Source organism: Chelonia mydas, chromosome 14, assembly GCF_015237465.2.
Source record: "Chelonia mydas isolate rCheMyd1 chromosome 14, rCheMyd1.pri.v2, whole genome shotgun sequence".
Lineage (NCBI taxonomy): Eukaryota > Metazoa > Chordata > Testudines > Cheloniidae > Chelonia > Chelonia mydas.
Genome location: NC_051254.2, coordinates 10,133,540 through 10,342,085, shown reverse-complemented (window position 1 = coordinate 10,342,085; position 208,546 = coordinate 10,133,540). Strand labels below are relative to the sequence as shown.

The 208,546-nt window shown below is 42.3% G+C and overlaps 1 protein-coding gene across 4 annotated transcripts; it reads left to right on the top strand.

The window, feature by feature from the left end:
• The first annotated feature begins 45,151 nt into the window (after positions 1 to 45,151).
• On the top strand, positions 45,152 to 194,788 carry ANKFN1 (ankyrin repeat and fibronectin type III domain containing 1). Of its 4 annotated transcripts, XM_043528501.1 has the most exons (20): positions 45,152 to 45,574; positions 94,250 to 94,375; positions 94,793 to 94,906; positions 101,840 to 102,041; positions 111,783 to 111,993; positions 119,138 to 119,332; positions 121,093 to 121,206; positions 144,461 to 144,558; positions 148,996 to 149,086; positions 153,200 to 153,307; positions 161,271 to 161,370; positions 162,577 to 162,709; positions 163,876 to 163,992; positions 168,161 to 168,376; positions 170,449 to 170,615; positions 172,909 to 173,059; positions 176,338 to 176,506; positions 181,177 to 181,343; positions 187,185 to 187,404; positions 193,029 to 194,788. In XM_043528501.1, exons 4-20 carry the CDS (start codon positions 101,856 to 101,858, stop codon positions 193,826 to 193,828), a joined length of 3,243 nt encoding a protein of 1,080 aa, XP_043384436.1. In that variant the 5' UTR covers positions 45,152 to 45,574; positions 94,250 to 94,375; positions 94,793 to 94,906; positions 101,840 to 101,855; the 3' UTR covers positions 193,829 to 194,788. The 4 variants fall into 4 exon arrangements, with proteins under 4 accessions (XP_043384436.1, XP_043384437.1, XP_037770556.1 ...); XM_043528502.1 differs by lacking the exon at positions 94,250 to 94,375 and having other exon boundaries at positions 94,798 to 94,906; XM_037914628.2 differs by lacking the exon at positions 94,250 to 94,375.
• Positions 194,789 to 208,546: the final 13,758 nt, after the last annotated feature.

Below are 208,546 nucleotides of genomic sequence, written 5' to 3'. Positions count from 1 at the left end.
TTAAGCTTTTTTTTATATATATATATTTTTGTGCCCTTTCAACTTTAATACAGCTAGGATGGTATATTTTTAGAGTGCTGTAAGTATTAATTTTAAAAAATTGCTCTTAGACACCTTAAATGGAGTAAAAACAATTCCCTGTCTCAATTGCTAGATTTCAGCCTGTAGACACAGGCCTCCCCAGCCCTCCCAATGTTTTGACTGAATAATGAACAGAAAATAGGCATATATAATGAAAACACTGACTGACAGGTCCCGAAAGCAACATCAGTACTCTCATGTACTTTTCCATAGCCTCAGCCTTATAGATGACAGACCTCTCACCTACTTGTTTTAAAGTAAGTAAATAAATAAACCTCAGTCGCACTGTTAGGTGATTTCTAACCGTGTGTGTGTGTGCGCGCGTACACTGAGAGATGAGAAAGAAGCATTAATAATGGTATAACTCAACTGCCTGGATCTCTCTCTTCTGATACTCAGGCTAATCCTTTAGGATGTCAAGACCTGTAAATGGTAAATTTCTCTTTTAATTGATCTTTGGAGGAGCTTGGATTTAGTGGTAGGTAAAGTTCTTCCTCTTGTGCTGCTCCATTAGAAGAAGAGGGACTGGTTTCTTCACTTCACAATAACTTGTTGAAGATGGGCATTCAGAGGTGGCAATGTCAGCTTACTAGTTTTTGCTGGTACAAAATGCACTGTTCCACAGCATGGGAAGCATTGTAGTAGCAGCATTGAGAAACTAAAAATTGCCCTCCCCACCACAAAGAATCTGGTTTGAGTTGTTTGCCATGGGGTGGCCCGGGGATTAAAGCACTAGATTAGATCTAAGGAGACCTGGATTCTGTTCCCAGCCCTGCCAGGGGTTTGCTAAGTGATCTTGGACTTGCCACTTTACCCCTCTGTGCGTCACCTATCCCAGCAATAAAATTAACAAACGGCCCCTGTTATCATAGTGGCTTAGTATCTCAAAACCTTCATTATGTTTACAACACCCCTTTGAAATCAATGGGAGTTTGGCACCTTGGGACTGGGGCTAAGTGACTTGCCCACAGTCTCATAGGAAGTCTGTGGTAGGTCTCCCATGTCCCATGCTAGTATGCTAACCCCTGAACCATTTGTCCTTCTATAACAATGCGTATCTGCTTTGTAAAGGGCTTTGAGATCTACAGAGGAAAAGCCCTATATGAGAGCTATGTATTATGATGAACACACGATTTAACTTCTTGAAAGTGATCTTTAGTAGAATCCCCTCTTTGTGTTAATGAGATAGTACCTCTGGGTATGAAACTGGCTGTATTTGAAATAATAGCAAACTGGTCAATGTAGTTCAAAGTAAGGCTGGGTCTTCACTGCTAAGCAAAAAGTGGAGATCCTAAAATCTTCAGGAGTGTTTACAATATCACATTTCCTCTAGAGATTCGCTCAACAAGCCATAAAGTGATTTTTACATTTTGCTAATTAAGAAAAGTGTATAAACATGAGAGAGAGATGGGAGAGGTTCATTCATCAAATTAATTCCTGAGATAGCACAAACCTAATGAAAAATGAGACTTCAGTATTATTTGACTCATTATATCCTTCAAGCAATAGATTAGAAAGGGGATGAGAGAGATCCCTCTACGGGGGGTGCTGAATAGTCCAAGTTCCAGTGAATCTCTTTTAAAATTAAGTAGAATGTAATAAACCCCCTTCTCAACAAAATACGGGAGAAACAGCAGCTTCTCTGTCTTTGGAGGGAGCATGGTCTAATGGTTAGAGCGCGAGGCTTGAATTTGGTAGAGAACTTCTCTTCTTGGCTTTGCAACAGTATTGACCATGTGCAAACCAATTCACTCCTCTGTCCTTTGTTTTCCATCAGTAAAGCAGGGATAATATCTATGCTTGTAAAGTTCTTGGATAAAATGTGCTATTGGAAGTGTAGAATATTTTGATGGAAATAAGCAAAAATAAAAGACCAGTTGATTTCTGATGATGTTAACCAAGTGATAGGAAGTCAGCTACATGCTGTCTCCATGTTGCATGTTTTATGCACACAGCTGGAATACAGAGCATTGAGGGAGTTACCACCACAGCTGGCTCTGTTAGTGGCAGTCTCAGCAGAGAAGCCAAAAACTAGAGGGGCTTGCTACAGGTCAGAAGTTGAGGCACATTGGCAGAAGCTTGTACCTGTGCTGACTGCAACTGGAACACTTCATTCTTGAGAGCTGCTGCTCTCCCTTCTGGGCTCTACAAAGTCTCAAGGCCGCCGCATCAATCTCTTCCAAGCATTGGCCAAGACAGCCATCCGTCAGACCAGGAGGAAGAACCTGGATGGGGTGGATCTCTGCCCCTGTGGGGCCTTTTTTCACGCCCTCATCTGGGCATGCATCAAGGCTGAGTTCCTCTGGGTGGCATCCGCTGTCCTGAATTCTGTGCTCAGTGTCCTTCTCAGGGTCCCTCATCCTGATGTTCCAAGCTACATCCCTGTCCTTGTTTCCCCCCTCCAACCTTCGTCTCCCATAATCAGTTAGATTCTGGATTCTGTGGCTGCTCCCTTATCTGAGGGGCACTCCTTTTGTTGTTCTCATAGGCTCTGTCCACAATCCTTGGATTTAAATAGGGTGGCACCTTCAGCCTGTGCTAAATTAATTTATAAATAATTTGTAAAAACTGGAGTTTACATGATGAAACAAAATCAATGTTAAGAGTAAAACCAGGGAAATTTGAGTTGATTTCTTCCTCACAAGCTGCTCCCTGTTTCAAAGAATGATGTGATTGAAACCTGCACATTAACCATTGGTTCAGTGACCTTGGAAAGCAAACCCTAAGCCTTCACTGATAATCTCCATACATTTTCTGATCTTTTGCCAGGAGAGCTGAGGGGCCGCTGATCAAACCTGCCTTCATTGCTACATTTCAGATAGCACTGCTGAAAGGAACAAAAAGTTTAAAGCTCCTATCATGTCTCTGAGTAAAATTTTACGTGTGCAATAAAGTAAGGACTGAATCCTGTGAACCTTTGTGTTGAAGGGTAATTGCTGGAGTCGAGCTTTAGGCATAGAGGTCTAGTGCTCTCTGCCTGGTGTTCTCTCATAGCAAAAACCTGACTGCAAAAAAAAAAAAAAAAAAGAACAAACGTGGCATTGATCTCCCTAACGTCCAGCCTTCACAAAGCAAAGTTCATCTCTGTTCAGTAGGAAGCTGGGACTTTCACTGCTGCAGACACCAGCAGCTGCTTCCTGATGGAATGGGAAAAAATCTGGTTTCAAAATTGCAATGCATCATCTTAGCCTTTGTCTCCACATTGAGATTAAATGTTGCAAGATTTCCCAATAGCCCTGTGTATGTGTCAGAGGCAGGTTGGTGTATGGGTGTGTATGAAGATTAAGACTGGCCTGAGGTGTAAAAATCTGGGTCTGGATCCAAATTTTGACTACTTCTACCCTCATCCCTACAAATACCCGTTTGCATCTCAGTGCAACTCACTATAGAGAAACAGTCTAGCTGCGAATGTTAAAGGTGGCTGGACTTAAGTTTTGGTTCTTTTTCTAAGCTAGCGGGAGATGTGATTAGGGGTGTGCTATACAATATATTTTATAACATAGCTATGTTCAGCACTTCACAGCATGACTTCAAAGCAAGGACAGAACTCAGATTCTTTTGCTCCCTATGAACAGGCTCCTGCACTTGGCCTAAAGGAGAATCTACATTAGTTGTTAGCAATATACAGCCTCTGACATACACTTCAACAATTCTTATCCAGAAACATGCACACTAGCATGTTCATTTTATAACTGGTGATGGATTACTGCAGAAACTAAGGACTGACCGATATTGATCCTGGACTGAATCCTAGGATCAATTCCTAGAATCTATGGGGGTAACGGAGCACTTCCAGAGCAATGCTGGGGCCCAGCAAAGGATGGGGAGCAGGGGGTAGCAGAGGCAGGGAAGGGAACAAGGAATTCTGGCCAGAATATTTAAAGGAAGGAGTTAGCGCCCCAAAATCCCATTGGAGTTCAGTTGGATTTGAGATCCTTTGAAAATGGCACCTTTGAAAATCTCACCTACTATGAGCATTTTTGAAAAAGTGGAGAGGCTTTTGTTTGTTGTGGTAGATCCCTTTTGTTTGGTGTGGACAGTTTGGGTGAATCAGTGGTGCAGTCCTGGAGTGGTTAAGGTGCTCAACTAGATTCCTGAAGGTTGGGTTTGCGTCTTGCTCAATCTTGCCCTGAAAGGCTATCTCCAATTTATCCAGCTACAAAATGGGTAACTAATCCACTAGGTGAGGGTAGTTAAAGGTGGTCAGATGTCCTTTACTCTCTTGGGGCCCAGATAGCCACTTTACTCCCTTGTGTACTGTTGGCTGTGAAACTGGCACGCCTTAACTGTGTTATACCGATGAGCCCTTGGCTTTGGGTGGATTGGATCTGCACTCTGTATAGTCTGGGTCCAACAGTGAGTACTATATCTGAGTCTCGTGTAGTGCACCTGAGTTCCATCCCATCAGATGCCATGAAGGAGACCCTGCAGTATCTTCAATGTCACCCTCCCCCCAAATCTGTTAATGGCTACTTTTCTTTTAAAAATTCGAAATCACCTTTTCTGTGTGTGGGGCGAGGCGGGGGTCATAAAACATTTGAAGCTTTTAATCCTTTTCCCTCCTGACACTGCTATGCTGTTTGCACTACTCAAGAGCCCGACTCCAAATGAGGCAGCCATTCTTAACCTATGCAGACAAAGGGAGTGGTTCCCCTAGCAACAGGAACCATGTGGAGGTTCTCAGAGAGCTCTCTTCCCCCCCCTACTCGTGTTTTCTTTCAAGTTAGCGTTTTGCACAGCAGCATCTCAGGTGGAGACTCCGACAACTGGGCTAGCGGCAAACAACTCTTCTGGCTCTCCAGAACCAGCATTCAAAAAGCAATTATTCTGCGTGCATCAGACAGAAAATATGATAATCATAGGTAAGTGAACTGGCAAGCATCCCAAGTTGAGGATGTGTTGGTGGGGAGGAAGTTTAACATGCTAACAGACTGAACTGCTCAATGCTTTCCAATAGTATGTGTTTTTGTAACAGACACAGTGAGGTGATACTTGCCTCTTTTACTGACATGCTCATGTCTCTAGATCAGCGGGTTTACTGCTTTGAGTAGGAGTTAGAAGACCTGGGTTCTAATCCTGGCTCTGCTGTTGGCTTGCTGTGTGACCTTGGGCAAGCCACTTCACCTCTTTGTACCTCAGTTTCCTCATCTGCAAAATGGAGATATAAGAACACAGGGCATTGTGAGGATTGAATATGTAAAGTCCTATATAAATGTACTATTATCTCTGCGATTTTACACACATTAGTATTAGCTTCAAGAGCAGGTATAGTTTTGTCAAGCAGTTCCTTATTTTCATTATACCTTCAACGCCATTTATTTTTTCTGCAGGTTTAGCTACATATTTTTCCCTCCAGTACAGTACTTATGAATCTTAGCAAGTGTATAGTGTGTGTGTGTGTATATGTATGTGTGTGTGTGTGTGTGTATGTATATATATGTATATATATATAGTGAACAGCTTTACCTGAAATGAGCCATGGATCTGGTTAAGTGAAAATCATGTTGTATTGTGGTGAAATTGAACATATAATAACACAGTGGTTTTAATCTTATTACGTTCCAAACCATTAAAGTATGTCATTTTATGCTCTGTCTGCAGTTTTATTTATTATCAAAATGTTTGCAATCCCAATTTTATTTGAGCAAGTCAATATGTAAATTCCACAGGCTCTCACATAGCATGTTTCATCAGTGGATCTCAAAGCACTTCCCAGTCTTTAACGTGAAGGGAGGGGAATATTATCCCCATTTTATACATAGCCTCTCAGTGGCTTGCACAAGGTCACACAGGAAATCTGTGACAGAGCAGGGAATTGAACCCAAGTCTCTTAAGTCCTAGGCTAGGGCCCAAACAATTACAGCACCCTTCTTCAGAACACAGCATCATGCTTTCTAAATATAATTTAAGGTTTTGGTCATATGTTAATTAACCCCATATAGTAAAAGACTTTTTTGTGTGGAAACAAACCATTGCTGAGTAATCGTATATGTTGGTCATTTGTGCATCGTCTTTCTGACAGTTCCAATCTGCAATTGGGTTGCATTATGCATGGACAGTCATAATGAGGGCACCTACTAATATAGTCAGTTATTGCAGGCACTCATGATAACTGGACTTGCAAAGTAGGTGCACAGTTACAGGCATAAGCTGCCTGCAGATCATGTCAATGATGTACATTATTATTGCTTTAATTATTACTTTGTGGGTCTCGGGGCACATCCTGTGGGAATATCATTTACTAGATGTTTGTGCAGAACCTAACACAAGGGGGTTGGCTCCTTTGGGGTACTTCCCAGACACCAATATCGCTGTCCTATTGTTATACAAAGTGCCATGGTGGGATCTTTAATGGCTATAAATGGTCAAAGCATTGCCTTTTATATCTCCTCTGAAAGACACCTCTATCAGAACAGTATCCCCTCACGGGTACTTTGGGGCTCTGTGTCATTATTGACTCAAAGGGAAGGGGAACTGATAACTCATGGCTACCTGCAGCAGATAGGTGGTACTTGGAGATTGTTCCAAACATTCACACAGCTCATTCTTGCTGGACCTGTGAGATTTGATGGGATCACTGCACAAAGGGGTATGGCTGCAGAGCCGACACTGCCTGGCTTGCATCATTACCAGAATCCAGATCATATCAGTAATGCTTCCCTCTTGCCACCTATATTCACTGGTTCAGGAAGGAGTTGTCTGGAAGTTGTTCTCAAGTTCAGGAGCTCTATGTGGCAACATATTGCAGCACCAAAATGGTCAAATATATTCTATCCTTATTAAATGATGATGTACCCAGGACCTATCTGAAATTCCAGGTGCTTCACATATACCACACTTATCAAGCTGCCCATACATAATATAAGACTGATCTGAAGAGAAGGGTTAGGGTGTTTTGTTTTGTTGCAAAGACCAAGGTAAATAAATTGTAATTGATCAACAAGAACGGTTAAGAGAAGCTTCGTTAGGCAACAGGATGTCAAGGAGTTGGAGAAACTTTCATGCTCTAGCAGGAAAGATAATCACACCGTTTTCTTGAGTTTATCCCTTGTACATCACGGGACTGTTGCTGCTGAAGAAAGGCAGGATTTATAAGTGTGAAATCATTTTCTATCCAGGCTGATTTCTTGTCTAAAAATTAGAAGGCACAGCTCTTCCAGAATACCTGTATAGCTATTTGCTATTTATTGTGACCATTATCACAGCCCAGAGTAGGAGGTAGTCTGGAGTCAGACTGCCCAAGGTGCACTGTGAGTGGGCAATCTGCTTGTTCCATTAGGCACTGCAGGCAATTGCAGGGCAGGGGCAAGCCAAGACCCCATGCCTTCCTGCCCAATTTTCATCATAGTCCTTTCTGGACAGCTCGGGAGCATAGGGGCTGCTATTGTGAGTGGCTCCCATGCAACCCTTCACAATCTAAGCTGTTATGCTGGGGTTTTCAAAGGAGCCTTAAGAGACTTAAGTGCACAAATCCCATTGAAAGTCTATGGTAGTTGGTCACCTAACTCCCTTAAACCCTTCTGAAAATCCCAACTTCCTTTGTTCTTACGTACAAGAGACACAAATTGAAAGTGTCCCATACTCCAAAGATCTTAAATTCAATGGCCTTAGAGAGGACTGGGTACACTGGGCAACCCAGATGATGTAGCATGATAAAAATATAAAGCAAATGATTTATGCTCACTCCTTGTGGGCATTGCAAGAAGAAGTGGCTGAAAACCTTAAAGGATTCAACAGATGCTTGGAGGAGCAACCCCTATCTCTCTGTCTCAGACATTATTAAAAGGCTGGGGGGAGCGAGAAAATCTGGTTGCCCTCTTCTGTATAGACTCTCTGGGCCATATGTAATGTTTCCAAATAAAGCTGACTTGCACGGGGAGATGATTTGCCTCCCATTCCCATTTTTGTCATCATGTCGATCTTTGGGCAGATAAATGGTCTGTTTGTTTTGTTTGTTTTGGTTTTGTTTTTTATGCAGAGTACAGTTTTTGGCAAAGATTTGGCATTTTTAATACAAACTCCTTTCCAAAAGCAACAAATGTCCTATATGCTGCCAGGTTTATATTTCTTCTCTCTATAGGAAGGCTAGCTTGGGGCTTTTAATGGACTAGTCCTCTCCTGCACATGGTACAACTGATTTATTCTTTTATTGACGATGAGATGGACATTTCTATTTCTATTAATTCTTCAGTCATATTCTTTGTCGAACTTCCTTCCCCCCACCCCCATTTTCAATAACAAGATGATTTTTCTTCTGCAGCAGTTCCATTTCGTGGATGTTACCTTTTCCTACTCCTCTCCATTACGGTGACGTCCCATGAGAAGAGAAACATTGCCTGTTTATTTTTCTCAGCTCTCTTCAGGATTGTCATTAGAAGTGTATGTGTGTTTGCTGCAGGGCAGCTGCTATGGCTTGTCACTGCCTGTACCCAGGGGCTTTCACTTTAGACTCTAGATTGATGCTTGAGGCAATAGAAAGCAAAATAAGAGGAATCGTCCCCAAAGGAAAGTATGAATGTTTTATCGCTTCACAGTCTCATCTTCTCTTTGTCGCCATCCCTAGCAATGCATCACTATGCCTACATAGGTAAAATATTAACCTTTAGCCTTCTTAAGAGGGGTCCATCACCACCTGCGCGTACCTCTGGTACCCAACCACTCAGAGACATCCTCAATCCCCGCCCTGTGGGATCATGTGACTCTGGTGCCAGGAGAATCACAACACAAATTAAATTCCTTTACTGTGTTTCCTCCACACCTTATTTGGAAGGCTCAGGCTTGGCTACCCCTAGTGGCTTTTCCTGGCTTTCTAGCCAACATAGTAGGATCAGCAGTGACTAGAGAGGGAGGCTGGTCTTGTGGTTACAGTATTGGCTGGAAACACATGCCGTCTGGATTCTATCCCTGATTCTACTGCTGATTTCCTGCGGCTTTAGTGTAAAGGTGATTCAGACTCATATATATAATTTTAAAAGAAAATATCAACTAAGCCCTTCTACCTAGTCATGGTCAACAATGACAGAGAATGGGGAGCGTTTTGGAAGAAAAACCAGGAGTTCAGCTTCACCTGGGCTAAGTTGACATTGACATCAAGACATCCAGGAGAACATGTCACAGGGACAGGCAGAGACACAGCACTGGATGGGAAGAGGCAGGTTCAGAGTGGAGAGGTAGATTTGTAACATAAAGGCTGCAGGTGAGCTATGAGCTCACCTAGAGAGAGGGCTAAGGACAGAGCTTTGTAGGGTTGATCAAATATCCTAAAAACTGTTGTTCTTAAAACTTTTCAAGGCTCATATCACTTTTTCCATTCACATACTGACAATGCTAAGATACATAATCTTTGGGTTTAAAACAGAAATGGAAAGTTGTACTTGGATCTAAACTTCCTCAAAGCACAAGGTTACTGCAGACCTTGTTCAGACCTATCCCTAGTGTAAATCATATGGTAACACACTCCTGGTCAGGTCCCCCGCAAATATTCTTTTCATATGGGCAGTTGTGATAACCAGATATCTAGACCTTCACAAATCTTTGTTCATAAATGGTTAGATTCTTTAGCACCTTCTTGGGTAATGTGGGAATACACAATGGCTGAATGCATCCTCAAGGAGTACTGAATTCTTTGGGGACGGGAAAGGGTTAGCTTTATTCAGCTTGACACTAAAATGTTCTTTGTATCTGAATCCAGGCCTCGACTATTCTGACTGGATTTTAAAATGGATAGGGATTTCAAATCAAAACCAGACATTGTAATGGTTAAAATAATATTTCATGAAAGTTGACTTATGGTGCTCAGTGTCCTTTTGAACAGCAAAGTTAAAGGCATTGTGAAATACTTGACTCCGTGTAAAAGCTGCATGATTGTATGGTAGTCTGAGAGGGTTTCTGTAAAAATATTTAAAATTATGACCATATTTCAAAACCAATTAGAATACCGTGTGTTGAATGTATTCAGAAGTCAGTGCTGAGCTAGAATTGCCTTATTTAAATCAATTTAGCCATTTGTGCTTCTTTTATATTTTCTAAATCACTAGGCATTTTATGTATGGAAAAATCTATGTACAGCCATTGCAAAAAGGTCTGGAAAAGAACCGGCCATTTTTATTGAATTCTGTCTGGTCTGACACTTTTTTCTGGCTCACAAGTGAAGGTAATCGTTCAGTTTTTATTTAGTAGACAGCCAGAAAGTTATCCTTAAAAACACCAAACCTCAACATAGCATTTTATTTTGTTTTGGCATTGGATGTTTAAGCCCTATGATTGGTTGAAAAAGTTTGTTAGGGCTAAATAGGCTGACATTGCCTGTATAAATCATTGCATACATAAGAACCTAATATTCATAATTTTAAATGTGACATCCACTGCACAAGACTTTTTCTGTAATCCCATTGCTTTTTATTTAGATGTAATATACAGTGAAACCCGCATTAAGTGCCAAGTCCAATAGACAGCCTCCTGCCTTAATATGGACCATTTTAAAGGTTCCTCAATTTCCAGAATATGTCCAGAATGATTTTGTTTGACCTTTAGTTAGATCAACTCTGCTAGACTGATTTCTGCTGGCTCCTTTGGGCATCACTTAAAGACAGATGTCACTGTAGCTGACAGTGTTCTCCAGCATTTTAAGATCCCTAAATAAAGTACGTTTCTTCCTCCATTGTCTTTGTCAAATGAGCATAAAGCAATCACCCACATTCATTTATATTTGGGGCAGGACGCCTATCTTTTGGTTAAGTGCTTTGTACATTTAGGGGTAGATCCTTAGCCAGGGTGCAATGTCATAGGTCTATTGCTATTGACTTCAGTAGACCTACAACAATTTATACCAGCTAAGTATGTGCCCCTTAGAGCACTACATAAAGAATAATGTAATTTCACATGGATAACATAATTTATGCAGCTGAGCAGTAGCAATTCCTGAATATTGTCCGTTTAAAGGCAGCAAAATGGGATTGCGATGGAATTTACTACGGCTTAATGCTTTCTGTTGCATTAATCTAGGCTATTCATTTTCTTCCAAGACATACAGTAGTATTATTGTGAAGGTGGTATGTGTTTACACTGAACATTGTCAGTCGTTACAGCATGGTTAGAATGAGTTCAGACTTAGAATTTAGATTAAATTTACATTCATCGTCCAGGAAAGGAAAAAAAAAACAGGGTCATTTTCTATATGCTGTCATAGTAGAGATGGTAATGGAAATAAAGTTAAAAAATTGTAGCATGTAAACTTGGGGGGTAATTAGAGAATCTAAAGGAGAAAGGAGTATGATATTAATACCCCACTGTATTTGCAGTGTAATCTAGTGGGGTTACTTTGTCACAGTGTATAATGTGCCTTTGCAGACACAGATGGCTAAAAGGAAGATTAATGCATGTGGTCCTAACCACCTTTCATACCTTTACAGCTAAACATTATTTATAGAAATCAATTAGTTCTCTGTCTCCGCTATTTTATTATGAGCCTCTGTCCAAGTTTCTGGCAAGCTCTTTAAGAGGATGATTGATGGTAAACTTACAAAATGAATAAAAAAGGAACTCCTCTGCGGGAATTGGTAGTGAGGAGAAAGGCAAATGATAGTAAAACACAAACTTGGTGATATACCAGGAACCTGTATGTATAGAATAAGTGTGATCATTTTTACATGCTATTTTTTCCCTAAAGACTTGAGCTCAGCTTAATATTTGCTGCGGAAAACTAGATGAAGTTTTACATCTCCTATTTAATTTGTGGCAATGGCAGTATTATTTACATATGAAAGTAGCAAATGCTCAATACATTGTATGATCCAGCAAGCACTTACTCACCTGTGTAGTCCCATGGAATTCAGTTACTTCTGTGCGTAAGTGTTTATAGAATCAGGCCTTTGTGGCTTAAATTATTATTTAGCTAATGAAGGATGCTGCTTTCAGGACGCTGGTTGATTTGCCTATGTTAGTAATAGAATACGAATCCCAGTGGCCCCGATCCTTCCTGCCCAGAGCCCTATTGACTTCAGTGGGATTCCACATTGGGTCTGCTCACACAGTTCTCTTTGCAGGACCAGGATCTAGGATTGATAGGATTTTCAGGTGCTGATGAATGGAAAATTATTTATTTCAAGTTAACTGGGCCTTTCCAAACCTGTCAGTGAGCTTTGGGTCAGGCTCACATAGCAATTTTCATCTTCAAAGTACTTTAAAAATATTAACTAGTTCATTCTCCTCAAACGCCTATCTATAAAATGGGGGTAGTAATACTTGCTTTACATATCTCAGAGCGGACAAGTGACTCACTGAATGTCCCAGCAGGGCATCTCAAGGAGGCCTGGAACTCTGAAATTCCACGTTCCCAGTCCTGTACCTGCAACACTATATCATGCCTCTCTCCATATACAGTAATATAATCTGGGCATCCAGGAAAGCAGAGTGGTCAGGTACTGGACTGGGAGCCACGAGACCTGAATTCTAATCCTACCTGAGCCACTAAACTGCTGTGTAGCCTTGGCTGAAGTCACTTCACTTTCCTGTTTCTTTTTGTCTTATTTACTTAGATTGTGAGCTCTTCGGGCCACGGATTGTCTCTTAGCGTGTGTTTTCACAGTGCCTGGCACAATGAGGCCCTGGTCTCAGTTAAGGTCTCTAGATGCTACTGTAATACACATAAATAATAATAAAAGTCTGTAATAATCACCTTAGAGGTTTTAAATTTAACAAAGTGGTGATCATTTCAAAAGCTTCAAAAATGTGTCATGCCAGTTGTAATGCTTTACCTTAAGCTTGCACAACTATTTTTTTTCCAGCCAAAGTTATTAACTTGTCTTTGATAGAACAAATTGCAAATCACTGACCTGTGTATTTTTCTAAGCAGTGACTATAACGCATCTGTTACAGGATAACTGGATAACAACATTTCCAGTTCACTATAGAGCACGTGCACTACCCGCAGCACCCGGATCCCTGCCATTGCTGCAGCCTGAAGAAGGCTGCAGGCACAGCTGGAGGCAATTATGCACTTTCTGTTGGGAGATTGTGAGCACCTGGGCGGTAATCACTGGGCTAATGAGGTAATTGGGAGAATGTAAGTGGAAAAAACAAGAAGCAAGGGGCAGCTCAGAGGATGAGCCTGGCCTGAAGTGTGAGGGCTGCAGGGAAGCCAACCCTTGCAGCAAGCTCGTTACTATGCAACAAAAGAATAAACGCACACCTTGGTGGAAGATAACAACGCGGTGTGTGTTTGTGACTCCGAATCCTCCTGAACTGGCCAGACAGTGCCGTTCAGCAGGTAGCGACAGAGGTGCCCTGCGACACCCGGTGGCTTTTTCCGGGAGCACTAACTCTCTCAAGCTGAGAGGAGGCTTAAGGGGAACCTGTGTGTAGGAAGGAGATCTGGGCAAGATGCTGGGCTGGCTAATGAAACAACCAAAGGGGATGCAGCAGGCAGAGAGGCAAGCACTTCTGAGCTGACACGTGCAAGAGCAGTGAATGTTGCAAGAGTTCATCAAGGCCCAGTATAGCAACAGCTCCTGCAAAGGCTGGTGAGTTCCAGTGAGGGGGCTGGAAATCGAATGATAGGCCTGGGACTTGGTCAGATGGCCCTAGGGGATGACCCTGATGCCTTTTTACTAACCTTTGAGCAGGTGGCTACTAGCACCGGACAGGACAAGGGTGCCCGGGCACTTTGGCTAGCTCCTTATCTGGTCAACGAGGCTCAGGCAGCTTATACAGCCCTGGGCGAACGCCAGGCCAAAGACTATGATACACTGAAGGCCGCTATTTTGGACCGAGTTGGCCTGCCAGCTGAGACATACTGCCAGACATTCAGGGCAGCCAGCTGGAATGGTGGGATATGTCCCAGGGCCTTTGTACAGAAATTGTCAGACTGAGCGACTCAGTGGTTGCTGCCAGATAGACAGGACATTGAGGCCCTAACCCTGAGACTGTAAGATTCTGGGTTCAGAGGCACAAGCAGAATCATTAGAGATGGTGCTAAGTTAACGGAGGAATATGTGGAGGTGGACTTTCCATGGAAAGAGCTCCATACCCCTATGACCAAGGGTAGAGGGAAGACGGTTGAAGAACATCAAACAGGGGTAGCTCAGAAGGATGCTCAGAGGGTAAACCTGGGCTCCGGAAGCCCATCCTTTCTGAAAGCCTCCATTACACTGTATTACTATGTAAGAAAATATTAAATGCATACCTTGATGAAAGATGACAACCGGCTGTGTGTTTGTGACTGTGAAACCAACTGCCCAGGCAGTCCCAAAGAATTTATAAACTTGAAACAAATATCTATAGTGAATCTTGTGTTCTTCTGGGATTCCACTTCAGGCTTAGCCCTGGTCAACTTCTCACTTGTTTTCTGTCAGTTTCCGTATTACAGAATAATTTTTTTAGGATTAATTCTCCCGGTGTGACTGCTTGCTGCAGCATTTCCAATTTCAATTGTTAGGCCGTTTGTTGCAAAATAGAATAAATGTGCAACAGCATAGTTCATGATTTAAGACACTATTCTTCCTTTGGAGGATGAATGGGTTAGTAGAACCCAGCTTGTGATGGCAGTTTTTTTCATCACGCGCTGTTATGAAATATGAAGTACTGTGTGTGTACGAGAGGGGTGTATGCTTGGTTTCCTGCAAGTCCAACAGTAATAAGTGTATTTGCCTTTTAAATAATGATTAGCTGGTTGCTCGAGTGCATTCTCCTACATTCACACTGAAAGACTTTCGCTTCATGAATGTTGAGGCCTAGCTGGGTGTATTTTAGGCCTGTTACCTCTGCCAGTATTCCATTCCTTTGGAACTCTGGTTGTACAGCATTAGGTGCGGAAAGGCCTCTTTCCTCATGCGCAACCTGCCTCTCCAGTATTACGTGGGAAATTTGTGGAGGATAGTAAAATGTTCAGTGCATAGTTTGAAGTTGTTTTGGAAGCTGATGAAACATATATGGATAAACTGAGGAATTCGTAGATAATCCTCTAGGGAAAATTACAGTCATTAACTAAAGACTATGAAATCATTAAATTAGAAGTACTCTGCTACTGAAAGTTCCACAATCATCAATTGTGGCTTCTAACATAAAAACACCAGGCAAGGACCCCTTGGAGCATACAGTGTGCAAAGGGCGGTTTGTGGTCTTGGGAGTTTGTCTTGCTGTAATAACCAAATGGTGTTGCAAGCTGGCACAGGGGGAGCATAGGTGCTGGAGCTCAGGGTGCTGCCATCCCCACCGAACCCCGGCTTGAAGTGGTTTCCACCATATACAGAGTTTACAGTTTGGTTCAGTGGCTCTCAGCACCCCTACTATAAAAATTGTTCCAGAACCCCTGAGGAGGAGTCTGTTTCTGTGCAGTGGAGTGTAGGGGAGTCTGTCCAGAACTTGACTCCTGGTGGCACTGGTTACTGCTCTGTGTGGGTCAGAGAGAGGGGATATTCCCCAGCCGACAGAGGAGCGGGGAAGAAGAGGCATGGGGTGTGGGTGAGCAAGGACCAGAATGGGGTCTTTGCTGATGGCCAGGAAGTGGCGGGAGATGAGTGGGAACCAGAATGGGGTCCCTGCTGGGGGGGTCCAGAATTTGCCACTCCCCGCCAACATCTGAATTGGCAACATTTCTGGCCACCCTTCCAACCGGCCAGTCCTCTGCACATGGATGCAGCTACACGCTGATGCAAGTGCTAATACTTGTGTTACCTAAAAATCATATTGCAGGCAGTGGGGATTTTATGTGAGCAAAGGAACCCATGGGCTTTGAGTATCAAATATGATCAGTGCAGTGCAGTGCACCGGCCATATGAGATGATGAATTTCTAATATCCCCATTGGCACTTTAGCTGCAGTTCAAGAAAGTGACCCTATTCAGGGAGGGCACTAAAGACATACTTAATGTTGAACATGTGCTTAAATGCTTTCCTGAATAAGGATCTTTCTCAAGTACTTCACTTTCTATTTCTAATCAGATGCTTCTTGCAGTGTTTTAAAGCTGGAGGTAAACACGTGCAATATTAATGCACAACAGCAGCAAACCAAAGCTGGTGATACATGCGGTATTTCTGTATCCTGGATAGAACGGCCTAGTCTTGTTTCACGGTCATTTGGGCAACAATCAGAGAAGCTCCAAACACACGCTTTGATACAGATAGAAATACTCTCAGGGCAAAGCATATAAATTGCTATTTCATCCTGTTCTATTGTAACAAGTCCCCCCCCTCCGAGACTGAAATTACTACAGCAAATTCATAGTACAGTAAAATAACAGTATTTATTTCAGACTCCTGTGCATTAAATTTGGCAGAGTATTGGTTGCCAATGCTCCTGCAGCTTTTTCTACAGGATATTTTCAAGCTTTTTTTGTGGCGGTGGGTGTTTACAGAAAGCTTATGCACTTTTTGGATTGTATTCATCTTTTTGCATTTGGAGGCCAATCATCGATTCCTTTTGGCTTTCATTGGCATAACATTCATCATTCGGGACTGATTCATTTGGATTTTATAAATGGGGCTGTAATATGCCATTCTGTAAAAATCCTTTCCCCTCTCTTAAGGTGTTTAACTCAGCTATATATAATTCAACACAGAGGAACATCAAGCTTTTTGAGTCCCATTTTCAAAAGCCACTTAGGGTAAAACTTTCAAGACTGGCCAGGTGACTTAGGCTGCTAAGTCCCATTTTCAAAGCTAACTTAAGCATTTAGGAGCTTGAGTCTAATTGAAAGTCAGGGGACTTAAGCTCCTAGTCACTTAGCTGCATCTTGAAATGTGTTTATAAAGTTCACTAAAATGAAATTAAAGTCTGGAATAGGCAGAAGCAGAGAGAATCCCCCTGCACTGCCCTGCAATGAATAGAAAATTGAAACTTCACTAATTTGTGAAAAATGCTCACTGTTTTTGACCAATTCTAGAAATAAGCCTTAATCCTGACTTGGAAGGTGAAATGAACTGTAAGGGTTAGGGGAGAATTTAGTCTCTTGCCAAGGAGAAATGAATAGCGCAGGACTGCCAAATTAGTTGGTGGATTTTTTTGTGACTGAAAACTGTCTGGAATCACCAAACGACTTAAAAGTCTGAATTCTCAGTGGGGAAGTAATGGCTGCAGACTAGGGCTACCAGAGGGAATCAATTAGAGCCACTTGCAATGGTGATATTGGCACCAGCCCATCAAGACCTGAGGGGTGAGACTGTCATAAGCACTCGGCATTTTCCTAACTCCGTTCCCATTGACGTCAAAAATCCCACCCGAGATTGTTAATCTGTTTCACGCAGGCCACAGAACAGAGCAGTTGAGTATTTTTTAATACATCACGTGTAACAGTTTAAATATAGGTTGTGCCTGGCAGGGGCTAATGAGGATGTGACCAAGTGGTCACAACTTTATTATTACAAACAATAGAAGGCTACCTCCCCACGCCTGCCCCAGGTATCCTGGCCTGGAAGTACTGAACCGTGAAAGGAGGGCAGCTAGGGTCAGCCCACAGCCTTCCCCCCTTCTGATGGCTAAATCCAGACCAACCTAGTTATCCAAGACCTACTCAGCTCACTTATTGGCCTACCAGCGTTTTGGGATTACCATAGCCATGGCTTGTAGATCCAGGAAGGCTACTGTACAGAGAAACTCTCAGCCTCATCATGAGAGCACAGGCATCCCTGTGATTCCATCCCCCTTCTGCACAGAGAGTGGGTTGATAAAGGTCATTGACTCATTCTCCCATTGTCATGGCCACTCTAGGACTGGGAGACCCAGCTGCACCACCCCACGGATGGGTCTCTAACTCCTCCTTAGGGCAACCCACCACAGCTACCACTAGCCTTTTGTTTCACTGGTGTCCCCCAGCAGCAAATGTTGCTACTGAGTCCTGATCTATAACAATTGTGCTCAGGTTTACAGCACTGTGTTCCCTGTAGGTGTTTAGCCACCCATTCATGAGCCCTGTGTGTGACGCTATGGCCAAGAACCCAGATCACGAGAGGAACCTGCCGTTCTGGTCCTGCAATTCCAGAGTGCAAAAGTGAAAGCACAAGTAATGCCATGAGACTAGAAGTGAACCAATATCCATCCAAGCAGGGTACCTATGCAGTCTCAGTGAGGGCATGTCCAAACGTGGATGGACATAAGTCTCAACAAAATGAGTGTCACCCACTCCATGCTTGTATCTTGTTGTCCCTGTGGCCATCAGTGGTACCAGATGGAACTGCCCCAATTTGTAGCCATTTTGTTCAATCAAGTGTTTTGCTGTTTTTACTGACTTTTCTCTAAGTCCATTTGACAATGTAGGGTAATGGCTTCATGGTCCCTGCTAGAAGGATGTGCTGAAATGAAATAACCTGATGACAACAACATGCATAGTTAAAACCTTAGCATAGGTGGAACCTACCCGTGTCTTTAACTTGACTATTTAAGCTGACCATTGTCTGGGTTTGGTGTTACGTCTTACTGTGACTGAGATATTCTCTTTCCCTTTGGCTATTGTATATTTGAAATGTTATTGGGATCAAATATTTGTAGGCTGCGATTCTCAGAGGGGCAGAAAGTTAGGGGGCCACCTCCTATTGAATTTCAGTGGGACCTGAGCACCTATGTCGAGGTATGTCTGTCATTTCCTGCAGATTAGTGACCGGCTCAGCAGAGTTAACCCCACTCGGTCTTTGTTTTGCAGGACATTCTGGTGCTGTGGGCATTAGTCCTGCATTGCTACAAGACACATGCACCCTGTCTTCCCCCATGCAGCAGTCCACTGCCAGCACACACAGAGTTATGTGGATCTTTTTTCATGGGTGGTGCATTTTCAGCTGTCACATACAGCAACTTTGCAGCAAATCTGTGCCTTTTGACCTAAATTAATCAGCTTGTTTGTATCCTCAGCAGTCCAAACCACATGTATGTGTTTGCATGTCTGTGTCATACTGGCTCTGTGCGTGCAAGTTTATATGTGTATAAAATTTGTATGTAATTGTATGCAGCATTTTGGCTACACAATAAAATGCACAGTGTTTGTTGTGATGAATGACACGCTATTGATAATGTTAACAGGCAGGAGGGAGTTGTCTGCGCAGCAGGAGAGCGTGTGTTAGTACAACTTCAGCATTCAGAAACTTGTTAATGCTAGCACACCTCTGCCTACCAGTAATTAGGCCATTGTCATTCTCTGACAATGTCTGAGAACTCCTTGGGGAAGTTCTAGTTAGCAGGGACCTGAAGGAATCCCTTTCAGTCTTCCTGACCAAGAGGGAAATGAAAAATGAGACAGCCTTTCTATCCTCTTTAGAAAAGACTGGCTTGCTGCCTCATGGGGTCTGATTCTGGGAAGGGACTCGTCCATCATTATTGACTCACCATATTCCTCTGTAATATAGCGTTATGGGGCACATCCTCAGCTGGCTCAGTTGCCCTGAAGGCAGTGAAGTCAATGGAGCTATGCCAATTTACACCATCTGAAGATCTGACCCTCGTTGAAAGTGATAGTAGAACAAACAACTACCGTTGCAGTCGGGAAGTCTTTTCAACACAGAAGAAACCAACATTTAAAACAAGGAATCAAGAGAGCTCCTCAGCTGGGGTTTAGATTGGGGCAGGGCCTATCTTTTTGTCCCACTTTGGTGCAGCTTCTAACACAACAGGAGCCTGGTCCATGACAAGGGTTCCTAGGTGTTGCCATAATACAAATAAAGAATAAAATCTTCAGACCCTGAGTGTGGAGTTCAACCTTGCAAAGGTATCCTCATCTCTCTCTCTCTCTCTCTCTCTCTCTTTCCCTCCCCATAGTTGGTTTCTAGCCCTTCCGCGAAGCACATATGCAGAAGGAGGGGGAGGTGAGCTGGAGTTTACCCCTTGTTCACCAGACACGGGGTAGTGCCCCTGCACCTTGTCACATAACAGCTCACAATGATATAAATGTCAGTCAGCTTTCATTTCTTATTTTCTCCAGAGAAGGTTTCTTCTTTGGTGTGTAAATGATTTTGTGGCTTGTTTTCCAGGAACAATGTGGGTTGAGGGTGGGGGAGGACAGGACATATGGTGTCTTTTTCTGGTTTAATATGGACATTACAAGGGGGGGAAAAGTTAGTTTCTTAATTTAGAAATCACTCGGGGAGGCTGATTTCTCAGAAAACATAAAGCTCTGCCACATCACTTTTTTCACAAGTGATTAGGGAAGCTACTGTTAGGCAATTCAAAAGAAAAATGAGAAAACCACAGAGCCAGGATATGGGTGAAATCTGGGCAGTCATGTTGAAATGCCATCTATTGAGAAGAAGCATTCCAATTGTCCTTTTTCCTTTTCAGTGCTCAAATACAGTGGTGTTGCCAAAGTGTTCCCTTTGAAAAACTGAGCTGAAAATCCACCAGTTTCTTCAAATCTGATCTGAGTTAAGTTTCCCAGTATTTTATCTAACAAGTTTTCCCAATCCAGGTCCCAAATAAGCAAGGTATTTAAGATCATGCCTAACTTTTAAGTACACTGGCATCAATGGGACAACTAACATGCTCAAAGGTAGACATGTGCTTAAGTATCTTGCTGAACTGGGTCTAAATTCCTGATCTTTTATGATCAGTCTGCATTGGTCCCATTGCCAATCTGAAATTGGGGAAGCTCCCCAGCTCTCTGCATGTTGATACAAAACTCCAAGGGATTGGAAAGAGATCTCACCCCCTACATACATTCACAAATGCTTAACATTAACAAGTGCTTAAGTGGTTTGCTGGATCAGAGCCTTAATAACCAATAACTTGTATTGATGTAACCCAATATTTGCAATCAGTAACTTTGTTGCATTTCTTCCAAGAGCAACCTGTAGCATGCCAGAAGTTCAATACCAGCTGTATCACATGCATAAGCTGCCTCTTCAGGGCACTGGACTAGATGACCTCTCGAGGTCCCTTCAGACATAAATGTGAAGTATGTATCCAGCTCTTAGTGAAAGTCAATCCCTGTCTCTGTGTGTTTGCACCGTCCATAGACCCTGATCTCAGCTAAGTCACTAGTCAGCGCCATAAAATAAATAATAATCAGAGTAATAATCCACCAACTGTTCTTACAAGATGTTCAGCAACCAGCCTTTTGGATTAGGAAAGAATAAAGTGGTTTGGTTTTTGCTCACTAAACCTGGTGGTTGTCAAAAGCCATTATGTAAATGCTCAAGGTTACTTGCCTCATTATTTGTTTTTTTGGTTATTTTTCTGCCTCGTTTGAAGGATTATCAGGCATCTGAAATGCAAAAAGAGAGAATTTCTTTAAGGGGCTGATTCCAAACCCATTGGAGCCAATGGGAGTCTACCCATCCATTTCAATTTTAATTGGATCAGATCCCGAGAGAATTGCTTTAGGCCCCAGTCCTTTTAAACACATGCTTAACTTTAAGTGTATGAGTAATCCCATTGAAATCAAGTTAAACACGTGCGTAAGTGTTGTGCTGGATTGGAGGCATAGACAAGAAAACAGAATGTCCATAGTGATGCCTCTGACTGAAATGTTTCAAAAGGTCACTAATGAAAGGAATTCTAACATGGTTTTACTAATTATTATTGTAATGCCCATCTACTCTGCTCAGGATCCGAGCCCAGTTCTGGTAGATGATGTACAAAAACCTAAGAACTCAGTCTCTGCCCTGAAGAGTTTACAATCTAAAAAGACTGGTGGCAGAGAAGGGGAACATGGAAAGGTGGGAGAAAAGAGTGTAATAGACAAGCAAAGGTCTTAGGGGTTTGATGGGCACATGGCCTGTTAGTTGCATTTCTTTTTCCATATCTATGTTTTGTTTATAATGTAATCAATGAAAGGTACTGAAGCTTTAAAAAAAGCAGAAAGCTTCCCAGAATTCTTGCTTCTGTCTAAGAATCTCCATGGCTTCCATCTCTGTAGTGCCCGAAAGCCTCACAAATATTAATGAACGTATCCTCACCTCACCCCTGTGAGATATGGAGCTTTTATAGATGCAGACTTCAAGCATTCCAAAGAATTCTCCTATGGGTTGCAGTCAGTGATGGGAGAACCAGCTGCGTTCGCAAAAGAACCATCCGAAATCTTGGTGCAAAACTCGGACTGAATAACTTGACCTCAGCTGAACCTGAACTTTGTTTGAGATTTGGGCATTATTTAGGAATTATTTCGGCCAAGACTGGAAGCAGAAATATCATGAAACCAGCTTTGCTAGCAATTTTTACAGTGCAGACAAATTAAGTAAATACTGGAAATCTACAAAGAATACCATGAAATTTCTAGCTTGGTTTCCATATTGTCAAAGCTCTGATAAATTTGGATAGGCTTATGGCTAGGAATCCAAATATTTGGAAGCTTCAGCAAACTGTCAAATCTATTCTGATTCCCTTGCTAGTATTTATAATATTGAAAATGTCAGAAATACAAAAGAAAATACTCATTTCCCAGCTAAAGCTATCTTAAATAGCAGGGTTCATCAGTTTAGCGACGATGGGCATTGAAATCAGTGAAGGTGTGCCAATTTCCTACAGCAAACCATTTGCCCCTATGATAATAGACACCATCGTAAATCATTAGTTAGATTACTCTGGATTCAAGAAACTTTCAACACTTCTCATTCCACTCAACTGAGTGAGAAGAAAGCAACTAACTATGGATACAGTTCATCGGTCGGCATTGCAAATTCCCTCATAACTGGTGCTCCTGCTTTGCATACAGCTTCCATCGACCTCGACGGACACGCAATAGCACAAAACATGCAACAGAGATGCATCTTGTCGAACAACCAGGAGAATTTTGCACTAAGCAAGTTTACCTTTGTGTGCAGAATAGCAGTGTAAAGAAGTGGCATGGTTACAGATGTTGTTGAAGAGGAAATACAAAGGCACTCTTACCTGAAGGAATGAAATCTATCTTGTCATCTAGCTGGAAGACTTCTGAGAAGGAATTTCCTGTTGTGGCCAATTTAACCTCTCCTTCTCCTCACCCCCCATTACACCTCTGCTGTGCCACTCCTCCTCTATCTGAATATGTTTTCAGTACGGCACATTTAGTTATCAATCAACAGGAATCTCAGCTGTAGTTGTGCTTGGTGGACAAGCTGGTCTTTCTTTACACCAATGGGGAATGCCTGAAATAGCCAGACACACAGTACTGATTGATGCAGCCACAGTTTACACACCTAGCTTCAGACAGTTTGAAACTGCAGGAATTAATGGCTTATTATTAGGAAAATACATCTGCTGGACTTAAATCTATTTAAACATTGCAGACAAAATCATTGGAGTTAAAGTTTAGTGCCTGGCTTAATGGGTATGAATTAGATTACTGTCTTTTCTTCATATTAATATTTTTATGTTTTAAAATGTTCTGATTTTCTTTTAAAATAATTAAAATATATGCATTAATTTCCATACTCTAGATCAGAGATGAGCAAACTACAGCCCGGAGGCCACATCCAGCCCTCCAAACTTTTTAATCCGGCCCTCGAGCTCCCACCGGGAAGAGGGGTCTGGGTCTTGCCCCACTCTGCATGGCTCCTGGAAGCAGCGGCTCGTCCCCCGTCAAGCTCTTACGCGTAGGGGCAGCCAGGGGCTCAGCACGCTGCCCCACCCCAAGCGTCGCCCCCCGCAGCTCCCATTGGCTAGGATCCTCAGCAAATGGGAGCTGCAGGGGCAGCGCCTGCAGACAGGGCAGTGCACAGAGCCGCCTGGCCTTGTCTCTGCCTAGGAGCTGGAGGAGAGCTGCTTGAGGTAAGCGCTGCCCGGAGCCTGCCCCTGGAACCCCTCCCATGTCCCAACCCCCTGCCTCAGCCCTGATCCCCCTCCCGCCCTCCGAACCCCCCAATCCGAGTCCAGAGCACCCTCCTGCATCCCCAACCCCTCATACCCAGCACCACGCCAGAGCCCGCACCCCCTCCCACAACCCAACCCCCAATTTTGTGAGCATTCATGGCCCTGAATACAATTTCCATACCCAGATGTGGCCCTCAGGCCAAAAAGTTTGTCCACCCCAGTCTAGATTGAGCTCTTGTCTTATATTTTTGAGCAAGGGAGTAAAATCTCCCTGTTTAGCTGTGTAAGACCTGCCCAGAGCATAGGTCTAGTGTGGAGAGCAGCCCCTGTTCTCCAGATTCTGCCCCATGTGAACAGGGAGTGGAAGGAGCTTTGGCTCTGGCTCAAAGAAGCTGCCCAAGTGCAAGGGGGATAATGAGCTGCACCCTTTCAAGGGCTTCAGTAACTTTCCTCCCAGAGCAAGAAGGAAGCAGGGGAGGAATTGTGCCTCAGAGAGGTGTCTGACTCACAAAGCCATCTGGAGCTATTCCTGGACTGGCACAATCCAGCTCTAAAAGCATTGCCTAGTCTCGTATGTGTACTTGAGTGTTAGAACTGGGCCCAAAATACAACCCCAGACCTGGAAGATCTGGACTCACATCCTTGCCTTTATATTTATTGGTGCATATTTAGAGCTGTATATTTCTGTGTGTCTATGCATGGTTCTGTGTATACATGCTTTTGCATATATTTCTGTGTGCTCTGACATGTGTCATCGCATACAATGTATTCCATTTTCCCAACATCTCAGGCAATGGCAGGCAGAGCTGGGCAGGGGGCTCTTCAGGAGGTGAGCATATCATGCAATAGCCAGGACAGCATGCAGCCCCACTACACTTCCATCTGCTGATTTCAGGGGTGCCTTCTGCTGAAGATGTTTCTCTGTGGGTTCCGTAGTTACTACTGCTACAAGGCTCATGGAGTGGCTATGACCCACTAGAGGGAAGAGGAATCAAAAGGCTACCTCCTGAGTCCTCACAAAAGACACCAGAGGGACCATCAAACCTCAGAAGCTATTGGACCAGAGGGAAGGCCAAACACCAGTATGATATCAAAGATAAGAGGCATAGTCCCAAGTCCTGGAGGAGAAGGTTATTGGCATGGCAATGCTAAAATGATGGAGGCCATAAATACCTATATTGATAGTCTGGGAGAGTGCCTCAGGGATGTGTTTAGAAAACTGTGCAACTGTAAAATCATGGAGCCTCATTCTAAAGGTCAGAAAATCAATCAGAGTGGAAAAAAAGAATACTATGTGACCTATGTGTTCAATAAACAGACATCTTCAACTCTGAATATCAATAACTGCCATGAACCGTTTTTGAAGGAGCTATGGACCAATAACTATTTGGTGAATAACTTCGAATAAACAAATTTTCAATAAAATCACAATTTGTTCATTGACAATCTGCAGACAGAAGCACAATTTAAATTAACTGTTGCTTATGAAAGTTCTCATGACATTTCACTTCTAAAGTAATTCATAATTCAGATCACTTAGCAGGAAAAACTTCACAGATGGAAGGATAAAAGCAGGGATAACCAAGCTAAGACTTGGTCATTGTTCAACTCAGTTGTAAAATCATATGTGGGAAACCACAAATAGTGGAATGAAATGCTAGACTCCATTGGTTTGAATCACCCACTATTGTTTTTCAGTACTTTTTTTTTTTAAATGGTTACAGTTTGTACTTTTGCATGATCAGATTCCCTGGTGCAATTATGCACTTAATGCATCACGATGTAATTATGTACTTAATGCATCGCATATAAATAGTAACATAAAAGGCACTGAGAGGTTTCTGTAGCAAACTTTTACTTACAGGCCATCGGAATGCACCAAATATTTATACTGTCAGCACAATGTGGGCTTAAAGACACTTAATATAAAATGCTCCCAATAATTCCTGAAGGGTGTTGACCCCATTTTCTCCTACATCTTTGAATAATACTCAGTGATTGCTTTGAACACTGCCATTACTGGAAATACACATACTGAACAAGAGCCCTTTTGAAAATCCTAGTTAGACTTGTGCAGTAGAGTTGAACACACAAAGCAAATTGACAAAATGTAGCTTTATTTTGCTAGGTTTCAGAGTAGCAGCCATGTTAGTCTGTATCCGTAAAAAGAAAAGGAGTACTTGTGGCACCTTAGAGACTAACAAATTTATTTGAGCATAAGCTTTCGTGAGCTACAGCTCACTTCATCGGATGCATGCCTAGTTTTGCTAGTTTAGCTTGGCTTTTCACCCAGAACAAGTCACATTCTAAAATGCGAAGCACAATGGTGCCATGTAAATAATAAATATTCGGGATAGACCCTGCTGTCTTTGTCCATGCAAAACTCCCAATGATTCTAATGGGATTTGGGATGTAAGAGGAATGTGAGGTGGTCCCAGGGGTTTTTTATTGGTCTAACTTATGCCATCAAAATTGCTTTGTCTACATAATGCTTCTTTTAAGAACATAATAGCTGCCATAGTGGGTCAGACCAATGTCCCATCTTCCCCACTTTCCTGTCTCATGCCAGAGCTTCAGGGGGAGTGTATAGAACAGGGCTGTTTGGGTGATCCATCCCTGTCTTCCCCTCCCAGCTTCTGGTAGCTTACGGGGGTTGGGTCACCTTGAGCATGGGGTTTTGTCCCTGATCATATTGGTTAATAGCCATTGATGGACCTTATCTAGTTCTTTTTTGAACCCACTTGTACTTTTGGCCTTCACAACATCCCATGGCAATGAGTTCCAAAGATTAATTGTGATTTGTGTGAAAAATACTTTCTCTTGTTTGTATTCAACCTGCTGCCTATTATTTTCATTATAATTTTCATCAGGAGACCTTTGGTTTTTGTACTGTGGGAAAGGGTAAATAATACTTTTTTCCACACTATTCAGGATTTTACAGACCTCTATCATATCCCCCCTAAGTCACCTCTTTTCTAAGCAGAACAGCCCTAATGCTTCTAGTCTCTTCTCTTATGGAAGTTGTTCCATACCCTTGATCATCTTTGTTGCCCTTCTCTGAGCCTTTTCCCGTTCCACTATCTCCTTTTTGAAATGGGGTGACCAGAACTGGACACAGTATTCAAGGTGTGGGTGCACCCTGGATGTGTATAGTGGCATTATAATATTTTCATCATATTTGCCAGCTCTTTTCTAATAATTCCTAAAATTCTGTTAGCTTTTTGCTGCTCATTGAGCTGAAGTTTTCAGAGAACTATCCTTGGACCCTCCAAGATCTCTTTCTTGAGTGGTAATAGCTAATTTAGAATCCATCATTATGTATGTGTTTTTGGATTTTTTTTCCAATGTATATTACTTTGCACTTATCAAGGTTGAATTTCATCTGCCATTTTGTTGCCCAGTCACCCAGTTGTATGAGATCCCTCTATAACTCCTTGTAGTCTGCTTTGGACTGAACTGTCTTGAATATTTTTGTATCACTGGCAAACTTTGCCACTTCACTGTTCACTCCCTCTTCTAGATCATTAATGAATATGTTGAACACCACAGATCCCAGAACAGATCCATATGGAGACCATTGCTTACCTCTCTCCACTGCGAAAACTGATTTATTCCTACCTTTTTGTCTCCTGTCTTTTAACTATTTACTGATCCATGAGAGGACCTTCCCTGTTATCCCCATGATTATTTAGTTTCCTAAAGAGCCTAAAGGGACCTTGTCAAAGGCTTTCTGAAAATCCAAGCACCCTGTATCAACTGGATCACCATTATCCACATGCTTGTTGACACCCTCACAGAATGCTAATAGGATTGGTGAGGAATTAATTCCCTTTACGAAAGCCATGGTGACTCTCCCCCAAGAAATTGTGTTCATCTCTGTGTCTGATAATTCTGTTCTTTAATATAGTTTCTACCAGTTTTCCTGTGTGGTGCAGCGGCTGCCCCACACAGGTAGATGGAGAGTTAAAGCAGCCCTCAGGGAGGCTGCACACAACCCAGCCAATGGGAGGAGGGCTTATAGAAAAGGTTTGTTGGAGCATCCAATCAGGGCCAGGGAGGGCCATATAAGAAGGGCTGCTCAACGGAGCAGGAGCAATGTTTCCCTGGGTGCAAGGGAGAAAGACTGGCTGCCTTAGAGGAGTACCTTAGAGCAGTGCTGGGCAGGGTCAGGGGAGCAATAGGGAGCTCCCGCATGAGGACTGCCAGACTGAGGCCCCTGATACAAAGGGCTGGGAAGGTGCTAGGACTACAGGGAAGTGGCCCAGGAAAATAGGCAGCGGGAGTTGGAGGAGTAGCAACATGTGACCACCGGCTATAGGGTCCCTGGGTCAGGGTTTGGAGTAGCGGGCAGGCCTGTTCCCCCCCCCCTTTTCCCCACTTGCCACAGAGGGGGTGGCCAGTATTCGGACTGCATTTTACCCCTTGAGGTGAGGGGCTAGGCCGAAGGCTGCGGTAGGCCACAGCGGCAAATGGATGGACGAGAGACAGCCTGTTCTCCCAGAAGTGGGGAGAAAGAGGAGTGGGGCACAGCCGGAGGGCTGTGCGCAGAGGAAGATGCTGTGGTCTGGGGTCTTAGATGTGGAGCAGAAGTGACAGCAGTGAGACACCACTTGAGGAAGGCGCACCTGCAGCCAAGAGCTAATTCCCAGCACAGCCAGCAGGAGGCACCGAGGTGGTGAGTCAAGTCCCGACACAGCCTGGTACTGAAGTTAGGTTCCTGTCAATGCTAGGATTGCCTCTGGAGGCCTTTTTAAAAATCGGCTTTACATTAGCTACCATCCAATCTTATTCAGCAATGGTTAGTAGATCTGTAATTTCATATTTGAATACCATGGGTGAATACTACATGATCCTGGTGACTTTTAAAATCAATTTGTTCTAAAATCTGTTTACTGCCCCACACTGATGTGTTAATCATTTTAGATTTGTTACCCAAAGGAGAATAGCTCTGATGTGGGTATGCCCCCCACATCCTCTGCAGTGAAGACTGCTGCAAAGAAATCATTTAGCTTCTATGCAATGGCCTTGTCTTCCTTGAGTGCTCCTTTAGCACCTTAGTCATCTAGTGGGTTCACCAGCTGTCTGTCAGGCTTCCCGCTCCTGATGTAATTAAAAAAATCTTATTGTTCATTTTTGCATCTTTAGCAAGTTGCTTCTCAAATTCTTTTTTGGTCAGCCTTCTTCTACCTTTACACTTAACCTGCCAGAGTTTGTGCACCGTCCTATTATCCTTATGAGGATCTGATTTCCAGATTTTAAATTTTTGTCTCTAACGGCTTTCAGTGCTCTACTGTTTAGCTATGGGTGGCATTCTTTTGGTCCTCTTATAGTCTTTTCTAATTTGGGGTATGTATTTAGCTTGAGTCTCTATTGTGGTGTTTTTAAATAGTTCCCGTGCTGCTCGCAGGCATTTAACCCTAGTGTGACAGAGTGGTAGCTGCAGCATGCCAGTCACTTCGATAATTGCATAACTAGAAGATTACAGACTTAACTGGAATCTATTAACCTGTTATGGTGGGGACTGGTGACCCGTGGGGACTATGGTAGGGCTAATGAGATGATTAGCTCAATAAGGGAAGCTGTATAGTGGGCAGGAACAGGAGTAAAAGGGGGGAAGCTCAGACTGTGAGCTAGGTGTGGTAGAGAAGCCAGGGTGGAAGGCACCTCCTGAAATGTACTGTGCTGTGTTCTGCAACGCTTGGAATCTAAAGATTAAAGGTACCCAGAGGGAAAAGAAACAGAATGTGTGTACGTTGTGAATCAGAGGGTGCACAAGTGGGCCAGGCTGTGTGGCACATCGGTTAGCTGAGGGAGCACCCTGTGACACCTTGTGATGGTGCCTTATAATTTCCATCTAACAAGCATTTTCCCCCCTCTCTTTCCCTCTCCTCAACCCAGTATCCCATGTGAGACCTGATCCTGTACCATTCAAGTCAATGGGAACTTTGCCATTGGCTTCAGTGAGTGTAGAATCAAGACCATGGTAAACCTAAAGCTGTTAAAGCAGGTCATGGAAGAAAGTCTCCCTGAAACTTTCCATTACTATTGGTCATCTGACAAGGTCAATGAGTAGAGCTGAGGAAGTAATTGATTTTTTGCTTTGGTGGCCAAGCCAAAAACTCCACCCTCCTCAATTTTTTCGGGTTGAACAAAAAAAGTTTTTGTTTTGTTTTTCCATTTTGTTTCATTTTGGATGTTTTTAAACCATTTTTTTTAAAAAGGCTAGCTACATTATGAAATGAAGCATCATTTCAAAACAAAAAGTCAAAACATTTCATTTTGAAAATGTCAAAACAAAACCATTTGAGTTTAAGGGCTTTTTTGCTGCAACTATTCACCAAATTCAATTCAAATTCATTAATAGTTTTGATCAATCCGGGACCACGTTTTTTGCTAAATAAATTCTTCCTCCACACATTTTTGCCCAGCTCTGTTACAGTGAGCTGCTGTTTAATCAACAGTCTTTCTGCTGGGACTTTGGCACTTCCTCTTCTTGGATGCAGACTGTGTCACAGAAATACTGGATTTGAGGTTAGGCTGAAGGCATATGGGGCAAGGTTTTTATGCTGGACTAACTGGGTTGTCCATCCCTAGAAATAATGCTTTTGTTTCTTTTGCCCTGAAGGCTTAAATTTGCCTCTTTCAAATCAATTGTACCAATCAAATCTGTGGTATTCAGGTTCTAGGACTGGGGCTGTAATAATCCTTTCAATACATTCCACTCTAACTAGTAGTTTTCTGTCAAAGGCCCTGGTCTGTGAACAGTTACACACATGAGTCACTTTATGTAGCTGGATAATCTCACTGAACTCTGAGACAGATTTTTAAAGATACCAGGGGCCTACGCCTACTGGGATTTTCAGAAGAATTTGGGTGCCTAACTTCCAACTGCTTTCAGTGGGTGCCATGAAGATGATTTAGGAACCTAACTTTTAGGCATCCAGAAAATCCAGGGATGATGCTGCAATCAACAAAGCCAAGTTAGGCACCCAGGCTCTCTATACCTTGAATAGGGAGAGATAGGTAGGCGCCTCAGAAGGCGATCCTCAAAAGCCGGCACACTAGGAAGGGAACTGCCTAAGGTAGCCAATGGGAGATGCTGATGAGCCCTATGCTCTGCCTCTAAAATAGCTGCCTAAATTCAGGCTGCAGGGAGGTGCCTAGCTCTGTGTAGCAATCCACGCATGGGAACCTGCCGTCTGGCATCAGATAGCTTAGGCCCCTCCGGTGTTTCTTCAGGAATGAGTTGGACACCTATCTCACTGCCAGTGGCTAAAGTGCTCGCCTGGGATGTGGTAGACCCAGGATGAATTCTCCTTTCTCTTCTGGAGGCAGAGAGGGGATGTGAACAGGAGTCTTCTACGTCCCAGGGGTGGTGGTTGAACCACTGAGCCATGGAATATTCTGAGGTTGGGTTCCCTCATTCTCACCTGTGGCACTCTGGACAAATAATGAAAGCATGGTTACAGCAGGAGGACTGGACCCAAGGTCTTCCCAGGTGGGTGCCCTGCCCCCCAGACTACAGACTTATTCTCTCTGTGGCCCAGTGACTGTTCCATTGTGGATACATACTGAAATAGGCATTGGGCCGGAGAGAGACAGGGAGAGGGAATTAGGTGTCTGCACACCTGGGAGGAGGAATCTGTGCACGTGCTCAGAGCCTGAAACACCGGGGGAACTTGTACCCTGAGAAGTCAGGCACTGAGTGAGATTAGGCATCTACTGGGTTTGGCAGGATTTTTGTGGAGCCCAAACTGGGACTTAGGTGCCTAAGTCAAGGGTTTAGGCACCTAATTAATTTTGTGGATCCTTTCCATAATGCCAAAGTCTGTCGTGTATTATGCCCATGCAACCCACTGGAGTCGGCTCAATAAGAAAGAAAGGATGGTCTCCTGATTAGGGCACTAGCCTAGGCCCGGGGAGAAATGGGTTGATGTGTACTTGTATGACCTTGGGCGAGTCACTTTGACTCTATACGTCGGTTGCTCATCTGTAATATGTGGATAATAGCACTGCCCTGTTTCACAGGGGAGGTGAGAAGATACAGGCATTAAAAACCTGAGGGGCTGTGATAATGGGGGCCATAAAAGTACCAAAGATAACGAACCTATTTTGACAAGTTTCAGAGTAGCAGCCGTGTTAGTCTGTATCCGTAAAAAGAAAAGGAGGATTTGTGGCACCTTAGAGACTAACACATTTATTTGAGAATAAGCTTTTGTGAGCTACAGCTCACTTCATTGGATGCATTCAGTGGAAAGTACAGTGGGGAGATTTATATACGTAGAGAACATGAAACAATGGGTGTTACTATACACACTGTAACCAGAGTGATCACTTAAGGTGACCTATTACCAGCAGGAGAGCGGGGGGTTGGGGGGGAAAACCTTTTGTAGTGATAATTAAGGTGGGCCATTTCCAGCAGTTGATAAGAACGTCTGAGGAACCGGGGGGGAGCCGGGGGGGAAATAAACATGGGGAAATAGTTTTACTTTGTGTAATGACCCATCCACTCCCAGTCTCTATTCAAGCCTAAGTTAAGTGTATCCAGTCTGCAAATTAATTCCAATTCAGCAGTCTCTTGTTGGAGTCTGTTTTTGAAGTTTTTTTGTTGAAGAATTGCAACTTTTAGGTCTGTAATCGAGTGACCAAAGAGATTGAAGTGTTCTCCGACTGGTTTTTGAATGTTATAATTCCTGATGTCCGATTTGTGTCCATTTATTCTTTTACGTAGAGACTGTCCAGTTTGACCAATGTACATGGCAGGGGGGCATTGCTGGCCCATGATGGCATATATCACATTGATAGATGTGCAGGTGAACGAGCCTCTGATAGTGTGACTTATTTTGAACCTAGTTTGGAAAAACTCTTTTGTCCTATATTTCAGTGGAAATATTCAACAAAACCGCTACTGTGTTTGCAATTAAAATATCCGAGGCACGGCCTTGTAGTGAGCCCTCTGCTGTCGCTACGTGAAGAGGCTGCTGTGATGTGTCCCTGCCTGACACCTCTTAGAAGCTTTTGTTTCCTCTTTGGGAGCGTTTCAATGTGTTGCCAAGGTTTACTGAGGGATGGAAAGGAGACAAAATGAAGCTAAAGTGATGGCCATTAACACAAAGATTTATTTAATGTTTCTTGGCTACTAATTTTATACTGAGGTTGTCCTTGTTCTGCTGATCTGTACACCTTGTTCTTTACAAACATTATGAGCCTGGTTTTGTATGCTTTCTCACTACAAGTCATACTTACTCCCATTGAATGCAGTGGGACAATTCATATAAGCAAATTCCTCAACAGAAGGGTTGCAGAATGAGGTCCTAGTTAAATAAGCCTTGTGACATCGTGTGTGGTAGGTGAATATCCCTATTTCCATTTTACAGAGACAGAAATGGAAGCACTGAGATGCTAGATCAATCAAGAGTACAAAACAAGTCAGTGGCAGAGTCAAGAAAGCCCCAGGAGTCCTGGTTGCCTCTAGAGCATTCTAATCTCACTTTATTTCCTAGGAGTTGCCTGTGTCCATGAGGGGTTTTTTGGGTGATGGTGGGAGAAGATTTAGAGCCTGATTTGGATCTTACTAACACTGTATTACACCGGTATAAGCAAGGTCAGAATAAGGCGGTGGGGCTAAATTAAAAAAAAAAGCTCAGGGCCAGATTTTCAAGTGCGCTCTCTCTTGCCCAGTGCTGATTTAAGTTTTTATCCACAGTAGAACAGCCATTGGGCCAGAGAGTGGGAGATGGGAGACACTGCAGGGATAAACCTTGTTTGACAGTCTTTTAAATGGTATAAAAGATGGTAAGAGCTGTCCTTGTGGGGAAAAGGAGAAGTTGGTTGAGATGGGCTGGAGCTGTTGTTATTGCTGCTATAGTTAAAGTCTAATTGTGTTTCATCCCAGGTGGTGGGTGGGATTCAGCTGGAGCCAGTGGAGGTGTTGGTGTTATCTGGCTTCTCTCTCTGGCCTGGTTTGGTCAGGACATCTTTCACAACCAGGATGATGAAAGCCTGGGGCCCAGGAGACAATGGGAGTGGTGAAGCTTGCTCCAGTAGCCCATATTTCTCACCCAAGTCTCTTTCTTTCCAAAATGGGGAGTGATGTGTGGAATAGCCCATCCCCTCATTAGTTTGTTCACCACTTAGACCTAATATCTGATATGCCAATTTTGGCTTATTAATTTTTCGGTCTTCAACTCCTCTTGTTTACAAGGCATGATCTTAACACAGTCCTTGAGTTATGTCAGTCGGCCTTGTGTTTGGACTAATTCAGACTTCCTGTCTCCTTTTTGTACCTTTTTCCATCAACATTTGTTGTTATAGGTTATTGTGACATTTTATAAACTTTCACTTACTTACTGGGAGTCAGGAGACCTGGGATCTATTCCCTAGATTAGTTCTATTCCCTGTTTCATCTGATTTTCACATTGAATTTCTGGAATTTGTACTTGATGATAACTCATGAAAAGGAAAAGTGAAGCTGAGCGGTGAAATATGGCTACTGAGCCAAACTCCCCAGAGTCTGTGTGTGTTTGGATTCAAGGCTTTGGATGGTGTCCAGCTATAATTGAAACCACCAAGTTCTGCACAGCGTGTAAAATTCCTCCAGAGATGCCTGCCTGAGTGTTATCAGCTAGAAAACCATGAATGGTATGAATGTTTAACATGTTTTCTGAGAGCCAGACTCTTGGCCAAAACCTTTAAAATTGCACTCTTAACTTTCGAGCGATTAGGCTAAGGAAACATTGTAGCACTGTCCAATTTATGCTTGTTTAAAAACAGAGAAGTAGCTTTCGCAGCTCTGTAAGGTGGGCTTTTTGCTATGGCATCTGAGGGTTAGCATTCAACAGGAAAGAAAATAGTCGTCTTATTGTTAAATCCTTTACCTCTTTTCTCTCTCTTTCTCGTGAGCATTTTTATGTGTTTGATTACATGATTCCTTAGCTTGAGCTATTTGACATTGGACTGGAATTTCTATTTTGACCCTTGATGTCAAGTTGTCTCTTCAGTTTCAAGAATTCATGTTCCGTGATACTCGTAACATAAGAACATTGGTGGGGAAAATAAGGATTCATTTAGACCTGTACGATGGAACAAGGTAGTGCTATGTATCGATCACACATTAGGAGTACACAAGAAACAAATGAAAAGCTGCATAAACTTTATTAATTTCTGATTTTTAATGCATTGATGTTTCTTTTTCCTGTACTATTAAAGGACCCCTGAGAAGAGCAGTTATTGAATATTACTTGGGTCACTGTGTTTGGTTTACCTTTGGCACTGCAGATACTAGGGTGCTGTTTGTGAATATATTCACTGCTTTGACTGGTGCATGAAACTAACTGGTAGGTCAGGTATGGTGTTATGTTTTATAGATTCCTGGTGGCATGGGGCATGGATCCTGTTGCTAATGCTAGTGGCTGTGGGGTCACATCACAGTGTATTCATGGGATGTGAAGAGTAAAAGTTGCTGTACCTTTACATCAAATTTAGATTCTTTTTTTAAAAGATCTGTTCTGTTTCAAAGAGTAATTATTTTGGGGAAGTCCTATGGCCTATGCTACACAGAAGGTCAGACTATATGCCCAATGGTAGTCCATTCTGGCCTTAGACTCTACGAATCCTACCATACCTCCATATGCCACAATTTTGAATGTAGTCGTCATCAAACATACCAGCCACAAAGAAGGCCCTATCAACTGTCTCCTATTCTGATGTCCTTCCTGGAAGTAGAGCTTCATGTAGTTATCACTTCCATATGTACTATCATAACCCAATAGTCACCACTGGCTCTGTTTATGGTGCCTGTGGCTCAATAATGAGATGGGTATCAAGGTATCCAGAGTTTCCATGATTAATGACAACACATTTTGGAAGTGATATTAAACCTTGTGCTTCCGGGTTTGAGCCAACCTCTAACTATTAGCGATAAGGATGATATGGGGAGCAGGTTATCCCACATATGTCTGCTGTGGTGTTCTGACAACTTCCTCTGAAGCCACTGTCAGAGACAGGATACCAGACCAAAATAGATGTTGGGTCTGATTCAGTCTGGCAATTCCTATGCTCCTAATAAGATATTTGATAGGTTGTTTCTTGTTTTTATTCTTGTTGTGTCTCTAAGAATTAAATAATGGAATATTTTACAATTTAGAATAAGGGGTAGCAGCTGCATGTGACCTCCTGAGTGTATAGGTTTGGAGAGGATTCCTTTTTTGGTACCCTTAGGGCTATACTTCCAAAAATCAATTTTTGACTAAGTCTTCCACCAAATTGCAACTGCTAGATACTTAGCTAAAAACCAGGAATTCATATGCATTCCTGGGGCAGCAGAGTCTGCATCCTCCTAAAAATGCAATTTTTTATTATATGTCTTTGAATATGTTCATGAGAACATAAGAATGGCCATACTAGGTCAGACCAATGGTCCATCTAACCCAGTATCCTGTCTTTTGACAGTAGCCAATGCCAGGTGTTTCACAGGGAATGAACAAAACAAGGCAATTATGGAGTGATACATCCCCCGTTGTCCAGTCCCAGCTTCTGGCAGTCAGAGGTTTAAGGACATACACAGCATGGGGTTGTGTCCCTGAGCATCTTGGCTAATAGCCATTGGTGGACCTATCCTTCATTAACTTATCTAATTCTTTTTTGACCCCAGTTATACTTTTGGCCTTCACAGTTCTCCTGGCAACAAGTTCCACAGGCTGACCATGCATTGGGTGAAGAAGTACTTCCTTAAGTTTGCCTATAATTTTACTGAGTGATCCTTGGGCCTTGTGTTATGTGAAGGAGTAAATAACCCTTCTCTATTCACTGTCCCCACACCATTCATGATTTTAGTTGTCTCTTTTCTAAGCAGAACACATTTGAAGCTTTCATTTTGGTGATTTCATGCAAATTTATGTTTAGTACATCAGTACTAACATAGGAACTGACTCTGTGGGTGCTTCCAGGCTGGAGCACCCATGGGGAAAAAATGGTGGGTGCTGAGCATCCACTGGCAGCCCCCCCATGAGCTTCTCCCCAGCACCGCCCACCCGCCAGCAGGCTCCGCGAATCAATGCCTGCCCCCCCCACCGCCTCAGCCCACCACAAACAGCTGTTTTGTGGCATGCAGGAGGTTGGGAGGGAGGGGGAGGAGTGAGGATGCGATGTGCTCGGGGGAGGGGGTGGAACTGGGCAGGGCGGGGTCGGGAAGAGACGGGATGGGGCCGTAGGGGAAGGGGTGGAGTGTGGGCAGGGCCTGGGACAGAGCCGGGGGTTGAGCACCCCCTGGGGCTTTGGAAAGTCGGCGCCGGTGAGTACTAAAATAGTCCCCTTGACTTCAATGGCTATACTTACTGAAAAATAGACCTCAGTGGGCTGCTTGTATACTTAAAGTTAAGCAAATGCATACGTATTTGTAGGCCTGGGAGGGCCTGACACAAAGCCTATTGAAGTCAATGGAAAGACTTTTTGATTTCAATGTGCTTTTATCAAGCCTCCAGTGATTTGACTAAGTTCACTCAAGAAATCAGTGGTGTAGCCAGGATATCAACCAGATCTCCTAGAGTCCCACAGGCAAGACCATCTTTCTCAAGAGGTTCATGGGTCTCTAACATTAGTATTACCTCTGTGGTGAGGTCTTGAACACTGCATTAGCAATATTTCATACTCTTTTTTTTTTCTTCCCCCTTGTAGCCTTTATTTCTTGTTTTCTCAGGAGTAGATTTTCTATACTGCCGTGACAGCATTGCTGCACCCAGACAGGAGAATTTGCTGGATATTTTATTAACTCGGGTGCCTTCTGTGTTTCGTTCCCCAGCAAACTAGATGTACAATATCTGTACCAGTGACTGAACTAAAAATACTAATTTTAAGTTGGAAAGTGAACATTATTTCCTTTGCAATATGCTTTGCATGAATTCTTTGAGTGCCTAAAGGATTGTCACTTTTATCCCCCAGCCAAACACTGATCTGCGCAGATGAATTCCTGCAGTACATCTTGATGAAACATGGGGAAGAGCAGAAATTGCTTTAAAAGGGCTCGGACCACTTACTGCGTCACAAAAGATTAATTTGTTTTTTCTTTAAAACATTTTAATGGTTTGCACTATAAGTGTATACCCAAGCTAAGATAAAGTGAAGGCACAGTCAGCTATTGAGTCTACAAAAAATAAATCCATGATCTGAAGTTTACCCTGGTAAAATAAAAATGTTGTTGAGAGTTACAGGGGGGAGAAAGTGTTGCGGGGAGGGATGGTTTCCACGTGGTTTAGCCTTTTGTCTTTCTATCAACCTATTTTTCTGCTATTGGAAAAATGATCAGAACTTGCTCCTGGACATCAGAGCAATGGCATCTCCAAAAGAGGGGAGATTAGGCAAATAAATGGACAAACTGGGCTTCATATTGATCCCACAGAGCTTTGCAAATCAGAATTCAACTGACTTCACTGAAGTTACACCTGATTTGCTTCCAGGGCCACCACTGAAGGGAGACAAATAATAATTATCATTGGCAGCTTGACTGAGTCCAGCCTTTTTGCCAACAAAGCAGGCAAAGGCATAGCCTGCTCATGTAAGATCTGATCTTCTGGGGTGCTGAAAATCCACCGCTCCAAGGGAGATTAATGGGAGTGTAGGCAATCAGTCCCCTTGGAGGCTGTCTTTAGTGCCAAAAAGGGGGGGTCTGGTAACAGCGAGGTAAGTCACATGCAATCGTTATCTTATTGTGAAATCCTAGTGGAGAGAAGGTGCTGACAATGCTTACTGTGATGTAGCTAGGCAGGGTCAACACTAAATCCTCCACCTGTAGTTCACCTGGACTACCTACAGCATGGTAAAAACTATGGAGCCTGGTCGTCACAAGGATTTCACAGTGAGATAGCAAACACTCGTTAGCTATTTGAGCTCTTCATTGCCAAAGAAGGGTAAAAATGCACCTTTCTTTGGCAGTGAAGACCTCAAATGAGGCCTATAGCATATAGCTTTCTACCCCTGTTTTCTCCCATTTTGTGGCAAAAATCTTTAGGAGATAGAGGCTGCAGGAAAGAGCTCAGTGTAACCATAACATTCAGGACAGCAAATATTGGCCTTTGGAATGCATCATATCACACAGTGTTAGCAGAAGTATATCCCTGATGACTCCCTTCAGCTCTACCCCAGGCTTCTAGAATTGTATTAAATGACATTTTTGTAAGCCACAGAGGCTTCTACAGTAAAGTATGCTTATAATATCTCTTTCCTGATTTGAACAAAGACCAAAAACAAGCCAGGCCTGTTGCTTTTAATGCTTACATAGCTGTTCTGACATCTGAAATATCCCAGTGCGGACGCTGTCCTCTGGGCCATCACCCTACTGCAAATATTGGGAGATTTTCCAAACCACACAGTAGCTGCTAATTTGTCAAATCCACAATGTAAGTTCCAAATACTTGACTATGCAGAACTAGCTATAAATAATTATATTTGCCAGAAATAGCTGTATTTACCTGTTGTCGCTAGTGGGGTCAACAGTGGGAAAAGAGCCAGCATAAAATGTAGCTAGTTAATGTTTTTCTGTTGACTATTAACATTCCGTGACACCAAGGCATAAGATAAGCTTCAATGAGGAGAGACAGAGTGTGCTTAATCAGAACAGATGCTTGTGTCTTCTGATGCAAATTCCCATTCACTGTCTGATGTTCCAAGCTCAGTCAGCCCTCTGCACTAGCAGGATCTTGTGAGTGTTGTCAGGAAATGTCATCCGTGCAAGCTGATCATCTGTGCCTTCCTAACACTTCCATGAGAGTGAATTTTCAGAAGGCTTTTTACTCGTGTTCAGTGTTCACAGGAAAGGATTCCCAGGAAAAGCACTGAAACATCACAGAGGAATTTGCTCTTACATGAACCTCCATTGACTTCAATGGAGTTGGACCAGGAATTAATTTTGCCACTTTAGCTCACCTCATAAAACTGATTTTTTTTCTTATTATCATACAGCTGTTCCACCTTGGGGTAGATCAAAAGATCTCACAAACTAAACATGGTTGGGTCTAATTATTATTTGGATTGAAGAACTCCAAAGTAAATCAAGGGTTGTCCAGAAAATGGTGGTGGTGATTCACTAGATGACCATCTTCCTTCCAACTGTGAACCAACCTCATTCCTTAGCAGGATATTGATTGCTCTGTGCTGCTATATTCGGATGAGACATAAAAGCCAAATCCTGAACACTTGTGGTTGTTGAGGAGGTGCTGGGACAAACTGATATATTTAAGAGCAGTGAGTCCCCAGGACCTTCTGTTCAGAGTGTAAGGTACAATTTTTTGATCTTACCTTCTGTAATAAAAACGTGTATGTGTGAAATTATATTTTTTTAAATTCCTAAACAAAACATTTCACTGCATATGCTTTCCCCCTGGGGAGAGGATGAGAGAACAAATATGACAGATGTCAATCACATTGCTCAGTGCATTACTGGAAGGAGCTCACACTCTACTGTGATGAGCGTGTTATAAGGACCTATACAGAATAGATTATATTCATCAGTGAGTTCAAAAGGAGTTTAAAAATAAAGAGGCTGACAAAAAATAAAGTTACTGATAAAAGTATGCAATCTCATTAAAATCAGCCCCATAATGGAAATCTGGAGGATAGCAAATGTGGTGTATATCTTTAAGAAGGTGATCCCGGGAATTATGAACCAGTGAGCCTTTCTTCAGTCCAAGGTGAATTAGTTGAAATGATAATTACAAATAAAATTATAGAACATCCAGATAAACATGATATAAGGATAAGTCAGCACAGCTTCAGTAAAGGGAAAATTGTGCATCTATAATCTACTAGAATTCTTGGAGCATGCAAGCAAAGTAGTGGAGATCATTTTGCAAGTGAAATAATTGAGCCTTACTCTAGTATAGAAATAACAATGGGCTTCAGTACAAAAGATAAAAGACCAGATTCTTTGGTCTGCTTCAGCTCACTTTGTGAGCCTGTTAAATGAATGTACGTTGGCTAGAGAAAGCACTTGGAGAATTTTCCCTCTGTACTAGGAATCTCCAGCCAGTGTAAAGTTGGCAGAAGCCGTTCTCCCATCTGGCATCACTGCTTTTTCTGATTGAGTTGCTCCTCCTGGCATAAAGTGGGAAGAGGGTGGAAAGGAGCCATGTTGAAGGGAGGGGGCAGGAGGCAAGATGGAAGTGGGCTTCCTAGGGGACAGAAGTGAAGTGTGGTGGGAAAAGAGTCTGCTAAACTGGATTCCCTGCCTATCATTAAAAATAATATACTTAAATTACATTAAATTCAGTTAACACGTCCAACCGAGTGCTTAGTCATTACATTCTGTGTGTGACAAATCAAGCTTGTGACTTATTTAGCTTCAGAGGACAAGTCTAGATTTAGGGGCTCTTGATGCAAGATTTGCACTTATATTAAGTAAGGGAAACCCATCCAAAGGCTGTATTAATACTGATTGGTTGAGAAAAGGGTGTGTGCTGCCCAATCACATGAAGGTTGAGTTAGGGGGAGAGCAAAGAGGACTATCGTGTTGGTTGTACTGAAGAAGCAGCATCTTAAGTGAAGTTAAGAGTCCTGTCTGAGCAACAATCTGCTAACAAAAATTATCAACAGGCAGACAGGAGTTGCAAGCAACAGTGGCAAAGCTTGGAAATCTGTGCAGTGCACTGGCATATCTAAGCAAGGACATCTGTTCCTTTACATTCTGCTATATAGCATAAAGCCCTTGGTTCCCCACGAACACATTGTAAAGAAACACTCGCAGCTTGTGTTTCTGTACCCATGTACAGAAGCTCGTTAACCGGTGGAGTTCAGCTGTCAAGTTTCCCTGTGTGAACCAATTAAAAGAAGCTAATTGGAAGTATTCAGCTCTTCAAAATATTTATGAACGTTGATGCAAATATTTATTTACAGATCATCCGCTTGCAGATTTTCCCATCTCTGTTCTTTTCATGGCTGTTTGTAGCCCATTAGTCCAAAACATCCAGTGCTTGAATTAATAATGAATTGACAATGAGCTAAAATATTTAGTGTTTTTATATATTGAGCAATAGATTTTGACAATGTATTTATACTTCATCGACCATGAACGCTGGAATTTTTTTCCTTCCAAATTGGATGGCTATCTCTATATTTTTCATGGCCAGAATTTTCCTCATTCTGTTGCATTATTTTCATGGTGTGTCTTTGCTGGTGGATGCTGATTGCATTGATTCAATCCCATAGGATTCTTTCACCAGTTACAAATGATGGTGCACACGATGCCCCTTCCATCAGATCTGAATTTTCTCTTTTGCCAGCCTTTTGTGGGAGATGCATTTTTGGGATGATGCTTTCCTGAACCTATATTATTTATACATATTCCCTTCCTTACAATTAACCATGGCTTTGGAAGCTGAGAACCCTACCAAAATGTGAGTCTAGCGACAATGCTGCCAATGACTACCCTGGAGGTACAGTTCTTCAGGAGAGCCGCTGAAGATCATCAATCTTTGTAGAGGTCCTCTGAAGATATTTCAAGCAAATAAGCCATCTGTCAACTAGATAAAAGCTGGCTTCTGAATCTGAACTCCTTTGAGTTTCAGGGCGTGCCAGTTTCAAAATGCTGAATTTCAACTTGCCTCTGTGATTTATGATTCTAGTTCAGAGCCAAACCCAGGGGGAGTGTCTGTGTTCGCTTTTGAAGTATCCAGCTTTTTCTGCTATTGGAGACGAGATGCAGAAGTAGATCTACTCGCCTGTTCATATTGCTGTACTAGAACAGACTATTTGGTTTATGTAGTCTGATGTCCTGTCTGACGCTAGTTAATCCTGAACTCTCCCCTGGAGTATATTGAATTGTGTAATGATATACCATAGAGGGGAAATGTCTTCATGACCCCAGGTGATGAATATGACTTCAAAAACTCAATATTAGCATGTGATGGTGGGAAGATCAGATAAGATATTTCCTGAGGTCTCTTGCAGTCAGTGATTGTGTCCCTAGGGAAATCCATGCAACAGGGCTATTCTACATGGCGAGTTAATGCAAGGCAAGCCCGGAAGTGAATCTACAGCTCACCAGCTTGTGGTTCACTGATGTCCATGTGGCCACTGCTACAGCACAGTCACAGAGTGCGCACTTCAGGACCTCCCACGTGGGACATTAATGTAGCACAAGCTGGTGAGCTGTAGATTCATATCCTGGCTTGCCACACACTAACTCACTGTGTAGACAACCCCAAAGGGAATACCCTTTCAGAGATCTAACATTTGCATAAATGACAGCTGGCATTTCTCTGAAGAACTGCATGTCCCATATCATTAAGGGGATTCTCCTTTTGAAGATTTTCTCACAGTCAAGGGGATTGCATTTGATGTGTAGCTGTAACACTGTAACCTGTATCTTTTAAGAGTAAGGAAAAATGAGCTGAAAACAATTTCACCTTTTGCTATTGTTTTGGTCAACATGATATTTGTAACCTCTGATTTGTTCCTTTGCTCCCATCCCGCTTGTGTGTGTTTAATGTCTTTGATTGTTTAAGAGCATACACGTAAAAGGCTACGTTGTGTCTTTAGACACAGCCCTGAGCAGAGCTGGGAAAATAATGATATTTTTTTAGTAAACTGACCATTTTGAAAAGTTGAAAAAAATCATTTTGGGTCAGACTGAAAACAAAAAATTTCTAACTTTTTGGCGAATGAAAAAGTTTAAAAAAAACGTTTCAACAAAAGTGAAATATCTTGTTGTGATTTCAACCATTTTTCAACATTTTTGGATTTAAAATAAAATTAAAGGAAATTTTGAAGTGAATGTCATTTCAAACTGAAAAATCAAAACTTTTTTTAAAATATGTCAAACTTTTTTGACATTTTTCTGTCCTTTTTTGTACATTTTCCCCTCCCACTCTGCCCCCCAAATGAACAATTTGGCAAAACTGACATTAATTTGTGAGACAAGGTGGGTGAGGTAATATCTTTTATTGGGCCAAGTTCTGTTGGTGAGCGAGACAAGCTTTTGAGCTTATATAGAACTCTTCCTCAGGTCTAGTTTGAATTTGTGAAATATTTTGGTGTCACTGAATCTGAATGTGCCTCCGAGGTATCCCTTCTTAGGCACAATTATTATTCAGAATTATTATTTATTTGCATTGCAGTAGCACCTAAGGGGTCCTATCAGGGATGGAGTCTTCATTGTGCTAGGCACTGTACAAACACAGACCAAAAATACTGTCCCTTCCCCCAAAGAGTTTATAATCTCCTATCCTGCTCCGAGGTGGAAGTAAGTAGATTGCTGCAGCTCCTCAAAGTATACAGCATCCCTTCTTCTGTTGATGAATGAGGTAGTGTGGGGGAATTAGGGATTAAGCCAAGGTCCCCCCCCCCATTCTTGGTCCATATCTGCTCCCTCCCCTTGTGGTGACAATGTATGCAGAGCAGCACTGCACTCTGTATTCTGCACCAAACCCAGAATCTGGATAGGATCTTCACTGAGCAGAGCTGTGGATTTAGGGGGCTTATTGCATTGTTTTGGCACAGGTACAACCTAAGCCCAAGTGACTAGCAGCTGTCTTGATGCTCCACAGCTCTCGCTAAGAAAGCTTCTCAGAGTCTTTACAGTTATCAATAATATGGCAGCCATAAATAGCTTAGCTTTCAGGGAAATCATGGAAACCTTTTTTATGGCTGAAAACCTGACATAGAGACAGACAGGCAGTTTTCTTTACTCATTCATGGCTGAAGGAGAACACACTTTCTGAAACTCTATTAGACCTTTCTCTAGGTAGGTAACTAGTCAACATTCTAAGTTTGTTTCCTAGCAACATAGATTTGAAAGACACCGCAGGACCATAATTTTGCTGCAGTTTACCCCTTCCCCCTATCCCAATAAAATAAATCCACAAACATGTTTGTGTTCCAGCATTTCTTGGAGGAATACTCCTCCCAATTAAAGATTCTTTTTTCCCAAGATGCCACCCAACTCTTTCATTTCTCAGCAGATGAAAAGCGCTTGCTGCCTTAATAAACTGTGCGGGGAGCAATGTTCCAGGCACCTCAGACCTAAACAGCCCTATTGCTTTTCAAGTATTCCTAATTATGGAATCCTAAAGATAAATGCATTGGCCCATCTTTCACTTTTTCTGTATGGACACTGCATTCTCCAGCTAGGCCAGTAACAAGCTGCAAAGAGGAAGTCATTTCTTCATAGCTGTGTAAATCTGCTGTGATTGTTCCCAGGGAGGATGCTGAAAAAGCATACCATTTTACTTCTTTCTATTTCCCATATTCAGAGTCCAGAACATGGCAATGCCAATTAAACTTTCTGCATTAGATTGGGAGACAGGTGGTTGATGAGTATTTAAAGGATGAAATGGCAGGCTTGAGCACTTTCAGCTGAGCCTGAGGACTAGCCAGGCCAGCCCCCAGGCAGATTGATGGGCTCAGCTAGGTTGTGGTAGAATTGGCTTAGCTACCCAACTGGCTGAAGAGAGCCAGCAGGCTTGCTTCTAAGATCAGCAGCAGCAGGTTGCTGGCTGCTCAGTGTTTGGCCCACAGCTGTGATCACTTTTGCTCCTGCCTAGGCTGCATCCCCAACCTGACTCCGGCTCCAACCTGTGGCTCTGGTTCCTGGCCCCCTTAGTCCAGTTCTAACCCATATGTTCTCCTTTTATGCAAACCAACAATCTCTGTAAAGGGACATCTGAAAGGTTGACAGGCGCCCAAATTATGCTGCTGTGGTCCTTTTAGTGGAAAAACTGTATCAATCCTCCCCCAGAAAGACTGCAACCACAATCAGCTCTTAGCCTCTAGGCTGGATATGTGAAACTTACCAATGGATCAGGTCAGAAAATTTTTGTTATAAGAGTTTTCCACTGGGAAAAATGCCATTTCAATTGAACTAATTTTTTCCCCCAAAATCGTATTGATTGTGACTAAATTTCCCATGAAAACAAATTTTTCATAAACAATTTTTTTAAAAAAATAGTTCCATGGGATTTTCGTTCTGATTCAGAAATGGAAACTTTGGTTTTTGTTCCAGTTAGCAAACAGAGATTCCAAATTTCAACCAGCTCTACGTACCAACGATAAGAAAGGAAGGATGGCCTTGTGGCTAAGGAACTGGACTGGAATGCAGGAGACTCAGTTCCAAGCTCTGCCTTTGACATCCAATATGATCTTGAAAAGATATGGATGTGCATCAGGAGTATTTTTGTGCATTGAGGTGGTATGCTACCTGGTTGCTTGCATTGTGTGTGTGTGTGCGGGGGGGAACACCACCTTTTCCCAGGTTCTGCAAAAGGCAGGAATTTGCCCTGTATTTTTTTACTAAACTGATTTCCTGGTATCTGAGACTGGTCTGTCTATACTAGTACAACAGTAGTCCTAAACGTTTGGATTTCATGCTGCAGAATTGTCTCTTGAGTTGTCAGGGCAGTAAGTCACTCTGTATAAATGTACATGCTGTGTAAAGTGTAGCTCCTATGTCTGCCTGCTCTTTCAAAAAGGGGCATCTGAAAATGCTGGAGCTGGAACAAAAACACAGTTTGTATTGATTGCCCAGGTTATCTGAGGCAAAGTGCCGTTTTGCTTTCTCTGGATAATTTAAGGCGTCTGTTATAACCAGTGCTTTCAGGCATCCATCAGGAAAAGGATGCAGCACTGCAGGAGTGTGTTTTGCAACCTCAGATGTAAGTCCTTTATATTTAGCCTTGCTATAGGTGATTAAACACGTAATGTGCTGTGTATAGAAAAGTTAATGTGTCTCTCTTTTTTTTTCTTTTTGTATTGTGGATGAATGCATAAACGATTGAAGGGGTCAGATCTAAGCCATAGTTAGAATGCACAAATACTTTTAAACTGGCTTTAAGTTAATAGACGCTGATTTTTGCACCCTTTCCAACTACCAAAGCATCTATTGTGCGTATTTAGGAGGCATAGTCTTGCCATCCATAATTTGTACCCCAAGTTCTCGTTAGATGCGTAGTCTGAAAACGAACACAGATTTATGAAGATACCCACATCAGTCTGTGTTGTTGCTTTCTGCAGGTATTGCTTTGGATTTGGCTACATGGGAAGTTAAGCCTAATTAACCAAAGGTGTGAATTTAAACCGCATTCGTTAAAGCGTATTAACCCCCTGCATGGGAGTTCTCATTCAAAAATAAAGTGGCCTTAATTCATGTCCAATAGAAGGGCTGTCTAAATTATGGCTGCCTGCCTGGGTCCCCTACAGGGAACACACTGCCCAGAAGCTTCACAGCACTGCCTGGTACAACCCTGCCCCTGACGCACCCTTCCCAGCCCCACCTTCTATGCCAGCACTTGTGAGGGGGTCCTCGGAGGGCAGCTTTACAGCCATCTTCCACAGTGCCTGCACTGGGGAAATCCTCACCCAGGTGGAAATGGAATTTATAGATCTCCTTTACACCGCTCTGGCCTATTCCCCAGTGTAAAGCGTCCAGAGTGGGGTGAGGCTGTCACCCAAGCAGCTGTCAGAACACTTTGAAGCCTTCTGGAAAAAAGATATTGTAGAAATATGGTATTGTCTCTTTTCCCCGTGCAGATGTATTCCTGATATAGCAACAGCCTGTTTCTCTACACAGATGACATAGATGTCAGACTTATCAAAATGTTGCAGTCTTCCATAATTGTGCTAGTCGATGCTTCTATGAAAAGAAAAAACCCAGTCAGTTTTTAGTCTGCATTAATTTATGCCATCAGGATTACCACCTGTGTTAATAAATGTCTTGTATTCTGAATGATTGGAATGAGACAACTAAGAAATGAAGCTGAAAGCAAGAAATCAGTCTGCTGTCCTAAGAGGTAATTTGATAGCATGTTGTCTTTTTACTATAAATGATTCAAGTGTGTAGGGGTAAACTAGTATCTTCTGCACCATTTTTGGTCATAAATTTGTTTTTGGTTAAACAGAAAATCCCCTTATTAATGTAACTGCTAGGGCTTATCGACACAGGGAAATAGATCACCATAGCTTGTCTATACAGGGAAATTGACTGGCTTGTGTATATGGGGAAATTGACCACCACAGCTATTCTGGAATAACTCCCCGTGTGGACACTCTATGGTGAAATAAAAGTGATTTTATTCCAGATTAATTACTCCCCTTTCAAGTGCCCATATGGAGGAGTTATTTTGGAACAGCTAAATTATAGCTAAACCGTTATTCTGGAAAAGCTATACCAGCCAGTTTCTCCTGTGTAGATAAGGCCTTAATGGTTTGAGATCTCCAGCAGTTAACAGTTAGTTAAAATAAGAGTATTGTCAAATCTGGGATGCTAACTGGCTGTTGAAGAGATGGCAATAGATAATAGCTATATATCCTTCTGCAAATTCATTATTGTTTATTCATCCCTATATTCTGCAATAAGGAATACAGACTAAATGCTCTTAGAACTTGCTATAGACTTTTCTAAAATTGTTTATGCTTCTTTTGTTTTACTTGACATTAGATAAAAGAGCTTTATAGTGTCTCGCATCTCTGCTCCAGTCAGAGCTGTGCCTTTATATCAAGGAAGGGCAAACTACGGCCCGTGGGCTGGATCCTGTCCGTCAGGGCTTTCAGTCTAGCCCGCGGGATTGCCAGCCCCATGGCACAGTGGGGCTAAGACAGGGTCCCTGCCTGCCTTGGCCCCGCGCTGCTCCTGGAAGCAGCCCGCACCACATCCCTGCAGCCTTTGGGGAGCGGGGGGCCGGAGGGCTCCGTGCGCTGTCCTTGCCTGCAGGCATCGCCCCCGCCAGCTCCCATTGGCCAGGAACGGGGAACCGCAGCCAATGGGTGCTTCGGGGGCGGTACCCACAGGCGAGGGCCTCGCGTGGTGGAGCTGCCTGCCCCACTCACCCCCAGGAGCCACTGCCGGACATGCTGGCCACTTCTGGGAGCAGCACGGGGCCAGGGCAGGCAGGGAGCCTGCCTTAGCCCCACTACACACTGCTGCCATCCCAGAGCCACTTGAGGTAAGCCGTGCCAGGCCGGAGCCCACACCCTGAATCCCTCCCGCACTCTGCACCCCCTGCCCTGAGCCCCAAACCTCTGCCACACCCTGCACCCCCAACCCTCTCCCCTGAGCCCCTTCCTGCACACCACACCCCCTCCCGCACCCCAACCCCCTGCTCCAGCCCTACATTCATAGCCCTGCATACAATTTCCCTACCCAGATGTGGCCCTCGGGCCAAAAAGTTTACCCACCCCTGCTTTATATAGTACTTCAATGAAGTGTCCGTGTGATATCCAGTTTCTCTGGGAATTTTATACAGCATAACATGTTGGAGCTTTTTATGGTACATATCTGTAATACTAAGGAAACCAGAACTATGCACCGGGTTTGGCCCCACTCCTCATTGTTTCTGTGTCTAATCATGTTATGTGAATTTCCCCATTTTACTTTCAGTACCTCTGTTTATCCTTTATGGGATTTTTGACTGCTGCTATACACTAAGCTCTAGATTTCATTGTATCAAACACTAAGGTGACTGATTTAGCTGTATTCAACACAAACCATAGCGGTGCAATATGAGGTGTAAATTTAAGAGTAACTAACCATAGGATCAGTGCTGGGTTCTTCATCACTGACAAGTTTTAAATAAAGACTGGATGTTTATGTAAAAGAGATGCTGTAATATTATTGTGGGGAAGTTTCTATGGCCTGTGTTTATACAGGAGGTCAGACCAGATGATCAGAGTGGTCCATTGGAATCTATGAACCTGTGAGCTCAATCCTCAATCCTCAATCAATGCTGAGCACTCTGACCCCGATCTAACAAGCTACTTAAGTACATGCTTAATTTTAAGCATTTGAGTAGCCCCATTGAAGTCATGTGCTTAAAGTTAGGCATGTGTTTAAGTAGATTGCTAGATAAGGGCCATAAGGGCCTATGTGCTTGACTCCATTCACAGTATGAACTTAAACCAGGGAAGTTTGTTACCTGCGCCAGGTGTTCACCACAAAGTTCTCTGGTTTGATCACAGCTGGCATATTGCTCGTGTATGGCTGTGTGATGGCCCTCAGTTACATTTCTTTCTGCATGGCTAGATGGGGGAATAAATGGAATATTTTTGTTTGGTCACTTCACTGACAAATGGAATAAAAGTTCAATTAATATTTCAAGTTGTTGTTTTCCCCTTCTTTGTTTTTCCTCCTGTGCTTCAGGTTTTGTAGAAATCAGCCTCATTATATTCAGCCCTTGCATTTTTATTCGCATTGCTTTGTGCACATTTTCTCTTTTTTCTTGCATCTTGTTGGACGTATTTGGGGAGAGGGGGTTGCTTCAAGTTGTTTGAGAAAATTAAATACTAAAAAATCAACAGTTCATCCCCAAAGACCTTTTAGAAGGTTGACCTTGTCAAAATTGAAGCCTTTGTTAGATAAAGGAACAACATTTATACCATATGAAACCGTTGTTTATTAAAACAACCAAAAACGCAAAATAATTAGTAGTAGCACAACATAGTAGACAGACAAATTCTCAGAGACCTTACTATACCACAGGATTTTTCACTGCACTCTTTAGTGAAATAAGGTAATATATTTTCATTTGCTCTTGAAAATATATTTTGTGTCTTTTTATTAGTTTTACACAGCTTGCATGAAGAAAACAAGCCAATAATGCTTTGGCCCCATTAATGATTCACATGTTTGTTATATATAAATGTTTTTTTGTCCCAGGGGATTAGGATAGCAATAAATTATGAGTTTTATGGATAAACGGTGCACTCTCTTGATTCATGAGCGTGGAAGGAATATGTCTGAAATGTTTGTAGGCAGAAAGTATTCTCTAATTATTATTATTTGTATTACAGTAGCATCTCGAGGCCTGAATGGAGATCAGGACCCTGTTGTGTTAAGGGAGAGAGAGCCATCCAGGAAGCTTACAGTCTAAATAGACGACAGACGAGGGTGGGAGGGGAAACAGAGGAACAGAGAGATCAAGTGACTTACCCAAGATCACATAGCAGGTCAGGGCTGGGAATAGATTCCAGGCCCCCTACCTCCCAGTCTTGTGTCCTAGCCACTAGTCTATGCTGCCTCTTATTATGTATCTTTAGCTATTTCTTAAGTACCAATGTGGATGGCGTCCAAGCGTGGAAAACCTGAAAGAGGGGCATGTCCCATCTGTCCTGGGTCCAAGAACAACAACACAAACATTTTAAATAGGCAAACTTGCAAGGTTAGCAAGTTTTATAACAGCTTTGTCATTTCATATCTGTGAAGAACACTGTTCCAATCAGAATTTAATATAAATATAACAAGGCAAGAAGAAATTGGTCCAAGAGATAGGTTTGGCTAAGATTTTGGTTACTCTGTACATGCAGTGAGTTCAGTCTGGCATTCCCACTTGTCATTCAGGCAAAAATGTGTACGGAAATATTCAGGAAGGATAGTGGGCCAGTAAGCTCTGGTAGGCAAGTTTGTAGATACAATGATCTCTGTCAAAGATGCTTACATTTCTTGGTGAGTTGTTTTAACTATGAGAAAATAAAGATTGTGTTATATCAGCTTCTAAGTTTAAGGCATAAAATCTATCTTGAGCATGTTGTGTTCTTGTTCTTGTGGGAGCTTATTTTTTATTCACTCAAGATGGCAGGGGGTGGGTTTCGGTTGTTTTTTTGGACCTCAAAGAAGTCAATTAGGTTGTTGTGCAATCCGCTGCAGACAACAAAACTTTGCCAACTGAACATCCCATTAGTATTCCTACACATGAGAAGCAGGTCAGGGAGTCTGAGTTGGAGGGTTCCACTTATATTACAATGGGCCTGCGGTTAAGAGCCATCCAAATATTAGCGGAGAGGGAAGAGAAGTATCCAATGTGGTGAGAAACCCTGGCACTGTTGTATGTACATGAATTATTTCACAATCCCTCTAACACGGGAATCTTCAGCCCATTTACTGTGCATAAGTGCCAGACTAGACCTTATTGACATCCATCAACATTCCAATCAGTTGTGTCATTAGCCCACAAACGCCAAGAAGGGCATGAGTCTTCAAACTAAGAATTTATTAAAGAAGAAAGGAAAAAAAGGACCTGAAGGCTGTTATATTTAACTCAAAGAAAGAATTTTTCAGACAGTGAAAAGAGTTTATAGTAGACACCCTGTTCAGCCTTAAGTGTAATAAAACTTTGTCCTTCTCTGGTACCTTGCAAAAACTTTCCAAATAGTCATTAATCTAACAACAACCATTTAAGCACTTGGTAAATGCTGTAATTCTATTTACATGATATAGGTGTAATCTAATGCTAGGGGAGGGTGGACTTTTAAGGTCCCTCCTCTGAAACAGTTAGGGCACTAACCTAAACCTTTGGAGAGACAGATTCAATTCCCTTCTCTGCCAGATTTCCTATGTGACCTTGGGCAACACATTTATCCTCTCTGTGGCTCAGTTCTCCATCTGAAAAATGGAGATACCAGTACTGTCCTACCTCATAGGGGTGTTGTGAGGATAAATACATTAAAGATTGTGAGACACTCAAATATTATGATAATAGGATTACTCATGTGAATAAATACCCCCCACCCTTCTATCATAGATATCTGTAGATTGATCTAATATCCTTTTTTCAGTGTTGTGTGATGATGTAGCTATGCGTCTCCCATTGCAGTTCGTCAAAGTAACACAACTTATGTAGGTGAATATATAGGAAAAAATGTCAGTTTGGGGGTCTGGCTTTGATTGAATTTTCATTGCAAACTTCATCTTTTAAGCTATGGAATTATTTTGTCCCTGAATTAGACTCTGTAATTCATACATATAGTAGGTTATGTTGCTTGCTAATGGAAATAAATTGCATTGTGTTGCCACTATGTGTACATAATTTGTTTATACTACATGCGCTGCAAATATATTAACTGATTACATTTTGTATTTTCAAGAACAGTATGGATATGTTCAGATGCCGCTGTTATTTTTCCCCTCATTGTTTAAAACCTCATTGTCTACTTTTCTGAGAATTCATTTGCATTAGAAATTACATTTTTGTTCGAACACTTGGCAGATAATAATTACCACTTAAAATGTCAGCTGAAATATGCCAAAGCTGTGGTTCCCGTATCTATTCTCCACATTATTTTATTGTCCACTAAAGCAAATTAATTATACTGTGGTTCTTTTGCAAGTCAGCAGGAGGCAACTGAAAGGGATGGAAACCAAAGGGAAAAGGTTAAAATAAAAGTTTCCACTAATTTTGTTAAATTTTCATTTTTCTTTTCTCTACGGTTTTGCCATAGCAAAACCTGGAAACTAAATGCGTTTTATTGGTTTGTGCATTGGCCTAACTCTGCTCCCACTGGAGTCAGTACAGATTTCCCCATTGATTTATGGGGAGAAGAGAGAGGTCAGTGCTGAGTGCTTTAGAAAATCCCATCCTGGCTGTTCTACAGGTTTTTGAATGAAAATTAGGGGTTAGATTTGCAAAACCACCTTGGAGATTTCGACACCCAAATCCCATTAATTTCTAGTGGGAACTGGGTGCTCACATCCTGTAAATGACTGAAAATCTCAGCCTAGATTTATTGGTCTGAGGGTTTATGTAGAACTTAAGTGGCACACTGGTCTTCTCTACAGGGGTGATTACAGCTATAGTGCTCATAAAAAGTGCCAAACTGGTCACCGTGGAGAATGAAGTCCTTTCTTAGGGCTAGATCCAAAACCCAGGGAAGACATTTCTATTTTCTTCAGTAGGCTTTGGATCAGGGCCTTTATCTACCCACAGAACAAGTGTAATGTTGGCAGTGCACACTTCACCCACACACTTCCCAGCTGAGCTTTAGCTGAAGAAACTTATCTTTAGGGGTGCAAAGAAAATGCAGTGTCCATGTCCCATTCTTGTCCTCTCCGACGAGCCTCCCATTGACAATACCAATTAATACTTGTTACAACAGCAGCTGTGTGCTGTTATGGATAAACATCATGCATGAACTTGGCCAGCACAATTAACTCTTTGCTGCAGAGCTATCAATTAGTATTGACATTTGGGCACCACTAACTGTTCTGGTTTTGAAGCAGGACTGATGTAGAGGTGAAATTCTCACTAACCCGTTGCCAATATTCTGAACCACACATTTCCCAGGCCCAGTAGGAAACACAGAAATGAGCAGCTGCAACACCTGCTACCGGTTGTACAGTCGAAGTGATGACACTTCAAGAAGCGTGGGGAAATGGACATCATTTCACTCAGCCACCTGTATGATATAGTTATTTTTAGTGGTATAGTTGGGCAGGTTTGAGGATTTAAAGAAAGGAAGTGAAGCATGAAGTGCAATATACAACGTTCCAGTGAGGTTCAGGAGCAATATAACTTGAGCTGCTCAAAATACTTCAAAATTTGAAATTTTGATGGACAAAAAGGTGGAGAATTTTTTTTGCAAAATTTTCTCTTTTTTTCTCCGTCTTCAGTGAACTGTGGAGCATGTAAGAACAAAATTAAAATTCAAAATGTTGATTTTTTTTCATTGAAATTTCAAATTTCAGTATAAAAAAGGAGCAAAAACAATTACTATTTCCCGACATTTTCTCCTTATTTTTCAACTACCTTCTAACAGTAGCATTGAAATCTAGATGTTCTGTTTTCTGACATTTCTGATATAAATGACTTACAAAAATCACCGTGCAGTAACAGTGTGTTTGGAAAAAGAAAAGGAGTACTTGTGGCAGCTTAGAGACTAACCAATTTATTTGAGCATAAGCTTTCGTGAGCTACAGCTCACTTCATCGATGAAGTGAGCTGTAGCTCACGAAAGCTTATGCTCAAATAAATTGGTTAGTCTCTAAGCTGCCACAAGTACTCCTTTTCTTTTTGCGAATACAGACTAACACGGCTGCTACTCTGAAGTGTGTTTGGAAGTAGCTATAGGTCTATACTGAAGGGCATCTCTTTGAAATGAGGAAACAAGTGAAAAGGAGGAAACCTGGAGTTCAGAAAAGCTCACTGGCTACATGACATACAGTAAATCCAAAACCTGCAATGAAGGGGTTAAAGGAAGGTCTGATTCCAGTCTGAACCAGCAGCAAAACACACAAGTGCAAATGGAAAGATGTAAATCTGATCTCACAAGTCTAGACATAACCAGGCAGCTACGTTTAGCGATAGTTCTATATTGATTTTTGGATTTAGTTTTATTGAATGAACAGACTATTTCCCCACCCCCTCCACTTCATCTCTAATTTTGATTTTATTTAATATAATGCCACATTGTACATCCATTTTGCTTTTTGTGGGGGGGAAAACCAAACCATAATGGGCTTCAGCAAGCAGTTTCCTGTACGTTTTTAGGAGGATGTTATGAAAATTAGAATTGCATCTTTGACCTCATTTCATCTCCAGGCATCTGGCTTGCAATGTTCTGTTTGGTGACATTTCTTTCTTCCAATATGACTTTGATAAACACTTTCTGTAGGCTGCCCGCTCTTTCCATTTCAAAGCATTAGGGTTATTTACTACGGGCCTGCAAACTTTCCTATTATTTTCCACTGGCCTTTGTACCAAATAAGTTAGAAACCAGCACCAGTTTTGTAGCAGATTGATTATGTGGCTGCTGATGGCTGCTTCTTTTGGTAGTTTTGAATTTCAGTTCAGAGTAAGAAGACCTGTGCAAGTCCTATAAAATTATATCTTTTTTGCCTTTATTTTCCTCTTGCACATGATGCTTTTATTAAGGTGATATAGTATTTTTATTTGCCGTGAAATCTTAGTTCCACAAAACTAATTTGGTTCAGATGGCAATACCTGACATACGAATTTTTAAGAACTTTGATGACCTACAGAACAACCAAACTTCTTTTAATGCACCTTTAGCCAAAGAGACATATTTTTCACTCCGTAATATCGACTATATAATAATTCTGTTTTACAGCAAAACTCAACTGAGATTAGGGCCCCATTGTGCCAGGCATGAAACGTACACATAGTAAGAGAGAGTCCCTGCCCTGAAGAGCTTACAATCTAAATAGAAAAGACAGGTAAAGAGTTGAGGGAAGAGGAAAGCACAACCCTGGGAGATATGACCATTTCAATTAGCCTCATTTTACAGGTGGAGAACTGAGGCACAGGGAGACTAAGTGATTTGCCCAAGGTCACCCAGGAAGTCTATGGCAGAACTGGGAACTGAACGTACATCTCTTTCCAGTGCCCTAGCCATAAGCAGAAGACACCGACCCTCTTTGCTGATTCCAGAACTCACACTCCAGCCCAAGCAGGAACATCAAGGCTGCTATTTCTCGCCCCATAGGGCGAGCCCGAGTCAGTTGACCCGGGCTCTGAGACTCATTGATGTGGGTTTTTTCTTTATTTGCAGCGTAGCTGTACCCTGAGTGAGGCCAGCAAGACGAGCCTGTGATGGGAATGCGGAATCACACAATGTGGGCGAGGCCCATAGCAAAGTTGTTGTTGTTGGTTGTTTTAATATAATTATTTGTCTCCATGAAAACTAGACACCAGCAGTGACAGAAACTGCAGCCTTATAAAGGTTACCATTTCAAAGTCAATGTTTGCAAGCAGTCACCACAGAGTGGAATATGGTAATTGCCCTATCTCAGATACCACTATGCTGGTAAATGTTGACTTTGGAATGGTACCTCAGGCATTACTTATCTCTAAGCCACTTACAAGTTCCCTCATATTACTCTGCTGAGTACTTGCTCTACTTTTGATTCTGGTCTGAGAGAACAGCAGAGAATGAGATGAAGTAATTCAGGATCTGTTTTTCAGCCCTGCTGAGCTCCCATGGGCCCTATCAATCTCCACTGGACATGCAGATGCTTAGCATCTCTGAAAATAATGGCCTCTGCCTCACTCTACAAATAGATATAAGTACTGGGTAGATTGTCCTGTAAGTCAGTGACCAGTTATGTTGCATGCATGTAGAGCCTCTTAACAGGTTTGTGAAGAGTTACACAAAAGCCTTGAAGAAAATAGACCCAGTATGTGTCCTAGTAACGATTTAAAAACAAAACATTAAAGAGTTGGGTTGTTCTCTTTCCATTGTGTTTAAATTAATATGTCTTTATGCAAGTCTGGTTAATTGCATGCAAGTTTTAGCTGGACTGTGTCAGGGTTTCAAATATGAATATACCGGAGCTGAAAAAATGCCCAACATCAAGGGCTGTAGTGTATACACAGTGCCAGGCACCCTTATCTAGCCATATAGGCACTTATAACACTCCCATTCCCATAGTACCTGAGCCACTCCATCCCTGCATAACAAATTTCCAGGGCAAAAAGGAGGAATGTTTATAAATAGGGTGCATGATCACTTTGTCCCGAGAGTGGGTACCTGGGGAGACAGTTGCAGAGGTGTTTTTGAATGAGAGCAGAAGTGTGTGAAGAGCTGATTGTTGTTTGCTGCTTCAGTGGATTGTAGTAGTGCATTTGTGGGGTAGCACAAGAAAAACGGCTGCCAGGAATAGGTAGGCAGCCAGTCCTAGTTGAAAATGGCAGAGTTGTATATTTTTCATTGTCTGTTTCCGTGCTGATAAAATTTAATCTGACATCAGTGACGTTGTGGCTTTAAAATCTCTCACCCGTTCATGCTTCCAGAAAGGACTGGTTTAGAGCAAATGAAAATAGTAAGCAATCACCTTTAAAGGCTAGGAAACAGACACCAAAACCCAGTGAAATGACCAGATCTCCCAGGGTTGTGCTTTCCTCTTCCCTCCACTCAGGGTTCACTTGATGGAAAAGCTTCCATTCAGTTTCTCTGAGGTAGCTCTAGAGGCTGGCCGAAGAGATTAACCAGCCCACACCTCTTCACTGTTCTCTGGGTTCCCCAAATGACAGCATGGTATCCCCATGCTGGTACCAGCGGTGGGGAGCAGGGAATGCAGAGCATGCTGCTTTGCTGGTCCAGGGGAAAATTCATGAGTCTCAATATTGGGAAGAGACAATCAGCAGGCCTTTACATTTTTCCCATGACTGAGGGACCGGAGTATAGATTTCAAAGTTTGCTTGATCAGCCCCATGATTATCTGAAGGTTTTGGTTGTTCCATAACCAGGATTTAGAACTACTGGGTTTATAACATCATGCTGATCATGGAAAATACTTGTCAAAAATCCAGTCTCTCCCAGGACCTATTACTGCTGCATTTGTTTGGAAGGGGATGGGGTCTCTGACCTACTGGTTGGGTGTGCAAAGCCCTGAAGGTGACCTACGTGTATCTGAAAATCGAATCCAGATCGCTGTCCATTCCCTCTCTCACAAGGCCATCCTGGCTGACCAACATCAGCCCAGTAGAGGGCTCATTAAAACTATTCATGCAGTAGTAATGAGGAAATACCGTGAATCAGGCAGTCTGTCTGGTTACACCAATCCAAAGAAACAGGACAAATATTGTTCTTGTGAAATGGGGCCAATACGTAAGCTTTGTTATGTCCTCTGCCATTTATTAGCTGCTAACCTGAGATCAGTCAGTTCATTCCATATAACAGCTTTACTGAAATTTCAATAGCATCATTTCACAGCACCAACCAAGCATTTATTATATTTTAAAGATAATTAAATGTTTCATAATTTGTGGGAAACTTAACTTTTATTATTCCTCTGACATGCTTTATGGCAAAAATTATAATTAGATTATTTGAAGATCCATGTACAAATTTTTAAAAGTTAACATTTTGCAATAGGATTTCAGTTCAAATGTTTCTCTATGGTTACATTAACACTAGTTCTGTTTCAAAGTTAGAAAATAAATTGCCTTTATACTAATTTATTGGATAATAAAAAAGTCGCCAATAAATAGAGCCAGATCCTTAGCTTGTTTAAATGTGATGCAGCTTCATTGAAACAAAATGGAACTGTGCCACTTCTCACCAGCTGAGGATCTGACCCGCTAAGTATAAAAATGAAAATGACATGGAAACAAAATAGAAACAGTTTGATATTAATGAAAATATGCACAAGCTCTTTCACCATTTCCTATGGCTCTTTACCCAAAAGAAAAACTGCTTCTTTATTCAGTCACATAGCAAGATATTGCAGAATGAATGGAACGTCACCAAAGAAATAACACATTGTAACTAAACCTGGGCACATATGCCAAATATTTATTCCTCAAATATTGGTTTGGATTTCATTTAAATTGTATTTGTGCTTCTTTTTTATTTTGTTTGTTTCCTGTAAATATTCTAGTGAATGAACTTACTGAAAGAAATCTTTGCAGAAACAGCACGTTTAAACAATTACTGGAAAACTGAGCAGGTAGAAAATATGGAAAACATTCATAATTTTTTTCCGCAATCGTTTTCTTTTTCTTGTTTTGAAATTCAAAAAAAATTTTTCATTTAATTGACGTGAAATTTTGAAAAATTTCAACTGCTTCTACTGGAAACTGTTTGCAGAAAGGGAATTTTGAATTTATAAGTATGAGTGTTAGAATCACATTTCTGGTGTGAAAAGTTATCCTTACTCCTCTCATGAGGAAACAGAAATGTACCATGTGAAATAGCGCTCTAGTTAAAGCAGCTCCAATTTTGTATATGAAAAGCTCTTACTCAAGCTGCAATCCGAGAATCATCTGCAGAAAATATACATGATAATTTCAAATAAAGTATAAATTCAAGAAAATTATGATCTCTCAGCAGTTTGCATGGTGACAGGTGGCATTTCTCAAGTAATTAATTATATATTGTTCTACCAGCTCCAATCATGATTAATTTTAAATGAACATTGCTGCTGAGAAGAATAGGTTTGCTTTATGTTCAGGTGACTAACAGTATCACAGCTGTATACTGGGCCTGGTACAGTTGCCTTCGAAGTTAATGGGAGTTTTTCCATTGTCTTCAATGGGCATTGGACTGAGCCCTTAGTAAGGGTCTGGAGAGATGTATGGGCCCTTCAGTGCGATTGGGAGACATGCCCCTTTTATTGGGTAAGCTGCTGGACACTTAGAGAGCCCAGAACAAAATGGTTTCAGGGCACAATAAGGATCAAAGGACAGCTCTGTACAGGCAGGAGAGCCCAGCCAATGGAAGTTAATGTGCACCAGGAGATGTAACTGTGACTGTTTCAGTTTTATTGCATCACAGAGTGGGACGGCCCCTTCAAGAGAGTTGGGCATAGCCTCACCCATGACTAACTAGCTGCCCTCTGGGCAGTGAGATAAAAGACCAACCTGCAGCTCCATCAAGAGAGCTGCAGGGAGGTGGGAGACTCTGGATCAGGAAAAGGACCTGGAATGGGTCTTGCCATACCAGCTAGATGAATGACCTCTGTAAGCCAAAGCCCAAGCAGCAGGACCAGGTTTACCTGGTTTTATTCATGTTGAAATGTGTTTGTGTTTGAATGATAAATGCATCCCTGGGAAAAGGGAAGGAAATAGCATTACTGAGGAAAGATTCATTGCTGAAGGTGGCTGGTGAGTTGGCCTGCTGGTTTACATGAGTGGGGAAACTGAGGCAGAGACATGGTCGGATGCTGGGGTTGGGGAGACCAAATGCTATATTGCAACAGAGTTCTGTTCAGTTTCCCAGGCAAGTGCCTCTGTTCCTGAATAGTCTTCCCAACTCTCCTTTCTTTTCAGAGTGTGCCGCAAGCTATGCAATATAACAGATCAGATCTGTTTAGTCAAGATTAATTTTACAGACAGAATCATTGAGTAGACAGCTCACGCAGACTATCTGGGCACTAGCTTTAAAATAAATGAAATCTGTAGAGCAAGTTCCTTGTATAAAATGGTCTTGGTCTATGTTCGGGATCAGCATATATGGAATCAAAGTGAAATCCTATATGGGACTAGAAAGGCGGTGGTCTTTATACCAGGGTGGTCTTAAACTGGGCTTTAATGTATGTACAATATACAAACATTTTTGACAGACCATTAACACCTATAATCTTGTAAATATTTGCAATTTTCTAGATCATAAATATAGCTACATAAGCAGTTCTTTCAGGACATCATTTATACTCCATTAAAGGTTAATTTACAAGTTAGTGCCTTATAGAAAGAAGATATGTGTACTTTTATGTTAACTTTCTGTAAAGGGAGACCGGTGTCTCTGACAGCAATTTGTAATTCTCCTGTGGCGCTCCCAGTGGCACCATTCAAAGCACTATGTGAATTCTTTTCATCAGCTCATGTTCACAGCAAACTTAATCTTCTGTTTTGAAGGGGAGGGGAGGAGAAAAAGATCTTAGGTCTTCAGTCTGCCTTCCCAAGCATCCAACTGTTTGTTTAAAGAGTCTCCCCTGACACACATGCTCATTCGTCACAGTGCTCAGATACCTGCTGCTGAATCTTAACCCAACTTAACCACCGGAGTTTGGTATTGCTAGACTTCCAGACCTTTCAGAGGGGGACGGAGGTAAACAATGGAGGATTGACCCTATAGGCCACGACGTTATTCACTGTAATGGTGTTTGTGTTTTGTAAAGATCAAAGGTGCACAGAACAAAAATTGCTCAGTTGTAGACCCAGGCTGGGATGTTCAAAGGAGCCTAAGGGAATTAGATGCCCAGCTCTAGATTTGGCCATCTAATTTAAAAATCCCCACCTCGGGGCTTAGAGAAGGATCTGGAATTAACCATGAAGCTCACAAGCTGTAAAAGAGCAGAGTGTAAAATTCAACGGTTTTGCAACTTAAATTTTTTTTTTCTTTGTTGGGACTGTGTAGTTAAAGAAATTAAGTGGTTTAAGAAGCTGCAGGTAGCCACAGGTCAGCAGAGGGAAACGAGATCTGTCAATAATGCACATGCTGCATTGTGTATTGTTGAGATAAAACACTTGCACTTTCCCAAGCTGGCTGCTCAACAGGGGCATGACATAAGTTCATGCAGCCTTATTCATTAAACCAAGCACCACAATTCTTCTCTAGCAAGAGGGGGGAGAGTTCTTTATATTTCTTACCAAATGTATTGCAGTAATATAGTGCTGTCATTCATGCCTCAGTAGAGCATCTGGGCAGTATGTCCTCTAGTTTCAGCAGCTTTTGTATGTGAACTGCAAAAGGTTCTAAGGGTCTGTTTTGGGTTCACCCAGACTTTCTTTGAGCTAGCTCTGTATGCTACCGATGACCATTGTTCCTCTTTCAAACAGAACCTAGGCAGCTTTTCCAGGGCATCCAACGTTAATCAACACACACTTTTCTTTCCCACCCCATGACTATCCATGAGGCTCAAAGGAAGAAGCTGCCCTCTGCAGGCCTGCACTTAATGTAACGTATTTCAAACTTAGGGCCTGATATCATTCCGGTTAAATTCAGCTGAAAGTCTCCCATTGGGTGTAGCTGGACTTGTATCTGTCCCTAAGCTAGGCAGGGGGATCCCAGTGTGCCAGTCACAAAGCTTTAAGTCTCAGGGCTAGCAGTGCATGTGGTTGGAAAACACGGCTTTAGGCACCAACACCAGAGACGTGTTCTTTAACTGCATGGTGAGGAAAATCGATGTTGATGCCCAAAGAGCTACTGCTGTATGCTAGGAGGTTGATCCTTAATGCCAGATGCTCGAGGGCAGTGGAACCTTGACAGAGAGTGGGAGAGAGACATATTAAAATGACATTTGTAGAGGACAGCCCTGAGCTTATGAGGAGGCACATAAAAGGGTCTTCCGCATTCAGTGGAGTGCTGGATTTGTATTTAGTCACCATAAGTAGTGGCTATAATTTTTATTTAAATAACTACCATAAATATTGCTCTTTAGGGGTGGGAGGAATGTATCTTGGGGAGGAGGGAACAAAACAACCAAAGCTGGTACTGAAGAAAGGCCCATTTAGGTCTATCGCACTGGAGAAATTGTTAAGGAACAAGTTTTCTCTTATGTATCAACGTTCACCGGCAGAACTGCCAAGGTCAGGGAGCACTTTGTATATCTGCTGTGTTTGTGTCCGAATAGAATTTGGTTTCATAGAGCAGAATTCATACTCTGGGCACCCCAAGTCCTTCACAATATCATTCTGGTCCCAGGCCTGCTTGTGGGCCTGTAACTCAGGGTTGCACTCCCGGAACAGCCAGTTGTGTGCCCTGTAGTGGAACCAGATTCAGCAAGCACGTGAGGAGTTCCATTGACGCCAATGAGACTATGTAAGGCTCCGATTCAACAAAGGATGTGAGCATGTACCTAACTTTAAGCACATGACTAGTCTCACAGGGCTCAGTGGAGTCACCTAGGTTCTTAAAGGTGCACAGGAACGCCTGTGCTTTGCTGAATTTTTGGGTATTTTAGTAGGAGCCAGCCAAGCAGTGGAAGATGGGAAATGGCTAAAATGGAGGAGCATTGTGGGCTGCTACCTGATAGAGAAGGAGGCAAGTTGGTGATTGGTGACTGCCATGGGAGGAAGAGCGAAGACCTTTGTATATGACATTTCCCTCTTTCCCTGGGGTCAGAGATGGGAGTGACAAATACAATGAATCTCATAACCTGAGCACAACTGAGATGTAAACTACCGAGACAGGATCAATGGGAAGTCCCACAGGGACATTTTTGCATTGATTTAGTGGTCTTTTCTGCCTTTCTCCTTTGGAGCCTCTGCACTCACATTTTTAGCTGGAATTATGAAACGTTCTATTCAATTTTTGTATTTGCCTACATGCCAGGGATCAGGGTCTGCCGCAGTGCCGGTCTCTGGGCGACCTCACAAGCACAGCTGGCCTGTAGTAGGCTGCCTGATTGGCTACATTGCCTGACGGATGGGAAGAATCAGCAGACCAGCTCTTAAACTCAGCAACCACAGTTGTTCAGTGGCTGCTCAAAGCATTTTCCTACAGCTGTGATTGCCCCCTGTGCCTGCTTGTTCCTAGCCATGCTCCCACCTTGTTCCAGTCCTGTTCCTGCCTTGGTCCCAGCCTTGCCTCACTCCAGGTAACCTGGCTCTGACCCTCAGCACTAATTCCTGACTTCTGGCCTCTGCCTTAAACTCTGATCCTGGGCTCCTATTCCTGGCTGCTGACTCCTGCACTAGGCCTGACTCTCCCGTGTCCTGGATTCTGATGCTGGCCTGTTTATTAGTATGTTGTTGGGGTTCCTATTTTGAATCCTTACCTTGACTCTTGCAGGAAATATTTGATACGATCCCATAAGAAATTAATAGATCTGGTCAGAAATAACCTTAAATTAGAGCCGGTCAGAAAATGACCCGTTTTTCCCAGTTAAAAAAAAAATTGACAAACAACCAGTATTTTAAAGTTTTCGTCAGTGTTTTTCTTTGAAAATATTAGAGTTTTCATTGAAAACCCAAACCTACAAAACTCAAATGTTTTGTAAGTTTTTAGCAACTGAAACTACGTTTTAGTTTAAAGCTGAAAATTTGGTAGGGGGAGGGTTGCAAAAATGTGTTTTGTTTAAAAGCCATTTTATGGGAAAACAAATATATTCAGATGAGGGGTGAAATTTGGAAAGCAAAAGATTTTATTCCTGAAGACATAAAAGATGTGTGTGTCTAAGCAATTTGTTTTCCTGTCTACCTTAGGTGAAAAGGACCTTAAGGCAGGGGCCTTGTCATCTTACATGTTTGTAAACTACCATGCAAACCAAGGGCTAGACTGTAAGAAACTTCACAATTTGCCCTGAGTATGGTGCAGTGCATTCTAGCATTGGGTGACAATTTTGACCAAAAACCTTCCATAGAAAAATTCCCAACCAGTTCTAGTGCAGAGCAGGAGCAGCCTAGAGCAGCGTTTCTCAATGACAGGTCCCTAAGATCTCCCTGACCCAGTTTAGGAAGACAGCAAGCTGGTCACTGGTATCAAAAAGGTTGAGAAACAGTGGCCTAGAGAACTAAGTTTGTGACTCCGGGCTGGTCTTCACTAGGGGGAGATTGACACTGCAGCAGAACACTCACCAGTCGACCGCAGAACTCAACCTCTCCGAGAAGATTAAGGTAAATTGACCGGAGAGCATCTCCTGTTGACACAGGGCAATGAAGACACTGGGGTAAGTTGACCTAAGCTACGTCGACTCCAGCTCCAGTTATTCACATAGCTGGAGTAGCGTAAGTTAAGTCAACTTACCCCCTAGTGAAGACAATCCCTGAGTCCTGATTCCTTCCTTGACTCCCTCTTGTTCTTGGCTTGGAATAAGTTCTATCACTCTCTTTTTCAGAGAGGAGCTTTCTTCCTAATGAGCATCTGGCCAGCTATTCTGAATGACGGACAAGTATAGAGGGCAATCAGTAATTCCAGGAGGGTCTAATTCTCCCTTTCTCATACCACAAGAACAAGGGGACTTGACAATGGCTAGGATGCTAGTGTGCCAAGACCACAGCCCATAGCAGTGACCAGTATTATCCCATTGTTTCCTTGTGCTCCCCTGTCAGTCATTCTGTATCCATCTGTTGCCTTATTCTTAGATTGGAAGCCCCCTGGAGCAGGGACTGTCCTTTTGTTCTGTTTTGTACAGTACCTAGAACAGTGGGCTTCTTGTCCATGACTGGGACTTCTAGCTGCTACAGTAACTCAAAGAATAAATAATAACCATAAATTCAGTGAAACTGAAAGGTGGCCAATTCAGAGCTCATACAAGGAAACACTTTTTCACACGATGAGTAATCAGACCCTGGAACTCATTTCTGCTGGAAGTTGTTGAGGCCAAGAACTCAGCAAGAGTCAATGAAGGAATGGGCATTTTTGTGAATAACAAGAATAGCCTAAATTATCATAGTTAACACATTTTGGGAGGAATAATAACTTCACACTTCAGAGTCTAAACTAGTCTTTGACTGCTAAGGAGCAGCACGAGACCTTCATGAGAGGCAAATTATCCCACATCTGCCTGTTAATGGGTTTTTTGCACCTTCTTCTGAAGCTTCTAGAAGTGGCCACCACTGGAGACCAGATAGTGGACCAGATGGACCATAAGGTCTGATCCAGTATGACTGTTCCTATGTCACTCCCACTTCCCTCTGCCCTTTCCCTGCCCACTCATTCTCAGTGAGCAGCAAATAGCCCCTATTCCCCCAGGCCACAGTCACTATCTGGGCAGGGCCTTACTTCCTCTGACTTTCCTCTATGGCTGAGTGAGGGTGGTGGCAATGTATTCTTAAGGACCTGCTCCTACAAAAAATGTATGCAACAACAAGGTTAGTCATGTGCATAAAGTTAAGCATGTGCCTAACCGCTTGTGGGATCAGGGCCTACATTGTACAGACATTAAATAAATATTCCAGGAACATTGCTGAATTACAATAAAAATGTTGTCTTCTTGATATGTGTATTGCCCTATTCACTTCAGTGGAATTAGTCTAGATTTACACCAGTTTAGGCTGTCTCCTCTGCCCAGTTTAGTCTACCAAGGTGTGAATTACAGCGCACACCAAAGTGCTGCATTGTAACTCTCCCATGTGGACTCTGCAGACATGAACTAAAAGATTCCTATTTTTCATTTATATAGTTCTGTTTGACTTTGACTACATAAATGTGAAGTAGGAACCTTTTAGTTCCCACTCACTGTGTCTACACAGAGTAGTTACAGTGCAGCACTCTGGTGCACACAGAAATTCACACTCCTGTAGTCTGAGCTGCAGGGCAGTGTAGACAAGCCCTTAGTCTAATGCCTGTGTGTGGTCCCATGGGTTATTACATCCACTAATTTGGTTAGTAGAATGATATTTGACTCCTTGGATTCCATAATAACGTTAAAAATGTTAGCCCTCTTTGTAGACTATTACGATTTATTTTAAAGGAACCCAGAACCAGAACAATATAGATTGAGAATCAATTCTCTGATGTTTAATTTCCTAGCATGAAAATCAGCTCAGGTAAATTAAAGAAAATTGAAAGGGGATATTTGTCAATAATTAAATTCATGCTTTAAAAAGTCTAACAAATATTCTTAAAATTATATGAAAGCTTGTTTTCTTACATAAATCAGTGCTTTGTGAAGTTACCTAACCTTTGAAGTAGTAGCACACCAAACAGTTAGACATTCAAGAGGCTTTCCAGTGTGTTACATTAGGATGCTATTAAATCGTACCTCTCCTTTCCACTGATTTTACCTACTTCAGTGTGCATGTGGATCTTATGTCTTTCTTTTATGTAAAGAATGGAGAACGGGTTTCATGCATGTGATGCCTTTCCCATGCGCTGAGGGTTGTGGGGAAGGAATTAGCTGCTGCTGAGAGGCAGTGCATGATCTAGTTTTGAATACTTTACACTTCGTTATTGTGCAGATGTTTATAATAAAATAGAACTAAGCAGGCCAAAACTGATTTTATTTTTGCTTAAGAAATTGCCCAGTAAGGGCCCAGTCCTGTATCTGTTAAAGTCAATGGGATATTCACCACTGATTTCTCAGTCTGAGCAAGATCTGGCTCCTAATTTAGATGAAAATCAATTTTTTGTTTAGTTAGGATTTGGTTTGTTTTATGTAGAAAGTGTTTTCATTGGTGCATAAGCTTTTACATAATTTGTTTTTTCCCAATAAAACTCAAGTAGTTAAATAATAAGCGTTACAGCAAATGTTTTTTTAAAAAGGAAGAATGAATGACATTTAAAATATTATTTTCATCTGACTTCAGTTTGCTCTTGAGTATTAATATTTCAAAGGCACATTTGCAGATGCAGGTTACATGTTGTTACAGTGTTGACATTAGCAAACAACTTAGGGACACCAATAAGACAAAGTTTTTTCGCCCTTATATTTTAAGGAATTCATAGTGTAAATGGATTTTACTGTGGAGATGTTCTTGAGATCTGGGAATTATAGACAAAAATAATAGAAGGGGTGAAGGGTGGCCCAATGGCTAAGGCACCAACCTGGGAAGGGGAAGACTCAGGTTCAGTTTCCTGCTCTGCAACAGATTTCTTATGTAACCTCGGGCAAGTCACTTAATGTACATCTACATTTACAGCACTGTGTAGAGTACTGACATGGCACACCTAGCTAGCACAAGTATAAATAGCAGTGTAGATGGTGAGGCGTGACTTAGGCAAGTAGAATGGCTTACGTGCCTGAACCCTAGTGTATATACCCTGGATGGCGCTCTGGAGACCCAAGCAGTCCTGCACTGCTATTTTTAACAGTGTAGTTTCCGCTGCCTCCCCTGTGCCAAAGCCTTTCCTCACCGCAGGGAAAGCCCGCGGCTGGTGTGGGGCAGCTGGGAAAGACTCTGGCAAGCCTTTCACTGCGGCACGTAGCTATTCTTTTGCTGTGGCGTGTTGCTACACGCGTAGTGCCTGTACTCTATACGCTGCCATAAGTGTAGCCACGGCCAAGGGTGACGGATATAAGAGGCTTGGGGAGGCTGAGCCTCCCCAGCTGGGCAAGAAATGCCAGATGCCGCGCACATCCTTTTGGAGGCAGCTGCCAGAAGCTCCTGAGAAGTTGGCGGGGTCACCTGCACCCAGACTGTGGCCCTGCCCAGGCTGCGCCTCTTCCTGTCTCCACTCCACCTCTTCGCCTGAGCCCTCCCCCCCAAATCACTCGGAGAGGAGTGGGCAGAGGGGCCTCGGGGTAGGGGATGGAGAGGAGCAAGCGTTGGGCAGGGGGGACTTTGGTGAGGGGGCGGAGAGTCGTGGGCATGGGGGTTCTGGTGGGAAGAGGCAAAATGGGGGTAGGACCTCAGGGGGAAGAGTCCAAGTGGGGGCGGGGCCTTAGGGCGGAGCAGGAGGCTGGGCCATAGTCCAGGCGCCTGTGGGCCCCCCACTTCTAAGGAGCTTCCAGCACTCATGCCCAACCTCCCCAGATGCAAGAATCACTCCACACCTATGGCCAAGGCCTTAGTTTTCTGTGCTTTGGTTCCCCGCCTGTAAAATGGGGATAATAGATTTCCCTACTTCTCAGGGTTGTTGTGAGGATAAATAGGTTGCAGATTGAGGTGCTCAGGTACTACGGTAATGCGGGCTGTATAAGTACTTAAGATAGATAGCTAGTGGGATAGATTTTGCACAGGATCAGTGTGCAGGGGCAGTAGTACCTGGTAGGTGTGTACCTTGCTGTGCCTCCAAAATATTCCTTATTTTATACCGCCATCTGGGAAGAGTGATCTCGAGGAGTGGGCATGGTCAGAGAACCAATAAAAATATACCCTCTATGAACTGATAATATTATGGATGAGCAAGTGATAAAGGCAAAGTCAGGGGTCATGAGAATCAGTGTGTGTATTACATCTCAGAAAGTGAATAATAATTGGGGTAACTTATCTGCAGAAGGGATGGAAGGGTGGGGCTCAAAATATGAAAAATATCCAAGGTGTAATGGAGGTGTCGGATAAAGCATGCCAGCCCTGACTTATTAGTAATGCTTAACTTACACCCGCTTTTACATCATGTATGAATATAGCCCAAAGCTTTCAATCATAAATTGTAGGAAATAGGGGTGGACGGTTACTACTATGATAATTTGCTCTTAGTAAAGCTTAAAGCTGTTCAATCAAAAGTATTAATAATGTGCCTTAAAATGATGTGAAGAAATAACATCATAAAGGAACCAAAAAGACGTATCTATATCCATGTGAAAAGTGACGGGAAAGTGTTCTCTCTAGAAGTGTTTTGACATCATCACAATTATAAGGCAACAGTTTCTTTATTCAGAACTGCTTTCGGGGTGTGATGTGTTTTCATTAAGTTGCTGGTTAGGTGAATGACAGGAGACTATTTTTCAGAATGGCGTTTATCATTGGTTACCGATTAATGGGGATAGTTTGCATGAGAAGATGGTGACAATTTTCACTGAACACAGCATGTCCTAACCTTGTCTCACCGACAGTGTAAACCAGAACTGACAGCAAGAGGTGACAGAGCTGTTTAACTCCAATCCCACTCTGAAGGTGCAAGGATGATTCCATAAGGTGATCATCAGCATAGTGAAGAATGGAGAGACTAATTTTTTAGAGTGAGACAATCTAACAGTGACCCAAATGTTTGCTGTCCTAGCTCTCCTGCTGCTTTTGAAAATGGGAGCCCCCATTCCATCATCTTTCACCCTGACAACAAAGCTGCTGTAACTGGAGCATAGCTAGGCTGTAATAAATGCCTGCTAAATGGCAGTGGAAAACTGCCACTTGGACAATTGCATGTGCGTTGTAATTTGTGTGTTATAATTCTTCTACCAGAAGGCTATTCTGCAGTATATATCTCAGTGCTGACTTGTCCATCTTTTCAAGGAACTGGTATTTCTTTCATCATCATCTTTTATCATTGTCAGAAGCTGGGACTGGGTGACAGGGGGATGGATCACTTGATAATTGCCCTGTTTTGTTCATTCCTTCTGAAGCACCTGGCCACTGTCGGAGGACAGGATTCTGGGCTCGATGGACCATTGATCTGATCCTGTATGTCCATTCTTAGGTTCTTATCTGCCACAGAATAGCACTTTATCAGATTGGTAAATGACTCCGATTTTTTTATTGCCTTCCTACCAAGATGGGATGGTCAGACGTCTAAATTCCAGGGGAGCCTACAATTGTCAATCTCAGGTCACAGATTTAAAAATGGCTTTCATTATTCTTTCGGGTCCTTATGACTGTGATTCACTTATTTTTAGGGAAGGACAAGGGATTACATGCCTGTTACACAGTGTACTTATTGGTGCAGGACAAGTTTTTTTATCTTTTTTTTTTAAGTGTTTTCTGAACTGTTCTTGTGCATGGAACAGGAGATGGAGAATTAAAACATGAAAATAGAAGTCAGGGTGTTTGGTTTCTATCCCAGGCACTGCTACAAATTCACTCTGTCACCTGGAGCATTTAAGTACTCTGAGCCAAAATGTCCAAGGTATTTAGGTACCTAAAAGTGCAGATAGGCATCTAGTGGGATTTTCAAAAGAACCTAGGCAGGTTAGGGGTCTAACTCCTATTGACTGAAATTAACCAGTTAATATCAATGGGACTTAGGCACCTAACCTAGTTAGGAGCTTTTGAAAATCCCACAAGGTGCCTATTTTCACTTTTAGGTACCTAAATACCTTAGACAGTCTGGCCTTCCACCTCAGTCTCCCTGTCTTTAAAGAATGCTATTCTACTAAGTTTTATGCTTGATGTCTGCAAATGCAATATAAAAATTACATAATATTTCTGAGCCCACAAAATGTCAAGGCACGTATATGGTAAGGGGACGAGGGCCATCCGGTTACCTAGTTAGATAAATAAATTCATTCTGTCTAGCATGCAAACCTAAAATTCAACAACACAGCTTTGCTGAGGTGCCTTTCTTTATCTTCCTTTGCCAGATTTCAGAGTAGCAGCCATGTTAGTCTGTATCCGCAAAAAGAACAGGAGTACTTGTGGCACCTTAGAGACTAACAAATTTATTTGAGCATAAGCTTTCGTGGGCTACAGCCCACTTCATTGGATGCATGCAGTGGAAAATACAGTAGGACAATTTTGTATACACAGAGAACATGAAACAATGGGTGTTACCATGCACACTATAATGAGAGTGATCAGTTAAGGTTAGCTATTACCAGCACGCAAGGAAAAAAACCTTTTGTGGTGATAATCAAGATGGGCCATTTCCAGCAGTTGATAAGAACATGTGAGGAACAGTAGGGGGGGAAAATAAACACGGAAAAATAGTTTTACTTTGTGTAATGACTCATCCACTCCCAGTCTTTATTCAAGCCTAATTTAATGGTGTCCAGTTTGCAAATTAATTCCAATTCAGCAGTCTCTCGTTGGAGTCTGTTCTTGTAGATCCTTGATGATGCACTGGAGAGGTTTTAGTTGGGGGCTGAAGGTATGGCTGACTTAGAACAACGCTTCCTCAGCCCTCATCCCCTAATGCCCCTACTCTACTTGCACTACATTGATGACATCTTCGTCATCTGGACCCATGGAAAAGAAGCCCTTGAGGAATTCCACCATGATTTCAACAATTTCCATCCCACCATCAACCTCAGCCTCGACCAGTCCACACAAGAGATCCACTTCCTGGACACTACTGTGCTAATAAGCGATGGTCACATAAACACCACCCTATACCGGAAACCTACTGACCGCTATACTTACCTACATGCCTCCAGCTTTCATCCAGACCACACCACATGATCCATTGTCTACAGCCAAGCTCTACGATACAACCGCATTTGCTCCAACCCCTCAGACAGAGACAAACATCTACAAGATCTCTATCAAGCATTCTTAAAACTACAATACCCACCTGCTGAAGTGAAAAAAACAGTGTCGGAGCCAGAAGAGTACCCAGAAGTCACCTACTACAGGACAGGCCCAACAAAGAAAGTAACAGAACGCCACTAGCCATCACCTTCAGCCCCCAACTAAAACCTCTCCAGCGCATCATCAAGGCTCTACAACCTATCCTGAAGGACAACCCATCACTCTCACAGATCTTGGGAGACAGGCCAGTCCTTGCTTACAGACAGCCCCCCAACCTGAAGCAAATACTCACCAGCAACCACACACCACACAACAAAAACACTAACCCAGGAACCTATCCTTGCAACAAAGCCCGTTGCCAGCTGTGTCCACATATCTATTCACGGGTCACCATCATAGGGCCTAATCACATCAGCCACACTATCAGAGGCTCATTCACCTGCACATCTACCAATGTGATATATGCCATCATGTGCCAGCAATGCCCCTCTGGCATGTACATTGGCCAAACCAGACAGTCTCTACGTAAAAGAATAAATGGACACAAATCAGACGTCAAGAATTATAACATTCAAAAACCAGTCGGAGAACACTTCAGTGTCTCTGGTCACTCGATTACAGACCTAAACATCGCAATATTACAACAAAAAAACTTCAAAAACAGACTCCAACGAGAGACTGCTGAATTGGAATTAATTTGCAAACTGGACACCATTAAATTAGGCTTGAATAAAGACTGGGAGTGGATGTGTCATTACACAAAGTAACAGGTTTCAGAGTAACAGCCGTGTTAGTCTGTATTTGCAAAAAGAAAAGGAGTACTTGTGGCACCTTAGAGACTAACCAACTTATTTGAGCATAAGTAAAACTTTCCCCATGTTTATTTTCCCCCCTACTGTTCCTCACATGTTCTTGTCAACTGCTGGAAATGGCCCATCTTGATTATCACTACAAAAGGTTTTTTTTCTCTCCTGCTGGTAATAGCTCACCTTAACTGATCACTCTCATTACGCGTGTGTGCATGGTAGCACCCATTGTTTCATGTTCTCTGTGTATATAAAATCCCCCGACTGTATTTTCCACTGCATGCATCCGATGAAGTGGGCTGTAGCCCACGAAAGCTTATGCTCAAATAAATTTGTTAGTCTCTAAGGTGCCACAAGTACTCCTGTTCTCTTTGCCAGATTGTTCATCCCTGGTTTCACCACCTGGGATTCCCCTCTGAAGATTCAAAGCACTTAACAGTGTTTTAGGTGGATTCAGTGCCTTCCTTGAAATCACTTGTGAGGTTCATTCTGCTACTGATTTTTAGCCTATGACCTTGCAAAACAAACACTCCATAGCTCCTAATCAGTCCAAATTTGTCATCTACCAGCTGAGGTCACCCCTTGACCAAGCAACTCTTTTCTCAAGGTTTCTAATAGGATAAAGGACAATGGGCTTAAGCAGTTCTGGTGTGTGAGGTGAGGGAGTCTGTTGTGTTTTTGTTTTATTACCAATTATTTTCATTGCAAATGACTCTGTGACCCTAACCTGGGAATCAACCATCAGTTAACCAGTTCAGTTTAAATCAAAACCATCTAACCTCAAGGGAAATGCTTCCCTGAAGCATGCAATATGCTTTGGTATCATCAATAATGTCACCAACCGTATTCAGCACTCAGAAAATGAATGTGAAGGGTGAATATTGCAATGAACAGAGACCAGTTAATAGGAGCCCCTTGGCAAGTGGGATTCTGGGAGCTATCATCTCATTTTGGTGGATGATATCTGGCTCCCCATTCTGCCAATAGTGCAATATGCTTTGGTATCATCAATAATGTCACCAACCGTATTCAGCACTCAGAAAATGAATGTGAAGGGTGAATATTGCAATGAACAGAGACCAGTTAATAGGAGCCCCTTGGCAAGTGGGATTCTGGGAGCTATCATCTCATTTTGGTGGATGATATCTGGCTCCCCATTCTGCCAATAGTGCAATATGCTATTGCACTATCTTCTCCTCCTTTCCAGACAATGAAAAGAGGGTCTGAGTAAGGAGCTTTCTTCTAGGACATGAATTATGCCATTTCATGGATCATCCAAAGACTGTTATTTGAGGATGAGTGGTCTGACAATCCTGCCTCAGAGACATACTGCGTAATATTTATGCACTACTTGCCTGCATTATCCCAAGGGTCTGAGGTAATTTCTATTCCAAACCTATTTCTTTTATATAGCAGTGCAATACTCTCACACAGCGATCACATGGAGAATAGATAAAACTAGAGATGGGTGGGATATGATTTTCCCATCCCACAAGAGTTTACGATTTCAAACATCTCCTCTCTCCTGAACCATGACAAAAAGCCAACATTTTGAACATTTTCATGAACAAATGCAAAAAAAAAAAAAATTAAATGGGGTCAATCAAAACATTTTGTTCAATAATTTCAAAATGTTTCATTTGTTGATTTTTAACAATTTTTAGTATAAATTAACTAATTTTGATATGAAAAGTCATTTTGAATAAAAAAAGAAACTTTTCATTTTAACAAAAATGTGGAACCTTTTGTTAAATATTGGAACTTTTTTCAAATTGGGAGATTCATTGAAACCAACCCGTTCTTGCACAGTTTTGGTTTCAACAAATCAATGTTTTCCGATGAAAAAAGGTTTATCTGGAAAATTCCTGGCCAGCTCTAGGAAAAACAGCAGTCACACTGCATGGTGCACATACTGATTTTAAGCATTAACTGACACACTACAAGGAAAAATGTCTCTGTTCTTACGGCATGCATGCACGCTAGATCCACAGCTGACGTAATCTGACATACCAGCTGAGAATCTGGCCCTTGTATGCACGGGACACATTTCAGTAATTGTCAATGAAGTCTTCCAACCACTTTTCTGTAAATACAATTGTTCTTGCTGTGATGGAGAGTGGGGAGACTTCTCGTATTGTTTAATCTTTGTCTCCAAACCATAGTGGTATCCAAGATAGTAAGGTGATGGGCACATTAACACTTGAGATGCATGAGGCTTTTTTATTGACAGTCTTATTGAAGTCAGTGAGAGTTGGAGACGCTCAGCACCTTTTAGGATCTGGCATTCTAATATAATGATAGATGCCACGATAAAAACTTGACAAATGAACTTTGGTTGATATGGACAAGTTGTAAAATGATCAGCTATTCTAGAAATGGCTTTAACCTATGATGTGCCTGGTTTGGTGTAGAAATGACACAGGCAAAACATGTTCCTGGGTCAAAGAATGGTTTGCAGATGCAATTCTTAAAGAACCCATTGAAACCCACTGAAGTTAATGGAAAGATTCTCCTTTTTTAAGGTATCATTGACTCTTAACAGATCAAATATGTTGATATGTGATTCTGTCATTTATTCGTTTTGCTAAGTGCACAGATAATGTAAATGCCACTGATTATCTTCTTCATCACAATGGGACAGGGTTAGCTAAGTTTTCTTTTTTTCTTTCTCTCTCTCATTTGCTCCTGGATTAATAACAGTGCAAAGTCCTTTGTTACCTGCAATTTGTGAAATTGTATTATATCAGTGTGTGCTGGAACCGGAGGTGAAAATAAGTTAACATCTTTTTATAAGGAACCAATAGATGTAAAAATTCCATTGTAATTACTTTCATACATCAGTGACTTTTACATTTTTACTAGCAAGCTTAATTTTCACTTCATGCCCACCTATGCATCCTTTTCCGATTGTGTTAGCGGTACTTATGCTATACTGAAAAATACTAGATGGTAATTAAAGTTGGTCATGTAATTGGCAGCAAATGGCTTTTGCCTCTCTTTCTGTTCATTTGTCTGCAAGCAGAATACAATTTTTTTCCAAACTTTTTACTGATTTAAAATGATTCACCAGCTAGTTTTGGTGAAAAATTCTTTGTCTAGTGATCATGCACCAGCATTGTCAGTCATCATGACTGTTCGATATTCTAACTTTTAACCAGGTACATTCATTTTGATTCGATAGATAGGTCACATAATATGATTCTGTTCCTTGGCAGATGAGCCAAAATATTAGTGTCAGGTTTCTGGTGTGGATCCTCGTGTTTTTATACATAACACTGTGCTTTCTTAGTGAAATTCACCTCTGGACAGAGGGCAAGCACAAGTCCTAAGCAGTAGGACTGGTCAAAAATATTCCATCAAAGCTTTTATTGATGAATAATTGGGTTTTTGACTACATGTAAATGTTCACAAAACATGTCCTCTTTCCTTGAAAATTTTTATTTATGTTCGCAAACATATTTTTGGTTGGGGTTAAATTTTTGGTTTTCAATTTGTCAGAAAAAAAAATTCAGTTTTGAACAAAAATTCAATTTTTCCCACTGAGTTGGTATGGAAATTACTTTTTTTCATTTTCTTCAACATTGTTAAGAGGAAAACATTTGTTTTCTATCCAACTCTACTTTGGACGCATCAGTAAATCCCACTGAAGGACTTTTGAGGGCATAAGAGAGAATTAAGTGGTGTATAAGCTTACTGAACTCTGTCGGCATGGCTATGACTTCCCCTCCTGTGAAAAGTCTCCAAAAATCACTTAAAATTCACTGCAAACACAGCACAAGAGTGAACACAATCTAAACAGATGCTTTAAAATAGTCAACATTTAGAGGTGGTTTTTTTCAGTATAGACTTCGCTCTAATTCTAACCTTGTAGGAAAACTGTTAAATCCAACAAAATAAAATGGATTATTTTAAGTGACAATTCATTTTCCTGACCATTGTAATTCATTTTCTGCATGTCTCCCCCTGCATTTTTTAAGCCTTCCAAAGAGATTCAAAATTTTCTGCTGTAACAGAGATTTTCTTATTAAAAAAAGGTCTAAATTTTAGTGTGTCCAACTCCAAAGAGCATCTGGGGATCTGTTTGTTTGTTTTTTTTTCCAGAAAGGCCAGAGCAGTCACTCTCTGCAAATCAGGCCCGTTTAACTTATCTCAGGTTGGGCACTCAAAATCACTAGTCACTTGAAAATTTAGTACAATAAACTCAGAGTGAGACAAGCTAGCACTGGTAAAAGACAAAAGGTTGATCACATGAACTAGCCACTGAAGGTTTTCTGGCCATTTTCACCCACTGCTGATCTGATTGAGACAGGAAAAAAGGAACGGGCAATCTTTGGAGAAATCCCAAAGAAGGATTAGTTGAAATCCCAAAGAAGGATTTAGCTGAGTCTATAAAAGTTGTTTCTGAAATATTAAATGCATCCGATGAAGTGAGCTGTAGCTCACGAAAGCTTATGCTCAAATAAATTGGTTAGTCTCTAAGGTGCCACTAGTACTCCTTTTGTTTTTGCATTCAGCTATTGTGTCCTCTCCCCAAATAGGCCGATAGGATTTTCTGTACGGGAGACCAATTTCCAAAGCAAAAACCAAACGCTGTCGCGGGAGCGCCTCACATTTTATTTTGTTGTGTAATTTAGCGATGACCTGTTCACTTCTGTGACTTAACTTCACATGCCCCATATATTTCTGGGGTGCAGTTGGCTCACAGCACACACGCCGCATGGCTAACTGAGGCACTGTCTGCGCATTCTGAAATAGTGTCTGAACATAGAGAGTTTTCTTTACATTTTGGCAGCTGATTGACAATACAGAACAGCATGATACTAAAGTTCCTTAGGTACTGTTTTGTTTGTTTGTTTGTTAGATTTATTTGGGGTTGAAGAAAGACAAAATCTCCATTCAGTGATGTTTCCCATCTCTGATCTCCTGTATGACAGGGAAGGACCCTCTTTATCTACACATATTACTCTCATAGGAATCCTTTTGCCAGACGTTTCAGCCTCTATGAAAGGTCATTGTCACAAAAATTGTCATTAGCACCACAACATACGTGTGTTATAGCTTCTTCTCTTTGGAATTTGAGATGTGCTTCTGTTGGGACTGTCTTTGGCCATTGGGTGTTCTCTGTTCCCTCTGCTACAGAAAGATCAGCATCATAATTTGTTCTTTCTCTGATTCCATTTGATACTATGGGTGCTCAGCCTTCTGAAATTCACATCCAAGGAGCTTGTCTTCATTATAAAATTGTGTCGTGTTCTAAGATGGCTAAGAAGAGTCTTGTTAGCTGGCAGGTTGACCACTTTGCAGTCAGTTTAAACGAGTCCTGTTCAGCATCACACCAGCTAGAGATGGTTCGGCCCTAAAATCAAAAAACACTTCTTACAGATTTTGGATTTTGCCTGCCATTATGCTAAAATGGCTCCTCAGAGCCTAGAGTGGGATTGGATATTTTTCTAAAAAGAGAGGCTGTTGGTTCAAACAGGAATTACTATATTTTGGGGACGTTCTATGGTCTGTCTCATGCAGGAGGTCAGACCAGATGATCACAATGGTCCTTTCTGGATTTAGAATCTACAAATGTCCCTGGAATAAAAGCCCAAAAGATTGAGAGACATCATCCATTCAAACCTAAGATCAACCCTCTATCAGGCTTAAAAGCCAGTGTGAGATGTTAAATTAGAATAATAGTCATTCAATCAAAACCTGCAAACGTATTTGGACACTTTTTATTTGTATTATGGTAGCACTTAGGCTCCCCAATCATAGACCAGGACCCCATTGTGCTAGGAGCTGTAGACCCTTATTTATCTATGTCATGTAGAGACTCACCTTGATGTCTGAGTGCCCTAAATATGGCTTGGGATCCATTAACGTTCCTAGATGTAGCAATCAAATACATCCCAACCTTCCCACCCTGGATAAGATAAAGAAATCCCATCCTATAGCTCACATAACACAGATAAGACATTGTGAGAACGCCGATTAAAAGCTTCTTTCTTTAGGAGTGTGTAATTGCCTGGGCGGAAAGGGAAAACCCTTTCAGACTAAAACTAATTACATTGAGTCACAGGCCAGAAGACAACTTTGTTTTCTACATTTCATGAACTAGAATCATATTTTACATGGAAGCAATCCTCCCCACCCCCACTTCCTTTTTAAATAGTGATTTATACTGTATTCTTCTCTTACAAACCTCAAAAAATTTCTGAGTTCCAAAATACAAAATGTACCACACGCACATCACAAGCCCTTGAACTATATGAAATATAGGATACTCTTATTATTACTAGTTTACATTAGAAATCTTAAGCTTCTTATGTAAATCCACAAGGACAATGTTTACTGTATATCCTCCACTAATCACACAGCACAGCAAGGTACATTAAGACTATTAAGTTGGGGACCTCTTTGAGCTTAGGTATTGGAGAACATGCTATATTTCCTCTTTAACTGATCATTTCCTTGCTCTTGTCAAAGTGTCCTGAAATTCAACATTCTCCCCCATGTACTTTGTGTCTGATATGTAAGAACATTCTATTTTTAGACACTCTTGACATTGTCAATGTTCTCTTAGGCTGCTAAGCACATTCTTGTTTCCTTTCTGACTTTTTTCCCCCTGTCTTTCTCAGGAATCAAGTTTCAAAGGCTGAACTTTATTAATGACTAGCGGTTCTTTCAAACTTCCATGGGTATCTTTCAGCTGACGGGAAGATATAGTCAAACTGTGACATTTTGCTGTAATAATGTTTTCATCAATCTGCAGAATTACTTCTGCAGAAGGCTCCATCACGTCTTTAGCATGTGCATCTACACTGTATATTTTCAGTTAAGAACTTCTTTACACACCTCATTGCAAAACCAGTGGTGGCTTGGGGAAATGGTAACAGGATATATCGCCAGTACTTTGCCCACTAAGCCTGTGTCTAGATTAATTTCATTTTACCTAATCTAATCTATGTTTTCATATCGCAGTTATCACCCTAATATGTGAGTGGCTTGAAATTCAATTGCAAAAGGGGTGGCAGTTCTAGGACAGAATTTTGAAAGAGAAAACCAAAGGTTAGCTAACCTTGGGCAAGGTTCTGCTCTCAAGAAGGCAGTGTGGATACAGTGTGAGTAGGCAGCACAGCCTAATGAATAAGGCATGCATAGACCTTGGGTCTATTCCTAGCTCTGCCACTGATCTAGTGAATGACCTTGGGCAAGTCACTTTACTTCTCTGAACCTTTGTTTCCCTCTCACCTATACAGCACCTAGCACAGTGGGGCTGTGATCTCCACTGAGGTATGTAAGTGCTACTTTATTGCTGCTAGTACTAATAGACCCAACAGCGTAAATCCATTGATTCCATGGAGTGATTCTGGATTTACACCAGTCTGTGAGCCTGAGATCAGGAACTATCTCCGTCTGGGTTGGGTTTTTTTGTTTGTTTGTTTGTTTTTAATATTTTATTGGAATGAGTAGGCAAGGAGTATCAGAATAGAATGTTCTTTCCTAACACAAAGCAGACAATTGCTGTCATTGTACTCCCTTGTTTTTAGCTTAAAGTGGCCTATAACAATGTATGATTTTACTTGGCGAGTCTCCTCTGCTCTTACGTCAAGTGATTTCCCTATAATAAGAGATTGCTATGTAGACAACTGAAAAAAGTGTGGATTTGTTTCAGTGGACAGCTTTAGCCTCAACAAATTACGAGCCCACATACGAGGGACCCGTGGTTCTTCTCAGCTTGATTCCCCGTTCCCCCTTGTAGCTTAATGTTTGCCTCGAATGAAATTAATCTTATTCATAGTGTACGGTGGGCAATATAACCAGCTGCACCATTGATTCTGAGAAAATATCCTATATTGATAATACTTGCTCATCTTGCTTTTCACTAAACACAGCTGGGACCTTTTGTTGTGTAGTGAAGTTTGTTTATTTCAGAAGGAGGAGGCTGTTTCCTGGATGAGTCCCTGCCAACTGGGACAGATAAGAAAGAAAGTTTGCAAGCTCTCAAGGATTTGAAAGATAAAAATTGAGTAGTATGATCCTTGTTTGTTTAATTGTCAGGGAAGAACTATTGGAAGATGAAGGCAAAATGCCTACTGAATAAAGTTCTGTTTGTTCAGGGAGAGTGGATAATCCTAAAACTCTCATTGGGGTCTTAATTAAAAATAATGTGGTGTTGTAAAACGCAAACCCTGCAAAACATCGCAAAGAAATGCACTGTTAAAGCGTTAGGGCTTACTGTTAGTGGACTATATGTAATAAATCTGCCTTCCATCTGAAAATCTCTGGGCACTTTACAAGCATGAATGATTTAAGCTTCACTACACCTCTGTCAGGTAGTTATTTTACAGTTCGAACACTGAGGCACAGAGAGTGAAAGGGACAGATTTTTAAAGGTATTTAGCCACCTAATTCCCATTGAAATCAATGGGAATTAGGTACCTAAATCTCTTTTAAAATGTGGTTTAGTGTGACTTGCCCCAGGTTGCACATCAACTGGCATTGTAATCTGGGTCTCTTGAGTCCCAGACCTGTTTGTTAGCCCTCAGACCATCCTTTTCCTCCCCTTAAAGGAACAGGTCATTCCATCTGAAAAGCGGCTGCCCTCCCTAGCAATCGTTGAGATGAAAACATGAACCTTCTTTGCAAGTAGCACTGCCTTCCCCATTCCATTTTTAAATTCATAAGTAGTCAGTCTGTTTCGGCAATATACCAGTAACTAGAATGGTTTTCTATTGGAAAATGCTAATTTGTCAGAATTGAAATGTTCTGCTGGAACATGTCAATTTTGATGAAATTCCAGCTGACCCAGTCAGTTGGGACTAGCCCTTTAAATCATCTAGAAAGAGAAACAGAAAAAACAAGCTCCCCCCAGAAAATTCCACCTGTCCTCACCAGTCCTTTTGGGAAGGTGTGGTTTTAACGGGTCCTGACCGGGCTGGTGGTAATGGCAGCACCCACGTGATCCCTGCTGGCAGGCAGAGTGTAACCATCATGTGAATTTTTGTATATAAGAATCATTACTTCTTCCATTTTACATGAAAAAAAGTATTTGAGGGAAAACAAAAGTGGGGCGCACATGAAAGAGGAGTGGTTTAGAGTTACAAAAGCTGGGGAAGGGAATAAATAATAATACCTAGTTCTACATAGCACTTTTCAGCTATAGATCTCAAAGCACTTCACATAGGAGGGCAGTATCATTATCCCCATTTTACAGATGGGGAAACTGAGGCACACAGATGTGAAGGGACTGGCCCAAAGTCACCCAGCAGGCCAGTGTCAGAGCCAGGAATAGCAGCTTGGTTTCTCGAGTCCCAGTCCAGTGCTCTACCTGGTTTTGCAAATCTCTATAGGTCACATGACTGATATAAGGAAGGGTGTTTCATATATGCCTTTTCATGCCAGAGAGGCTGCCTCCTTACATCTCAATTCAGCTGATTTTAATTAAAAAGAGTAAGGGGGGATTCAGGATGGGAATCTGTCATCTCTCCTTTTGATAGTAAAAAGGGGCTGGTTCCCTGTATTGTTTTCTTGGTTTCAGTTGATGAGAACTCCAAGTCTTCAAAGGTCAGGAGTAAGGTCTCAAAATTCATGAGATTTAATAAAATGTGGGTTCTTCTTATTTGCCTTCTGGCTTTTTGAATCCATTGGGAGCATTTGGGTCACATTTTCCATATTTTCTCTCCTACTATGAGGGCTAGAATTTATTTTTTAAATGAAAGCTGAGGTTCTCTTGTAGATACAGGAGTCCAGGTGCTGCGAGAAAAACACCAAACATCCCAAAACTCAGAATAAAATCGCGTGTGTTAGCAATGCTGTAATTCTATGTATGTCCAAACCTTGCTCACATGCTGGTATTTCTTCTTTTAAAGCCCTACTAGTTCAAGTGATCTGTGACAAAGTTTTATACTAAATTAGGAAGGTTGTTTTTCATGAATAGCGCCCTAAAGACAGCACAGATCTTTGATGTCTCACAGAGGCAAGATTCATTCTTCTGGCTGATGGCGTAACAACCATAGCATAAAACTATGTAGCTTTCCAATTGCAGCACAGGCTGGATGTTCCTTTCTAGCATTTCGATAGCTGTATGGTCTATAATGCAGGAGAAAAATCCAGTGGTATCTTGATTAAAACTTTATTCAAAAGCCAATCTATATTTTAAATGGATCCCAACCCGGCCTCTGAATAATCCTTGATAAAATGTGGCTCTGAATCCAGATCTGAACTTAACTATGCAGGGGCCATATCATGTAACTTAAAATTACTGGGAAATCATTCGTTCTCACAAACTTCTGCAAACCTCCAAAACAGTGAGATTTGCAAAACCTTGAACTCTAAAAGGGTTTCCTATCCCTTTTTACATTGCATTGACGTTTAGACCAACACATTTTATACTGTACCAAAACTCAAGTGTTTTAGTTTATCATTTCATTGTTCAGTGGTATATGAAATGGCAGTTTCACCAGTCCAATATATGGTTTCAACAGGACTCTAGCTGGACATATGGGTGCTTGCATTCATCTCATTGTAGGACCAGGGCCTGTGTGTGTGCATACATCATCTGCATGTGTATATGTGTGTATGTCTATGTTTATATGTATATATATAAAACACACACATATACAAAAATAGAAACAGAAGAAACACACCTTTGGACTTATGAAAAATAATATAAGCGAAAAGATATTCAGTCAGGTTTTTTTGCATTGTGTGAATTCAATTAATTTTTCCCTCTATTGCACCTCATAATTTTTCTGAACAGAGACTATTAATCATTCCAAGTTGTGTAGAAGTTTGTGGGATAGCTGTAAGATCACCAAACTCTGACCCGGGAGGAAATGAGTTCCAAAAGGTGAAAAGCAAGCGGTTTCTTAATTAAGCCACCTAAGCCACCTGCTCTTGCAAACACTTATTAACTCAATTCAGATGAACTCAAATTAGCACTTTTAGCTCAAGTGAATATGCGCTTCATTGGACCACGTGGCCTAGTTTGCAAACTGATATTCAATCATTTAACATAACTGCAAATTATTCTGCCCATCTGTCTCCTGTGACACCTCAGACTAAATTAATATTAGGGTGGTGAAGTGCAAACATTTTCTAAGTGTTTTCTTTTAAAAAAATATATTTAGCAGATATTTGTAGAAGCTTGTTACATTTTTTACACCTTTTTGAAAAACTTATTTTAATGATTTTTCTTTTAAAAAATTGCTGGATGGGGAAGTGGAGTTGGGACTTACATATTCTACCTTCCTTCTAAAACTGGAGTCCACTAACATACAAGAGGGTCATTTTGTAACCAGGCATGCCAGGCACCTTAAACACGTGGATTAAGTGAGTATAAGAAGGACTACTTCAAAAACTGATTCTCTAGATGGGACCAAGAATTATCTTAGCAGCAATATGAAAGATAAAGGACACTTCTGTGACCCGGGGCCTGACTGGAGGCAGAGCTGACCCAGAGTATAACTTAGAGCGGCCCAAGGACTGTTCTAAATTACATAGACACCAGAGAACGCCTGTCAACCAGGGATCACCCAAGCCAGCCCAGAAGCATCCTGTATACGTTGGGAAAAAGTGAGAGGCATAAAGAAGGAGAGTCGCCAGCTGTCCTGTTAGGGCAATTAAGGTGCAAAGGGGGCCAAGGCAGGAGGTCAGGATTCGGCCCAATATTCCTGCCTTTCAGTGTTAGCTGTAGCCATCCTCCTCCCGTCTCTTGGTTGCTGCCCTGTCTTCTCTCAAACTGAACATATGACACATGCTTACGTACCTTGCTGAATCAGGGCTTAAATGGGGAAACCCATACTAGGAATCTTCTTATTGCTGCTTACGTTCTCCTTAACCAGGAGGGAAACAGAGGTAAATTAATTGCTGAAACTTGCTCTGAGAAGTTGAAAGGTGAAAACAGTTCAGAATCCTTGTCCTCCGTACCCTCCCCCCATGTGGGGTTAATTGATTCATCACTCAGGACATACTGGGGGTGTCAGAATGAAAAGAGAAGCTCTAAGCATAGTACAACTAAAGGTACATGATCAGGCTCATAAAAGAACAGGAGAAACAATGAGGAGTCCTTGTGGCACCTTATAGACTAACACATGTATTTGGGCATAAGCTTTCATGGGCTAAAATCCACTTCATCAGAAGCATGGAGTGGAAAAAAAGTAGGCAGGTATAAATATACAGCACATGAAAAGATGGGAGTTGCCTTACATGTGCTTTTACGTGCTTTCATGTGTTGTATATTTATACCTGCCTACTTTTTTTCACTGCATACACCTGATGAAGTGGGTTTTAGCCCACGAAAGCTTATGCCCAAATAAATTTGTTAGTCTCTAAGATGCCACAAGGACTCCTCGTTGTTTATGCTGATACAGACTAACACGGCTACCCCTCTGAAACCTGTCAACATTAAAGAACAGGGATTGCCTTCTATTACACTTTGGACTGCGGTAGAGGAGTTGTGATACCAGCAGTGACTAAACAGGAAATTGTAAGGATGTTGATTATTACTGCGGGATTAACATAGCTATATTTGAAAACACGGATGCATCATCTTTGGGGCTTGAGGGAGGAGATGAAAGCGGCTACCCTTTGAAATTATTGTTCTAGTTACTTAACCATATTAAAAATCTGTTCTCAAATGGGAAGTAATGTGTTTTGACAGTACGCTGGGCTCTCTGGTATAGATCTCTTACGCTCTACATGGAAAAGCTAACCTCAAGTTTGGTTCAGTTCCCTGTGTGAATGAGTCAGGCCTTTCATTGTTCCATTTATAGAAAAAATGGGCATTTTGTTTGTCTCAGATGAAGAAAGGAAGTTGTGGTTAAGGCACTGGAGTGGGATGCAGGAGAGTACTTCATTTCCCAGCTCTGTCACTGACTTCCTGTGTGACCGTGGCCAAGTCACCTAGTCTCTCTGTGCCTCAGTTCCCCATCTGTACAATGTGGATAATAGCACTTTTTGTCTATTTAGAATGTAAGCAATGTGAGGCAGGGACTGTCTCTTACTGGAAATATGTACAGTGTCTAGCACAATCGGCCCCTGATCTCAGTTTGGTGCTTAATGATGTAAAACTCACCTTAAGAGACCAGCAGTACTGGCTGTTTAGACAGGGTCTTCACTAAATATAGAATAAAATTGCACTGGAAAGATTGGAGTTGCTTCAAAGTGATCATTTCTCTTCTGTCTATGTTTCTGTATTGCTCCTATAAGACTGGGGTTTCCAGCTGACAGCAATTTTCACCCTAACTAATAAAGAAAGAAAGAAAGAATCACATCTGCCCAGCTGATTCAAGTATCTACCAATTTTAGTCTTTGCAGAACTAGCAGGCCCCAAAAGGGTCATATTCTTATGTTATTAAAATGACCCTATGTCACGGTTTTACTGGGATAGTCCTGATGTTTCATTTTAGTAATCAAAATATTTGATTTTTTTTTTTTATCCCTACAGAACGTTTGTTCAAGACGTATCGCTGCCCTGAGTAGACACTGCTGTGGTTACCAGGAACAGACAGTCCTGTGAACAAATGTTTGGTGTAATGAACAATGTTTGAGGCGAAGGGGAAAGTCAAGCGATTGCAGACACTATCAAATCTGTTCTTTCGCTCAGACTAAAAACTAATGACACTATTTCAGTGTTTCATGATAGACTTGTTCATGATATACGTGTTCAGATGCTAGGTTACGGGGGTGGGGGAATGTGCCACTCCCAGAAACAGCCCATACTGCTGCTGAATCAGAAGCCTGCAGACATTTGTTCCTCAAGCACACCGTTGTCATTGGTGTGACAAGGGTGTCACACCCTTGCAAAATGTGGCTGAAATTGTTCCACTTTCCAATATTAAAGATGCTGTCACCTCATAGCTAATGAGTAAATGAATAACTTTCTTTATATCTCTCTGGAATCTTTCAGAAAACGGTTTCTGCCACAATTTGTGCTCTTTTCACACTAGTTTTGATCAATGGCAGCTTTTTCCCCTTCTTCCTAATCTAGAAATTGCCAGTTATGAAAAGCTTGTTAATTTCTCTTTGTAAAACGTGCTCCGATTACTTGGATGTAAACACTGTTGCATCACTGCTGGAAGTAGTCCCAACCAATCAATATGTGACATAAATTATCTCCATGAGGAGCGGCTGAATAGATGGCATGAGATTGACAAACTATCACAGCTGCACTTTGGCTGTTGACAGCTTCATTATTCCTATGGCATTCAACTGGGTAATTCATTTCAGAGAAACAGCAATATCTCCTGATACGTCTAATGGCCTGAATGTAATTTTGCAAGCTTTTTGAAAATGAATGTGCTCCCTCATGTTTAGCTTTGCCCTGGAATGGAAAACAATTAGTGCAACCATTAGCTAACAACATTGGAACACTCACTGTTTTACCATAGGGCAGCAGCTCCAGCAGGAAACATTAGTGATAAGTTCCGATCTATGTATGGGTCATGGGTGGCCTTAGCAGCTGCTTTTTGATTCATAATGATTATAGTCTTCACGGGCCTGATTGTGTTCTCTCTTACACTAATGTTACAATGAAATATCTTCATGGATCTCAGTGGAGTCATTCTTTATTTACACTCGTGTGGGAGAATTCAGACCCCCAAGTGACCAGATAGTTTTCTAACCACAGGAAATGCATAAGCCTGTCCCATTGAAGACAAGGACAGTTTTTCCATTGACTGAACTGGGAGCAAGATCAAGCCCCATATGAAGTTTTTAAAAATCCTGACATGATTAGTTAGGCTTCTTAACCCCAAACTTTACTTCCAGTTTCCAAACCCCACTGTTCTTTTGAGCATTTTACATCCTCTCTATGTGCATAGGGCCGGACTCTTAGCTGGTGTAAATCAGTTCAGCTCCGTGCTTAATTTGTGCCCGGGCTTGCCAGGGGTGAGCCGTAGCCCCTCTAGGCTTGGCAGTTCAAAGCCCTGGCACCTCTGCGCTTGCCATGTCAGATATGAATGTAAAAAAGTTGCTTGAGCTTTGGCACCTAATTGCTTGAGCCCCAGCACCTCTTTCATTACCAATTAAGCACTGGTTTAGCTCCATTGACAATGGTAGAGCTAAAGTAGCTTACATACACGGAGGATCTGGCCTAGAATATGCAAATGATTCCTACTGAAATATCTTGTGCAAATTTGCCTGGTAGTTAAGAGGTGGACATGGTGTAACTGGGACAGCTCAGTATATGTGTGTTCCTGCTGTTCCGTGGTCCATTATCTTGCCTGTGAAGAACTGAGTGAATACTGCCACCTATTGTTTGATGAAATAAAAATTTAGTGTTGCCCACCTACCTTGAGATGCAACACACCATCTGAGCATTCCCATTCAGGTAAGCAAAATGCTACATATGTTATCACTTTGCATAAGACATAAGTACAAATCTGATCAATGGAACTGGAATCCAGCAAAACATACTGCGTAGCTGCTAAAATATCTATTGTATATATATTTGAGGCTACCACAGGGTAAAAATTATGTTAAACATTCCAGTTAGTCAGCAAATTAGGGAGGCCATGGTAAATGAAATATATTGCAAAACTCACATCTACAGGAAAATAAATCATCTGCTGGAATGCAAAGTGGCTCAGTTAGTGATATGCTGGACGCAGCTCACCTTGTAAGGTGATCAAAAGAAGGATATGAAAATGTCCCCACTGCAACGTGTCGCTTCCCTAGTACAGTTTGTGGAAACAGAGTAGTTGAACTATTCAGCTCAACTAATTCAGTATGAAATATGGGCAGCTGAAATATTAAATAGCTGACGTGTATATAGGTCAACCAATGGAATCCCCTTAGTCGCCAAAGTCTAAGAACATGTGAGTTCCTGCACCAGATCAGACCAACCTGTGGCACTGTTTGTTTTATCTTAATCCCAACTTCTTCTTCTCTCTGTGCCTCTCAATCTTTTCTTCCTCTTCAGAAATCAATGGTGGTATCTCTGGAACTCATTTATACTCTCTTATTCAGTCACCTTTCCTGATCATTTATTCCATGTTTCTTCTCCTTTATGATAAGTTCCCTCCTTAGCATACTTATTCTTACTTTATTTATTAAATGTTATTTTATGTCCTTTCATTTCTGAACTTGCAATCAATGAACTTAAACCCACGTGGCAGGAAGGGTTTTCAATGCATTAATTTCAGTTAATGTTAGCAAAATAGTTATTTGTTAAAGAAGTAGCCTGGACAAGAGAAAAGTCTGTTTCATTTTCTACCAACTAATGTTTGCACTGAAGAATATGGAGAAATACTAGACACCATGAAAAGATAAGTCATGAGATCAAATCCAATAGCCAACCTTCAAAATGAAAGCAGAAGGGATAGAAAATATTGACACCAGGGGAGGAACCATCAGGAAATGGTCATGAACAGACGAGTTGTATTAAATTGTCATCACACTCTGTTTGTCCTAAAGCAGCCAGAGAGCTCTCATCCATAGGAGAGTTGCACAGGTAAAGAACCTAGATATAGGCAGACCTGTCCCTAGACTAGTGATGACTGAAGCTAAATCAAATATTTACATCTTTATTCCAATGGGGATACAAGAACCCCTCAAGGTGGCTTTACTTGCTTCTGTCGATTTGGTGCTCACGCTTTGGGTAAGTTAAATTAACTGTCATCACTCAGATTTTCGTCTAAGCTGTGTATCAGACTTCATCTGGTCTTTTTGCTAAATTCATCTGGCCCACAGGACAAGATAAGACTCCACAGAAGAGAAGAAAATCGCTGAAAAAATAAGTTTCTAATCCTCGGTTTCAGAGTAACAGCCGTGTTAGTCTGTATTTGCAAAAAGAAAAGGAGTACTTGTGGCACCTTAGAGACTAACCAATTTATTTGAGCATAAGCTTTCGTGAGCTACAGCTCACTTCATTGGATGCACACTGTGGAAAATACAGAAGACGTTTTTATACACACAAACCATGAAAAAATGGGTAATTATCACTACAAAAGGTTTTTCTCTCCCCCCAGCCCACTCTCTTGCTGGTAATAGCTTGTGTAAAGTGATCACTCTCCTTACAATGTGTATGATAATCAAGGTGGGCCATTTCCAGCACAAATCCAGGTTTTCTCCCCCCACACACACACACAAACCCACTCTCCTGTTGGTAATAGCTTATATAAAGTGATTACTCTCCTTACAATGTGTATGATAATCAAGGTGGGCCATTTCCAGCACAAATCCAGGGTTTAACAAGAACGTCTTGGGGAGGGTGGGGGAGAGGAAAAAACAAGGGGAAATAGGTTACCTTGCATAATGACTTAGCCACTCCCAGTCTCTATTCAAGCCTAAGTTAATTGTATCCAATTTGCAAATGAATTCCAATTCAGCAGTCTCTCGCTGGAGTCTGGATTTGAAGTTTTTCTGTTGTAATATCGCAACTTTCATGTCTGTAATCAGGTGACCAGAGAGACTGAAGTGTTCTCCGACTGGCTTATGAATGTTATAATTCTTGACATCTGATTTGTGTCCATTTATTCTTTTACATAGAGACTGTCCAGTTTGACCAGTGTACATGGCAGAGGGGCATTGCTGGCACATGATGGCATATATCACATTGGTAGATGTGCAGGTGAACGAGCCTCTGATAATGTGGCTGATGTTATTAGGCCCTGTGATGGTGTCCCCTGAATAGATAAGTGGCCACAGTTGGCAACGGGCTTTGTTGCAAGGATAGGTTCCTGGGTTAGTGGTTCTGTTGTGTGGTATGTGGTTGCTGGTGAGTATTCGCTTCAGGTTGGGGGGCTGTCTGTAGGCAAGGACTGGTCTGTCTCCCAAGATTTGTGAGAGTGTTGGGTCATCCTTCAGGATAGGTTGTAGATCCTTGATAATGCTTTGGAAAGGTTTTAGTTGGGGGCTGAAGGTGACGGCTAGTGGCGTTCTGTTATTTTCTTTGTTAGGCCTGTCCTGTAGGAAATGGCCCACCTTGATTATCATACACATTGTAAGGAGAGTGATCACTTTACATAAGCTATTACCAGCAGGAGAGTGGGGTGGGGGGAGAGAAAACCTTTTGTAGTGATAATCACCCATTTTTTCATGGTTTGTGTGTATAAAAACGTCTTCTGTATTTTCCACTGCATGCATCCGATGAAGTGAGCTGTAGCTCACGAAAGTTTATGCTCAAATAAATTGGTTAGTCTCTAAGGTGCCACAAGTACTCCTTTTCTTTTTCTAATCCTCGTAGTTGCAAAGAAAAAGCTTGGAAAGTTGACCCGAGCGTAACTGACCCAGTGATGTCTGCTAACAGGATTCCACCAGTGGGGAGAGAGATGGAGGAAGAGTGGGTGGGGCCAGGGCAATGTATATCATCTCCCATCACTGGCCCCACAGAGCTCTGGGAGCAAATACATACTGGGTTATACTAAGGCCCCGTTTCAGAAAGGCACTTAAGCATGCACTTAACTTTAGGCATGTGCCTAAATCCCACTTGCCTTGAGTAGAATTAGGCAGATGCTTAAGTGCTTTCTAAATAATAATGGTTCTTATTATTCCTCTCATCTCTAATCTTTATGGGAATTAGATTCTTGTCATCGTAATTTACAATGGGCAGCTGTAGAAACTATTGTGGCGTAACAAGAGGAGTATCAGGATATTAGCTGAAAAATAGGGAGCAAGAGCAAATTAAAATCCTAGCAGAGACAAAGGCCAGGTCGCTGTGCTAATGTCTACAGTTGAACAAATAATTGATGCTGAACAATTTTCTGGATGAGTCTGGGTACTTTTTATGTTTGTCAGAATAACTGAGAGGATCTCATCTTCCTCAGATATGTGTGTTAGAATTTACTCATGAGCTTTCTTGTGACGTTTCCCCTTCTTCCTCACTCTACGGATGGATCACGTTTCCCCTTTTCCCTCACTCTATGGATGGTTTACTCTTAATGTTCAAAGTGTGCTATTTTAAATCTGAGTTGTGTTGGTCATTGTATTTTTTCTGTTCCCTGAATCAGGAAGAGCAGGACTTGATCTGGGTCTTCCACTCCTCTCCCCGCACCCCCCAGTCTTCTTAAATGGAAACGTATTTTAAAAACTCAAAATTGCTCATGAAGCAAAATAGTTGTTTACCAGTCAGCCCTACCATATATCCACATGGATAGGTTACTAGACTGAATGAGACCAAACCCAGCTCGGCCACTAACTTTCTGAGTGACATTGGACAAGCCACTCTGTAATAATTGTAAGCAATTTAAAACTGGAACAAGAAATTATTGGTTCCGTATATTTGTCAGCATTGTTTAACTACTGGCTAACAAAGTGCTCTCTGAAATTCTAAGATAACTTCAGGAACTGATCCATTATCAGACTGATTTCAGAGTAACAGCCGTGTTAGTCTGTATTCGTAAAAAGAAAAGGAGTACTTGTGGCACCTTAGAGACTAACCAGTTTATTTGCGCATGAGCTTTCGTGAGCTACAGCTCACTTCATCGGATGCATAGCATCTTATTATCAGACTGAGTTATACTTAACAGAGCTCAACTCAAATGTCTGAAGCCAGCTGCGATTGACTTTGATAAAGAGACCTGCAAGGTGCTGTTCAGCGTGCCAGCTGGAAAAGAATCCTGAGCTGAACTGAAACTAAGGCTTTTGTTCTTGCTTTTTAACATCTATACTTCTGTTGCCTTGAAAGGACTTTGAGAGGCTTTCAAGTTCTCGCAACCCACACTAAATGCCCCCAGCTGGTATAAATGAGTGGCACTACATTTACTTTGATTTACACCAGCTGAGGATTTGGCTCTTAAGTTTTATATTTGAAACTTAAATTAAAAACTTGGGAGAAATAGGGAGCTCTCATAATTATTCAGCAGTCCTTTAATTACATAAACAACACTTTTTTTTCAATTTATCCCCACACCCTCAAAGATTCCCACAAACCACGCTTTTCCTCATGAGAATATGTGGGCAAGATTGGCACCTCCATCACAGTGGGCCTTGTTTAGCCTTACGTCTCCCTGCTGATGTGCTTTTGAACAATACCCATTCTGACAGATCTCCTTTGCCAAACGAGTTCATCACCACTGAAGTAGTCTCCAAACTAGTTCATCCTCCACCATTGACAGAATGGTGTTCAAACGGGCCCAAGCCGAGATGCAAAGATTTTCTGCAGTTGCAATTCCCATGTGATTTATTTGCATCCCAGGAGGTTTTCACTGAGTCTTGAGCTTGAATGAATCAGAAAACCTCAAAGCAAAACAACCACCAAGTTTCAACCAATTCTGATCCAAAACCATTTCAATGTCAAATATTAGGCCCAGTCTGGCAAATCTTGTTACTGAAACCTGGGCTGGGTTGCCAGCTTAGAACAAAATCTGAAACCAGGTGAGTTCTGTGGAGTGCCAAGGTTTTGCAGGGAACACTTTGCACTGCTCTGACCAGTTAAACATAAGCAGCTAACATGTCGGCACTAAGCAGCAAACCTGTAGACGCTTAAAATAATTCCAGTGCTCGCCTTCATCAGTCCAGACCTCTTCTCAGCTTCACTAGGTTTACTGAAGTCTGACACCAAGTTTCAAAAGACAGATTGGAGTTCTTACTCCATACTGTGCAGCTTATGCCTAACAGATTGCTGAAGCTATAGTTAGTGGAAGGCTATGATCGCTATTAGTTGGCCCCAATTTAAGGATCATTGTTTTGACTAATCACCTGAGATGGGCTCACGCTGCGGAGCGCCTAGATCCACATTTCAAACTCCCCAAAGTTTGAAAGCACTTATCATTCAACACAGAAGTCAGAGTTATATTCAGCTGTCCAGCCAGTTCTGCTGCAGGCTGTGTAAGAACAGACCCCATGTCATGTAGGGGCATAGGGACAGATTCTGCTCTCAGCTGCACTGGCATAAGCAGGACACCACCCTGCAAGAAGCTCAGCACCCTCAACTTTCTTTTGAAGTGGGTGAGAGTCAAGCGTGGCCACCATCTCCCAGAGCATGCTCAGCACTTTCCAGAATCATACCTGAGTAACAGCACTGAGTCAGAGAGGCTACTTCAGGCTCACTGTAAAACCCACAGTGCCTACAAAAAACTGAACAGTGGGCAGGCTACTAGTATGTGAGGTCCCTGCCTATCACGCTGACCGGTACTGTTTCATTGTTCCGTTGTACCCCCTGGTTGGTCTGTTTGTATCCACCTGTTGTTTTATATGTAGATTGTAAGCTCCTTGGGGCAGGGACCTAGCACAGTGGGATCCTTGCCCATGACTGGGGCTCCTAGGCGCTATGATAACACAAATAATAATAGTAAAATCACTATGATAGACAACTGATATAGACACATCCCAAAGTGAGAATCTAAAAGAGTCTTTTCATTTTATTCTGTTGCTAGGTGCTTAACTTTTATGGTTGTTCGAATTTAACCAGGAAGGCGATCCAAAAACATATAGTGCTTTACTTGAGCATCTTTGTTTATCTTCAGTCCAACACATATCTGTATTTTTAGCATTCTGAGGTTTGGAAACTTTTTGCATATTCTGACTTTGTAACATATTACTGGGTTCAATGGGATCCAGGTTTTATATTTTCTACTATACATTTAAAAAAAAACCCACCTCTTTTTTGTCACTGTTTTTGTACCAGGCTGTACTGTCAAAAGCATTTTAAAGTTCATTCTTGGGGACCTGTTGTAACTAAAATTTAAGCATCATTAAAGTTGTACGTGCTGGTGGGGGGGCGGGTTTACGGGTTTAATAACCTTTTAAAGATAACCTATTCATGCTGGGAGCTTTGAAATGATCTTGCAGATGTCCCAGAGCTATGGATATGGTTGCTGCTTTTGTTGCTATGATTGCAGACAGCTGTATTGGTAGCTTGGTGAAAGAAGGAACAGTACATCATATGCAATCATGAATTCCTGGACAAAGTGTAGGGTGAGGATTATTTTTCTCTTATTGATTTAACTTAGAACTAATTGTTTTAAGATGACTGCATTAATGTCTTTTTGTTCATACTGAGTGACAATTGACTACAATTCCCGTTTTGTTTACTCTGGGCAGTGATTACTTGTTCTACTTGCATGCTGTGCTGATCAATTCTTAGAGACACAACAGGCTAAAAGCATACAGAAGTCATGGCATCTTTGACTACAGAAACAAGAGCCTTAGATACCGGTCATTACTATAGCTGCAGCACTAAGAGCACAAGTAGTGTTAAGACATCAGATATTTTACTTCAGATGTTTCATAATTTGTTTTTATCTTTGGTTTTTGCACTGAGATTTAATCAGTGATCTTGGACGTCAGTAATTGCTTGTAGTAAGCTCTTTCCTTTTTTGATCATTCATACAGTGTAGGAAAGAGGCTGAACCAGAAAAGAAAGCAAAGCCAATGTGAAATATTGAATGAAGATAGTGGACAATTACTACCAACTTGTTCCCATTCTGCATTGTACAGCCTAAGCTGGTAAGTCAAATTTAATTCTCTAACTCATATGTTCTCTAGCTATGTGTTGGTGAATGAAATCACTCAATAAATAAGTGTGGGGGGTTTTTTATTATTATCTATTGTGTGTGTGTGTGTGTATTTTTTATCAAATCTTCCAAAGTTAACACATCTACACCTATGCTGTATTTATACAGCGTGCCTGTATATACAGTATGTTCATATGTGTATAATCGACACACACCGATATGTAATCCAGGGATTTGTTTTTCTTTTGCAATGTGATTTTAGAAACTGTGCGTGAATATTTGATCAGTTCCCCAAGATGAAATAAGCTGCTTTCAAGGGTAGGTTATTTAAATGGATTTTATCTAAAATCTGCACTTTTAAAACACATGCCTGTTAGGAAAGATTACTTTAGTAGTGCCTGGGATGTGTGATCAGAAACCTGATCACAAAAATTAGATTACATTGTGTACAGTATGAAACATGTGTTGGGTGACTTCCCTCTCTTAGTTGGTACATGCTAAATGAGAATGATAATGAGAACCAGTGTCTGCATGTGATGGCCATTACTAGTGTAAAATGTCTGCAGAAGACTGTTTGCCCGGTGATTCAGATATTCATTATTGGAACCATTTTTGTTGTGATTTTTAATTCTTAAAAAAGTGGGCTACTGACAGTATTGGTTATGCCCAGTTATAATGTGAGCAGATGCTCTGCAGGCTACCCTGCAGAGCACTACCTATGCCCCCAAACCTGCAGCACATTTGTCGTCAATTTCTTGATTGACTGTGACAAGCGTTAGCCAGTTAGGTCAAATATTGTGACGGTTATTGTGATGTGCACAAAAAGACCTATTCAGAACAACACTGAGATCACCTAACTCATTTAAATTTGTGACCTAAGCTAGATATGTGCTGTGGTTTCCAGACGTGAAAGCCTTGAATATATCAACCCCACTGCACCACCTAGCACCTACCGGGTTTGTTTTTTATAATACACTGCTACCAGTTTAACTCTAGCAATCATCCATCCTTCATCATAGCACATCTTCAATTGTCCATATGTTAAAAACATGAAGACATGTCCAATGTGTAACTTCAGTGAGAATGATGTATGTTTTGCTGTATCATCTGACATGGCTCTGAAAGCTAACCTGAATTTCTCATAAAAGAAGCCTAAAGATGTTCTTATAAAATTGCTTAGATGTTATAAAACTGCTACCAGCCAATTTGAATATCCCTGCGTTTGGAGCAGTTTTGAATCATGTGAGTTAGAGATGGAAAAGACCCCATAGATTATCAAATTGCCTTCCCAGTGCAGGATTGTTCCGTGTTTTTACTGAGTCTAGTTTCCATCAATTCCCTTGGGAGACAGCTCTCCAGCTTAATAAGATCACACTACTAGAAAGTTTTCTGTGAAATGCAGCATACATTTTCCCTTTCCTTTCTTTCATCTCATAACTGCTTATTACATATCCCATTGTGCTGTCCTAAATACAGTAATCGTCCGCAATAATTTGCATTTTACAAACATTCTATGAACATGCTGATCAGGACTCCAATGAATTTGCATTACATTATTTCCAACTGTTACTTGGCTGTTGTGTGCTTAGTTCGTGCGATGTTTTATGTACTTCTGTTCGTATATAAAAATAGCCCAGTGAACATTTTTAAGGTCACTGATGACCTAATACGGGATCAGTGTGGATGTGCTACTATTGTCACATAGAAAAAAGGTGTCACTGAATCACTGCAAGCTTTATAGCTATGTTTACTCAACCTCCTCTTTGACCTATCTCTCCTTGGATAAAGAGAAACACCCATGGGGTTATATGGTCATAAAGATGTATATTTATCATATATGCACAAATAAAATAATAATAGGTAGCTCTTGTATAGCACTTTTCATCAGCAGATCTCCAATTTCTTTACAAATGAGCCATATATTATCTCCATTGTACTGATGGGGAAACTGAGGCACAGAGCGGTTAAAGTAACTTGCCCAACGTCATCCTGCAGGCCAGTGGCGGAGCAGGAAATAGAACCCAGGTCTCCTGACACCCCATTTAGTGTTATAGCCATTGGGAAATACTGCCTTTGTACCTGCATATTGATTTTAAAGATCAGCTATGGCTAACTCATAAAAAACCACCCATGGGTCATTAAAGAGACAAGGTGGGTGAGATAATATCTTTTACTGGACCAGCTTCTGTTGGTGACAGAGACAAGCTTTCGAACTACACAGAGCTCTTCTTCAGCTCTGGGAAAGATACTAAGAGTGTCACAGCTCAATACAAGATCGAACAGATAGAATATATGCTAACTACTAATGCTAAACTAAGGGGCCATTCAAGGTGAAGTGGCCGGTAACCCTCCAAGCTCAGCCTCAGGAGCAAGCTCCCCACACCCCACGCCACATCAACCGAAAGCTGCATCAGACCCTGCCAGAACAACAGATGCAAAACCTGCACACCCATCTCCACGGCTACGATGATCAACATCCCCCACAACACACCTTTCAAGATCCAGTGCACTAAATGTTCCAGTAACAACTATGTGGGTTGAAACCAGACAATCACTATACTCTCAAATGAGCACACACAGGAAAATGATAAAAGACAAAAACATCACATCACCTGTGGGTGAACATTTTTTTCAGAAAGCGATCGCGCTATATGTGATCTGTCAGTCCTCATCCTCAAAGGAAATCTGCACAACACTTTCAAAAGACAAGCCTGGGAGCTTAAATTCATAACTTTGCGAGACACTAAAAACCATGCCCTTAATAAAGACACTGAATTTATGGCTTATTACAACAATCTGTAACCAACTTAACCCCCCTTTTTGTCCTGTGACTGCAGGGGTGTTAATGGTTCCCTTTCCCGTGGAATGGCCCCTTAGCATAGGTGCTAACTACTTATGCTAAACTATATGTTCGATCTTTTATTTAGCTGTGACGCTCGGAGTACCTTTCCCAGACCTGAAGAAGAGCTCTGTGCAGCTTGAAAGCTTGTCTCTCTCACCAACAGAAGTTCGTGTCATAAAGGATATTACCTCACCCACCTTGTCGCTCTCATAACCTGGGACCAACACAGCTGCAACACCACTGCATACATCCATGGATAGAGCAATCTACTGCAATGGTCCTCGGAAGGGTGCTGTTCAAATGTTTGGTACCTAAACGTATTTTGTCCCTGAGGTTACACTAGCATCTTTCTCATTTTTATGTAGCAAGCCTCATTCACCACCGTGTTACTCAAGCTGCACAGTGCTATAACTGTCGAAGTCAATGGAGCGGTGATATCGATTTTTAAGGGCCAAAGCAACCATCGTGATGATCAAGTTTGACCTCCTGCCTATCACGGCTTCCCAGAGGGATTGCCGGTGTGCAACACAATGGTCCAGCTGTCCATCCTTAGCAAATGGGGGACTGGGCTCTCCTTTAACAGAGCATCACCCAGCAGTCAGAAGTCCTGGGAAATCAAGACTGCTGACATTTAGAGAAGATTTGTTCAGGCTCTACCACCAGCAGAGGCTGAATTCCCCTTCTTATAAAAGAGCTGGGGGTTGGTGGCAGGGTCCACCTGGGCCGGTTAGTGTATGACACAGTAGTGGGCACTAGCATTTACACCCCCGGTGTGGACTAATGCACCATGTAGGTAAGCGCTTAGAATGGCATTGACAGGCCAGTACATAGGTTGTTTGGCCTGGCTCTAGATGGAAAGGCAGCCTATTTAGTTACACAGGCCTAGATTCTCAAAGGTGTCTAGGTGCCTAACTCAAGTTTATTTCAGTGGGAATTAGGTCTGTAGTGTAGACATAGCCTGACAGCAGCACCGCTGTACCACTGCAGCTGTGCCGCTGTAAGGTCTCCTGTGTAGCCATTCTCTGCCGATGGGAGAGAGCTCTCCCATCAGCGTAATTAAACCATCCCCAACAAGCGGCGGGAGCTATGAAGTACATCTCAGGCCGGCATAGTGCTGTCCACACCGGCACTTATGTCAGTCGGGGGGACCGGTGTTTTTTCACAGTCCTGATATAGGTGTAGTTCACACTGTTGTTCTTAGTTCTTTAATGATTTAATGGGATCAGCCGGAAATAGCAAGCATCGAATGCCACCATTGCTTGTTCTTAATCGTAGCATGATGGTATTTCTAGGCTTAAGAAGTCCCATTCAATACCAAGCAGAGCTGCTTGACTTGTTCGTTACAAATGAACCTAGCCCTTTTCTCTTGCTGTTATCAAGGCATTTGCAAACCATTCATCATCTCTGCAAATGCAAGGGGAGATTTTCAGAGGCGCAGATGGGAGTTAGGTGCCCAAGTTCCTTCGACTTTCAGTGAAAGTCGGGGGTTTCCTGGTCCCCTGGGCCTCTGAACATCTCCCCTGCATACACTAGTCACAAATATCTGCTCAGCCACCTGGACAAACTATTTGCAGCCCCTGGATTATTCATGAAACTTCCCCTTTTACTATTTGCAGTACATGACTGCTCACTTTTCTTGTGTGGGGTAGCCTCTGCTCCATGACTAGATGCCTGGAACTTTTAAACTGGCGCAGAGTGAATTGAACTATGTTGTGAGTGTTTGCAAGACCCTTCACGTTATTGGTACACAGCGTTTGGGGCTGATTCTTTGCACACGCTGCTGTACAGAAGGAGCCATATATTGTAGTCAGTGCAGGGTAAAGCTGATGTGAGAGCAGATGCCCTTTGTGTTTCAAATCTGTTGCTCAGTGGAATACAGGGAAGCAGGTTATCATGGGGGCATTACGAGGGGCTCTTTGCCATCACTCTGAGCGACTGAGAATAAAGTGATCTTTGGTAAGGTGCTGAGTCACCATTAAATATTAATAACATGAGACTGTGGGATCTGATGATCTCTGGGGGCAACACACCAAATCCAACCACCTCTTTAAACGTATCTTCACACTTTCATTAGAAACTTATTGAACTAACGGCAAGAGTCTGAACAGGGAGTTAATGCGAGCACACTCTTAACAGCCATTTTTAAAAAATCGTTTTATTTCACTGACTGCACCTTTGCTCTTGTTTTCAATTAAAACTCCTGATTGAGCCGCTCACTGCATCAGTGAAACAGAATGGTTTTTGCACTTGTCATGTGTTGGCTGGTAAAATCAGCACTTACTGACCGTTTCCACATCTGGTTCATGGAGTATGTGGGGGCAGATCCATGCATGCTGCTCCAGATGTAACCAATGTGATTCCACCATGCGGATGAGGAAAAAAGAATTTGTGGCACCCATGCTGAGTGTTCACATCCCTTGTGTGCCATAGAGACCAAGTTTGGAGGGGCTCCTTTCATACCCCCATGTCGCTAGGTATGGGGAACTAGGACTAGGGGGAAATCTTCCAATATATGGATCCACGGGATATTGCCCCAGTAGGGGACGACTGCAGCACCATGCAGAGTGATTCCACTGCTGCTCCTCAGCTGGATGGGATGGAGGGGACCTTCCAACCCAGCTTCCTGCTACCCCTACAGAAACCCCCTTCCACTAAACTTGGCCACTCCTGTGTGTTACTTTGCAGGGAGGGAGGAGAAAAGAGGAGGATCATTTACCTCTATTTCCCTCTACTGCAAATAGGAAAAATAATTCCAGAATTTCAGGTAAAGGTAGATTTTATTTTTATTGTAACAGCTGTATAATATTACAAGGTTCCTTGGTCCAGTGAATGGAACACACTGTAATTCAAAAGACCTGGATTCTGTTCCTGCCTCTGCTGTTGATCTGCTGTGTGACCTAGGCAAAGGCACTGACTGTGTCTCTGTTTCCCCTGCCACCCTTTGTCTGTCTCATCTATTTAGACTAGCTCTTCGGGACAGCGACTGTCTTACTCTGTGTTTTGTGCAAGTGCTTAATGCACTGGGGTCATAATTTCAGTTCAGGCCACTGGGCTCTACTAAAATGCAAATTAATAATAATGAAAAAGCAAGATAACTTCTAGTGTGTGCAGTCTCACATGGCCATCAGGCTCAATGAAAGGCGATCCTGGAGATCTTCGAAGGCCTGCTTTGCCTTGCATCCATTTTTTGCTCATTAGTTGCAGGGATGCTGCTCACACAGAGTTCTGTTCTTGTTTGTATACACTGGTGTGCTGATTTAACCAGGAAGTCTCCTTGTCACATGCCCCAATTATCTCGAGTCTCTGGGCATATGTTCGTCATTCAGAGAACTTCTTTATTTGTAGTACCTCGTTAGCCTGGGAAATGTGTGAGGTTATTTGTAAATGGACGCTTTTGTGTTCAGAATGTCTGCTGTGCCACCATTGACCAACGGGAATGGAAGACTTAGAGGACTTGTGCGAGTTGGCGTTGAGCTTTAAATCTTAGAGGCAAATTAAAGGCAAAGAGCAGCCGCAGTTACGGGACAAGAAAGTGTTTAGTAGAAAAGCTTTTATGACAATAAATGGTAGGGCCAAATTGCTAGGTCCTGATTCTGCAATCCTGCTTGTTCTGGTTGAATTTAGGGAGTATCATCATCACTTTACATACATAGAGTATAAATCCCTCTTCCCAGTTCTCATTTAACCCAAACTCCTCCCCCACTTTTTAATTTTTTTTTTTTTTACCAGAATTGTTGTTTTTCCCACAATGTGACTCACTTCGTCAGTTCCCTGGGTATCAAACCCACATGTTAGAGCTCTTATTCCTCCCATTGGCTGGCACTCATAGGGGTGGTCCCATTGGTGTCCACATCATACACCCTCCCATCCACTGATGTCAATGGGACTATCTCTGTAAGCAACAACTCACCAATGGAAAGGATCTAAAATATGGCCCTTCTTATTCTTGGGGTGGGGTTGGCCTACCTTAATGGAAGTCCATTGCTGCACAAGTCTTGCTGTGTGTGTGACAACAATGAGTTTTGAACAGATGAAGATAGTGTAGCAAACCTGTATCCAATGGCTGCATTGCCTTCTTTCTAGGAACTGCCCCGTGAAAATGACACAGCAAATGCAGAACTTGAACCTTTCGCAGACAAAAAAGAACAGTGGGCCGTCATCTCCGAATGCTGCTAAACGACTGTATCGCAACCTCTCCGAGAAGCTGAAGGGGAGTCACGCATCTTTTGATGAGGCGTATTTCAGGACCAGATCAGATCGACTCAGTCTCCGAAAGACTTCTGTGGTAATTACTTCATTTGTAACAAACTGTCATATTAGCTAATTTCACCTTGACCTCGCTTCTCTGTTGTACCCCTGTCTTCATCCTTCTTCATCTGCATTTTGTCTGTTCACTGACCTGCTCGACACACACTGTTCCTGAGCTTATGACACAGAGGAATCCCACTGATGTGAAGCACATGGTAATAAGCACTATGCATGATAGCAGATATTGTTTTTTTTCTTGTGGGCCAGATTCTGGGGCCCCCTTGCAGTACCAGTTCTTTATTCCATGAGGAGTCCACTTTTAAGGTGTAAGGTTCGACACAGTATGAGTAAATGTGGCAGAATCTGACCCTATAGATAAGGAAAACGTCGAGCCCACTTTGGACATATAAGGAACGATCATTTTCTCTAGAAGTTCGATGTATGCGCCAATGGCTCTAAACAGCAAAGGAAGTGACAGTCGAATAAGTACAAGGGTCCCAGGCTTGGATGGTGAGCACCAGATCAGAACCTAGACAGAGAGCCGAGGACCCACACACATCCAAGCTTTTGGCACTCTCTGGTCGCAAAGCCCATCTATGGCCTTGATTGTACGAGATGCTGAGCACAGCACGTAGGCACTCGCTTAACCAAGCACAGGACTACTCCCGTTGACTTCAGTGGGGCTGCAGAGACACAGCCTCATGCGCTGCGTTCTGGCAGGCTCGGACAAACAGGCAAAGACCTCCGTGGAATGACTCAGGCCCAGGTTCAGTAAGCAACGCAACCTCATCTGTTTCTTACTGGAGGGAGGTTCCGAGGCAGCTGCCCTCCTGCTGCTGGTGTTGCAGATTTCCTCCCCTCTGGAGGCAGGAAGGACACGCCCTTGGATTTCTACTCCGAATTGCTTCTTGCGGGAGGGGAGGAGCAGCCACCTGGAGGGGCTGCCTGTGGATGTGCCAAGAAACGCCTGCTCACCCAGCCAGCACGGTAACAACGCATGGGCTTAAAGTTAAGTGCTGTGCTGGATCAGGGCTAGTGTGCTCAGCACCTTGCAGGACAGCGCTGCCTAAGGCCCATATTGCTAATGGGAACCGTATGACTGGCCAGAAAAAGATGTATGACTTAGATTTCCTTAACATGTGCAAATCTGCCTTATATGTAAGAAAAATTGCATGCAGCAGTATAAGTGCTGAAGCCCTAGGAGAGTTAATTCAAAACAATCACAGCCCGTAGATCAGGCTAGATGTTTCTTTCATGAAGTTATAGGGCTAAATTCAGCCTGGCCCTGTTAGAGGGGCATGGCAGTAGAGAGGGCATTAGCAGACTGCTGTTCTCTTACATGGCCCGTAGAAGAGCTAGGCAGAACTGCAGCCCCTGTGCGCTGGACATGACAGGATGGCTCTGTCCCCATTCCTATGATGGGCACAGGGCATTGGCTGTCTCCTGTCTTCCATGCACTGGCCAGGGGAGCTGCCTGGCTGTGGGAGAGGTAAGCAGCTGTGCGTGGGCTTGGTAATGGGAACATAGCCTGTGTGCGTCAGGAATTTCTTCTTTGAGGCACAGCACCTCCTGATGCTGCCATTGGGTCAGAGCAGCTACACCCCTCCCCTTAACAGGAGCTGCACGTAAATGGCACTATCTAGCCCAGGGGTGGGCAAACTACGGCCAGGAGGCTGCATCTGGCCCTTCAGACGTTTTAATCTGGCCCTCAAGCTCTCGCCGGGGAGTGGGGTCTGGGGCTTGCCCCGCTCCATGTGTGCCATGGCTCTGTGTGGCTCATGGAAGCAGCAGCATGTCCCCACTCCAGCTCCTACACATAGGGGCAGCCAAGGGGCTCCTCATGCTGCCTCGGCCCCAAGCACTGCCCCCGCAGCTCCCATTGGCTGGGAACCAAGGCAAATGGGAGCTGCAGGAGCAATGCCTGCAAACGGGGCAGGGCGCAGAGTTGCCTGGCCGTGCTTCCGCATAGGAGCCGGAGTGGGGACATGCCGCTGCTTCCAAGAGCTGCTTGAGGCAAGCGCCACCCGGAGCCTGCACCCTGACCCCATTCCATGCTCCAAATCCTTGCCCCAGCCCTGATCCCCCACCCGCGCTCTGAACCCCTCGGTCCCAGCCTGGAGTACCCTCCTGCACCCCCAACCCCTCATCCTCAGCCCCACCCCAGAGCCTGCACCCCCAGCCAGAGTCGTCACCGCATTCTGCACTCCAACCCCCAATTTCATGAGCATGCATGGCCCGCCATACAATTTCCATACCCACATATGGCCTTCGGGCCAAAAAGTTTGTCCACCCCTGATCTAGCCCATGAGAGGGGTTTGTACAATGAAGTTTGAATGGATCCATTTTGGGGAGCATTTGGATTTAGGAGGTTTGCTACAGGCCTAGGTATAGGAGTTAGCGGTGGAAAAGGCCTGCTGGGTCATGATTTCCACCCCATCCCCTGCCTTTTTTTTGTTTCTTCTTACCAGGTTTTTTTTAATCATGTCTTTTGTATGAGTACTGTGCTGGCAGAGGCACTGCAATACCAGGCTGATGAAGGGAGTGGATGGAACGAGTTCTTAGCCCAGCTCCCTGTTCCAAAAATCCACTTATTTTGCAGTCCCAGACAGGGAACACATCAGATCTGAAACTGTATAAATCTGTTCTCAGCCAAAAGGCTGCGGTGCAAATGATGGTTGTGGAGACTGAACTCCTCTGTCACCTAGAGAGCTGCTGGCTTGCTCTCTTACTGCCCACCATCCTTCTCAGATCGGACCTGTCAGGACCCCCTCTAGGCATGGGAGTGTTTGTTTCAGTCCTCAGCCTTACTGACAAAACTCTATTGCCAGGTATGATGTGGACAGTTGTATAATGGGAAATAGATCGAGCCTCCCTACTTTTATGTCCTCCAATCCGTTATGCAGCCATGAAAGTGTAATGGCTTTTTGCCACGGCTGACCTGCTGTAGGCCAAACGCTAGAGGTGAAAGTTTCTATATCTCATCAGTGATCCAGAGCCTGATCCAACACCCACTGAAGTCAATGACACAATTCCCACTGACCTCCGTGGTCTTTGGATCAGGTCCCTGCTAAGCAAGCCAATCAACCAACTATCTATTATTTTCAGTGTTCACTGTGGAAAATAATCAGGAAACTACCAGTAAGGAGTAAAAATATGACACATCAAGGTGTTAGCTGATACGTTTTTTAATCCTAAACCTCAACTTAAAGGACATCTGTGGTATAGGGTCAACACACTGATTAAAATCAAATTTCCAGATGAGAGAACAGGATTTTTAGACCCTTTACTCACCGTCCAGTAGTGAACAGGTTTCTCGTCATTCTTTCTATGCAACACTTTCCATTCAAGAAATTTGTTGTCCAGCCAGAGACATAGCCACCTCCCAAAACTGCTTTATTCTCCCACTCATGTTTGTCAAAGCAATTCCTTGCTGGAACTAGTTCAACATTTTGTTTCCAACTCCAGCACCAGACATGAGCTTTTCTAGGTAACCCAAAGCAAATAGCTCCATGAGACTGCGTTTTTAAACACTCGGCACTTAATCACTTCACTGGAACATAGCTACTGCTTACCGCAAAGCAGCACGGTGGTTCTTTTCAAAGTGTATATTTTTGCATCTGTGTAACACCCTCCATAAATTAATCTTGTCGTGCAACTCTGTTAAGGGAGTAGAAACTTGAGAATTGTCCCTAAACTGCACTTGATCACTTGTAACTGGGCCGTCAGATACTGCTTGCTCCCAGTGATGTTTTCACAGTGGAGAAATATACCGTGGGTGCAGATGAAGTCGGATGGCACTTTTGAGTCATTTTGATGGTACCAGCTGGTCTGAAGTTGAACATGTCGGTCTGATGAGATCACAGTCCTCCTTTCCCCCATTTGAATTCCATCCCCAGGAGTTGCAGGTGACTGAATATAGTATAGCAAATACTAAGGGATGTGTTAAATAAGAGTTTGGTGAACTATTTGCATTAACTGATATAGTATATAAAGATATTGCTTGTTTGCAAACTGCACGCTACCGGGAAGAAGGATGGTCTAATGGGTGCAGCACTTGACTGGGACTTGGGTTCAATTCCTAGCTCAGCGGCAGACACCAAGTGCAACCTGGGGCAAGTTACTTAATTTACCCTTTCCACTCTCTAAAATAAGAGGCAATATTTTGCTCTCACACAAGCGTATTATGAGAATAAAACCCAGTAATTATTGCAAGATGCTCAGATATGATGAGGAGGAGGAGGGCCATATAAGTACCTAGGTAAACAGAATAGACTACAATTTCCATTGTTTTTTTTTTTTTTCCCTCAGTGTTCAAAACTGTTAGACAATTATTTCATGCAAATACTTTTCAGCCTATTGGTTGCTTCTGAATTGTTCATTCAGCATATTTGCAATTTGGCCTCTGCTGTTTTGATTGGATGCCAAGAGTAGGTTACAATACATGCTCTTCTCCTTGTCTAGATGAGAGCAACTCTGCATCAGATTTTCTGTGTGATTATGAACTTTCGTATTTGCATTTTGGGGTGAACTAATTTAGGCCCCAATTCAGCAAAGCACTTAAGCACACGTTTAGGCGCATCCCTGTTCAGTACGGTTTTTAGGGCCACATTTTCAAAGGCATTTAGACAACTAAAGATATAGATAGGAACCTAATATGATTTTTTGAACAATGTCTATGTAGATCTCACTGGGCACTTATTGGCATCTTTAGGTACCTAAATATCTTTGAAAATCTGACCCGTTAGCCTTTGCTTAACTTTAAGCATTTGTTTAAGTCCCATGAAAGTCAACAGGATTTAGGCATGCACTTAAATTTAAGCATGTGCATTGAGTGCATTGAGGAATAGGGGCGGTTTGCTGAATTAAGGCTTTATTGAGCCTGAATTTTAAAAAAATCCCATCAAAGTTCCCCAGTAATTTGTGCAGTGTTCACCCAGAACTTGTTTTAGGTACAGCAGCTGTATAGCACCCAGCCTGCTGTCTAGTACCATACATATAAAAATAGTATATGTTTGAATAAGAAAGGGCCAAATTCTGCTCCCAGTTATAGGCTAGAAATCCAGAGTCATGCCCCTGAATTCAGTTCAGCTACACAACGCACACTGCACAATTTGGCCCCAAATTATAAAGCCCTATTATTTTTTCTGCTTTTTCCTAATGCAAGGATTGCCCCTATATGATGTAATGTCTGTAAGACTGATTTTGAGCTTTGAATGTAATATGAAGACAAAGTAAGTTGATGATTATATTTGGTCCTTAAATAGCGTTCCATAAACACTAGTCAGATAATCTTCATTGCACTGGTATAGTTTATGTTTTCAAATTGGATGAACATGCAGGTGCTTCTGACATATATTCTGAAATTAATTTTGAATTTTGCTTTCTGTTAATGTATGTGACAATAAAATAGAGAGCTCAAATATTCACAGGAAATGAACTCGAAAGGGTACCAACTTGACTGAAATTAATTTATTTTAAAGTCCAAACAAATATGCCTGGAGAAACAAAAAGTGGCATTATTTGCCAACTCTAATTTTTAATATAAAGGTGGTTTTGGTAGGATATAGTTCATAGTTCTCCATCCTTAGCCTTAAAGCTGCAGGGAGAAAAGGAGTGTAAACCTTTTGCTCTTCTTATCTGGAATTTTAATGACCCAATTTAAAACATGTTAAATGTGCCTAGACAGCATAATAACGGGCAACTATTAAAATACATGAAATAATATCTAATTCCCATTGACTCCAGTTGGAGTTGAAGACACTCGATATGTTTCAGGATCCATGCCACTAATGAAAAGCAAAGTGTTTCATCATCTCAGATGGGAGGGGAACCCCACAAACACATGAAAGTGCTGAGTTCTAATTTCAGAGTGATCCAAATCAAGCATTAGAAAAGGAGGGGAACAGATGTGTGGAGCTGCTGTGTAGTGCAAGACAACTGCTGCATTGCAGTAAAAATTTCTCTCCTTTTAGGTTTTGCCTTACAATTGAGAAATATGTGACAGGATCTTTTCTTACATTGAGACATGCCCTCGCCAATGACAGTTTGCCTTTAAAACTGTTCAAATTATGATTTAGATAACTGGATGATAATCTCTATCCATCTGCCATTCATTCAGCTATCATTTTAAGATTTTTCTCTTGCACCCCTCCTACTAACATCAAAGCACTGGGTGGGTATATGAAATCTGGCTATTAGAATTCCTTATATTAAATACAAGGAGAATTAATTAGTTATCTTGAGTGTCTTTCCTGAGTAGTATTTATGAAATGGAGTTGCTTGGAAATTGTCAGAGAAAAACGTTTACTTCTCAGTTTTTTATCTTGGGCTCTCAAAATAAAACGTACAAAAAGACCTATTTTGAAAGCAACAGGTATGATCTATTATACAACCTTCTTAGAAAGGATTGAAAAGCTTAAAGCAAATGTGTGTTATTTATGGTAGCTGAAGTGAAATGAAACAGGTGAAAATTTTGAGTGCAGACAATTTTAAATACTGCTAATCTCTGTTCTGGTGGGCCACCATATCTACTTTATCACAGTAGTACCACTTACAGTGGCTGCCCTTTTAAACGTTTAGATAACATCATCTCAGTAGTTGCAATATTTCTTGTATTTCCCATGTTGAGCAATGTCCATGTTTTCTCTAACCAGAAGGTGTGCTGCACTGTTACATTCTTTCTCATAAAGTTATTGTATACGTTTAAGGTAGTTGTTTGCTTGTTTAGAACATTATAGTTAGAGCTGGTCAAAAAATTTCTAACTAAGTTTTTCCATCAGAAAATGCCATTTTGTTGAAAATTAAACTTTGTGCTGGAACGAGTAGGTTTCAGCAAAGGTTTGTTTGTAAAAAAGACAAAACTTTGAAACAAAGTGTTTCGATAAGGTCAAAACATTAGGAACATTTTGATTTTTCATTTCAAAATGTACATTATAATTTTTTTTAAAAAGTTGAAATGGGAATGAAACATTTCAATTGACCCAAAATAAACAGATTTTGAAAATTTTATTCTATGAGAAATTTTGTTGGGGTGGGTTTTTTTTACATTATGGTTTGGGGGTTTTTGGTCTTTGATCTGCTTCAGAGCTCATATCTATTGCACTGGAGTTGGGGATCTCATCCTAGTACAGAGCATACATCACAGAGCCCACCACACAATGTGGAACAACTAGCAGAGTACTAATACAACAATGCCATTGACAGGTATTAAAGATATACTAGCAGAACTGTCTTGAAAAGCTAGTATAGTCCTATATCCACCAAAGTATCCATTGATTTTTGGGTGCCCAACTCGAGACATCTTGGGCCTGATTTTCAGAGGTGCCAATCACCTGCAGCTCCAGCTGAGTTCAATGTTATCAGAGCTTCCCTTTCACAGGTAATAATTATTTTCCTCTAGAGGTCCACAGATGCCTCCTTGGAGTCTCCATAATCCCTTCAGTTATTCCCTTTTTACTCTCCAACGCTCCGCCAGGCCTCTTCTTGCAGCAATGAGGGCCTGAACGCAGAGTTCAGCAATGCTGTGCCTTCAATAGGCCAAACGGGAGAGCTAGTGAGTGCGCTGAGCAGGCTGCCTCTGTAACATTTCCGCTTCCAGCAGCGAGGGAGAGCCAAGCTTCAGTCCTGAATCTCTCTCTCTCTCTCATATCCAAGTATTTCTTTAATGCGCCCTTCAGCACAGTACGTCCACCCAAACTGTAGCTCCCTTGCATGGCAACATGCTGAGCTCTCTTTGCACAGCTGGGCCAGTTGCTTCTAATAATTCACTTTTAAAAGAAGAAAGCTGTTGGGTAATTATCACAAAGGGACATTGAAAGGGAGTTTAAAGTAACTTGGCAAATAACACGTCACCACTGTAGAGCCCTAGAAGGATGTTTTCATAAACAAAAACCCTGCAGACCATGCTAGCTTCCGGCACCTGCTTCTCCCCAGCTCAATTAAGGAGTGATATGTTTCTTTACATCCTATCTCTCTTCCTTTATCACTTCTCTTAGTTCTTTTATCTATTGTTGAGGGGAAAGGGGGCCTCACTGTTCTTTTCTAGCCTAGAATAGCGGAGAAGATGCTAATACATGGTACATCCTTGGGTTCTATTTTTCAGGTGCTCACCCACTCAATCCTGCATTTTTCTGAGTACCACACAGATACACGTATTTGGTTGCCTGCCGATATTTTGGAGGTACCCAGACAGTTAATCTATTTCAGTCCCATCCCCTCTTCTTACTTAATGATGACAAGCTCCACTGAGTTTCAATCCTTCTCCTAGTCACAGGTTTCCTCTGGAAGCAGGTGAAATTATTAGGGTATTTAAAAATGGCCTAGGGCTTGTCTTCACTGCAACAGGTAGCTTGAATTGGTACACTCAAGTTATTGCCGTCGAGCTAACCTACCCTAGCTCAAGTGAGACTGTCTACACGGCACAGCAATAGTCAAGTTGCACGGAGTGATTACATTTGCAGCTGCTGGGTAGTTGTGGGTATGTCTATACTGCAGAGTTTCCTCCGCAAAGCCTTACCTGCGTTACTGTATCCTCCCTGTTTCGGCTGTCACTTGTGTGTCTCTGGAGGTGTATCCCAGGGTTCTTTGAGCTGAGACAGGCTAGGATTCTTTCGCAGTCAGTTCTGTCAGTTGTGGGAGAACTTGTCTGTCCTTCGGGGGAATTGTGGGAAGGGTGTTGGAGGATCATCAGGACTTATGTGATCTTGCTTGAGTCCTCACTGCAAAGTGGGTGGATTCCAGCCTGAGCTTTCACCCATACCCCAAGCTGTTGAAGCAAGCACAGGTTCAAAGCACAAATAAGCACATGCTTGGGGGGTGGGGGTTGTGTGTGGATGGTAGAGGGATGTGGGCAACAATGCATGCATGCGCTAGTATTACAGTGTGGACATACCATTTAACTTGAGCTAGAGGTTTTTGTGTGGATGGGAGTCAGATTACGAGCAAAACTCAAGTGATAACTCCAAGCTCTTACAGCAGTGAAGAGAAGCCAGATACACCGCTAGCATGCAGAGACCGCTGCCTATTATGCTGACAAATATTATCCCTCTTTTTTTTTCTTACTGGTACTCCCCCATCGGTTGTGTCTTGTCTTATAATTAGATTGGAAGCTCCTTGGGGCAGGGACCATCTTTTTGTTCTGTTTTTGTACAGAGCCTAGCACAGAGATGTCCTGCTTCATGACTAGGGCTTCTTGGTGCTATGGAAAAACAAATAATAATAATAAGCCCTGAAGAATTCAGAATTTATGAGCAATTTCAGAACCAGTGCCTGGTACCAGCTCATAATAAAGCTGCAAAACACTTTTTGAGTTTTGCTTTGTTTTAGCTGGATGTTGATTACCTTGGGTTACATCCCCCAGTGTTTTGCTTTGAGTTTTGGAGTTTGAACAACCTCAGAGTCAAACCCTCTGCCAAAACCACAAACTTTCACCCCGTTTCACATCTAAATCTTAAAAGATCACTTCTGTGGCTTGGTTTCAGGACAAACCTGTAAATCAGCTCAGATTTGCTTTGGAAGGATTGTGAACCTCATTGAACCTTCTAACAAACCTGAACTGAGTTCAAGGGTATAATGAAACCTGAAGCAAGGGGAGATGGGCTTTGTTGAAAACAATTTGCACATCTCCAGGGGGAGGCGAACCTACTGGTAGGGCCCTTCCTGTAGTTTTTACGCTTGGGCTATAGGATTGGGCCAGTGGTCCCTTGAACAGGATACAAAATAAAACTTGTGGCTGCCATAGGAAGAATTGTAACTAATTTCTGCTGTTGCTGATGTACAGAATTTCCAGTGCAACGAAGCTATGTTTGAGGCGGTGGAACAGCAGGATTTGGACACTGTTCAGATTCTCCTCTATCAATATACACCAGAGGAGCTGGATCTGAACACACCGAATAGTGAGGGATTAACTCCCTTGGATATTGCCATCCTGACAAACAACGTGCCTATCGCTAGGATTCTTCTGAGGATTGGCGCAAAGGAAAGCCCGCACTGTAAGTATAGCAGAACGCAAATTGTGTTGCTCCAAATAATCCATACTAAGGGCTTCCTCGTGCTCTGGGAGGCTTAATTAAATTACATAAAAGAGAAAAGCCCATCTGCTTTTGTTTGTAAGATGAATACAAGCAGCAATGGCACCACGACAACTGGAGACAGTTGCAGGGTATTTGCTTCCTGAGCACAAGCTCAGCAGGTCTTTCCTGTCTCATGTGTCAGCAACTGGGGTGCAACCTACCAACCCAGCAAATCCCAACCTTGAGACTAGCTTTAAGTGGCTCTGGGGATAAAGTTAGCTGCTTGCCGTGTGCCGTAAAGAGGAAACACACCAAAGTCACATGGGAATGGCCTCAATAATGTCCAGACATAGCTGTTCATTTTCGCTGGTTCAGTGTGTCACCCATGAGTCTCCATAGGTATAGCCGTGTAGGAACATGACGACATACGTATTCCACGTAGGCACAGGATCCATATTTATCAGAGTTATTGTTATGATAGTAGTTAGTGTGAGACACCCTAGTGCGCACTAGAATTTACACCCCTCAAGTGCAGATAGTGTAGACAATGGTAGTTTATATGATGCTATAGGGTTAGGGCTCATTAAATACTTGACAATTACCAATTATAGCAGCTCAAGTTACCATGGTATGTGCAGTAATCTCCATTTTAAGTATTAGGTTTATGTTTTGAGGCTTGTTTAACCCTTCATTTTAAAGCTCTTTGGGATGAAAGGCACAAAGCAGAAAGCAAAATCTATTACTTGACTGCATCCTCTCTCTCTCTGGGTCACACGGCTCTATGGACCCGTCTGCCGTAGGTACATTGTCTACAAATGCCCCATTGCTGCTAAAACTGGTTCATGTCCACTAGTGTTAGCAACACTGCAAGCCCTAGCATAGATGTACCAAGACAAGTGGCAAATTAATCATTTACTGTCTTTCAGTAGAGACGAGATGTCTTTCTAAAGTATATGCTGTACTTCAACTATAGGTAGGGCTTCTGATTTTAGGTTTTAAGTAAAAAACACCTATAAAACACCCCAAATACAAAAAAAAATGAGTGTTTATCCAATGGACAGCCAAAAAAATATTGGAAATGGTTACTCAATTCAGGTTGACTTCCCTGCTTTCCCTATAGGCAGTGTCCCTGGCTTGTATCTAACATTAATTCATGCTAGGTACTTTAAATCTGCCTCCACTACTGAGTGCAGCCAATGCCTACATTCCAGTGGACACTCCATAGATAGGGAGGACTGTACATGCACACCGAATTTACAACACTTCTGCATTATGAATTATGGATGCAATTAAAAAAATTAATAAAAATTTTAAAATCCATTTTGCTTGAAGATGGAAATGACTATTCTTGACATCATAAATACATTTTTTTGACTACATTGGGATATTAATATGATGGGAAAGGACGCAGTCTCTCTATATGATGGTGAGCGTATTTGTATTATTTTATTTTTTTATTAAATATCAGATTCTATCTGTGGTAAATATGCGTTATAAAAAATGTCAGCCTAGTGCCAGGGAGAGGTATATGAAATGCACTAAATGCTAAACCAGGGATCCATAACAAATTTACAAAGCTTAAACTAACATGTAAGTCATTTTTATACATATAATAAAAATTAAAGTTGATCCTATTTAAACAAGAATTTTGGGATGTACCCCCCCAAAATCTTCTCATTACAGTATATAAAAAATGAAAAACCCTGATGTTTGCATATCATTACAGAACACAAATTGCTAAAAAATGAACTTAATACACCCTGAAAAACAGAAGCCGTCACTATAAATTACTGGACTCAATCATGTTTAGGTACCTGGTCTGGGTTATGCAGGAGGTCAGACTAGATCAGTGGGTCTGGCCTTAAAATCTATAGATTTAGGGCCACATTTTTATCGTTATTTAGGAACCTATTGATGTAGATAGTTGCCAGTGGGGGATTTTCAAAAGTGTTTAGTGCTTCCACTGGGCACCTAGCTGCATTTTAGGCAGGTAAATACCTTTAAAAATCTGGTTCCTAGTTCCTATTTAGAGCATGGCCTATTTATGCCATTCAACCAGTATAAAAGGACCTCAGTGTGCCCAGCCTTAGGAATGTGTAAGATGGGCTACCAGCTGCTGGCAGGGTTACCAGAGCTAAATAACCGTGTTAAAAATGATTGCCTCAGCCAGCACCCCATCCAAGCTAGGGCTGTTTAACATTATTAACACCAGTGGAGCTGAACTGATGTTAGCAATAGTGGGAAATCTTTAGAAAATAGGTAGACAGGGCCTGAGTCAGTAATACAGAGCTCATAGGTCCCTAATGGCATTGAGTATATGAAACAGGATAATAGACTCTTATGTCTATGGAGTCATGGGACGATTATTCTGGTCCACGCCATGGTGTCCCAACGAGGTAGCAAGGAATGTGGAGATATATCACTGTTGAGCTAACAGTCCAATTAAAATCAGATTACCACAATTTTAGGGCCTGATCCAAAGCGCAGTGGAGTCAATGGGAGTCTTTCCATTCACTTTGTTGGGCTTTGGATCAATGAGAGAATGACAGTAGCAATGAACTGCAGGATGGCATCGGTAAATATGTGGTAACTGCACCAATGAAAACTCAGCTCAGATTATACCTCCTCACTGCACGGGAACACTAATAGCACTTATTGTGGTTATAAAACTATCCTTTGTCTTCTGTCATGGGACTTTTCCTGCATAATTTGGGGAGTGCGTGGGGGGGGGGAGGGGGGAGAATTTACCAAGTCAATTAATCAACCTTAAACCATGACACAAACTCTGACGCCTTACTTTTGGCTAAAAATACACAAATATATACGAATTTGTTTTAAACTGTCAATGCCTATATTTAGGACATTCCCAGCAAGGCTATAATGAGACTGTGTTTGAAGGGTTCAGCCACTGCAGACTGTGTCATTAATTTGAAGTTAGTTAAATTAACAACATTTAGGACTGGCATGTCAATCTCAGTGCTCCAGGAAATTGCACCTTGAGGCTACTCACATTGCCAATTTTTTTCACTAGAGAGTGTATGTGTGTGCGTGTGTATGGGTGTGTGTGTTGGGATTTTTTGCCAGACCCTCAGTGTTGGTACACCTTTATTGCTTTTCTATGTCCACAGCACTTATATTATCATTTATTCTGGCCTCCTTTAACCTTCCCAAGAGATTTTTGCATAGTGTAGCTGCTCAGTGAAAAGAGTTGTGTTTTTTTTTTTTTTGCTTTATATTTATTTGTTTATTTTTCTGTCATGGTTCATGACTGAGGCTTTAAAAAAAAGTGTGACAGCATTTAGAGTGCATGATTGACTGCTGAAGCAACATTCATTAACCATGACAAATCTAGAGGAAAACACAGTCTTGAGTGTTCTAAACAGCAGTAAAAAAAAAAAGAAAAAAAAAAGACTAAACTAATTTTTCATTGACCTCATCTGTAAATAAATGCAGTCTGATGGCAAGCAGGGGCAATCATAAATTAGTATTCATTTCCTGTAATTAATGCAAACATGCCTATGAACACGGAGAATATGAATATATAACCACTTCATTTCCATTTCAAAATATGCCCACCAAATTTCCACTTCACTTATCATGATTTTCAGTTTTTCTGATTGAAATAATGGTTAAGGCTTTCTCAATAAAAACCAAATCACTGGGTTTTTGTCCTTGAGGATCTAAAGTCGCTGCTTGAAAGTGAAAAAGAAAGTGTCTCATTCAAGGCTCCATGGAATGGCTTTCAGCCCCTCTGTATTTGTCTCCATTGTTCGAAGCTGGCAGTAATCGTTGTTTTACCCTATTCTGCCCCCTTGCCACACTTCACAGACCCTCCTTCCCTGTTAGAGTGAAATCCCCTTCACCCGCATGGCATTTGGGCTCTGGAGGCCTGACCCAACACCCAATGGAAAGACCCCCATTGACTTCAATGGGCAGAGGGATCTGGAGGTAGAACTCCCACCTGTCCCTTCCCTGTAGCACCCAACTCAGTTGCAAAGGCTGTTGGGCAGCTAGACATGTATAAACTCGGCCTCTCGCTGGCTGCCTCATTTGAGACCCTTTCTGTGGTTCAAGGTACCTGTGCCTGGCAACTCTGCCCACTATCTCTGCCCAGCACAGCCCCTGGCAGTCATGCCATCACTCTTTTCTGTCATGTGACTGTTACACGTGAGGCTCAGAATTCTTTGTTTCCTCTCCTGGGCAATGTGGCCTTCCATTGGCCTTCGCAGTGGGCCACACCCTGAAACCCTCCCTCAGTTTCATCAGTTCCCTGAGTAAGGAACAAGGGAAATCTTTCTTCCTCACCCACCCCAGCAAAACACAGGAGTGGGCCACGGTGCAGAAATCTCCCTGAGGTCACTCTTGAAGAGCTTTCCTTGCACCACCCCCACTAGTGGAAGGAACTCGGGAGCTATGGATTGTGGAGGGCATGCCACCTACCAACCCTCACAGACCTTGGTGATTCAGAGCGAAAGGAGCCCCGACCCCCAATTCCAAGGGAAGACAGCAGCCCTGCTACAAGAATAGCTCTTGCTCTTCCTCTCCCCTTCCCCCTGCCCATTAGCAGCAGGGGTCCAGCAGGAATCACATACCATTAGCTGGGTCCCCTTCTAGCTACACTGCCATCGCTTTAGAGAGGACACAGGTGACGTACCTCCCAGCTGTGTTACTTGGATTTCTGTGTGGAAATCCCAAAGCAAATCAGAGAGCAACAACTCCCACTTCCAGATCCACGTGGAGCCCAGTCTGTGCGAGCCCCAGCACAAGCTCATTCTTCCCTTAATTACTAAATAGGCAGAAGGATATAGTGCAGTCCCTAGAACATATACATTAAAAATGTAAAGCAGGTTGCTTTACTCTCCCTGCTCTCAGAGTCCACTTTGTGCTGTGTAACCATCTCTCTCTCCTCCACTGATTTGATTCATCATTTGTTCTCATCTTGGCTTATTTGTGCGAAACTAAGTACAAATAAAATTAACATGTCCAGTGGTTGTTGCCTGTAAACATTCTACACCTTGCCAAGGCCTGACAACTGTTGAGTTGAATCTTGATGAGGGAGATAAGGTTAGATCATCCTCTGGAACTTGGAACAATGCCAGTTTACACCAGCTGAGAACCTGACCCAGAGAACCTTCCCTCTCAGTCCTGATATGCTATCAGATATGCTCCACACTTACCATTTGCATGGATCCAGGAAGGTCTGTCACCCTTTGCTGGTCTCACAAAAGGTAGCGAATTCTGAAGATGTCAGCCGAGTGCGGTAAGCGTGGCTATGTGTCCACAAGATGTCCACATGAAGAATGATCGTACTTGGAGGCGAGAGGCTGCAAGCCAGCTTCTGAAAGCAGAGCCCTAAAGACGACCATTCTTCAAAAACCTTTAGGACATCAGAGGTGTGGAGTAATTCTTTACTCTTCCCCTTGTGGTTGTTAAATGCCCGATGACACTTTTCACATTAGTAAGTGGGATTATCCTTGGACTCCTGGCTAAGCTCCAGTCATGATACTGGGGTTTGAAATGAAAACATGTACACATATATGTATACACATCAGAGTATCGCTCGGCTTTTTTCCTGGTGCAAAACTTCTGCTTTATCCGAGCTGTTGGACTGATTTTTTGATATAGTGGAGTAGCTGTAGAAGGCATCACTTAACACCCAGATCTGGTTGCTTTTGCTCTTATGTGGGGTGTTTTTTATGTCACAGCAGGTCAGAGTCCTGTCCCCATATCACATATGTTTGCATTCTCAGAGATGCATTGGTCCCTTTTTAAATGGTCATTGCAACTTGCTCTTTGGCAAGGTTGGTTCAGATCCCATAAAAGACATAAAGGAGCCAGTAGCCTGGCTGTGTCCCTAAGCCCCATCTTCCCCAGCATTGCTAAGAGCTGTGGCTTGTCGTGGTAAATTATTTCTGATGAATAGGGCCCTTTTTTTTTGGTCCAAGGCAATTACGACTCTGATGTTAAAATCAGACAGCTCTTGTGAAAAGTTACTGCACTCCACAGCAAGATTATTTCTGGTGATTTCAGGAGTCCTCCTCCTTTACACTATGTCCTGAATTTTGACCACCACCTGGATTTGCCACTTTTCCTCCCATGTTAAATTAAACAGCTTTGCAAATAATATTTTCTAAATTACGAATAATTTGATCAAACTCCCTAAATATTTCAGAACAAGAGCAATTCTAAAACAGTTTGCTCCACACAACTTCACTAGGCAGTCGTGGCGGTAGTTTGCATTACAGTAGTGCTCCCAGGCCTCGACTGAGGTTGGGCCCCATTTTAGATTTAACCTCTGTAGCTGTCATTTTCCGTATGTTTATACAGCACTTAATGCAATGCGGCCCAGACCTGGCTGGGCTGTCAGCACTACTGCTATATAAATGTTAAATAATAATAATACACACACACACACACGTTCAGACAGTCCCTGCTTACAAGACAAGGCAGGCAAATGAATTATTATTACCCTTCTTTTACAAATGGGGAGTTCAGGCATAGGGAGACTAAGTGAATTGCCAAAGGTCGTTCTGGAAGTCTGTAGTAGAGCACAGAAGTGAATACCGATCTCCTGAGTTCTCCTCCAGTACCTTAACCGCAAAGCCATCCTTCCTGGGCTTCCAACAGCTGTTTCTTTTGACCTGTAGATGTTTGTGAATTTTATGTTTTGTCCATAGTTGACCACAGCTTGTTGTTCATTAGAAGCGTATGGGTTTTTATGACCAAGTAAAACTGAAAACTGGGTGAAAACTGAAAAGCTTTAATTTTGGCTGTTAATCTTTTGTAATAATCTGTCAATGTGAAAGAAAAGGAGGTAGGGTAATTTTGGTTTGCTTAAGACACTTTCAAACATATGATAAATACTTAAGCTTCAACTTCCTCACCTTACTCATGTGGTTAGTCTCATTTAAACAGGACAGATCCTCAGCTGGTATAAATTGACATAGATTCACTGACTTTCATGGAGCAATGCCAGTTTACACCAGATGTGCATCATTTCACTTCAGTAGGGCTACCCGAAGGATGGAGAGGATTTGGCTTTAAATGGGTTGTGCTAGTGTAAGTGAGGACAGAATTTTATCATGCCATCAAGCAGTCACTTGCATTCCCCTTTTCTTGGCAGTTGTTAATATGGAAAGCAGGTCAATGCATCTGAGCACCTTGGTCCAGGAAGCCCAGCAGCGAGTAAGTGAGCTGTCTGCACAAGTGATGAGTGAAGGTCTTAGTATGGACAACACAGACAAAGAGAAACAACTAAAAGCGTGGGAGTGGAGATACAGGCTATACAAGCGCATGAAAGCAGGCTATGAGCATGCCAGTAAGTAGAACCAAGGTGGTTATACACCTAAAAGGAATATGCTTTAAATAAGAATACTTTGCACTTGTAGAGCAATTCTTTCTCTACAAAAATGCTCTGATCAGTCCTCATGATGCCCCTGAAGCAGCTGAAGGTTATAGGTGGGGAAACTGGGCACAGAAAGTAAGTGACCTGCCCAAAATTGGAAAGGGAGTTGGTGCTAGAATTTGAGAGGCCCATTTATCCTGACAATTGCATGTGTGCAGCTTCTACAGAATGGGAGTTGTGTGCTCAGAACTGTTCGGATATTCAGACCCTAAAGCTCCTGGTACAATGTCTAATTCTTGCACCATTAAGCCACACTCCTTTTCCCTTTCCCCTATCTCCTTGCTTTTACATTTTCCTTTCAGGTTTCATTTAATGTGATTAAAGATAGTTGCAAAATAGGGACATTTGAGGAAAAATGGGGGGAAATTCAACCTTTTTATCATAATTTGAGAAAACAATTAAACAATTCTGTTGGTGGTGAAACACCAGAATGAAGTTTTCACACAGAAAATTGTGAGAAGTTAATCCTATTTGTTGGCATCTACTTTGACAAAGAAAATGAGCCAATTTCAAAAATTTGGATCTTTTTAAGCCACTCTAAATGTGGTTCTGTGCAGAAAGGCATACTGTGGCCCTTGGAAAGGAGTAGACTAGAGATTGAAACTTCTGTTTGTATAAAATTTAGATCTTTTGGCTGTAATAGATTCAGTGACAAACAATCATTGTTACCATTAACATCTTTAGAACCACCTTTCAAAAAATCTGTTTGCAAATAATTAACTTTATCTAAAGGGTATTGCACACCGAGAATACTCCTCTAATGTATTTAAGGTGTTCTCTGAATTAGGATATGGGGAATACTACAAATGTACATTCATTACTTGCAATGACAAAATTGTAAACATATTAGGCCACATCCGTAAGTGGTTTCAGCCAGTGTATCTTCATTTAATTCAGTGGTGCTACACTGGTATATACCAGTAACCAGCTGAGGATCTGGCCCATCAGCCAGCATGTGTTATGTTACATGACAAGAGTTTGCTTAATGCCCTTATCCTAAATCAGATGTAAAAAGTTAGATAACTATATCATCTTCATCCACACCCAACATGACCTCAGAATCATTTACATGTTCAAAGGGATTGCCAGTTTTTCCTACAAACAATAGGTAATTAATTTGATTTCTGGACTGAATTATTCTTCGAACTGATCTATATGCTCAAAAGAGACTTCATGCCATGACACATGTTAGAATGACCGTAGTGAAACACATACAAAGTAGCTGTTACAATCTTGGTCATTTCTAAACCAGAATAATGTAAAAATGTTTTTCTGTCATGTGATACATTTGAATCTGTTAGTGAAATCCTGATGATTTAATTAGCTCTTTATGGTACTTTTTGTCCCTTTTCTTTCCTCCCACCCACCCCAAAAGATTTATAGGGGCTTTTCATTGACATAATTAACATTATTCTGTTCTATTGGGTTACATATGTACAGGAAGATATTTTTAACCCAAAGGAGCTGAAAACCATGATAGAAACAAATGGTGTCTGCAGGATATTGTTAGTTGAGGCACTAATTAAAATGTTCAAAAGGCAAGGAACACAAACACTTACGAACCAAAGCTCACAATTGCCGGGTGGTTTTCAGTTGGTTCTTTGAAGACACACAAACGTTGTTTGAATAGGATTTGTTGTGCTATGGACCTGATGTTTTTTCTTCTCTCCCAGGAGCCCCTGAGGCGCCAACCAATGTCTGTTTCATGGTAACAAGCAGCACATCACTCACTGTCACCTTCCAAGAACCTCTTAGCGTCAACTCGGCTGTAGTGACCAAATATAAAGGTACTGGATTTGAACATATTTCATTTACCTTTCTTAAGAGTGCGCAGAAACGTTAGGGCTCAATCATGAGCTATTTACTTGCAGAAAATATTTTGTTCTGAAAGTCTCATTTGGATAGAAATATTTCATTGGTTATTTGTGTATACATGAGAATGTTTTGGATGGGATTCCCTAATGAGACGGTAAGACAAAAAGACAGTTCACCCAAACCATTATCCATGGTGCCTTGAAGTTTGCTTGACTCATTGTGGTTAGAACATGGGATGAGCCAGCTTAAAAACATCAGCTAGCCTGTGGGCTTCTTAACAACCCTGTGTATCCTTGCCCATGCCAAAGCCACACTGCCATCCCTTCAAGGAATGCCTCTGGAAGCTGAAGCTGCTGGCTGTGGTTTCACACAGCCCAGCTAATTAGCTGTTCCAGTGCCGCCACCTAATTCCTGGAAGAGTATCACACTAGGGGTGGCACCAGTTACAGTCTTTAAAGTGGAATGAACAGAGAAAATACCTTTCTCTGAGCAGTCCTGCTAAACACTCCAAGCACATGCAGCTCATCTGCATTGTTGTAATGAATATTAAATACAGTTCATGAGGCTGCGGAGAGGGGCTTAAGTATTTAAAATACTTCTTTTTGTAAGCAAAGCAAATCTGTTTTTAAAGCCATTGGTGTGTTTACATGGACTCTATTAAGCTTCATCCTGAGGAATTTTAGAAAGGAAAAGCATCATTTTTTCTTTGCTGGAATATTTCACGTGAAGCCCATTCTAGTTCCTAACCAGATTAATCCTGTACACTTACACTAATCACCCTAGTAGCGGTAATACTTTACAATTCCATGGGACCTTTCATCTGAGGATCTAAAAGCTATATGTAAACAATTAAGCCTCAGTTAATTAAGACTGGCCCACACATTCAGGCTGTGTCTAATTCTTGCAGCTTCTTCCTTTACGACATCTCCAAAATCCAGCCTTTTGTCGCAGCCCACACTACCAAAACTCCTGTCCAAGTCCTTATCATACACTGAACACAACAATCTTCACCTTTCTGACAGGTTTATAATGGTTTGCAAATTGGTTAAAATGAAGTGGAGAGAGGCGAAGGCCAAAACTTTCAAACTTGGGTGCTTAAAGTTAGGTATCTACATTCATATTTAACACCTAAAATAAGTAATCTTGTTTTCAAAGACACTGAGTAACTGTGGCTCACATCAACTTCAAAATTCATTGTCAATGTTGTGTCCAGACACCCAAAGTGGCCCCAAACCTGATGGTTTTAGAAGAGAGTTAAATCACCCATATTGCAGCTAACTAGCTGTGCAAAAGCGATTTAGTGATTAAGAAACTAGACCCCATTTTTCAAAAGTAACTTAGGAGCCTTCAAATGACTTTCACCAATAGTTAGTCTCCTAGGCACCTAAGTGTCTATGTCTTTTCTGAAAATGAGACTTGGATACCTAAATCACTTGGGTTAAATTTTCAAAAGCACCTAATAGGACAAAACTCAGATATATCCAACATGCAGGGGACCAATGAATCTTGTACAAGTCATAACTTCACAATAACGTAAATTCCCAAATACAATTGATTATTTTTTTAAAATATTTACTTTCCAAAGGTTGTGTGATATTTTCCCCACACACAGTTGTTTAGTTTGAATCTGTTTTATAGCCTCTATCCTCTTTTCTGCAGATATGAAGGCAAGAAAAATGTTACCCAACTTGACATAACTTTCCTAAATCTGATTAGTTCACACTCGCGTGCCTTCATGCTTTGAGTAATCCATACTGCTGACTGTTCTATGCTTGGTCAGAATGGCCATGAATTCTACCAAGATGTTCATTTTAAACCCTTTATCCCAGGAAACTTGCATATTTAAGGTTAGATGAAAAGAAAGAGCATTAATGGGTCCTGTTGGTGACTTGTGGGGATTAATTAAGCACAATATATGGAATTGTTTATTACACTGCAGAGCAAACTTCTATGTGTTAATTTTAACCTTTCAAAAGAGCACTCATGTTTCGAACCAGGTTAGAGTTACTGTTCCCACAAAGATGGTTTGATAATATTAATTGAGAACCTTTTAGCGAAAAGTATAAGCCCCAATTCAGCAAACCACCTGAGCACATACTTAAGTGCTTTCCTGATTCGGGGCCATAAATAGTACATTACTATTTATTTTTAAGAAAGAAGGAATCAGGAGAGATAGTAGTCTTTCTCCTCCTCACTACCAAACTCTAATAATGATGTTTTCAATGGATCTATGGATTATTTTGGATAAGTATCAAGATTAAAGTTGCTTTAGGTACTTAGCATTTTGACAAGCTGCCAAGGCCCTTTTCATGGCATCTCTTTTGACATGTTTGATATGTGGCTTGAACCTGCATTGTGGAATAACTTTTTTCCCCATGTGCCTATTTGTTCAAAGTGATTCAGAAACATGTATCAGAACATTATCTGAATCCTGTGCAGGGTTTTCCTTGGTAATTATATAACTTCTAAATAATAAAGGACAATAACATTTTGCATTCTCTTTAACCCATAAAAGCAATTTACTTCCTTTAAGAGACTTAATTGAAGCACACAAGGTAGATGGGTGTTAATGTTGGGGTCCCAGCTAGTTTCCAGTTCTGTGACTGCATTCTGCCAAGCCATTTCTTTAAGGAGCTGAGGTATTCTTTACTTCCTACCCTGGACTGCCGTTCAATCTTACTGCCACAATCCTAACGGCTCCTTTAGTTTCCCTCCAGAGAAGGCTGCCTTATGTCAGTGTCTGAAGTGAAATGATTCCTATGTGTATAGTAGTTCAGTAAAGTGTTTTGAGGCTTGAGACAGGCATGACATAAATCAATAATAATAATAATAATAACAATAATTGTAATAATCATCTCCAAGCTACAGAGAAATATTCATACCAGTTCCAGAGAGACCCCACCCCAGCAAAAGGATATTAAGGATTACATTAACTCACCAGGAAAAAATCTCGGATTGACTAATCATGCCCTGAGGACAAGCTTTGCACCTGAACCTGCAAACACTTGGACTTGCCTACACTGTATAAACCTCTTTGCACCCTCATGTAAATGTGCTGCGCCGGTGTTAAAAAGTGAATTACACCAGCACAGCTTACTCCAGCTTGAAATTGGGTCAGTTATTTTGACATTGAGGCAGCGTATCTGCAATGGAACTGGATGGGAAACAGTTTTCCCATGCCATGAAGGTTTTCAAGATATAAAAATATTTTCCCATTCCGAAGCAGGATGAAAACATCAAAATCTTGAAAATTTTCACCAACCAAAAATCTAAAAAAAAAAAAAAATCTTGTTCCAGGTCAATTGATTTCTCAGGTATTTAAAAAAAAATTTTACTCTAATTACCTTAAATTTGGAAACAAAAATGTTTTGAACCAGAAAACTGAAATTTTTCTTTTAGAAAATGTCAAAACATTTTTTTCAAAAAAATACTTTGAGTAAAAAAATTCATCAAACCTGACCTTTTAAAAGTTTCCGCTTCAACAAATCAGCGTATTTCAATAAATAAAAGGTTTGATTGAAAACTTCCTGACAGCTCCAGCCTGCACTACATGTTTGTACCAGCATAACTATACTGATGCAAAAAAACCCACAAAACCATAACACCAGCATAGACAAGACCTTATTCCTCACTGTTGTCCCATTGGAGCCTGGAAGTAGGGCATTCAAGAACTGTTGTCTTCAAGAAATAATCCTTTTAATTGGTGTCCTCTCTCTCTCTCTCTCTCTCTCTCTCTCTCTCTCACGTGTGCGTACGCGCACACACACACACACACAGAGTTTAATTAAATGAAAATCACTTTTCAACATCATTAACCAGAGGTAATTGTAAAGATTATTACGAAATTCAAAAACTGCACTGGAGGAAAAGTATTGCCAGTCTGGAAAAAATGCTACTTCTCTTTCTTTTCTTTTTTTTTAAGCCAGTTTTTTGTTGTTGTTGTTTTCCCCCTACAATAGATGTAATTTCAGGCATATATAATCGCCTTTTATTGCACAATATTATTTTATACGTATCTCCTGTCAGAAATGCTTGAAATTCCCCAGGCATCAAGATAAACAAGAGCATGTGTAATATCAGAAGATAACCACTGAATGAACCACCAATGAAAAATTACCATGAAATATAGTCTCAAATTATACCCCTGAGTTTCGTATATCTTATTAATTTTTAAGAAAACATATGTTAGACAAATAAATTTTCTTTTGGTGAAAAATGTGAAGCTGCTTATGTTTTTGAGTTTAGTTATTTAGCTAACAGACCTGAAAAATTCAAGTCTGAAGCTGTAGTAGGAAACAGAGAGAGATTCTAAGTCGCCCTTTAACTGAGCAATTTGAGCTGCTCTACTATCTGCGTGAACGTTGATCCCAAGGCCCACATGACAAGCTTCACAAGCTGTTTTTTCAGTAGCAGTATTTGCCTTTAACAAGGTCTTACAAAGTTCTCTAGGTGGGTTTTGAAGTAGCTTCCCAGCCTGACATCGAGTTGGGGGGACGATGATTTGTTTAGACCACCTGATCCCCCTGTTACTATTTTCTTTTTATTAATTTTTTGGTTAAACTTTTTACACATTTCTGTTTGTCAGTAGTCCCCCACTACCTCCTAGGATTTCTGCCTGGTGGAAAGTATGTTTTTCTTTTATGTCAATTTTGTAGCCTTAAAGAAAAAGTCAAGCAGTCAGGTTAGATCAAGACGAGGTGGAGGAGGGAGAAAGCAGCTATTGCTTGCTCAATTTTTTACCAAAAAATTATTCCATACCTCCTTTCCTCCAGGGCAATTTGTGGTTCACCTCAAACATTTTTTGCATTAGTATAATTTTCTTTAATTACCTCTAAGTCACTGGTTCAGCCCAGGTCAGAAGTGAAGTGGCCAAAACTTGTTACCATCTGATGGCTGGCTTGGTGTCCTATGTGAAGTGAGTTTACTGGGCTCAGCCCTGCTCCCAGAGAAACGGGTGTCGATATTACCAGCACAATCGATGCAATTTGGCACTATTGTTGGAAGTCTCAGTAGAGGGAACTGAATGGATCTTGGAGACTAAAAAGCCATTTCATACTTAGAGGGGAAACCCTTTCTGAATTAGAGTTTGGGACCCCCAGCGTGGCAGAATGGGGAAGCTTGCACAGATTGGCTTGCATTGTACACGCTGTATAGATAAATAGACCTTCATTGACCCAGGCTCTCAATCAGTTACCCTTTACAAGCACTAAGGGGATGATCCAAAGCCCACTGAGGTCAGTTGGGGGTATGTCTACACTGCATTGTAAACCTGAGTCTGTGGGACCCAGGCTTGTGGACTTGGTATGCCCAAGCCCATACCTGTGCATTTTATAGCTACACAGACGTTCGGACTCAGCTCTGTGGCTTGAGCTGCATCCACACTGCAAAATGACAGGGCTTGACCTGAGTCACACCGGGACTTGGCTCTGACCTATCCCCCAAGCAGGATCCTAGGACCTGAGTCCTGACTGCTTACTGACCCCATCAGACTGATTTCTGTGTGGACTGATTTGTGTGTGTTGTTTGGGCTCAAACCTGAGTCAGAGCTTGGTGCAGTGTAGACACACCCTAAACTAGGAGTCTTCCCTTGAAAATCTTTACTTGAAAAATCACAGTTTAAGGTTGTAAAAAGAATTTAGGGAGTTTTCCTGATCCATCATATTTTATTCCTGTGAATAATCTGTACTCTCATTGACTTCTCTGGGTCTACACACTGTGACAGACCCAGACCAGTGCGGTACAGGAGTCTGGTAGAAGGCAAATATACTGGCCACTGGATGAATAGTTTTCTGTTCCCTGAGTGACCAGAGCAGGGGCTGCCCTAGAGCAATCGGAAACCTTCTAGAATCAATTAAGACAGGCAAGCTAATCAAGACACCTGGAGCCAATTAAGAACTTTCTAGAATCAATTATGGCAGGCAGGCTAATCAGGAGACCTGGTTTAAAAAGGATCTCCCATCAGTTAGTAGGGGGGTGCGCAAGGAGCACGGAGTGAGAAGGCGTGCTGCGGGAGGACTGAAGAGTTCAAGCATGATCAGGCTTCAGGAGGAAGATCCTGCAGTGAGGATAAATAAGGTGCTAGGGAAAGGCAATGGGGAAGTAGCCCAGGGAGTTGTAGCTGTCACACAGCTGATATAGGGAACATTGTAGACAGCTGCTATCCACAGGGCCCTGGGCTGGAACCCGGTGTAGAGGGTGAGCCTGGGTTCCCCCCATCCCTCCAACTCCTGATTGGACACAGGAGGAGTTGACCCGGTCTGTGAGAAACACCAAAAGGGAAGGTCTAAATTGGAAAGGGATCTGCCCTGTTCCTGACTCACTAGGTGGGACACAGAGACTGCGGGGATTGTTTCTCCATTTCCCCCATGCTGGCCAGTGATGAGGTTAGCTGAGTGGACGGCAGGTTTGAGCCAAACTGAGGGCTGCCGGGAATCTCTGAGGCAAGCAGATCCGCCAATAAGCGCAGGACCCACCAAGGCAGAGGAGGAACTTTGTCACAACACACACACGCACAATCTCCCTCTCGTTCTTTCTCTTTTTATATATATAATAGACAGTATGTATGTGTGTGCAGGTAATCCAGCGCACATATGCACACAGGTTTTGTAAGGCTGTATTAAACTGGTCTATCAGTAGAACTTGCACGTGTCCTTTTTTTTCTTTTACATATGACACCTACAGCCTTTTCCCCCATCTCTGTCTCACGACAGCCATCCCCATTAAACGTTGTCACTGAGGAGTCAATAAAACAAACACACATACTTCAGCTCCTTTTGACTTCAGTGGGTAGGAGCTAAGGGTGCTGACATAAACTCCTAGTGTATGTTTACACTGCAGCTAGAAGCCAGCCTCCCAGCCCAGGACCAGACTCTCACTAGCAGGGCTCAAGCTACCATGTTAAAAATAGCAGTGTGGATATTGCGCCTCTCGTGGAGACTCGGGCTAGCCACCCGAGCTCAAGCCCGGGGGACTGGGAGGGCTTGAGAGACTGAGCTCACGCCCAAGCCGCGATGTCCGCACTGCTATTTTTAGCATGCTTGTCTGAGCCTCTGACTTCCCAGGTTGAGCGCTCGCTCCCAGCTACAGTGTAGACATACCCATAGGACTGAGCCCTTACCAAGAACTGTGATGCTGTAACATTAAGTTCCAATGAATGTTTTATAAAGTGCTGCCGCAAATGCTACATCACAACTTGAGTCTACCCACAGCTTAATGGCACCATATATCCAAATTGGTCTTTATGCCATGTTCGCCAACCATTCTAAGTATTTCTGTATATTTTTAAACGTTCTTTTTCCTTCTATCCCCAAATCAGTTCTTTTCTGCATTAAAAATGAAAGAATACATTTCTTTGTAACATATTCAAGTTTATGCTGCAGAATAGGTGTGGTCTGGTATTTTATTTTTACAGTAGTTCATTTATGGCATTTTATTAGGTCTCATGGGCACTTTATTTGCACACTACATTTCAGTAGCTAACAAGACTGTGCAACTTGATTTCTATTTTTATGTCCAACAAGTACAGAAATGTGTACATGTTAAAACAAACCTTTCTATTTTCAAGTCCTCTCAGCTTTTGTAGTATGCTTTGGACTTTTTTTTTTTTTAAAAAAAGGCTCTTAAACTTTAGGACTAGTTTAAAGATACCAGAGACAGATATGGCAATTTCCTGCAATATTCTGGGTAGCTTTACTGAATTAAGTTTAAGTATGTTTGGAGTTCATTGTATTAAAAACGCAAAAGTTGATGTGTTATTGCCAAAATACCATAAATGAACTACTGTAAAAATGAAATGTGGTGTTGTGGGACTGTATGTAACATATCTGGGGGGAGACAGGACTAATGTAAACCCTGGGAGAGTTATGAGCATCAAAGGACTATTTGAGACAATGGGCCAGACAAGAATGAAATTTTAATTAAGTGGGTTTTGCAGGAAATCAGGGGGAGGGAGGATGCAAATGTACCCCCTTCAGCTATGCCAAGATTCAGCCTTTTGGAGTTTCTCTCTGGGGAGGAGAATTTTGTCTGGCTGATTACCTCTTCACGATCTCTACAGATCAAAGACCCAGGCTGCATGAAGGAAAGGCTAATGTACACATTAGTTTGCTTGTTCTGAGTGAAAGGGTGTTACGAAATTGTGACCACAGAAAACCCCCTGGGTAGAGTTTGAAGGACAGACTCCTACCAGAGCCCTGGTTGGAGTTGAGGGTCGCTGGGAAGCATAATAGCTTCGGTTTCTTTCATTGGTTTGTATATGTTTTCTCTATAGTGCTTTCACCGTAAGAATTAATGTGCTTGCTTAGGAAAAGTTGTGTGGTATCTAAGAACTGTGGTAATTACACTATTCATAACCTCTGAGAAAAAGACAACGCAAGCCTGCTTAGTGAGCCTGACTCGCTGGGAAACTCACAGTGTAGGCAGAGAGCTGGGCAGCCTGGAAAAACCCCAGTCAGATGGGAGAAAGACATGGGTCTCCAACCAAGAGAGGTGACATCATCTGAGGACAGGGTGCCCTTGTAGGACCAGGAGATGGAGTATAGTGGCAGTTGCCCTGAACTGGGACAATATCCATCAGCTAGGGTTAAATATTAAATGAAGGTACAAAAACTAATGTAATTGATCAGCCAAAAACTACTCAAGTCAGTTATTCTGATCTTCTGCTTTGTGTTTTATGAGCATTTTGAGCAGCCAGTCAAAGTGAATGGCAATGAGAAACCCAGAGACTTAGGGTCTGATCTTGTCCTTATTTTGGGTGAACAAGGAATACAGCATCATACCTTTAAATGGATGATTTTTAGGAGATGTTGGTTTACCTTTTACATTTGCTTTGACTTAATAATAATTAATAAGTAATAATTAGGGCTGTCAAGCAATTAAAAACATTAATCATGATTAATTGCGCTGTTGAACAATACTAGAATACTATTTATTTAAATATTTGTGGATGTTTTCTATATTGTCAAATATATTGATTTCAATTACAACAGAATGCAAAGTGTACAATGCTTAGTTTTTATTTATTTTGATTACAAATATTTGCACTGTAAAAAACAAAAGAAATAGTATTTCTCAATTCCCCCATTGCAAGTACTGTAGTGCAATCTCTTTGTCATGAAAGCTGAATTTACAAATACAGAACTCTGTACAAAAAAACTGCATTCAAAAATAAAACAGTGTAAAACTTTAGAGCCTTCAAGTCCACTCAGTCCTACTTCTTATTCAGCCAATCGCTCAGAGAACAAGTTTGTTTACATTTGTCAGAGATAATGCTGCCAGCTTGTTTACAATGTCACCTGAAAGTGAGAACAGGCGTTCACATGGCACTATTGTAGCCAGCATCACAAGGTATTTATGTGCCAAATGCCCTAAAGATGCATATGTCCCTTCATGCTTCAACCACCATTCCAGAGGACAGCATCCATGCTGATGATGGGTTCTGCTCTAAAAGGATCCAAAGCAGCATGGACCAACAGATGTTCATTTTCATCATCTGAGTCATATGCCACCAGCAGAAGGTTGATTTTCTTTTTTGGTCGTTCGGATTCTGTAGTTTCCGCATCGGAGTGTTGCTCTTTTAAGACTTCTGAAAGCATGCTCCACACCTAGTCCCTCTCAGATTTTGGAAGGCACTTCAGATTCTTAAACCTTCGGTCAAGTGCTCTAGCTATCTTTAGAAATCTCATATTGGTACCGACATATGCTGGGTCATTATCTGAGACGGCTATAACATGAGATATATGGCAGAATGTGGGTAAAACAGAGCCAGAGACATACAATTGTCCCCCAAAGAGTTCAGTCACAAACTTAATTAATGCATTATTTTTTTAACAAGCTCCATCAGCATTGAAGCATGTCCTCTTGAATGGTGGCCGAAGCATGAAGGGGTATACAAATGTTTAGCATATCTGGCACGTAAATACCTTGCAGTGCTGGCTACAAAAGAGTGCACACCTGTTCTCACTTTCAGGTGACACTGTAAATAATAAGCAGGGAGCATTATGTCCCGTAAATGTAAACAAACTTGTTTGTCTTCATGATTGGCTGAACAAGAAGTAGGACTGAGCGGACTTGTAGGCTCTCAAGTTTTACATTGTTTTGTTTTTGAGTGCAGTTATATAACCAAAAAAAAATCTGCATTTGTAAATTGCACTTCCATTGCACTACAGTACTTGAATAAGGTTAATTGAAAAATACTATTTTATCATTTTTAGAGTGCAAATATTAGTAATCAAAAATAATAATATAAAGTGAGCACTGTACACTTTGTATTCTGTTGTAACAGAAATCAATACATTTGAAAATGTAGAAAAACATCCAAAATATTTACTAAATTTCAATTGTTCTTCTATTGCTTAACAGTGCGATTAAAATTGCTATTAATTGTGAGTAATTTTTTAAAATCGTGATTAATGTTTTTTAGTTAATCATGTGAGTTACATGTGATTAATGGACATCCCTAATCATAATAATTAATAATTAGTATTTTGCTAGTACTTTGCATTTTGAAAGCACTCTTCAGACATTAGATCAATAACCCTCACATCACCCCTTGGGCTTGGTGAATAACTATTATCCCTACTTTGGAAATGGGAAACTGGAATAGAAAGGTAAAGTATATTGTGTAACTTTGGGCAAGATATCAATGGCATTGCCAGGATTAGAACTCCAGCCCTCCTTGTTCATAGCCTCATTTTCATTCCACCAGGACACCCTGCTTTTCAGGTGGCTAAGAAATGTCCCTGTAGGATGGTTCCTGCCTCTGCAGCTCTAGTGAGGGCTCCCAACCCCTTGGGTCACCCACTGCAAATTTTACAGGAACCAGAACCCCTCCCGCTGCTGGAAGATGTTAAGCGGGAAGCTCCGAAGGAGAATCTCATGGAGATTCCCTGCCTTTCTCTTGCAGGTCTCACTGAGCCAGAAGGTGATTTGACCCATGGCATACACAAGTGCATGGGGCCTGAAAAATATTGTGAAATCCACTTTCCTATCAAGTTAGAAATATGTCACAGTCTGACAACATTTTAGTCACCTCATCTAAAGCCCACAGTAGTCTATGGGATTCTTTCCATTGACTTCAATGTATTTGGGATCAGGCCCCTAGATCTGGTACCAGCTCCTTGCCTGGCTGCAGGATCCAATTTTTCATAATGCACTGTGCAGTTGGGGATCCAGTCAAGCTCATCTGTGTGGACCTTGCAACATCCAAAAAACCTCAGTGTGCAGAATCCAGGACCTTACTGTACTAATATTGGGTCTCTCACATGGTCCCGCCAATTGACAAATTACATTGAACTACCCCATTTGCAAGTCCTACTACACTTTGTGTTCCTTCCTATCCCCGTGCCTGGATCATGTTTCCTGTATGAAGAAGAGTTCCATGCTCAAAGTAATGCAAGTACAGTAAGCAGCAAGGGACACATTGGGCAAGTAAACCCATGTTTGTGTTTGCTTTATCTTCACTGAGCGCTCTGCTTCTGTCTCTAATGCTTCTGATCCTCTTTCTTCACCTCAAAGTTGGTACTTTTGTTGGTGAAAGTAAAATTTCGCAGCTTAGGCAGCCCCCCATGCTGAGCAGAGAATTTCTTTGATCCCTAACCACTATCTAATGGCATTTTAAAAAGAATTTAGGGATTAACTTAGAAAAAATAAAAACCCTAAACATAAGTAATTAATGCTCTCGGCAAATAAGACTTATTTTTTATTTAATGTTTCTAACACTGCAGCACTAAAAGAACAATGCTGGCAGCAAACAATTTCACTTGATGGTTGTTAGTGTATTTTCTTTTGTTCGGTTGCCGTTAAACATTCTGATACCTGAATGTTGGGCACATGTGAGTGAAATGACCTTTTTTCTGTGTTTGCGTCTTTAGGACTGTTCATTTTTTAATTGGATTTTTGAATGTAGCAGAGTTCAGAAAGAGCCTGAGCGCAGACAATGCATGCTTTAGTCATGTGTATAATCCTTACTGGTGTGCACCATCCCCATGGCTTTGGTGGCACAGCTTGCTTGAGTCAAAACTATTCCCTGTGAATGGGGGGCTTGTAAGATTGGGGCCAGAGGCAGTTATGCTTTTCTAAGACATGTTGCCTTTGGGCTAGAATCACACTTACGCTAAGGCCCCTGGTAAATTACATGTGATCAGGTGCTCCTATCTCCTCATCCCCTGCCCTTTAGAGAATTTGAAGGAAGATCCCAAGTGTCTGTTGGGGAAAGTGAAAATTGTGTATAGGTCTTGGGGGGGGGGGGGAGTCATGCAATGTTTGGAATTAGAAAAGAACTGAAGAAACTGAAGCAACAAAGATTGGCCGCAGCTGGAGAAAGGACACCAGATGGAGTAGACAAGTGCTGTGAGGTAGTACAGAGAATCCTCTTTCTTAGATGCCTGGCTGATGAGTCTTGTTCACATGCTCACAGTTAATCTGATCGCCAGCTTTGGGGTCAGGAAGGAATTTCCTCCCATGTCAGATTGGCTGGGACCTTGTGTATGTCGGGGTGGGCGGGGGGCTCCTTTCTCTGCAGGATGAGGCATGGTTCACTTGCCTGGATCATCTGGGTATATCTCACTTAATCAACTCCGTGCTGTTGCAAAGGCCTCTGGCATTGAAGCACATTGCTCCCTTCTATTCTCCGCCTGTGGCACACAATAGTTTAGTCCCCCAGGGTTGCAATACTTTGGTCTAACTTCCCAACATAAATCAAATCTTTGGATCTAATTAAACCACAGAGCAACTTGGTAAGTAATTTAAGTGTGAGTGAGGAAACAAATGCCAAAAGAAGTGACCAATTCTGCTGTGGCTTGTGCTTTCTGTTTATTCAGGAAAAGCTGCTCCTTTCCTGAATAAATCAATGATTGGGGTGGGCGAGATGTTTTATTACCTTCGCTGTATCTCTTGTCCGTCCATCCCTCTGGTGAGCTGCCCTACACTCTGCACATCGCCCCCAAAACAGGGAGCGGTGGGAAAGAAACAGGTGACAAGAAGCCTGTCCCTTGTTCTAAAATGTAAAGTGCATGAATTGGGTATTTTTAAAAAAAAAAAAAAAAAAAGAAAAAAAATCTTGGCTAAAAGTAGGTTACATAACTTAAGCCAGTCTAAAATTATGTGCCAGCAATTTACATGAGTTTTATGTAACTGTTTATACTGCTGTTTATTTAAAAATTACTACTTATCTTGGCAACCGCAGCTACACACCGTGCATTTGCTAGCTCCGGAATACAGGGCACCTTCATTAAAAACACATAGTCACCAATATATTAGATACAAAAAAAAACCCTGCTCTGACATAATGTTAAGAGTCAGATAGAAACCCGCAACAGCAAGGACATTCAGTGTTCAAGACAAAGCAGGCCTTTCGGGTGTCGAGAACAGGGCTGGAGCATGCTCCATCCTTAATTCACCCAGCAGCGCTAAGGTATCTTACAGCTCAGCTGCTACAGTCTATAAGACGAGCTCTTGTTCTTGAGCTCTTATAAAGGACCCTCTTCATCCGTAGATGTTTATACCTCTGCTTTTGTGGGTTCAAGTCAGACCCATCACACTTTTAAAATGCTGAGGGTAGACGGTCTTTTGTTCTTTCTTAAAGTCCCATCATCATGTTGTTTAGAGCTTTAATTTTACCAACCTTTAAAATGTTGCCATCTCGTATTTTATTTTATGTTTTCAATCTACCCCTCCATAACCAACATTAAAAAAAACCTTGTCAATGACCATTTTTTATGTAGGACCTACTCAAAAGCAATATTTAGTGCCCTCTCACTGCTTCTGCGTGTACATTTTTAAGCAACAACGTGCATACCCCAAATCTGTGCAGCCATCTTTGAAAAGGGTTGTGCATTAACAATCTAAACCATGAAACAGAAGGGAAAGAAACTAATATTTGTGAAATGGTAAAAGAGACAAAATTGGTAGGAAAGTAACTTTTATTCTCAAGTTTGAAGAAGGGAACAAGAAACAGTGAAGAGTTAGAGGCTATTAGCCATATAACGGTCAGCCTCACTTCAACAAAACAGCAGTATCATCAGCATGGGACAGTTCCACAGGCAGAGTCACTTCTTAGCTTGGCCTCATGAGGACTTGCAGGATTATTACAGTATTGTTACTGCCCTGTATTGCAGCTCAGACTGGAGGGTGTCCTATGACACTGGCTTCTCTCTCTCTCATTGCCCCATGTGAGTTGCAATATCCGTTGCAAATTGAATCCAGGAAAGTGCAATAGCAGTAAGGCCATGTCATACCTCCATAGTCCAGAGCCCTTTGTCTAAGCCTTACCAGTAGAGGCCCCGCCTTTCACCAGTGTAGCACGTCTATATGAGGGGTTTGCAAGTTACAGCAGTGAAAGTTGCTCTAATACAGATAAAGGCCGTCTGAGGCATTCCAGCTAGCAGTCTCCTGATTTAATCAGGAGGAGTGTTCTCAGCTCTGGCACTTGCTTTTTTGCTTTGGTTCACCCATAGCCCAACCCCGATGTTCTCCATCATCCAAGTTGTCTTCAAGGATCTGATTCTCGATTGCCCTGCATCCCAGTACAAAGTGAATGTAAAGTGTTGAAGTTCTGATCTGATGGTGTTTTGCCCTCCCTTTGCACCGGTGTGAATAGCAACATAAAGTGCAGGGCAATCAGTGGTGAATTAAGGCCCAGACTGTATGACTACGCTGGGGGGGATGGAGGGGAAGAGTGGTCTTAACTTAGGTTAGCTAACTCACATTAAGGTAGCAGTGTAGACATGGCAACTCAGCTATGAACTCGGGTTAACAGCCTGAGATCCACCTCGGCACCCCTACAGAATTTCACCTGAGCCACTAACCTGAATTAAAAGCCAAGCTGCCGTGTCTTGACTGTGAATTGAACCTGAGTTGTTAACCCAAGTTAAGAACACACCTTTTTTTGTTTTTTGTTTTTCTACATACAATGTGAGTCGGGAACTGACCGGAACAGGAAGGGAGTAGAGTTTGGAGTACAATGGTGGTGAAGAGCCTAGGGAAACTATTTGGAATAGAAGTCTCAAATAAGACCCAGAAGTCTTAATTCCCGGTCTCCTTCTCTAACAAGAAAGGAACAGACCCTGCTTCCCTCTGAAGTCTATGGGAGTTTGGCCATTAACCTGAGGGGATGCGGGATCAAGCCCTAAATGATGCCCACAATTCTCTGGTCCTACCAAGTTGTGCTCAGTGCAGGAATGGGGCTTGGTGGAAGGTGGTTTTGAGCGACTTTTGTGCTTCCCCTATTCTCAGGCTGAACAGTCTGTGTCCAAATTCCAGCTACTTGGAAGCCAAAGTGAATAGACATTCTGGCTACATTCCAGCTATGCCCAGTACACTAGAGGAATTCTTTGACAAGCAGCTCCATCTGGCTTATCGCCTTTTTGCACCACTGGAATGATATAAAGAGGCTGTAAAACAATGGAGCATTAGTCTCTTAATTTCTGTGTATGTGTCAGATTGTGGATGACACTGTGTGATGCATCATTAATATTCCATGTCCTTTTAAGCATCCTCTTGAACCATTGCTCAGAATATTACCATCCCAGCAACTAGTATTCTTACCAGGAAGTGCATTTCTGCAACATCATACCATTGCCTTTTATTCATACGACACTAAAAAAAATGCATTCAGATCCGGTGGTGCCGGTAATTTATTCATTTCAACCAAGCTTTGCAACATACGCTAACACATAGTAAAAAAAAAAAAAAAAAAATTATATGCAATGAAACTTCTGCCAAAATTGCTCTCAATGCGCTCTGAGATGCACCAATAAGCACATTATCCTTACCCTGAAGTATTTTTCTGTATTGTGGGCCTCATCAAATGTCAATTGAAGTCAATGCAGTTAGAAATTATTACAGTGACTGTGAAGACTGTGTCACAGACATGCTAGCTTCTTTTCACTGCGACTGTTCTATGTAAAAATACTACTGTGTAAATAAATAAGCCACAGAACAAGGTTTACTATGCAGTAATATGCTTTTAATTTGCAGTTGACTGCAGTTTATTTCAACGAAATCTAAGCCTAAACAGGCTCAAAGTGTAGACATACCCCTAGTCACACCCGCAGAGTGGCAGCCACTCTCCCCTGGACACAGTAGCTAGGCACCTGCCAATTGCTCAAGGGAGTACTAGCTGAGAATGTTGGCCAGGTGCCGAGTGAGCATATTAGAAAGAATCACTTGCCCTTATCTCATGCCCCCAGCTAGCTGTGTGAGACGGGGCATCGGTTTGCTCGGAGCTATTAGAACTGCTTTCACCTGTTTACAATACACTTTTTTGTTTTATTATTTTGAAAACCTCCTCTTTTGTTTTGATGGGTACAATAATGGCTGTGGAGGGAGGGGACCTCAGCCTTTTCTTGCTGTTCGTAAAATGCACACCTTTTTATTACCCAGTTTCTTTCTTTGAGTTCTGTGATCTCTGAATATTTGGGGAAATGGATTATTATTTTTATTATTTTATTTAATAAATTATTATCCTTCAGTACTACATCATGGGGATGTTTTGTTGGGGTTTTTTTTAAAACAAATAGCCTTCATAACGTAGAAGATCTTTAAGCATAAAAGGGAAAGTTACTGTCTAAAATATATCCCATAAGTCACCAATAAATCCTGACCATGACTCTGTACTAGGGCTGTTGATTAATCGCAAATAGGTCATGGGATTAACTCAAAAAAATTAATTGCAATAAAAAAAATTAATCGTGATTAATTACAGGTTTAATCACACTGTTAAACAATAGAATTTTAGTAAATATTTTTAGATATTTTTCTACATTTTCAAATGTATTGATTTCAATTAAAACACAGAATACAAACTGTACAGTGCTCACTTTATATTATTTTGTGACAAATATTTGCATTGTAAAAATGATAAACAAAAGAAATATTTTTCAGTTCACCTCATACAAGTACTGTAGTGCAATCTCTTTATCATGAAAGTGCAACTTACAAATGTAGATTTTTTTTGTTACATAACTGCACTCAAAAACAAAACAATGTAAAACTTGAAAGCCTAAAAGTCCACTCAGTCCTACTTCTTGTTCAGACAATCGCTCAGACAAACACATTTTGTTTACATTTACAGGAGATAAAAGCTGCCCACTTCTTAATTACAATGTCACCTGAAAGTGAGAACAGGCATTCGCATGGCACTGTTGTAGCTGGCATCACAAGATATTTATGTGCCAGATGTGCTAAAGGTTCATATGCCTCTTCATACTTCAGCCACCAAGCCAGAGGACATGCTTCCATGCTGATGACACTCATTAAAAAAATGTGTTAATTAAATTTATGACTGAACTCCTCGGTGGAGAATTGTATGTCTCCTGCTCTGTTTTACCCGCATTCTGCCATATATTTCATGTTATAGCAGTCTCGGATGATGACCCAGCACATGTTGGTTGTTTTAAGAACACTTTCACTGCAAATTTGACAAAATGCAAAAGAAGGTACCAATGTGAAATTTCTAAAGATGGCTACAGCACTCAACCCAAGGTTTAAGAATCTGAAGTGCCTTCAAAAATTTGAGAGGAATGAGGTGTGGAGCATGCTTTCAGAAGCTTAAAAGAGCAACACTTTCATGCGGAAACTACAGAACCTGAACCACCAAAAAGGAAAATGAACCACCTTCTGGTGGCATCTGACTCATGATGAAAATGAACATCCGTCAGTCCACACTGCTTTGGATCATTATCAAGCAGAACCCATCTTCAACATGGACTCATGTCCCTTGGAATGGTGGATGACGCATGAAGGGACATATGAATCTGTAGTGCATCTGGCACATAAATATCTTGCGACGCTGGCTACAACAGTACCATGCAAATGCCTGTTCTCACTTTCAGGTGACTCTGTAAACAAGAAGCAGGCAGCATTATCTTCTGCAAATGTAAACAAACTTGTTCTCTGAGCGATTGGCTGAACATGAAATAGGACTAATTGGACTTGTAGGCGCTAAAGTTTTATATTTTTATTTTTTAATGCAGGTTTTTTTGTACATAATTCTACATTTGTAAGTTAAACTTTCAAGATAAAGAGATTGCACTTCAGTACTTTGTATTAGATGAATTGAAAAAATGCTGGTTTTTTTACAGTGCAAATATTTGCAATCAAAAATACATCTAAAGTGAGCACTGTACACTTTGTATTCTGTGTTGTAACTGAAATTTTGTGTGCTCAGATACAGTCATTCTCCTTTGCCTTTCCTTTAAATTCTTCCAGTGCCTAAGAGCACTGTCTGCTGGAGGTCACTGATCGTGATGTTTTGCACTCCTAACATGTCTTTGGGCAGCTCATTCAGACCCTTCTGGGTTGCTCCAAGTGCTCCAGTAATCACTGGATCATCTTTGTTCTTGTTGTCCATAACCGTTCACTACGTGGCACAGTTCTTCAGACTTTGCCATCTTCTCTTCCTGTTTCTTTTTTGTGTTTCTGTCTGCTGGTATGGCAATCTCAGTTAACATGGTCTTATTTGTCTTCTTTTCTGCAACAACTGTGTACGGCCTGTTTGCCTGCACTGTTCAGTCTGTGACAATTGCCAGATCCCATAAAATCTGAGCCTCTTCATTCTCTAGAGCGCTTTCGGTTCGGTGGTTATAATACCGCATGGTGCGTTTAAATCCGTACTTGCCACAGAGGCTCCAGTACAGACTTGGCGACCTCATTGTGTCTGTTCACATATTGCCTCCTGCCCAGGCTCTTCTGAAAAGGAAGAGACTGTGGAGCATGTGACGAGTGCCTGCTCAACAGATGCTCCACCATCGTTTCCTTTTCAGAACACATTCTGCAGTTCGGGGAGCAGTTCTGCTGGTCAATTTTGTTTTGAATGCAATCAGTCCTTAAGGTCTACTCTTGTGCACTCATAATGAGGCTTTCTGTCTCTTTTTTGAGGTACCCTTCTACAAGCCATTAGCCGTTGTTAATATTAAGTAACTGTATTAGCATCCAGTGGTCTCAAGCAGAAATGGGGCCCCATTATGCTAGCTCCTGTCCGAATACATACAAAGACACAGGAGCTGATTCTCATTTACACTCAGGCCTTTTTACACCTCCCTGGCATCTTATAAGGGGCCTTAAAATGGGCATAAATTACAGAATGGTGTCAAGGAGCCTTAGTGTCAATGAAAATCAGGGCCACACTCCTTATTGAAGGACTTTTATTATATTAAGGACCAGGTTCTGAAGCTAGTCGAGATCTTCACCCCTGCTCCAAATCCTTCATGCTGGGTAAACCAGGCAGAGCAGTGTAAAGGGACCCTAAATGCCCTGGTTCCCACTGAAGGAGGGTTCTCCTGGCACATGCACTGGTGAAGATGGACATAATGCTGCCTTCCAAGGACTCCCCTGTAAGCCCTGAAGCAGGGGATGTGCTGGGGCAGGAGGGGCATGCTAGGACAGGGCTGCAGCATGCAGCAAGCCAGAGATTTCTGGTAGCACTACAGCCCTTGGGGCTTCCTGTGGTGGCTGCCATACTTTAGATGGCCTTCCTGGGCTGTGTAATTTGTGCACAATCCCCAAAACAGCCTAGGATTGGGAAGGTCCAAAGGTGGCTTAAAGCTCCGATAGTCTCCGCTCTCTCAGAGTTTCGAGCATTTGTCTTACATACACAGGACACACACCATTTCTCATGCTGAGAAGTACCTTACTCTGGCTCTAGTCCCATTGGGCTGAGTGGAGCAAAATGCTGTTCCACAGAATCTGGCCCTAAATGTCACCATCTTGTTTTACCTGGATCTGTGAGAAGAAAAAAGGCAGCTGAAATGACGGAAAGCCTGTTTGTTAGATGCTCAGCAGCTTAGGACTGGCTTCTCCAATGTACCCTGCTGCAGTAAGGGAACATGTCCATGCTAGCAGCATGCATTCCAGACTTCAGTTCTAAGTGATTTAATACAGCTGAGTTATAAAATCCTGAAAATCATGGTTTACAATGGAAACTCTGACAGGCCGTCAAATATAATGGCACTTACAGGCACTGTTATAATTAAACCCTCCACACACCAAAAACCCTACAACATCTTACAGTAACAATCTCTACATGTTCATAGAGGCGGATGGAGATAGCCCCGTGACTCCCATTAAAGCCGGCGGTAGATAGGTAGTTAAAACTCCACGGAACTCTAGGGAAATGTGTCCTGAAAAAAGCCAGAGGCAAATGGATAAAATCAAGAACAACAGTGTTTACTTAGCAGTGAATGTTAAAGTGTTTGAGACCATAGCATATAATATCTCAGATCACACAGCACTGTCAGGGAGAAAGGGAGTGCTGAGCATGGGGGATGGAATGAGAAGAGAAGGGAAAGGTGGTGGCATGAGCCTCTTGTTCTGGCAACCCTGCAGAAATATGGAAATTAATTGCTAAGCAGAAAATATTGTGAAATATTATTTTCTTTTTTTCCAAATAAGGCAGACTCAGCTTTACCAGTGATCTGTATGAGAATCATATGCTCTAAATAGACTTTTATCTAGTGCTTGATCTTAAAAACTAAAGCTGATAACAATTAAACCTCTGAAAATAGTAACCTCTCTGGGGAATTTTGAGGGTCTAAAATGCAAAAGTCTTTGCAGCAACTTCTTCTCTCGGTTACATTGGTGTAAATGCAAAAAACTAATGGAGTTTTTCCCACATTTACATCAGCATACCTGAGAGAAGAAGCTGGTCTTTAACCTTTAATGACATTGTGGGGGTTTGTTGAAATAGATGTCCAGGATGACAGCTTGTCCACAAGTTTGAGTCTGATGCGTTTTTGAAGTGGACAACTATTAAATCCCAGATGTGTGAGTCTTCAATAGTAACTGGCCTTTGACTATACCCCTGGTACCTGCCATTGCTAGAGTATAATTTTTTTTAAAAAAGAGAGGCTATTTTCCTGTCAGCAGTCACACTTCCCCACTTGCTTGTGCTCATTTTAAAAACGATTTAACTTGTCTGCATCGCTCTATTTTATATTATTTTTATGTTCTCATTCATTTTTGCAAGGAATGGAGGGGGGAGATTGATGGCAGTGGGACTGATCCTGTAAATCTTTCACTCATGAGTACTTCTTATAAGTTAATGGGAAGACTTAAGTGAGTAAAGATACCCCGGCATCTGCTTAAGCCCACCGGATAAGCCCCTTCAATTGCAAAGTATATGTCAATACAGCATCATTTGATTCACTTTCATAGTGGGCTACTGCTTAGTAATTCCTCATGGTTCTGTGTGACTTCTGTGATTAGGTAACACAATCTGATATGGAGCAGAGATCTGGTCCTATGTCCTCTGAAGTCAATAGAAAGACTCCTATTGACTTCAGTGAGCTTTGGATCAGGCCCAGAGAGGATAATTCTGTTGTGGGTTGGGCAAAATATCATTGAAGCTGGTGGTTGCAACTCCAACCCATCATTTAAGATAGCTGATGCTCCTTTATAAAGGCCCACTCCTAAAACAAATATGTTTGCGAGTCGACCCAGGAATGAGTACTACATGTACAGAGGGTTTCACTGGATATTGTTCTGGGTGGGCTGGTGGAAGAGAGAGAGAAGAAAGCTACACACACAGCACAGACAAGCACAGTGTGGTGCTGGCTAAAAGAGTTTGGGGGCTATACGCCAAGAAACTATCTCCTCTTTGATTCCTCCTGTGTTCAAGGAAACAGGACTTTGTACATTCTTTGTAAATAAACAAGATTGCATCAGAGGTATCTGGCCCCATCCCATTTCTCCTCCTAACTGGAACAACCTGCAAGAACCCAAAGTTTTATTAGCCACTCAGGCCAACTTTTAGGCCAAAAAAGGGGTAATGGCTCCTGCAGTAATAGCTACGTGATGTGTTATAATATGTAGGCCATATTTACTCTATCCTGGGATGCAATGACTGAAAAATACTTGGAGCTGAACATGAGCTCCCAGTGGGATGCTATAGCCAAAAGGGAGAATGTGATCCTTGGATGCATAAATAGGGGAGTAGAGTATTTGGTACCGGTCTCACTGCTGCTGGAATACAATCCATTTCTGGGATTGGCAGTTCAAGAAGGATGTTGATAAATTGGAGAGGATCCAGAGAAGAGCCATAAGGATGATTGAAGGGTTGGAAAACGTGGTTTATTGTGATAGACCAGTGGTTTTCAACCTGAGGTGATCCGCTGACCCCTCGGGTCCATGGACTATGTCTAAGAGGTCCGCAAAAGATTTAGTCTGAAAACTGACTGGCCAGAATTCATATATTTACAGACAATAGATTTCCAAAGGGGTCTGCACCTCCATTCAAAATTTCCAAAGGGGTCCGCACGTCCATTTGAAATTTTTTAGGGGTCCACAAATTAAAAAAGATTGACAACCACTGAGAGAGACTCAAGGAGCTCAACCTGTTTATCTTACCAAAGAAACTGTTAAGGGATGACCTGATCACAGTTTATACATACCTATCTGGGGAACAAATATTTCATAATGGACTCTTCAATCCAGCAGGCAAAGGTATAACACAATCAGCTAGTTGGAAACTGAAGCTAGAAAAATTGAAACTGTAAATAACATGTACATTTTTAACAGTGAGGGTAATTGACCATTGGAACAATTTACCAAGGATCAGGGTGGATTCTCCATCACTGCCCATTTTTTTAAAATCAAGATTGGGTGTTTTTTCTAAAAGATCTACACTAGGAATTATTTTGGGCAAGTTCTGTGGCCTGTGCTAAACAGGAGGTCAGACTAGATGATCACAATGATCCCTTCTGGCTTCGGAATCTATGATCAGAACTTGGCACTCGTGTGAAACTTCACTGATTCCCTGGGGCTCTGCATAGGCACAGGGGTCCACCCACGCAAATCGATTTGCAAGATCAGGGGCTTTCTATTGATTTTGATTTATAGGCTTGCTTCATTGTGTTTGCAGACCAAAGTCCTCCACACAAGATGTTTTTCCTGCTGCTGCTTTTTCTTTAAAAGGAAGTTGCTTAAATGAGAGCAAATGCTAACTGACTATAACTTGCATGCCAAAACATTTTAAATGTACTTTTATGAAAAGCTTTTGAGCTATTTTTTGTTATTGAGAGACACACAAACCACAGTCAATTGCTGTTCACAGTGTTGTGAAACATCATCATTTTGTCTCGCTATAGTCCCATGGGAGAGCTAATAGGGAAATGGGAGGTGGCGGGGGGAAGAAAAAGAAGGCTAGTTAATTTCCGAGTTGCTAAACTGCCTCAATTTCTTTACCTGACACTGAAATCTGATTACATTTCCTCCTTGTTATTTATTTTCTAGTGGAATGGAGCTGTTCTGAAGACTTTTCTCCTTTGGCTGGGGAAATAATCATGGACAATCTTCAGTCTTTGAGATGCACCATCACAGGCCTCAGAATGGTAAATGCCAATTCATTAATTTAGATCTTAAACTCCCCAAATGGTACACGGGCTGTGACATTTGCGTCCAGGCCTCTTGGCAAGAACAGCAGAGTGCCATTCCTCTGACAACAACTGCCAGTTATTAAGCATAATATGTCTGGTATCCATAATCTGAAAGTCACAAAGGAATAGAGAGACAGCAGGAACTGTTTTGTAAATTGTCATGTTATGGGGAGATCAGAAAAGATTGGAATGAAAGCCGCTGCTCTCTGGATCACAGGATAATCTTAGTGCAGATCAAAGGCTCCTGAGAGATCCAATCCTGACTCCATGTCTGATGGTTAAAATAACAATTCTATCTCCTCTACCTCATTCAGGAACAAAGTCACTGATTGCAGTCTTTTCAGAAGATGTGTATTTTCATACAGATAAGAACTGGGTCAATGACGGAGAAAATCTCTCATGAATATTCACTTGGATTTTTAAGCAGGCTAACTTGAACCATATGTTTGTAACGCTTTTCTGCAGGCTTTTTGTGAACATTTGTGCAAGCAAATTTTGGTTTTGCAAATACTTGCCGAGAACAAACCTTGTTCAAAATTCACACAAATATTTGCGCTGGAACCATTCACTTGGGGCTTGATCCAGCACACACTGAAGTCAATGAGAGTCTTCACTCGGGATTGAATCAGGCCCTTAAGACAAAATAACAGCAGAGAGAAAAACCAGTTTATGCCCAAAACCCCTCGCCAGTACCCTGAAGCACAGGTGTTCGAGATCTGACTGTCTGCTTGGGGTTAAAATTCTCAAATGTGTATGCCTGGAGGCATGTCCACACTGCAGGTGGAGGGATGATTGCAGCCCATGTAGGCAAACCCGAGGTAACTCTAAGCTAGCAGGGAGGCTGCAGCACCACAGGCTTCAACCCAGGCTGCACAAGCCCACCCTGGTCATTACTTAGGCAGCTAGCTGCTGGAGCGTCACTGCTATAGCCCCTCATGCTAGCTAGGTCAAAGCTAGCTCAGGGGTGCCCACCCCTGCAGCAGTCACAAGTCCGATTGTAGGGTAGATAGGCAAAGAGTAAAGTGATGGGCACAATATAAAAACCTCCCAGCCAGAATAGAACAGGCATTTTTTCAGTCTGAAGAGCTTTGATTTGAAACTTTTCCAAGCTGCCGGGCCATGTATTTCCTGCATTTGGGCTGTGTTCTCAGCAATCCAAAGTACCTTTACTAGACATAAAAGCACCTCAGCTTGCATAGTCCCTTTCAGGGGCACATGTTAACAGCAGAGCCGATGGTACGCTGTCTACACTCACACTCTCTGCCAAGGATGCCGTATCTTTAAATGAAGGGCAGGATTTTCGAAAAGCTGGAATCCTCACTGGGCTAACGCTAGTCTCATTCAAATCAATGGTAAAGCTCAATGGGAGCTGTGTTAGGTGTGTAGACGCTTCTGTCTGCATTGGCGCGCAGGCTGTGATGCAGGACTGCGGAGCTGTCCATTCATGTCAAGGGTCTCCCTATGTGATAACTGATAGTTTGTAATGTCTCTTTTGGACCCATTGTGGTCCATTAACTCAGGGATCCACCCGCACTGGGATTTTGGGGAGATCTTTGAACTATGTCTTCCAATCTCTCATGATATTCTGGTCAAAGCACCTTGGGTAGTATGTTTGGAGGAAGGTGACTCTGGGTGTGGGAACACTGTCTAGTGGTTAGAACACAGGTCTGGGCAAGCAATTGCTGGTTCTGTTCCCAGCTATGTGACTGAATTTTTATGTGACTTGGGCCCAGGATCCACAAAGGAATTTAAGCTCCTAACTTCCATTGATTTTGTGGATATGGGCCTTAACGTCTGTTTCACCATGGGGGAAACAGACGTAACATCTGCTACTTCATGGGGTGTTTTGAGGATTGAAAAGTGCTTGGAAATCATCTTGATGTCCTAAATTTAAAGGTGTCTCATAAGTGTAATGTATCACTTATTTGCACTACACAGTCTCAGTCAAGAGACGATCCGTTCCAGCTGAGATTGTAGCTGTCAAAGTGCAGTAAATTGCAATCTGCCACACACTCAATCGCTATACATTCCTTCTCCTGCCTTCCTTACCTGATGCTTTGTAGCTGAGCTATTTAAGTACTCAGCTGTACTACCTAGCTACAGTGGAATGAAGTAAGGAGTGAACACCAGCCCTAGTTCTGAGTATCCTAGCTCTGGTGGTGTGACGAGGTGTAAAGGCACTCAAGCGTGTAGGGAGTTACCAGGTTCCTGCCTATCGCATGGCTGACCCAGGCAGAGTTATAAAAGGAAAGAGGAAGCTGGTGCAAAGGAGGCTGCCACAAAGGGTGTGTCCTCTCTCCCAGTTGGGTGAGGCTGGAAATGCCTGAGGCATTTATAATTCAGTAGCTTGAGTTTATTTGCTCTAGTTTTGAATTTTGGAAACAAAACAAGTCCTGAGGAAATGGCTGTGAGTTGCAGGGGAAGGCTGGCCCAGTGACTAGGGCACTCATGTAGGAGTGGGGAGGCCTGGCTTCAGATCCCTGCACTGCCACAGACTCCCTGCATGATCTTGGGCTAGTCACTTACCCTCTCTGCCCCCACTAGGACTTCCCTACCTCACAGAGGTGTTGTGAGAAGCTTGCAAGGCACTCGGATACTACAGTAAATTGACCATGTAAGTACCTGAGATAGAACAAAGAAGCCTGTAGTTTCCTTCTGTGGCTGGTGAATCTGCCCATAAGCTTACAAGTGAGTTAAGGTCCTGATCCTGCCAACACATAGTGCTGGAAGTAGCACTTACTACTGTGGTGTTAGTGGGACTAAACACTATTCGCAGGACTGGGTTCTAAGGACCAGAATCTGCCACCCTGATGCACCAGTAGTCCCACTGACGTCAGTGAGCCTGATTCTCATTTATACTGAGGCCTGTTACCATTGCCAGAGCGGCATACGGACAACTTCATGCAAATGAGAATCAGGCCCCTAGGGATTCCTTGTGAAATAAGGCACTCTCCAATGTGAGTAAGGATGTAAGGACCTCATCCTTAGTTATATTCCTAGGGCTTGTCTACACATCGCCAGAGTCTGGACTCCAGGGGAGTGAATTGTAGAGCAATCTAACAAGTCATGCTCTAACTGTTCCAGGTTGACTCTGCCAGTGTAAACTAAAAGGTGTCTAGTATACATTCATGTAATCCTGTTTGAAAGGGGACTACAGTAGAACCTCAAAGTTATGAACACCTCGGGAATGGAGGTTGTCTGTAACTCTGAAATGTTTGTAACTTTGAACAAAACGTTATGGTTGTTCTTTTAAAAGTTTAAAACTGAACGTTGACTTAATAAAGTTTTGAAACTTTACTATGCAGAAGAAAAATGCTGCTTTCCCTTTATTTTTTTTTAGTTATTTACGTTTAACACAATACTCTATTTGCTTTTTGTTTGTTTGTTTTGTCTCTACTGCTGCCTGATTGCATACTTCTGGTTCCAAATGAGGTGTGTGGTTGACCAGTCAGTTCGTAACTCTGGTGTTCGTAATTCTGAGGTTCTACTGTACATCATGGGTATCTTTCGGTTTTGTGCCAGCAGGGTCTACATGGAGCAGTTACAGCTCAACACGTTAGAGCACTGTACAGTTCATACCCCCATAGTCCAGATTTGTGCCACGTAGACAAGCAATGGTCAAAACAGATTGGATTAGTAAGGAATCAATCATCTTTGTACCTCTGGTTTGAACTGATCCAGAACCTATTTTCAACTTCAGAAAAGTTGTTTTAACATTTAGTTTGTTTGTGTTTCACCTTTGCCAGCCTCAGTGCTTCCTGGGTTCCTCCAGGACCAGAGGAGAAGGACCAAAATACCACAGAGGGAGGCTGTTTCTGCAGTTTTTCCAACCTAACTAGAATGGGAAGTGCTGTAAATCTAGCAAAAACGTCTGTTCTCATAGCAACTCCAGCCCAGTTTTTTAGACCAAAGAGGATGGACAGTTAGATAAGCTTTGGGTAAACTTTTTAGTATTTAAACAAAGCAGATTTCTATTGATCCCAGTCATAGGGATTACTCTACTGCTGGGAGACAAACAAACAAACAAAAAACCCCTAAAACTGTAATCATTACTTCATTATATATTTTCATAGGCCCTGATTCTATGACCTTTGGAGGGAGCAGTACGTACATACTAATCTCTCTGATTTCACCACTTTGCCACTGACTCACTGTATAGCCCCGGGCAAGTCATTTAACTTCTCTGCACCAATTATTGAGTTCAGTGGCCCTATTAGGTATGAGTTAGGGTTGTAGAACTGGCTATAAGTAATTTTAAAAGTCGCTATGATAAGGGGTTCATTAGTTGATGTTTGTATGGGGCATTGAAGAAGCAAAGTGCAAAGTATTACTGTTAATATTTTTAAGTGAAATGTTTAATAACATTTTGTTTCCATTTTAACGCATTTGCAGGGCCAAAGTTATTATGCTCGTGTCTCAGCATCCAACATGAAGGGATGGGGACCTTCACAGACTACCACTCCTGCCTGTGCTTCTCCTTCTAGTAGGTTAAGATCACCATGATTGATTTATTAGAGCTACTTTATTAGAGTCTTTTTGTTTTTAAAGTGAATTTGACCCATTGTCACCCAGGAATGAAATAAATAAAATATAACTTCAAACAAAAAAAACCTGGAAAGAATTATCCTGTACTGTTTCCACTTCCACACTTTTTCCAGTCCTTTGTCAGCAGGTTGTCTCTTTAGGACCTGATCCTGCACACATATATGCACAAGGGTTAGGATTTTGATCCTTATGTCCTTTAATAGGCTTCTGTTATATTGAACTTTCTATAATGTAAGGAAAAGAGAAGATCATAGTCTGAATCTGAACTACCATCAGGAAAACATTGATAGCGCAGACAATTCTGCCCTGTGCATTGCACTGAAACAAACATTGTGGGTCCAATCCTTTAAGACTTTGAGGGGTGTTAATTCTCAATGAAGTCAATGGACTGCTCATATAAGTAGAGATACTTATGTGCATGCATGTTCTCAGTAGTAGTAAAGTAGTAGTTAAAGTGTTCCACATGACTGAAACCCGCCTTCTTTTTGAAAATCATGGTGGGTTTGCTGAAACTCCACTGGGACCGTAATTTTACTTTTGCAATTTTTTAATTTATCCTAATGGCATCCTATTGTTAGTCACTTTTCCTGGATTAGTATTCACTGCTGAATTGGCTAGGCACATTACAGCTTCCCTTGTATTGATTAGTGTGGTGAAGGTTTTCATTTTATTGCATTCGCACTTTCTTTTATTAGGCTAATGTAACCAGTTAATAAACTTGAATGGTAATGTGAGAACATAAAGGGAGCTGGACTGACACTAACTAGCTGAGAGTTGTGGGAAGTGGAATTTGGGTAAATGAGGCTGTTACAGTACTACTGGCTTATTCTGGACCGAATTCTGCTCTCACTTACACCAATATAAATCCAGAGTTACTCTAACAAATTGACCCCCGGTGGATTGATCGCCGCAGAGTGGGTCCACCAATAAGTGCAGACAAACCCTCAGTGTCAGTCAACAGCATAACCCTGCAGAGCAGGGAACCCCTGACAAAACAAGTGGCATTTTACACTGGAGCCCTGTATTGGACTGAGGTATTATTCTGGGAATATTGTATTGTCCCACCCTTCTGACAGTACTTCTTTCTTTGTATTCTTGTTCAACCTTTTAAAAATACTCTGCAAGAAGGGCCTGATCCAAAGCCCATTGAAGTCAAATGAAGTCTTGTCACAGACTTCAGTGGGCTTTCAATCAGGCACTATGAACCCAAACAAGAGCTGGTCAGAAAATGGGGTTTATTTTCCTGGAGAAAGTTAAGACTTTGCATCTAAAAGAACCTGCTTTTTTTTTTTTAACTGAAAACTTCTCCCCACAAACACTCCCCCCCTCCCCCCACACACACCCAAAAAATTGGTTTTCAAGTGAAAATTTTTGGGATTGGCTTTTTCGGTATTCCAACAAACAAACATTTTCAAGGAGAGCAGGCACATTCCAGCAAACTTTTCCTTTTGTCAAAAACCCAGTTTTCTGTCTAAAGCAGTTTTGATGGAAAATTTTTGACCAGCCCTAACCAAAACCCTGTGGCCCTTCCTGCAGCCTGCCTATGCCATTCTGGCCGCATTATGGTGCTTCAGTGGCCTGGGAGAGAATGTCCCCAGTTTAGGAGCAGCCTAGGGTTGATATAAGCAAATGAACAGTGGCCTTCCTTGTGGGCTCTGTTGCTCTGGAGGATCACGGGTGGGAAAGGAAGTGCTCATAGAGCTCGGTGCTGCAGGGACACAAAGTTGCAGAGCAGCCATAGGCAGCCCCAGGTAAGTAAGAATTAAGGCCACTTTGTCCCCACAGCTTCTGAGAATCCAGGTGGAGTAAAGCCACCTTTCCCCTACCTCCTCCCAGGCAATGCCTTCTATGACAATGGTGCCACGGCTACAGGTGGGGCACTCGTGGCAGGCTGCAGTGTTATTTTTAGAAGAGGCAGGCATGGCAACAGTAGAAAGAGACCAGTCATTGCCCGTGATACATATGGAAATTTACGCACGGCCCCCGTGTGTCAAAGAACAGTGTTTCAACAAGACCACTGGCATACGTTTTCTTCTTCGGGGAACACGGTACTATTAAGCAGGCCCAGATCCCGTTGTATAGCTGGCCATTATGGTGTATTTTCATTGTTATGTGTCCTCAGTGACACACGCTCAAGCTTGAGTGAGACTCTGTTAGCCAAAGTTTCAACTCTTTTTATGAGGTAACGTTAACGTCAGAATTTGAGCTTGCTAAATAGCACCATGCTATTTATTCATTGGTCCAGTTACAGTCAGCAGGACTTATTCTAGTGAGAAGGTCTTTATCCAGGGGACTGCCTTTACCACTGGGTTTGAAAGCTAGCAAAGCAAGTACTCAGCAAGAGCAGTGTGCCCCTGGAATGACGCTGGTGTAACCGAGCAGAATTTGGCCCTAAGCTACAAACTAAAGTTAGATTCTTTAACACTCTATAAAATGGTCTATAATGACCGCCAGAAAAAGATGCTAGTGCAGAGTTTCTCAACCTTTCTGATCCCAGAGACCAGCTTGCTGTCTGTGCCAGGGAGATCTCAGGGACTGGCACCGGCCTGTGGACTGGTCACTGAGAATCAGTGTGTTAGGGGAATTAAAGATCCAGGGTTCAAGCTTGAATCCCACTCCACCCCCAAGGCACCGAGGGATTGCAAAGTCAATTAATCTTCTTGGCTGGAGATTCTCCTGGCATGGGGGACTCATTGAGTGCTGGCTTCTAACCCCTCTCCCTCACCCCCCGCCCCAGCTCCAGTCAATGAACCCGAGGCAAACTTCGGCAATAAAAGAGGTATGGCCAGAATGCTGCTCTGCTCTGGCCATCCCCAGCTGGCAGATGTCCCTCTGAAGGCCAAACCAAGCTGAGCTGTTCTAAATGACACCAGCCCCCAGCTGGCCCCAGGATCCGCGAGCAGCAAATGGTTCCTATGTGTCTCCCCACATACCTGCACTCAGTGGATACCGAATATAGCTAAGAATTGATCTCCCAGTGTTGACCTACAAAAGTTATTGCTTTTGACGTCCACCAGAATATCGGACATAAAGGATACTTCTCTACAGCTGTTGCAATAGCCCACAGACTATAGGAGTAGCCACTGTCCACTACATCCACCCGTATGTGGGGCTTGTTATTGTAGCAAGTCAAGGCCAAAGCACATTTAGGTCTCTGGCATGTTGAGTCTCTAGGAAGGAATATGTCACTCTCAGCTTAAATTAGTACTGTATGTCCAGCAAGTGAGCAGTTAGCTGGTGGCACATGTCTTCTGTGCCCGCTGAGAAGAGAAGAAGGAATCTGTTGATGCACTGACATGCCAAGGGCACGCTTTTATTTGTGAAACCGGGGTGTGTGGGTTTTTTTTATTTTATTTCATTTTATTTTTGTAAATAAAAGAAGTGTGAATATAACATTTTAAATTATCTGAAATCATGGCTCACCTGGATTTCATGAACTCAGTTGATTTTCTCACGCCCATGACAAAGAATTTGTGATGGAAGGTTTTAGTAAGGCTGAGATTTTAGCTAGCAAAGCAGGAACAGGTTTTCAAAAGTGCTGAGCCCAGCAAGCAAGGATGTTCCAATGGTTTGGGCACCATCAGGAGACCTGGGTTCGATTCTCTGCTCTGCAACAGATTTCCCATGTGACCTTGGGCAGGTCACTTAGTCTCTCTCTGTGTCTCAGCACCCTATCTGTAAAATGGGATAAAGGATAATTATATTAACGATTGTGAGACATTCAGAGGCTATGGTAAACCCCATTTTCTGACCAGCTATGGCAGTGGGGGGCATATAGGTACCTCAGCTAGATGTTTCTGGCAGTAATTGTCACAACAGAAGCTGCTGGGAGCTGATTTCTTTTGAATCTCTTGCCCTACATTGCTATTATTATAGTATCTATTTTGCAGGGGGAGAGGAAGCTTATAGTGTAGGCAGTGCCATTCCATCCCATGTGCATATATGCAAATCCCCCCCCCCAACATCCTGGAAACATGAGGAGCAAGAAAACATTTTAGAGCCCTCTTCTCCTCCTTTACATTTCCATCTGTTTATTTCTTTTGTTCAACAGACTGGAAAGACTGCGATGGCAGAGAACCTAGGCACTGGGGACATACCGAAGCCCTGGAACGTCTCCTTCAGCAGGTTCGAGCGGCTCATCAGCATTACAGTTGCCGAGGTAAGGATAAAAAAATCTGTGGTAGGGCACCAGTCAAAGCCTCTGTGGCGCCTGTAATTTTAGCAGTTTCCTAACTGGGTCATACCTTCTCATTCATCAGGAAAAGAAAGATATTAATATTGGCCCATCTGGAATCACTTGAGCGTACTATCTTGCTCTTAACCCTTGCAATAAGTCAGATGCAAACACGTGAAAGCAAGCGTGCATCCCCGCTCTCATTTAATTGTTCTTCCCTGAAAATTGTTTTCATGCATGGATCCATGAAAAAGCTTCAAGGATCTCTCTTTCTATTCTCCGCCCCGCCCCCCAATAATTTTTTTTTAACTATTTTGGATCAACAGAGAGGACTTGGCCGCCTCCAGATGGGAGACACTATGTACTCTGGCAGAGGTGGTGCCAATGGAATGAAAAATTGTTGTACTAACCAGTGTGAGGGCAAGACTGCTACGTTTTTTTTAACGTAACAACCCAAAACGGGGAGAGGGTTCAAATCTCAGCCAGTTCTGCGCTCTTCATTCATGGGAACCAGACTGCGCCTTTGATAGCTCAAGAGTCAAAGCAGCAGCCTGGGATACTTTTTAAAGCTGTTTAAAAGTCTCTCTTCTATATTGACTGTTGAAATGTTCCTATTTATTTTTTAAATCCGATTTCTAACTGGAATAAAGCTTGGAATTTGGTTTTAACTGAAGAAATCAAACTGCTGTGAAGTTGTCATTTTCCCCTGCTGTTTTACTTATCATATTCCAAGCTGCATCAAACGATTCACATTCACAGAAGTGCTTAAGACTGAACATGAAAGATGCAGCCTTAGTTCTCTGAGTGCAAATATGCCATAATCATGATGATCAAGGGTCTGCCACAGTCTATTGTAACTATGGCAACTTAATTCAGCAAGGCTACTTGGAAATTGAAAAGAAATATTGCAAGAAAATAGAATGTTTCTCCAATGAAGAGTCACAAAAACACCATCGTTTGTAGAGGATTTTGGAAGTGAGCTGCAGACTGCATATTCTGACTCTTAAATAGCTGGCTTCATATAGGACTATGAGAGGAGCTGTTTTGCATGAGACTGTCTCCCCTCTCTGAGCGATAGCAGATGTCCAGGGTCTTTCAGGTCAACTTCTCAGTGGAAGAGAAGTAAATGATACAGAGTCTGAGTATATTCTAAGTGTAGCTTATTTTATTTGCACACACATACACACACCAGTCCTGGAGCAGAAGTGGTCACAAACTGCATGCAGGGCAAGCCATTCTTTCAGGAATCTCAGCCCTAAGCCAATGCCAAGTTCCTAGGGAACACCTCTGCCTCAAGAATTGACTCCAATTGGAGATCAAGGCAGAAAGCAAATTCGGCTGCTGCTTTCGCAACTCCCATTTCTGTTCCTTGCCTAGAAAAACTAATAATAATACAGTGAGTTTTCCCAAGGCTGAGCATTTTCTTGCATGCTAAGAAAAAGAATTTGGAAGACTCTCTGGAACAGTACCATCTGGCAGCACCCGCCATGGCACACATTCTTACTTTGGATCATATAAAAATTCTCAATCGCTTGTGTTGTAGCAAAGCATCACATATTGGATGAATGAGAATTGTAACATGATAAAAGAGCCTTTGGAGACTTGCCTAAGCTGTGTAACTGGTGTCAGCCCCTTCCATTTCAATATTTTTATGAAATTAGAGGCGCCTGGAAACTGTTTGCATTGAAGTACAGTGGGGGGAGGGAACTGCAAGGTCACTTTTGCTCTGCAATTTGCAGCTGGGAGTTGTCAAGCTGAACGGAAAGCCAGGTTTGTAGCAGGAGAAGGGTTGCCTAGTGGGTGGATCACGGAATGGAAGGAAGGACCTCATGACTCCTGTCCACTGAGAACTGGCTTTCGTGATAGTTTTCATCAATCTAACACTTTGCAAAGACTGAGCCAGCCCCTCAGCTGGAGTAAATCAGCACAGCTCCACTGATCTCAATGGAGCCACACTGATTTACACCAACTGAGGAGCCGGCCCATTATTTAGTTAGGCCTCACAACACGTCCAACAGAGTGTAAGTAAATGTTGTTACCTCATTATACAGAGGAAAAGACTGAGGCTCAGAGAGGTGAAGTGGCTATGAGTTAGTGTCACAACCCTGGTCTCCTGACACTCAGTCTTATGTCAAATCCACTAGGCGACACAGCGCTCTTCAGGTTAAACGTTTAAATCTGAGGGTCAGAGTTTCAGCCAGTGTAAATCAGCATAGGTATATTGACTTCAATAGAGCTTTGCTGATTTATGTCCGCTGAGGATGCGGCCCTCTGAGTCTGTTTCTGCAGCATAGCTGAAAAATAGGACAGAATTTGCTCTCAGACCATCTTTCCCTGTGTAACTCTATTGGTTTAAGTGAGAGCAGAATCAGGCCCAGTGTTTAGTAGAAATTAAGACTAGACAGTAGTAGAAGTAGGATTAGAACACAGGCCTCCCTGGCCTCCGGCCTTGTGCTCAATTCACTAGACCACGCTGCCTTGGTGAATGAACATCAGTAATAGATCCATGACTGTGTAGATCCCACTGACCAAAACCTCCCTATATAAGGGGAACTCTAAGGGCAGCAGCTGCGTTAGTGCTCCAGCATGATAAAGGAGGAGTAAATTCCGCAGACTCCATAAAGAGCTCTGCACAAAGCCTGGTTGTCAGGCTTTGCACGAAAGCCTGGAATTTGGCCTGGTGTGTAGAAAAGCTCACAAAAGCACCAGGAAGAATACATTGGAATGTACAGTGAGTTTAAGAGCTTTTGGAATTAGATCAGCTGTTGCTTTTGAACCTGCTCTGTGATATGATGAAATCTCCTAGGGAATTGCTTAGGAAGCTTTGCTTTCATATGTTTAATCTTCTGGAAAATCCTGATGATTACAAACAACAAAGTCATCCATTTGTCTTCATAATACCATGCTACAGAATAGCGTAACCAAGTTACTACAATTACATATGTCCTGGCAATACTTCAGTTGTATTTTTAAGTGCTTTTTTTAATGTAGGATCATTGATTCCAAACAAATTCTGTGCAGGGAGAAGTAATTGTGTGGTGCTTTGTTACAAGAGAAACCCTTGTCTTCACTGAAATGCTTTCCAAATATTTTCTTTCTGGGACCTAGTTGTAAATATATTTTACTGGACAAGTCAGAGGTTAATTTTTAAAAATATTTTAGTAGTAATTTCTTTCATAAGCAGCAGAACCCATTCTTTTCATTTAGCAAAGGGGTGGAAGGGGGCTCTGATTTCATAGTGCATCATATTTTTAAAGTTTTTAGCTTGAACTAAATGCTTAGCGTGAATATGAAATAACAGGCCTGAGGGGGCTTTCATAATGCCATGGGTTGAGAACAACGCACAAAACTATCCATAGATAATAAAGCCAGAAGAGACCATGATGACCATCCAGTCTGAACTTCTGGTATAACTCAGGCCAGAGAACCTCACTCAGTCATTTCTGCACCAAGCCCATAACTTCTCTTTGAGCTAGAGCATCCCCTGTAGAAAGACATCCAGTCTTGTTACAAAGACTTGAGGTGATGGAGAATCCACCACATTCTTAGGCAAGTTGTTCCAGTGGTTACTTGCTCTCACTGTTAAAAATGTACGCCTTTTTTTCTAGTCTGAATTTGTCTCGCTTCAGCTTCCAGCCACTGGATCCATTTTCACACAATTTCAGCCCCATGTGCCAAGTCAGCACAAAGGCTAGGCACTGCTTATGCCCTCAAACAGGGGTAACTGGGCTCTGAGTACTGAATAGGACTTGTGCTGACCCTCTTCATGGTTGAATTTCACTCTGAATGAATATAACTTTTATGGAAACCCCTGGCCTCATTGGGTTGGAGTCTCCTCTGATAACAATCTGACGCTGGTGTAATTCCATCAACATCAAAGGAGTTACTTCTCATTTACACCAGTTGTGAGAGAGGTACTTGCTTCTGCAGTGATGGGATGATAGACAAGCAGACGCTTTCCATCCAAATGTTCTTCCTTGTCAGGAAAACAGAACAGACAAAGTAACAGAGATTCTTTTAGAGACTGGTGCCATGATTATTGTACACTGGAAGCCTGGGTGCAATTTTGCTCTTATCCCTCCACAAATCTATGTGTGTTGCTTTTTTTAAATATCAGTTGCATTTTCCATAATTTAGTGGACAGCAAAGAAACAGTTAGACATCCTGCCTAAAGAAAGAAAAACTGCCCCTGTTATAAATTTACATTGGTGGTTAATTGCTTAGCACAATCCAAGTTTAAATGTTTCTGATCTCAATCTAATCACTAGCAATTCCCTAATTTCTGCCAGTAAATGTTTGTGCTAAGGCTTTTGTTAAGTGCGCTCATAGCGTGGTTGTCTTATCATTTATTAATGTTGACTTGCTCTGCTGCTACTGATATTTTACTAGTAGGGGCACTCCATGTTATTTATTAGTTAATTAAATAACAGACTATTAAAATTCCATTTCCTCTGGATTCAAATTATCCTCTAATCCCAGCTCCACATTGCTGGCTTCTACTTACAGAAGATTGTAAAACAAAAGCGAACAACAATGTGGGAAAGTTTACAGTCTTTTATGTAGCTTTACATTATTTCTTTTGCTGTTGGCATCTAAGAAGCTGTGGACTGAATCCAAACCACTGAATAGCCCAATAGCATGTATGCTCACTTTAAATGTTCCCTATTATTTCAGTGCTATAATCTCTGGGCATTTTATGTGGAGTTATGTTGCTTTGCCTGTAGCAACTCAGCTCCCGCATGCACAGGAGAGAATCTAATTTACATAATTAGGATGGAAATGGTATTGCTAAACTGGTTTTAGTCAAGGAGGAAAGGAAGCATGATCCATGAGCTTTAACACAGTGTTTGGTTTACATTATGGAGATACACTGACATACACTCACTTGGCAGTAATAATGATCCATGAGAATGTTTTCCAAGTACTGTCTTTCTCCGGGGGGCGGGAAGCAGGCAGAACCAGTATTTGAAGGATGTAAACACTGAAAAGGGAGTCAGGGGTGTTACTTAGAGTAATGGGGTAAAATTAAGGAAAAGTAAATTGAAGATGAACATCGGAGAAAGGATCTAGAGCGGGCATGAGAGAAGGAATAGCCCTAGTTAAGGCACTGGCATGGGAGACAGGCTTCAATGCCTGGCTTTCCTTGAGCCACTCATTTAATCTCTCTCTGCCTCAGTTTCTCATTCTCTGTAAAACAGGGATAATAATCCTTCCTTTGTCTTGACTCTGTAGATTGTAAACTCTTTGGGGCTAGAACCAACTCTTAATTGCAGTGCCGAGCAAGTTTGGGCCTCTAGTTGCTACTGCAATACAAAGAATAAGAAAACATTACATTATGGGAGACCTAGTTGTGAAATTATTGCTCAGATTATTCTTCACCTATCTTCCCTCCACCTGTTGCCTCTTGCCTCTAAGACTATAGGCTGAGATGTTTAAAAGCCCTTAATGTCGGCCTAACTCTGCTGTCACTGATTTCAATGGGAGCCGTGATACACTAATGCTGAGTCGAGCCGGTTGGGAATTTTTCAACGACGCATTTTTTTCTGGTCAGAAAATGCCAAATTTGTCAAAACTGAAACTTTTTGCAGAAACGTATAGGTGTTGATGAAATGTTTGTCAGGAAGTTTTCTCAGGCCCATGTTGGAATTTCTGGTCAAAATGGGAGAGTGAGAAGAGGGGTTGGGGGAAGGAAGGAAAGAGAGAGAGGGATGAACAAGCCTACCCTTGAATAGCCATTAACTCAGTGGTTAGGGACTTAGCTGGGATGTGGGAGTTCCGGGTTCAAATTCCTGCTCAAAATCAGGCAGAAGAAAGAGCAAAAACAAATGCAAAAGCCTCAATTTTTTTCACACAGTGGAATTCTTGTTTTCCAGCCAGCCCTAATACTGGCTATTTTTGAAAACCCCATCCATAAATTCTTTGGAGACGAGGTTGTTTTACAGTGTGGGACAGATTTTGCTACCTGTACTCATGGTGAGTAGCAGCTTACTACCCATGTAGTCCCATTCAAATCAATGAGAACACTTGTGTAGAAAACAGCTACTCAGCATAAGTAAAGGGGGCAGTATCTGGCCCTGTGTCTTTGCAGAGCCTGGCCCAATGGAGGTATGACCTGATTGAGGTCTCTATGCACTAATAAAATACAATTAGTAAATAATAAATAATGATAAAAGGAATAATCTTCCAAGGGAAGAACTTAGCTTGAGACATCTAAAACTAGACCAGACAAAGCACTAGAGACAATACAATTGAGAAGAGTTTTGCACTGGAAAGAGTATGGATTTGATGACCTAATAAATTTTTCCCATCTCTGAACTGTATCATTGCATAATAAATTCACCTCACTTGTTCTCTTTGTGTTTGCTGTTCGGCAGAGCAATAATTATGCTAACAATGTATCTTCTTTCTGTGGTCTTCAATGTGCAAATTACGGTGCAAATTTATTCATCATTTTAAAATATGTTGAGTACTTCCACAGATGGGATATTGACAAGAACAAATTTAAATGTTCAGACTTAGAACTTGTTAAGGAGCCACAGTCAGACACCTTCTACTGAGCATTAGAGGCACGAGGAAAATATGTTACTCTGAGAATATCCAAGGAGACTGATTAGCAACATGCAACAAACAGCTTTCGGCAAAGAGCTGGCAGGATAATAAGCTTTTCCGAAACAGAAAGGTTAACCTACAAATGTATTGGAGGTTCAGTCCAGATGCTTATCCAGACTTCATCTAATCAATCAGAACATCTTGGCCCTTTAAAACTGAACTGTAATTTCACACAATTACCCTTCTTTCTTTCCAGATCAGCCAGAAATACCATGAGACTTGTCTCTCTGGGACCGATTCTCCTCTCTTTGACGCCAGTGTTAAATAGAAGTGACTCCGTTGAAGTCAATGGAGTTTCATCAGTGTAAAACCGGTTTTGAAAGCCTGCTCCTCTTGAGAGCTGCATGTAAAAAGCTATACGCCAAAAGCGATTTGCAAAGCACAACAGTGACTTTTACTGGTTGTACAAAACCTGTGCACAATGCTGCAGGTTCTTGAGTGCTATTTACTGGCACATCCTCTAAAAACTATTTACATATATCTTTTGTAGAGCACTCTCATAACAGTTCCCCCCAACTCCCATTCGGAGTCTTTTTATTGGCTTCAAAGGAAATCGGATCAGGCCCTCAGAACACTATTTTAGCAGAGACTCAAGAAAGCTAAAAGCGATGTAACCAATAAAACATTAACCAAATTTTTTAGAACCTCTGAAAAGGGTGATTTCTTCTGTTATCAGATCTGATCCACCCATCACGCTTTTACAGTCAGACACACAGTAAGGTAGATTTACACCTCAGCTTGCCACGAACTAAGTATTCATGTAGACACTTACGCTGTCTTATTTAATCTTTTATTGATGTCACCAAAATGTTAATGTCTGACATTGCTTTTGTAAGTCTCATCCCTCCTTTCTAAGTGTTTAAAACCAAAACAAGGAGGTCAATTGTTCCATTACTAGGAGCTTGAGAGTATAGATGGGCTCAAGTCACAAAATTTGGAACATGATTTCAAGCATCATAAAATTCAAGGGCATTCAGATCTGGAGCTTTGTTTCCATCCATTATAATTATAGGGACCATTTGCAAAATTCAGAACCAGATTTTGAATGGCCTAAAGCTCAAGATCCAAGACATTGATTCAGGCCTGTCCTTGCTTGGGAGCAAACTAACAAGATTTTTTTCCAGATTTCATTGGCATTAGGAGATCATTTTAATCTTCCTGATCACCGACAGCATGAACACGTAAGGAAAAGGGGTACATTCCTGAAATGCTTTCAGTATGGATAGGCATAAACATACTGAAAGTGATGAGATGGGAAGACACAAATTTTCTTTATATTTTACTGTAACCCTGAAGTTCACACTCTGATTTTTTTGTTGGTTTTTATTTTCCATTTTAGAAAGTTCTAAACTACAGAATGCTGGTCGCAAGCAATCAGTCTCCAGGAGCCTGAAGCATCTTTTTCATTCTTCAAACAAGTTTGTGAAGACTCTGAAACGGTTTGTCGTATATTTCATTTTTCCCAAAATGCCAATTTAGCTACAAATGGGAGCTTAGACACCCAAAAGACCGCAACTCAGACATAGCTATGGACACGTTCTCCTGTGGCTTAAATTGCCGTAAATCAGACATAACCGTGGTGAAGTCCATGAAGGTATAAAAAACAGGGGTGGCTGAGTGGAAAATGCGGCTCATTGAGCCTGAGCAGCACCCACTGAAGTCAATGGGAATCTTGCCATTGTCTTGCTGGCGGTGGACTTATAACATCATGGAACTTTGCACGCAAAACCACAATGCTGTGATTTAAATGTTTTTGACATGCTGGTTCTGTTGCTGCTCAGTAATGGAATTTCGTTTGTTTATGACATAAAATGTAGGGTGTTGACAGCCTGCTTATGTATATTTATAATACCCCTTCACCAGCAAGCAACCCACCTGAGAGGTCCCTAATATTTTTAGCTAGTTCTGCGACCTTGGTGACCCAGGCAGCACTGAGCCTTGATGGTTTGGTTTCAGTAAATGAAAGTTGCCCACGCTGGATTACTACTTCTTTCATCACCAAGAGCGTTCCATTTGCTTTTTCTTCTTTGTGTTTTGATAAGAGTTTTGATTCTTCCAAAAGTGCTCTCTGGGGTCTTTAAATTCCCTAAAGCGACTGGTTTATGTCACTAATTACAAGAGTAAATATCGAAAGGAATGATTTCTATGACCAGTTTTGCAGATATGCTGGCCAAATTATACCCTGGAACATTTATGTAAATCCATAATAGCCCTGTTGATTTGAGTGGATTTACTCCAGATTTACACTGGTGTAGAAATGAGCAGAACTTGACCCCTTATTTGTACAAAATGCTAACATTTCATGATTTCAGAAAACATAATGACCCCAATCATCCACTATTTACTCAGGCAAAAATCCCGCTGAAATGGATGTCAGCGGGTTGTTTTACTTGAGCAAGCCGTGCAGATCAGAGTCCTAGATAACGACATTGTGGTAGTTTCCTTTGTTTGGAGCAATACATTTCCTGTGACCATTTTGCAGGAATCACTGGCTGAAGTTCTATGGCCTGTGTTACGCAAGAGGTTAGACTAGATTATCAAAAGTGTCCCTTCTGACCTTAGAATCTATGGATCTATGTGTCTTTGCCTATCCAGGACACTTGGTGCTGATTGCTCGCTTTCTTGTTTGTCTTTCTTCCTTTCAGTGGACTCTACATAGCTGTCATATTTTATTACAAAGACAACCTGTTAGTAACCAATGAAGATCAAATCCCAATTGTGGAAATTGATGACTCTCACACCAGTTCCATTATGCAAGATTTTCTGTGGTTCACAAAGGTAACAGGCACCTAATTTCATATAGTGACTCTCAATGAGTGGTCTGTACCAGAAATTGCTCCAGCCTTAGTATATTTCCGGAACAAAACATGACAGGAGTGAAGAAGCTAAGTGATGAAGCACAGTCAGGGCCAGCTCTAGGTTTTTTGTAGCCCCACGAAAAAAATTTTCCACCCCAAACTCAGGTGGGGCTGGGGCTCGCAGGTGGCGCTGGAAGCGGAGGAAGTGATGTCACCTTCTCCCGGCGCCTGCAGGGGCTTTGCCCCCTCCCCCGCCCGGCCGTGCAGAGAAGCCCCGATATAAGGGGTGGCACAAGGCAGCGCAGCAGCCAGGGCGCAGATGAGGGGGTGCAGCCCCTGCTCCCCAGCAGGACTCGCCCTCTCCTCCCCAGGTAGCAGCGGGGCCCTGGCAGCTCAGCATCCCGCGGCTGGGGCTTCCCCTTCCCGCTGCGGCCGGGGGCGCGGCGCCCTCGCCCCGTCTAAGGGGCGCAGCTCCGAGAGCGCAACTCCCCTGAAAAGAAAGGCTGGCCAGAATGCCGCCTCTGGAAATGTGCCGCCCTAAGCACATGCTTGCTTTGCTGGTGCCTAGAGCCGGTCCTGAGCACGGTACTTTTTGCTTGGGTTAATTATTTTTCCTTCTAACATTTTTTAAGGGATAAATCCTGCCTAACCCATTGATGGGCATGGAAGGCACTGGCCAAAGCAGAATTCATTCACTGAGATGTCTAATCCCACATGACCCGATTTCCAGTTACTGTTATTTAAGGGCTTCTGGGGAAAGAAGGAACGAGTTAAAGAACATTAACCACTGACCAGAAGTTTCAAGGGCTGGTGTTTTGATTGTCCAGGATTAAAGACATCTTCACATTATTTTTGAACCCAAGTGGATACTGAATCAATCTTACATGAAAATCCACAGATGAACCGGGATAGGTGCATGCTGTTTATGAAATGCTCGCTCTCTCTGTAGCTAGATATGGGAACTTTTTCTAAGGCGCGCTCTCTCTTTCTCTCCAGTCAGTAACTCTCCGCTTTAGTACCACCCACAGAAACTCAAAATGAACAATAGCTACTGATTTTTCCAAAGCCAAATATGCTTTTATTTTTGCTGCCGGCTTTTCAAACCCTGAGAACAAAGGGGATTGAACTGTGACATATATTTTGCAGCTGTCTTGTATGTGGGATGATATCAGATGGCTGAGGCAGAATATGTCCATATCCATGTCCTCATCAACAGCACTTCAAGCCAGGCAAAAGATGGTCTCAGCAACTGCACAGTTACAGGTTAGTTACACTGCATGTTTTCAGTCGTTAATTTCATTCATGGTCTCTGAGGCAAGGTGCTACCAGCTGTTCTCTGCCTTAGCACTCCCCCCGGGCTCGTCCTTGGGAGTAGTATTAGCATCTGCTGTGAAGTGGGCTGCTGCACCTATATCTCCTGCTGGAAAAGAGTGGTCAGGTAAAAAGTAAACCCTAGGAAACGAGGGGGAAAGAGAAACGATGACAGAAGAAGAAACAAACATAATGCAGCAAATAAATATCCCAAATACGTCCAAGATTTTGCAGGTCGGGGACACACAGAAAGAGAGCAGCAATCATAACCCTGAGATATATTACTCAGAGGCCAAGATGCCTCATATGGAAAAGACCTTTATATTACCGTTATTTGTATTACTGTAGCACTTATAGGCCTCGAGCAAGATTAGAGCCCCTTTGTGGAAGGTGCTGGGCACACACACAGGAAGAGACAGCCCCTGCCCCAGAGAACTTGTAGTCAAAAATGACATGGCAGACAAAAGTTTGGGAGCATTATTATACCCATTTACAGACACATTAAGGCTTGGATCCCCAAATCCCATCACATGTCAATGGAAGCCCATGGTTACATATGAAGTCTGTGGTGAGAATTGAATTTAGCTCTCCAGAGTCACAGGTCAGTGGTTTAACCACAAGACCATCCTTCCTGGCTATAGGCTTACAGAACTGAATAGAGATTGTCAAAGAAAAATTGATCAGACACATCAATAACACTTCCTTTTCCCCACCTTTGGTGTGATTTGTGTATGTAGACTGTAAACTCTCTGGGGAGGGTGGAGTGTCATGCGTACATAGGGTGCCTAACACAATGGGACCCCTTTCTCAGTTGGGGTCTTTAGATGCAAATAATTATTGATAATGATAATAATCCTAGATCTCAGGAAACTGCATGGTGAAATAAATGACTTACCTGGGGCCTTTATACACCAGAGTTGTCAATCTATCTGAGTATTTCTGTGCCCCCCCATCCCAATCACCAGGGCACTAGAATTATCAGGGTTGGAAGGGACCTCAGGAGGTCATCTAGTCCAACCCCCTGCTCAAAGCAGGACCAATCCCCAACTAAATCAAACATTAATGTATTTAGTTCATTTTACAGATAGGGAAACTGAGGAACAGCGGGGTTTTGGTTTTGGGTTTTTTGGGTTTTTTTTAAATGACTTGCTCAAAGTTACCCAGAAAATCTAGAGCAGAGCCATGGAGGGAACCCAGCTTGCCTGAGTCCCAGCTGGTGTGTCACCACAAGACCACTCTTATTCCTATTCCAGATCACGTCAAAAACGGAGTTTTATGGTATCCATGATATTCTGGCACCTAGTGACAAACTAGTGATGTGGGCATATTAGGAATATCTTTATATTAGTTTTTTATTTATCTACAATGAAAGCTGTGCCCGAGACCAGCCTTCCCAGGCAGCCACCTGTCTTGGGAGGTAGACCCAAAATATCTGCAAATGTCTGGAGTACACGTCTGCTCCCTCTTCGGCTATGTCTGCACCAATCGAGGAGGGGATGTGAGCCCCAGCTCAAGTTGAAAACTTGCAGGAGCTCTCATCAAGCTACTGTGCTAAAAATAGCCGTGGCGATGTGAGTGGCGGGATGGGCTAGCCACACCGAGTATGTACCTGTTCGTGACCCTAGGTGTGTACTCAGGAAAGCCAGCCTGTTCTGCAGCTCATGCCCCCACAGCTACTATGTTAGCTTGATGAGAGCTAGCACGAGTATGTCTCCTTGAGCTGGGACCGCCCTGCATCCCCCCAGCTTGAAGTGTAGACATACCCCTTATTAGAGAACCACCTATTTTAAGCAATAGGTGCTTGTCAGAGCTTTGAGTGGTCACTTGACAGATTTCACCATATTTGCTGAATGCCTCCATATAGAGCGGCGAGCTTGGTTTCTGTGGCACACATTCCTATGCTGAGCTGAGTTTAATTTTGCCTGCGCAGACTGTCTTTAGCAGACCATTGTTGTTAATACTCTTTGTAAATGTACAGAGACTGTATTTTGAGATACCCAAGATACTGGGCACATTGCATTCGATTTGCTAGCAGCAGTTATAAGAGAAGAGCTGAAAGCACAGAAAGATGGTGTGTTTGTCTCTGTGGTATACTGCTCTGGTGGTTTTTTTGGCAAATTTATCATCCTAAACATTTGTTCTATCAGTTTGGTCCCCTGATGAACATAGGACTGTCACCAATCTGCCAACCTTTAGCAGTATGTGGTCTAATGGAATCTACCCATGAAGGGTCTCAATAAAGTTTATACAGTTGAATAAACTTTATTGAGGCTGTTTAACAGACTGACTCCATAGGAACTTAGGACAGAGTGGGAGAGATCAGTGACAACACAGCTGGTAAGGGACTGGATCAGTGGACTCAAAGAGACTGGGGATTGTAATTTTGCCTGCTGCTACCATTAGACAACTAGAGCAAACAAAACATAAGTGATAGAATGCCACGCCGGGGGGGCTCAAAAATGTTTTTGCTTGTGTACTAGCAATATGTTCTTGAGTCATCATAGGCTCTTCCATTCTGTCTGCTGGAATTCAGTTCAGAATCTAGTGCTGTCAATAATCCCATTACAACAGGTTTAATTAAAAATGGCAAATATATGACCAGCTTCTGGCTAGTGTACTGTCTCCCATCCCCTTCCTAGACACATATGCCAGTACATACTGCAAAATCTACCCGGTGCCATGCTGGTAGGGTTAGGAGGCTAATCTTTACAGGCAGCAAAAAAGAAGAGCATGTGGCAACATAGCCTTCTCCAGTATGCCCTAGAGAGGGCTACATAAAACTAAAATAGCTACTTAAAGCCACTTATAAATGACAGCCACTGTACTGACTACCTTGAGTGCTTAGTTTATAAACAATTTAATAATACAGATTATAAGTAAATAGTGCCTGCTAAGTGCAGATAAATCAACTCAGGGTAATCTATCAGTGCAGAATGTCATTAACTTAAAGTACAGCTACATACTTTCCTATATGTACAATGTGCTACATTGTCAATTGAGTTTTTCCTTTTAAACAATCCCCACCCCTTACCAGCTTACTGTAGATCTCTTGAAAACTCCGAAAGTCATGAGCATATTTTAAATGTTAGGCATTTTTCTTTAAGACATCTGGGAATCTCTTCAGTGGCTGGTCACTGAAGTCAGTGTGCTCACATCGACAAGCTGATTCTTCCTATGTGGGGAAAGGGATTTTGACAGAGATTAGTTTTGTTCTTTTTAATAAATTTATTTAATCTTCAGATATTTTGCCAGAAAAATTTTGGCCTGGCAGATTGTTAGGGTCTCTGCTGTTTTTGTCTAGCAGATTTTTGGTTTTCAAAATAAAAGGGGCGGATCAATACCTCTCAAAAGTCCCTCTTGTCAAGAGACATCACTCATTTTAGTCCCAGATTTACCTGACCTGCATTCCGCACATATTTGGTGTCCCCTCACTTTTACTGCTGGAAATAAATTACATCAGAAAAAATAATGAACCTGAATTTATAGAAAGTGACTGACCGTAAAGGAGGGAGTTCAACAGCATTTTAAGTTTCCAGAATCAGTCATTTTGGGGTCCCTTGTACAGCATCTTTGACACCCATTGTATCCCACAATCAGACCTTGGTAGGTTGGAATGTGTATGCAGATCTTCAGTCAGTATAAATCAGCTTGATTCCATTGAAGTCAATGGGAGCAGAGGTAGGCCAACACTGAGTGCTTTTGAAAATCCCACCCTATATTCACAGACCTTGATGCAACTAGAAAAAAAAATTCTGCCCTAGGTTGTGTATGTGAATCACATTGCAATTTGGTCTTTTAAAAAGGCCTTTTGTCATAATGATCAGATTGATATTTACCAGTAACCTCTGTCTACACCAGCTGAGGAATTGCCCCCAAATTCTACAATGCAATTCTCACACATGCAACCCAGGGCAGAATTTTTCTCTGATTGCGCTGAATGATGTTGGACATAGGGTTGAAATAGCAGAAGTGCTTTGCATTGGCCTAACCAGCTCCTCCTGAGGTCAGTAGCAAAACTCTCATTGAGTTCAGTGGGAACAGAGCTAGGCCTGCGCCGGAAATGTCACCCTCCTGATGTGTAATGGCTAATATTGTCCTTTGTAATCTGCTTCCTTTCTAGAACTTGCTGGGAACTCACAACTTAGGCAGAGTTTATTACGAGCCGATCAAGGACAGACATGGCAATATCCTGATAGTTACGATAAGAGAAGTAGAGACTCTCTATTCATTTTTTAATGGCAAATGGATGCAAATATCCAAGCTACAAAGCCAGAGAAAATCCCTTTCAACTCCCGAGGAGCCAACGGCATTAGACATCTTGCTCATAACAATCCAGGTAGCACTTTTATTAATTTTTAAAAGCCTGTGACTGTGAGCGTGCTTTATGGAAAAGTCTTACAGGTTTTAGACCCTGATCCAATGCCCATTACAATGCATGGAAAGGCTCCCATTGAGAGTAAAGTTTTCCATTGCCTTCGATGGACATTGGATTGAGCTCTTAATATGAATAAAACTAATAAGATTCTATAGAAATGACTTTAAAGACCTATAGTATATAAAGGAGACTGATATATTTTCTGTAGGTTTTTGGAACCATGCTATAGAATTGTATAGCAAGGGATGTAATTCTCTCTTATAGGATGGCTCTGAACAGCTATAGAGAAGCTACCATTTTCTATTATAGACTATATGATTTTTCCATCAGAGATTGATCACTAAAAGCAGGTTTTATTTTTGAACCCAGACAAACTCAAGATTCTGGGAGTTGCTGAGGGCCCTCAACTCCCAATGAAATTAGCCCCCATTGAATTATCTACAGACCATATCCTCCCATCTGTTTTTACGTCAAATTCCCAGTGGACTTCAGTGGTGGAATGACGCCAAGATATTGGAGTGATCCTGCAAGGTGAAGAGCACCCCCGACTCCCATTTAACATCTGTGAGTTGCAGGTGCTCAGTACCTTGCAGAACTGTGTCTATTAAAGTCACATCCTTCTGTTGTCTCATGCCCATAACTCATATTGAAGTCAAGAGAAGTTGTGTGTAAGTGACAGCAGGATATATCCTACGGAATGATTTATCAATATCTCTTCTCTCTAAACCTAAGGGATCACCTCCTCATTGGAAATACTTCCAGACAAGTTATTGTCTTAGCTCTGTCTTGGGTCACTTCAGCTAGATATTGACTACTGTGGCTAATTGTGATTTATGGTCATTTTCTTGGGTGGTAATTGTGTGCTTTTGTGCACCAGAAGCTGACGGGTAATCATACGTACACATTGCAAGGTTTGGGGTAAATTAAAAGATTTCCAAATGACAATAAAATATACTTGATCTGGTGCTCGACGTACTATATAAACTATGTCTCACAGGTGCAAAAAAATCCCAATCTGGGCAAAAGTTTTATATCAGGAAACACAAAATACAGGTCCGATCAGGTTTCCACAGAGATCCTAGTGGAAAAATTTCCCCCTAATGGTTTGCACATTCCTGTGTAATGCCCTCCCTTTCTTGTATTACATGTTGAATCATCAGGCGGGTATTTTGTTCATGAAGTGCTCATGAAAATGAAGATCTAATTGCACTAGTTAGAGCCAAGCATAGCACTGGCAGATAATGTGATGGTTCCAAGGGTGAAGGCAGAGGGCCAGGTGGCTTAATCCTTACTCATTGCAGAGGGACACATTACTCAGGATGGCCGTCAACTTCATTTATTAAGGTAGTCTTTGGGGAATGCTATACATAGCTCGGTTAATGTCTGCTAGCTACAGCAAAGAGAACATCGGTGCCAGTCCTTTCCAGGCTCTTTTTGATGGTAAAGTTCATTGTGTTGAAAATGTAGTGATTCATTTGACAATACATTTTACTTTGGTACTATACTTGACAACCTGGTGCACACAGAAAACTCCTCATTGATGTTAGTAACTGTCGAAGGAGTTCACTGGCGACTTACACTGTGCATAAAAGAGCCTGGAGCACAGATCAGAGAGGAGAATTTTGCTTTAGGACTGCAACATGCTTCTTATTTTTGGATAGTTATTGTTTTACAGCTAAAAGAAAAGGAGTACTTGTGGCACCTTAGAGACTAACCAATTTATTTGAGCATAAGCTTTCGTGAACTACAGCTCACTTCATCAGATGACTCCTACAAGGTGCTGAGCACCTGATCCACCAAAACATTTAAGCACATGCTTAACTTTAAGCACGAGTAGCCTCGGTGCATCAAGCTTAACATTCCTAACTGCAAGAGGATTGTGGCTGTGCCTAGAGTTAAGCATGTGCTTACATGTTTTTCTGGGTTCAGGACACTCTTAAAGCAAAAGACCTGCTATAAAAACATTAGCAGATCTCTCTTCTTATCTGAGGGAAAACGGGCATTTATATGTAGGAATGTTTCTGTTCGAACAGGAAACACTTTCCTACCACAAAAGAAGCCAGCAGCGCCTCCCTCCTGGCTTGTATCTGGGTTACCTGAAACTCTGCAGCTCTGTAGATCAAATCAAAGTCCTTGTACTGCAAAAGCTGCCCAACATTCTGTGTCATGTTAAAATCCGAGACAACAGCAATGTTTCCAAGTAAGTGATTTTTTTTTAAATACTCATTAGTTTAAGACAGTTGATCAAACTTGGAAACTCAAGTGCCAAGTGTATGAAAATATGTTCGGTTTATGTGGGCACCAAATATGAAATCTACCGTATAAATAGAAAGAAAAGGAGTACTTGTGGCACCTTAGAGACTAACAAATTTATTTGAGCATAAGCTTTCGTGAGCTACAGCTCACTTCATCGGATGCATTCAGTGGAAAAACTCCTTTTCTTTTTGCGAATACAGACTAACACGGCTGCTACTCTGAAACCTACTATATAAATAGAAACAGAAGATGCAGATAACTAATAATTAATGCTGATAGTCACAACAGTACTGTCAATAATTGCATCACATTGAATAAAGAGGAGTAAAGTGAACTCAGAGGTTTGCAACCTACAAAACATTGAGCACTCTGGCCCTAAGATAACAAGAAATTTAAGCACTGAGGCATTGAAGTCAGGAGGACTGCACATCCACGTAAAGATAAGCATGTGCTTAAGTGCTTTGCTGGTTCAGGACCAGAGCACTCACCACCTTGCAGAGCCCTTGGAATATAATATTTATTTAGTTTATGAATTCTACTGTATGCCCCTTATCGACCATCTATCACGTTACTTGTTAACATTTAGAGCTAAATTCTACTCTCAGTCATAATCCCATTGAATCTATTGTTGGTTGAGCAGGTATAATTGTCAACTAAGTTTGGCACAAGCTGCGTATCATAGAGCTCCATATTGACCTCAAATGTGCACATGCTTACGTCCATCTATCTGGTATACAGAGGGCCTGATCCAAAGCCCGTACTGGTTGAAAATCCCATCGGTTTCACTGGGATATGGCTCAGGCCCAAAGACCCCAATGCTGGGGCTCTACCTGGGTCCTCCAACATGACTCTGATGGTAGGATCAGAACCTAAAGACCTGATCCAATGGGAGTCTTCTCATTGACCTTCAGTGGGGGAACGATCAGGGCCTAAGAGGGTGTTAAGTCAGTTTAAAATATACTCTGATCTGTGATACCTTGTTTGTAACTCCCTCCTGCCCTTAAACGATAAAATAGATGATGATTGAAAAAACACATTTGTTCAAATGCTGTCAGCTCTGGATGTGCTCTCTGTTGGGTCAACACATTCTTCCTGGTTCTGTCTCCACAGTCCTCACCCCTGGGGCAGTGCATCAGTGCATTTTCTTTCTTCCTCTGTTTGTTTTGTTTGTTTGTTAGCCCACATGGTTCCATCAGCCAGCCAAGAACTTGGCAAGATTCAAATATGGGCTGGACATTAATATGGATAACAAGACCATCCAGCATTGTAATAGTTAATACTAACAACAGTTTTACATTACATTACATCCTTCCCTTGGTAAACAGGGCAGAAACTAGTATCCTCTATTCCCCTCTGTCATTTGCTATTGCTTCCATCTGCTCTGTGGTGTGGAGCTTGACTATTCTGCCTAATTCTAAGGGTTCTTCTTAAAGCATCTCTTGGGCATCCTCGTTTCCTCACACCAGATGGTTTGCACTTGACAGCTTCATGTGGGAGATGGTGTTGGCATCCAGGGTACATGTACCAAATATATCCAGTGCTTCTTTCTGATTCTTGTGAAGATGAGCTGCTGGTTGGTGTTTTCTTGGATCTCTTAATAACATTTTTGGAAGGGAATCAAAACCTCACGTCTCAGGGTTTAAAACAATCTCTACTATTAGGAATTAGGTTCAGACCTTCATATGGGGCCAGATTGCCCCACGCCTGCCTATTGTGGGGTTTCTTGCACCTTCTCCTGAAGCATCCAATGCTGGACGCTGTCAGAGATAGGATACTGGACTAGATGGACTATGGGTTTGATCCAGTAGTGCCATTCCTATGCTCATCTGCTCTAGAGCTGAATCCAGTTCATTGGCTGCATTCAGTATAGGAGATGTCTGCAGCTGATCAGACACTGAACTCGCCAGTAAAAGCAGCTGTAGACCAAGGTATGTTTTAAAAGACTTGGAATGGAGTTCTTCTCCAAGAAAAAATCTTGCTGAAATATTTCAAAGATAGTCGATTTTCAGGTGTTAGCAAGGAATGGGTCAGCTTGATGTACACGTGCTAGAAAAATTAAACAGAAAACTTTTTTAGGTTGGTTTTTTAACCACAAACAAGCAGGACTGCATCATTTTAGAACATTTGACTATTTTAGGATTAAACCCTCAACAGATCCCAAATGCACATACTGTAAATTCTTCCTTGTGCACTGAACTTTTGTTATATTTCTAATTTTAACTCGACTCAACATACAGAAATGAGTGGGAATGGCTCCAAATGCTTTCTGGCTTGGAATCGGTGGAAAGTGTGGATCATGCTTCAGACTGCCCTACTCAGTTGTTCTTCTATGAGCTCCAGATGGCAGTGAAAGCTCTCCTCAAACAGATCAATCTACCTCTGCGACAGGTATTGTGCTTTGTGGCATTTATCACCTTTATTTTTTTTTCAATTGATTCTTGGGAACATGAATGAAATCTAAAAACTGTATATAGTTCTACTAGTGATTACATGTTAGAGTTGCAAAAGCAAAGCAATCAGAAAGAGTTTAACTAGGGTTATTTTAAGTATATTGGGAATATCATCTGGTAAAAATCACCTTTAGAATAGCATGCTTTCCTGGAGTATATGAATATATGGGACTAAAACAATCAACAGGGCCAATTTTTCAGTAGTCTTCCTCATTTGCATTTGCAGGCACATGCCTTTGTATTTGTGCAACTGCATGCATGAGCAGACAGGCACTTTTGCACACACATCAAGCAGTAAGGTGTCCCTTTATCCTACTTGCAAGGGCAAATATGTATTTGCCTACGGCCATGGAGAATTTGCAAATTCCTGTGGCTGCACCTGCAGCTATTGTAAGCACTTATAAGAAGGCCAGCTGAAAGTTTGGCCCAACGTGTACTATTGAGTTTAAATTCTTTTACATCCAATGGAAATTTGGTGCTTCTGAAAATGTATCTCCAGTCTTCCAGACTCACTGCCCTGGAGACTGAAATCCTCCACCCACTGAATAGGGATAATATAGGCAGGAGCAGTGCAAGCTTCCCTAAACAGTGGATGAAATCCTGGCTCCACTGAAGTGAATGGCAAAACTCCCATTGACTTCACTGGGGCCAGGATTTCACACAGTGTGTCAACTGAGATATCGCCCGTTGAGGTGAGAGCATAGGTGAGCCTCCATAGCCCATTCAATCCTTGGCCTCTGCTGATGCTGCCATTAAAAATGCCCATTAGGGCCAGCTGTAGTAGTAGAGAGCTGTCTAGTTGGAACTGAACTAAGTCCCAACACAAACGTATTTCACATCGGCCATTAAGCAAGCCTATAGTGTGTTTATAATTTATTTTTCACTCACACAACGCTGCATGAAGTAGGAACTTACTGTGGTTATACAACAAAAGACACTTATCCAATTGTAAGCCACTGGTAAGTGGTCGCTACCAGTCCACCTCTGTGCCCAAGCCATGGGAGATATGGGTCTGTTCCAGAGTCCCTGGCAGGGGCTGTATCTTTAACGTAGGCTATAGCTGCTCATTCTTTTAGGTCCCCGATTCAGTCCCTGGTGAGTTGGCCAAAATAGCAGCAGATGCCCAGTCACTATGGACCAGATTGCCTACCCTTTACTTGCACTTGTGCGCGGTTGCTCACACAAGTATTCGCCCTGACTTTAGTGAGGCTACTTGTATAGCAATATACAATGCATGGTGAGTGAGGGTATCAGAATCTGGCTGTATGGCAAACTGAAGAATAAAGCAAATCTGAACAGGTAAAGAAGTTGCTGGAGAAAGGATAGAAAAGATTAAGAGAGAAGCCAAGATGTGGCTGTGATGGAAGAAAAAAATTAAAAACCGTGAGCCTAATTCTTATGTGCAGGAAGGTCATTTTACCTGCTCTGGCAATGTAAAAGAGGCCTTACAGTGGAACTATATTATTGGTAAAAAGAAAAGGAGTACTAGTGGCACCTTAGAGACTAACCAATTTATTTGAGCATAAGCTTTCGTGAGCTACAGCTCACTTCATCGGATGCATTCAGTGGAAAATACAGGGAGGAGATTTATATACACACAGAACATGAAAAAATGGGTGTTATCATACACACTTAAGTGATCACTCTCCTTACAGTGTGTGTATGATAACACCCATTTTTTCATGTTCTGTGTGTATATAAATCTCCTCACTGTATTTTCCACTGAATGCATCCGATGAAGTGAGCTGTAGCTCACGAAAGCTTATGCTCAAATAAATTGGTTAGTCTCTAAGGTGCCACTAGTACTCCTTTTCTTTTTGCGAATACAGACTAACACGGCTGTTACTCTGAAACCTGTCATTATTGGTATACTCGCTTTAAAGGCTGTTTACACTTCAGAGAGGTGTAAAGTGGCCTTAGTGTAAATGGAAATCTAGTCCAACTTTTCAATGAAACTTTTTTATTAATACTGAAGGGCTGGGTTTAGGCCCTACACAGACCCTGTGCCCATGCAAAATCCAAATAAGACCTAAGTACATCCAAAATTAAGACTTTCTTATAGACTTTAAGGTCAGAAGGGACCATCATGATCAACTAGTCTCACCTCCTGCACATTGCAAGCCACAGAACCTCACCTACCCACTCCTGTAATAGACCCTAACCTCTGGCTGAGTTACTGAAGGCCTCAAATCATAGTTTAAAGACTTCAAGTTACAGCGAATTCACCATTTACACTAGTTTAAACCTGCAAGTGACCCGTGCCTCATGCTGCAGATTTGCGGCCACTTCCTCCCATTTCAGAATCCTATACAGGGCTCCATGCTAGCGGGTCCCCAGGCAGACTTGGAGCGCTCATGCCAAATTATTCACTTTTTAAAAAACTAATGGAGTTCTACTGAAGTCAGCGGGGACTGGGCAGAGTGTAAGTCAGAATTCAATTTGTTTCTTAGGCCCCAGTTCAACTATGCACTTCAGCACATGCTGAGCTCCATCTCCAATCAATGAAGCACTTAAACACATCCTTACAGCATGTGTTTAAATGCTTGGCTGAATCAGGACCTTAATTGTGGATTAAGGAATTTAATTTTGGATTCAATAATGGTATATAAGTGTTGTTATTTATTATTTGTATTGGGGTAGCACCTAGGAGACCCAATCATGGCCCAGGATTCCCTTGTAGCCTGCACTGTACAAATACAGAACACAAAGACAGTGTTTTCCACGGCAGCTACACAACAGCCTTCATCCAACTACTATTTGTGCCGGTTTCCCTTCATGCAGCACTTGCTAAATCTTTTCAGTGCTGTGTTGGGGGAAGGGGGGTTCGCATATTTCTCTTAACCAGACCTAAATTGAATCTTAAAGGCTTTTAATTGAATCCATTTTCATGTTTTCACATAATTATACAATCATAATCTTGAAAAGCATAGGGCATGTGATCATTTTCTGCCTAATAAGAAACATAAATGTTGTTTTCAGGGGGGTTGTTTGTGTGGGTTTTTTTTTTTAATGTGGAACATTACAGCTTTAAAGCCTGATTTTATGTAGCGACATTAACCCGAGTTTAAGTCCCCCTAATATTTATGTTTTATAAAAATTCCGAGCTTGATGTTGTGCACGTTTGCTTTAATGTTTTATACCATTTGGGGTGTTGTTTATATAAGTGCCATGTTGTAACTCTCTCCCACTTCTTTCCCCGCGCGTGTCCCTCTGCAGGCTAAGCACTTCCGTCTGTATACACAGGAGGTGTTGGAACTGGGTCACAATGTCTCCTTTCTTCTCCTGCTCCCCGCCTCAGACGATGTCTGCACTGCCCCAGGACAGAATAATCCTTACACCCCACATTCAGGATTTCTTAACCTCCCTCTTCAGATGTTTGAACTCGGTATAGTAGCTTGCTTCACCTAGAAATATTAACCTAGACTCCTTATAATAAAATCACAAAGTTGTATCTGTTTTCCCCCTTGTCCCAGTGGAGAGTCAATAAATCACATGATGGCTTTGGCAACAACACTACCTATAACTGTGTACAAGTTATAGAAGGAGCATAGCGGCTGGAGTATATACTGTAGCCATCATTATTGAAATGCAAAGCATAGAGCAAAAGCCCACAGTTATCAAGCATAAGCCCTAGTCTATTATGGAGGAGGAGGATGCGGGGGTGGGGGGTTATACTGCTATAAGATGCCAAGCCTGATATTCTGAGAGCAGCCACAAAAATGTCTTTATTCTGAAGTGAGGTTGGCATCATCGTGGAGAAGAAGTAGGTCAATGGACAGATCTAGCAGTTTTATAGTGCAGAATTGTTGCAGCTTTTGCTGTAGAGGATCCTACTCAGGGCCTGAGACCCCGGCGCTTTAAGGATGTTCACACATCAGGCCCATCTCTTTGCTTTTCATCCTGAAATACCAAAGGGCCCAGTGCTAGTATAGGGATGCAGCAAAATCCCCATGGTGAGGCGAGGAAGAATCCTGCATCACAGCCACTTCGACCCCCCTGTCCCACTGCAGTGCATGCTGGGGAGGCATTCCATAGAGCGGGATCTCCTGGCTGACTGATGGCGAAGGAAAAGATGCTCCTGACACCCCTTTCTCTCAGTTCCCTCCATGGAGCGGAGGGGAGCAGCCCAGAGGATCTCACAGTAGCTTTCAGAGAGGGGATAAGAGAGGCAGCTACTGAGCCTGACATATTTGCTGGAGGAGAGACATGGGGGAAAACCCAGCCCCACACTCCTGGCCTTTTTCTGTTTCCTCCTTCTCCCCTTCCGCTCAGTCTCCTTGGAGAGGAAGGCAAGAGAGGGGCAGCAATGGGCAGTCCCTGAACCCCAGCAAAAGCTGTCACCCCAAGATAGGGAAGGGCAGGAAAGTGCATTCGTGGTGGGGGTAGAAGGGCTGCAGTAATTGTGTGTCTCTCAGGCTACATTCACTGATGAAGGGGGGGCTACATCTGTTGTGTGTGCAGGGGGAGAGGGGAGCTCGTATTAATTGGGAAGGGGGGGCTGCATTAGGAATTGCGTATGGGCAGGTGGGGAGGTAGCATGAACTGAGTGTGATAGGGAAGAAGGAACTGGGTAGCAGGAGGCTATGGGAGGTTAGGAAAAGGGAATCCCTGCCCGGGTGTCTCCTGGGACACCAGATACAGGAAGAGCTATGCCTGAAGAATGGTCTGTTTTGGGGGTAACTGGACAGAGACCTCCCCTTCCTCCATAGTCCTTCCTCAACCTGGTATCCCATAAGAAACCCAGGCAGGGACTCTCTCTCCAAACCTCCCAGGAGCCAGGATAAGAACACTGGTTCCAAACGTTGGAACACCTGAATGTTGTTGCATGTTTGGACCAGAAACAGAGACCCACTTTTAAATATAAAATTGTTTTGAAGGATGTTTTCGCCCTGGACGAGTCAAGTAAACCAGATTTCACTCTGTAACAGGCCTCCTTCCCCTCACTGAACCTCTACCAGGCCACAAAGCTGATTTAGTGGTGAAAATTTATACATCAAAAAACATGAATGTTGCTTAGGGTGCAACACACAACAAAGCACACATGTTCTGCATTTTGGTCATTGTCCCATGTCTCAGTGGTTTGGGCCACACATTGGCAAGCTTGAAAGTAGAGATTTATGAACACGCTGTTAGCTGCAAGATAGAATATAGTCATGAAACAAATAGCCCAGTTTCAATTTCTCTGTTTTCATTCAAATATATAGTGGATGTGAACAGGGTCGCGCTTTTGAGTCTAGTCCTGTACAGACGAGGGTCTTGTAACCACGCAGCAGAAGGCAAGGAATGTGAGAATGCAGCCGATTGAAATATAAGGAAGCAGGATGTACTGAATTACACTTTATGCTACTTGTGATTCAGAAATAGAGAAATCAAGCATTCAAGTCACAGGTGTGTTATCCTCTGTCACTCAGTTGAATCCCCAATTAAATCTATTTTGGGTTCTTATCCCAGCACCTCACAATCTTTAATATATTTATCCTCACCAGGCAAGAAATTTTATCCCCATTTTGCAGATGGAAACCAAGGCCAAGATAGGTTAATTAGCTTGCCTGGGGTCACACAGGAAGTCTCCCCAGTGCTAGGCTAGGGCTCTAACCCCTGGACCATTCTTCCTCGTGGATTCATTTCTGCCCTTGCTAAAGCTGAGTCAATTCAGATGCAGAGCGGCCAGCTCACCGCTGTTTTGACTAGGGTGGAGCTGTGTTCTTTCCCAGGAGGATGTACAGCTGTGTTATTTCCTAGGCAGTATTCTAAAATTCCATTGGAGACAGTGTGGTGGTAAAATAATAGATCAGACAGGTAAGGAGAGGGTAACTCAGGATCTACAGTCAGGCTCTGGGTACAGACCATGTTGCCCATGTGAGAGGGGAGAAATGAACTCGATTTGCTTAAGTGCATTCACACTGGCTGAAATTCCCTCCTGGGCAGAGGGCCTGTGCACCACTGAAACCTCACTGTGTGATGCATAGGTCCTAGGCAGGAATGAATCTTGCCTCTTGTGCACTCCACAGATTAGTCATAGACCAGGGTGAGGCAGTGTAGCTGCGACAGCTTACTGCATGCAGTAGGGAAACGGTGATCACTCCTACGGCGTTCTGGGCCCACTCCTCGCTGCCCAGCAAGGCTCCGGTGATGAGAATGTGTAATATAGTGGAGAGAACAACAATGAAGGCTAAATTTTACTCTTTAAATAAAAAAGTAACCAATCCTATGGCCGAAAGCCGATGATACGTTCTCTCTGATTTATTACATACGTCTCCCCAACATTCTATCAAATGGCTGTGTTTCACATCGAAAATATTAGAAGCTTCCATTCCCCATTAGCTGGTGGCTACCAAATATATAATTGCAAAACCACAAAAGACTATGTTGAAGTAACATTTGTTAAAGTAACATTAAAGGCTCTGCCTTAAAACCACAAAGGCTAGGAACTTCAGCACTGAAGCTGAAACCACGGCTGTAATTCACTCAAGAGTGCAGCACATATGGCATATATGCTGTAAGACCACACACTGTTCAGACTAGATCTTGGCAATATCTAGAGACAATGAGGGGAGAAAGCAGAGCAAAGAATTCTGTCTTTGACTCTCCATTTTCTGGGGTTCTTGGGTTCAGATTAGACCTCTATTATTCTACAGACAAAGTTGTTGTAGCTTGATTTCCTATATTTGTTCTGTCATGTGGCATGCAAAAGAGAGAAAAATATATTTTTCTATTTTTGATTGAAACACGGGTACAACTACCCCATCTCTAAGTCCCCTGCCAAATGGTTAACAAACCATTCGGTAACAAGACAAAAAGTACCTCACTACCATACCAAGATATGTACTATACGACTGAGTTTAGTAAAGTACCAAGGAAACTTGAAGTCCTCTGATAAGTTGTAGGGACAGTACCAGGTCCCCAGTAAGCAAGAAGTTGTATTCTGGGTTTCCTTCTTTCTCCCTATGCCTGAATTTTCAAGGGATGGACTGTGAGGAAAGACCCCGAAAAGCATAATTGTTCTCCCAAATTGGGGCATTTTCTGAAATACAGGGTTATGTAACTGCAGTGATCAATACTTTAATTATTGCCCTCAAGTTAGCCTTGCTTGAGTGAGAGCAGGCCTGCTCAAGCTGCTGTGTCCACACTGGTTCTCCTGTATGGCACTAGGACTTGTGGGGACATATCCCATGGTTCTTTGCACTGCAGTAAGCTCTCCGAATTCTCTCTCAGTAAACTGTGGGTGAATTTGTATGTCCTTTTTGGGCAGAAGAGGAGAATTGTGGGAAGGCATTGGAGGACTAAAGTTAAAGTCATCCGCATCATCAAGGTCACGTACAGAGACATGAAGTTCTCTGAAGTCCAATGGTTAGAGCAGGAGTCAGGTGTCATAGGCCAGGTGCCAGAGCCAAAGACGGAAATCAGAGCCGCGGGTCAAGGCTGAGTTATCTGGAGTGAGGCAAGGCAGGAGCTATCGCAGCTGTGGGCAAATGCTTTGAGCAGCCACCTAACTGTTGCTGCTGCTAGGCCTAATAGCAGGTTTGCCGACTCTTCCAACCAATCAGGTGGTGTCACCAAATTCATTAGGTTGCCCAGAGTCTGGCTGTGCTGCAGGCCCTGATTTCTGATTATTGAGCAGTTCTTTGTGGACACTAGTGTAAAATAGGGCTGCATTTTATCTCCATTGTTGTTTGGCATAGCCGTAGGCTGGATAATGAAGCATGTTAGCCAAACAGACAATGGTATAGCCTGGGTACATGGCAAATGCCTGGAAGACCTAGACTTTCCTGATGATATCACGCTATTAAGTGACACCTCTGGAAAGCTACAAAGGTAGACAACCTGGCAAAAACAGCAGGCCAGGCAGGGCTCAAAATCAGTTTCACCAGAACAAACATCCTTGAAACCCAGACATCAAGTGAGAGGAGAATCAGGTCTTTATTATTTATTTCTGGTTCAACGTGTTCCATCAGGAATTTCAATAACTGTCTAATTAAAATTTGTGTTCAAGAAAGTAAGGATTTCAGGAGCGGAATGTAATACTAATTATTTTTTTCTCTGTCATTTTCACAGTTCATTTTTGCTGTTACAAGGAGAAATTTATTAGTCTGTATTGCCACCTTTCTGCTGTCATAGAGCTGGACTCTCTGAAAACCCAGCAGTCCCTAAGGGAAGCAATTTCAGACAGGGAAGTTGCTGCTGCCAAACAAAGACACCAGCAAGTTTTAGACTATATACAGGTAACAGTCTGTGTCTGAGTAGACCAAAGAGATTTTTAAGGTCTATAATTTGGAATCTAAAAGGAGAATTATTTGTAGACATCGTAAAAAGACTAGTGGTGTCAACATTTTATTTTTTATGAAATTCCAAACCCAGAGCACAATTTCTCCAATGGTTGTTTTTATAAAAGAGATTTTTGTAATGGATAAAATCAAATGACAATTACACTAGAATGTTGTAAAGAAATGTCTCAGTTTGGGTTATAGAACTGACTCCCCTCCGTGTGAGGGAAGCCAATGCCAAGCACAGGGCATTAGTCTGGTTCATAGCTTCTCTCTTATACAGGACATACATTTTTTTCTCATTGGCAGGTTGCAAAGAAAAAAAATGAAAGTTGTTTCCAGGGCACATGCTATAGGAATAGATCATTGTCAATAAAAATGATCTGAAGACAATGTGATCCAGTGACAACACAAAGAACCAGGCAGAGGCGGGTTATCTGTGTGCTAGGGGGCCTTTACACCAGGGTGACTCTTGCAAACTATTTTGGTAACTAATACTCCCTGGTTGAAACTTATGACTCTTCCACAAAGCATTTATGGATGCAGTCCATCTACAGGACAGGACACAGATCAGCTGTACAGCCCTTACTCTCCTGCAACTCAAGCCTTCTCCAGTTGGAATATGGGCCGACACAACTGTTCACCCCCTCTGTAGAGATTGGTGGCCACTTAAAACTACATAATTATGGACCAGCTGACCATGACTCTGCTGATCCTTGTCGTGAGTCAAATCCATCTTTGCAGTAGCCTCTTTGGAGCTGCCTTGGAGCTTAGTGTTACTTCACACATGGTGGCATATCTCACTGTGCTCCCACTTTGAAACTGCTTTCTCCCCAAGTCCCTCCACACTCTCACACTCAGCAGAGCCAAATTGGTCCTAGTGCATGAAACCTTCTCGGGCTGCTGGGGGAATGTATGTATTTTGCATGAAGGGTGAAATTCACCCAGGAGCCCCAGCAGGTCTCAAGCATGAGGACCAATTTGGCTCTTCTGAGCATGGGAGTGGGAAGGGATCTGGGTGCGGCAGGGGGAGAAGCAGTTGTCAAGTGGCAGCGAAGTGGGACATGCCACCCCATGTGCAGTAAAACTAAGTTCCAAAGCATCTCCAAAGAGGCCACTGTGTGTGTATAAAATTGCAGGGAGAGCTATAGATGCAGCAACTGTCCCTGCTGCTCTAGGGTGTCTCAGTTCACATATATATTCTGAAGAAAACTTAGGAGAGTACTTTAAACCCCCGTGTTTTGTACTGAATTATTGTGAAAACGTATTAGCCTTGTCAGTTTTCCTCTCAAATGAAAACCAGCTGTATTCCACCTATTGGCGAAAATATCTCAGCCCACCACATACTGCAATCTTCAGTGGCAACCACAAAACCACAAGAGCATTTGTGTGATCCCAGATCTAAGACAGTGTTGAAGTTACTACACAAACCAAACATTGTAAAGAGCAAAGGAGTCTATATAAATGCAGCTCTGAAAAGGAGTCAGAGGGCAGCCAAAAAGAAAAAGAAAAAATAGCAGATAAGGTACTTGGAGTCTAAACCAGCATGGTAGTAAGAAAAGAAATGTGTAGGCATATTCTCCAGCAATTAAGCTGAAATTGCAATTAAGTTATAATTTATATACTGTAATGCTTCAAATACTCTTAAACTGTATAAGAAGCCTAGCTCATTAAATGTGACTGGCCAGGTATCCCAGGAGACACCTTATAATGGTATTGGGGAGAAAACCGATTGGCTTTACATTTTAGTGAAAATATTATCTCTCCTGCATGCAGCTAGGGGATGAGTTATGGAATGGAAATCTAGATTCCTCTAAGCCAAACGGGTGAGGCTCATGCTAGCTGATTGGCCAATCACATTGACCTCTGGAGTTACACTGAGACCTTGAAATGAGATGGAATTATCTTGTCAAGTCCCTTTATTTCTCTACAGTTTGCGGTAAAATAGGTGAAGACGCTCTGAACCACTTCTCATTACCCTGGGGTGACATCCCAGTCCCATTGAAGTCAGTCGCAAAACAATCATTGACTTCAGCAGAGCCAGAATATGCCCTTGATTCTTATTGTATGTACTGCTTGCTGCTTCTCTGCAACTTGGGAAACAATCCTGATTTGGTGTAAGAGAATGGGCCTGGCACAAAGGGCTCAGGGTAGAATTCTGGGGTGCCATAAAAAGTGATGCAAGTGACATAATGGGCCTAATTCTCCATTGCCCGGCGCCTTGTGCAGCCACTTGCACCAATGCCAAGCATCGGCAAAATCCTCTGTGCCCTCACTTTGTGTTGGTGGAGATGATGGCAGAAGGGGCAGGGCAATGGAGAATCATGCCGGATGGGTGCAATTTGCACTGCTGTGGCACTGAGTGTGCCACTTACACAACAACAGGGCAGAATTGGAGGTTAAGCAAGAAGGGCAACCAAAAGAGAGGATGCGTTGAATTGAAAGCCCTATGCAATCTTCATTTGCAGCCTCCTATTAATTGATTCCCCCACTGAAGCCCCATTCCACACTCCCGGCACGGAAGGTACCACTCTCTTATGCACACTCACCGACTCCCAATTCAGCACAAGTTATATTATTTTATCACTCACACCCTTTCACTGACCAGCTCTCCCATTGCTCTTGCCATCACTGCAGAAAGTTGGCTACTTTGGCTTCAAGGCATCTCCATTTAAGCAGCTTTAATGCTATCCCTTAGGACTCAGTCATGCTTTATGTGAAGCAGCCTGCACTGGAACAGATGTGGCAGCCCACATGAAGCTCTGGAAAAGGACCTGCATCACAGGGAGCATGCACCCACGGCTACATCCCTTCAAATGGCTGCAGCAGCATCCATTCCGTTGTCAAAGCACTTACATCGATTAAAAATAACCACTCAGTTTCACTATCAAAAGACATTCTTCACTTTAACAGGTGCCCGTTTTCCTCTCTGTGCAGACACTTAAAGTCACATCCTGCTATCGATTTATCCACACGCCTCCCATTGCCTCAAGAGGAGTTCAGGGCATGGAACTGTGGCACAGATCCCATTAGTATTAATGAAATGGATGTGAACTAGAAAGGCTTCCAGGGAGAAGGCGGGGGCTTTCGGGCTATTGATCCAGTGCAGATGCTTTCCTTCTATGCGTAATGAACCAGTGTGCTAGAGGTTTTGAGAGGGGCATTTTCTTTTATTGAAACCAAACTAAAAAAATAAATAAAATCTAACATCTGACCAGTGGCCATGATGAAATATGTTAGTGGATTCTGTCCAGTTCTCAGCCTACAGCTGTGGCCCTCATTAACATTGCCACCACAATAATTAGCCCCTTGTCACCTAACTCAACTGATGGGTAAGGAAACTGAACTGCACCTCAACTAGCCCTACAGGTGATCCCTTCAGGCCAGTTTTGAGGCCCTTTGGCCCAGTTGATAGAGAAGGTCAAAGGGCTATCATATGTGTTGTGCCTGTTTGGTAAACAGATGAAGGAGGCCTTCATTCTCCAGCCTGTCACGTTTCACGTGCACTAAATTCTCACCAAGAGTTTATGAAACCGCAGGCTTGATTTTAATTTTCACCAGCAGAACTCCATTGATTTCTGTGGAGTTCTCCCCCATCCCCTGATATTACACTGGGGCAGCTTAGCGCTGAAGCAGATCCACTCTTGTTAAAGGAGGAATCTAACTTACAAACCTGTCACTTCACTCTGTTTGCCAGCTCTGATGAGGAACATTACTGATCACAGACCTGAGCCAATGAGCTCTTTCCTTTGACTTCCGTGGGCTTTAGATTTCGCCCTCTGTCCTTTAAAAGTTCTACAGGGAGCAAAAAAAAATGAGCACAGGATCTCCAGGGATTTTTGGTGAAAAGTCACAACTTTTTGTAATCATCATGTGAGTTAAAAGGCCAAATTTAACCTTTGAAGGCACCCAGGGAGTTCCCATTGACTTGAGTAGGAGCTGAAAAGCCAACATCCTGCCCTACTCTTCAGTTTTCTTCTGAACATCCACTGTGATTCTTACAGGTAGAGCCCTGCAAATCTGCAGATATCCACTTTATATCTGTGGAAATCCACATCTGCAGATGCGGTTGCATTGTTTACCATCTTTGCGGATCGGGGATCAGATGCGGATCCAAATTTTTGTATCCAGGCAGGGCTCTAACAGTGAGATAAGGTGCTGGTGTGGGTGTGGATGCAGATGTGGATACATATAAAAGGTAGAGTGCAGCTCGTGAGTCAGATACAAGTTAATTATCGTGGATCAGAGGCGGATCCAAATTTTTGTATCTGTGCATCTGTAGGCTCTGCCTACAGGAAACTGCCAGTTGCTAATGGCTAGACAGATGGCCATCGGGATTTATTATTGTTATTAATATTTATAATTTATTTATATCTTTAAAAAAAATCCCATCCAGTTACGCAGGTGGCTAGTCTACACCATCATGTTGTTCTTTAAAAATCTGTTCTCCTGGTTCCCCTCCCCCTAACCCTGCAGAGTATTTGTCACACCTGCTTGTTGATGTTCCTCAGGGAGCAATCATCTCTCTCTCTCTCTCTCTCTCTCTCTCTATATATATATATATATATACAGTGCCTAGCACAATGGAGCCATGGTCTGGATGGATTAGGGACTCTGGGCATAAAGGTAATATCAATAAAGATAACAGCAGAGGCCAGATTCTGTGCTGGCTTGAATACTGTGTAGCCCCATTGGAGTTTCTTGAGAATGGGGAAAGCCAGAGGGAATTTGGCTTTCCATGTTGAGGGCAAGCTTAGAGAGATAAGGTGGGTAAGGTAATACCTTTTACTGGGAATCGCCAAGACCTGAAGCAGAGCTCTGGTTAGCTTGAAAGCTTGTCTCTCTCCCCAACAGAAATTGGTCCAATAAAAAGTATTACCTCCCCACTTTGTCTCTCTAATATCCTGGGACCGACACAGCTACAACACTGAAAAGAAGGCAGGATTGACACTTGCCCAATGTGCCAACTTGTTCCCCTGCAAGAGCTACCCACATTGCAGGTCACAGCGTAGGTGGAGATCCCCATGAAGCCACTACTCCCCTGCGATACAGACAGGTGGAGATTGTGCAGAGCCTTGACTCCGCCCTCCCCCAATATATATTGATTTAGGGGAAGGGGTGAGAGAGAGAGAGACTGTCTGTAGGTTGGTGGTTAGGACACTGGCCTCAGATGTAGGAGACTCATTTTAAAGTCCCTGCTCTATCTGATTCAGAATGATCTGGAATAAACAAGTCTGCTCTTAATCAGGCACAGTAGGGACTTAAGTTGGGTTTCATACATCCCAGTCTGTGCCGTAGCCACCAGGCCACGCTCACACATGCCTGCTTCCTGAATCAAAAAGCTCAGGTTTTGATCCAAAGATGAACATTCTGACACAATTCTTGTTTTCCTAAAAATGTTCCAGAGTCTTGTTTTCATTCCAATGCAAAACCAAACCAAACTTTCAAAACCTTGAGAGTTGCCATGAAACAGAATTGTCATCCTCGAGGCAGCCTAAGCATGGGCCTGAACCTGAACGTGGACCCAAACCCCTCAAAGCTGGTCTGGATTTGAATTCCTTTGCTTGGGCCCATCTCTCTATGCTCTGTCAATGGTGCTATGTAGATTTATACCCTGGCTCTATACATCTTTTTGTAAAAATTAAATGAAAAAATAAAAATATGTAAAAAGAACTGGCAATTTCTGTATATTTTTAAAGAAAACCAAAATCAATACCTTCAGCACTGAGTGATTAAAAATTTTCACTGTTTTTGTTTGTTCTCTTTTTTTTTTTTTTTTTTTTTTCCTTTCTTCCAAAGCAAATCGACGAGATCTGGCGTGAAATGAGGTGGATCACAGAGGCACTGCAGTATGCCAGGTACAAACAGCCGGTGGCTGGCTTGCTCATAACAAAGCTTGTGGACCTGTCAGAAGAGCAGAATCAGAAGAAAATAAATTCAACATCCTCCCATCTAGATTGTCTTCCATCACCACCACCCTCACCAGAGGCCAGGATCCAGAGGAGAAAAGCCCTGAGTGGTAAGAGAGGGATTTTTTTTCCCCTGGGTGAAACTGAGTAGAAAATCAAGACGGCCCCTTGATCTCCCATTTGCATCGGGAGCTAGTCTGTGGTATTTTTTCCATGCCTGTCGAGGTATTTTAACAATTATTCCATTTTATTTTTTTATTTTTAGTGTTATTATTTATTATTTAAGCTGACAGGCTGGGTAGGATAATCATAGATTGGGGGAAAGAGGTATCAAATTACAGTGCCTTCCAATACCTACTTTCAGTGTTTTTTTCTTGAATGTTCACTCTCAGTATAATCTCAGAATTATAGAAATTGCAGATGGAAAAACCATCTATTAGCTCAGTCTCCCCAGTCACCGCAGTATCATTCCCTGCAGTTCTCCCTTCCCCTCACCATCAATGGTACCCAGTCTTCTCCTTCTTCCTGCCCACCTCAGTCTCTTTTTTCACACCACCCCCCTTCTCTCCCCACACATGGAATGCCTTCCCCAGACTGGCAGCCTAGACATCACCTTCTCTGCATTCAAGTCCTTGGCTTCGGGCCTGACCCAACGCCGAGTGAAGTAAGCAGAAGGACTCCCTTTGGCTTCAGGGAGCAATGAATCACTGTCACTCCCATTTTCTGTAGTCCCCACAAGAAGTGAACCAGACAATACAAAACAATAAATACATGCGTGCACATCCCTCAGCCCACACCACTTCCCGCGCCCCCACTGGCCTGGAACGGCGAACCACAGCCAGTGGGAACTGCGATCGGCCGAACCTGCAGACGCTGTAGGTTAACAAACCATCCAGGCCCGCCAGAGGATTTCCCTGATGGGCTGCATGCCAAAGGTTGCCGATCCCTGGCCTATAGCCTACCAATGTTCTGTTCCCTTGGTTCTGTTCTTGTAACCAAATTATTTGGTGTCACAGTTATGGGCCTGCTTGCACCTTTGGCCCCTTTCCGGTCTCCATCAGTGCTCCACCCCACACCTGTCCCCTTGGGTGTTAAGCCTCATGCCCTTACCTGTCTTGGGATGGAATTCACAACTCTCCCACTCTTCGACTGGGATCTGGATACAACACCCTGTCTATGACAACTGTTTATTATCATGCAAAACCCACCGGATACCTGCATCTCTTCACTTCAGAAGCCCATGACCAGTGAAATAGCAACCAACAGCCTTCTTAAAAAAGTATGTTTATTAGTAAATGGAACAAAGCTTTAGAGAAAATGGTTTCAAAACAACAAACAGAGAAAACACAAATTTAGTCTCATCTAACGCTGTACTTCATTACAAGATAAATTAAGCTAGCATGCTTCTTGAGTTACAAGAATAAAACAGACCCAACTCATAAGACCCAACTCTTAGTGGGTCAGACCAATGGTCCATCTAGCTCAGTATCCTGCCTTCCAGCAGTGGCCAATGCCAGGTGCTTCAGAGGGAATGAACAGAATAGGCAATCACCGAGTGATCCATCCCCTGTCGCCCACTCCCAGCTTCTGGTGAACGGAGGCTAGGGACACTCAGAGCATGGTATTACATCCCTGCTCATCCTGGCTAATAGCCATCGGTGGACCTATCCTCCATGAACTTATCTAGTTCTCACATCCTGTTAACAACATGGGCCCTGGCAAAGAGTTTCTGGCAAAGAGTTGACTGTGTATTGTGTGAAGAAGTACTTCCTTTATTTGTTTTAAACCTGCTGCCTATTAATTTCATTGGGTGACCCTAGTTCTTGTGTTGTGTGAAGGAGCAAATAACATTTCCTTATTCACTTTCTCCACACCAGTCAATCTTTTATAGACCTCTATCTTATCCCCCCTTTATCATCTCTTTTCCAAGATGAAAAGTCCTAGTCTTTTTAATCTCTCCTCATTCGGAAGCTGTTCCATACCCCTACTCATTTTAGTTGCACTTCTTTGTATCTTTTCCAGTTCCAATATATCTTTTTTGAGATGGATCATCCAGATCTGCATGCAGTATTCAAGATGGAGGTGTACCATGGATTTACAGAGCAGCATTATGATATTTTCTGTCTTGTTATTTAACCCTTTCCTTATGGTTCCTAACATTCTTTTAGCCTTTTTGACTGCTGCTGCACATTGAGGGGATGTTTTCAGAGAACTATCCACAATGACCCCAAGATCTCTTCCTTGAGTGTTAACAGCCAATTTAGACTCCATCATGTATGTATAGTTGGGATTATGTTTTCCAACATGCATTACTTTGCATTTATCAACATTGAATTTAATCTGCCATTTTGTTGCCAAGTCACCCTTTTTTGTGAGATTCCTTTGTCACTCTTCACAGTCTGCTTCGGACTTAACTACCTTGAGTAATTTTGTATTGTCTTCAAATTTTGCCACCTCTGTTTACCCCTTTTTCCAGATCATTTATAAATATGTTGAACAGTACTGGTCCCAGTAGAGACCCCTGGAGGACACCACTATTTATCTCTATCTATTATGAAAACTGACCATTTATTCCTACCCTTTGTTTCCTACCTTTTAACCAGATACTGATCCACGAGAGGACCTTCCCTCTTATCCCATGACTGCTTACTTTGCCTAAGAGCCTTCGGTGAGGGACCTTGTCAAAAGTCCAAGTACACTAACTCACCTTCTTTTAGCAAGTCCCAGAGCTCTTGGGACCCAGCTTGGTCTTCCCTTGCCTTCCAGTGAGTATATCTCCCTTAGAGCTGTGTGGAAAGCTAATGTTTTGTTTGGCTGGCAGTTCTGAAAAATGAAAATCAAACAATTGTTTCGGGTCAACCCGAAATAAAAACTTTTCAAAAATTTTGGCTCACCAAAAAGTTTGTTTAAAAGATTGTTTCAGGTCAAACAAAACATTTTATCTGACCCAGACTAAACCTTCTGTTTCAGTTTTGAGCATGTTTAAAAGGTAAGGGTGGTAAATAAAATTGAAGGAAATTTCAAAACAAAAAGTTGTTCTGACTGGAAAAATCATACAGAAAAATTTCACACTGCATTAGTCTCCCAGAATCTTCCCCTTCTTGGGGAAATTCCCTTTTCTCAAAGCCCCATCTTCCCTGTGTGACCTGAGCCTAGTTTCTATATTTGATTGCTCAATTTTTTTGTTACAGGGCCTAGCAGTGAAGCCTTCCTTTTGCCTCAGACTGGTTTTGCCCAGCCAGTCAGCCAGGCCATCTAGGAGAAAGCCCTTGCAATGCTTGCTCCATTGTATGGCATTTAGATCCATAAATGGCTTGCAGTCACTGGTGCATGATTGTCAGAGAGTGTGCTGAAAGTGTCTGCTCCTTTCCAACATACCAACCCTCCAGTTCAGGAATCCCATACGCAAAACACATCTCAGCGTACAGGTCGATACTAATCACTGAGCAGCCCCACATTCATAGCCATCGAGTTTAAGGCCAGAAAGGCTCACTAGATCACCTAGTCTGACCTCCTGTATATACCAGGCCACCCACACCACTGCATGCTAAATCCAACATATGCATTATATTCAGGCCATACTGCATTTGATGCTGTACTTGGGAGGTAGTGTAGCCTGTGGGGATGGCAGCATTGGCAGTTCTGGTTTCTGTTCTGCCACTTGCTATGTGATTGTGGACAAATCACTTTGTCTCTCTGCCTCAGTTTCCCCATCTGTAAAGTGAAGATATTAACCTGCAGTAGCTATCCCATAGGGCTTTTGTGAAGAGTAATTAATGTTTGTACAACGTATGCAACATATATCCAACCATATCAACGTGAAGCATTCCAGAATTAAATTCATCCTTCTGCACATGGCCAGCACAAGACCTGTGCATCTCTTAGGTCTGTTTTGAGGAAATAAGTGGTGTGCTATCCCTGGGCTGGTATGCATACGCGTGAATTTCATCCATGATGATTAAGTCCTGTGAACGGCAAGATATGAAATATAAGTGGCTGAGGAATAGTGAGCCCAGGATGTTTCTTATCATGTCTGAGGATTTAGTGCTCCACAGAGGCATCAAAGAACATTTCAGAACATTGAGGTCAACTGTTCCATGTTCATCTTGGATCATATTTTCCTCCCATCCTTTGACAACTCTTTCTTTTTGCACTATTTCTTTCCTGTGCTCATCTGGTTTTGTATTAACGAAGCAGCTGACTTTCTGAGCCATTGGGTCCAGTTTGGTTTAATTGTTGTTTTCAGATGGCTCGGTGTCCCAAGTGATCTGAGATGGACCCTTTAAGAATATAAAATTAAGCAAATTAGTAAAATGCTATACCCACTTCACTGGCTGCTATCGCTGCTCTGAATAGCTGGAAAATTAAATCGATGAAATAAATGGATTGCAGCAAAGAAAATAGGAGGCAAATTAAATGACAGTGCCTGTTTCATTAATAGAATAAGGACTTCGGGGGAAAAAATAAATCACTGTTCTGCTGAGCTGTCATTAAGCAATGAGTTAATGACATGGTAGAAACAAAAGCTGCAGATGCTGCATGGAACAACTGCCACAGCCTTTTTGGTCATAATAATTTATTTTTACTTCTAAATGGCAGTTTCCTACTGTCAAGAAAACCAAATAAATCTGCTCCTATTCGAGTAAAAGTAAAAAAAAAAAAAAAAAAGCCCAGAGAATTTGGGTGGAAACTGTGGCCTTTATAGAAGCATGTGTCCCTGACTTTGATTTAATCCATTATATATTAATGTTCTCCTTTGATTTCATGGTCTCTCTCTAGGCCAAATTCTCCTTTGAATAACATGGTGCAAATGCAGAATAATCCTCTTGGATTAGGTGGAGATACTTAGCATTAACACCATGTATCTAAGAGCATAATGTGTCCCCTAGGTGGACCTGATTCATTATTGCCCTGCACCTTGTGTATGGTCATGTACACCAATGCAAGGTGAGTAGTGGGTATTATTTTATACCAACTCTGTGCTTGCTTTGTTCTGGTGTAACTGACGACCCCGATAGAGGGCAGCAGAGAATCGGACCCATGAGGTCACGTCCACCGCTATTTACGTTCCTGCAGAACTTGGCCCTGATGCTGCCATGACAAAAGAATGGCAATGACGTCGGTGCGGAAGCCAGTCTGAACTTTGATTAATAAATTCACATGTGGATTAAATTTGTCAGTTTGGGATTTGGATAAACATTCCTTCAAAAGGGCAGACTTTGCTCTTGCAGCTCTATATCTTTTCTCCATGCCTGTTAAAGACCGGTAAGGCCACATCCTGCTCTGGATTACACAGGTGTAAATCAATTCACTGCTTAACAGCGGACAGAATTTGGGTTACAGTTTCTCAAAATCCAAAATTTCAATCTCCATGAAATTAGATGGAAACTCAGAAAACAAGATTACTTTAAAATTTCATCTCAACCCCAATTCTTCCCCTTTGCTCACCTCCCATGACTTCATTAGTCCTTTCTTCCCTTCCTGTTTCTTACTGTGATGTTATCTCCTGGCTAGCACGCCCATTGGTCCACCACAACCATCTCCTCTTTGCAACTGTCACCTGGCCCCATGGAAAATTCCACAATGGAAATACACAGAGGTTGCCAGAAGCGTGTCTGATATTCATTTTGCTCCCAAGTTAAGAAAATACGTTAAGTGTATTAAGCAGTTCTTTTAAGTGGGGCTGTGTGTCATGTTAGTGGTTATTCGGTTTTAATGAGTCTTCGATTTTCAGATTCCCAGCCCTGCTCGGACGAAGAGGGCTGCTCGGAAGTGTTTCTTCCAACCGACAGCGACTATGATTCCAGTGATGCATTGAGCCCCAGAGAACTGGATTTGGTTTATTCATCCTCACATGACATATCCCAACAGGCAGTGGGTGGCCTGGGCGGCAGTGCACCTGATGTCCTCCAGGTCCATGATATGAAGCCTCACCTGACTTTGAAAGAAGACCCGAAAGGGGGCAGTGACTTGGATGCCGATGCCGAATACTGCACGGAGTACATGAACAGTCTGACCACGGGAGGGTTCACATCAAAAAGCCTGGACAAGACTTCCAGCTCCAGGCAGCCTTTGAGTTTCTTGGGGAAAAAAACAAAGCTAGGGAAACATCAGCACTATAACTACTTCAGCCGGCACCATCGCTGGCTGCGAGTGCACAGCGAGACACAGCCTGCCTCTCTTTCCGAAGGCGTGTACACACAGCATCTCACACGAGCCACGGAATTATCACAGGAGCCTACCTCCAGCCACCAAATAAGGATTCCCGTCAATTGTCCTCGGAGCGCTTTCTTACCTCATGCTTCAAGCCTCCCAGAAGATGGGAAAGGCAAGTACCATGAATCGAGGCAGAATATCCGTAGGATATACGTAGAGCCCTACAAAACCACGTTATCAGATGAAGAGGGCAAGCCCTGGGCCCTGAGTATGCAGTCCGTAGAACATGGAGATTTGCACGGTACCACGGGACAGGAAACGGGTTTGGATGATCAATCGAATTCTCCGATCTCTGAAGTATTCAGTAGCACGCTTTAGGAGTTTACACTGGGTCATTGCACTGCCTCGCACCGCCCCCAAAATGGCATTGTGAGCATTCTGAATTTAGGACCATATTTTCAAAAAGACCTTTAAAATGCAGATCCTCAACGGGCGTCTCATTCCACTTACTTTACCAGCTGAGGATCTGGCCTTAAATGGGTATTCCCAAAAGCACATGCCAAATCACTTGCATCTGCAATTTTGCAGGTGTAAATAATAAACATTTACCATCTAACTTAATGCTGCATGGTGGCAAATCAGGTAGTTAGGCATTGAAATTTGCTTAATTACTCACACCAATGTCTGGGCATGCAGAATTTCAGGCACATATGATTTTGCCTGCAGAATTTGGGGGAAGCTGGTTAAAGTCACTTTAAAAATGTGGTCCTAAGCTTTTATTACTTTTTTTTTTTTTTTTGCTATAAATATTTCCACTTCCCAACATGCACTTTGTGTGGATTTGGTTGGAATACAAGTAAAGCACTGAGTGCTCTGGTGAATGAAAATGCCACAGGTACCACAGCTTCTGGCCATTTCAGTGTGTCTATCACAAAAAATTAGTGCCAACTGTAAACACTGGCATAGCCCAGTACAATTGCTAGCATAGGATGCTTTGTTTCAAAGGCTTAGATTTAAAAGAACATAAATACCAACTTATTCCGCAGCCCTAGATGAGAGAGAATCCTTCTAGATCAAGAGCAGAGGGTATTGGCGGGGTTTGCTGTAGCTGGCCTGACTAGTGAATGAATCATATGTAGGCACAGGAGTTTCTCTAGCCCTCTGCATGGGGGTGAAATTCATCCTGTTATAGGCAATCTCAGATTGCCATGGGAGGTGGATGTAAACCAGGGGTCTCAAACACACGGCCTGCAGGGTTATTTTCTGCGGCCTGCCAGCTCCCCGCGGCACCCCCATCCCCCCAGCATTTACCAAGAGCGGCTCTGGCCTGGTGCGCACCAGGGGCAGGGCAGGCTCCCTGCCTGCCTGCCCTGCCCCCACACCGCTCTGGGAAGCAGCTGGGACCTGGGGGGGCACAGGGGTCTGTGTGTTGCCCTGGCTGCTCCTCCAGGTACCTCCCCCTAAGCTCCCATTGGCCGGGAACGGGAACTCCAGCCAATGGGAGCTTCTGGGGAGGTACCTGGAGGAGCGGCCAGGGCAACACACAGACCCCTGTGCCCCCTCCCCAGGTCCCGGCCGCTTCCCAGAGCGGCGCAGGGGCAGGGCAGGCAGGCAGGGAGACTGCCCTGCCCCCGGAGCGTGCCGGGCTGGACCCGCCCCCCGAACCTCTCCTGCACCCCGACCCCCTGCCCTGAGCCCCCTGCTGCACCCCACACCTCTCCTGCACTCCGACCCCCTGTCCTAAGCCCCCTGCCGCACCCCTCCTGCACCCCAACCTCCTGCCCTGAGCCCCCTGACACACCCCGCACCCCTCCTGCACCCCCTGGGGGCAGGGAGGGGGCGGAGTTGGGGTGGGGATTTCAGGGAAGGGGTTGAATGGGGGCGGGGCTGGGGCAGCGGGGCGGGGGTCAGTGGTGTAGCCCTGGGGCCAACGTACTAGTTCTTATGTAGCCCTCGTGGTCATTTGAGTTTGAGACCCCTGATCTAAACCATAAAATTCAGATCCAGACCCTTTTCTTTTTTTCCAAATACCCCCTCCAAACTTCAGGGTTGTTTGGATCAATGGTTTTAGATTTAGACCATTATGGTAATTCTGAATTGGAACTAGATTAGGGAAAAATTGGGGGGCAGTTTGCATCAAAGATTTTGGTTCAGGCCTCATCTCTGATCACTATGTAAATATCAATATCATTAACAGGAGAAAAAAGATTGACTTGAAATGCCCCATTTCTTAAGGACACATCAAATCCACCATTGATTTGTCACTTCCAGCTGAAATAAGGACCACAGTACTCTCACCCTCCAGAAGATGTCCTAGAAAACTAAATCCATATTAATCAGAGGTGTAACTCTTGGGTCATGTTACTACGTATATCTTTAAGACTTGGAGAAATTAATTAAAGGGGAGAGACACCTCCACCCCAGCTGTTGCACAAGCATTCGACTTCTATTTTTTCTTACACAGCTCTTGAAGTTTAATTTTATAGGCCATCTTCCTGTGGGTTAAATTCCCTCATTCCATGTATGCCCAGCCTTCTCCGTTTCAGTGTTTTAAATTCCACATGGATAAGTTGTAAGGCCTCCAATAAAGAGACTTGAATTCAATATAAAGGTAAGGATTTGCCCCATGATCTGTGGGCCATATTAAAATACCACATTCCTATCCCCAGTGCTATTAAAATCCCCCTAATGCTTAGCACCCAATCCATAAATTCAAAAATTGAAGTTATTTGCCATTTTATACTCGGTTGGTGTGTGGAAGCCAAGAAAAGAGTCTTTGCTCTGATATAAGGGAACTCAGTTTCTTTGAAGGGTTTAAATATGTAATTCCTCTTATTAGAAGTGGGAATTGTATATGTAACTCCTGATGCATCACACCGGAAACGTATTCAATCAGGCTCAATGAGGATGGGAAGACTCCCATTGAGTTCAATGGCTTTGGATCAGACCCACATTGAAAATTCTAGTGGGGAGAAGGGGGTGAAGAATCCAGGTGCCAATCTTTAGTTGGAATTGTATGAATTGTAGGTTTTATCTCACATGGGAGGGGAAATCCTGATGCAACTAAAAAGTGTACCATAGAACGAAAAATTGGTGATGTCTACTGTCAGCAAAGTCAGTACCAGCTTCTTACGGTCACTGGTATAATGCCCCTATCAACACGGACCAGGACAATCTGGTGCTTTTGAATTGCAGGCAAAACATGCAACTGTGCAAAATATAGTGCCTGCCCAATGGCCTCTTGGTGCTACTGCCACAGAAGGTGTTTCATAATAATGAAATACTAGGCCCAAAGCTTTTTGCAGACTGTGATGTGGTAAAAAGAGATGTTACATGGGCCTTGCTAGAGAACTGCTTTCCTAAATGGAAAACCACCTCACCTTGCTCTGGCTCTCCAAGGATATGGCAACCTTAGGACTGGAGGTACCAAGGTCCACATCAGAAAGAACAGGCCACACCCTGCTAGTCAGACATAGATGGAAAACTGCCCACCCCCTTTTTTTTTGTCTACCCCTGCTGTTTGATTTTCCAGAAGCAGCCCTTCCTCTAATAAAATTCCCAGGGCCAACTTCTCTGCTGGTGTGAAAGGGTTAACTTTAATGGAGCCTGGCCTATTTACACCAGCAAAGAATTTGGCCTGAAGATTGCAGTCCAGCTCACGATTCAGCCCCCATCTTCATTCCAATGTTGCTATAGGTAACACTGTTTAAATAACATTAATCAATGCACAGTTCCTTCATCCCATTACCTCCACGCCGAGGTTCTCACACATACTTTAACTTTCAGAAGTACAACCACATGTCATCACTTCATTTTGAAACAGACCAGCCGAACCGTCGAAGCAGTGAGTGATAGGTACTGTGTATAAGTACTTTCAGTGGGAAGACTTTGGGGGCGACATTTGGGTGGAGTACGTGTCCTACTAATCACCATCCCTGGCCATCAAGTGAGTCATTGAGTCCCTTATAAGAATGTTAATAAGTGCCCAGTGCAATAAACCGTAGGGAAAATGTGCCTTTCTGTATTAGAGAACAAAATACAGTTATAATCATAATACTTTGCACTTCTATAGCACCTTTCATGGCAGGATCTTCCAAATCCTTTCACAAGCGATTATGATTCAAAAGAGACCCCTGTGAAGTAGGTAAATCTTAACCTCAATTTACAGTTAGGTAAATCAAGGCACGGGAAGGCTAAGTGACTTTTCCAAGGCCACAAAATGATAATAGAGCTCAGAATAAAGCCTTAAAATCAAGAATAAAACCTAATGATGAATCCCCAGTTCCTTGTTCTAACCATTCGGCACCACACCCAGTAGAACTCAGTTTCCCCTCTAAGAATCGTGCACAGATATATAAAAGGCCAAGGTTCAGTGCCTACAATTCAGCTGAATTTCATGGGTCACATCCTCCTCTGGTATAAATGAGCATAGGTCCATTAAAGTCACTAGGGCTGTGCCTACTGACACCAGCTGAAGACCTGGCCTTCAACGGGCATTCAAGATTCACACGCATCCAGATAGCTAACTGGATTGCTGCTATAAAATCAGGTACCCGACATTCATTCTGATTTGCCCACGAAGGAGAGTATTTTCACTTGGGCTGACTGTAACCCTTCCTGTTTGCAAACCTTATGTGTGCCTGCGCCTGGTGAACCCACAAATGAATTGCGGGCCCAAGTCTGCATGGGTGCATGTCTAACTTTCTAATTTGCTCTGGCAATTAGGGAGCTAAGTGTATAACTAGGAAGATACTGCATCTGCAAGAAGGTGGCCTGCGCATTGACAAGTTGTCTCAAAAGACCTATGGCTAAGTGTATCTCTCTCCTGTGCTTGCATGTTTGCTCTGTGAATTAGCCTCTACACACTAATTAACGATTGGATTTGCCATGCAGCAAGGGCGCACGCACAGAAAGCTATAAATTATTACTTCATTGCTGTAGTGTAAATATTTTAAAATGGAGCCAGTGAAGTGGGGGAGGAGGGAATGGAATATTTTATCCCAAACGTTTATGTTTGGAGTATTTAAAGAGCAATGTTTTGGAAAGAGATGGTGCATCTTTACGTTCAGTGGGTTATAAAGAAATGCATTAAGTTGCTGGTCAACTCTTTTAAGATGTTTAAACACATGGCTCATGACTGTTATGTAAAATTTCAATGCAGCCTTACAAACAACAAGGGTGTAGTGTATTTGAAAATATGCTGTACAGTCTGGAAACTTATTCTCAGTTTTTGATTCAGAGTTTCTCTGAGGTGTTGAACTTTGCCATCAGCAAAAAGTATTTTTAGAAAAGGGCCTTGAATTTTCATACAACGCCGATTTCATCAAGTTTTGGTCTCCGTTTTTTCCACTACAGCAGCACACAAGTAATAAGAATACTTCTGTATCTCCCTCTGTATATATATATTTTTCTCTTCTGCTTCCACTGAGGAGGATTAACAAGGCTAAATCCTGCCCTCATTGACTCAGAGAGGGGAAGTAGGGGTGCGGGCCCGTGACATCCTCTGCAAAAAGTCAGAGCAAGATTCCCTGAGGTGATCCAGGAAAAGTGCTCTAATGCATGCTTTGCCACGCATGGAACAAAAGGCAGCCATACCTGCTGCCAGCTAGTGCTTGCAATGACCATGGTAGTCTTTCCGTTGACTTTAATGGGTTTTGGATAAGGCCCGACATGTAGCCAGAAGCTAGTTATGCCTCTTACTAACCCACAGATCATGACTCTCAAAACTGATGTACATGAGCCTTTACGTTGTGTCTTCTAGCACACCCTACTTCTTGAGTGAAAGAAGAGCCCACCTATAATCTTTTTGCCCTGCTTTTATGCGTCACTGCACCTGGGGTAAGATTTAGCCTTCAATTTGGTCATCTTATGACAGGACGGTGTAGGGTTATTTGTTTTTTCTTATCACTTGACTGCAGAAAATCTCCTATTTTGCTAGGAAGAAAGAGGGATATTGTTTTGTTTTCTTTTGTCATCATTGCCTTATGTTTTTATTATTCATTAATTCTGGGGGACAAAAGTTAATATTTAGTTTCTCTAGAAATAAAAAAATGTGATTAATTTACTGCTATTCTTCCTTCAAACTGTGAACTGCGGTCTTTTAACCAGCAGCCCAGTGGCAAATTTTTTGCTAAAGGGCACAGACTTCTTGCATTGCATTTTGATTTATATAAAGATCAGTTTGGGCCCACTCATATGCTTCTTGGGCCTAATTCCCCTCTTTTTTTGATACCCACTGAAGCTGGGCCAGGCCCTCAATGGCATAAATGAGCATAGCTCCATTGACTCCAAAGGTGCTGTGCTGATACACCAGCTGAGGATCTGGCACAAGGGATTCGCCATGAACCCACTGGAGTTATACCTGTGTAAAGCTGGTACAAGTCAGAGGTGAACTAGGGCACTTATCTCAGGCAAAATCCTTCTTGAAGTCAATGGGAGTTTTGCCAGAGGAAAGGGCTGAAGGATACAGCCCTCAGTGCTGCCGTGCTGTGTATTGTGACAGAGGCAACTATTTCATAATTAAACACTACATTAAAAAAGAGAAAGGACCAACTTTTATTCCCGAGTTACACAAATGCATCCTCCGTTAAATGCAATGGGAGTTGCATGGGCTTGCCCCTGGGAAGAATTTGGTCCCAGCTTTTTTAATTGAAAAAGAATTAAAGGCTGCTTTTTTTTCCCCAGAGAAAAAGTAATTTAAGTGAAATGAGCAAGGCAGTGTTTAATTGCTTCCTGCCTTGTTTGTACATAGCAATTTGGCTGTTTATTGGTTGTCTTTGTTCAGATTTTTATTGTAACCCGTTGCTATATATGCAACTGAGTGTATGTTAAAGTTTAAACTTTGGTATAGTATAATGCACAATTTTGTGTGCTTTAAATCTTTGTAAATATACAGATGCACAATATATGCTCTGTTAAGTGTGATCAAGGGACCTTACACTACACTATTTTCATGCATATGTATCTATAAACTGTTTGAAACTATCAAAATATATGTTGAGGATGGCCATGAGCCAAGAATAAATGAGTGTGTTTTGACTCATGCTTCTTGAATAATTACTGGAAGAGGCATATATATTAAGTAAAATAGAAAATGAAAATAATTTTCGAGACTACAGGTATTTTTGATAACTTCAAATTTGTTAAATACTATTTTAGAAAAATAATTGGTCAGATAAGAAATATTAGATCTATTCGAGTGAATCATAGTCCTCAAAATGTTCTTTACATGGAATACTATTTTTGTCTGATCAGATATCATGGAAACCTAGTTCTTTTTGAGTTTTAGAAGGCAAGTGCTGTTGCATTCTTGCAACTCACATAAGCTGTTTTAAATCACATTTCCAGAGCCTTTATTCTTCCCTAATTTTAAAAAAAAGTGTTACCATATATACATGTGTATAATCCTAACTACCATCTATACTTGTGTATAATCTTCAAATATCATCCCACAGATCTGCTGAGTGACCACTATCAGGTCATCATATATGTGGGTCATACAATCAGTGCACAGTGGTCATCGGGCATATAAGGAAAGCAATTTCTTCTTAGGCCAAAACTTTCAAACCTGGGTGGCCACAATTTGGCTCATATCCCTATAGTCAGGCATCTAAACAGAAGTGATCTGATTTTCAGAGTGCTGGGGGAAAAAACAGCTCCCACTGAAGTCAAGGGAAACTGCAAATATGGTATAACTTTGAAAATCAGATCACTTAACTGTAGGTGCCCAATATGAGTGTATGAGCCACGCTTTGAAAACCCAGGTTTGAAAAGTGTGGTTTCAGTCTATACATTCTCTTTATAGGACAGGGATGCACTAGTGGCTGCTGAAATCCAGACACCAGGACTGCCAGACAATTGACAATATAAGAACCTGGCTGGAGGGCAGACAGATAGTCTGGCTGCTGTGCAGGCCTTATTGTTTTAGAAGGTGTGCACATGCAATGACATGGCAGACAGAATCTGCACCTGGGTGTGTTTCTGGTGTGAATCTGTGCTTTTAAAGCATGTTGTGAAAATATAGTAGACCCAGCTCAGTGGGTGTATAATATAATCCAGTTGTTGTAGTCAAGAGCGATGGCAGACGTTGCCTACCTAGGGAATTGCTCTGTCAAAGAGAAGCACACTCTTCTGTTGTAACTCCACTTCTCCTCTTCACATGTCCCCTCAGAAGACACAGGAAAGCACTGTAACAGCAATATGATAGTACTTAAGGGGATTAAGATTGAATTTGCAGCATTTAAGCAGGAAAAGGAGAACACTGTCATTTACAGTAATGAAATACAATGGGATTGATGTCTACATAGGACACTGGTGCTTATTTAGGTCATCATTGTTTCTGCAATGGAGGGGTCAGCATATTTATTTTAGGTACTCAGATGGCCCCAAATGCCATAATATCTGAGCACCGTACAATCTTCCATGTACTATTAGCCCCACTGTACAGGAGGAATAAGTGAATTGTCCAGGGTCACATAGGAAGTCTGTGGCAGAGCAGTGTATTGAACCCAGCTCTCTGGCAAGCACCCTAACTACTGGCCCATCTGTCATCTCTGTCTAGCTCCTGCACAAGTATATATGGTAATGTAAACTTTAGCATGTGCCCCTAACTCAGCCAAGACATGTGAACTCATTGTAAGCGTCAGAACATTCACATCCCATTGGAAACCCTAGGGCACTTTCATGCATTAGAAAATATTTCAACAAAACATAACCAAAGTGGTGTTAGACAACAGGCCAAAAACCTTCTTAACATGTGAAGTAAAACATGATCCTCAATCATATCTCCTTCCTTACATTTTAATTTCTGAGAATTAACAATTTCATCACACGTACTAAGCTACACGAAAATGAGTAATTAAACTACTGTCACAATAAAACAAAGGAGATTTACTAGAAAAACACCACCACTAGCAAGAAGGAATATTTTGTCTGCTTGTGTTTAAATGACTTTGGTGCATTTTTGCATGTACCATGCATTTTTAGAGTATGGTTGTTTGTACATTTTTGCTAACCAGGATTTTAAATTTCTTCTTTGTATAAGAAGATATCCAGGTGAGCATTACACTTCTTATAAGACTTTACAGCAAGTTTGTCATGGTCATTGAAGAGGAAGGAAGTGCTGTTTTATAATTGCCTCTGTGTCGTACATTGTTTTACGGAAATGCTTTTGAACCAACTGGAAAAAAAATAACAAACTCTTATTGGCATGTTTGTGACTTGCTCTTCTGACAGCAACAGATAACCATTTTGTTGTCTTATCCAATTGCATTGTCTTTTCCTATGTAAACTATCATCTTTCCAAGCAAATTATTACCTTATTTTTTAATTCTATCTTCAAATAAAAGGTTATTTTTTTCAAACACAAACAAACGTGTCTCTTTATTAATAAACCACCCGCGTCCTGGATTGCTGTTTTGGAATTTTTTTTTAAATGATGGTACATTCAGTTAGATTAGAAACACTATTAATTATGCTGGTGGTTTCTTATAGCTTTTCAAACAATGGTCAATAAATATTTGATTGTCTTCGGAATAACCCTTCGCATAGAACTTTAGCCTGAAAGTCTGTGGGACTTGTGCACTTAAGTGACTTAGGCACATCTGAAAATCTCACCCCGAGGCAAAAATTTTCAAATGTGGGGGCCTAAAATTAGGTGCCTAAATCCATATGTATGTAGGTGACTAGCTAGAAGTGGCCTGATTTCCAGCCCTGCTGAGCCTCTACAGCTCCCCATGAAGTTAAAGGTGTTTTGGGGCATTCCTCATCTTTGTAAATCAGGTCATTTTATTTAGGTGACTACATATGCACTTGAGTGCCTAATTTTAGACACACATTTTTAAAATTGTGGCCCTAAAGCACCCACTCCCCTCATCTTGCTTCCCCATTATGGATCATGAATAACAAAGCACCGTGCTCAGTAGTCCTGCAGGGGGACGTCATCTGCACCCTGGGAGGAGCAAGCCCAGCTTGAGCAGGACAGAGAGGAACATTTCATGGTTCCTTTTAGATTGGTTTGAGTGGGAAGAATGTTGCTGTTTTATTTGTGTTGTTTGTGTCCCTTGCTCTTCTCTCCCCAAATGGTCACAAACAAAGGGCCAAATGGACTACGTGGGGTGACTACATTGATGCTGATGGTTACACCTCTGTATGTCAGCTCTGAATCTGGCCCCAAACAAGGGTTTAAAAACAAAAAAAAAACTCTTCTGGGTCACTCTTGCTCCAGCCCCCGTCACACGCCTGTGATTTAGTTCTGAGCCCCTTCTCTCTCTCCTGGCTCCATCCTGAGCCTGCTCTTCCTTGAGTCTGAGTCACGCGAGCAATAACCCTGACTGCTTAGCCCTACTCTGTGCCTCAGCTGTTCGGGCAAAGCCTCCCGAGGGACTCATGTTGGAGTACAACCCCAGGATTGTCAGGCCTCTGGCTGGCAGTGCTGCAGAGGTGACATTCTAAGGACTCTATTTTAATCTTCTGGAGTTCAGCCAAAGACTGGAATTCAGCTGCCGGCACGGGGGAGGGGGGGGCGTTCATTGAGTGACCTCCCATCAGGAGAGGTGCTGGTGTTCCTTCTGAAACTACTGGGGGCTCTTTCATTGAGCCTGACCTCCCATCATGAGTTTTACCAGGGATCCTTCTTCAACGGCTGGGGACTCAGTCCTGGCACAGCTCCATCACGCAGCGTTCTGGGCTACTTGTCTCCAGATTTGTGTAAGATGCACCAACTGTAAATGCATGGAGAGTGCAGTTTCAGGTACCTTTTAAAAACAGCCCTGGGCAGCGGGGTGGGGTACCACTGACTTCACTCTGCCTTGTAGAGGTGCATAGAGTCCTGCGCCATTTTAAGCTCTCCCTCATCTCCTTGGCCAGGCGTATATATGTGCAACCAACACTTCAGTGTGTGTCCTGTGTCCACTCGGTGCTTGACTCACAGAGCCTGGTTCTTCGAGCTCCTAGGTCGAAAGATCTCTGGTTTAAACCTAGGCCTCATCCAAGACGGTGATGATCCCATAACTGAGATGTTATCCTGCATTCAGACTTCTGTGGGCCTCAAGGGACTTCTACGCTGCACTAAAAGACCCGCGGCTGGCCCAGGCCAGCTGGCTCAGGTTCACGGAGTTTGGGCTGAGGGGCTAAAAACTGCAGTGTAGCTGTCCAGGCTTGGGCTGGAGCCCAGGCTCTGGGAGGGTCTCAGAGCCCAGGTGCCAGCCCGAGCCCAGCTGTCTGCTCTGGTACTTTTAGCCCCTCAGCCTGAGCCCTGTGAGCTGCGTCCGAGTCAATTGACCCAGGCTCTAAGACTTGGTGCTAATGGGTTAGTTTTTTTTATTGCAGTGTAGACGTGTCCTCAGATGCTTGGGATGAGCTTGCTGTGTGCAGAGGAAGTCCATAACCCACTGTTCAACAAGTATTATGTGATGAAAATCTGTTATGGCCCCCAGTCTCAGAGGCGAGCAATTTAGCTACCACAAACGTGGGCGAGTGCTACCACACTGAAAATAGCTGGGTAGATGTTGTGGCTCAGGCTCTGGGTGGTTGACCCAGGCTGGGAGGCTCGCAGCTACAGGCTGTGTAGCTATACCCATAGACGTCTCTGGTTCAACCCCTCGGGCCAGCCAAAATGGTGGATGTCACAGATGTGCTTATTATATCCTTGCACGATACTGTCCTATAGGAGAACATTTAATGCATCAGAAGCACAAACTAAAGCCTATTTAAGTCAGTGAGTCTGAGAAGGCTTTAGATCAGGCCCCAATTCCACAGTTAGATCCCACGCTGGTATATACTGCCAAGCGTTCTATATTAATCACACGCACGGATAGTCATGTCGGCACATATTTACCTGATATTAAAGGGACACTGCTGAGGTTGATGGGTTAAGATTTTTACCTCCTTTAAATAATAAAATCACCTGTTTTATTTGTATAATTCTTTTTTACTGAAACAGTGTATTTCTCCTATCATGATAGTCTAATATACTTTGAAATAATAATACCTTCCCAAAATAAAGCTGGTCATTCAAGGAAGGCTATAAAGCAAGATTCTCCTCTAATTTACACTGGTTTTAATCTGTACTAATTTCATTGTTTTCAAGCATGTTCTGCTGAAAAGCATTTAGGTACCCCGGTGATGAGGACAGTATATAGAGTTATTCTGGATTTATACTGGAGTTCTTGAATGGTGACTGGTGTTATTTTTAAACATTTTGGCCACTTCATAATAGAATTTCCCTTTACCCACACTCACACCCCCTTTTATTCGCTTTTCATGACCATGCCTGTGAGCAAAATTCATTTTGCGACTCAAGGTGGAATGTCCTCCTAAAAGATATGGTCCAGTTCAGCCACAGGCTACTGGACTGAAGAATTACTGGGTGAAATTCTCTGGCCTGCGTTATGCAAGAAGTCATCCTGGGCTCCAGCCCAAGCCTACACAGCAATGAAACAGCCCCACAGCCCAAGCCCCGCGAGTCTGAGTCGGCTGGCACGGGCCAGCCGTGAGGGTCTAGTTGCTCTGTAGACACACCCTTAGCTGACCAGTAGCGCAGCTGAAATATGGAACTACAACTACTGAATTCTCAAAGCAAGATTCGGAAACAGATTGATTTTTTTAACTACTGCATTTTCAAGGGGTATCGTTGGCTGTTTTGTAAGTGTCCTGAATTTGTCAAGGCTGCTACGTGCCTCTACTATTGAGATTAGGTTTTTCGTTGCTGAGAGGACAATTATTATTATTAACTATTTGTATGACCGTAGTGCCTACAATTAGTTGTGTGGCCAAGGTTAGGGAACCGTTGTGCTAGGTGCTGCGCAAACACACAATAAAAGACAGTTGGGGTGCTCAGAAATCATTCTGGGACCCCAAAACAACAAGGAGACTAGTGGCACCTTGAAGACTAACAGATTTATTTGGGCATAAGCTTTCGTAGGTAAAAAACCCACTTCTTCAGATGCATTCTGGGACCCAGGTGCTTGAAAGAGAAGTTCTTTATTCAGTGATCAGTTCCAACTGCCTCTGTATGACAGACCAGGGACTCAGCACCCTTTCCCTAGACTTCGTATATACGAAACTAACCCACTTAACTGCACAGTTCCCTCTACCTTAACAGCCTCTGCCCCAAACAGCTTACCCTCTGAACAGCCAGAAGAGGCAACATTCTCCCCATTTTACAGATCAACTGAAGCCCCAGAGTAAGTGACTTGTCGAAGATCACACAGGCAGTCTGAGGTACAGATGGTTAATCTCCTGAGTCCCAGACTAGTACCTTGCTCACAAATCCACTTTTCCTCTCAAAATGTGATGTCATTTGCAAAGCGTGGACTATGGGCTAATTCCGACTGTCAGTGAGGGCAAGTGCGGTGTGATCAGCAATTCATTCCATGATGACTTAATTGGGGCCAGGATTTAGACAGACCCTTGGTGGTAACACTGCACAGTCCAGGCTAGAGCCAGAGAGCTGCAAGGAGCTGTTCTTCCCCCACCTCCCTTCTCCCTCCCACTCCCCCGGAGCCTCAGTAAAAGAGCCCCTTTGTGTTTGCTACAGGAGTCCTGTCTACTCTCTGTCACAGGGGACACTATGGGATGGAGGGCCGAGCCCACATCAAAGTATCATTATGTCTCAACAATCATGTCTTTTTATGTAAGGCTCCATTATCAAATACTGGATTGACTCAGCTCAAATAATAATACGTACTTCTTGTCTAGGGCTTTTCAACGCACTTCACAATCTTAATAAGATTTATTTGTGTTTAGCCTCACAATAACGTGTCAGGTAAAGAAGTGCAGTTATCCCAATTTTATAGATAAGGAACTGGGAAGCTAAGTGACTTGCCCAGGGTTACACAGGAAGTTTGTGGGAGAGCAGGGAATTAAACTCAAGTCTCCACTAGAGCCCTCACCACTGGACCACCCTTCCTCTGGCATGTTAACAGCTCTCATAATGATGAACTCTTCCAGGGAAGCAGATTTATAGAGAGTCGCTAGTCCCGAAGAGATCTAATACTAGGCTGTAAATAAATGCTGCCGGGCTGAGAATCGTTCTTCATGTGTGGGCGTTCAATGATTGGCACAGTAGGGCCCCATTCTTGATGGGCATCTTTGTATGGCATCATTGCACTCTAAATACTAATCATTTTGCAGCTTCGCTCTTCACTCAGGTGCCTGGAAAGCTGCACCGCTGTGTTTATGCCACTGCATGGTGCTGTGGGAGGCTATAAAGCATCTGCATTGCTAGGCCCCCCTCATGTGATTCTAAGATGGCTTCCTTCTGAAGGAGCATAGCGACTTTCCACCTGGGAGCCAGAGCAAACCCAGAACACTAGGGGAGTCCCCCAGCCACCCCAAGGTAAGAGTGTCTTCTGTACTGTAAGGGAGGGAGAATAGAGGAAGCTGGCACTGCCCTGTGCGCCCTCCAGCTGGTTTCTCCTTTTCAAACACACCCTTGAGGTGTCATTATTAGGGAGCACATTGTGGGCATTAAGGAAACTTCTGGCACTTTTTGTAAGAGTGTGGGGGTGTTACCCTTGTCCTGAAGTATGGCAGTGCCCATGTGGGGAACTGCATCCTGCCTCTCTAAAATTCCTCCCATGTATAGCATTCCCGTTCACGTCCTCTACCTTACCTGGGGCAAGAGTTGCTGAGTGCTATCAAGCAGCTGCCACATTTCACCCCACAGCATAACTGCATTTTGGGAAGGGACGAGGAGATCCCTCTGTATGGTCTGCAGGTTCTATTGTAAAGCGTTTTGGGGGCCATCAGGATGCTGGCAGCCCTGGCTGTCCTTAGCATTATTCTCGGGAAGCAAGACGTGTTTGTGTTGTAGCGATGTGTGCCCTAAAAGGGGAGCTTTCACTCTGCTTGCGAGTCTCGTGGCATGGGCAGGTTTGAAACTCCAGACTTAAAAAAGCTGTTTCTGACAGGGCTGCGTTAATTTGTATTAGCGGTTTTGCTGAATCACACATTGTTGACTCATCACAATCTAGTCATCTGTCTTGAATGCTGTTTGGCAAGCAAGGCCCATTGAAGTCAATGGAAGTCTATCCACTAACTTCAGCACACTTTGGATTTGGTCCCACGGGCACAGCAGCCCACTGCTTATGCCAT

Coding starts and splice junctions, on each gene's coding strand:
- ANKFN1 (XM_043528502.1), top strand. CDS start 101,856: ATGACACAGCAAATGCAGAACTTGAACCTTTCGCAGACAAAAAAGAAC. Junction 161,371..162,576: donor TTTGTGAAGACTCTGAAACG/GTTTGTCGTATA, acceptor TCTTCCTTTCAG/TGGACTCTACATAGCTGTCA. Junction 176,507..181,176: donor TCTTCAGATGTTTGAACTCG/GTATAGTAGCTT, acceptor TCATTTTCACAG/TTCATTTTTGCTGTTACAAG.